The sequence below is a fragment of the Balaenoptera physalus genome (assembly GCF_965194825.1).
Source record: "Balaenoptera physalus genome assembly, chromosome: 21".
NCBI classification, from domain to species: Eukaryota; Metazoa; Chordata; class Mammalia; order Artiodactyla; family Balaenopteridae; genus Balaenoptera; species Balaenoptera physalus.
In genome coordinates this window covers 39,359,389-39,628,883 of record NC_138902.1, presented here as the reverse complement: position 1 = coordinate 39,628,883, position 269,495 = coordinate 39,359,389, and the positions used below count along the sequence as shown (strand labels likewise).

General features: G+C 38.6%; 5 protein-coding genes and 3 long non-coding RNA genes across 25 annotated transcripts; 3 read left to right on the top strand and 5 right to left on the bottom strand.

The window, feature by feature from the left end:
* Positions 1 to 30,352: 30,352 nt before the first annotated feature.
* Positions 30,353 to 35,429, bottom strand: LOC309651411. The gene is made up of 2 exons (XR_014258106.1): positions 31,220 to 35,429; positions 30,353 to 30,445 (listed from the first exon to the last, which is right to left on the bottom strand). It is a non-coding gene; the product is annotated as an uncharacterized lncRNA (long non-coding RNA).
* Positions 35,430 to 43,282: 7,853 nt separating this feature from the next.
* Positions 43,283 to 55,005, bottom strand: SPCS3 (signal peptidase complex subunit 3). The gene is made up of 5 exons (XM_082444143.1): positions 54,719 to 55,005; positions 53,234 to 53,307; positions 51,152 to 51,228; positions 47,865 to 47,980; positions 43,283 to 46,912 (listed from the first exon to the last, which is right to left on the bottom strand). The coding sequence occupies exons 1-5, from the start codon at positions 54,859 to 54,861 to the stop codon at positions 46,780 to 46,782; spliced, it is 543 nt and encodes a 180-aa protein (XP_082300269.1). The 5' UTR covers positions 54,862 to 55,005; the 3' UTR covers positions 43,283 to 46,779.
* On the top strand, positions 54,654 to 142,578 carry ASB5 (ankyrin repeat and SOCS box containing 5). Its single transcript, XM_082444117.1, has 8 exons — positions 54,654 to 54,793; positions 91,479 to 91,765; positions 133,515 to 133,594; positions 136,222 to 136,329; positions 137,034 to 137,184; positions 137,358 to 137,492; positions 139,497 to 139,688; positions 140,491 to 142,578. Exons 2-8 carry the CDS (start codon positions 91,570 to 91,572, stop codon positions 140,616 to 140,618), a joined length of 990 nt encoding a protein of 329 aa, XP_082300243.1. The 5' UTR covers positions 54,654 to 54,793; positions 91,479 to 91,569; the 3' UTR covers positions 140,619 to 142,578.
* On the bottom strand, positions 65,681 to 91,472 carry LOC309651397 (uncharacterized protein). 10 transcript variants are annotated; one of them, XR_014258092.1, is made up of 5 exons: positions 91,276 to 91,472; positions 88,383 to 88,488; positions 85,493 to 85,695; positions 85,142 to 85,271; positions 81,126 to 84,013 (listed from the first exon to the last, which is right to left on the bottom strand). XR_014258092.1 is itself a non-coding variant. In XM_082444144.1 (3 exons), the coding sequence occupies exons 1-3, from the start codon at positions 91,447 to 91,449 to the stop codon at positions 65,704 to 65,706; spliced, it is 387 nt and encodes a 128-aa protein (XP_082300270.1). In that variant the 5' UTR covers positions 91,450 to 91,472; the 3' UTR covers positions 65,681 to 65,703. The 10 variants fall into 10 exon arrangements, 1 of the variants encoding a protein (XP_082300270.1); XR_014258096.1 differs by lacking the exon at positions 91,276 to 91,472 and adding an exon at positions 90,725 to 91,267; XR_014258093.1 differs by lacking the exon at positions 88,383 to 88,488.
* A 3,932-nt stretch (positions 142,579 to 146,510) lies between the features above and the next one.
* Positions 146,511 to 151,220, bottom strand: LOC309651413. The gene is made up of 2 exons (XR_014258108.1): positions 149,150 to 151,220; positions 146,511 to 148,196 (listed from the first exon to the last, which is right to left on the bottom strand). It is a non-coding gene; the product is annotated as an uncharacterized lncRNA (long non-coding RNA).
* Positions 151,221 to 151,261: 41 nt separating this feature from the next.
* On the top strand, positions 151,262 to 160,224 carry SPATA4 (spermatogenesis associated 4). 2 transcript variants are annotated; one of them, XM_082444130.1, is made up of 6 exons: positions 151,262 to 151,502; positions 152,231 to 152,360; positions 152,750 to 152,868; positions 152,974 to 153,194; positions 154,930 to 155,046; positions 156,248 to 160,224. In XM_082444130.1, exons 1-6 carry the CDS (start codon positions 151,285 to 151,287, stop codon positions 156,361 to 156,363), a joined length of 921 nt encoding a protein of 306 aa, XP_082300256.1. In that variant the 5' UTR covers positions 151,262 to 151,284; the 3' UTR covers positions 156,364 to 160,224. The 2 variants fall into 2 exon arrangements, with proteins under 2 accessions (XP_082300256.1, XP_082300257.1); XM_082444131.1 differs by lacking the exon at positions 151,262 to 151,502 and adding an exon at positions 151,650 to 152,125.
* On the bottom strand, positions 160,019 to 255,843 carry WDR17 (WD repeat domain 17). Of its 8 annotated transcripts, none has more exons than XM_082444081.1 (31): positions 255,719 to 255,841; positions 232,591 to 232,712; positions 221,490 to 221,618; positions 215,771 to 215,954; positions 211,747 to 211,977; positions 205,241 to 205,492; positions 203,241 to 203,363; positions 200,264 to 200,448; positions 199,490 to 199,658; positions 196,829 to 196,920; positions 194,308 to 194,390; positions 192,523 to 192,609; positions 188,920 to 189,084; positions 187,243 to 187,445; positions 186,012 to 186,161; positions 185,794 to 185,924; positions 184,701 to 184,826; positions 183,530 to 183,685; positions 180,703 to 180,767; positions 177,928 to 178,060; positions 177,364 to 177,455; positions 175,964 to 176,063; positions 174,992 to 175,131; positions 172,694 to 172,714; positions 170,926 to 171,037; positions 167,751 to 167,892; positions 167,372 to 167,474; positions 165,995 to 166,096; positions 163,274 to 163,372; positions 162,449 to 162,632; positions 160,019 to 160,317 (listed from the first exon to the last, which is right to left on the bottom strand). In XM_082444081.1, exons 2-31 carry the CDS (start codon positions 232,654 to 232,656, stop codon positions 160,198 to 160,200), a joined length of 3,945 nt encoding a protein of 1,314 aa, XP_082300207.1. In that variant the 5' UTR covers positions 232,657 to 232,712; positions 255,719 to 255,841; the 3' UTR covers positions 160,019 to 160,197. The 8 variants fall into 8 exon arrangements, with proteins under 8 accessions (XP_082300207.1, XP_082300209.1, XP_082300205.1 ...); XM_082444083.1 differs by having other exon boundaries at positions 184,701 to 184,828; positions 185,859 to 185,924; XM_082444079.1 differs by adding an exon at positions 233,364 to 233,507 and having other exon boundaries at positions 185,794 to 186,161; positions 255,719 to 255,797.
* On the top strand, positions 189,243 to 232,583 carry LOC309651414. The gene is made up of 4 exons (XR_014258109.1): positions 189,243 to 189,595; positions 223,558 to 223,600; positions 228,539 to 228,596; positions 229,303 to 232,583. It is a non-coding gene; the product is annotated as an uncharacterized lncRNA (long non-coding RNA).
* Positions 255,844 to 269,495: the final 13,652 nt, after the last annotated feature.

Here is a 269,495-nt window from a genome sequence, read left to right as displayed (position 1 = left end):
CACACATGCACACACACACACACACACACACACACACACACACAGGAGCATGCATATACATATACATTCAGCTATTGTTCTACCCAGCCTACCTCTCAGATCTTTTATATCTCATCTCATTCTTGTTATTCCATATATTTATCTTACGTAGCAGATTCTTCCCTAACTTTTTTCATAATCTCATTGCCTTTGAAGCAAGAGCCTTCTCCTTCATAGTACCTAAAACTTTCTTTATGAGATTCTTTTCAAACTATTTTTTGTTTAAGTAATACATTTGACATCAAATTTTAAGCAAATAAAAATGTTCTGCGTGGTATTAATTTTATGGAATTAAATAGATTGTTTTATTTCACATAGCTTGTTCATGGATATACATGACATTTTTCAATTAAAATGAAAACTGTTCCCCAAGTGCTCCTTGGCAGTATTAAATGGAAATATAATTTAAAAGCACAAAGTACAAATAATGATTAAATACCGTCTCAAGAATTTGTTATACACTGGCCTGCTTGGACTTAATAATTTTTAAATTACTCACCTTCATGTTCTCACGTTGATCTTGGCCAAATTTTTTGTTAAGAGATTGTCATTTGTGATTATAATACAGTACTCATTGTTCAGAAATAATTTTCCGTCAGCTCACTATCTGTAGCAGTTGTTTTTATTCACACAGCATAACCTCATAAATATAGAGACCAACCTGGTTTTCGCAAATGTGGGAAAACCAAAACAGAAAGTTCTAGTTTTTAGAGTAAAAATCAGCAATAGAGAAATTTTTAAAGTATCATTTAATTGTTACTACGTTGAAAAAATGTTGAATAGGAACAACACGTGTGGTTGTATATCTTCACAAGTTTGTCAATCAAACAGAAGGAATCACCGTTCTCTGTATTTTATACTCTTTTTTTTTTCATTTAACACTACTTAAAAAATATTGCTCAATTAAGCAATAACAAATGACACAGTTTCCCACTCTGTCCTGTTTTATTACCTAACATCCAAACCAAAAGCAATGGAAACCAGTCATTGATTCTGGGCACATTGTTGTTTCCATTTTATCATGAAAACTTTAAAGAGACATTAACTGATGCTTGGAAAACTAGCTCTCATCACAGAAACTCAGGCTGAGTCAAGGAAACCTTTGAAGACACAGCCCACTTTCCTACACTTCCTGAGAGCTACTTGAACAGGCTTCCACACTTGCCAAAAAGTCAGATTTATCTCAGGAAGTAAGCTTAAAATGTTCAATCATTAAGATTTATTAAAGTATAATGTTAATACATCAAACTGATAGGATCACTTCATGTTTCCCAATGTGTGTAAAATGCAGTGTTCCTTAATTACTATCATTTTCACACGTAGAAAAAGAACCCATGGAACACAGCTATGCTTTGAGGTAAAAGCAGTTTACCACTAAGAAGACTGTATTTTCTCTGCAATGAATAAGAAGCTGAGTGCCCCTAGAACCTTTTCAAACAGTCCCAATTTGGGACTTAACATGCGTGTACTCCTGGACTCTGGGCACATTGTTTCTGTGTTTTCTTGGTTAGGAAGTCACTTCCTTCAAGCTGCTGTGTTTCATTGCTGTATATCCTCCACATGCTGGAGGAGTGTTTTCAGATAGTTTTATAATGAGTGTAATAAAGATGGTCTAGTTGATATCCAAATTTCCTTATCCCTTGCAAGTAGGCTATTCAATTTTGAGACACTCAAGTCTAAAAGTCAAACTTATCAAAATTTCTCTCTCCTTTTCTTTTTGTCTAAGAGTATATACTTATATAGTCTCATTATCTTTCTTTCACCTGCTTAAATATTTTCTTGATTTTTTTATCTTTCCAATCACTGATATTTTCTGCTTCAAATTAAAGGTAGGAAATTGTTTTTCACTGCTAAAAAATATTAACAGCAAAAAAACCACTCCTTTGAAACATTTGTCAACCTCAGGGTTGAAATGTCATTCGGCTGAAAGAAAATGTGAAGTGCCAGGATTTCTCTGGTCAGCCTCCCATAACATTACCTTGAGTCTTAATTGTACCTGCGCAGACCCTTCTGCAGATGACAACTCAGTGCATAAGACTATCCAGTTGGGTATCTTTATATCCCTGTGAGGAAAAATGCAGCCATGTTTTTATACCACTTTGTGGCGCTTGTGCTCACATACAGGCACCCTTTCATTTGTGATGTTGGAGTTTGTATTCCTAAAAATCAAGCTGGTAGGCAGGTGCTACACAGAGAACCACAGAGAGAACCACCTTCACTCATGGGACCCATACAAGGACGGGATGTGAAGAAAAACTGACAGACTATAAGGAAAACAAGCCCCATAAGCAGATGAACAGAGAAGCAGAGGGCTTTGTGGATTTGCCAGTGCTTTTGACTAGCAGTCCAAATGGACATATTTCACTTTGGCTGGAAATAAGCGAATCAGGGAAAAGAGTTCATGAGAAATGTGCTTCTTGGTCTATAGTCGTATTTGTTTAAATAGCGAATCAATAAAGCAGTGGCAGCAGCATAGTTTTGAGCATCACGAAGCTCCCTTACAGAGAGGGACAATGACATAGACAGAAAACAGATCTCAAGGGACAATATTTTCAACAAAACCAGGCGACACGATACCACCCAAAACCCCAGAAGCCAAGTAGGTAGGACGAGATGCAGTCCTGTGTGGAGATATAGGCATGGATATAGATAGATATATAGAGAGATAGATAGATAGATGATCATATATCAGCAGCTGTGCAGAGGTAGAAATAAGAGGAGGTTTGACGATCCTAAGAGCCAGACTTCAGAAATTGCTTACAAATATTCATCTCTAAAAGAGGAGGACCACATCTTAGTAAAAATATATCAGCAAGCAGATTCGGGGGACAAATGGTAAAAAGAGCAGAAATTTGCAGACTTCGGAATTCTGGAGAGTGCCGAGAGACCATAGGCACAGGCTAAAGGGCTGCCAAGAGATCAGAGGATGCTGGGTCAGCCTAGGTTCCCAATAATGAGGAACTCACAAGAAAAAAATCACCCTTTGGGTAGGACAGAGCCCACTCTGAGGAAATACTGCTGGAAGCAGAATCCCAATGGAGCAGGCAGGAACACAGTTGATGCGGTAGAGAGGGAGCCCTCACATCAGTGAGCAGGGGCCCGAGGAAGCTGATCTCGGAGAGTATTTTATAGTGGTAACTGCAAAGACGAACACTATTTCTCACACTTCACAGGACCCACAGGTGGGGGGACACCCAAACACTGAAGGTAGAATACCATCCTGCTCCATCCAAACCCATCACACGTGAGCAACAGGAAAGGGCCGTGATTGATGGCTCGTCAAAGAAAGTGTAAGAAAAAACTGCTCGAAAAATGTACCAACAAAGGAGCACACCAAAAACAATATATAACAGTATTTCAAAATTAGCTCAGAGGAATTAAGAAAATGGCAGAAGCCGTGAATAGGCAGCAGAAATCACAAAAAGAAAACTCTGAAAATGGATGACTAGAGAACAGGAGGAAGTACAGCAGAGAGAGATCAGGAAAGGAAAACATTCAGAAATAAAAACTAAACTAGAAGAAACACCCAAAGAAAGACTACAGAGAACATGGTGAGAAAAAAAGTTTAAAAGGGGGAGATTTTTAAAAAATCAAAATATATGGAAAGGTATAGAAAAGGGTTTGTTGGAAAAGGTAAATATGGAAAAGAGGCCATGAAGATGCAGCACGTGTAACCATGGAAACTGGAGAATAAAACCAAAACAGTGCAGTAAGCCCGGAAAGAGACACTCTGGACCTAGGAGGGCCACTCAGGATAGCCAGCACCAGGACATATCCAAGTAAATCAGCTGACCTTTTAGAGAAAGAAAACAACTCTCTGGACAGCCAAACAAAAGAACCATAAATCTTGCAAAAGAAAGAAAATCAGAATAGCCTCAGACTATTTCACATCCACACCTTGTGCCAAATGACAATAAAGAAACGTTTTTAAATTCTCAAGGAAAGAAAAGTGAGCCTAGGATTTTACATATAACTAACTGACCCTCGAACGTAAATGCCAGAGAGAAATAGTTATAAACATGCAAGAACTCGGGGGTATTATTCTATATGGTCTTCCTGAGAAATCGATAGAAAAGCCTCAAACTTGAAATAACTAACTATAAAAGATTCATCCTAAAGAACAGGGTCCTATTGCAGAGAGGTCCGTGGATTTGGTGGTAGGAAAGGTGAGGACGGTTTCTGTTTTCTAAGCGTTTTTCTTTCTAAAGCTTTCTGTTTTCTAACACCGTTCTGATTTCAAGGGAGTATAAAAGGAGGTCATTAGATGAAAATATGAGTTGGAGAGGGTTTCAAGAGATGGAAGAGGACAAGTCATCACTGATAGTGGGAAAGGGAGTTTAAGAGAGAAACAAAGCGGCAAATAATGTTTTGCCATAGTGTCGGGGGCTCTTTCAAAGTTCGTGTGTATGAAGGTTTCCACAGAATCACACGCTGGGCACTGTCGATCAGGAGTGGCTGTGGATACCACCAGTGACTCACAAACACCACAGGAGCAGGAAGGGGGTTGACACAGGAAAGCAAGTGGGATGCTGTTGGGAGAGGTCCTGGACTCCTTTGGAGAGGTATAAGGGAGACGTCTAGAAATGGCACAGGTGGGAATTGAGCTGGAGGGCTAGGTCACGAGTTTACCATGGGAACCCTGTCATACTCCGCAGGCTGAAGTGGACTCGGGTGGGATGGCGTGGGGCTAATCATCCTCTCTGGGACGGAACAACGTGAAGGACGCGAAGCTGATTCGTATTAGGCCCATTTTACAGTCAAGAAAATGAGTCAGGGACGTCCCTGGCGGTCCAGCGGTTAAGACTTCACCTGCTAGTGCGGGGACTGCGGATCCGATCCCTGGTCCGGAAGCTAAGATCCCACATGCCTTGCGGCCAAAAAGCCAAAACACAAAACAGAAGCAATACTGTAACAAATTCAATAAAGACTTCAAAAAATACATTAAAAAAAAAAAGAAAGAAAAGAAAATGAGTCAGCAGAAGGTGATGAGTCATGAGGCCAGGACTGGAATACGGAGGGTCTGCCTTCCAACGTTAGGCTTGGTTGGATGTGACTGTGACATATTGCCTCACTTTTAGTAGGTAGTTATTTTTAATGGTTTGTTATTTTCATTTTGCTGTTACTTCTGATCATAAATACTGAATGTTTACCATCTTACCAACGAAGATCCCATCTATGGTCCTGATATCTGATTCTCCAACCTAAATTAAATTGAATTTGAGAAATTCTATGTCTCTTATGAGATTACAGAGTTACCTTATTCACCTTCACCGACCTAAAAACAAAGGCCTTACAAAGAAAAGTATATTTTTTAATTACTAATTTTTCCAAATCTGAATTCTATTTATTTTTTATTTTTGCTGCATTGGGTTTTCGTTGCTGCGCGCAGGCTTTCTCAGTTGTGGCGAGTAGGGGCTGCTCTTTGTTGAGGTGCGTGGGCTTCTCATTGCGGTGGCTTCTCTTGTTGTGGAGCATGGGCTCTAAGCGCGCGGGCTTCAGTAGTTGTGGCACACGGGCTCAGTAGTTGTGGCGCACGGGCTTCGTTGCTCCGCGGCATGTGGGATCTTCCCGGACCAGGGCTTGAACCTGTGTCCCCTGCATTGGCAGGCGGATTCTTAACCACTGTGCCCCCAGGGAAGTCCCCAAATCTGAATTCTAAAAGACTTTCTTAACTTAGACAATTCTACCTCCTGGTTCTAAATTTCAATTAAATCGTGCCGATTTCTATACTATGACAACCTATTAAAGTGCCATCCTTGAAAAAGTTGACATACTCCAGGAGAATGACAAGCTCATTTTTATCGGTACTTAAATATTTAATATAATACCCAAAAGCCTGGAAGGATTGTTCCAGGAAGATATTATAACTTGAAACCCAGAATTTGCTTTGAATATTATTTACCTGCTGGAAGGAATTTTCAATAAACCCTAAGGATACTTAAATCACCAAATACTTACCAACTGTGGTGATTGTGGTAACCGGTCCTGCTTCTGTCACTGGTGTTATTAACAGACAAGTGCTGCTACTCACCGTCTTGCCCCAAAATCTTACCCTACAGCAAAAAAAAGCACAGGATCCCTTGTAAAGACCTTTTAAAATCCCCTCAGCAAGTGGCTGTGAGCACAGGTGTTCATTAAATTTGGTTGTCAGTTTGCTTGTCATTTATCCATGGAGGTTATTTTCGCTTTCTTAGTTTTTCAGGCTCACAGAAAAATGGCTTATGACTATTCATGTGGTCCCAGGGGAAATTTCTTCTGGAGGAAATAGACGGCAACTTCTAATGTCATAACTCAACAGTGTAACCTTCACCAGGAGGTGAAAAACACCAGTAGGGCTTCAAATCTTGAAGAATCAGTTCCTGAAGCCCAGAATCAGTTCTTGAAATCCAAACTGGGTGAACAGTTTAATTTTACATCTTTATTTTTGAGTTTAAATTTCACTATAAGCCAGTCACTTTAAAGTTTTTGGAAAATCACTTTGCCTAGTTTAAAGAATTATTTCGAAGAAAAAAAAGTTTAAGGTCTTGTAGGGTCAATCCTTTATAGCATGTTTACGGGCCTCATACGAAAATACCTTTAACTACATCCTCTTCAGGGTTGCCAATAATCACAGTACTTTTAAATTGCAAGAAAATCCTTATAAACATTTACGTATTCCAGAAAAGATCTAGTGTAATTTCTATCCAAATAGATTTTTATCCAAATATCCAATCAAGTAAATTATTTGCTGTCTAGTACATAAACCCTCCGCATATTTGATTTAATGTTTTTTTAAATAAAAAACAAGTAAAACTGTATGTGTATACAAGCCAGTCTTTACCAAGCTCTTTCAGTTGCTAAACCAATAGAGGTAATGTCAAAATGAGGAAAAGCTTAGTTAAACATGTTATGTCTTTGTTTATTCTTAGATATTATGGTGTATTCCTCTGGTAAACAGTACTAGAAAAAAGAGACTTCAGGTCTGAAGAATATTAATTAATCAAAACTAATTGGTTGCCTAAAGTTAGGTTTAAAACTAACACTAAATAACATATAAAATAATGTAAGGGCTATTTCAGGACAAACAAACAAGCAAACAAACTATAATATGGAATGCAGCTAAAGAAGCCTTAGGTAAATTTAATTTTTTTTCTTTTTTGCCAACAGTATTATGGTCACAATGGTGACCCTCATGAACTGAGAATAGCTGATATATTATACCATAAATGGGAAATTTACCCAGATAAATAGATTCTTTGGTAGCACTTAACACTTTCACAGACAGCAAACAAACATTTTTGAACTTCAAGAGCTGATTGGGGCTTTCAAGAGCTGAAGCCCTTTTGTGTTGCTTTATGAATGTTGTCTTCTTTTTTGATAAATTTATTGATTGATTTTTGGCTGCATTGGGTCTTTGTTGCTGCGCGCAGGCTTTCTCTAGTTGCGGCAAGCGGGGGCTGCTCTTCGTTGCGGTGCACGGGCTTCTCGTTGCGGTGGCTTCTCTTGTTGAGGAGCACAGGCTGTAGGCGTGCGGGCTTCAGTAGTTGCGGCACACAGGCTCAGTAGTTGTGGCTCGTGGGCTCTAGAGCGCAGGCTCAGTAGTTGTGGCACACGGGCTTAGTTGCTCCGCGGCATGTGGGATCTTCCCGGCCCAGGGCTCGAACCCGTGTCCCCTGCATTGGCAGGCGGATTCTTAACCACTGCGCCACCAGGGAAGCCCCATGAATGTTGCCTTATGTGGCCTTTCAGGAACTAACATGACATGGTAGGCTCACAAGTATTAGAGCTGGCTCTTTGGGGGCAATGCCTGGCAATTTTTAATTTCTAAATCTTAAAACTGTCAAAGGCTTCAAGGATTAATTGTATACCAGTTCTCTAAAAGTAACAGTTTCATTCAATTCTAATAATAGGCCCTCAGAGAACAAACATAGTGTTTGTTAGTGTTATGTGTTCCCTTATTTCATTCCGTTGTTTAGAAAGTTACGAATGCATATTTTCATAGACAAAACTTTGTCTGGATCACCCTAATGTTATGACCCAGGCACCAATGTAAAGTTGGAAGTAACTGACTTATGGCAAACACTGTCTTCACAAAAACCAAATGACATAGTTACAATTCCTATAATCTTAGCAATTTCAATGAACTAAATCAGTTGCATTATTACTTGACAGCTTCCTGCAAAAATACCATTTGCATAGAAACTGTATAGAGGAAAAATATTTTTAAGCAATTTTAGAGTATCACAATTTGTGAAACATTAGACTGATTCATTTCTAAATATTAGAGCAGAAACAAATATTTTCTGGCAATGTCAGCTCAAAATCTGATGTGTCTCCCTTTTTCTTCCTTTGAAGTTAAAAAACATTTTGTGTGTTTTTGTATATTTGTTTCTTTGTTTTGGTTTTTACACAGATTGGGCTAGATATATTGTAGTCAAAAATGAGACTTTGGTTGCTTTGCGTGTGTGTGTGTGTGTGTGTGTTATGTGTATAAATATACACAGACAAAAAGCAAGGAATCAAATGGGCAATAAATAAATAAAAGAAATAATATAAAATAATATAAATAAACCTTTAGGTTAATGATATTTGGTTTTAGTTTTCACTCTGACAAAACAATTTAATCTACTGAGGCTTTGGTCTGAAATTATGACCATTTAATTATGGTTATAGATTTAATTATGACCATTTATTTCAAAAGATTGGTGCAAGATGTAAAAAGCATGTATCATTCTCTTACTTTCTAAAGTTGTTAGTTAACAGGATAATGATGGTAAGTGGTCAACGGGTGTCAATGTGAAGGTTGAATGGTGTCCTGCAGAGGTTAGCAAACTTTTTCTGTATAAGGACACACCATAAATATTTTAATTTTGCAGACCATATCGTCTCTGTCACAACTGCTCAAATTTGCCATCTTCACCCAAAAGCAGCCATAGACAGCACATCACCAATGAGCATACATGTTGCTCATGGCCACTGAAATTTGAATTTCAATCACTTTTCACATATGATGACATATCATTCTTTTGATATTTTTTCCTACAATTAGAAAATATAAAAACTATTCTTAGGTAACAAAAATGAGCTGCAGGCCTGGGGAGTGCAAAGAACATTAAATAAACCAAACCGCGACTCTGAGCTGGAGCTCTCCTGAGCTCTCCACTCTGCCGCCCAGTGAGGTCACCTCCTTGGGCCTCAGCCTCCTCGTCTGCAGAATGGGAGAGTTGAGAAGCGCCTTTCAGTTTAATATCTAGGGATTTTAGTGAGATCATCATCCCCTAGTTGATATTTAATAACTGTTATTGATAAGATATGGAATGGTGTTTTGTAGTTTGCAAACTGCCTGTGTGTCTTATTTCCTCCTCAAAATTTTCTGTGAGATGGTATAATTTTACCAACTTTTTCAAAAAGGAAATTGAGTGTTTAAGAAATAATCCTAAGGTCACACACAGTGAGCAGTAACAAATTCTCATCTTGAACCCAGATTATCAGACCATGTCAAGTTCTCAGGACATTTCTGGCACAGCAAATATATATATATATATATATATATATATATATATATATATATATATATATAAAATCTCCCACTAGATCACTGGTTTATTACACAAGGGTAAAATTCAGAGCAGCCACGTGGTTGAGCTGCATAGCGCAAGGTATAAGGAAAGGACACACTTCTCCAGGCACCCCATTCTCCCTGAATCCTCATGTTTTCAATATTTTGATCACCTTGAGAAACTAACTGCAGAGCATTCAATCAAAATTACTACTCTGGTCTTATCTTCCCCAAGATACAGTCTATAATTCTGAGAAGAAGACAATGATGTCGAAAGAAAAAGAGAGGAAATTAACTGGAATATATAATAGCACATCTGTGTCTCTTCTACATTTCTTGTAAAATTGAGACACTGGTAGCTGACACTTACATTTCAAGGTAATAAGCATTACATTTATTTTTATACTCTCGTAAATGCAATGCCTATTTTCAATTTGCCTATCAACATAATGGGCTATATTCTTTATGTAAAGATGGTATCATCACTAAACAGAAATATCAAATCTCTAAGAATGTTGTACTGGGTTGACTAAAGAAAATCTTTATTTTAGGTCTTTTCTTCATCCTTGACCAATTCCTTGACCTTCAAAAAGTTACAAATATTCTGTGGGCCTTGGTTTAACCACCAGCTCCTATGAATAAAAGAAGTTTATAAAGTGTTCATAATTATTTGGGATGAGAATGTAGAATAAAGGAAAATAAGCCAATAACATCTTAATTCTCTGATCTGAAGTACAGATAATTTAATTTTTGTGAATTATGTACATTCATTCAGAAGTCATTTTGAATACCTATTGTATGCCAAGTATAGTTCTAGGCCTTGAGGGTATAATAATGAGCAAAACACAACTTCTCTCCTTGGAAATCTTACATTTTGTTCAGGGAGACAGATAAACAAAAGAATATATGACTTCCAGGTGCTAAAAAGTGCTGTGGAGAAGAACAAAAGAGGGAGAGAACTGATGGAATGACTGTTGCTCAGAAAGGTCAGGCAGAGAGAACAGCACATAAAAAGGCCCTGAGGTATCCTCAGCTTAGCAGGAGTAAAGAGAGCAAAGAGGCAAGTGATGGGAAATGAGGTCAGACAGGGTTTCCTCGGCTTGAGATGGAGACCCTGGAGGTCTTTTTTGCAGAGTAGTGTCATGATCTGACTTAGGTTTTAAAAGGATCCTTCTGGCTGTGCGTGAAGTATATACCATAAAGGGGCCAGGTCAGATGCAAGGATAACGAGAAACAATTGCAGAAGTCCAAGTGAGAATTTATGACGAGTTGAGAAAAGATCGTAGTAGAGGAAGCTGTCAGTGTTGGTCAGATGGTTTGAGTCATAGGTGAAAGGACGAGCTGTCAGAAGTTACTGACAGTTTGCCTGTAGGAGTGAGGAGAGTCAACCATAACTGAGAATTTTGGCCTGAGAAGCTGGAAGATGAATGTACCGCTCAAAAAGATGGGACGGTGTGAGTACATCCAAGTGGTGGGGAGTGTGCAAATCAAGAGTTAGATTTCGGACAGGTTAAATCTGGGAAGCCTGGTAAGTATCCAGACGGAGATGCTAATTAGGCATTTGGATATATGAGATCCGAGTTTGGCAGAAGTCCTTGGGAAATTAGTCCAACTGGGAAGTAGAATTAGCTAGAGAAAAAAATTTGAATTCACTGCTGTGGAGTCCGCAAAAATTAAGGTGAGGAGAGCAAAGGAGGCTGAAAAGAAGCAATGAAGCATACAGGAGGAGGAGTGAGAGAAAGCAGCATTCTGGAAGCCGGGTGAAGGAAATGTTTTAAGAGCTGTGTTGAATACGGCTTACGGGTTGAGTAAGAAGAGAACTATAAACTTGACACTGGGTTGGCAAAAGTTTCTGACAACCTTCAAACGAGCTCTTTCAATCCAGTAAAGGACAAGAACTTGATTGGAGTTGGTTCGAGAGAGAAGAAAAGTAAAAGATGTGGGAACTAAAAGTATAGTTGTCACTTTTGAGAAGTGCTGCACAGAGAATTAAGGTCATAGGTGGAAGGGATTGTGGCATCAAGGGAAGGTTCTTTTAAGATGGAAGATATTAAATATGGTTGTACAGAAAAAATACTGAAGCAGGAGCAAGGCAGAGAGATTAGAAGAGAGTGATCCTGGAGCAGATAATAGTGGATGGGTACAGTGCACAAGAAGGGTTGCCTTAGCCAAGAGGACAGATTGTACAGTAATGGTAATAAGAAGGAAGATTATATGGTACAGACAGAGGTAGTTTGGTAGATGTGCTGAGAACACATGGAACATCTCTTCTGACTGCTTCAGTTTCCTCAGGGAAGTACCTAGCAAGATTAGTTGAGAACAATTGAGAAGGTTTGGGAGTCTGAGGGAAAGCTGTAGAACAATGGCCTAACAAAATAGGAGAACAAAGGAATTAGAGAGATGTAATGTATTTCCTGGCAACGCTAAGAGTCCACTTGAGATTAGTGGTCATTATTATGTTTTTCTTTAAGTTGTCACAATTGTGTGCTTTTCTCCAACCTTGGTCTGCTTCCTAGATAAGAACATTCAGAGTAAGATTTAAGGAAAGATTGAGGGTTTTCTGGGTGAGCACTAGGGTCAATCAGAGTTCCCTGTGAGGTCAATGAGTTCTTGGTGTCTCAGACATTTTGGGAAAATGAATGGGAAACATAAGAGGTAGTTTTCAGAGAATGACATTCTTGAAGTTAAGATTATGAAGAGCGACAGAGATGTTGGTAATAACAAATTCTAGAGTATGACCATGAAATTGGGTATTGAGCAAGGATGGAGAAATAGATTGTTGGAGATCAAGGACATGAGAGTCCATTTCTCTTCTGTGATACGTAGGGCAGGGCTGAGGCTGTCAGAGGGGAATCTGAGAGTAAGCGCAAGAAGAATCTGTGGAATCCTTTGGCTGCCCTGCTCATTGTGTGAGGACCTACAGAGAATGTTGTTATGGGGCTGGCACAGCTCCGTGGGTTTCCTCTTCTGCCATGTCAGTGGCATATCCATACACGTGGAATCCTGTGGACACCTCCTGGCAGCTATGACAGTAGAAGTAAGTCTCTATTTAAAAAAGAAAAGAAAAGAAAGATGTATTATATCTCAGTTATTGACAATTCTGTACTCTGAAGATGGCCCAGAAAAATTATCCACTCGGACTCATTTAGTGGTCTTTCTCAGAGAAGAACCATGGCATGCAGCTATGATCATTAAGGACACACAACAATGTCAGAAGGTCAACATCTTCTCCTACTTCCTGATAGGTTGCTTTCTTTGTCCTCTTTAGAAAATAAAGTGGTTTGGAGTATTGCTTCAGTTCTGTAGGCCCTCATTTCCACAACTCCAAATAGACCTAGGGTGAAGTGTGGAACAAAAATGGGAAATGGACTGCTTAGAAATATTATACTCTATGCATTAAGGAAAAGGGGTAAAAAAATGTTTCTCCTGTGCAACCTAGCTCACAGGATAAGTAAGCTGGTTAAAAGTTAAAACTGAGATCATTTTGAATGTCTTCAATATCCTCCTGTTTTTACTAACATTATACCAGGAGTTATTTTGTCAATGCAAAATAACTTGCAAGAATATAACTGTAATTATAGTATGCCATTATTTGGACATATTGCAATGGCATAACCAATTATCCTGTCATTGAATGTTTAAGTTATAATTTCATAATTATAAATGATACTAAAGAGAGAAATAATTTTACATACGTCTGTGTCTGCATCTCTCATAACATGCTTTGGATATATTCTGGAAGTGAAATGTATTAACCATTTTAATAAATGTGATATATAGTATAGGTAAGATATGGAACTTGATACAGATATATATAGAGATCTCCAATAAGATTGTAGCATTAACAAAATCTCATCGGCAATATATAGGAATAGCTCCTCACTATTTTGATATGCTTTTATTGGAACTAAATATTAAATTTAAAAGATTTCTCATGGTTTTAAGGGTAAAGAATTTTTTTTAAAAGATGTGTTGAGTGACAGAGGATGCCAATTAGAAAGTGATAAACTTATGGGAGAAAGAAAATTACTAAAGTACATTTGGGTAAAGCTGAAAGAAGGGAGACACAAACGAAAAGCTGCCATGGAATTAATGTATAGCAGTGATGAGAAACTGCATCCATTCAGAGAGCTGACGATGACTCATTGTTCAAAGTAGAACACCTGTCAAGGTCTGACCTTGCTGATATTTTCATTGATCTGAAGTCAGAAGAAGCATGGAGGGAGACTGTCACACCAGAATTAATCCCCAGCAACAGGGAGAAATATATTGGCAATGGGAAAATTATTATGGGAAAAAAATAGGTGAGTGGTGTTAGAGGAATGGAGAAAGCTTCCTTTGTATAATTCTTTGAGACAGACCTCAGATACAAAGGAGAGGATTTGATTCTTTGTTCTGGATCTTTCTTAAGAAAGATGGATTAAGAGGGTTTGAAAGCTCTAAAAATGTAATTATCTAGGCAATAACTAATTATTCTGATGAGGTAGAAAAGTGACAGGTAAATGAAAAAATACTTGAGTTTCACAGGCTGTTCTCAGTAAATTCAGGTCATAAGAGATGTGTACAATAGCAGGAAGATTAAGCACATAGCCGAGGACAAATGTAAGATTCTGGCTCAGCCAAGTCAAGAAGGTGAAATCCTCAAGAGAGCTAAGGACTTACACTATTAAATGCTAAGGAAAAAACAAAGAAGAAAAGATAGACCCTACTTGAAATAATTGTTTGAATGTTAATAAATAATAGAAAGAAATAAAAACACCTCCTAGATTTTTATTTTATTTGGTGTCCTCTCACTTGTATAATAACATTCAGACTACAAAGAACAAAAAATTTAGTGAAAATAATCAATAGTTATTATTGATCGATAATTTAGTCAAGCAATGCATATTAAAGCCATTAGGTTGAGAGATATTGGGGAATAGGATATTTGTAAAGTGCTAAGTATCAGCCCAAAATTATTTACTAGCTGGAAAGGGAAAAATAATCTTTATATTGGAGAGATCTAGTAGTGACATCTTAATAAAGGGGCCAATCTTTGCATTGTGGAACATTCTGATGTTGTCTCTAATTATATGATTCAATATATGTCAAAAATACTTAACCTGAATATTAATAAGCTTTTCATACTAATTTCCAATTAACAGAAAATGCTAGAGTTCAAAGAATCAATTATATATATTCCAAATTTATGATATTTTTCCAAAAAATAATCCTGATATCCCCCCCATCAATGTTATAAAGAAATGTAAAAGTGTGGGGGAAATGTTCTAAATCAAAAGAGATATAAACAAAAGTAACACATAAACTTTATTTGGATATTAGTTCAATTCAATCATAAGGAAGTAGAAAAAGAAAAGGAAATTAAACCCAAAATTAGCAGAAGGAAGAAAATATAAAGATTAGAGCCAAAATAAAAACTAGAAAACAATAGAAAAAAAAATCAATGAACCTGAAAGTTGCTTTTATAAAAAGATAAACAAAATTGACAAATCTTTAGCTAGAATCACCAAGAAAAAAAGAGAGAAAGACATGGAAGTTTTAGCCACAGCAATCAGAGAAGGAAAAGAAAAGGAATCCAAATTGGAAAAGAAGAAGTAAAGCTGTCACTGTTTGCAGATGACATGATACTTACATAGAGAATCCTAAAGATGCTACCAGAAAACTACTAGAGCTAATCAATGAATTTGGTAAAGTAGCAGGATACCAAATTAATGCACAGAAATCTCTTGCATTCCTATACACTAATGATGAAAAATCTGAAAGTGAAATTAAGAAAACACTCCCATTTACCACTGCAACAAAAAGAATAAAATATCTAGGAATAAACCTACCTAAGGAGACAAAAGACCTGTATGCAGAAAATTATAAGACACTGATAAAAGAAATTAAAGATGATACAAATAGATGGAGAGATATACCATGTTCTTGGATTGGAAGAATCAACATGGTGAAAATGACTCTACTACCCAAAGCAATCTACAGATTCAATACAATCCCTATCAAACTACCACTGGCATTTTTCACAGAACTAGAACAAAAAATTTCACAATGTGTATGGAAACACAAAAGACCCCGAATAGCCAAAGCAATCTTGAGAAAGAAAAATGGAGCTGGAGGAATCAGGCTCCCTGACTTCAAATTATACTACAAAGCTACAGTAATCAAGACAGTATGGTACTGGCACAAAAACAGAAATATAGATCAATGGAACAGGACAGAAAGCCCAGAGATAAACTCACACACATATGGTCACCTTATCTTTGATAAAGGAGGAAAGCATATACAGTGGAGAAAAGACAGCCTCTTCAATAAGTGGTGCTGGGAAAACTGGACAGCTACATGTAAAAGAATGAAATTAGGACACTCCCTAACACCATACACAAAAATAAACTCAAAATGGATTAAAGACCTAAATGTAAGGCCAGACACCATCAAACTCTTAGAGGAAAACATAGGCAGAACACTCTATGACATAAATCACAGCAAGATCCTTTTTGACCCACCTCCTAGAGAAATGGAAATAAAAACAAAAATAAACAAATGGGACCTAATGAAACTTAAAAGCTTTTGCACAGCAAAGGAAACCATAAACAAGACGAAAAGACAGCCCTCAGAATGGGAGAAAATATTTGCAAGTGAAGCAACTGACAAAGGATTAATCTCCAAAATTTACAAGCAGCTCATGCAGCTCAACATTAAAAAAACAAACAACCCAATCCAAAATGGGCAGAAGACCTAAAGAGACATTTCTCCAAAGAAGATGTACAGATTGCCAACAGACACATGAAAGGATGCTCAACATCATTAATCATCAGAGAAATGCAAATCAAAACTACAATGAGATATCATCTCACACCAGTCAGAATGGCCATCCTCAAAAAATCTAGAAACAATAAATGCTGGAGAGGGTGTGGAGAAAAGGGAACCCTCTTGCACTGTTGGTGGGAATGTAAATTGATACAGCCACTATGGAGAACAGTATGGAGGTTTCTGAAAAAACTAAAAATAGAACTACCATATGACCCAGCAATCCCACTACTGGGCATATACCCTGAGAAAACCGTAATTCACAAAGAGTCATGTACCACAAAGTTCATTGCAGCTCTATTTACAATAGCCAGGACATGGAAGCAACGGAAGTGTCCATCAACAGATGAATGGATAAAGAAGATGTGGCACATATATACAGTGGAATATTACTCAGCCATAAAAAGGAACGAAACTGAGTTATTTGTAGTGAGGTGGATGGACCTAGAGACTGTCATACAGAGTGAAGTAAGTCAGAAAGAGAAAAACAAATACCGTATGCTAACACATATATATGGAATCTAAAAAAAAAAAAATGGGCATGAAGAACCTAGGGGCAAGATGGGAATAAAGACTCAGACCTACTAGAGAATGGACTTGAGGACATGGGGAGGGGGAAGGGTAAGCTGGGATGAAGTGAGAGAGTGGCATGGACATATATACACTACCAAATGTAAAATAGATAGCTAGTGGGAAGCAGCAGCATAGCACAGGGAGATCAGCTCAGTGCTTTGTGACCACCTGGAGGGGTGGGATGGGGCGGGTGGGAGGGAGGGGAATGCGGGAGGGAGGGGATATGGGGATGTATGTACATGTATAGCTGGTTCGCTTTGATGTGGAGCAGAAGCTGACACACCATTGTGGGGCAGTTGTACTCCAATGGGGATGTTTAGGAAAAAAACAAAAATGGACCAACTAAACCCAATGAAACCTTGTGAATACAATGTTAAAAAGTATAACTATGAATCATAAAATTTAAATTTAGTATGAAAAGATAAGAATGGCAAATTATATTGAAGCTATGTAGAATTACGTTTATAGACAACAGGAAGAGAAAATTAAAATGTAAATATTGCTTGAAAAAAAAAGAGAAGAGAAGACAGAAATAAATAAAATTATAAATGAGAGAGAAGACATTACAACTGATATCAATCACAGAAATATAGAGGATCATAAGACCATACTATGAACAATTATATGCCAACAAACTGTATAACCTAGAATAAATGGATAAATTCCAAGAAACGTACAACCTACCAAACTGAATCATGAAGAAACAGAATATCTGAACAGACCAAAATGAGAAAGGACATTGAATCAGTAATCAAAACACCTCCCAACAAAGAAAAGCCTAGGACCAGTTGGTTTGATAGATAACTTCTACCAAGCATTTAAATGATGAATGTCCAGCCTTTTTAAACTCTTCCAAAAAATTCCAAACTCATTTTACAAGGCAACCATTACCCTGATACCAAAGCCATATGAAGACACTACAAGAATTGAAAACTAAAGGCCAATACCCCTAGTGAACATAGATGCAAAAATCTTCAACAAAATACTAGCAGACTGAATTCAGCAGCACATTAAAAGGATCATACATGATGATCAACTGGGATTTATCCCTGGGATGCAAGGATAGTTTAACATATGCAAATCAATAAATATTAAATACCACATTAACAAAATTAAGTATAAAAATCATATGATCATCCTAATAGATATAGAAAGAGTATTTGACAAATTCAACATACTTTCATGATTTTTTAAACAAAGCTCTCAACAAATTAGGTATAGAAAGAATGTACCTCAACATAATTAAGGCCATATATGACAAACCCACAGCTGACATCATACTCAACAGCAAAGCTGAAAGCGTTTCCTCTAAGGTCAGTAAGTAACAAGACAAAGATGCTCACTCTCTTCAGGTCTATTTAACATAGTACTGGAAGTGTTAGCCAGAGCAATTAGGCAAGAGAAAGAAATAAAAATCAGGTCAAATTGGAAAGGAAGAAGTAAAATTGTCTCTGTTTGCTGATGACATGATCTTGTACATAGAAAACAAAAAAATACTCTACCAAAAAAGCTGTTAGAACTAAGAACTGAATTCAGTAAAGTTGCAGGATACAAAATCAACATACAAAAATTGGTTGCATTTCTATTCACTAACATCAAACTATCAGAAAGAAAAGCTAAAAAAAAATTCCATTAAAATAGCATCAAAACGAATAAAATACTTAGAAATATATTTAACCAAGAAGGTAAAAGATCTGTACACTCAAAACTATGAAACACTGAAGATAGAAATTAAAGACACAAATAAATGGAAAGTTATCCCATGCTCATGGATTGGAAAAATTAATATTGTTAAAATGTCCATAATACCCAAAGTGGTCTATAGATTAATGCAATCGCCATCAAAATTCCAATGGCATTTGCACAGAAATATAAAAAAATTCTAAAATTCATATGGAACCAAAAAAGATTCCAAATATTCAAAGCCATCTTGAATAAGAACAAAGCTGTAGGCAAAACACTTCATGATTTCAAATTATATTACAAATCTATACTGATAAAAACCGTATGGTTCTGACATTAAAACAGACATGTAGACCAATGGGACAGATCAGAGAGCCTAGAAATAAATCCAGACGTATATGGTCAACTGATCTTTGACAAGGGTGCTAAGAACACACAGTGGGGGAAAGATAGTCTCTTTAATAAACAGTGTTGAGAAACTGGATGTCCACATGCAGAAAAATGAGATTAGACTCTTATCTCACATCATATACAAAAATGAACTCAAAATGCATTGAAGACTTAAATGTAAGACCTGCAACAATAAAACTACTAGAAGAAAACATAGGAGAAAATATTCTTGACATTGGTGTGGACGATTATTTTTTGGACATGACATCAAAAGTAAAAACAGACAAGTTGGATTACATCAAACTAAAAAGCTTCTGCACAGCAAAGGAAACAATCAACAAATTCACTCGATGCAAGATTTACATGGTCAAGAATCTTGTCTCATAACAGCCATATCCCAAGAAAACCCTTTAATTTTTAAACTTTTATTTATTAAAGGATATACCTTCCCTCCAGTTCATTTTTCTGAAACGTAACTTTCACCTGTTGACTACTTTCCTTTTCCTCTCTCAGACAGAAGTTGCAAACTTACCCACATCCTCCAAAAGCTCAGTGTTTTCCCTTATGCTCTGCCATTTTCAGCACACTGGATCAATAACACTTCGTTGAAGCACTCCTAGATTTCTTCTGGGCTCTGACTCCCGATTTATTATTTTCCTTTCCTACAATCCTTCTTGGTGATTTTCACATCCATGTGAATGAAGCACACAAACCTTGATGTCATACTTTCTTGTCCTCCTCTACATGAGTTGCCATCACTTCTATAACCCTCACATGTCACATGGTATATCATGTCATCTTCTTCAGTGTCTCCATCTACAATGGCATATTCTGAAATTACACTCTTTTAAAATAACTTCCTTTCCTAATTCTTAGACCCCCCTTGCTCCCTCTACAGATGCTCTTAAACCTCCCACAACCATAAGTTCTTCAATGCTTTCCTGTTCTCTCAAGAGATCGACCTCTAGTCATCACTCCATTCTTTTTCAGCCTAGAAGCCATAGCCCATTATTTCAAATACATACATAAATAATTCTTGAATGAGCCATAATCTTTCAATATGATCAAATCAACATTTCACCATATTGTTTATCTGAAATAACTTTTTTTCTTTATATGGCAAATACCACTTACCTTTGAAGTTTAATCAACTCATGAAAAGTATTATTTGACTGTAGGTATAGGATCCTTTAAAAGTTTACTTCTAACTAAATTTTGACTAAGGAGTCTAAGATGTCAGAAGAAAAGTCTAAAATAAACTGTTTGTTGCCTTTGTATTTGTCTTTCTATTTAACTTTTTTGTGAATTTTTAGGGGTAATGTAATATATTTGACTGTAAATATAATCTAGCATTCTCTGTTCTTTTATATGAAGAAAAAGTTGATCAGCATAATCACAGAACTGAAATCAGAAATTTTTTTTAAGGCATGATAAGAAACTTACCCCCAGGGTTGGGTGAATTAATCTGGGATATTAAAACAACCCTAAGTGGACTCCATCTTAAAGCAAAAGCATCAGCTTTTATCAATGTTTATTGGGTATGTCCTTGGGTGAAGTGGCAATCAGATCTTAATCTTGGCACATTTGTAGGTTATATCTTATGTTATTCATATAAATTTATGGCATTGATGATTTTCATTTACTAGTGAGAGAAAATGTGTATGAATATAACATATTTCAGAGGAGATGGGTCACACTAGAAACTAAAATAAAGGATTGAAGTTTCCCCTTTGGTTGGTGGTACTGTAAATTAGATTATTCACATGGAGTATTAGGTCACATGAACAAACCTAATTTAAAGATTACAGAAAACTAATACGGCTCTACTTTTGGTAGGTGCACAAAAACACTGAAACAAATTCTGCTAAAAGGATTTGATAAATTAATTAAAGCTGATTTGAGGATTACAAAACCTCAAGACTGCTGAATTTCACAAACAGCTTTAAACAAAATATAACCTAACCTTTAAAGTCTTAGTAATAACAGTTTTCAGCACAGTTTTGGCAAAAATATTACTTTTTCTTTTTCAGTTAAATAATCAAAATTAAGAAGTGACTCCCGGTAAGCCATGCATTGCTGTTATGTATGCTTAGTCTAATCTGCGTTTGCTCTTTGGATTTTATATGTTATAGCATCCAAAGGGGACGATATCGTTTATTTTTGCTCTAAGAAAATCATGTGAAATTAGATCTCTAGAATCATGACTAATCAATTCACCATCACAGGGGCATATAAACAGCAGAAGTAATATCGCATGTGGGCATCTTTCATGGTGACTAAGTGGACATAGCCAAGTTAATTAACCTGTCTGTGTCTCATATGTAAAATATACACACTCTTTTTTATATTCTTTCCCATTATGGTTTATCAACTGCTTTTAATATGACAGCCACTGGCTATTTCTAAATTCTAAACTAGTTAAGTCTTCCTTAAGTTTTATTCAAGTCACATACCCATAAAACTTTGTAAACTGTACCTGCAAACAAGACCCTGCAAACTGGTCTTGCTGGAAAAGTAAGGGGATATGATTACTAAGGGGATTACTAAGAAATTACCTCATATAGTAACTAGATTTGGGTCATAGCTATAGCACTGATGAGAAGAAAGATACTCAGAAGTCTGTCTGGCAGAAGGAAAATTGTAAAGGTGTAGCAGAGCCCTATTAGGATGGTTGTAATAGAGTTTTCATTGTCTCTACTCCGAACAAGAAGTATAAAAATATATTACAAGAGTTTATTCACAACACTACAGACGAGATCGGGCGCATTCAGGGTGGTATGGCCATAGACTTCACAACACCACAATATTTAGTCTATAAAATTAATTCAGTTGAAGAATAATGGACTTCATAAAGAAGCCCAAACCAACTACTTTGGACAATTCAGTCAAAATTGCTAAACCAGTTTTTCCACTCTGTCGGCCACAATCATGCATGTAAATGCATAGTGTACGCATGTGTTGACGTTACACATGTTTACTATTTGAAGCACATAAATTTAGGCTTTTAATTAGATCGATTTCAGTGAGAAATTTCAAATGTAGAAATTTTTTTAAATCATTCTATGATATACCAAGATTTCTGAAATACAGTGTTCTAAAAATCAAAACATGGTCTTTAAAAACAGTAGCACTACACTGACTGCCAAAATGTTCATGTTATGATACACACCCTTAGGGAACTAGTTGGACCAGCCTTACACTGTTAGACTAATCCGTCGAATCCACTCGTAATTGTTAAATAAACAACTTAGCTTTACATTAGACATGGGAAGTGGGGGAAGTAACGATACTTGGAAAGACTGGGAAATTATTTTACAGAATTATTACAAGAAAGAGTCTGAGCTAAGGATGAAATAGAGTACACAGGACCCATGTGAATTATAAAAATTGTGTAACTGCATGAAATGGTTAGTTTACTTACAGCCTTTTATATTTATATCGTTTTTCCCTGCATACTACTTAGCTCACTAACTTGCACTTTAAATACCCTCAGAAATATTTGAGGAAGATGTTATATCAAGAAATGCATTCTTGTGTACTTAGAGCAAGTCCCCTGTAAGAATTACATGGAATTTATTTTAATCTACTTCCCTATAGGAAAGGATAAAACTCCGAACAGCCATAAACACGGAAGTTCATCCTCAGGATACCATCCGAATTTGGGGATTCCAATAGAAAGAAGGCATGCATCAGGAGACAATACCCAGGCAGCAAAATAAACGTGGCACACTTTCATTATAGCCACCGGATCAAAGGGGATGCAACCTCCATATCAGCTGACGTCTTTGTTTTCCTGCTAGGGGAAGGTTGATTTCTGGAGTACAACCACTACCCTCAACATTTAGAATTAAATGGGTCCCCTACACGTGAGCTGCAGATCATTCAAATTATCTTTCATTATCAATGACAACTTATCACATTAGCCAGGAAGTCACCTGATATCACTGCCATGTTTACAGTACGCAGGGTTCTCACACCCAGCAGGGTCAGGCACAGCGCAGAGGTTCAGTAATTGTCTTTTGCAGATGGCTGATTGGTTATTGAGGATGTAGAGGCAATATCCAAAAAAGTTCTGTTCTTTGTATGCCAGTCTCAAAAATAGCAATTGATTAGAAAGCTGAATCTGTTATAGAGATGGGATTCCTATTTAGGACAGGATATCTTGTTTCTATATAACATCATGTGTGTAGCTACTTATTATATCTACTCCCCTTATCAAAGTAAATTTAAGCAGTATGCTTACCTTATGGATGTTATTGTATGTTACCAACTCTTCTCAATACAGAATTTCATAAAATCTGTGCAAAAAAGATTCGTGTAACCAGTACTCTTTCCTGGACCCTGTGTCTCCCAGTCTATGACCTCCTGAGGACTGAAGAAAGACATTACCCTCTCCTCCAACTGAGCCCACACTAACCCTTCACAATGATGCTCCAGATATACCAGCTCCAAAGCCCCTGTCTTAAAGGCTCTAAACCCACTTCAAGGATTCGTTTGGACCCCGCAAGGGTCAATATGCCATCGGTATCTACACTCCTAGGTCCTGCGGGTGGTCAAGGGCCATCTGTTTGTTGGATGTGTAACGTTTGGATGGAGCTTGGAAATGCATCTGGGCTAAAGTATCCATACTGAGGCCTCTCAGGTGGGGGACAGAGCTGAAGATGAGAAAAGAAATGCCCAGACACTAGCCAGAGGCCAGCTCGAACTCCCGCCAATGACCTCCATCCTAGAACTTGCAATGGTCCAAGAAATTTAAATTCAAACTTGCATGTCCAAGTTATAATAAAGGTAAATTTGTTGAGACAGGAGAATAGAACATATTTGATGTAACATGCTATTAGCTTAATTTATAATTTCTAGATATTTAGCCAAATATTATGTGGGCCTACCTCTGTACTTTTGCCCCAGACCCTGCCAATGTTAGAGTCAGGCCTGAAAGCAGTAATATGCCTACAGCTAAAATCAGAGTCGTTTCTCTCTTCTTAAAAGAATCAAGTTGCTTAGTAAGACTGTGAGAGAGTAGTGATGCATTAATAGGAAAATGGCGAGTAGATCTGTATCCTACCTGATGGTAGATGTAGCCAATGTAGAAGGGCAGCCTTGCTCATATGTCTTTGTAAGCACTAGGAAATGACTAACATGAGAAGATAATTTTTCAAAACTCTACTTTTTAGCATAACTATCATATTTATTAGAAAATAAACGTCTTCAATGCTATGCTTCTTCCTAACAAGGTCCATATGCAGAAAGGTTAGCCACAGAAAGAAGAAATCTACTTGTCAAGGTCCAGGCTCTCAGAAGGAAAGCCTGCTTTCATTTTGCAGCGCAAGGAAATTTTCTCTTTATCATCCACAGAATTGCTTGTTAGCAAGGTTGCACTTGCAGAGATTCCTGGTGGAAAACCCTGGTAAACAGAGACTGCGGCTGCGTTTCCACACCAATAAGGAAAAGCCACTTGCCAGTGTAAACTGGGGCTACATTGTTTTAAAGCAGGGGCAGCCTCTCTTATCAGAAACGGACAAGGGAAAAAGGAAAATGGGAAATCTCAAAAGCCCACCTCTGTTGAGCAAAGCAAATGCCATATCAGTTTGGTTTGTGCTGTAAGGATGGACATTCTGACTTATAATAAATCTGAGGGGTACTTTTGCTCTTTAAAAAAAAAGGAAAAGGAACTGTGGGACCTGGTAGGAAAGGAAACTGCCAGTGAGTCCAATCTACACAGAAATCAATTTCACACGGCCATAATTCAAGGAAATGGGGCGGTAGGTAATGACGTGGACATTCATTTTGCTTTATAAATTTGAACTTTCTTCTTGGCTACTATAATATTTTTTGGAAACAGCTGGGATTTTTTTCCCCTCTCATCTCCCTTGACAAGCACTTTTGCTAAACATGGGAACCTATGAAACCTAGATTCACACTGTGACTCATTACTATTGTTTCCTTTAACTTTCCTCACCATCTCGTCCTGCATCGTTTCCCTTTTCTCAAGAATAAAAAGCAGTAATGAGAAAAATCAGTGCTTTAAAACGTACACTAAACACATAGTGAGAAATAGACTAAGGTAAATTCACTAATTTTGCTTTGACTTTTCCATTGGCGCATATTTTGAAATTCATACATAACTGATGTTCAAGTACAGAATTACATTATTCACACAATAAAATGATTAATACATTTTCATTTTTTCCCCCCTCTCATAGGGCTTGGGAAAGGGGCTATAGATTTTTCTCTTATTTCTACTCTTACTGAATGTATATGCTTGGGTCTTTTTGTATATCTGCTATGAAGAAAACGGTTGAATATTTTTAAAATCACAATGGCAGTGATAGCATTGCTACATCAAAAAATATGTCCAGAACTTGAAGAGATGGGTAGCCCCCTATAACTTGTTTATTTGACTCCCAAATTGTGACAGCTTTGACTTTAAGAATCAATAAACAAACAATGATGCTTGGGTTAACTTTTAAAATATAGACACCTATACCTTACTGGCACCTCGTAAGGGAGGAAAAAATGTGTCACTTTAAGTCATATGATGGAAAAGCGGGAACCAAAGTGTCATGCTAGCTGTCGGATCAAAGCCTCTCTGACAGAAGGATGAGGCCCAGGAGGGCACGTAGGTACACAAGGTCATGGTGAGGCGGAAGACCCAGGAGCCCCTGCCAGCTCCTTCCCGGGGCCCACGCTCAGCATCTAGGCGTCTCAGCAGCAAGTCTCCGGAGCTTCGACCTGTGTCTCTGAGCATCTGTGCTTTATCTCCTTTTATTCTGTGCATAGCTAGCAAGGTGTGTCCTGAAGTAATTGCTTCGTAACTTTATGCTTTGTTGGCTTAGGAAAAGTTTCACGGGAACACTCTGCTTTCGGAGAGCGGAGGAATCCTGTAATCCCAAAATGACGTGATGGGCGGCCCGAAATGGGATGACAGTAAAGAGTCCACTTCTGACTAAAAATCTACTCTTTCAAGCGCAATCATAAGTGATTGACAGGTGGCAGAGGGAAGTAAAAAAACTGTTGAATTTAGAAGAGATCCCAGTTCTGATTGCCATTCTTGTTTTGAGCAAATGTCCTACCTTCTCAGTCACCAGAAATATACACTATATTTGCAAAACACTTGGAAAAAGCATATGAATATATAAAATTTTGTTTTCAATTCTTTAAACAATGATCATTGTAGTATTTTAAATGAAAAATAACTTTCACATTTACATACAATACACTAAAAACCCATATTTCATGGCGTGGACTCACTTGAACAAAACTTTCATATCACTAGCATTTGTAATGTAAATTCAAAAGTCAAGAGATCTCTAAATTATTGTATTTTAAAAATAGTCCTGAAAAATAATAAACTATAGGGACCTAAAGTCTCCCACAACTGGAACATTGATTGAATACCTGACATCTCTTTAAAAGTAGTGATGTGGGAACCTGGGAAGGAGGGGCTTTACTTACCTCTATTGTACGTCTCTGGCATTGAATATTCACGTTCATGCAAAAAGCAGTGTGCTTACTTCACTGGGCATTGATACCGTGATAGCAGTTGTGACTTTTCATGGGAATATTGCTACAGAGCAACTGCCAGAAAAGCTCATCAATCAGTGTTTCTCCAATGCTAGCAGCTCATTAGTACAATGTCCTCCCAGGGAGCATGCATCTCCCCCTCCCCTGCTGCATCCTGCAATTTGCATCTTGTCCTGGACCGGCATTATCATTTCCACAATCTTTTCTTGCTTCTTCCTTTGTTATGATCTGTTCACTTTCCCACCTGGTCTACAGGTTAGAGAACTGAGTACTTGGTCACTTCTAAAGTGGACAAAGTGTGGGGCTTCCCTGGTGGCTCAGTGGTTAAGAATCCACCTGCCAATGTAGGGGACACGGGTTCGAGCCCTGGTCCGGGAAGATCCCACATGCCGCGGAGCAACTAAGCCCGTGCACCACAACTACTGAGCCTGCGCTCTAGAGCCCACGAGCCACAACTACTGAGCCCACGTGCCACAACTACTGAAGCCCCTGTGCCTAGAGCCCATGCTCCATAACAAGAGAAGCCACCACAGCGAGAAGCCTACGCACCACAACGAAGAGTAGCTCGCTGCAACTAGAGAAAGCCCGCGCGCAGCAATGAAGACCCAACGCAGCCAAAAATTAAATAAATAAAGTGAACGAAGTGTGAATCAAGGAGAGACAAGAGTGTTGTTCTCGTAACTACTGATGTATGAATCAGTAACGAAACATTTAGGGTATCATTGGGGTCCATGAGGAAACCGTCTAGTATAAAAAAGTCTTTTGAAGTCTATTCTGGATACTACTAGTTACGTTGTAAAACTTTGCATATCAGGTTTTCAAAGTTTAATAATAGCCTATTTTCCTACTCAGATTACTAAGCCGTACTGTTTTTTCCATAAAGCTATTCAATTGTTGTTCGGTATCCAACTCGGTTCTTCTTTCCTGAACTTTATTAGTTTGGCATTTCTTTCTCACTGATTGTTTCTGTGTTCCTGATGAATAGCTGCTGTTTGATATACGTACTTTAAAACTGGCTTTTTGTATTCAAAAGCTGCATAAATTATAACAGAAGCCCAAAATTTCTAAATAAGTAAAATGGAGAGAAATTGGGTGTTTTTTGTTTTTCTGATTGCAAATGGCCTGTAGACAAGGATCTATGTCAGGGGCAAAAGCAGCTTAAGCTGAGATCGCCTGGGAAGCATTCGACCTCAGAGTCCCTCAGGAAGAGCCACCAGCTAGGAACATAAATGCCTATATTGAAGTATAGCACAGTCCAACTGTTTCAACAAGCTAATTGAAAGTACAGGAGTCAAAAAGAGGCTTGCAGAGAGATGGCCCATTCTCCCATAATAAATTCAGCATTTGCTGACAAAGAAAGACTGGTAATGTCGCTCCCTTTAATGAATATACTCTGAGGATCAACAACTAATCCCTATTAAAAGGAGAAAGTATCAATAGATTGAAAACACAAAGATAGTTTGAGAAACATCTAAGGATACATGGACTCTTGCTTGCAGTATATATTCTTTTTAAAGAGGCACTTCCTCACTTTTAGAAACTAAAGAAAACTTAACCTTGTATAAGTTAAGCTTGTTTTTATAAAATCTGCCCCAGCTAACAAGCCCAAAGATGGCACCAATGGCTGGATATAATGATTATTTGTTATTGCAACAGGAATGATTAAAAAGCACATTATTTCACACATCTGCACAAATATACACCATAAACCGCATGGCATCCTTTTATTCAAAACTATAGAGTGAAATCACAACCTTATATCGGCATCAACAAGGGATTTGTCCTTTCTCATGAAACTACAAATTATTTTACCACAAATGAAAATTTAAATTCCCTGCATGTCTTCTCTGTTTTCTCATTTATTTCCCAGTCACACATTTTGGAAACTGAGATGGAGATTTTTTTTTTTTTAATTAAATGAGAAAATAAAAATTCATCATTGCTTGAGTACAGTGAATCCTCGAGTCCCCGATAGGCTAATGGGGAGAATGATTATTGCTACAGTTCAACAAACATATCACTTTGACATAATAACTAAAGGTGATTTCTCTTCAGCTGGTCCCAGGCAGGTGAGAATAAACATGGACTAACTGAAGAGAATGAGTGACATCTGCTGGACGATAAGAGAAATGAAAAGAAAAAAGTTCGTATGTACATGCTCACATTTCACCGTCCTAGAACCCACTGAGGTCTACAATCTGTACCAACATAACAAAGTTGGTATAAATCCTCGGGAACAAAAGGGTAATGGGGTGTGATGGGAGGAATACAACGTGTAGGTTGTAGTATTGTGGGTCCGATCAAGGGAGCTTCAGCCCCAGAGCAGCCATACAGCCTCTATAAATACTGTGTTTCTGTTGCCTGTGATTTTCTACATCTTATTGTTGATTTCTGTAATCTGTGGCTTTCCATCAGCTTGACTCTGGCTGGGTCTGTGCAAGCAATCACATGAACTTTGCAAATCTAGGACCAAGAAATTCACCCAAACCAGTCATTAGAAGGATCAAAACAAAACTCAGCCCCCAAATGGACAGACACATGGCATCAGACATTGCTCATTCATCCCTTAAGTTGGGCTTTCTTTTTTCAATTTTAAAAGCTGTTTCTTAATGAGGTAACAGGATAACTCTTTACTGAGAGCCTATTCTGTTATTTCATTTAGGCTGTCCTGCACCTCCATGATGTAGGTATTCTTAACTCCTTTTATAGAGAAGCTGAGTGTCAGAGGTTACACAGGCTGGAAGGGAAGGACCTGCCACTCACTCTTCAGTTCTACCTGACCCCGGGTCTGCACTTTTCACTCTACAAGCTGATTCTGGGGACATGGTATTTTCGTATCTTCCAGTGCCAATGCCATTTCATGCCACTTTTTAACTGTACAGCCTTTATTAAAGACAACAGATAATTGTCCATACACACTGACCGAAGACCTTGATTCTTTACTCATAACTTGGTCCTGCTTTTGGACATTGTCTGTAAGCAGTTGCTTTGTAAAGACCTGTAGGCCAGTTAGGTTGCACTCAGCATCTTTCCTTTCTTTCTCAAGAGCATTTTTAAATATGGTCTGGATCCTCAGTTTCTTTATTTCTACAGTGATGGACATGGATTAGGTAATTCCTAAGAGCTCCTCCAGCTGTGTATACCCAGAAAATAGACCCAGACTGAGTTGCTGGCTTCCTTCTTGCTCTGTAATCACCCACTCTCAGAGTCAGTACATATACATTGTACTCCTCCTTCCATCCTTGAAAGAAGTGCTTTTAACCTTTTAGAATTTTTATTTTTGTTTACAGTATCTCATGACAACTCAGGTGAAACTACGTACTCAAAGGGACTCTATTTTTACTCACAAACAAGGCCACTCAAGATATTTTCTTGCCCGATTAAAAAATGGAAAAAGTGTAGCCCCTACTCTTTCAGTCATCTGAAAATGAAAACTTTATTTCGCCCAAAAAGGAAAATAGCTATGATCAAAATTCACGACACATGTACAAATGACCCCAAAACTATATTTTTTAATAAAAAGATCCTTTCTATGAATTACAGGAAAAACATCAGAGAATAGCATACCAGCTCCTTAAGTAGTTGACAGGGTTTTCAAATTTCCTGAGGTTACAACTGTTATTATTTTACTTCCAAAATGAATAAAAGTGATCTTAATATTGTTTTAAATATTAATGTAGAAGGGGAAAGTAACACAATATAAATGTCTTCTACAATTAGTCAGATTCTTGCGTTAAGATACAGCAGGTCGACTCTTGAACTCAATAGCACCATCTAGTGGAGATAAACCGGAAATGCTTGTTTTCTTTGGCTGTTCGTCCCAGTGCCCAGCAACAGCTAATCCAGCCTCGCCTTCACAGGGTGGTGGGAGCCTCCGTGCAACAGGTACTTCTTCGCAACAAAAATGTTATTTGCTTGAGAATAACTTAAAGTCCCATTTATGAAATATACCAAACAATTTACCTTACTATTATAAAAACGTAAGTATCTAATTATGAGCTTATTCTTAACAGCCTATCTCACATCATACAAGATGCGGATAAATGATCTTATAAGGAGTTGAATGCTATGTGTGTATGTCTAAATTACTCATTCACTCATTTATTAACAGACATACTTAATTTGTAGTTTCTTTTATTTTCTACTTCTGCAATCTTGCATCACTCCCGTGCCCTGTTTACACTTCTGTGACAGACGTGAAACTGAACCCCATGTTACACCAACTTCCTCTTTCTTGCTCTTGTTACTACTGTTGCTTCCTGAATTACCCAGGCTACCTGGCTGATGCTGCAGTCGCTTCGCACTGTTATCTGTGTGTTGATTACAAGTACTTCTCCTCCTCAGAGATCGTCTGAAAGACCGGCATTGCATGATTCACTATGTTCCTTTTTCCCCCCCTCTTATTTTCCAGCTCAGATATCCCAGGAGCCTGTGCTGACATTGAGACTCTAGCAGCCTAGGTCACAGAATCTGATTAGAAAACCTAGAGCCCCTGCCACCTCCTTGGACCCTGTTGGATCACGAGCAAAAAAATAAATATGTATTGTTATTAAGCCACTGAAATTCTGGGATTGTCCGTGCTTGCAGCATAACCCAGCCAATCCTGAGGGAAACAAATGATTAGCTCAATGTAAAACAGATAAGGCAGCTCATAACTCCACTCACCTAGATGAACAAAGATACATCTTTATAGGCTGAAAGCAAGTACAGAAGGTCTTGCCCATCTCTCTATGTTGTGGAATTCCCACTTTCCCTGGGACACTGTAGCTGTCGTATGTGACATGAGACTTGCTGGCACATCCATGGAACAAAGGTCTCCGAGTCAATGCATATTTACCTCTCTGACCTCAGATTCCTCCCTTGCTTCATTACATTTCTGCCTGACAATTAAGACAATCTCTGTCAAAAGAGTAAACTTCCTCTTAGCTTGTGTGTCTAATGGCAGAGACTCTCAAACGAGTCAGGCTGTTGTTTGAACTTTCAGTTCAGTGGAGCCATTTTTGTTTCTCCTGGAAAGCAAGGTCTTTAGAGCAGCATAGCCCAAGTCACGAGAACAGAGGTGACAAGGACAAAAAGTGCCGGTTGGCCATAAGGTATTAAAAAATGCCACCTCTGATTTGGCCAGCGGGGGGATCTTCATGGTTGAGCACACGGAGAACTGCCGTCCCTGCTAACACGGTCACTCTGTCCTGAACTCAGTGAACAAGAACCAGAGGAGGTAAAGACAGAAGCTAACATCTACAGGACAAGTCATCTTCTCCACTTGGTTATTAAGAGCTGCCTCTTCAGGGAGAGCCCTCTGGTGAGAACTTCCGTGAGTCACTAATGTTCTCACATCCTGGGCCCATTCCTAGATATCCCGTCCTGTACTCTTCCCCAAGCTTACTTGTCTCCAAAGTTACTTCTTCCAAGTGCTGACCAATCACCCAAACTACAAGCAATTCCCAAGAACTGGTGTCGCTCCACAATTCTTGCAATCTCTCTTTCCAGGAAAAGTGAATCCTAAGACGTACTCCTTAGACACCCGGTCACTGAGATTTCCTTCTCCAGTATCCTGAAGGTCACCTCCAAGTACTATAGTTCTACAGTTCATCACCCCGCCTAATGCAGGATGTCACAGGGAGCCATCTATAAGCCAAACTCAGTTTTTTTCTTCTTCAGATAACTCCATGTCAGGTCGCAGATGTGGATTGAGAAAGGGACAGATGGCAATGAGTTTACCAGTTCATTCAGGGCTTGTCTGATCCCATTTAATCCCTTCAATTAAATGTTGGAGAGTTGTAATGACTTGAGGCTTAGAGGATCAGACAGAACTTATTTTTGATGTGCCTCTCAAGTTTCACGATTACTGGCATCTCAAAGCCCGAGAGTGAACCAAGAATTATTCTCAAAGCAATATTTACTTTCTGAAGAGAGCATGGCTTTGTTCCAAAACCCTAAGGGTATTTGCTCTGATTCACCCATCAGAGCTCATCACAGGCTCCACACAGCAGCCCACAGGTGCAGACTCTGGAAGCACCACTGGACCCACCAGGACATTGTCAGAATTGCTTGCACAGCAAATGCGGTGAACAGAAGGATCTTCTTTTATTCTGGGCCCCATTCAGGCTATCAGCCTTTGATTTACCAGGTTATTCAGCATTGGGGTTGGAGCAGACACCACAGTGGGTTCGTGCTGCCTCCTAAACCCAAGATGACAACATATGAAACGTTTAAAAATAAAAGATGGACCTTAATAAATGAACAAGGACCAAGAGACTTAAAAAGGGGTCATGGAAATTATAAAAGAACAAAGTAGAACTTTTACAGTGGTAGGGGGCATAGGGGGGTCGCCATTTGCCTTTTACTTTAAAAGTGGTATTCTATCCCAACCCAAATTTCTGATCCCCTAGGCACTTCGCAGTAGCGGAAGATCCCTGAAATTTGTGGGACAGAGCTCCCACCCTCTGACGCACATGTATATTAATAGGTATCCTTCCCCAAAGTTCTAAATCAGTACTATATCTTGTGGGATGGGGACAGACTTAGGCTCCCTGCTCATTAAATTATAGCAGAAAACAAAATATTGATGCCCTGAGGCAAGATGGTAAAATCTACCTGAGTGTAAAAGCAAACTTCTGGCATTCTCTAATTATTAGGAAAAAGAGAAACCAAAAAAATGTGTTTAGCAAATCAGTAGCTCCATATTAAGCTGAGAAGGGCTGTTTTTTCTTGAGCAAAGAGATGCCTGTGCTTCCGTGTTTGGCATCGTTTTGGACGTGCTGCTCTAAGATGCCTACTGCCACAATACAACCAGCTCCCGGATGAAGGGAACACATGCAAGTTTCATGCACTCCTAGCTCTTAAGAACATATACAAAAGCTCCAAGGGAAGAGGGGGCAAAGACCAGTGAGTTAAAACCTAAATGTGAGCAGTAACCAAAACCAAAATTCAGAATTTTCTGGAAGGCAGAGGTCCATACAAAGTTAGAATCACGAGATTGAGCCCTGGGCCCACAGAAGGGGGGTGGGGGCCCCCAGGTTAAGCCACAGCCCTTGAAAACACCTAGGAAGGTCACCGGTCAGAACAGTAAAGCTGGCCCTCCAGGCAGAAGCAAATGCAAATCCGGCTGGAGGTAAGTTGTTTCACCAATTTAGGTGCTCAAGACTTTCTACAGATGTGAGCTCACAGTTTAAAAAGTAAATAAATAAAACAAAAACCGAAAACAACTAACCACCAAAACACAAGGAATAAACTGCCATGAGTAAGTCCGCAGAAAAAAAAATTTTTTAAAGGTCTTCAGATATTAGAATTTTCAGACTCAAAAAATTTTTAAATGACAATATATGAAATGTAAAAATAAAAAATGAACTTTAATAAATGAGCAAGAACCAAGAGACTTAAAAAGGGGTCGTGGAGTTTATTTTTGTGTACGGTGTGAGGGAGTGTTCTAATTTCATTCTTTTACATGTAGCTGTCCAGTTTTCCCAGCACCACTTATTGAAGAGGATGTCTTTTCTCCATTGTATATCCTTGCCTCCTTTGTCATAGATTAGTTGACCATAGGCGCATGGGTTTATCTCTGGGCTTTCTATCGTGTGCCATTGACCTATATTTCTGTTTTTGTGCCAGTACCATACTGTCTTGATTACTATAGCTTTGTAGTATAGCTTGAAGTCAGGGAGCCTGATTCCTCCAACTCTGTTTTTCTTTCTCAAGATTGCTTTGCCTATTCGGGGTCTTTTGTGTTTCCATATGAATTGTAAGATTTTTTGTTCTAATTCTGTGAAGAATGCCATTGGTAGTTTGATAGGGATTGCATTGAATCTGTAGATTGCTTTGGGTAGTAGAGTCATTTTCACAATATTGATTCTTCCAGTCCAAGAACATGGTACTTAAATGTAAGACCAGACACTATAAAACTTTTAGAGGAAAACATAGGAAAAACACTCTTTGACATAAATCACAGCAAGATCTTTTTTGACCCACCTCCTAGAGTAACAGAAATAAAAACAAAAATAAACAAATGGGACTTAGTTAAACTTAAAAGCTTTTGCACAGCAAAGGAAACTATAAACAAGACAAAAAGACAACCCTCAGAATGGGAGAAAATATGTGCAAATGAAACAACAAAGGATTAATCTCCAAAATATACAAACAGCTCATGGAGCTCAATATCAAAAAAACAAACAATCCAGTTAAAAAATGGGTGGAAGACTTAAATAGACATTTTACCAAGGGAGACATACAGATGGCCAAGAGTCACATGAAACAATGCTCAACATCACTAATTGTTAGAGAAATGCAAACCAAAACTACAATGAGGTACCACCTCACGCCGGTCAGAATGGCCATTATCAGAAAAGCTAGAAACAATAAATGCTGGAAAGGGTTTGGTGAAAAGGGAACCCTCCTACACTCTTGGTGGGAATGTAAACTGATACAGCCACTATGGAGAACAGTATGGAAGTTCCTTAAAAAACTAAAAATAGAACTACCATATGACCCAGCAATCCCACTACTGGGCATATACCCTGAGAAAACCATCATTCAGAAAGAGACATGTACCACAAAGTCCATTGCAGCTCTATTTACAATAGCCAGGACATGGAAGCAACCTAAGTGTCCATTGACAGATGAATGGATAAAGAAGATGTGGCACATATATACATTGGAATATTACTCAGCCATAAAAAGGAACGAAATTGAGTTATTTGTAGTGAGGTGGATGGACCTAGAGACTGTCATACAGAGTGAAGTAAGTCAGAAAGAGAAAAACAAATACCGTATGCTAACACATATATATGGAATCTAAAAAAAGATGGTATTGATGAACCTAGTTGCAGGGCAGGAATAAAGAGGCAGACATAGAAAATGGACTTGAGGACATGGGGTGGGAGGGGGAAGCTGGGGGGAGGCGAGAGTAGCATCGACATATACACGCTACCGAATGTAAAATAGTTGGCTGGTGGGAAGCAGCCGCATAGCACAGGGAGATCTGCTCGGTGCTTTGCGATGACCTAGAGGGGTGGGAAAGGGAGGATGGGAGGGATGCTCAAGAGGGAGGGGACATGGGGACGTGTGTATGCATATGGCTGATTCTCTTTGTCGTGCAACAGAAACTAACACAGTATTGTGAAGCAATTATACTCCAATAAAGATCTATTTTAAAACGGGGGAGGGGTCATGGAAATTATAAAAGAACAAAGTAGAACGTTAAGAAATAATAAAATAATAATTCTATAAATGGGTTAAATATCAGATTAGATAACATCTTAAAAAAGAATTAGTGGCCTGGAAAATAGATCTGAAGAAAATATCCAGAATAATCCAAGAGAGAACAAAGAGAACAAAATTTGAAAGAAAAGTTAAAGAGCCTTGAAAGACAGAGTGAAGTATAACACACAGACTCCCACACAGAGAGAGAAGAAGGGCAATATTTGAAGAATTACTGAGTTTTCCATTTCTATAAAAGAAATAAATCCACAGACACAGAAAATACGACTTATATCAAACAGAAAAGAATTTATCAGCAGCCAACAGAGAAAATACAGAATAAGATAAAATGATTAGACTGATACATATTCTCAGAAGATAGAGGAATAATATGCCTTAGTCCGTTCAGGCAGCTACGACAAACTATCACAGACTGGGTAGCTAATAAAGAGCAAAATTTTTACTTCTCTGTGTTCTGGAGGCTGGAAGTCTGAGATCCGGGTGCCAGCGTGGTCGGGTAGGGCCGTCTTCCAGGTAGCAGACCTCTTCTTGTGTCCATACCCCTGCACAGGGGTGAGGGAGCTTTCACCGGGGCCTCGTTTGTACAGGATCTCGTTCGCAGGACACTGCTCTCAGGACCTGATCTCAGGACCAAAGGCCCTACCTCGTAAGGTAACCCCATCACACTGGGCACTCAGGTTTCATCATATGAATTGGGGGCTGGGGGCAGGGGTGCTGAAACATTCAGCCTATAGCAAATATCTTCAAAGAGTTGAGAGAAAATAACGGTCCATCCGGAATTAATCACTCGGCAAAACGTTTCAACCACATGGACAAAGCAACATGTTTTTTGATAAACAAAACCTAAGAGCATTACCATCATCATTTTTTCATCAAAGGAACATCTAAGAGATGGACTTCAGAAAGATGGGCAAAGCAGGAAGCAGTGGCAAGTCAGGAAAATGGTACATATATGAGTAAACCTAAACATAGACGTTTATAGTGATGATGGTGAGGGTGATGTCAGATTTGTCCTATTTAATTTGAAAAAAGCTAAAATAATGGACCACAGTAGCATGTAGGTCATGAGCAGGTGAATATGGCCCAAGTGTGCCGCCTGGAACTCTTCTAGAGCTGGGGATACAGCCCAGCCGTAGACAATGACAAAAAAATCCCAGCTCTTGTGAAACTTGCATTCTTAAGAATTAATTTAAGAATCATTAACTTAAAAATGTGTTACACATGTATGGCAATATTTCAAGGTTTACATAAATTTTTAAGAAAAAACCAGTGAATTAAAGATGAAATAAAAACAAACAAGAAGGCTCAGTCAATTCAAAATAAAACAAGAAAAGAAATGAGCATAGAAACAGAAGATTGTATATAAAGTACAAAAAGGAGAGAATAATTCCAAATAAATTGATATTCATGATAACCACCAATTAAAAGATAGAGATGATCAGATTGGCTTTTTTTTTTTAACATCTTTATTGGAGTATAATTGCTTTACAATGGTGTGTTAGTTTCTGCTGTACAACAAAGTGAATCAGCTATACATATACATATATCCCCATATCTCCTCCCTCTTGCGTCTCCCTCCCACCCTCCTTATCCCACCCCTCTAGGTGGTCACAAAGCACCGAGCTGATCTCCCTGTGCTATGTGCCTGCTTCCCACTAGCTATCTGTTTTACATTTGGTAGTGTATATATGTCAATTCCACTCTCTCACTTCCTCCCAGCTTACCCTTCCCCTCCCCATGTCCTCAAGTCCATTCTCTATGTCTGTGTCTTTATTCCTGTCCTGCCCCTAGGTTCTTCAAAAACATTTTTTTTTAGATTCCATATATATGTGTTGGCATACGGTATTTGTTTTTCTGACTTACTTCACTCTGTATGATAGTCTCTAGGTCCATCCACCTCACTACCAATAACTCAATTTCGTTCCCTTTCATGGCTGAGTAATATTCCAATGTATATATGTGCCACATCTTCTTTATCCATTCATCTGTCAGTGGACACTTAGGTTGCTTCCATGTCCTGGCTATTGTAAATAGAGCTGCAATGGACTTTGTGGTACATGTCTCTTTCTGAATGATGGTTTTCTCAGGGTATATGCCCAGTAGTGGGATTGCAGGGTCGTATGGTAGTTCTATTTTTAGCTTTTCAGGGAACCTCCATACTGTTCTCCATAGAGGCTGTATCAATTTACATTCCCACCAACAGTGCAAGAGGGTTCTCTTTTCTCCACAACCTCTCCAGCATTTATGGTTTGTAGATTTTGTGATGATGGCCATTCTGACTGGTGTGAGGTGGTACCTCATTGCAGTTTTGATTTGCATTTCTCTAATGATTAGTGATGTTGAGCATCAGATTGGATTTTTAAAATCCAGCTTTATGCTATTTAAAAGAGACATCCCTAAACACAAGGACATAATAAGGATGAAAGCAAAACGACTGGAAACTGTCTACTGTGGAGCCACACCATCTACTGTTGCCAAACAGTTTGTAGTTCAGATTGCCCAGAAAATACCATTTTTTCATCCTGTTAGTGGGTTTGTTTTTAATCTGGTTTTCAATAACTTTTAAAAATTTACTTGTCTTGTTTCAGCAGGAGTGGATTTATCGGCAGTATGCACACATTTGCGATAAGACTGATTTATTTCCCTTAGTCCCACTCTTAAGAGAGATTTTTTTCCACGCCACTGGTTTCGAGCCTCGTCTGTTCATGAGATTAGATATTGCTTTCTCTTACCTTAACCCTCTCACAGCTTTTGGAAAGTTCTGTGTGACGCAAGACTAAAGGAACCCACAAGTGCACATTCCTGTGGGTAATTTTTCTTTATGCGTTTCCGTGTTGTAAATCGTACCCATCAGGCCGCAACACGAGGCAGCATGGAATGCGGGAGACCTAGTACTTGTTTTTCTCGGCTCTATCACCAGGGGGCACCAAAGCCCCAGTAATCAGCAAAAGAGGCTCATTTGAGAAAAACTAGGCACCAAGGTGTAGACCTTGCACAGAGCATAGCGCCCAGCTGAAGCCTGTCTGTGAAATGACTGGACGCGGAAACGTCTTACTGTAAAAAATAAACTTTAAAACCAAGAGATTGGGAAAATTGTACCGATGAAAATTACTTCCCTCTCTAGTGATTTTATAGGTTACACGGAACTTAAACTATTTCATGTAGAAGATGAATAAATATATAGAAAATTATATGAGTGAGTTATATTACGTTCTTATATGAACATATATGAATATATAGAGAAAATATATAGAAAATTATTCTCTTATGCCATCTTACGAAATAATTAAAACAGTGATGCACTGGATATATATTTGCTTCTTTCCCCTATTAATCTTCGTAAAGCTTGTTGGGCCTGAGTGTCTTCTATTAACAAGCTCTTTATTATGTGATTTCTAGCCAGGGGTACCTGACTCTGTAGTTCACCAGAAAATGTGAGGCAACCATCGCATCGTTAAAGCTGAGTAAGGATGGATGACACATAGTAGATGCACAGTAACTAGTGTTACATATGTCCTAGTGATGGACATTGTAATGGACTTTGGAGCCAGCTAGACCTGTGTTCGAAACCCCTCCAGTCTGACCTTGAGCTAAGTTTCCTGAACCTGTTTTTCCACATCTGTATCCCACATCAGTCCTGTTCCTTGGATGAGCCAAGAAGTCTTGTCTCGGAGTCTGGCCCTTGCTACTCCCGGAGTCAGGATTTCTCCTCTATCTGATACCCTGAAGTCCATTCTCTCGTCTCCTTCAGGTATCAGCTTGCACCCAAACATGCCTTATCCCCCTTCCCCAATTCTTCTTCTCCATAGTACTTGTTATGACACAAAATACATCTTACTTCCTCATGTGTTTGCTAGAGATTCTCCCCACCAGACGGTGAGCTCCAGGAGAGCGGAAATTGTTTTTTCTGCTTTGATCACTGCTCTGTCTCTAGCGACTAGAACAGTGCCTGGCAAACAGGAGCACAGTAAATGCCTGTTGAGTAATGAATGACTCCCAGGAATGTTATCGTTGATGATAATGTTTATAAATCACCTAGCATATAATAGCAGGTAAATTGTAGCTGTTATTATGAAATTCTGTTATATTGTAGACTCAATTTCTTGATTCCTATTACAATTTGAACTTTTTTTAAACAAGGAGTCTTGAAATTGATTAACTAGGTCATGACCATCTTTTTTTTTCTTTTAATGACATGGAAGAAGGGTAAATGAGCATATGCCTATAGCCCAAAGTATTATTTTGTGAAACCTCACTTGCAATTTTGTGTGTGTGGCAGGAGCGTGTCATAAAAGCACAGGTACTGATATAGACCCACTGCCTTTCATAGGTTGCCCTGGAGATCTTTTCTCACGGAATGTGCCTTCCTGGAAGGGGACTGACCAACAGGAGGCCTTAGATTTGGAAGGCTTGGTCCCTCTGGCCTCCTGGAGTCATCCCAGCCAGGTAATACAGCTCACGTTTTATCCTGGAAGCCCTTCGGCATCACCAGATTTAGCACTTAATGCAGCTCCAAGACTATGTCACAGAAACAGACAGGTAAGCTCACCTGTTGGATAAGACCATCTGCTTTTCCAGCAATTCTGTGGATGACTTTACGCTTTCCCTTGGAGCCCGAGCATCTCTCCGGTGGCCGGGTCCCACCAGGGTCGGCCGCTGCGCTGAGCCAGCCACGCTGAGCCTGGACGCAGCACACAGGTGACCTAAGCAAGCGACGGTCCGCAGGCGTCCCCTCAGGGCAAGGAGTCCCAGCATCCCGCTTAGCCTTCCCGGCCCACTGCGCCGTCAGGAGGAGCACCTTGGCTGCGTGATTCAGCGGGACGCGTGCAGTGGGCCCCCCACGCCCTCCCCCGCCTCCCACCCACTTCAGTGCGTTTGTTCTGTCATTAGTAATCACTGCGATTACAATATTTTACTTCCTGACTCTATAACCGGAAAGATCTTAAAGGCAGGGCTGAGAACTCCCGGCTTTACTCTAAAAACAAAACAAAAACAAACTTCCCAAGAACATTTAAAGTGTTTGAGGTGCTGTCTGTATTACCACCTCACTCCACCCCAGGGTGCAAGCAAGCACAGTGTCTGGCCCATTACAGATGCTGCCTAATGCACACAAATCAGTAAAGTAAAAGCGGTGAAATCTGAGTAAGGTCTGTGGATTGTGCCAGTTCCCAGGTTTTGATACCGAACTATAGTTATTATGTAAGATGTTACCACAAGGGGAAGCTGAGATTAAGGGTACATAGGACTTGTCTGTGCTATTTTTGAAACTTCCAGTGAACCGTAATAATTTTTTGAAGGATAAATAAAGGCCTTTAAACAATATATTTAGCCTCCTTCCTAACCAACACCCTTTGCAAAGCTGGAATTACTGTTAGGTTACTTGCCAGAAATGTACTTCTAATGAGCAGGGATGGGCAGGGAAAGGGCAGCTTCTGGAAGCTGTCAGCAGTCTGTACAATGAGATGAGCATCTCATTACCAGAAGGGCGATCAGGGATCGTTACGTAGACAAACGACCAATGGAGACAAATAAGAATATCTAATGCACTGATTTTAAATACATACTTAGAACTTGCTAGAAAAGATGCTGAGTAAATACATGTTTAACTTCTTGATGGCTACGGTATAATCGAGTGTAAAGAGCTGGTGGGCAGTGAACTGCCAGCCTTTAAGTTGAAAGTTACAAATACTGGGAGACAGAACTGATTCAGGCTCCTCATCTCTCCTGACGAGGCCTCTGACACGTTACCTTGACTTCTGTAACTCCCTGGGTACCGACCCACGGTGATACCGTTCCGCTAGAGGATCCTGCAGTTTTCTCAGCTCTCCCAAAACCACTGACCACGCTGAACCCTTCCTGCGCCCTGTGCCCCCAGAAGGAAGCAGTGGTTAAGGGGCCCCCGACCCTGGACCTTCTGAGAGCAGAACCATGCCCGCCCAGCCCGCGTCTTCTGAGAAATAACGGCATCCACCCCACCTCCGCAGGACTCTCTTATGTACCTGCCTCTAAGAAACCCAAGCCTCCTTCCTCTTCTGAGAAATCCTTCTGCAGAAATGGACGTTCTCCCCATTGCAAGGGCCAGGATAAAACCGCCTCCCCTTCATCGTCGGTGCATTTCGTCTCACACACCAACTCCCAGTCAGCTTTATTCCTTGTTTTTTCCCTGGCCTTTCTTATTCCAGATGGTTAAAATGAGGGTAAATTTTTCTATGCTTTTCACAATCATTAATAAACTAATCTTCATGATCAAGCTAAGAGATTTTTTCCATTCTTAGGTGAAAAACATTGGTGCAAGACGCAGTATTTCACATCAAATGAAAGAACTACCTAAGTTGTTCTACCATTATAGGTAAAAGAAAAAAACCCTGCATGTTTGCTAAGAGACTTTAAAGTCTGTGAACCGTTCGGCCCTGTTCCCTCAACTCCCCTACATGCCCTACATTTCGTAGAAGTAATAAAAACCTGCTGTGTGCCAAGAATCCCAGGAGGTCCTTTTCCCACACGTATTTACTCCTCCCAGCACTTCTGGAAGAAAGTTATGATCATCCCCATGTTTCTGGCGAAACAGCACAGGAAGTACGGAGGGGCTTTCAGCTCTGGTGCAGACGCCAGGGTCTGAATATGGGTTTTACCACTACCTACCTTTCAACTCCCAGATCCCTATTCCCAAGTGTACTCAACAGATATACCAGTGGGATATGCATCAACCAACGGGGCCAATTTCCTTCTACAGGGATAACTCACTCATCAGGCAACAGGCTGTAGAATCGAGAATTCTCGCTTTAACAAATCAAGCCAAGAGAAGATGTCTAAGGACTCAAGTTCTGATACAGCATCGCCCAGGTTCAGAGAAAACAAAAACAAAACCCAGCTGACCTCTTGTATCGTCCCAGATAAAATACACTTAGGTTAAAAATAACTAAGTTGCCCTCTAAATTCAACTTTCTGTTCTTTCGAGGGAGTATTTCTATCGTTTCAGTTGTCTGAGTTCACTGGGAAACATTCTTTTGAGAAACAGAAAGAAAAAGCAGGGTTCCCACTACTCAGTGGGCTCACAGGGTCGTCCCAGGGGTCAGGAGTGCAAGGGCAGCGACCCAAACTGCCGACATGCCTGGGAGGCTGGGAGGCCGGGAGGCCGGGAGGCCGGGAGGCTGGGCCCGCCACACTTTCAAATGGAGCCAGCTGTCTATTTTGACCCGGTTCTTCATGAGCTCCACAGGCATCTTGAGTTTTTAAACTCAGGTCTGTGTGGTGACTTTCTAGTGTCACTTTATCCATCTTCTCAACCAGTCACGACCCCTTGGCTCTCACCAGAAGCCTGGCACTGGGAGAACCCAGGTCTTGGCAACCAGAGCAGCACTAGCCCGGCCCAGGTTGTCCAAGGCGTGAACAGAAGGAAGAAGAATCAGATCTAACGTCACCAGGAGCTCAAGAATGACAAAGGCGGCCCGTACAGAGAGCATTCACTACAAGGCAGTCCCCACGGTCTGGCCACATTAGAGAGACAATGACTTCGTTCACCATCAGCGTTTATTGGGCGCCTGTTATGTGCAAAGCACTCTGCTAGGCGCTGGGCAAGATACAAAGATAAACCCACAAGACTGCCCTCAGAGAGCTTACAGTCTAGTATAGGAGCACAGTCTCTGGAGAAGATCTTTTAGGTGTGACTGAACTCCCCTGACCCACCCACCAAAAAAAAGAAAAAGAGGGGGTGGGAGGGGGGAAAAAAGAAAGGAAAAAAGAGAAAAATCTCAAGTTTACTAGACTTGGTTTCAGCCATTTTCTCTTAGTGCGGCAGCTTCACATAAAAAAAAGCATCGATCTGAAAGTCTTTTAAAATGCATACTTGTACTCATAAACAAAATTCACTTTCATTAGAAAAATGCTGAATATTTATTGCAATTAAGAAAATCCTCAAACATATCTTCAGTATTTTCATGAATTTTTTTCTTATGAATCTGTATTTGTAAAGTAAACAGTTTCCCAAATTGCATCAAAACATGCAACCACTTTTTGAAACAGATCTCTTTAAACCACTGGCAGTCACTTAAAAGGTACACAGACTGTCTGCTAAAAGCAAGGGAAGCGTCTGACATGGACAGATGTTTACTACCAAAATTCACAGCTTATGGTTTTTTCCCCCCCCATAAACTCATTTCAGGTCAATTCAAAGCATTATAAAATAACACCTCCGTTAACCTATACCCCCAAAGACCCAAAGCTTTAGACCATTAAGCTTTAGACAGAATAGTGAACAAACGTTCCTTGTGGCCTTCAAGCCTATCTCTTAGTTGCCAGACCCACCAAAGAGCTGTAAAATAATTCCAAAAGCAGAAGCTCAAAATAACCCCCTTTTCCTATTACACCCTAAGGAATTTCTGAAGTTTTCTGTTATCTTCCTTTAAGCATAAAGGAACCAAATGTAATCAACTGGGGGAACAGAATCACTGATACAGCTGCTTGTCTAGGTTAAACTGCTAGAGAAAAGGAGCACGTAAGCACAACATCTTAAAATTGACTCCTTTCTAAACGTAATTACTTTAGATGAGTGTCTTGCAATTATTCTCTTCCCAGGATCATCCCTGGGCTCAGAGGTTTCTAATTAAACGTGTGAAGCCTTGGGTCTTTGTGGAGACTTTCTAAGACTTCTTGAAAACACTGACGCTGAGGTCGATGATACAGTTATCAACTGAACACAGGTCCATCTTCTTCGTGCAGAGTTACAGTGAACTTACAGAGCTGTGGGTACCCAGAAGTGAGCTCCTGGGAGGGGGGCTTCTCACGCCCGTGTTGGGGCACCCTCGTCCCGAGCAACTTCCCTTCGCTGGTGCGTAAAAGCAAACGCGCCCACTGTGCTTGGGGGCCTTTCTACTCCTCTTTCCCACTGAACTCCGGGAAGTGGGTGGGCTCGGACTGAACAGTAACTGGAGTCAACTTCCACATCCGTCCCCAGCAAACACAGACCCACGCATGCAGAGGCCCATGAACACCCAAACCAGCCCCGGGTCTCGCTAAGGCTGCAGGCTTCTTACGTGCGCCCGCCTCAAGGAGAACACACGCAACTTTCAAGCTTTGACGCCGACAGATTTTAAGTTTGTACAAACTATACAAGAGGTTAAATCTTCTGGGTGTAAAATCTAACAGAAATAAAGTCAGATCAATATGAATTATGTGTTGACTTGCCTTTCAATCATCTTGCTGCCGTCACATTACTGAGGAGCTTTTCTGTTCTATCTCTCTGCCAAACGGATACAACAAATTTTACAGACGTGTGTGGTATAAAAGAACTACTACTTAAGGTAACTAGTCCAACTCTGTCATTTTACAGATAAAGAAACGGAGACCCTGAAAACTTTAATGAAAAAGCTGGGAGCCAAACCCAGTCTAGCATTCCTGATACTGTTCTTCTGACCTTCAGCTGACCTTCACAGAACACATACCCTTACAGGCAAGAGCTGTTCCAACCAATGCAATTAAACGGAGATGTATTTCATATGAAATAAGTATAACAAATGTTAAGCCACTAATGTAAGCTATTCTTAGAAAATATTAGCCCTTTTTGGTTACTGCTGATAGTATACCTACAGTGTTTGGTCTTGCTTTTAAGGGTGACTGATTTGTAACTGCTTCCTTTGAGGATGCTTATTTGCCCACTGTAGAAAAAAATCATGTTAAATATGATCATATAATCAATCTCTAAATAATTTTTACATACATTTGGATTCTTATACTTTTAACATGAGTATAATTAATTTATGCAGAGAATGAGTGAGATATTACCTCTATATAAATTGTTGGCAACTTGAAAATTGGTCATTTCCATACAGGATAGGAAATCTCTTCTAGGTAATAGAAAGGGCGTCCAGGGTAACAAAAAATATAATAAATATTATATAAGTGAATTTTGACTAGTCTGTAATCGGAGGTATAGAAGAAAGGATATGCTTAAAGAATCAGATCTGGGGTTCAAGGGTTAACACCCTTCCTTGCTAGCTATGTAATAACCCTGAAGCAATTCCACAAACTTCTGGGTCTGTTCCTTTATCTGCAAAGAGCTAACATCTGCACTACTTACCTCATTAGATTATTGAGGAGCCCATACAGTAAAATATATGAGAGTGCTTGTAAACGGAAACGCACACCGACAAATACTGATTATTATTACCCCAATAATTATTCAAATGTGGACCTAGAAAAAAAATTAAATAATTACCACTCAGTGGCACTAGGCATGCTCACTAGATAAACCATGCAAACATTTTCAACGTTCAATGGCAATGTTAAAATAAAAAAAAAAAATCACATAAAGATATAATACCAAGGAACTTGTTTACAGAAAGCACTGAAAGACACACATTTGGTTGACTTAAGAGACTTTAAAATGATTTAGAATGATTTACAGCATATAAAGAGGTATTTAGTCTTTAGTGGAGAAAGTTGCTAGTCACCTGTCAGAAAAACAAGCATTGTGGGCATTCCTAAGACAAATGGAATAAAATTCATCACTTTTCGCTATTTTGTAAACCAGGCTTCTCACCAACAACTGTATTAATTTTTCCAGTATTCAGACATACCCTAAAAGAGATAATAGAGAATGTCTGCTTCTAAATCACATCCAATGTGAACTTGCATAAATGCAAGGCATAAATAGAGTTCTCATAACTCCACAGGCACCTGAAAGTTTTAACTACCCTCCATGCTCACTTCATATTCCATAAAGAATAATGGAAATACAGGGAATACTTCAAATATAAATATTTCACAAATCCTTCTCATGTGGCTGTCTTACTCTTAAAATACTCCACTCTGATGGCCTTTGTTTGTTTTTGTTTGGAAAATTAAGTAGTACACTAACCTTTCCCTTCAAATATGCCTTTTGATGTTCATTCTTACACCAAAAAAAAAAAAAAAAAAGTTAACAACCCAAAACAAATAAAGATGCAAGGGAAGAGATAAACAAGATACAATCCATTAGGTATAAAAATATGCTGTTTCAAATTCAGAATAATTTAATAACTCTTCGTTATTTCATATGTATCTGGAAATGGGACAGATACATGTCCTGATCCTGTCACAAGAGGTAGAATTCCAGCATTTGGTACAACGTTCCAAGATAGGGTTAAAGTGACATTCCTGTTTCCCCTATAAAAAGATATAATAAACAGATGTCAGCAGAAACATTTGTAGTTCAATAAAAACGTTTTAATTCAAGCACTGAGGTATCAAACACTTTATTTTTAACCAGCTATTCCTAATTGGAATTCTAATCTACACACAAGTTTTTCCCAAGTCGTCTGAAATCCAAGACGATGCTGGAGAACACCAGCATTCTCACTGCAGGTCTCCCATAATGACCTACCTAAAGTCACTTAACAGTCATAGTTATTCGAGCCATCAACCAAAATGCTTAAATGAGTAAAACACAGAAAACAGAGAGATCTGAGCTAGAAATCAGGAGACAATGATTTGAAACCTAATTCTATCATTATCCAGATGGGCAAACCTGAATCAATCAAACTCTCTCAGGGCTGGAAACTTTTCATCTGCAAAACCAGGTTTGGTTAAAATAGCTCTCCCCTAAAATCCTTTCCAAAGTTGACCCACAGAGCTTAAGAGCTAAGACTGACCCAAAAGATCAATCGTTCTAATTCCTTCATTTTGTATAAAAGGAAACAGGTTCAGAGAGGTTAAGTGAACCAAAACTAGAAACTTCAGTGTCAACTCCTAGAGCCACACGCGGCTTCCTCGTTCAGGTCCCCAGGCAGCCTCCTCTGGCATCCCCGAAGGAGCCCTCGGACGACAGTCCCGCTGCCGGGTCGGCAGCCCAGGCTCCCTGCGCCCTTAAGGGCAGATGCCCCAGGCCCTGCTCGTCTGACCATCACAGTTGCCATAACGCGAGAGAACTGGGCACGTTTTTAGACCTGGGTTTGCACGGTACTATTTCTACCCCATCTTCCAGTTCACATCTGTATAAATACTTTTCTTCTCTCTCAACTTTTCTTTTTAGCTGTTTTTCTTCAAAATAAAAACACATCACGTCTTTCTCTCCCCTTCATGTAACATCACACGTAAAAAATGACAAAGAATTGCTCACTTGAGACCATTTCCATCGTCAAAGAAAAAATACTTTGTTTTCATATCTTTCAACAGCAGCTTTGGATTATCACCTCTCAGAACAATCTTGTCCCACAGAACAACCTGGTTCAGAGCCTACATTAAAATAAAAATTAATTAGATAGTTCAACAGATACAGCATCTCTGTCACTTCAAAAGTATGTTAAGCGAAGAGTTTAATTTATATGAATGAATCCAACTTTGAGGGAACTGCTAAAATCTTAAAGCAGACAAAATGGTAACAAGTGGATAGATACAGGAGTGCAACTTCTCCTGGACAAAAGAAAGATACTTCCCTAAAGGAAATCACCCCTTTTGCCAAGGCAACTGTATTATTTAGAGCCCTCAAAGTTTAATGCAAGGTTCTAGACTTACGTGCTCTCCAGAGTGAGGCCCTAGGAGAAACAGAAGGCACTAGAATCCCTAGAAGGGAAGCATTCTTTTAAATCACTTTTCCCTGTAAAATTTCTGAGACCCTCCAACTCTGTGGCCGCTGCATGATGCCAGGGAAACAGAGAGAACTAATCCCTGTAGATCACACTGCTAACACAGGTCACTGCTGCTAGACTATCTCATGAAAATTTATGTATCTCCAAGGTTTTTAAATTATCAAGGAATCACTAAAGAAATGAAGCCTTTTTAGGTTTTTTTTTTCCTTTAAATTAAGAAAACATAGGCACATTATTGTTTTACTATGGCAAAATCCTAGAAGTCAGACAATTCTTTTAAGCCACTGCTCTGACATATCATAAACAAGTTTCGCTTGGAAAATTAGAGTTACGAAATGGAGAAAAAGCACATTTGTAACCACTTCTAAATGCCAAGAAATGTGTTCTTAGGAAGCTACCATCCATTAGCTTGTGAGGCCAACTGCTCAGCATTAACTGAAAAGAAATGTGGAACAGTCAATTTCTAAAGAGGGGTGCAAATCTTCACCTTCAACCCTCCAACATTAAACAGAAACATCAAGACTGAAGAACACAGAATCAAAGATATGCCAAAGTAAAATGACTTTTTATGTATATTTATTCATTCACCAAAGCAGTGATCTGTCCAATTCCAAACTGTATTAACTTACTAGCCATGCTGGAGTAAATCGGAGTTATGAATCTGACTCAGGTATATCCATCACCAAGAAGGTGACATATTTATTTGGATCATGTGCTGAGACTTGCAGAATACTTGTGCTTACAGCTGTCACTCTTATCTACAGAGCAGCTTTTTCTGTTTAACGCTTTGTTGATTCTCAAGGGCAGGGATCAAAACTTATTCAACCCAATATTCTTACTGCCCAACAAAGTACCCTCCATAAAAGATACGCTCAAAATAAATATACAAAGAATTGAAGGGCTAATGATTCCAGTCAACTAATCAAACCAATCAACAAATAAAGCTGATTAATCTGTCATCCCTGGAAAATGAATATACAGTTCAAGTACAATACAGAAGTAGACTCACCTCTTAACTACGGATTACCTCAGGCTATGCTGGTAACAAAACATAAGGGTAACTCAGCTAAAAACAACACAGAAGCACATTTTGACTCCACGGGCTTCACCTTTCGGAGTTAATGCACATATCAGAATCATTCACCTTACACTTTTAGGACCTAAGAAGATTTCTGTGTTATCAACATGCTATATAAATATTTTAACCCTTACTCTTATCTGCACCAAAAGCTCTAAATCAGACTGGACTAATAAATTTCAGTCACAAACTAATAGTTTTAATAATGTTATAGTAGGTTTTAATCTAATAGTTTAATAGCTTTTAATTATAAAACTTCTAATCAACTCTGATTTATGATTAAAAAGACTACTTTAAGTGTTCAAACTGATGAGTCCTGTACAACTCAAAACAAAGTAATGTATTTCTCAATATAAATTAATTGTAGATATATGGCTTAATAAAAGACTATCAAAACAGCTCACATCATGTATTAAAAGAGGAAAAATATAAATATTTAGATGGATTTTAAAATAATCTAAGAGACGATTCACAAATTAGTTATCTTTACAGCTTTTGATTACATATCTGGGTAACAGAGTTGTAAGCACAAGTTACAAATTTCACTGATTCAAGTATCTTGCCGTCTATCTCTAATGGTAGCTGTGGAGAGAGACTATCTTAGCTTAAAGAGGACTTAGCTGAGGAGTAATTCGACCTCCTCATTTCCTCATATACCCATAGTTCAGCAACATCCTTTTGGAGCTTATCACTGGAAATAGTCTCCAAAGATTTTTGATAACGAATTATTTTGAACACCAACCCCAAACTATGCATCTTTATTTACAAATTACGTACGTGATACACATTACTATTATCGTTAGATATATTATTATTGATAGCGAATGTAAACGTGCATTTCAAATAGTCTTCTTGACTAATGCTAAACTGTTCTCAGCCAACTATTTATTGGATCTCTGATTTGTTTTTAATCCTTTAACGTGCTGAGCAGCCCAAGAGGAGCAGATGCGTCAGCTCGGCCGCCTCCCGGTCGCTCGCACGCGTCTGCACCGTTAGCATTCTCTTCAATCTGAGACTTCTTTGAAAGAATTTTTTTTAACCATTTTCCCATTTGTGAGGATTAGTTTATTTAAAACTAGACGATATAATCTACTCAACTGGGTACACACTGCACAACTTTGCAAAGAGCTGAAAGTGAATGAATAAATGTATGTAGCAGGCTGACCTCTTGCCCTACAGAATTCCCCCCCTTCCTCCAGAGAAGGTGCATGTTTTAGGAGGCGTGCGACCATTTGACTTAAGGACCGAGTATGAGTATCCGTGTCAGTCCACAGAGTGAGAATCAGTAAAATTTCACATCTTTTCCCTCTTATTTTAAATTGAGAAATACATAAATGGACTTCTGGTTTCCAGTGTGGCACATGAGGAGCTTGGAAGTTGCCACTCCATCCTAACACCAAGTAAAAAGCTGAACAAACTGAAAATTTGGCAACTCTTCTTAGATGCATAAGAAAAGAAACAGTAGCTCTTAATTGTTTTCCTTATATATCTAGGCATTACCTTGCTTGCACCCCACTCTTGGGAACCACAATGCAGGGGGTCTGTAGAAGCAGACAGAAAAACAAAAAAGACAGAAGCTACCAAAGGAGATAAAGTTTTCTTAGTAGAGTCACCTTTCCATGGGCTTGTGATTTTTACTAAATTACTCAGGTCAGATATTTCAAATATATAAAATTTATATTCTTTTCTAAAGAATGAGGTTTTAAATAGCTACGAAAATACTTCTACACATATACTTACATTATTTTTTGTTGAATATTCGGCTGATAAATAAAGAAACAACTGCTTAACATTCCAATCAAATATATTTTCTAGATGTATATAAATTAAGGAATATATAAATCATAAAGCAGCATACAACTTTAAAACAGATTTTAGTTATTCTTAAATTAATTATTCATAGCAATACTGATACTAAAATTAAAAAAAAAAAAAGGAGAGGTGGCCCAGAAACATACTGGGCCTCTAATTTAATAAAAATATATAGAAGATGATATATTGTAAAATCCAGCTCATTCCAAAGTCAAAAAATATCAGTGAGATTATCAGTATCCTGCCCTGCTCCTCTAAGCACTACGACCTGAGATACTTCGATTAATATAAACTTAACCGAGAAACACAAAATTTAGTTTTCTGTAAAATCAACGCACTAAGTCTAAGAGAAAGAGGACTTAGTATTTCAAGCACATATGATGCCACTGGAGTTCTGAGTACAACCACTCACCACAATACAACTTAATGTTAAGCAAAAGTGAACTAGGATCAAGTAATTAAACCAAGTACGGTAAATTGTACAGATCATTTTTGCACATAGGCCAGGAGAGATCAAAATGTCTCAACTCATGAAGTGCTTTAGTAAGAATACGCAGCTGAATACCAATTTGGTTTCATCAGTTTGTACCCGAGTGAAAAAAACTCACCAGGATTAATTACAAGACTGGTGTCACTGAGAAATGAACTGAGTTAATGTTTGGATTTTATTAAGCATCATATGTAAATGGATAAGTCATTTTATTATACCCGTTTATATACTAACAGCTACATGTTCATGACGTTCCACTCTTAGATATGCGTATCCACTAAGAATCACTATTTTAGAATTCAGAAGTCTTAAATATCTCTTTATAAAAACAGGTACAATTTCAAGTTTTAGCAGCCATAATAAGAAAATCTAAACTACAAATGATAAAATTGAGAATACATAAATATAATAGTTGAGGTATCAGGAAATTTCACTATAATTGCCCACATACACAAAGTTCCAACTTTCACACTAGCTCCAAACTCTCTCTCACTAGCTTAGTTTTTTTTTTTTTTTTTTTAAAGACATGAAGACTTAAAAGCAAAAGTTTAACTCGGGACTTTTCTGATGGTGTACTCTATTTCCTAAAAAAGTGCCTAGAGAACTAATTCCTAGTCTACTTCTAAACCTAGTAATTTATTTCTAAAAAAATCAAGTTAAAAGTAATTCCAGGCTAGTAAAGAGACATGTCAGGTAAACTCCGCAGGTAGATAATCTGCTTCCACTGTTCAGATAGTTGCTTTACACAAGTTCAGACAGTTCAATCTCCATAACCAATTTTAATCCTGGGGTCTTAAAAAGGCAGATGACATCCCAGAAGTGGCAGGTAACAATGCTGCCGAGATAGTAATCTAAGACCCTAACAGAAGGTTAAACTGGCCCAGTGATCAGAGGTGTCAAAAGGTGGAAATTCAAAATAAAGAGAAAATATTTAAATCACCTCCATTTTAAATAACTCTTTTAATTGTTACGATTTCTCTGACTCTTATTATAAAAGTACTCATAAAAAGAGCGATAATGGCAAAATGCCAATATGGTTTACCAATAATCATTTGACAATGACCTTCTGAATCACAGCAGATGCAATTCACTTTTTCAACATATGTTTCCCTCTGCTATCACAAAACATGGACATATTCTTTGGGATTGTACATGAAACGTTACATCTAGGTAGGCTGAGTAGTGGTTACATTCTTCCCTCTTTAATCTAAATGATCTAATTTTATTTTCTTTCCTAAATACAGATTCAAACTCTCTTGTAGCTTTAGATCTATTTAATGTTTCTGTGAAGAATTTAAAGTGTGTTCACACAATAATAACTCATCAATCTATAAATACAAGTTTTCTCAAGGTTGAACGAGGACGTATTAACACGACTATACTGATGAAAACAGGCATAAAAATTTCCAAGGTTTGACTGATTCAATGGATAAACATACTTATTGTCCCCCAAATCACTAAATATGTATATCATTGTAATACTAGAGAAAGAGCAATGAAATATTTTCTAAAAAGGATATCAGCAGTTATATCAAATGTAATGAATCCCAGATCACTTCTTTCTCTAGGTCCAGTGAAGTCTTCTACATTTTTTCTAGAAATAAAGATAATAGTTTCATCATCTTTCAAACATAACAGCATACAAAACTCACAAAATTCCTTACATAAGTGAAAGACAGGGTCTAGCTGTATCCCACAAAGAAACAAGTAAAAATCAGAGAAACTTGTGTGACAACAGAAACATTCTAATCCACTATAAAAGTAGGTCTTCAGCTATTTTCATTTACCTTCAAAGAACCCCTAACAAAACCCAGGGGGAGAAAAAAAGTGCTCCAAGAATGTGGAAATACTCGATGTCAAGTAATTTGGTAGACTGGGTAGAAGAAAGTTACATTTGACTGCAAGGTGGTATGGAAACCAAGATTAAATGAACAACTACTATTCACTGAGCACGTACTATGTATGTGTCTGGGTCAGGGCCACTATGTGTTTTTGACAATTATCTCAATCCTCACAACATGCCTACGAGTTGGGTATTACTTCCACTTCAGAAAAAAGGAAATGAAGACCCAGGAAGGTAGGAAGCTTGCTCAAGATTCACAGTAGCTAACAGCTGTTCAGTGTGTACCATGAGCCAACCTCTTCTAAGCCCTCCCAGAGCAGACAGCGCTCGTGACGTCCAGCCTGAGTCTATCGGAATCTAAAAAACAGCACCTAACAAACATCAATGCAGGGAGGAAAAGAAAAAAAAAAGTGGGGAATAGCCATTAGATGACTGGCTTGTTGGCGTTTGTGACTCAGAAATAAAACTAAGGTTGAAGACGAGGGAGCATTTGTTGGAAGATGGCACAGATAAGGACACGAGAACCAGGGGGGGAAAAAAAAAGCTACGAATCGAAGAAAGTGCCAGAGAATAAAAATTAGCATGAAAAAAAAAATAGGCATTAGCGAAAGGACAATGTCATTTCAAAATTCTACTTCGGGCATTTCGCAGATTTATTCAAGCGGCTGGCCCTTCACAAATAAAATTAAAAGCACGCCGCCTGGGAGCGCAGATCCCCTCCTGCCAACTTCGCAGGCGCCGCGGGTACCTTCGGCGGCGGGACGAGGGGGACGGACCCTGCGGAGGGGCTGTCGGGGGGCGAGCCGGGCCGGGAGCGCCCGGGACCCCGAGCCCCGCGCCGGCGGGGGTGCGGCCGGGCGGGCCCGCTGGGCTGGTGTGGTGCTCCCTCATTGGCCGGGCGCGGGCGAGGGAAGTGAGGCACAGGAAGCAAGCGGAGGCAGCGACCCGAGCAACGCTCGAAATGAACATTTAAGAGCAAGCCCGGGAAGGAGCGGCGGAGGGTGGGAGCCGAGGGAGCGCCCCCAAGGGGTCCGCCCGGGGGCGAAGGCCGCTCGGGGAGGCGGGGAGGGGAGGGGGCCCGCGCGGCAGCCCGGCCTCGGCGCCCCCCGCCCCGGCCCGGCCCGGACGCCCGGCCCCGCCGCCCGACCCCGGCCGTACTCACAGCATGATCCTCGAGACGTGCAGCCGCACCGGGACGCTCCGGTCTTTGAAGGCGGTGGTGATGAAGCAGCCGAAGGTGAGCGCCGCCATCACGCTCAGCGAGAAGGCGAACAGCGAGTTCGCCCGCGACAGCACCGTGTTCATCGCGGCCGACGCCCCGAAACCCGCTCCCCACGCACACCCGGGACCCCGTTCCGGCAGCGGTCTACCTCCCTGTGAGCCGCGCCGCCTGCGCCGCGCGTTCCGGGGGGCGGGGAGGCGCGCGCTGTCGCGGCCCCGCCTCCTTTCCGGTCCCCGGACGCGAGAGAGCGCGCGCGCTCCCGCCGCCTGGACACACCCACCAGCGGGCGGGACGCGCCGAACCGGAGAGCCGGAGCCGCGAGGGGGCCCGCCCCTCCGCGCGCGGCCTGGCGCCGCCACCAATCAGCGACCAGCAAGGGAGGGGCGGGGCTTCGCCGCGGAAGGCCCGCCTCCTGGGCCCTGGCTTTCCCTCGTTCGGCCGGGGGCTCGCCCACCGTCCTTTCCCCGCCCTTACGGCAGGTGCTCTGGGGCTGTGGCTTCCTGGGTGCTTAGGTTCCGTCGATTTGCACTTTAAACCAGCAGCGGGGCCAGGTAGTTTGGTTTGTGTCCTGACGTGTCGCGTTTGGAAGCAGCACTTTAGAAAGCGCCGAGTCGTCCCCTTTGTCAAACCTGGTCAAAGTTAGAACTTCGGCTTTTTGGGAGGGCGTGGGAGTCTACTTTCCACGCCCAACCTTAGACCAGTTCCTATTAATGCTTTGCCTTCCAGCGGCCGCTAACGCTGTTAGCCGATAAGGATGCTGCTACCCAGTTTAAATTGTGCATTTAACAAGGTGTATCGGGGAGCTGAAAGGATGACCTCACTAGGTCCTTAGGATCAAAGGCGGTGGTGGCTGTGGAATCGCTATGTCGCACGAAGTATAATTTAAGTTTTATTTACATAAAATATTTAATATGTATGATATATAAAGAAGATATGTACTATAAAACACATAAACTTACAATTTAACATTAGCAAGCCATCCATACATAATGGCCCTGAGGGGCCGTAGGGTTCATAACAGTGCCGGTCCCTGAGCTTAAATATACTGTCTGCCAACACCTTTGTTCCTTTTGCAACGAGGCTGGCTTTTTTGTACTTATAAAAATGGGATTCAGAGGGCCCAGGAATCCGCTGAAATGAATTTTTTAAAAAAATTCTCTGTCCGTAAGCCAGAAGAGTTTACGAACACCTGAGATAGCTGCAAACCAGAAAGTGATGATATGATCCTGATGCTGGCTTATGTTGTCTATCGTTGAGCCCTTGCTTCTTTGCATTATTCATTAATCACTCAGTTTTCATACAGCCATGCAGTTAGAATTATTGCTAAGTGCCTGCTGTTCCAGGTAGTGTTCTAGGCTTTGAGAGTACAGGACTAATAAGGCAAAGTCCCTGCTAAACTGGAACAGAGCCAAGTAATGAAAAACGGATAACTATGAACTAAGGAGAGATCCTTAGTTGAGTTAAAACCCTAAATTTTTATCTTCCAGGCAGCCAGAGGTTATTCAATAAAGCAACGATTTATTGAACACTTAGCACAGTGCATAAACAAAACAATTAGGTATTCTTATTATAGGATGACTTAGAGAAGGGATGGTTGTTAAACAAAACAAATAGGTATTCTTATTACAGGATGACTTAGAGAAGGGATGCTTGTTGTTACAGGTGTTGATGTCCAAGGAGAGTATTCTAAAAGATACGGGACTGCAAGTATGGGTTTATGTAAGAGATACCCAGCAATCTGGTCCAGCTGAACAATGTATGTATAAAGCATTAGGTGGAAAAGAGTCTGGAAAGGTATATTAAGGGCCTTTTGTAGAAAACCTGGCCAAGGAGTTAGGATCTTATATCACAAGAAATTACATGTTAAACAAGAGTGGCATCACTGAACAGACAGCCATTTATAAGTTATATGTAGAGAGTAAGTGCCTGAGGTCGACCACAAAGGGACAAAAAAAAGAAAGACCGATAGGGACATTTCAGAGTCAAAAATCTATGATTTAGCAATTGCTTAGATAGGGGTGTGTGCAAAATATGGTGGAAAGTAGATTGTGAAAGCACAAGTGAAATTACTATTATTATTATGACATCATGGCTTGAACTTGAGTGACTGGGAGTTCCAAAACCACATGCAAGTCCACGATAGAAGCAGAATAGGGATGGGGTGGGGAATTCTCTTAGTCTGTTGTAATTCTCCCATTGTTTCTTTGGATTGTCTAGCTACTTAATCATACCATATACCTTAGAGAACACTTTACCTTTTCCATTCCAGTTTTTTAATTTCTAATTGTATTCTCTTGTCCATCACAGTAGCTAATATTTCTAACAAAATCCTCAATAATGGAGATAATTGGCATCCTTTCATTTCTCCAGCAAGTAAGATAGTGGCTTTGTGATGTAAGTGTTGTGTGTGTGTGTGTGTGTGTATCATATTGATATCTAGGAAATACCCATCAATTCCTTTTTTATTGAGAAGTGTTCTTTAACATGAATGAGTGTTGAATTATTTTCACCCGTGTTTTCTGTATCTTTGGATGTGATCGCATAATTTTTCTCCCTAACTCTATGCCATAGACTGAATGTTTGTGACCGCACCCCCCCAGATTCATATGTTGAAATCCTAACTCCCAGTGTGATGGTATTAAGAGATGGAACCTCCAGCAGGTGATCAGGTCATGAGGGTGGAGCCCTCATGAGTAGGATGAGTGCCCTTCTAAAAGAGACCCCAGAGAGGTCCCTTACCCCTTCCTTCATGTGGGCACTCAATGAGAAGACTGCCAGTCTATGAACCAGGAAGCCGGCTCTCGCCAGACACTGAGTCCAGCGGCACCACGATCTTGGACGTCTGAGCCTCCAGAGCTGTAAGAAATGAACTTCTGTTATTTATAAGCCACCCAGTCTATGGTAATTTGTTATAGCAGCCAGAACAAACTAAGACACTCTATTAATATGATGGATTGTATGAGCAGATTTCCTAATATTGAACCATTGCACATTCCTGGAATAAACTCCACTTGGTCATGATGAATTAATTTTTAATATGATCTTGGGCTTTCTTTTCTAATTGTTCTTTTAAGTTTTTGCCATAAATATCCATAAGTGAAATTGATCTGTGTTTTTCTTTTTTGGTCGTAATATTATACTCAGATTAGAAAATGAATTTGTAAGTTTTCCTTGTTTTTCTATGCACTAGGATATTTAAGTGGCACTTGGATTATCTGATCTTTAAAAATTGGGTAGAAATTACCATGAGATGCTACTCTTCTTTTTTGATGGTTATTGATTGTTCATTGTGATTACCTATATGTGTGCTTTCTCCCTTTTTTATTATTTTAATTAGTATTTTTTCTATGTTGAATTTTTTCAAAGAACTATCTTTTACATTTCCTAATTAATTCTACAGTTCTTTGTTTTCTTATTCATTAATTTTTGTTTTTGACATTATCAACTATTTCCATTCCATTTTTCCTTGGTTTTCTAGCTTTAAGGATTAGATATTTAATTGATATATTTTCATTTTTACTGTTATGATAACCACTTTAGCTGTATGCTAAAATTTTTGATCAGTTGTGTTTAAATTTTGTATTTCTCTTCTGCAGGGTAGCTTAATTGTGTGTGTGTGTGTGTGTGCGTGTGTGTGCATGCGTGCACGAGCTACATTTCCAGGAGGAGGGACCTTTTTCCTTTTGATTGTTTTAAATTGATGTCTGATTTTATTTCATGTAGACAGAGAATGTTGTTTCTACTCTTTGGATTATTGAGGTCTTCTTTGTGGCCTAAAATGTCACTTTTGTGAATATTCAATGTGCACTTGAAAAGGTTATATATTTTCTGCTAATGGTATACAGAGCTTGATATATATCTATGAGATCTATCTTATTGATTATGTTATCTATGTCTTTTATATCCTTATTAACTTTTTGTTATCTTTGTTTTCTTGGATTGAGAGAGATGTGTTAAAGTCTCCAAATTCTTGTGTTTTTGTCTGTTTCTCCTCTCATCTTTATACTTCCTGCTTTATAAAATTTGTTAAGTAATAGTATGTCTTCATTATGAATGGTAGTCTTTAGCATCATAAAGTATTCTTCTTTTACTCTTAATGCTTTTCGACCTGAGTTCTAGCTTGTCAAATGCCAAGATTGCATGGAAGGAAATTGAGGCTGTTATTCATCTAAAATAATACTGTAGACCTCAGTTAAGGTTTAGCACTTTTTGACTAAATGTCTTCTCCTCTTTGATAATTTCTACTGAGAACCTGATGGCAGTTATGAGAGGAACACTTGGAGTGCTTTGTCAGCCCTTGAATAAATAGGGAGTGGTCAACTGGGGAAGACATGCTTCGTTATATTTTCCAAGAGTAGGAAGAACCACAGGATAAAGGTAAAGTTTCCATCTGCTTATTTGCAAATAATTATTCTTGTGTAACACTGAGCCAAGAAGAAGGAAGAGGAGTAACTTAGGGAATACTTTAAATAAAGCTGTGTGCACATGGGCAGTTAGGCTGTGGAAAAAGTAGATCAACCTGAAGAGACAGCCTTGTAATCAAATGTGCTGTTGTTCAGGATGTGTACAGTGCCCCAGAAGCACCAGGCTACCCAAGGAGGTTGCTGTCGTGGAGTATGTTATAGGTCTGACCCACTGAGGGCTCCCATTAGAATGATTTTTCATCAAGGGACTATAGATTATACTGTCCATCATGGAGAGTTATACATTTTTCTATCCCTTTCAGTGTCCAGGACAGAACCTTGTACCTAGTAGATGCTCAAAAAATTCTAGTTGAATTGAGGTGCCCTGAATCCATAAACTATATTTTTGAAGAATTTTCACAGAAAAAATACCCATGTCATACACAAATAACAAGTATTTAAAGTATAAATGGGTAAAATGGTATCAAGTGAAAGCTAACTTGGATATAAAGGCCGAGGACAAATTGTAGAAGGCTTGAATGCCAGGGTGATAAGCTTGAACATCCTCCAGGAGACAGCTGGAACCTTTGGGAATTTTAGGTCATTTGAATATAAAGACCATGGGGTCTCTAGGTAGATAAGTAGTTTCTTAGGGAAGAATGAGACTGCCAGCGGGTAGACCGGGTGAGAGATTATCGCAGTAGTTGAGACGTGAGATGTCAATTGAGCATGTGAATCAAGGCGATGGCAGTGCAGATGGAGGGAAGGAGCAGGTACATCTGTGAATTTCCCTATGATTTCATCCATAGCCTCTAGGTTTTTACGACACTGAGAGTATTTCCAAGGACTCTGGGAAATATCCACATCAAGTCATTCAGCCCAAATTCCAACCCTGGCACCAATTCACTGGCATTTCATGGATGCAGTTTCATGGATGAAGTCAGGAGATGTGAGACTTGTGGGTCAGAGACTAAGGACTCCGTGACTTGTGGCACAGCAGGCAGCACGAGCATCATGTTTGCATTGGTTCTTCTTGGCCTCCAAGTCCCTCAGGGGTGACACAGAGGGCCCGGATGTCAGCTGTGCCCACATCATTTGCATTTTTGCTGAGGAATGTTAAGCTTGAGGAACCTACCCTTTTATAGCAAGCAGTAAGCAAGGAGACATCACCTCCTCCCTGAAGGTTGCCCACTGCAAACACAACTCGGGAAATGGCCTGAGTAAAGAGAAGTCAGGGCTTTGCATGGTTGGCATACCCAGCAAAACGTGCGTGAACACAGAGGTTCAAAGACTTCTCTCCCAGTGCGTGCATCCAAAAGTTGTATGTGTTTCAAATTGCGATAGATGACAAATAGCCTTCAAAAGGTTGTGCCCGTTTACACTCCCAGGCACAGTTAACAACCATGGAGTTTTTGGTTTTTATGCTGAGCTGATTGCCAGTTTGCATTTCTGAATGTAAGGTTACAGATGAAATATGTTTATCGCTCATTAGTATTTTCTGTGAATTGCCTCTCCAAAATTGTCAGCCCCCTTTCTGCTATGAAATGCTGTCTCTGCCACTTCCTTGATTTTTCTTGCCTGATTTTCAAGACCTCAGAGCTCTAAGTCCAGCCCACGTTGCCAAATTTGTCTCTCCAACACTCACCTTCTCCCCTACCTCCCAGTGCCTTGATCTGTCAGCCTCCTTAGGCCTTAACTCTTGTTCCTTCACTTAGAACACCTGCCCCTTCTATTCTCTCCCTCCACTTTCTTCCCATCTTTTAGGTTCCAACTCAGGCTTCCCTGCCTCTTCCAAATATTCCTTGACAAGTTCTACTTACCTAGATTTCACTGCTTTGAGCCCTTTCAGAAACTTCTTTACATAAAACAGAATTGATAACTTAATTTTATGTTATAATGAATTTTTATGGTTACATCGTCTATGTCACCCTTACCTCCTAGGTTTGATTGCATGGATCTATGACTTCTTTTATATCCTATATAGAGCCTCTTGGAGTACATATTATCATACGTGTATTTAACCAAACAGATAGCTTCAAAACTGTTTTTTTCAAGATATTTGTTTGGTTAATGACTGTTAAATAGACCATGCCAGTCTTATAATTCTAGCAGTTCTATTCCTATGCATTTCTTTAAAGAGAGAAAACCAGAAAAACAAAATGCTTAAGCAGAAGGAAAACCACTTTCTGGGCATTTGAGGGGACAAAGGACTATGTAATTTAAACAAAACAAAACAAAACAACACTTGTTGCTTTCAGGTCATTTTGTGTCAAAGTTTTTCCAAGCATGACTCCTAGGGCACTAAGGAAATTTAAGAATATGTTTCAATTTTTGTTACAGTATGTAGTGTATTTTCCTTGTTACTTACATGAAAATTACCTGTTCAGCCCAGGGCCCTTGGAGTGAAGCAAAGAAGCAAATGTTTCCACTCAGGAGGCTGTGGGACTTTTATAAAGTTCATCGTCAGCCTCTAGAACATTCCTCCAAGCAGCCGCTCTTCCATACTTTTGTCCTTCCATTGTTGTCACTCTTTGCATCTCGGCTTTGCACTCTGGGTCTTCGTTCCTGTCTCGGGCCCTCCTTTGTCAGGCTTGCTTTTTGAACCTAGCCTTTCGGTCCACTGTCTTTGGCCCACCTGTGTGCGCTGACTGTTAGCCTGCGTGACAGGTTAGCGCGTGGGTTCCCAGCTGCCTGCCCCTCGTGCACAGGCCAGGATAGTTTATGGAGGCTCCTTGGTCGGGGCAGGGCAGTTAATTGGAAATTATCCCGGAGACCCTTGGTTTCTGTGGATCTAAATGTCACCCTCCCAAGGAAAATGAAAAACAAGAAGTCCTTCCATATTCTCTAGACAATCAAAGACATCCAAAAGTTATTGGGATTCTTTGGATAGAATAGGCAGTTGATATCCAACTTCTCTGCTCACAGCGTCTAGACGACTGTCCTTTCAAGAGAGTGAGAAGCTGCTAGTGAAGCTGTGGCATTCTCTTAGCTGAAGAGCCTGGTCAGCTCTTCTCTCTTCCTGGCCTCCTCAGACCCTCCCAGAAACCCACAGTTCCAACTGTATCTCTAACATGCTAGACATCTGGCCACTGGAAAATCCAGCTTCTAATTTGTATCCCTGCAATCACTGTACACACATGCCAAGGAAGCTCGTCCCAGCTGAGGTAAAGGGGCCTGAGAAAGGGCTGTCAACCTCAGGCCAGCTTTGGGGCATCAGGTCCTAGTATGGAGTTGGCCCAGTACCCTGCTATGACGAGGGCAGACCACCAAAGCTCTAAAGTAAGATCCAGAAATTCAGACCATGCCTGGTGAGACTTATTCTTGCTCCTTTGAGTTCTCTTTCGTATAGAAAAGTTTCTGGATACCCACTGGCAAACAAAGCCAGCTGCATCTGGGATGGGTATAAACGGGGAAAATAGTTATGGGAACTGTGTAGAAGGCTTAACCCAATAGGCCTGAGACTGCTGCCCTTAGAAGTACCTGTTTGCAGGGTTGGCCCTTGGCTGGCATCTGGGGACTTGGCTGGTAAACGGTTCCCTGAACTGGTATAAAACTTCCCCTAAATGATTAAAGCGGCACACTCTCCCTAAACTGTCGGCAGAACCAGTGTGGTTCGTGCCACACCTGCTTTCCTTCTGAGAGTCTGGAATACTGGTACGTGCTAGGCAGAGGGTGACTTCATGACGATTCGCCTGTAGAAACCCTGGGCACTGAGTCGAACGCTGCCCCGGAGGACCGCACTGCACATGTGGTCGCGATCCCCAGCTGGAGGAATGGAGCACATCCTGCGTGACTGCACGGGGCGGGGGGGTCCTGGACGTCTGTGCCTGGTTCCCCCAGACGGCTTCCCATGCACAGTTGCCCTCGGCTGAGTGTGTTTTGTAATCCTTTCAGTGTCGTACACCTTGGCTGTGAGCGTGACTGTATACTGAGTCCTGTGTGCCCTTCTAGAGAATCACCGAAACTGAGGGGACGCCGACACAAGGACTATCTCCCATGTCATAAATTTTCGCATTTAGAAAGCCCTAAAGGATTTCTACCGAAACACCTGGAAACAGCCCCACCCTGTCTTGTAAGGGGAGTTGCTGTCGTTGTTCGGTTTCTATTCTCAGTCCTGCACGTGCACTCGGTCTGCTGTTCCGGCCCGTGCTGTCCACACACTTTGACCTCCCGCCCCTGGCACTTACCCCAGCTGGCCTTCAGGTTCCTTGCCTTTGCCACTCTGCTCCCAGTGCCTGCCTTGGGCCCTGCTTGTCGTGTCAACTCACGGGAGCACATTTGCCTGGGTTCTTGACCTTGAATTACCTGCTCAGTCCTGATTTTCACAGTCTTCTGCCTCCTCACGTGTCCGTGGCATTGGATGGAGATGGCTTTTACCGCTCCTTCTTCATCACCGGGCGATGCAGCGGCCTCATCAGATCATCTGATCGCCCTGCAAGAGGAGTGAATTAGGCAAAACCCGTAATTCCAGCCAAGTTCATCATTCTTTGTGTGAACCCATAGCACCTTCATGCTCCTTATTTATGTATGTAAAGCTGAAAAGAATCTAAAATCAATATATATATGTAACAGAGAAGGTTAGAAAACTCAGGGTAATACCTAAAACTGCTATTTTTTTCTGAGATTTTTTTTTTTTTTTAGCTACTGAGAATACCTTAAGAAGTTAAAAATCCATGTAGAACCCTATTATTCTATCTTAGTAACTTACAAAAAAGGAATAAGGAAGTATTTGAATTCTTTACATCCTTACTTTGAAAGGTCCATTCTGAAGAAAGAAAATTGTTTCAAGAGAACTTATTAGATTTTAGCTTCTGGGTGCTGGAGTTTGTTCAGATTTTTTGCACTGTTACATTTCTCTGAATCCTTATATTGGAAGGAAGTAAAAAGTACCATTCAAGGGATGTGAATATACTACTAAAACTGGAATTCGTGAAGCACAGATTCTACTTCTGTGGTTTAATCATGAGTCATATTGCATGAATCAGTTCATAAGTGTATGATATTGTAGGAGCAGGTGGGGAAGCAAAGAACTTGTGACCTGGAATAAGATCTGTTAACAGACGCTGAGAAAATGATCGTGCCACGTGCACTGACTTAACCATATCAGCAGGCAAGACCCAGCGCCCCAAAGACAGCTGTGGTTCGGGTGACAGTCTGCATATGGGATTTGAGTGGTACATGAACCCTTTGCGTGTCTTTCTGCCCTTATGCTGCTGATTTGTATAAGACACGTTTCACTGTAAGTTATCATATTTAGCAGCTGGTAGTTTTTGTGACAACCTTCGTGGGAAAGATCCCAAGTGATTCCTGACACCAAGTGATTCTTGACACCAAGATCCCTAGAAGTGGTGAAAGGAGTCTTCCTTCTTTCCTCAAACAAATATAAAGAAAAAGCAAAACTTCAGTCAATCTACAAACTACATTTCTTCACTTTCTATCTTCATTGAGTCTTTGAACGTAGATGTGGGTACAGAGAGGGACCCACGTGACACTTGTACTTCTCTTTGGTTCAGAGGCTTACGGTGAACTTATAATTCTTCTACCAAGCCTAGAATTAATGTTTCTAAGGTAAGAATTATTTCTTATGTGTGTAACACCTTTGAAAATTTATTTAAAGGTTTAGGGAGAGAGTTGCTGGAATAAAACATGTAGATGATGGATATCTGAGAATATACCTTGATCATTTACATTAATTCGTAATGAAATAATTCCTGGTAAATCTTTTTTCTAAAGTTGGGTTTTCTAGCCACATAGGCTTGATGTATTACATGTACTCCTTGGGCTTGATTTTCTGATTATAAGGGAAGCTTTGCAAAGCTGTACCCACATTTGCCCAGAACTGTTCTGGTTTAACCATGTTGTACTTGAAAATTTGTGATAGTATTTCATTTTCAAAAATGTCTTGGTTCATAATAAGTTCTAAGATTATGCTACAAATACAGCCGATAGTAAAGAATTTGGACTTTATTCTAAATACAATGGGATGCATTCTTTTTGCTCATTTTGTGTTAGTACAGCTATGAGGATTTTACAGTTGTCTCACACTTTATCTTCTACCTACTCCCTTGTTTGTTCTTTTGCGTCAAGCTAGAAAATTTTTCCTGAATTGCTCCCAAGGTCATCTAGCCTCAAAGAACAGATAAAAGCCCATTTCTGCCTTTTCTGGGCCACTTGACATTTCTATGAGATTACTTCTCTCTGCCTGGATTTCTAATCCTGCAATTCAATTACTGTGTAAGCAATCTTGCTATGTTGTTATAAACCATATCTCTATGTTTTAAATATTCTTGCTCATGGCACTTCTTTTCACATATTTTCTAATTTATTTTGACTGATCTTATAGCCATCCAGTCTGCTGAAAATTATTCTGCTGTCTGCTTTCTGACCATGGACAGGTTATTGTACATTTCCTTTGTAAAATGGAGCTATTAACACTACTACCTCATAGGGTTTATATTAGTCTAGGGCTGCCATAACAAAATACTACAGACTAGGTGGCTTCAACAACAGAAATTTATTTTCTCACAGTTTTGGAGGCTTTATGTCCAAGATCAGCGTATGGTCAGTCAGGGTTGGTTTCTGGGGAGGCCTCTCTTCCTGGCTTGTAGACAGCCACCTTCTTGTTGTGTCCTCACATGGCCTTTTCCCTATGTACCTGCAGAGAGAGAGCTCTCATGTCTCTTCCTCTTCTTAGAAGGACACCAGTCCTACTGGATTAAGGCCCTACCTTTATGACCTCACGTAACCTTTATTGCTTCCTTATAAGCCGTATCTCCAAATACAGTTAGTTGCATTAGGGGTTAGAGCTTCAACATATGATTTTGGGAGAAGACTCAATTCAGTTCATAACAGGAGTATCATGAGCAATAAATGAGATATTACATGAAAAGATACTTGGAGTAGAGTTTCATATTCTATATTTTGATAATTTTAGGATATACTGAAATACATAAGATATTTCTACATATTCTAAATTGATATAATAGTGCTCAATAAATGTTATCCGCTACTTTTATGTTTATTATTTGTTTTTGTTCTTGTCTGTCCCTAAGACTTAGCTTTTTTATTTCATCCCTGCCCTCCTCTCTAAGTCAATCTATAGAGCCAGGCTCTCAGCCATTGGGTCGATCATGTACCAAACAGACTTTAATGAGTCGTTCTTCACCAAAATCAGTGATTCTCATATGTAAAATTTGAAACTGCTGTTTACATTACCTACAGGAAAACAAAAACTTGGAATATGAGGTAGTTGCTTCAGTTGACCAGGGTGGAGTGGGGCAGTATTATATGCAAAATTAATTGGGAAGAAAACGGTATCTTTGACACAAGTCATACTAAGTATTATCTGAGAGAATAATTCAATACAAACAGTGATAACACTCATGATTCTTGTCATGATCTGTTGACTCAGAAAAGAAAAAGCGTTTAATTTTTAGTGACTTCAGTACAGCTGATGCAATTATGATATATGCAATCTTGCTATTTTATTATCAACTGTATTCATCTCATTCATCACCTCTGGGTTTTAAATAGTAACTGCACTCATAATGTAGTTAAATGCTGTATTAATTCTCCATCAGATATATTACAGATCCACTCCAAGTGCTAGACCAGATATTCTTATGCCTTACAATGTGAAGTATCAGAGCCAAGGTAGTCAGGAACTGGTTCCCAAATGTTGCCTCATCAATTGGCTGCAAAAGAATTTATCTGAGATATTTGTTTAGATAAAGCTTTCTGGACCCCACTGATTCAAATCTCTGAGGAGGTGTCCTGCAGACTTCTCTCCCAATCAGACTCATTGCAAGGGCCCTGGCTTTCTAAGCACTAAATCTCATGAACACCACCAGCATGTGTGGTCAGGTGGCACCCCACCATATTTCCTCCTGATATTCTTGAAACCTAAGAGTTTCATGGAAAATGATTTGAATGCTGCCCATATTTGTGGTTATAGATAGTAAGAAGGAGGGAACAGAAGGGGTCTATGAAAGTCATAGTATAGCAACGGAGAACAAGGAAGCTGATCAGGGGGATCACTGAAGCTTTATTCCCACTGGGGGAATAAAGCTTCCCTGGTTTTCTCAGGCTAAATTGGCATTTTTATATGAAGTATATATTCGACCCACACAATGCTTTTGTTCAGTCAATGCATTATGAGAATTAATAAGGTAATGTATTTCAAAGTTATTTGAAACGATAACATTATAGATATATATAATATATATATAAAATCTCCAAATCCAATATTTATATATATATATATATATATATATATATATGTTAGTAGTGTTTTTATTCTTAAATATAATAGTATATTAGACTGTTTAAAACAAAATATAATTCTTTGGTTAAGCCAACCATGGTAAGGAGTAGGAGTCTTTTATGCATCATGAAACACTGGCTTAATGTTCCCATTGTGTTTTTTTTTAATATCTGATTGTTGTTATGCCAGGGAGATTTTGTCTCTTTAGAAGACTTGCTTTAATGAAAACGTGTTCATCATCTGTTTTATTGCTGCCTAAAACAACAATGTTTGGTAACAAAGAAGAGAATCTGTTAAAAAAAAAAAAAAGTTGAACAATAGCAGGCAAATTCGCTGTTACTATTAAAAGGATTCCAGTAGAGCCTCCTACCAGAAACTGTAATAAATAGTTTCCAAAAATCTGCTTTGGAAGATACTAGCAAACAACCAATGCCAGTCCGCCTACTTCTGAAAATTCCTATGCAGCGCGATGAACTCTAGAAGCAAAGAAGACAGAAAACCCTAACACCGGCATTCTGAGCTTGCCTACTGAGGGTGGTGCCCCACGCATGTCCTCACTGCCTCCGATCCATCTAGGAGTAAATTATCTGAAGACCCTGTGGAATTATAAAAGAAGCATTTCATTAGACTCTCAGTCCCATGTTTAGATCTGAGACACTATAAATAAATCTCTCAAGCAGCAACCCTCTCCACTGAGCTCAAATAATCAATTATAGTTCCACTGAGAGAAAAGCTTTTTCTGACTTTGCCGAAAAGCAGGCTAACAGCTGATCCATTCCTGAAGATATTTGTGCAGATTCCCAAATAATCACTATTCATCAGGAACATTCTAAGTCAAGCATCCGCAATTCTTTGGTAGTGTTTTTGATGACTCCTAGATGAATCGGAGGCAATGAGGACTGACATCCACGTTTGCAGACACAGGTGTCTGACTTTGGGGGTGAGTGAAGCAGCCTGTAGAATCACAGCAGAGGCAGTGTAGTTTGGGTGGTCATTGTGGCAGCAGTTCCTTCTAGATCATGGTAGAAGGTCTGAGGTCAGATAAAGCAGCTGCTCCCAGGACCCTTGTGTGCTGTTTAATTTCTACTTTCTTTTACTCCAGTCATTACATAAAGGCTGACCTTGTGCAATGCTGTTTTGCAGTGGTTTGATATGATTTCAGATCTACTTGTTAATGACAAAATGAAGTTGTTTTTACGAGTGAAGCGGTTTTCAAGAATGAAGTTAGTGTTTTGATGTAAAAGTGAAATCTCCTGTCAGGACGTCATCATACACGTCTGTGGTTGCCAGTGAGCATGCAGTAGTTCAGCAGCTGAGGGACAGCGCTGTGGGCTTGTGGATGGGCCTCGAGATTGTCGTATTGAGTGAAGTCAGGCAGAGAAAGACAAATAGCATATGATGTCGCTTAGATGTGGACTCTAAGAAATGGTACAAAGGAACTTATTTACAAAACAGAAGTAGAGTCACAGAAGTAGAACACAAATGTATGGTTATGGGGGGGAGGGGTACATTGGGAGTTTGGGATTGACATAGACACGGTACTGTATATAAAATAGATAACTAACAAGAACGTACTGTAGAGCACAGGGAACTGTACTCAATACTCTGTAATGACCTATATGGGGAAAGAATCTAAGAAAGAGTGGATATATATGTATGTATAACTGATTCACTTTGTTGTACAGCAGGAAGTAACACAACATTGTAAATCAACTATATCCCAAAAAAATTTAATTAAAAAAATAAGAATGGGTGAAGAAGCAGCTGTGACAAGGGGACATTAGGTTATAAATACTCAAGAGTGCGTGAGGGCTGCCCGACAGTGTTCAGTCTGGGCAAGGCTGCCGTTCACTCATCTAAACAGCTCTCCAAAGACCTTGGGGCATTAGCTCCTGCCAAGGTGAAGGCAACTCTTCTACCAGGAGTGGCCCCGGGAGGGGAGGTCTCCTTGCCCGCTAACACCGCTACGGTCATTCGGAGCTCCAAGCTCTAGCAACAGGGGACTTTTCACTTCTGTGCTGGCTGCTGGCCATCAGCTCTGGTTGGTCAACCTGTCTCCCCTGAGAACCAACTCATAGACAGGTACAAGTCCCCTTGTCTGGAACAATAGCATAATTTATCTACTCTTGGTTTGGAGTATGTTATTTCTTTATTGGTTTATGAAGAGACATTATCCTGTATGCTATTGGCTTGTGAAATTATTATAATCCCCGCAGTGAACCTGTGTTAAATAAATTCTTGGCAGAGACAATCTCCGTCTCCGAATGAGCATAATTTGCCATGAAACTAAACAAATACCTATTTAAAAATGACATTTAGTGGCATTTGACTTATCATTACAAGCCTATCTTCTGGAATTTCAAGCCATTGTTGACTTCTGAGCCTACGCTGTTACCTCCTAATGAACCACGTTTTCTTACTTTTTTGTCATTCAGTTTACAGCGTTTATCCTCAGCTTAGTTACAAAGTGCCAGGTAGCAACTAATTGCCAGTAATTTATTAGGCAAACACCATGTAATACGTAGTACTAGAATATGGAAATCATAATCATCTGTGGCCATGTTTTAAAATTTATACTGATTACATATTTCTTTGGGGACAATTTTCTAAAATGAAGCCCAAATATTATCTCACAAGATGTTTAGCACTGGAGTCTTTTCTCAGGACTTTCTTTTGTGCAGTTGTATCCAAGCTTCACAAAGCAGTGTCGAATTGTGGTGCCCTGAAACTTCTGCCGCTGCACATCCAAAATTGTGTTGTGCGGTCCCTTTGATGTTATTCTTTGATGCCTGCCTTTCTTGCACTATCCAGTTAACCACCAAGTTCTGTCAAAATGTATCTCACGTTTATCCACTTTTCTCAGTTTTTACTTCACTACCCTAGTTCCAGCCATCACCTCACCTGGACTGCCGTAAAAGCTTCCTCACCCACCTCTGATTCTATTCCTGCCCTCTCGAATTCAGTACACACCAGCTGAAACCATCCTTCTTTGCTTTCAGTAAAGCCTTTCAATCACCTTCCATTTAATTTAGAATAAAGTCCCATGGACCTGTTGCCATGTTGCAGTTTGCTTCTGCAAGAGGAAGTCCCCAAGACAGAGCCCAGCACGCAGGCGGGTTTGTAGAGAGCATCGTGGGCACTTCCCCAGAGGACTGACAGCCAAGGGCAGTCAGCGGGCGGCTCCGCCAGCAGCTGGGAGAAGAAATGCTTCCGTCCTGAAGGGGAATCTGGGTGGCACATGACGTCGGCCGCTATCTGTGGCCCTAAAGCAGCGGTCACGCCCCCTCTGTCAGCACCATCTCATGCCCGGCCTCAGGCACAGCGGCCGTCCGTCAGGTCCTGGGAAACCAAGATCCTGGACTGCCACAGGCCACTGAGGCGCCTCTTCAGTGCCTGGCACCTCCTCACGTGGCCGGCTCTCTCATTTTTCTGGGCCCTGCTTCATCTTCTCTAAAAGGCGTCCCCTGGCTTCCCTGGTTGTAGGTCACCGCCGTTACTCTTTGTCACAGCACTGCCCTTGTTTCCTACATTGCACCCATCGGTCTATTTATCTTTTAAGTCATTAGTATTCAGGTTCTCCACAAGAATATAAGCTCCATGAGAGAAGGGAAAACTGTTTTGCTCACACTTGTTTCCCCGAAATCTAACATGGTGCTGGCACATAGTAGGCACTTGATAAGTTTTACTGAATGAATGGATATAAATCCTCAGCCCACGTTTTCTTCTGTGGAAGCTTCGCGATTGCCTAGCTGAGACGATCAGTCAGACGGGCTCCATCATGCTGCAGTGACATGTTAACCTCGGTGACCCAAAGCCCAGAGGGCCTCCTGCCCCCTCTCTGTGCCCTGCTGGGGACACATGCTGCCCTCACTCAGGTTCCCAGGCCAAGTGAGGCTTGGTCTCCTCGCTTCGTATTTGCTGAGGCAAGAAGGAGGGCAAGGGGCGGACTGTGTGCCTCCTCCCGGAATGACATGTATCCGCTCCCACGTCGCCTGTCAGAGCGAGTCACGTGGTCCTGCCCCGGTCCAGAGGCCGCGTGGATTCCAAATCAGCCCTTGCCTTGCAGATGTTGGCCAGAAGCCTCTGTCTGTGGAATCTCATCTGTCACAACAGTTAACACAGTTTTGACTTCAGTGATGAAACCGTATTTTTATTTCTGGTCAGGTCTTAATATGTATGGCACGTCTGGGCACATCACATGACAGTATTCACGAGAAGCCATTGTGAGACACAAGTGATGCTACCGGGCATTACCCAATGCCGACACCAAAACCCCCATGGAAATAAAGAACTTAAGAAAACCCATTAGCGTTTGAGAATCACTCCGACCGAGGAAAAATAAAACCTGCTTTAGCAATCCATTTACAAAGTTACTCCAAGAATTCCTAATTTTATCTCAAATCTGTAACAAATATTTTTATCGTTTGGATTGTCAGAAAATATAATTTGTGGCATTATTTCTTTAGATGCGTTGAGTTTAAGGAATTTGTGGCAAGTATCTTTTCCAAGTTATCAACCAGCTATGTTTGTGTGTGTGTGTGTGTGTGTGTGTGAACACGTGTGTGTTCACATGTGTACTGAGAGTTGTATGTATTTCAGGGACATTGTAGCAGTGATTAGCACTAATAGTGTATCAAAGCAACTTTAAAGTGATTATTGAACGTATAAGAATTATTACAGTAACTTACTAGAAAAGCACAATATTGTTGCCATTAATTATAATATCAATAGCAATAAGCAAATTAATGATTGAGCTTTCCCAACTAATGAGTTGTTCAGGTACAAGGTTGAGAAAGAAGAAAGAAATGGGTTAAAAGCAGAGCTTGAGATACACGTGTGTGGTTACTGGAAAGCATACCTGGCTGAAGAAAATTTAAATGATAATTGCCTTACAAGGTCACCTCACACAGTTATACAAGGGGTAAAACATAAATCTGATTAGGAAACTTCGCCAGGAGTTTATTGATGAAACAAAGCTACACTCCACTAAGACTGAATGCATTTTGACCTAGCCAGACATAATTGATAAAGTAGATTATCGTGAGATAAAACTGAGGAAGCAAAAAGCCTCAAGACTCCATATATAAAAAAGTTTCTAAAAGGGGATATTGTAGGATATTTATTCCAATTAAACTGCGGTTGAATAAAGCTGCCCCCTGTTGACTATGACCTGATTATGGTGATTCTGTGCTGGTGATTTATGATGATGTATTTTTATATCTACATGCAGAAGTGAAAGAGAAAAATGGATCAGCAATTGATAATTATATTTATGACTCATAACTGACCAATAAGTATCATTTCTACCAGTCACAGTAGTTCCAAGAATTCAAAGGCTACTCTTTATCTTCCCAACTTCCTTCAAATAATATTTATTGGTTTTTTTGTCCTTGGGAAACCTATGGATCAAAATTTCGGTGTAATTTCTCTTTAATGTTCAAGCCCAGGAACCTCTTTTGTTTTAAGAGAAGAATGCAGTCGGACAAAGACTGTCTTGTTTACCACCATATGCCCAGTTACCATGTAGAGGCCCTCAGTGAATATATTTTTATTGAACAATGAATATCACAGAGATTTGATGGAGTTAGGCCAGGATCTTTCTATAATAATAAAAGGGTAATTTTATCAAAGACTTTTCTTTTCTCTGCCTTGTTTGTTTGTTTACTTTTAGTGCTACTCAACCTAGCAACAGAAACTCAAGTGCAAGGAATCACTTTCCTACTTTTTATGGATATTGCGATTGTTAAACTCCAAGAATCAACGCCTATTCCTCTATTACATGTATTGAAAAAAAAAATGCTTCAGGTATTTTGAACGGCCTTTATTTCAAAGGACTTAGGCGTAACCATTTAAATAAATATTATTGATTTATTGAGTGAGTGACATAGAGCTTTATCTTCATTCCCTCGTTCTTTTGCCTGCAGATTTTGCTTAAAAAGTCAAAATAACTTTGAGTGTAATGCCTCTCCTATTCTTCCAATCCTTTGAGAGATTCTAAACGTGCTTAAGGTTTAACAGGGACTCTTTGGAAGGGAATACTTCTTCTGAACTCCTTTTCCTAGGTATAGACACTCAGGTGACCTCTCTCCCCCCTTTCCCTCCCCTGCACTGAGTGACTACTCTGATTGCTAAGTGTAGGGAGAAAAATCTGGGCATGCTCCCCAGCATTCCATGTTCTACCTCTTGGGAGCCAGCTTCTTACCAGGAGGGGGGGCATCTCTGCTGCCCCGTCAGGGGCACACTCTTTCCTGCCTTGCAGAGCGGTCGAATTGCATGCAGGATTGCCAGCAGTTGGGTGGATAAATGTTTCTAATTCCTAGAGTAAATGGATGGTATCTTTCAACCTAGCCTCTCTTGGTAATAAAGGTGATACATTGCCCCCCATCTTCCTAACTATTTGTCTTGTTCCCTGGGGAGGGATAAAAGGTGTTATTTACTGGACGCCCTCAAGCCTTCGTCATTTTTTTTTTTATAATTTGTCCCATTTTTTATTTTTGGCGTGTTGGGTCTTCGTTTCTGTGCGAGGGCTTTCTCCAGTTGCGGCGAGCGGGGGCCACTCTTCATCGCGGTGCGCGGGCCTCTCACTATCGCGGCCTCTCTTGTTGTGGAGCACAGGCTCCAGACGCGCAGGCTCAGTAGTTGTGGCTCACGGGCCTAGTTGCTCCGCGGCATGTGGGATCTTCCCAGGTCAGGGCTCGTACCCGTGTCCCCTGCATTGGCAGGCAGATTCTCAACCGCTGCGCCACCAGGGAAGCCCAAGCCTTCGTCATTTTGTTACATTGGCCGGGATCCCTGAGAAATAAGTTATAAGGAAGAAAACCCCACACGGAGTTGTCAGAGCCTGGGCTTGGGACTTGGACTTCCTGTGGGCCAGGGCATGTTGGCCTGATGTCGGGGCAACTCACCCTGTAGACGCAGTAAGCATGGCGCCTAAAGCCACGATACTTTCAGGGGCCCCTGAAAGTGTTTTCATTTCTTTTAAAATCTGAAGAAAAGAAAGAGATATAACCCAGTTTGGATTTGTCTTTATACCAATGCAGTCATAACACATCATTTTTGATAAATTTGTAATAATTCTTTTTTAATTTCAGAGAAGTGGTCCCTGAAGGCACGGTGCCTAGGGTCCACAGAAGCCACAAAGCAGCCACGCTGGGTGGTCTGCAGGAGCTTCTCTTAGACTGGCCGGCCGCCCACAGTGGTGCAGTCAGCTTCTCACTGCGCCGACCTAAGTTACTCTGGCCATGTGGATGTTGCCCCGTCTGGGTGTGGGCAGCTGTGACCTCTCTACTCTGCCCACGGGTGAGGGGTTTCTCCTAATAAAGGTAGAGCTGCAAGTAGGGGAGGCTCTGAGCAAACAACACCTGCTCAGCGTCTTTCTGAAACAAAGGCACGAGGACATCAGCACAGGTGCAGTCTCGGGGTACAGGTCACTACAGCTTGCCCCCGAGGTACACCCGGCAAACATTTGCAGAGTGTGGGACCTCAGCGATGGTAGTGCGACATGAGCCGGAAGGAGTATTCATTATAGAGAAACAGGTCTTTCTGGAAAGAGACCTTTTAGGTACTAGAAGACAGAATGTATCTGCCGCTTTCAGAAGGTAGGATAGCTGATGGCCGTGCTCCCACAGAACACTAGAAACGTTTTAGAATTAAAATTGAGATGCCCCGATCTACATTTAGGTGCAAGCTGGTCCAAGGAACAATAACCTTGAATTCATGTGGCGTATCCATGGGATTAAATATAAAAATATTCAAAGATTCAATAGATAAACTTCAAAGGGACAGAGTAGCATGAAGACTAGAACCAAGCCGCTGATCAAACCTGTGCCCCCAGACTGAAGAAACATGCTTGGGATTCTAGAATTCACAGTGGAGCAAAGGAAGCACCTGGAGAAATTGATAAAGGCCTCCCCAGGCCTCTCAGGAAACAGGCATTAAAAATCCCCAAAGTAGCTTTCAGTTCAGCAGTTTGTCGAGGGTGATTTTCCAGTTGGAACAAATGTGGAGAACTTGCTGGACACTTTCTCTGAGATACAAGTCTCTTAAACCTAAGCAATTCCACAAGAAAAGACAGTGGCAGCAGCCTCTGTGGCACAAGACTGAAAGTGTCTGCTCACAAGAAACTGTTGGGACCAGCCCCCCGGGGGGCTCACACACAGAGCCCAGATGCCCACGTGTGAGGCTCAAGGGGGAATGGAAAGGACGATGCTTCACTGGGTGGACAGAAAAGTACCCCAAACAAGATCCCGCAACTGGAACCGTCTCCGCTGCAAACTCTGAATCTCTGCAAAAAGATTTCAGTGTCACAAATGTCACTCTGAGAAGGAAGAGTGTATATGGGTGGGCTTTTCCTTCCAGACATAATAATTCCATAGCACACGAATTCAGCTCTTGCTGACAAATTTCTTCTCTTTAAGTTCACAGCATAGATGTTGTACAGTTCGCATCCTTTGATAGGCAATCTGGTGAAGATAAAACCCAGATTTTTCTTTTTTTTCTTTTTTCTTCTCTACTCTCGTACGCTCAGATACTATTGAGTTTCTGCCATGGTTTTGGCAATATTAATACTGGGTTCTAGGAACGTAATTTTTCCTGGGATAACTGCCAGGAACTGGGAATTGGTTTATTTTCTGCATTTGGTATGGGGCTAGGGCTGTTGACAATCCTTTATGACCTAGTATCTCTTTGAACTTTCTGATAAGTGAGGAACATCCGGGACCTGGCATTGAGCTGGTAGGACTTCTGATGCCCTGACAGTCATTCAAGTGAGAATCTAGGCTGCAGAAGTTGCAGGAACTCCACTTCTACCCAGTTCCTGAGAACTCCTTGGACTGAGCAGAATAAGAAATTAGTAGAATCATGTTTGGATCTTATTTTAGCTTGAGATTTTTTTTTTTTTTACTTTGAACTGGTAACCCACAAGAGCAAATGATTTTGATTTTAGATTCCAACTCCTTTACCCATTAACATGCTAAGGGACTTACTCCCTTTTTAAAACTTGTGAAATTCAACAATATTGAAAAATGCACAAAACAAACATATATCTTAATCAGTTATAAAGTGGTAACTCAGGTTCAAGAAATAGGATGTTGCCCCCTGCCATGTGCACCTCCCTTGTCACACCTCCTGCCCCTCAAAGATAACTACTAACCTGGTAAAACACTGCCTAGCTCTTCTTCATTGTACTTTTACCACCTAAGTATGTGTCCCTAAAAACAACGGTTCAAATCTGCCTTTGTGTGAACTTCATCTAAATGAAAGTGTACAGTAGTTTTTGGGGGTATAGGGAATCATTTTCTCAGCACTGTGTCTGCGTGAGCCATGCATGTGCACAGCTGCTGTTTGTTTTCGTAATGAACTGAAACCCTGGGTCTGGTTCACTGCCGGTTTGGTCAAGCTGAAACCAGATGGTGTCCTTGGGCTGCAGGAGCTGTCCAGCCTCAGTGCCCGCAATGCAGACCTGCAAATGGATGTGGTCTCTCCACTTGGTGGGTGGAATTCGATTCCATTCTCACAGTTCCAGCCAACACTCCCCTTGATGAGCCTCATTCGTTAGACTTTTATTGATTCTTGGGCTGTTGCCAATGGCCTAGCCGTTCGGTCTCAACTGGGAAAACCGCAAGCTCACAAACTGAAGACACTCCTCTCGGAGGCCACAGATGATGGTAGCAAACGGTGCTACAGCATGAACCATTTGGCTCACTCGTGTCGGTGCCCGTGCTAAGGGCTCATCCTGATGAGACCAAGCCAAGCCGCTGACTGAGTCTGCACCACCCAGTCTGCAAACATCGCTGCCTGCATCCACCATGGCACTGAACATGGCGACACATCCATCATAACGGACTGGGCCAAAGGGAAAGAGTCTGGTTTTGGTGCAGAGGCCAACACCGCATCAGACGTGACCCCTGTCGTTTGTCTCCAAGTGAAGGGGCTGCATGGCCTGGGGCACGCCCGCCGCCCCCCACTCCTGGCAGAGTGACTGCATTGGAACTTGACCCTCTCCTGGACCTATTGGTGGTGCCTCACCACTGTTAACTTTTTTCTGTTTGTGATATTTTCTGTGTTTCCAGTCCTATCAGCTAACCATGGGGCTCTTGAAAGTAATCTGTGTCAAGTACTCAGCTTTCTGGACCATTTTCAGTCCCTCCATGGTGTGTCTTTATCACAAAAACTACTCAGCATCAGATGGACAGTCAAGGTATTGGATGAACCTTCCATACTCCCTGCCATCCACAGGCATCAGACACTTGATCACTGGAACAGCTTCCTTAAAAATAAACTAAAAAAGAATTTCTGACTTTACCTTCCTCATTTCCTCCTGGGTCCACACACTTTGAGAAGGCAGGTCAGTCTCTGACTGTGGCTATCTCCAGAAAAGGAGCGTCCCCCCTCATCTGCTTCCTGGTCATGATCGGAATGAAAGGAGTGGGGAGTTATACAGATTCATTTTGAAAGTTCAGGATTCTGCCCTGCCCATTCCTAGGCATAATGCATCTGTCTTTCCCCCAGTAGTGACCCAGCCTGGTTAGTACACCCTCCCGGTGACAGCCCCGCCAAAAGGGGCCCATGGGGATTCAAACTGATTGCTAGTCGAGCCACCTGGATACACTCCTTTGGAGTTGCCTGGTCCTAGATCATCAGGACAAGGACGGCTATTCGTGGACACTGCTTGCCATCTCCCACTACAACGGCCCACATAGGCTACGCTCAGATGCAGGGGTCTCTGTGCTTTACAAAAATCCCCTTGTCCTGATCGCATCTGACCCTTCTGGACAAAAGTTCTGAGGGTCCGTAAAGGGTAATCAGGAAAAAGGTGAAGTTACAGCTCTTGGAATGGAGGAAGACCATCTTGTGTCAGTGGAGGGGGCCTATACCCTGGGCACATGAAGAGGGGACACCTTAGACCTGGGAGGTGCAGGAAGGGAGGGACATCAATGATCTTTGCCCTTCAGATTCGCCCCGAGAGCCTTCCTCACAAAGAAAAATGGCCTGTTGCCGTTTTCCCAAACATTTAGGGCTCCTTCAGCTTAATGAATAACAACCTGGCATCTCCAGACAAATGGTTCTAACCACATCACTCCCTTTAACCATGTTGAGAAGTCTCTTAGAAAGAGCAGGGGTGGCCTCGGCTCCCGCGTCTCCCTCTCAGTATCTCCGAGTGTTTTCTGCACTTCTGCGCCCGTAGCCATCACTCAGATTTTCCTGAGGGTGGGTGAATGCTAGCGGCTGTAGTGTGGACCAGACTGGACCAGCTTTACCAACTGCTCTCGGTCTCTTTAAAAATAAGGCTAGATTCAATTATCAAACTAAACTAGGAACCCTAAGATTGACCAGCCATTGGGAGGCTATGCTAGAGATACCACCAACCCAAGTCCCTCTCCCCCCAAATAATGGAGCATCGCCCGGGGTGGCCCAACAATTGCAAATACTTTCTGTACAGGGGCGCCACGGGCGTCCTCGGGATTGTCCATCTGTGTGGAAACCAGGCATTAACTTGCCTCCATCCTGAAACCGAAGTGCCTTGCACCTAAGAAGTGATTTAGAAAACACCACCAGCAGCTCATGTAGCTCTCAGATGACTGCACAGGTCTCTCCAAAATGAGGCTGCCCTTGATTTCCTGGCGTCGCTCCCCAGACAGACAAGTGACTCATGATTTATGCATACTCTGAGGATAATTATCCTTACGGTGGGAGTCTTACCTTTAGAAAAGATGGTTCGAAATTTGTTCCTAACTTTAGCTGAATTGCTCAGTTAAACTACCTCGGTGCTGGAAAGCAGGCACTGATGGTTTATGGGACTAGTTCAGCTGGTAGGGTCCAGGACTCTGCGGGGGAATGGTTGACATCAGTACTGCAAGGTTTTCCTCATCCTGCCGTTTGGAGTCTTGTGTATAGTAGCCTTAATTACATGCTGTATGAGACACGTTGGAGGGGTTTGGTCCCAGCCTCTGTTGATCAGATTAGTCACAGGGGCTGACACTGTGACAGACTCATGGGGAAATTAGCCAGAAACCAGAAATGATGGGAAAATTTGCTGGCACACAATTCTCCATGGGTCTCTGTGTCTGTGCTCTTCTGTAAGGAGAGGCACTTGCTGCCTTTTTCCTAGACTATCTTTTCGAGGATGTTTGTATAACATTCTTTGGGAGATAGAGATCAGTGTCTTTCTCTGGAGCAGAGGGCAGGTTTGTGTATTACACAGTATAATAAAGATAATGGTCTCCCTCCAGGGCAAAGTTGAGGCAAGCTTACTGCCCATTAAGAAAGATGTGGGTTCCTAAAGCTTGGAGTTCCTCAGCTGTGACACAAACCACATGTGCAGGATATACCTGGGACCCTGAGGGACGTGAGAGGCTGGAGGAATTGATGCAAACACTATCCTCTTGCTACTTTCTGTACCTTGAATAATGGAGTCCTTTGACTTGAAATAGCCTTTAACCCAGGAGGCTGGTGTGTTCTGTCAGCAGCCATGAATCTATGGCAGGTAACTTATTACATTTTAAGTAGGGTAAAATCTCAGATCCTTCACGTTCTTGACAGGGGGGAATTTTTTTTTTTTTTTAATTAGCCTGCTTGGGAGTCATTGGGTTTGTGGACTGATACCTTCCATTTGTGTTGGAAAATTCTCAGCCATTATCTTTCCGAATTTTGCTTTGGACCATTCTCTTTTTCCAAGACCTTGATTAAACATATGTTAGATTTTCTACTTGCATCTTCTCTCCCTCTTGTTCTTTCTTCTGTCTCTTTCATCTTCATCTTGGCTAGTTTCTTCTGACTCATCTTCAGATGCACTAACTTTCTTTTAGTTAAAGCTGACCTGCTGGTGTACACGTCCATTGCCGATAGCGAGTTTTACAGTTCGAAGATACCTGTTTTTTTAATTTTTTGCTTTCAAATCTGCAATGTCCTTTTTAAAGACCCCATTCCTGCTGAGATGTTAGTTTGGCATCTATCTCTATAAGCTTAGTAGAATACTTGATACATGTTAGATTTCTGGAAACTTCACTATCCCGAATATTTATGGGTCTCTTTCTGTTGTTCTTTGTGCTGGTTCTGATTCATATCGATACATCTTTTTGTGTGTTTCCTTATTTTTCAATGAGTGCTAGATATGTTTTTAAAAAGATGTATAGAAATAATTTAAGGCCTGTGATATTGTCTTCTTCCAGAGAGCATGCTTTTTGTTGTTTCTTTCTGACAGGTGCCTATGAGTACTAGCAACCTTGAGTCACCTTAATCCAATCTCCAGGACAGAAATTTTCTAGACCATGTAGATTGTAGTCATTGAAAGCAGCTGGCTTACTTCTGGTTCATTCTTACTTCTATATTTTACGGCTGTTGGTTATCAGCTCTAAGTGTGAGCCCTGTACCATGGTCCTCGATTTTGGCAGGCCTTATACTTCAACTTTTATTTGTCCTTTCCTCCAGAGACTGTTAGGAGGATTGGTTAACCTCTCTGCCATCTCTTCCTGTTCCTAGGGCAAATGTGGCCCCAAATCCCTTGCTCCCCTCTCTGGATTTTCCTCTTGTCCTAAATTCTTGGTCCAATTACTTCTCACTTTTTTCATAGTTTGTTGATATTACTAGGAACATGGTCTTAATATTTCATCCAGAAATGTTTGTTGTCTCCACTGTGAGGTCTGTTCTGAATTAACTAGCCTGCCATTACCAGAAGCCAGCATTTATTTATTTTGTCAGTTTTTATTTTATTCTATGTAATTCACTTAGAGTAAAATGCACAGATCTGAAATATACACTTGAGAAGATTTTTTAAAATATATATTGCATGTTACCAGCACCCAAATAAAGATAGATAATACTCCCATCTTCCTAGAAAGATACCTCATTCCCCTTTCCAATCAATCCTCAACTCCAACCCCAGAAATCATTCTTTTAATCCGTATCACCATATATTTATATTGTTGATCTTGAACTTCATATAAAAGAAATCATATAATATGTATTCTTTTGCTCAACAGAAGTTTTTGAGACTCTTCTATGTTTTGCACACATCAGTAGCTTAATCGGTTTATTGTTCAACTGTATTATGTTTTATAAATATACCACAATTTGGTTATCCATTTCCTATTGATGGACATTTGGACTATTTCCGGTTTTGATTCATATGAATATATCCATTAGGAACATTTTTTTAGGATTCATTCATCTTTTCTCATGGAAAATGAAAGGGCATTCATATTTATATTTAGGGCATCTCTGTTACTGGAGATTCTTACACCAAGTTACACACCAAGCTACATCTTCCAACCTCATCTTCATCAGTTTGTTTCAGTTGCCATAATTTTTGTTATTTTAAAATTTATTTATTCAACAGATTCTTATAAAGCACTTAGTATGTGTTAGACATTGTTCCAAATACTTTTAAATAGTACCTTATTTAATAGTCCTGACAACCAGTTGATGTAGTTATTATTACTATTCACATTCTATGAATGAAAAAACAGAGGCACAGAAAGCTTAACTGACTTACTGGCGGTCCTAGAAATGGCAAGTCAGAGGGTCAGGAGTCAACGGCCCCAGAGGCGTTGCTGCCTCTCCGGAAGTGTTCATATATGAGCAGGGAATACCTACAACACACCCTCAGATAACCCGAGAATAACTAGGCCCGTTAAATATGCTGCAGATGTTCTTTATAATAAACCATGGTACAAAAGAAAGTGGGTCAATATTAAATGTGCTTGTTTGAATAGCCAGATTGTGAAACGGAAGGGACTTATCCCAAATGAGAGAGAGAGGAAAGATACACTTTAAAAACCTATTTGACCCCAATTAGCTCCTCACTAATGTTCCCTCACTTACTCAGACACTGATCTTTCGCTTTCTCCACATATGAGTTGCCAAATCCCCATGACAAATATGTGAAGGGGTGAAGGGCACCACTGTCTTGCCAGGACCCTCAGTTGTCTCGTAGAGTCTGCCTTCCCCACCCATCCTCAAGAGTAATCTTATCTTGGTTTCGTGGACCTCAGCATCATACATATTCATCTTTGTTTGTTTCTGCAAAATATTTAAAAAGCCCACTCCTGCCTTTGGTGATATTACAGACTAAGGCCAGTTTGGGGAGCTCCCCAAGAAAGCTGGACCAGGCCAAACTTGGAGGCAGTTGCCTTGAAAAAATCAAGCCACAATGTAACTGTAAGGAAAAACTGAAGGTTGAGAGTGCTTCCTGTATCAAGTGAGAAAGACGGGCGAGAATATAAAACACTGAACCAACGTTGAGGTTGGTGGTCAAACGAAGGCTTCTCTTGACTTTTTGCCCCTTTTACATTCTAGGCCATCAGATAAAAGAACACAAAAAGTTGCATAATCTCAAGAAAATCTACTGTAAAAAACTGGATATTTTATTTGTTCCGCGACCAGGCTGAGTCAGCTGATGTTGATTTAACACTGGGAGAGCAAGGACCTTGTCTGCCTGTTGTGCGTCGTCTCGCAGCTCACAGGACCTGCCCCAGCAGGATGTGGTGAACCGGGAGCCCTATCTTGACCTGCTCAGCAGAGGCGTAGGTTGTGGTTACTTAGTAGTCAGAAACTGCAATTTATTACTGGAGGGGTGAGCTTGGTTATGATTTTAGAAACAGTGATAAAATCAGAGGCTCTCAAATTCAGGGGTTGCCTTTAAAAGGAAATTGAACAAAATGCAGGCCAAATTCTCATACACTCTTACAAGTCTGTGATAGCACTATCATCCTGTTTCATAGGTAAGAAAACAGGTCCAGAGGTTTAGGGAACTTGCCCAGGTTCATGGAGTTCACAGCTAGACCTGGGTCTCTGAAAGACCTCACCCTAGCACTTTCTGCTGCCTTACCCAGTTTATCCTAGGACATGTGTAATGCCAGCTGACAGATGCTCCTCAGAGTAAATGCCCAGGCTTTCAGATGGCCATACAGCTTCCACTGTCTGCATTCCCCTACTTGCACAACTTTATTTAATTCATGGGCTGGTTTAGGGTTGCTGTAATACATAACAAAATATATTGCGCTGTTACCATTGCCTTATTACCGTTGCAATGATCACATCTTCAGATAAGGTTTTGCAGTTCCAGAACCTTGGTTTCTTTCTTTCTTTCTATTTATTTATTTATTTATTTATTTTTGGCTGCGTTAGGTCTTTGTTGCTGCGCACGGGCCCCCTCCAGTTGCAGCGAGCAGGGGCTACTCTTTGTTGCAGAGCGCAGGCTTCTCACTGCGGTGGCCTCTCCTGCTGCGGAGCATGGGCTCTAGGCACGCGGGCCTCAGTAGTTGTGGCGCGTGGGCTTCAGTAGTTGTGGCACACGGGCTCTAGAGCGCAGGGTCAGTAGTTGTGCTGCACGGGCGTAGTTGCTCCGCAGCTTGTGGGATCTTCCCGGACCAGGGCTCGAACCCGAGCCCTGCAATGTCCCCTGCATTGGTAGGCAGATTCTTAACCACTGTACCACCAGGGAAGCCCCAGAACCTTAGTTTCTTAGACGAGGAACCATGGATTCTAATGTGAGATCGGGTTTATTTCTAAGACCTGGAGTGTCTGCTCTCTTCCCTGTATCCAAGACTGTTGAGCATCTTTGTCCTGGGCCTGGGGAAATGAATAAAATATTCCAGAATATTTGTGATGAACAAATTTCTTAGGAAGTTATAGCTATCCTTCATATCTTGAAGCAAAATAGATCATTTAAGAAGATGTATATATATACACACATACAAAGGAATATTACTCAGCCATAAAAAAGAAGGAAATAATGCCATTTACAGCTACATGTATGGACCTAGAGATTATCATACTAAGCAAAGTAAGTCAGAAAGAGAAAGACAAACACCATATGATATCACTTATACGTGGAATCTAAAATATGACACAAATGAACTTATTTGTGCAACAAAAACAGACTGACAGATATAGAGAACAGACTTGTGTTTGCCAAGGGGGAGGGGGCGTGGGGGAGGGATGGATGGGGAGTTTGGGGTTAGCAGATGCAAACTAGTATCTATAGAATGGATAAGGAACAAGGTCCTATTGTACAGCACAGGGAACTATATTCAATATCCTGTAATGAACCATAATGGAAAAGAGTATATATATCTCTGAATCGCTTTGCTGTACACCAGAAAGTAACACAACACTGTAAATCAACTATACTTCAATAAAAAAATTAAATATATCACTTATTTTATATGGAACATTGGTTATGAATCCCAGTTCCAGAAATGGGCCTATTTTCTAACACCAGAGGGAGTTCGATAGATTTCTTTCATGTGAGTACATATCTGTAGTTGGCAGAGAGTAAAGTACTGTTGAAATTTGGACATTTAATTAGACAAACACACAGCAAAATTGTAGTGTTTATTATGCAATGGATTCTAATTTAAATAATCGAAATAACAAAATAATAGGAATCATTATAATAAAACTAATAGTTGCTGAGCTTCTATCATGCACCATGAATGCTATGCATTACTGCATTTAAACCTGACAACATGTGAGGTAGATTCTTTCATAATGACGCTTATAATTGGAGATTTAAAAAATAGATTTAAAAGGAGAGCACACAGGCAGTACACGTGCTGTCAAAGACACTGAAATCTTAGCATCCTAGACAGGGGCACTTGTAGATCCCAGTTTTCTTAGCCAGTTGGCAACATCCCAGGGCAGTTGACATGTTTTACCTCTTTGAAGAAATGATAACTATTAATTGTAAAAGTATACCTATAAAAAGGCAGATGAGATCGCCACGCTGTACTTGAAAGATCATTGTAACATCATTTCACTGCTCAGACGGCCTCACGCTTTGGATCTTCAAAACGATGCCATAGTGGAAGTTTTCCCTTTAAATCGTCTTGAAAATAAGTGGTTTGTTAAAATGAGAAGGTTACAACAAATTCTTAATCACCCACGATTTGGGTGGGGCCTTTCAGCTTCAGCCCAACGATATACTTGAGTATTCAGTTAAATACTATTTATAACCCAAATATGGCACAAACGTACACTGTAACTCAGGCCAAGATAGAGGGGGAAGACAGTGAGTACCCTAGACAATACGAATGTTTCAGCTCTAACCTGTGAATGATAACATGAGAAGAGCTGCAGTGACAGAAGCTGAGGCATGAGTCCCAGCACTTCCACTTGAAGAGGTAGAATCTCAGCAGATTGCTTGGTCATTAAGTCTCTGCTTCCTCACCTTGTACAGAAGGGATGAATGATGCCTACGGTGTATTTTCTTTATAAGGACTCAGGAAAATATAAATATATCAGGACTTTTCCTGTAAATGTGAGAGAAATCCCAATCCACATGGGTTTAATTAACAACTAAAAGGAATGTATTATTTCATTTTACGGTCAGATCTGTATTACCATCAGATCCGGCTGCTTCAGGTGCAGCTAGATCCAGGTATTCAGATGAAGGTGCCATGACACTACCTCCCCAGATCCTGACTATGCTTTCCTTCGCATTGGCTTCCTTCCTAGGCAGGCTGTTCCCTTACTGACGAGGAGAGCTCCTAGCATCTTTAGGGTTAGATCTTGCTGTCTTAACTTTCCCTGCTGAATAAGAGCATCTTTCCCAAAACTCTAGCAGCAGTTCCAGAAATATCTTCATTGGCATAATTTGGTCAACTGTCCTTTTCTGGAGCCAGGAGGTCAGGAACATGGACTGAGGTTGGGTGAGATATGATCCTCTAAACAAAAGATGGGTTTGCAAAAAACAAACAAACAAACAAACAAAAAACTCCATTATAACAGATGAAATACCTAGAACAATGAGTGCATGGCATGTAGTAGGTGTTAATAAGTATATATTAATTTAAAATTAGAATCTATTTTTTAAACCCTCAAATATGTAGAGCTACCAGCTCTCAGCCAAGTTTTTCTGGACCCCATATATGACTAGAATCTTTTTAACCTAAAGGAACCTCTACTCAGGGCTGACCACATAGGTCCATTTAACGTGACTCAATTTTTAGGATAGAGGCTGTTCTGAGTTTTGGAGAAAGCCTGCGATTTTTCCCCAAAGAGCTTGGATGAAATCTAAGTAAATCACAACTTTGCAGATAGTATTTTATTCTTCTTATGGATTCTTCTAATGCTAGCAGGAATTACTCTTTTGTTCCATTATACTGGAAGTATGGCTAGAGCCAGAAGCAAGAATTTACCCCCCAAAAGTACAATCAAACAGAATAGAACACCTCTCATCCCAACTTTCCCCAACTAACAACATAAATAATTAATATGATGATTATAATCTTTATGAGCGTTTATCCTTCATCAATAATTAGAGATATCTAATAGGAACCCGAGGCATCAGTATCTATAGTTCTGCTATGAGTACGTTGCTTTTTTAGGACAGAGGCATTACATCACAGTGCCTAAGTCCATGCCAGGAGTTTTACAATGTGCTTTGTGAAGTATCTATTTCCATGATTACAGCTTTTGGGTACGTGTAGATAAACTAATTAAACAGAATCTACAGAACCTACAGAATGGAGATAAGGCTAAATTCAGTTATTAATTCCCTTTAAGGAGTTCAACTTCAAGTGTAAACATTTCTGTTTTTCTTCAAATTCCTATGTATACAAACATGTAAAGCTCTAGTGTATTCTAACCATCTAAGACCTTTATTTGCCTTTATTTTTTTTCTCATGAGATTTCATAAAATTAAAAAACAAGGGCTATGTTTTTAATGGTGTCTTAAGCACAGCAGTGAGCTATTATCCCACCAATAGCAACTTGCATAATTTTTTCTCTTTCATTTTATCAGCCCAGCCACCATTGAACTTCAGATTTATGAGCAAATGACTTTTCTCAGTTTGTATTCACTGTGCACAAATCCTCCTCAAAATCCCTGTTCCGCAGCTGGGAAGATGACTGCCGTTGTACTGAACGTTAGCAACTTTGCTATTTGAAATGTATCCCTGTAATTTCATTTTTTTGGAAATTAGCAATAAAAAGTCAATTAGAGCCTTTAGATTTCTACCAGAGAATATGGGATCACATTTTTTTTTAAAGGAAATGGTTATTTCAATGGGCTCACTCTTATTTCCTCTACATAAAAATCTTTACGCTAAGATTTATCAACTGGAAAGCACTCGAAACAGGCAATTTTTATTATGTCCCCTTGACATTTTTAGTATAACAGCTTGGGTCAAAACTGCAGTTAAGTCAAAACAATTTAGCGCCATAATCTCTGGAAATGAAATTCTCTCTTCTGTGAGAATTTGAAGACTCATCGGGCCACATTTGAAAGTCATTATGATATTCAGCATCTGAGTGACATGAAATTAAGTCTCTGAAGCGCATGCGCACGCACGCACACACACACACACACACACACACACACACACACACACACACACAATGCCAATTCACATAGTACCTGGGATGCTAAAGGAAGCTGAGCAAGAACCTTGAAAGGGGAAAGATTAGGGGACGCAGGGGGCGCCTTACAGAGGAACTGTCCTCTGACAACTGTACCGTGGGGAGAAGCAGAGACAATGCCCAGAAAGGTGACAAAAGGAGGAACCCCGGGGCCCTTTCTCTTTGGGCGTTGCTCTGAGGATCACCCCTGGTCACCGAAGTCCTAATTCCCACTCCGTTATCCTATTGAGATACTGAGTTGAAGGTCACCAGCGATCGCCTCCTGTCCTTTCCTTGATCCTCCTTCTTTTTGTTTTTACTCGGTTATTTGACCCTCTTTTGAACATTCAGCGTTGTTTTCAATGAACTAACTCTCGACTGCCCTATTCTTTGGCCCTTCTATCGGCTTCCTCTCTGCTGTTTTAATGGGAGCTGCTCACCGACTCTTAACCTTGAATAATCGAGAAGTATCAGCCCAGTCACCAAACGTTCCCCTTTCCCTTGGTTCCCAGGTGTCAAGCACACACAAGATTCCAGCTCATGTAATCATCAGAGCACGGATAGCTTGCCCCACTCATTTAGGTGCTCATTTAGGTACCTGATTAAATGCAGTCTTAGACCGACCTCTCCACTGTGTGGAAGTCTCTGTGACTCTGTCTCACTCTGTATGTACAAATCGTACTTGCTCGTTCAGACGGTAAGTGCTTAAAAATAGAAAATATGGGCAGTAACTTGAGCACGTATTTTAGAGTCATAACTGTGTTCACATACTCTTATAGGTCACTAATTCCCTGAATTCCACTTTCTTCATCTTTAAACTGTAAATGACAGTAATACTCACGCCTCCAGGATAGACTAAGATAGTAAGTGAGAAGATTTATGTAAAACATGTGGCTTATAGTGAACTCTCAATAAATGATTTCTGGGCTTCCTTGGTGGCACAGTGGTTGAAAATCCACCTGCCAATGCAGGGGACACCGGTTGAGCCCTGGTCCGGGAAGATCCCACATGCCACGGAGCAACGAAGCCCGTGCACCACAACTACTGGGCCTGAGCTCTAGAGCCCATGAGCCACAACTACTGAGCCCATGCGCCACAACTACTGAAGCCGGCACGCCTAGAGCCCATGCTCTGCAACAAGAGAAGCCACCGTAATGAGAAGCCTGCGCACGGCAACGAAGAGTAGCCCCTGCTCGCCGCAACTAGAGAAAGCCCGCGTGCAGCAACAAAGACCCAATGCGGCCAAAAATAAATAAATAAATTTATATAAAAAAATGATTCCTTCCTGTGTTTTTATCTCCTCTCACATCGCCCATTCTAGTAACAAAACTGTTGAGCTCAACTTTGGTTTGATTGATTGATTGATCAAAACTAACGAGATCAGTTGGGATATACTGGCTAATCACCACATCACTCTACCACATCCTCTCAACATGGTAAATGATAAAAGTATTTATCTCAATAAATCCCTTAAATTACTAATCAATATTTTATTTTTTAAGAAAACACAAATGCCAGGAAAATAGGCGCACAATATTTTTCATGTATCTTTTAAATATTAATAAAGTAACTTATGATGTTGCTTGGAAGGGTCTATAATGTGAAAAATACAGCATCTGGTTTATATTTGATGAGTTCACTTACTATGAGTTATTTTATTTAGCCTTAATTTTTATTTAGTGATACTAGAACTAGAGATGGTAAAAGTTGCCAAGGGAGAGTTTATGCTAACGAAAGAAATAGAGGTGGGAAATCAAGGAACTCATTAAAATAAAGCGTGACATCTTGACATAAAATCCTAACTATTGGAGAGCAGTATTTTCCTACTAGTAAAACTATAAGGAGTTAAACTTACTGCTCCAATGATAGCAGCCTTATTGAAATAAAAGTGTTCCTCAACCCAAAAGAATCCAGTCCCCTGGTGAGCTGATGTGGAGGTAATTATTTATAATAGCACTTACCGGTAGAGAGGAAGGAGTGAAACCTTAGAAGACACTGAGGCATGACTTAGGTGGGTTTTATTTCTGATTCTAAAGCACTGAACTGGATGTGGGTGCAGTGACTCAGAGTATTGTGATGGTCCAGCTGTCCACGGGGCATGCCTCTCTGGTGCGTACTCACGCCTCGCCACGCCAGGGGAAAGACTAACTGGAGGGTCATCTCCTCCCGTCACTTAACTAACGCAGTCTCACATTTAGTTACTTCGTCTTCTATACTCTGCAGTGCATTTTCATTGATTCCCAAAGCACATGTGAAATGGCACACTGGGGCCAGTGAATAACCGCTTAGTCTAGTTCTCTGCCTGTGAGAACAAGACCAAGGGGCATTTCCAGAAAGAGGGCAGTGACTGCTTTCTAATATTTTATTTTATCTAATTTATTTTTCTGGGAACCACGCAGTCACTGGGGAAAGAAGAAGCCTGCTTTATCTGACACATTTATTTCACAGCAGTACCTCCTTTGTCTTAGGGATGTTTCATATAAATCAGTGCAAGATACACAGCATGAAAAGCATGCAACACTGACCACTATGACCAATCACTGATATGCTCCTTTATTCCCAGAAAAGCCACTTCTGTTTTCTTATGTTTTTGTTATTATTTGTGATTCTGGAACTTCTCGGAAGAATCGGGAAGCAATACAACAATTAACAGGCCCCGAGCCTGGTCATACAAATGTATAAACAAGCTCCCTGTATAATATGTCATTTTGTATCTTGGCGTATTCTTGTTGGCTTAAATGCCGAAATACTGTCACTCTACATTATTGTTCTTAAATAACTTACTCGATTTCTCTTCTAAAAATATAGCTTGTCTAAGGATGCCCTTATAAACAGTTGCATTTCATTTCTAAACTACATCAGATCGGGTTTAACAAAGATTATGGAGCTAAAAAATATATTGTTTTGCTTGGTTTGGGAGAGTCAAGATGAAATACTTACGTTTACTTGAAATTCTCTGGGTATTATACGTCCTCCAGGAAGCCCTGCTGGGCTCTTCGCTGCCAGGATTAGGCCCTTCCTCTTTGTGCTACCCTGTCCTCACTTGCATTTATTTTCTGGCTGTCTCCTCCTCTAGACTCTGAGATCCTTGTGGCAGGGATTGGTCTGCCAGCATGCAGCAAAATACCTGACATATAGTAGGTGCTTAAAGAAGTGTTCACTGGATGAATAAACACTCTAAAGTTATGAGCCTGTGACTTCCCAGTCTATCCACTTACACATTTTTTTTTCCCCTGACAACGGTGAAAGCCACAATTTGGCGAATTTGATGAGTGATGATTAAATCATCAAGTCATGGACTATTTGATACTTTAGCTCATGGCCTACAAATACGACCATTTTCAAGGTTTGAATTGATGGGCTTAATTTTTCCTTGATATTATGAATACCAGTTACATGAACACCAGGAACCCCTTACGCAAAGTCTTCAGAGCGCTCGTGACAGTTAGATCTCCCCCAAAGGGAAACAATCTGTGTATAAATTTCAGTACCTGGAGTTTGAAGTTCGGAGCAGGGAGGCGGGATGTCATTTTGCAGCCAGCACGGAAAGTCAGGAGTGTCGGGAACCGACAAGTGTTGCCATGGCCCCCGCGGAATACTGTCAGACCAATAGGCGTGTGCGAAGCACTTTTACGGACAGTATAAATATTTTGAGCTGGAGGCATCGTTACCAGCTGATATTTTCCTTCCTCAGGACCAGCTGTCCAGCAGCATCCCGGACCGGAGCCAGGCACATTCGGGACTTGGATCTGACCAAGGGCGGCAGCAGCAGGGCTTGGGCAGCGATGTCGGTGGTAGAAGAAAGCCGGCCCTTCGCTCAGCAGCTCTCTAACGTCTACTTCACCATCCTCTCCCTGTTCTGTTTCAAGCTCTTTGTGAAAATCAGCCTCGCCATCCTCAGTCACTTCTACATAGTGAAAGGCAACCGCAAGGAGGCGGCCCGGATAGCGGCTGAATTTTACGGAGTAACCCAAGGACAAGGTATGTTTACGGCCTGCGCTCGTGTTTCACGTTGACTTTATCTTGCATGCACAATCCAAGAAAACATCCCATGTTTCCCTTAGGGACTGCTTCAAAGCGAATATTTTGCCAACTCCTCACTGCGGAAAATATTTAACTCCCTTCATGGCCTCATAAAAAAGAAACTTACTTTTTCTGGGTTAATGAAATCAAGGTATCGTTGCAGAATAGCCTAACGGAAGCATAGTTTTAAATAGATATCAATATTTTCCTATTAATAAATATTTTCTAACTTTTAACATTTCATGTGCCAAGCCATGCTTTCACAGGCTTCAGTTACTGATTGCACTTCAACTGTCCTTTAATATACCTGAGATTTTATGATTTTTTAAAACCAAGTCTTTAGTTATATGGAAAAATAATTGTTATAAGAGAAGATTTGAAGGTTTTATTGGTTTCTCACAATTTTTATTTGACCAGGGTTAACCGCTTCATTATAAAGTAAAGCACAATGTGGTGAATATTAAGATTTATGGCATATGTTTTCCTGATGGAATTGTTGTTGGTTTTGCTCAATTTGTAAAAAATTGATTATATGAGGATAGGAACATGAATTAACAAATGTAACACGTATGCAACCAAGTACATCCATCATGCTTCCTACAAGAAATGGAAGTGTGAGACTACATGAGAAATGATCATTTTGACCCTCAACTTGAAAGGCTGTAAAACCATTTCCATTCTATTGGACTGATATTCTGCATAATAAAAGCAATTCTTAGGATGGGCTTCAAGGTGACATTTTATTTTCTTATAGCCTTTTGATTAATTTCTGGTTTGAAAATCATCAGGCAAGCATGCACATTTTACAGCCCTACATACCTCTAAAGTAACTTTAATTTTCAGAATCAAAATACACTATCACATAATTAGAGAGTGTAATTTTTTTTTTTTTAAAAAAGAATGCTTAGAGTAGAAAGCTTGCCTTCTTAAAATCTGTTTTTCTACATTTTTCAATTTGTGGAATAACTTATTTTAAAATCTAGGCGACTCTGTAGATACATGGAAAATTGAATAAAGGTAGAAGATCTTTTTTGGTGTATGAGGTAGATAAGGAGTACATTTTTCCTGAGGAAGATTGTTCTTATGCAAAGTGAGGAATTTATGCGCTCATTCAAAGTGAGGGAAATCTAAATGCCAGGATGAAACTCTCACAAGGAAGATGGGATCTAGAGAAATAGACAATATTTAATCCTTCCCCACCAGCTCTGCTTCAGACCAGCTATAACTATTTAAATGTGGCATACACCATGTTGGTAAATGGAATATTTTGTTTAAAAACCAGCAAACATAGGAGACTAGATTTTAAAACAAAATCCATATTTTAATTTTATTTTTTTAAACCCGTATTTTTAGATATAAGACTAACTAGGCTATGCGATCATAAGGTGAGAAAGTTTACTGTCACGGGCAGCCCATAGCTCATTACCTTATATTCAAATCTCATCTACGTATTATGAGAATTGCCGTGCATAAAAACTGAAGTATTGGCTAAAAATCGACCATTTTTGGTGGATTGACAAGGGTTTTAGAGGAAACTTTGGAATCTCCTTTTGTACTTATTTACAAATATAAAGAAACACTTGTCCCCTCTTTAGCCTGATCTCAGTGTGCTCATGCTGGGAGGTCACGGGAATATGTGAAATGGCTTCCATGTTCCCGCCTACTTTTATGAGTCTGTGTTAAGATATATTAGAGCTCTAGGATTATATCCCAAAAAGGAGAGAAAGAAATCCACACTCACTAATAGAAAATACTTTTCCTGGGAATAAAAATGGGGAACATAGAGTTTTCAAATGTTTGTTTTCTGTTATTTTTAATTTTGTATCTGTTTAACAAAATTCTCCCTTGCTATAGCTTGCATTAATCTATATACTAAACAATACAATATATTATTATAATTTTTATTCAGTGTAAGCATAATTAGTCTCCAATTTTATTTTAATATTAAGAAGACAGTCAGGAACCTTACAAGCTCTTTCTTGGTCTACCTCTAAGAATTAATTCTTCCTTGCCTAGGAAATCATTACTTTCTCTATTTTAACATAGCTTTTTCTTTTATTTACTACTACTAAACTTATTTTTATTTTGTTTATGTTTTTATGATTAATCAGGCTTAGTTATCTTTGTTTAATCTAGCAATTTCCTCCTTCCTAGCAGAGATTATCACCTTCATTCCATTCTGAATTAGGTTTCTCATTCCTACTTTCAAGAATTATCACCTTCATTCCATTCTAAATTAGGTTTCTCATTCCTACTTTCAAGACTTAGCCAGATCGTTCCCCAACATTTCTGATGTGGAGTTGCCAAAATCCATGAAATATGAGATGATGTGTGCATTTTCCTGTCTTTCATAATCCTGGAAGTCCCTGTTGACAACATTCTGGATGTCCTTCCCATGAGCTGTAGCGCTTTGGTATGAAATAAAAGAAACTCTGTCTTCCCAGATAAGGTTGCAAATCAGCTCATTGTATTAGACAAATATGGGATGAGCTTTCTTAATGCACTTTCCAATCAGGCTTGAGACCAAGGTATGATTACACAACAAGAATACGGAAAAGCAACATGGTAACTAAAATCGCTTAAGATTGTTTCCTTCTTGATCCCTTTGCTATGCCTATAAACCTTAGAAATCTGCCTTTTCATCCTTTCCTTAACTCTGCCATCGTATTGAAGGGACCCGTTAGGATTTTCTGTGTAACTATCTCCCTGTGTGGTTCTTGCTGTTAAGTGTCCTGGTGATAGTCTCCACATATCAGAGGTCTAGTCTGTTTTTAAAGCTAACACTTTACTTGGAGACTGAGTGAGACTAACAGGCGTTGAACGGCGTCTCCAGCTGTAACATCAGACAGTACGGAGAGCAGGGGGAGATGCAGGGGCGAACACTGATTTTCTGATATCACTCCAAGGGCTTGGAAGAAGCCATGTACCACTAATAACCCACGGACACTTGGAGAGACAGCTCCCCTCCCCTGCTAAGGGTCATACCTTTCAAGTTCTATCTTAGGCTCTGAGGAGAGTTCAGCAGTTTTACCTACACGTGGACAAGGTCAGTTCTAAGTACCTGTTTATTGAGCATCCCTGGTACGGAGGCATTGAAGAAACAGGATATAAAAAAGGCAAAATGTATTGTTCCCAACTGTGAGTAGGTTATTCTAGTTGAGGAGATGGTATATCTACATGTAATACTTACTTTCCAGATACGCTAAATACCAAATGAGCCTAAAGACTGGAAAGGTCAATTTCAGATTTGGACCTTCAGAGACATTTTTATGGAGGAGGAAGATCTTGAGTTGACCCCAGGAACCCAGGAACGAGCAGAGGCAGGAGTTGGAGTGCACATAGGATATTAAGAGACAGTAGATCTGACTGGAGTCGAAGTTTCATGCAGTAGAAAAATGATACTAAATTGGGCACAGATATGAAAGAATTTGAACAGCAGGCCAAGCAATTCAAACTCAACTTTGAAGGCAGTAGGAGTCACTGAGAGTGTTTGGTATGAGTGAAGGTAGGAAAATGGGAAGAGACACGTACAAAGCGCTAATTTAAGGTTGATTTATATAGTAGTGATCTTTGGAGTTGGGCAGTGGGACAGGTTTGAAGGAGGTAGACCAGTTAGGCCCCTGCCCCTCTTAAAGAGATGAGGACCTGGACTTGTTTGGTGGTGGTGGTGTGGATGGAAAAGAAAGGATGACAACAAAAAATAAATAAAAAGAAGAAAAGGAAAAAGAATGAATCTGATCATACCTTAAATAGCATTGGCAGAGAGAGTCAATGTTACCTTAGGGTCTCCCAGAATTAGTTATAACAAAGGAAAAGGCTGTCATTCAGAAAGATTAATTACCCACCCAGGCGAGCCTGCAGTTCCCAGCCTGTGCCACCCCAGAGAGCTGGGTCTTCAGCAGCTTGGTGAGTCTGGTGGGTCACCTATCTCTAGTGTGAAATGTCAGTGTGAATCAGGAAGTCGTAGAACTAGAATCTGAATTCCAGCCTTGCCTTTGATTTGTTTACTGTTTATTCCCTTTGTTCCACTTTTTTATCACCAGGCAACATTCTGGTTAGGACTTGGCTCTCCATCTGCGTCTGTCCACAGAAAGAGAATGTGCTGGCTTGCCCCAGGAGTGTTTTAGTTCATCTGACATGCATGGTTCTCGCTGTAAATTACTATGTTTGCATCTTGACATCACTCTTTAGTGCTCTGTGCTCTTTGAGTTGTAAGTCCACCTCTGAGATGTGACTTTGCTCCAGCTTTGCTGACAGATCAGGTTTCCAAGCCTGCAAGGCCATGGGCCAAATGTTAGAGGGTGGAAAATTCATCGAGGTAATGTCTCTGTGAGGCTTCTTGAGAAACAATCTAGTGACACCCAGCCTCTTTGGGCGCTCCTTTCAGGGTTGAGGCTTTATATAGACCACAGAATGTATGTAGAATCATCTGGTAGAATATTTGTGCTTGTGATTTCATAAATTTGATTTCAGGGTTGCCATTAAGCATGCTTTTGTTTGTTTGTTTGTTTTTTAGTGAATCTGTTGTTGACAGTTGGAAATAGGATATGGGGTAAACGTGCACCACTAGTCAAATGGCAAAAGGACTTGTCATTCCAGAGAAGAGTGTAGCCTGGGTAGGAAAAGCAGCTAGAATTTTGTATGATGTAATATTCTTTCTCTGTCAGTAAAGTCCATCCCAGGTTTAAAAACAGCTTTAAGAATTTAACTTTACAGCAGATGCCAGCAAGTGCAGCAGTCATATCCATTATACCTGTTCCCAAGGAACAACTTGTTTCATATGATTTTTGGTGCTACCATGTTGATTGTCTATGAGGTTAGTTATGTTGGGAACATTTCTCAGAATCTCAGCAATGAAAAATTTCAAGCCAACCTGTAGAATGACTTCTTTCATGCTGTTCATTGTATAAAGGTATAAAAATACCTTGAAGATGTGAGAGTTTGGGGACACATTTTCTATACTTAGGTGGAAGAACACCACTAAGAATAACTGGAATCAACGGAACTGCTCTTCTATCACAACAGACATGACATTATAATCAAAAGTGCTACCAAAAAAAAATTTAAGAGACTTTAATTTTGCCCACGTTCTGCTATTTTTTGGAAATGCCAGAGCACTTTTTTTGGAAGGAACCATTATAATACTGTGAAGTAGAACAAGAATCTGGGAACAAACTTTCCAAGTTTACAAAAGACTTTGTCATAGTTTAATGTATTAATATTGTTCCTCTTCCTCTATATTTGGAGAAATGCATGGAGTTTTGGAATTAAAGAACTCGGCAAAGCTCATGGTAGCTTAGGAGGGATCAGTTTTCCTAGGGATATTCTTCCCATACCTTTTACTTGGGTGTCTTCTATGTCAAAGGCCTGTGCTAGGCATGAAGGATAAAATATACAAACAAACCACAGTCCCTCTCCTAAAGGTGTGTATAGTCTAGTGGGAGAGACAGAGAGATAATCAAGTAATTTAAAGCATGGTGAGTGCTATTTTACCAAGTTGAAGAGGCGCTCGGGGAGCACAGAAGAGCAAGTATGGAGATAAGAAGAGCTCTGCCTGGGGTTCACCAGTTAAATAAAAGCTGTGCAAAGCCCATGCATCTTCTCTCCCGCAATCGTGCATGTGTCCTTATTCATAGTGCTTGAAAGCTCCCCCGTTCCCCATTGTTACTCTCTGTTCTTTTCATCTCTCAACCTACTATTATTATTATTTCTAAGAATTTGTTTTTTTAGGAAAGAGCAAGTGTGCTCATTGCTTATCCACTAAGCCTTTTGAAGAATGACAAGTATTTTGGTGAACAATTTCAAAATGAAGTTTATATAGAGGTGACATTGTTATAGTCAACGCTAAAATTTTTATATAATGAGGACAGTTAAAGGATGAAAACTAGGTCTCAACCCTCTGCTTTCCAATTTACTATCTTTTTCAGAAGGTGGTAAATTATTAAAATAAGATGCTTTTCTTATTAATTGACATAACTGATACAATTTGAATTTAATTCAGTTCAATAAATACTTGGATACCTACTCTGTTCCTGGCACAATATTATGTGCTACATGTACATGGACGGATACGTATATGTGTATACATGTGGGTGTACATGCAAATAGTTACCACATATAGTATATGAGTTGCTTTTTGAGTAACAGGAGACTTGGGTCAGTGGAGCCAAACTTTGCACGTATAAAACAAGCAAACAGCAAGCAAGTAGAAATTCATAAGGTGCTAAATTGAACACAGTTAAGTTCTGCAATGAATGTTCTCTAAGAAGGTCCGTTGGGAGTATCAGGCCCTTCCTGAGAGAAGGTGGAGCTCAAGATAAAACTTCAAAGGCAGAACATATCTGGTTATGTACAAGTGTGGATGAAACCAAGCTAACTCTAAAGAAAAAGAGAAGTTTTAGATGTGGAACTGAACAAGCGTGGTTCATGGGGGCAAAAGTTAAAGGATAAATGTTAGGCGAGGAGACAGAGGCAGGTGGTTGGTGCCAAAGTGAAAAATAAATACATGTGTTCTCAAATCACACATCCAAAGTAAAGAGTTCTATTAAGAGTTTTCTCAAATCACACATCCAAAGTAAAGAGTTCTATTAAGAGTTTTCTAATGCCTTTACTGGATTCGGCCTACAAGAAAGAGTCACTAGGTAATGATGGAAATCAGTGCCACCATGAGTATTTTACAAAATCCTGGGTGTAATGAGTCAACATGTCATTACATGTGTTCCATGAACTACATCTCAAGAGAAGGTTGAATACCTCCTGGGCGCTGAGTCGGCTGTGCACATCCTCAGGGTAGCTCCATGGCAGCTCCGTGGATTCCTGCTTCAATCTCAGCACATTAAGCTCATTTTCTAACCTGGGGAAGAGAGAGGAAAGTTTATCCCCAGTGACACATGGACCATGTCAATGAAAGCAAGGGGGTTATTTGGAACGCCTCTTCCTCCGAAATCACCCTCCAATAGATTTTTTTTAAAAAAGAAAGTGTTTGGTTACAGGCTATGTAGAACTTTTGGCATTTCTTCTTTACCAGCTGCATAAAGAACAAATCATTCATTCTTTCCAGCCCTCTCACAGCAACGCTACAAAGCAGACCACTGGCTTTTGAGACTGGAAGTGCCCCAAGAATATCAGCTCAGGGAAGGAGAGGCTTACAGAGTCTCATAAATTGTTAAATTGTTAGCACTTCCAGGTGGCCTGTAATTAAACCAGTCCATTCTGTGAAATTTAGGTTGAAGAGGACATATATTAGAAGGGTCTCTTCTCCCAATCCTGTAATTCTTCATTGGCTACTGTGGGATGGGATTTTAAAAATCTGTCCACTAAGTAGATTTAGGAGTTTTCTAGAAGAGCCTCAGGGACTGAGAGACTAGGGCGGTGCTAGGGGACAAGTTCCCATGGGCCCGCTCTCCCTTCCTGAACAGAACAATTCTACTTTCATGAATCTTCGGACGCTGGACTTCAAGAGGCATTTTTCCTTAAAGAAAAGAAGAAAATAATGTTAAAAACTAAACTGTCCCAGTTTATTTAAAATATTATGTGAGCTACATGCATCTTTACAGACCCTAACCACCCTGTAAAATGAGTCATAACTGAATATCCATTACACATTCTTTCCTAGGGATTAGAACAACAGCAAACATTTGGGGCCCATCAGGAATGGGCATAACTATGTCAAATGGCACGAAGGCAATCTCTCTCCATGACAGCAGCTAAAATTTCCATGTCACCATTACTTACTGAGCAAAATAGAAGCATTCAGAAATACGTAAACTCTTTCCAAAAGGCTTATGGTCTTAAACTATGGGCAGAGTACAAACAAACTGAAATTCAATATGGTAATGCCATTGATGTTCTTAAATAGAAACACCAGGTCATCTCCGTCGTCAAGTGTGCAGCTTGATTTAAACGAAAACTGACAACGATGCAGTTAAAGTTAAGGCCTGTGCATTGAAAATCTCCTCGCCATCACAATGCCACCACGTTCCTTGTTAGTTGACTGAGGCAGGTAGTCTGCTGCCAGAATGCTAAAGGATGCTGTTCTTCCTCTAAAGAGTTCTCAACACACTGTGATAGCAGTTAAATAATGAGCATGTAAGTCATGATGACGCTGTGAGTGAATTCCTCAGGAACAACCCAACACATCTTTGATTAACCGCTGGAAGATTTTTTTTTTTTAATTTATTTATTTTATTTATTTATTTTGGCTGCGTTGGGTCTTCGTTGCTGCGTGAGGGCTTTCTCTAATTGCGGCGAGCGGGGGCTACTCTTCATTGCAGTGCGCGGGCTTCTCATTGCGGTGGCTTCTCTTGCTGCAGAGCACGGGCTCTAGGTGCGTGGGCTTCAGTAGTTGCAGCATGTGGGCTCAGTAGTTGTGGCTTATGGGCTTAGTTGCTCCACGGCATGTGGGATCTTCCCGGACCAGGGATCAAACCCGTGTTCCCTGCGCTGGCAGGCGGATTCTCAACCACTGCGCCACCAGGGAAGCCCCCGCTGGAAGATGGAGGAGCCACTTCTGTTTTCCAAACTCGACCTCCTTCACTAGAGAAGTGATGATTCCCCTCATCCATCAAGAGAAAGTAGTAATTTATAGAATGAAATGCTGCACCAAAGGAATTTCTGAATTTCAGAAAGTTTGGTGTCTTATTTCCCTCTTGAGCCATGATCCAGGATGGGGAATTAGGACAAGGAAAAGAGCCAGTTCCTTTAGAGTTCAAATAACATAAAATCACAGATCTGTTGAGTCTGGGAAGGGAATGAATGCTTCTTCATAGTGACTCTCCGAGAACTAAAAGAAAAGGAGCTAAATGAAAATTTGAGCATTTATCTCTCTGTCTTTTCCCTGTAGTTATGATGAAATTGCTCATCCAGTAAAATCTAGTAGAGGAGTGAAGCTTTAGGGCTACTTACCATTTTTCAAAGAAATCAACAAAATAAGACTGGTTTGCGTTGGAGAGACTATCTCCTGTGTAGTGAATATTAAGTCCTAAAACGATGCTTGCGTATCTAATTGGTGTGACTTTCCAGGAATGTGAAAGAAAGGGAAATCTGTTTAAGTAAGCTCAAATTTAGGGTCCATTGGAGGTAACGAAAATATTTTTTAAATGATTTTTGTTTATGAAAGTTAATTGTATTCAATGTTTGAGATTTTTGTAATCATCTAAAGTTTAATTTTTAAAAGCACACACGTGAGCAAAAACCTGATTCTATAGCATTATAATGAATAATTTGATTATTTTTAAAAAATAAGATTTTCGAAAGACAAAGTATTTAACTAGAAGGAGAAAAGAAGAAGTTTGTAATTATCTAAAGCTCACGAGGCAAACTTGATTCCTGCCAAAAACTTGGATACTGAATTGTAACAGGACTACAGGGGAAAACTGCTATTATTCTAGAGAAGGAAATTATAATTTACTAAGCGAAAAGTCACTTGGTCCTTGAAATAACTGACAATGGCAAATAGGAAAAACAATGCCTTGGCTATTAAAGAAACTCAGCAAATATTTGTGGAATGAATAAAAGACCCCTGCATAAATCACATTGCTGGTAACATAGCGATTTAGTCACACATAAGTTTTTCTATCATGACACTTTTGAGATGTGTGGTCTTAGGAAAGTTGTTTAAAGTCTGTAGCCTCAGTTTCTTCGTCACTAAAATGGACATAATGATATTTATTTCAGAGGGTTACTGTAAATTTCATATGGCATATAGTGTATTACCTAAACCACATGCCACGGTGTCTGGCTCCATGATTGTTAATTATTTATATTGTACTTTAAAAAATGTTTAAGAACAGTACAAAAGTTCCCACAATTTAGTAACACAAAGAAGCATCAATAAGAAAAGATGGTGAAATTATCATGTTATATTTGCTAAACAGTCGCCGTAAGCAGGTAATCACACTAGGACAAGCAAGTGTTCTGTCCCAGCATCATGCTAGCTCTTCAGGTATATGATCTCAGAACTTACGTGGTTGGTTTTATTTATATGTCAATTTAAGAGTAACAAGCCGGAGCCCTGTGAAAGTTTAAGTAAGTTGTCAACTTTTTTCAGTTAGTAACTAAAAGCATAGAATTTCAAGCCAGATCCAACTGGCTCCTGAGATTTTTCTCTCAGCCACTTGGTTCTCCAACCACTGGTCTTTCACATGGTGTGAACGGCGGCCTCGGCAAAATCAAGCCTCAAGCTCCTCAGGTCTCTGTGCCACCCACGGGATTTGTCTACTGGCCCCTTCCAAACAGAATTTTAAGTATTTAATATGCAATATTTCCCCTAAATACAAGCAAAAAATGAGAAGTTGGTTCTGTGCCTTTAAGACTCAAGATATTCTTGTGATTCAGACATTTTTCTCTGACAGGCTTCACACAAAACAAGATTTTCTGAGCCATCACCTGGGATCGGAGCAAAGGGAGATAGCAGGCTTGGTTAGGATGTCGAGGACCTGGAGGGGTTGCTACGTGGGCGGGCCAGTTCACAGCAGGGGTTTTAAATGACTTGCAGACATTTTTTCTACCATCATATTACTCTGTCTAAGAAACTCCTCTTGCCAGAAATTCTTTGGACAGAAATGTTTTCCTGGGCAAACTGGTCAGGTACCTGGTTATGAGTGCACTGTAGAAAGCCTGGGGTTTTCTGGAAGGGCTTTATGATGAGTGTCATGGCGTGTGACAGTGACATAGAACAGCACGCTTCCGGCTGCTCTGTTATCGTGGCCACCACAGAAAGGGCTGAAGCTTCTTAACCTCCAGCATCGCAAAGCCCGGGATGTTAACTTCCTCCGCCAAACTGGCCTTCTCACCCTTTTATTTTTTCTCTTAATCCCGGGCAGCGTTTTGAAAAGGAAAGACAAAAACCAATACTGACAGCATTAAGAGTGAAGCACTGAGTCAGCCTGTTCAGGGATTTGGCTTTTTTCCTTTATTTTCTCTGCTTTTTTTCTGCCAGCTGGTCTCTCCAGGAAGCAAGCAAAACATAGTTTTTCAGTGGACATATCTTACAGAAAAGTTTTTTTTTTTTCTTATGAAGATAGAGGGAAAAAAAAACCTTTTTCTTAAAAAAAATAAGCAGACTGTATCTGGGAAGAGGATGCAGAATTATATCATAGAATCATTGAATAACCTCAAAGTCTATCAGTGTTTTAAATTATCTGGGAACCTAGGCACAGGTTTGCAAAATAGCCCTCCAAGAACTTTTAAGGAACCCTTGCTTCTTTATTGGGCCACTGCAAGGATTATCTGAAGGTGACTAAGCCTCCACTAAGAGAATAATAAATCACAAATAATGATTGTGTCTTCTTTCTTCAGTATGAGACCATTAAGCTGTATATAGTACCATGGGGGAACAGGAATATTAAGGCTGTTCGTTGGCAGGTCTCTGGGGCTAGCGTCCCTCCTGCAGTGTCCATGACCAAGGGTGAAGCTCAAGCGCAAGTCAGAAACCAGCTTTACTACTGAAAGCTTGGCAGGAATATGGTGATGGACAAGGAACTTTCTCAAATCAGAATGTCTTACGGTGACTTCACAAACTGGAGGGTAGCATTTCTGAGATCACAGCAGTAAGTGATGATTCCCCCAGATTTTCGGAAGGTAGCTCAGACTAGCATAGTCTTCGGTAGACTCTTAAGGAATAATGCTGCAGATATAATACTGGCCATTCGTTTTATGAGATGATAGAAATCCAGCTCCGTGTTGTAATATCAGAAATTGAAATATTCTATAAGATATGCTATTTTTCAAAATAGCCAAATCTTAGGAGCTTTTAAAGCTATGTTTACAACTTGCTAAAACACCAATCAAATGTATATACACCAGAATATGTGCACAGTTTTGCTTCATACGTTGTGTATAAAACAGCTTTTGGTAAATTACTGAATTTTTATATGATCGTGTAAACTTGTTACTTAAAGGAGTTCATTTGGAAATAATCAATTCATTTTGTAAATATACATTTTCATATACTACCTTTTCTTAAATTGAGGTACCTCTGTGTTGCTTTTCTGGTAAATATTCTGTGGTTAATAATTGTAGAAGGAGGAGAAAATGAGAAATGGAAAAAAGTAAACATCCTCTTTACCATAAAGTGAACCCTTAGTTTCTCAAATTCTCGACAATTAAACTTAATAGGGGTGGTCAGCAAGTGTCTTTCTATTTCTAGCTTTGACTCGACCTACCCCACACTTTCTAGTGATAATGTCATATTTTGATTGTAATCCACGAAGTCTTTCCACACACACGATCCCTTTTCATCTCATCACTGACCTCTACAAACTACTAGATGGTACTATGCTTCTTTTACAGAGATGGTAACAGAGGCTTAAATATATAGACTTGCTCAAGGTTATTGATCAAGTTAGAGGAAAGTCAGACGTGAGCCCTGGTCTTCTGGCGTTGCCTCTGACATCGCTCATCTTGACCATTTGCAGCATTTTGTTTGTTTCATTTATACTATGAAACAAGCAATGTTCTTTTTCCAGAGCTATCTCTGTGGCGGGTTGCAGTCTTTGTAATAATCCTTCCTAGACCCAGAATTACTTAATACTTTCTGTGCTGCTTTTTCCCCATCTGCGTGGTATCCCAAACAGATTCAACATTGACTGCCCCACCAAGTCAGATCGTCACCAGCTTGTGTGTCTCGTGAAGACAGAGGTTCATTTCACTCTCAGAGCTTGGAAAGATGCCTGGCACATGGCGGGTACTAAGTAAATATCCAAGGAAGGAAGGGAGAAAGGAAGAAGGAGAAAAGGAAGGGAGAGGGTGAGGGGATTCAAATTTAAGAATGTGGATCTTATCACCACTTACCACGGGGCATTGCCAATTCTAATCTTGCCTCGGCCAGTGGTGTGGCCCCTGTACACGCTGAATAAATGTTAATGGAGGGACTCTCAGAGTTAATTCTCAAAGAACAAATGAAGACAAAGTCAATACTGCCCAGAAATTAAATCTATAACGAATGCCGCAACTCCTTCTTCTTAATCAGACCTACTGTCCCTTTTCTCTGATTCCTTTCAACTTTATGCCTTGGCATTAGCCCTCCTCCCCAAATAAAACAGACCCTCGATGTACATTTTTTAACAGGAATAGTTAATGGCTGTGAATATCTTCAAGCATCTTCTTCATTTCATATTAACTCAAAGATCTCTTGCCTTGTGGTGAGGAATGCTACTTGTTTACCTTTTGATTTCTCATTTTAAGTGAGTGCATTTTTATTCTTAATATTTTAAACTTTCTGAGCCAAACTTCAATTATTATTAAACGTTTTCTCTCTGTTCATTTAAAATTGAATGCTCAACATGGTACTTCAAAGTGTGTATCGTGAACTGAAAACACACCAAACACCAGATATCAGAACTATAACTGACAGGGCATCGCTCTTTTTCTGTCTCTACAGCAAACCAGGAAATTGTCAAGTCTTAGAAGGTGTTACAGAAGGGGTTTGGCTGATGTAAAACTTGTTCTCAATACCTGCTGAGAACAATTCCTCTGGACTTCAGTTCTTCATCCTTTAAGCCACTCTGTATGTTACTCCTGGACCCCAGATTCTTCCTCTCTTTCTTTATTTGGCTGCACCGGGTCTTAGTTGCGGCATGCGGGCTCTTAGTTGCGGCATGCGGGCTCTTAGCTGCAGCATGCGAGCCCTTAGTTGGGGCATGCGGGATCTAGTTCCCTGACCAGGGATCGAACCCAGGCCCCCTGCACTGGGAGCGTGGAGTCTTAACCACTGGACCGCCAGGGAAGTCCCTGGACCCCAAATTCTTTAGTACCTGTTTAAGTTAGCAGAGTGGTAGGAATAATAAAAATAAGTAAAATTTTTAAAAATCTTGCTTTTGCCTCTACACACAGCGGGCTCCTCAGACACAGGCAGCCAGAGGATTACAATAGGAGGAATGTTTCAGTGTCAGGAGCTCTCTTCTCTGTGGTTAAGATACCAACAGGGAGAGAGACAGCCGTAGACCCCCAGCGTGGGGTGGGCCTCCTATTGGGACATAGTTGGGTGAGGACAGACTGCCCGCAGGATGCTGGGCTGCTCTGCCCGAGTGTACGGGGCGTCGCCTTGCCAGGCAAATTTGGGGCTGAGGCCAGTACCCCTGGGACTCCTGACTTTCTATGCTTTCTGCTCTAAGACCTACTTCTGCAGACATGTTCACATGTCAGAAACACACGTCAGTGTGCCCCCTCTTCACTTTTCACGACAAATGTCAAGATAAAACGAACTAGCTGCTGCCAGCGCCTAAACCTACCCTGAGCATGTGGTTAGTGGTGATAAAAGTATTTGTGGCTAAAACTGCAGGGAGGAGATGCATGACGTGTAAAATTGTTTGGCCATTAAGCCCTTGTCCGTGGCGCATATCAGATTTTCCTCCCCGCAGCTGTCATCCTCTGACTGCAGAACACGGGTTGCTAGTTTCATTCCTTGTATGGGTTTGTGGCCTTTTTAAAACTTCACGCTGGCATTTGGTAGAGCTAGAACAGTGTGGTAACTAAGTGGGTAAAGAGAAGGAAAGGACAAGAAAAGCGTCATTTAGGAGAAGAGTAAACACTACCCCAGTTCTTGGTTACACACCAGGGGCTGTTCTAAATGTGTACAATTATAAACTCATTTAATCCTGACAAAAGTCTGATGACGTAGATGCCATTGGTTACTAGGTCTGTTTTCGCCTTCCTTATTTTATGTTCACTGGTTTCGGTTTGTCTGCCTGGGGTTAAGGAGCAAATGTCACACGCTGGAAAAGCACGTGCAGGAAGCAGTCTCCGTTCCAGTCTTGCTTTGCTGGTAATGCTCTGGGTTACTCTGAGGACACCCCCTACACCCTCTCAGCTTCAGTTTGTTTGTTTGTTTGTTTCTTTAACTTCAGCTTCTCTATCTGCAAAATGGAGGAGTTGCGCAAGATCGGTGGGTTTGGGACCTTTTATTTTTAAGCCATTGACTGTGTATGTGTGTGTCTGTGTGTGTGTGCGTGGGAATCTGGAAGCTCAAATTGTAAAGCTGCTGGAGTGGAAGCTGCACCTTTGGAAGAGAGAGCCCACGTTTTACAGATGCACTCGAGGTAGCTCTGTTGAACTCATAGGGCTCTTTGAAGCCATCTGTAAATCACAGAAGTTGATGGTATCTGAAGTCCACTCTTCGCTCTGAAACACATAGCATTTCTTTCACGTTATGTTAACTACTGGTGAATCCTTTTTGTACCAGAGAAGCTTTTAGCACTCAGAACCCAAGCTACTCTTTGTGAATTTATCACCCCCATGACGTCACCTGCCTTATTCCAGAGCACGTAGAATGTTCTCACCTGAGCTGCTCAGAACAACTGTTGTGAGTCACCGAATACGTGTAACTGCAGTGATTTGAGAGCAGTCCCTGCACTCTTGCAGACATGTTTTCGCTTTTTTACTTTGAGGATCACCCAGGGTCACTTGATGCATGCTGTTGGCAGTTTTGCCCTCCAGCCACGCTGGGCACTGTTCCATCCTCCCCACTGTGCACACTTTCGGTGCTAAGAGGAAGTCCCTGGGTCATCTTGGGCACTCTGTGTGTCCCGTGGAGGCGAACAGTACCCCCTCTGCACATCTGGGAGAAGGTCTGACGTCCCTCACTGCCCTCAGTCATAGAGCAGGTGTTCAGCAGATTTAGGCTGTCAGGGTGAGCAGGGAGGCCCCAAGAGTAAAGGACCTCAGGGTAAGAAGAGCCAAGTGCTTCCTCGTCTCTTACTGGGGTGTTGTGTTTTCTGCTAACCTCATCCTCTATTTTAAAATCTTTTTGGCTGCCCTCTCTTTATTAATTAGCATCTCCTTAATCAAAAAATAAACTACATCGGGAAAAAAAATGAACAGAACTCATTTATAGAATTTAATAAAAGACTGTAAAGCAGAAACCTGTTTAACCACGACCCAAGTCAAGAAGTAGAGCATCCTTGGAACCCCAGAAGCCCTCCGGGTAAACCTTTATAACCACAACACCCTCCTGTCCCCAAAGAGAGGGCGACTAGGGGCTTCCCTGGTGGTGCAGTGGTTGAGGGTCTGCCTGCCAATGCAGGGGACACGGGTTCGAGCCCTGGTCTGGGATGATCCCACATGCCGCGGAGCAACTGGGCCCGTGAGCCACAACTACTGAGCCTGCGCGTCTGGGGCCTGTGCTCCCCAGCAAGAGGGGCCGCGATGGTGAGAGGCCCACGCGCCATGATGAAGGGTGGCCCCCGCTTGCCGCAACTAGAGAAAGCCCTTGCACAGAAACAAAGACCCAACACAGCCAAAAATAAATAAATAAATAAATAAAAATAAATTAGAAAAAAAAAACACACACACAAAAAAGAGAGGGCGACTAACTTTTATTGTAATCATTTTCTTGCCTTTCTTTCTGGTTTTCACTCCTCTGAATACATACCAAATTGATAAGGTTTCATTTGGTCTGTTTTTAAATTTTATATAAGTTGAATCATCCTCTAAACACTCTCTCATGACTTGCTTTTTTTCACTAAATGATATGATAGGAAGACTTATCTATGTGTATATGAAGTTCACTCACGTTCAATGCTATAAGTTCCGTTCCCAATTTAGAGTAATTACGAATGATATTGCTCTAAATGTCCGGTACAAATAAGTTGGTATAGCTCTAAGACTGGAATTGCCAGGTCAAACAGCATGAATATCTTTCGTTTTTTTACCTAGCGTTACACTGTTTTCCAACATGGTTGTATCTCTAGTGAAACCAGCAGCATATAAGAATTTGTGGTGCTTCCCATTGTTGCTAATATTTGGTATTGCCAATATTCTTAATTTTTGCCGATCTAGCAAGCGTGTAGGGATATCTTATGGTTTAATTTTCATTTCTCTAATAATGCCATTTTCGTGTTTATTAGCCATCTGTACTTCTCTTTTGTCATGTGCCTGCCAAATATTTTGCCATCTGTTCAATTGCATCATCTGCTCCTTTTTCGTGGATTTTTAGAAGTTATTTTTATATTCTAACAATTAGATAGAAAATGAAAAAAAAACTTGAAAGAGCTCCTTATAAATATCTTTTGTGGCTTGGCTTTTCACTTTTTGTGGTTTTTCTTTTGGTGAACAGAAGTTCTTAATTTACAAATAGTCAAATTTATAAATCTTTTCCATTTTGGTTAAAATTTTGTGTGTAATTTATTTGTTACAACCCTGCTGTATTTCAAGATAATGAAAGTATTTTCCTGAATTCTCTTCTTAAAGCTTTCCTTTCCAGTTATCCACTTGGAATTGATTTTTGGAGTGGTGTGATTTACAGCTGCTGCAGACCCACTCTGAATAAGTATAGGGCCTACCATGCCCGTCTGTTTATGGGCTTTCTTACTGGTTACGTTTCCCCAGGCCTAAACCGCATTATATTGGTTTCTACAGCTTTACACTATGTCTTGATACCTGGTAGAGCTATATCTATTTTAGAAGCAACTTCTGTGATTCCCAAAACACTTGTTGAGTTTATTGTTGGAATTCATTTAACCTATCAGTCATTGATTTGAGAGAGAATTCACATCTCGGCAACACTTGACCTTCCAATGAATAAACATGATATGTTTTCGCATTTATATAGGTTTTCTTTAATGTCTCTCAGTATTGTTTTATTATTATCCCCTGAGAAGGTCTTACATATTTTTTTTAAATTTATTCCTAGGTACTGAATTGTTTTATGCTGCTATAAATAGTATCTTGTTAGTTTTTTTCATTTTCCACCTGTACGTTGTAGGCATAGAAATACAATTAATTTTTGTATATTAATTTTATACCCAGAAACTTTGTTAAACTCTCTTATTAATTCTAATAAGAATCTGTAGGTTCTGTGGGGTGTTTTTAGGTAGAAAATCTTATTATTTGTGAATAATGCCAGGTTTCTTTCTTTCTAATTGCCATACTACCATTTTCTAATTTCTTCTTCTTCCTTCAGTCTATGGATTAAAACCTTCAGCACAAAAATTAATTGACTGTGATTCTGTTCTAGGTCTCCTTAAAGTTTGAGTCTGAATAAAATTTAACACACAGATAATGGTAAAAAATAAATACAATATATAACTTTCAGAGAAGAGCAGGAAACAGAATTATAAAATGAATCAAATCAAAGGAACTAAAGAAAGAGAAGAAAGATACAGAAAAGGTGGAGAAAATACAAAATACAAACTAATATAGGAAAAATAAATCTAAATCTATTAGTAATTTAAATAACTATAAATTGAGTTCTCTAAAGATAATTTTCAGATTGAATTTTTTAAATGGCCCTTCTAAAACGTAAGGATTCAGAAAAGTTGAAAATAAAAGGATCGTGAGAGATGTGCCTCAGGAAATAAAAGTGCTGTCACTATATTAACGTGAGATAAGTAAGATTTTTAGGCAAAAACAAAAAATTACTGGATGCCGCTATATAATGATAAAAGGTTGAATCTCCTAAGAAGCTGTAACAAGTCTGTGTATTCACCCAGTAAAATGGCTTCAAAATATAAAATTGAAATATTGGCATAACTACAAGGAGAAAGAGAAAAAATTTTAATAGAATTATCTTAGTAATTGATAGATTAAGGAGACAAACATTACTCACTATATAAACATATAGAAGAAATTTAAGAGGTAGCTCTTATTGGTAAATGGAACTCTAAATTCACATTCTTTTCATGTAAATTTTGAATATTTACAAAAATTGAGCATACACAGGGCCATAAAGCATGTCTTAAGGAATTTCAGATGTCTGGTATTATATACAGACCAGAGGTTGGCACACTTTTTCTGTAGAGGATCAGAGAGTAGATATTTTAGTTTCTGTGTGCCATGTAGTCTCAGCTCTGCAGTTATTGTCTCAAAGCAAACATAGATGATGTACAATAGAATGGGTTTTGCTCTGTTCCGATAACACTTTATTTACCAAAACAGATGGTAGGCCAGATGTGGCCCAGGAGCCATAGTTTGCTGACCTCTGATACAGAACACATCCATTCCTCTCAGTTAAATTAATGCAGAAATCATTAACAAAATGCAATTAGAAAAAAATCTCATTATGTTTGGAAACTGAGAACATATCTTGAAGTAACTCATAGGTCAAGCGATCAAAATTATGAAAAGAGCAAAATCAACTTCCACAGACTGAAGGAAGAAAATAATAAAGCTGCAAGTAGAAATTAATAAAGTAACTTTTTATCAACAAATTATAAACAAAGCTAAAAGATAACCTGTTGAAAAACTAGTAATTAGTATACCTCTGTCAGAACAGAGCTACAAATAAACAACAGATGGAATCAAAGAGAACATAATAGCAGACGTTGCTGAAATTTTTATAATAAGTGGTTGTTATTTAACAACTTAATGCCAATAATTTTGACTCTTTGGATGAAATAGACATAAAACATATATAACATAAGTTATAAAACTTATATATAACATATATAACATAAGTTATAAAACATATAACTTATCAAAGCTGAGTTTTTTAGGAAATAAAGAACCTAAGTAGTCTGAAAATCACTAATATAATCATTAGTTTTTAAACTTCCTCCGAAAAATCTCGAAGAGTAGATGATTTTACCAGTGGCTTCCACCAAGCATCATAGGTATAAATATTTCTAATAGGTGAACCATGACAGTAGAGAAAACAAGAGCCTAGCCTCTCTCATCTCATGGAGTCAGTGCCCTGTTACCTGTGGCGTCTTTCTTTGTATGGTGTCACCTTAGTTATCCTGAACTGCTTCCCAGAATCCCCTCTCCTCTGTTGCTCCGGGCTGGGAGCAACCAGAAGAAAAATATGTACAGCGTGAAGAGCCGCCATCTTTACACTCTGAAGTCTGCTGCGGACACTGGGCACCATGGCTGCTGGCACAGGCCACTGCTCATCCAGCAACACCCAGACCCACAGCTGGTTCAGCTCCCTCCCGACTGCCTCTCAAGTGGTGAAGGGTACCAGCTTCTCCGCAGGTCACCTGCATCTTGGAAGTTGGAGGTGGTGAGAGACAAACACCATCCAGGGTTTCTTCTGGGTTCCAGTACATCCTTGCTCTCCCCTCCTGCACATTCAGCTCTCACTGCAGACCTCCAGCCAGACAGTCTACGGTGAAGTCAAGCCCAACATACGCGCAAAGACAACAGCCTCGCAGAGACTTCTTAACCCACAGCTGTGGAAGGGCTCATTGGTATAAGAAATCCCTCGTTCTATATATTATATTCAGAGGGATCGAAATTTAACTGATACATTACCAAAACTTGAGAAGGTCAGTATAAGGAAAATCAGAGGCTAATCTCACTCAGGAGTGTAGCTGCAAAAATCTTAAGTGAAATATCAGCAAACCAAAACTAGCATGAGAAATCATCTTTCTAAGAAATCTCTTATGGTAAGGTTTCCTATTTTAAATAACATCCTGGCCCATAAATTGAGCAGAAAGATAACATCCTATTAGGAGATACAACCTTGCTTTTGCAGAAGCACACAATCAAAGCTGCTAAAGTTACCTTGGAACTATTTTGAAGCAGATCCCAAACATATCACTTAATCGACAAAGAGAAAATGGGTTGAACGATAGCCAGAATGAATGTAAGCAGAGCAGTGAGTGACTATTACAGTACCTAACGTACAGTAGCTCAGGCTAGGCCTTTAACTACAGGGTGGCAGTATTGGAAATGAATGTATACGGACATAACTAAGGGAATTTTTGCAGGGGGGATTGGCATGATGAACTAACAGGTTGGTTTATGCACAGTTCCACATCAGCATCTGAAAGCCCTGGGGTAACGGCAAAGTTATTAAGGCACTTCCAGTGTAAGACGTCATAGCGCATTATTGCACATTTAAGAACTGCCATCAGTTCTTTGTCTGTTCAGGAAAAAACTTAGGTAAAATTCAACTTGATCTGAATTTAATTCAACTCGGCAAACTTGGGGACTGTCCAGATCATCTTGGCTTCATCACCACTGGCAAAACCTTCCAGAACCAAGGGGCTGTTGATATGGATATTTGAGAGGCTTCCGTGCTTCCAGAATATTATCACCTCAAAATGTGTGGCTTCTTCCTTTTTTAAAAAATTTCCTCATTTCTAATATTTTTAGTGTTTCCTAAATTTTTGACTTTTACATGAAAATGGCTCGTCTGTTATATATCAATGAGCGTTTCTTTCTTTGCAACCAGTAAACTCACCTGTGACATAGGATGGATGTATTTTTGAGCCTGCAACTTTTCTACTGCAGTGTTTTCTGTTGCTTCATTTTCATGGGCTGTCTTTGGTTGGTTGTTTGTTTTGTTTTGTTTTGCCTATGAGGTAGCAAAGTCACATCTAGTATACCAAAAACTGTTTTATATACACCATAGTCACTAAACAACTAATGAACCATGAATATCTGTAGGGTTTACCAGTAACTGAAGTACTTGAGGGTTTTGAATTTGCTTTTCAAATTTGCCACTAGACAGAAAGACAAGATTTGATGAAGAAAGCATGAATGATGCATTTATATCTACATTATAAACTAGTAAGAATAATGCCATAAAAACTAACATTAATAGGGGGCTCACTGGGTACCAGGCATTGTCCTGATTTATGTATTAATTCATTTAATTCTCAGAGAAATCCTGCAAGGTAGGCTTGTTATCCCATTTTCCATGTAAGGAAATTGAGGCACAAAGAAAGTAAGTAGCTTTCCCAAGGTAACAGTTTTAGTATTTGGCTGAACTGGGAGACGAACCAGCTTTGGCAGTTGGATTGCAGAGCTGAGGCTCCTAATTAAGACACTTAATACTGGAACAAGGAGTGTTGCTGAAATCCGGCCTCTGTGCGCCGGTGCCGGGTTAAATCTCGGAGACAGAGTTTGGGGTGAAGTGGAAAGAAATAGCTTTATTGCTTTGCCAGGGGAAGGGGGCCCCAGCGGGCTACTGCCCTCGAGACTGTGTGTCCCCCCTGGAGGGGTAGTGAGGAGTCTTACAGTGTTCAAGGAGCAGGGCGTGGTCAGCTCGTGGACCTTCTTCTGATTGGTTGGTGGTGAGGTAATGGGGAATCAGCATCATCGGCCTTCTGGCTCCACCCGGTCTGCGGTCTACGTGCTGGTGGGCAGCATGCGGTTAACTTCTTCGATCTGGTGGGAGTTTCAGTATCTGCAAAACAGCTCAAAGGACGTGGCTCAGAGTGTTATCTACAGCCCTTGAGGAAGAGCTAAACGTCCTTGACTTTGTTCAGTGGCTAAAGTATTATTATTTTCTCTTGCTTGATTGTTTTCCTTTCTTTCTGCCTTTTCTCACTTCTCTGATTAGATTTATTCTTTGACTGAAGGTTTTCTACAGACAAAAGGCAGGTCGAGGACACCGGTGGAGGTCTGTTCTGGGAAGACCTCGTAGGGTCCTGCTCGGTTACGGTAGCTCCATTAGAAAGTGGCTCTCCTGACATCTATCAAATCAAATGTAGATAAATTGCTGATGTAAGTAAAACTGGTAAAAAAAAAAAAAAAAGTCACATCAATGAGACTTTAAAATCTTTTTTTCCTATCTATTGTGATAAAAAAAATTAGGAATTTTTAAATGCAATATGTACTTTATTTTAAATATATGTTTAGCAGAGGTCTGAAAAATGTGGAGTCCTGCTTTCAAAAACAGAATCGTTCTCTTTGGTTAGATCTTCCTTGTTTATTTTTTCTTTTACAATAGTATCTTTCATTTTGCTATTTTTCCAGTGATTTCATAGCTTACAGGCTAGCCAAGTGCTTTCAAAGATACCACGTTAAGAATAACAGCAACAGCAAAAATTGGTTTTTCCTTACTCCTCCACAGAGATCTGGGCTTCACAGAAGTCTTCGTGATGGAAATATAACATCTGTGATAACGTCATGTCCTCTTTATTGAGAATCACTGTTTACCACTTAACGATTTATTAAACGTCGGTGAAAGTTATACGCGTAAATCACATAATTTATGGATATCTCTAGCAGTTAAGGGGCACTGCTGCAACCTTGCTGTGGGAATTTCTGAGTTTGGCATGACTTGAAGAGCCTTTGATTCCCAGGCATACAAACGCTGGTTAGGTAGTGATCGAGGTTCACGCAATTCTAAGATGCCTCTGTAGAGTTTAAGGTTCAAGTGGGCAGTGACCACCTTTTCACTTTGTGTCCCCAGGAAGTAGCACCTGGTAGGCACCTAATAAATATTGAATGAATGGGTGAATGAATGAATGAATGATATCTCACTACCTTTATTCATTCATTACACAACTAGGAATTAATATACTTAGTAGTTAGAGTTTATGCTAGTCTCTCATGGCTTAAGCATTCAGGTATTTTGAATTAAAATTGTATTTTATTACTTTCTTTCTATATATAAGGATTATTTGTGTCTCTTAAAAAAATTTTTGCGTCATTTGGTATAGTTTGAAATATTCCAGATTCAAGGGCATGTTTTATAATGTTATACAAGATGTTTTAAACATTTTGAGATTTTAGCTCTCAAAATTAACAAATATTTGAGTTTGGTGGAAATCACCTGTAAGAACAGCTAAAGGAGAATGACTCCTCATAATTTAGTTTCCTGGACAATGGAGACAGATATATTTTCCTCAATAGACGCCCCTTACCATCTTGTTTCAGGATCTACCATGAAAACGTGTTTTGTGTGGACATATATATTATTATTTCAAACTATATTGAACTGGAATTTTTTATTATGCCTATAGCTTTTTTCATCATACCCCCCCAAAGTTGGTAACATTAGAAAAACCTTCTTATATGACATTTATTCTCAAAGGCTTGTGCACACAAGCTAATAAAATATCCTTCATCACATGGTTTAGGCACCACCGTTACATGTGTGGTTTTATAATGATACCAACCGTATTTTCGTTAATTGGGATTTTTCAGGCCTCTGTGGCCTCTCCTAACCACTCAATTCCAACTAAGACAGGAGCTGTCATGGACCACAAGATGTCACTATAGGTTTCCCAGCAACCTTTATACAAGAGGTAGATAACCTTCAAAGGTTAATTAAGGGTTAGGTAACAATTAACAATGGTTAATTAAGTTAGGTAACAATCCCTCTGTTTTTCAAAGGTTAATTAAGGGTTAGGTAACAATTAACAATTAACAAGGGTTAATTAAGTTAGGTAACAATCCCTCTATTTTTCCCAAGAGACTTCGGTCAGGTTTGCCCTCAGACCCCATCTACCCTCATTTCCCATCACTAGGCCAATAGATGTAGGTACTCATGTTTAGACAAAACAATAAAAAGTAAAATGGAGCAAGAACGGGGCTCAGAGATGATGCTTAAGAGTTATATGTACACGTGGCTTTGTAATGAAGCACACAGCAAGGCAGACACCAAGAACTGAATGATGGCCTTTTCCAGATGGGACTTTGCAAGGGTGGAAATGCGGCACTTACAGGTAAAGGGGCTCTACCGTATCTTCGTGATGATGTAAGGCGATGATTGTGTCTTTTACTTAGTGAACCCTTGGTAACAGAGAAAACAAGCAATCTTTTTTGCGGGGGACTCTTACGTTTTTTAAACAGACATTTAGAAAAGGGAGAGATCACTGATTTTTACCCCAAGATAAAGGAGTTAAAGGTTATATCAATTTAGGTATCATTATAGAAGGCAGTTTATGAATTGAGTGGCTCTTTAGCAAATAAAAACTACTGACCTGTAGATGCTGATATATTGGAAGTACTGTTTTTGTGGGATTATGATATAGTAGTTATGATTGCAAAGAGTCTGCATCTTTTTTTTTTAAACTGGGGTGTAGCTGTTTTACCATGTTGTGTTAGTTTCTACTGTACAGCAAAGTGGAGTTCCCTGTGCCCTACAGCAGGTTCTCATTAGTTACCTATTTTATACATGTTAGTGTATACATGTTAGTCCCAATCTCCCACTTCATCCCACCCACCCCCCCCTCGCCCCTTGGTGTCCATACGTTTGTTCTCTACAACTGTGTCTCTATTTCTGCCCTGCAAACCGGTTCATCTGTACCATTTTTCTAGATTCCACATATATGCGTTAATATACGATATTTGTTTTTCTCTTTCTGACTTACTTCACTCTGTATGACAGTCTCTAGGTCCATCCACGTCTCTACAAATGACCCAATTTCGTTCCTTTTTATGGCTGAGTAATATTCCATTGTATATACATACCACATCTTCTTTATCCATTCCTCTGTCGATGGACATTTAGGTTGCTTCCATGACCTGGCTATTGTAAATAGTGCTGCAATGAACATTGGGGTGCATGTGTCTTTTTGAATTATGGTTTTCTCTGGGTATAATGACCAGTAGTGGGATTGCTGGGTCATATGGTAATTCTATTTTCAGTCTTTTAAGGAACCTCCATATTGTCCTCCATAGTGGCTGTATCAATTTACATTCCCACCAACAGTGCAAGAGGGTTCCCTTTTCTCCACACCCTCTCCAGCATTTGTTGTTTGTAGATTTTCTGATGATGCCCATTCTGACTGGTGTGAGGTGATAACTCATTGTAGTTTTGATTTGCATTTCTCTAATAATTAGTGATGTTGAGCAGCTTTTCATGTGCCTCTTGGCCATCTGTATGTCTTCTTTGGAGAAATGTCTATTTAAGAGTTTACATTTGTGTCCCAAATTTAGCTTTTAAAACTGTCAGAACATGATCTAACTTCGTAGTATTTCAGAATGTCTTGAAAAGTTTATTCACACCTGTGACTTGTATGATTATGTAGATTTCTATCATATTCCCTCTTATATATCAACTTTCCATTTTGAAGTATCTAAAAGTAATAAGGTTTCTCTCCTGTAGAAGTGCTCTGTCTCTTCGATGATTTCCAGTGTCCTTCTTTGAAGCTTTTGCAACCTTAGTGTCACTTTATCACTGAGGATTGGCAACCACACTAAACACAGGTCCCCATGTTTTCAGATACACTAGCGTTGTGAAAACGGGAATAGAACGGCTCCTGGGAATAAAATTACCCTGTTTCATTTCCCATGTCCTTCTTACAAGGGTTCAAATTTCATTTTAGCCTTTGTGGGTAGTAATAGCATGCCATCTCCAATCTGTAGTCTATCTCAGATACTTTTTCTGAGACATGTTCAGAGTTCATTATCTTCTATGAAATAATTTTTCTTATTTTCCTTATTGTTTTATCAATACCGCTTTCTTTAAAACTTCTTCCTACTCACAGAGCCTGATGATATCCTGCAGTTGATCTAGTCCACTTTTTTATTTACACTAGGCAAGATGCTAGATGCTTCTATATGTCTGGAGATTTCACCATGAGTTCTTATTTATACAATCATAGATACCCAGCATTTAAATGATTCTGTGCCAAACATATTCACTTCACTGTGCCTATTTTAATGAAATCATACAGCTGCGCTTAACTGATGCAATCTTTCGTCCCTTATTTTCTCCAGTAAATAAACTGAAACATTTTCTTTCAATTCCATAGAGTCACTTTAGAAAACTACTTATACTTTTGATGTATTTAAAATTTTTTGGAAGAAGTAACTGTGATCTCCTTGATCCACCTGATTATTTATGGGAATTATTATATGTGTTCTGCAGGCCACACACACCTCAGTTAACTAAGTATGTGGTTATGGTCAAATGCAATGGCTCCTTTTCTCCCCACTGCACTGGAAATTTGCTTATTACCCCCCATGGACTATAGAAAGCCTTCTTAAAGTATTCTTGGGAATTCCATATGCAAATTACATTTTAAACTAATAAGTTTTTGACTGCCCATTGTAAGAGGTGCAGTGGTGGACCTGTTGAATAACAGGTGTATGTACTCAGAGTACACAACATAGTGTAGGAGACAGACGTAGGAAGAGGCCATTAGAAGACCAGAGGTCCAAGATTGTTAAGACCAAAAATGTCCCAATTCTTATAGGACAGCATCCCATGTTTATTTTACAATAACAAAAGAAAAGTGCAAAGCCAAAAAGTCAAAAGTTTAAAATTGAAGTTTCTTTTAGAAACAAAAATTAGTATTTACTTTCACTGTGTGGCTTCTGTAGGTCCTTGCACTCCCCTTATGGGTACCAGTCGGGGCAGAGGGCCAGTGGTTCATGACAACTGACCCCTGTAAATATGCTGGACTCCATAAGCCCCTTCCTGGACTACCTTTAAGGTTTTCTCACCACCTAGGAATGTTTCCCCCGTGCAAATAGCCTCGGCTGAGCTGACCCCAAGTTCCAGGTTTACTGGGAGTGTCTGGCCTCCTTTGTGGTGATATAATATGCCCAGAGCTCACATACCACCCTGCCCTTTTATGTTAGTCCTAGACTCTGAATCAAAGAATGCTAGAGCCAGAAAACAACCATCTTCTCCAAGCTCCTCATTTTATAGAAAAGGAAACTGAGTTATCATTATGCTATTTGCCCCAGGTCACATAGTTCCGAGGATTAGAAATCAATCCAAGATAAGGAAAAGATATTCCTGGTATTCATTCGTGATAACTTGGAAGTAAATATTGGCAATGAAATGCAACAGCAGATATGAACAGGGGGAAATTATCTTACTCATGAGATGTTTTTTTCTCTTACCCAGCTTGTTATAAGAAGGCAGTACCCCCAATGATTTTTTTTCTGTGTATACCAATAGAAGGTAGACCCTGGTAATAGTGATTGAAAAATATAGATAATAGAATCTGTGACCATTTTTCATCTAGACCAATCTCAGTAGGTTAATACCATGTAACAGGATCACCAGCTCAGCTAATCCTTGGTGCCCTCTCATGGTTCAGCCACTGCTCTTGGCTCAGTCATGGACCACGTTCCTTGTTCAGTCTTACGCGCCAGCAAAAAATACCAGGCACATGTTCGGTTTTTCCTCTCTTCTCTCCAGCTACCCTTTCCTCTGCCTTTTAGGGTGAAAAATCTCAGCTGTACTTAAATTGACTGCTGACGTCTTTTGGTCTAGAAATGACCTCCAGAAAAAATCACAATAGAGAGCTATGCCTATATAAATAGGAAGACTGTGATTTTGTACGGAAGCCAATTCTAAACTTAGATCCTTACAAGATGAAAACATGAGCTAGCTACCAGCTGACCCTAAGGCACATACACTATTTATTTCTGAGGATGGAGGAGACAGACTCTGTGGTCACCGGCCACGATTGAGCTTTCTGGCTGCAATGTTGTTTATCGCTATCATCAACAGGCGATTCTACATTGGATTGATTTGTATCAATAGATATTTCAAATAGGCGCTCATGTTTTAAAGACAGGGCTCAGTTTCTATTCTGTTTCCGACTAGGAAAGGCAATTTAACACGTTTTTACTTTCTGTGCCACTCAGATAGTTAAATACTCAGCTGGCAGCAGCCGAGTTTCCACTTTAAAAATAGAAAAGCTACTGCCTTTTTGACCCAGGCCCACCCCTACCAGCCCTGCTCCGCGTGTTTCTGAACTGAGTTCAGTGTGGAGGCCATCCTCCAGTCAGCACACAGGAATCTCTGTGAAAGCCCGAAGGGAAGGGAAAAAGTAGTTAGAAATCCAGCCGCTGACCTTTTTGTTCTGTCTGGAGCCCTTGCACTGTGCCATCTGGTTGTCTGGGCAGAAACGTCGTCCCCACTATGCCCACAGACAGTGCTGTTGAAGGGAACTGCGTTAAGCAGACCCTCCCGAAAAGAAGGCTAGCGAGCGTAGAAGGATGCTCTTCTAAGCGAAGAGCTAGCTGGAGTATTCTGACCAGTCAAGGTTAGTAGAGCAGCCACTGCAAGTCTGTTGGTGTCCTGAAATAGACGATATTGACCTGTTTTTGCAAATACTAACTTGAAGCTGTGGATGCTTTCCAGAACGCAGACTCTGACATGTAAACGTATGGCATGGCAAAGGGCTGCACTGTATCTTCACCTTTTAGCGTGTGGGAAATGCACCCGTGGACTCTTCCTTATGACTGTGCAGTAAACACTCTGGGTTGTCTACCTTTGCGGTTCAGCAGGTGTTTCTAAGTTGATGTGGAAACAAGGAAAGCTGCTATTAAGCAGGAAAAGACTGTTGCCAAGCAACTAAATCTGGAAATTTCGAATCATTTAAATTGAACCATAAAGTAGGAGGGTGATGTAGGCAAGAAAATGAATAGAACCACTTCCTTAAAGCGCCCTGGCGCGAAGCTTTTAATTTTAATACTAGAAAAATAGGAAAGCTATCGAGGAGAATGAGCATGGTACCGAAAAGCAGCCGTGTAAGGAGATTCTTTTTTGAAAGAATAAGTGTCAACTTTTGTAGAACATCAATATGGTCGATGATATACTTAAAGGTTGGAAATACAGGTTTAGACATAAAAGTGACCCCCTACTCCCCACAGTGTAAAAGCTGTATTTACTATATAATGGTTGGGGCCTGATGAATATTATTTAGAAATTGTTATAAATTTAGAAAACATGCAAAACAAATTTTTAAGTAGGATAAAACACTATCATTTCTTTTTTTTTTTTAACATATTTATTGGAGCATAATTGCTTTGCAATGGTGTGTTAGTTTCTGCTTTATAACAAAGTGAATCAGTTATACATATACATATGTTCCCATATCGCTTTAAAAGACCGAGAAAGCAACCTGATTCTTCCCCCTCACCCCTGACCGCAAAGTACATTTCCTTTTAATTTCTCTTTAACATTAAGATTGTCAATAAAGATAAAAAGCGTGTGACTACGAAGACAAGTTAATGGTTCAACAAGTGTTTATTCAGTACTTAGTATGTTCTGGGCACTGTGCCGGTTGCAGGGAAGCAGTAATAAATAGTCTCATCATTCTCAGAGTCTTTAAAGATCCAGGAGGAATGCAGGCAATTATCGTAGAACAAAGATTATTCTGCCATTTCCTACATGAAGAGTCAGTTATCTAAATACGTGCTTGACCAGAGTTATGAGCAACAGAGTTGGATAGGGTGGTAAAAAATTTAAAATTAAGTAAACTCATTCACCTGGATGAGCCTCACACGCCGTCACTGAAGATAGACTCCAGAAGAAGTTGAAAATAAGCTTTCAAATTATGTTAAAAATCTAATTTTGTGTAAAGGAGATGTAGTTTTACACAGTCCTCTTTGACACAGCTTAAATATATTGAAAATAGAACAAAAAAAGAAATGGTCCATGGTTCAATTAAAAAAAAAAGGAAAATGTCTTGGCAAACATTCATTAGATTTAATTCAAATTTTTCCCCGCCTGCTAATGAGAATGTAAATAGGTCCAGTCTTGCTGGGGGTAATTTGATGACATGTGTAGAAATTTTAAGAATTTACCCTAAGAAGATAATTAGACACAGTCACAAAGATAAGAAATAATGTTGATTCCTCCAAACTAAAAGCCACCTAAACATCATTTAGTAGGGGATTAACTAAGTAAATAATAGTGTACCTGTACAGTGACATACAATTCTACAATATTTTAAATGACTAATTTATAATATCATTTAAAATATTATAAAATTATATTTTGTGCAGTGGAACAACGACCATGTGATATCTATAAATGAAAACAAAAGGTTAAAAGCAATATGAGGAGTATGGTTGCATCTTGATTAAAAATTGTATATTTAGAAAAAAAAGTTGGGAAGGATGTACAACAAATGTTGGGCATGGTTATATTTGGAAAATGGCATTATGATTTTTTGTGTGTTTTACAATGTATTTATTGTCCTATTTAACGTACCACTTTTATAATTAGACAAGAATACAGCTATTGTTGCTGTATTGCTATATTGTTGCTACTACTTCAAATATACATTATTGTTATTATATGAAAATGTAGAAAACAGAATTCCACAGTTCTTTTCACTTTCAGGAGGTAACTCTTCGCTTGTTGAATTAGTTAGTTAGTTATAATATTTCTTATGGGCCCATTATGGATTAACAGCCCACACAGTACACTATGAGTTCTGGGGTTGAAGAGAAACTGTTGTATCATAAAATTTCATTGAACATTCCAAAGAACCCAGTGTGTTTCCTGCTTTGTCAGTTACTGATTATACCTTGAGGCAACTCATTTAATCTCTGTCTTAGTCTGCCCAGGCTGCCATAACAAAATACCTTAGACTGGGTGGCTTAAAGAACAGAAATTTATTTTCTCACAGTCTAGGGGCTGAAAAGTCCAAACTCAAGATGCCAGCGTGGTCAGACTTTGGTGAGCCCTCTTTTCCTGGCTTTAGAGAGCCACTTTCTCACTGTGCACTCATATGGCTTTTCCTTGGTGCCTGAGCATGGAAGAGAGACAGAGACAGAGACAGAGACAGAGAGATCTTTCTTTTTTTATAAGGCCACCAACCCTATCGGATTAGGGCCCCATCCTCATGACCTGATTTAACCCAATTACCTCCTAAAGCCCTATCTCCAAACACACATTGAATGTGAAGGCTTCAACATAGAAATTTGGGGCACACAACTCAGTCCTGTCTTAATCTATTCAGGCTGTCGTAACAAAATACCACAGGTAGGGTAGTTTATCAACAATAGAAATTTATTTCTGTCAGTTCTGGAGGCTGGAAGTCCCAGACCGAGTGCCTGTACGGTCATGTTCTCATGAAGACCCTCTTCCTGTCCCATTGCTGGCACCTTCTCACTGTGTCCCCACATGGTGAGGGGGCTAAGGATCTCTCTGGAGCCCCTTCTGTAAGGCACTGATCTCATACGTGAGGGCTCCACCCTCATGGCTTAAGCACCTCCCAAAGTCTCCATCTCCTAACACCATCATGTTGGGCATTAGGGTTTCAACATGGTAACTTTGGGGTGACACATTCAGTCCATAGCACTTTGAATCGCCATACAATGAAAATAATAATTTTACTAAGTTTTAGCAAGTTTTATTAAGGGCATGCTTTGTGTCAAACACTTCTCACATGGGGCCCATTAACCCTTACAACAACTAGAAAATGTAGATATTATCACCCCCATTTTATAGATGAGCAAACTGAAATTTAAAGAAATTTACTGAGTTGCATTAGCAAATTTGTGATAGTCAGAGGTCCAGTCTAGACATTCCTTCCTGCACAGCCCATTCTTTAACCCCACTACACAGCTCCCCATGGCCTCTCAGACAGGGTTCTTGTGAGGATCAATGTGATTATGTCTGAGAAAGCAGAAAAAGCCCGAAGTAGAACAGCGGTGAGTGAGACTCTGATTTAAGAAAATCTGAGTTTGCAGACTCTGTACTAGCCGTGCTGGAAGGAGCTGAGGCTTACAGGAGGAGAAAGGGCACTTTTGTTGGGGCTATCCGCGGGATTTTGGGAGGAGGAAGATTTTAAGCTGGGTTTTGCAAGAGGGGCGGGATGGAGCTTAGGGAGAAGCCCATTCTAGTCTGGTGAGAAAGAATCTGACTCCAGGAACTGACATGGTCAAAAATGGCAGCCTTCTGTAGCTTCCGGATTAAATCTGGCCTCAAACTCCATACCCTAAGCTTCCTGGGGATGCCGTCTTTTCAGTCACATCTCCTGCCATCCTCTCCTTTAGACCTGGCGCAGAGGCTGGAGCTGAATCCAGCCCCATGAGGGAGGCACAGCCGACCTTCAGCCCACACGCTTCCCCCGATGAACCCATTGTTCAAGCCCCTTGTATCCCTTGAAAAAGGTCCAGCAAATCAACTGCCTCCACGCCAAACTAAAGCGTGTAACTCTGTCCTGAAGGTGGGGACACAGGAGCTTAGGGCCCATCCGCTTCCTATGTCTTATCAGCGTTCGGGCGCAGCCAGAGCGTGGACTTGGGTTCCTGCTCTTACTCAGGGCCAGCACAAGTAAACTCTCTCTCTTGCTCTCTGTCTATTCCTTTCACTCATCCTCCCTCACAAGTCCCCTCCCCCCTCTTTATTCTTCTTCCTCTTCTTTTCTCTCTCCTTCTCACCCTCATGTACCTCCCCCCTCCCACCCACCCAGCCAGGAGACTAACTCTTCACTTAAGAGAAGCTGTCTTCAAGCCACTTCTCCTATTTGGACTTAATCAGCCTCTGGAAGCTGGGCAGGAAAAACAAGCACCAAAGCACAGATATACCTCAACAAGTTACTCTGCGATATGAAAAAGAGAATTGAGTTGGGGGGAAGATGATAGAAAAAGGAAGGAAAAGAGATTGTTTGGGGGAACATGCACAACCGTCCAGTTTAGCTTAAATGAGGGTATGTGAAGGTCAGCGGTAGAACATAGAACAAAGAGAAAGATCTAATCCATATTGTAGGGAACCTTTAATTCCAGGATCAGAATGTTAGACTATATTCAGCGGGGGACAGGGGGCGGTCACGTTTTTGAGCCTGAGAATGACAAGATTCCAGAGGGGTTTTCAGGGCAGCCACGTGCTGCTGTGAGGACGGAGCATGTGTGCCCAGAGCGGGGGCGCTTAGCTGCCCCAGCAGAGGGGCGCCTTTTCCAGTTTCCCAAAAGGCACTCTATGGCTAGCTAGCCAGGACTCTAGGTGCTTGTGGAAGTTTAATTCTGTGGCAGCATTCAGGCAAGATTGGTGACATAGAGACTGGTGTCAGGAAAACCATCTGGGAGGGTAGAGTCCAAATTGAATCCAGGAGGACGCAGACCATACTTCATTCATCTCTGTGTATCTCCAGCATCCAGAAGGGTCAGAATTGCCTGGTAGATAGATCACCACTTAATGAATGAATAAATGGTGGATGAATGTGAGGCACAAGATTATTGCTTAAGGAAGTAGTCTCAGGGCCCATTGATGGGGACAGCGAGAGGCCTGGCACGGTTTAAGAGCCAATGAATTTAGGAGTCAGAGTACCCCAGCTCTAAAGAGCCTCTACAACTCACGTGACTTTGCACATTCATCCATCAACAGATGCCGTTAACGTGGTAGGTACCGGGGATACGGCAGTGAGCAAAGTGCAACAAGTCCCGATTTCTAAGATCTGGTGATGAGTGCTATGAAGAAAGACACAGCAGGGAATCGAGACAGAAAGAGTGCTGGAGAGGGGGCGGGGAGGACATTCTCATAGTCAAGGAAGGGCTGTCCCATGAGGCGCTTCCAGTGGAGAACAGAAGTCAGCGATAAGCCATGTGTGTATCTCAGAAAGAAGCCCCGCAGGCAGAGTCGACAGAAGCACAGATGGTCTGTTTGTTCAGCGTGGCTGAACTAGGACCACGGACACGGAGGAGGGGTGGAACTGAGCTCAGAGAGGAGCCTGGAGACCCTCGCAGGTCATAAGTTCCTTGGAGTTTACTCTGGGTGAGAAAGGAAGCCATCAGAGTCTTTCTGACTTTACAGAGATCCTTGTGTTTAGGACAGACTGTTGGAAGCGCATGGGTGGAAACAGACCAGTCAGGAGGCTTTTGCAGTAAGTCAGGCGAGGGTTATGGTGGCTTGGACTAGGGTAGTAGCAGTGGAGGTTATGAGATAATAGTCGAAGCTGAGTTATATTTGAATGGTCAAGGCAAAGGGACTTATTGGTGTTTGCCTGTGGGGTGTGAGAAACAGAGACAAATTCAGGATTACACAAAGGCTTTTGGTCTCGAAGTGCCTGGATGATGGAGTTGCCATTTACTGATAGGGAGGAGATTTGGGAGGATCACAGCCAGAGTTCAGTCTGGGGCATGTTAAGTTGCATTGTCTATTTAGATATCTAAGCGGAGAAGTTGAAGAGCCAGCTGGAAATACACGTCTTGAATTTAGAGGAGAGAGCTGGTCTGGCGATATAAATTTGGGATGATCACCATGTAGATAATATTTTTATCAGTGGGACCAGAAGAGATCCCCCCGAGAGTGAGTGTAGACTGACGCAAGGACTGAGCTTGGGATGAAGCTCCGTGAAAAATAAAAGACGACAAAGAAGCACCTCGTTTAATAATAACTGCCTCCCTGCGAAAAAGCACGGGAAATAGTCAATACATATGAAGTTCCCCTGGAAACGGTTGTACTTAAATTGAAGACCATATTATCAGTGCCAGGTGACAGGAGGAAAGCTAACACTGTTTAAAGCAATCGAGAAGCAAAAAGGAATAGCTGGTTTTGAGAGAAAGGTGATGAATTTGCTTTTAGAAATGTCTTGAGATGCCAGCAAAATATCTACGTGAATGTCCAGAAGTCAATTTCGTGATGTGTCGCTAAAATTTGTAAGGGAGTCCAGGTAAGAGCTATGGTTTGGAGAGCGATCCCTATGCATGTGATAATTGTCTCTGAATTTTGACCATTTCCTATCCATTTATATCTCCTACAGATATATGTAAGAGGAATAAGATGAGCTAAAGCTTTGTTATCTTAAATAAGGTAAATTACTCTATCTCCTGTTGAGAAGATGTAGTAAAAAGCTCATGGGACAGATATACGGAGGTACCTGTTTAATACAGAATTAGGTTTGTCATATTTCAAATGTGTTTAGTACCAATGTGCTAAGTACTTTCACGTTCATTACAACCCTACGATGGAGATAGAATTATCCTTCCCTTTATGGTTGAGAAAACTGGGGTTCAAGAGGTTAAATTACTACCAAAGCTCGCATAACTAGTGTCTGTGCCGGACCCTGACCTCAGGTCTCTGGCATGAAGCCCAGCAGGCTCTGTCCGCAGCTCCAGTGGTCACTAAGGGTTAATTGGGATGATGGAGTCAGCCCTCCCAAGAGCAGCGCTTTTAAAAAGCGTCTTCAATAGCCTTTCTCTCTTGATTTTGGATATTCATGGGGGAAACCACTGTCTTCACTCTGTTGAAAATGTAGTCTTTTTTCTTGAGATAAAGCACAGCGATGTTTTCACTGATCTGTGGTTTTTTTCCTGTTCGGGCCCATACCCTGTCTTCTTATAAGATAAGAGGGCTCCTAGACCGTGAACGGGAAATCAGTCAGAGGAAGTGGCCCATCGTGCAAGTCAGTACATTTACCTGGAGTTCCCAAGGCACAGCTCGCGCTGGTGGTTTCAGATCTGGACGAGCACTGTTCTTAGGAAATGAAAGACAAGCACATGTTCTGAGAAGGGAAAGACAAGGACGGTCTCAATCTTTGACGAGATTGGTTTTGGCAACACGTTACTTCCCCACTAATCGACCACGTCCTCCAGGATTTATGTGGCTCTGTTAATCTGCTAAACAGAAAAGTACACAGTAAGGGTCAGTAAATCTCTGGCGATTTTAAAAGTATTTTATGAACTTGTGACTAGGGATGGGTCAGATGTTGTTGAATCTGAAGCTTAGCCACATCTTTGGATCTTCTTTAAGACAAATAACGTGAAACTGCATACAGAGTCTTAGAAAGTGGCCGTGAAAGTGAGGGGTTCTGAACTTCACGGTAAATCCAGGTCCATCTTGAGGAGGACTGTTGATTTAAGGTCGACAGTCTGTAAAGCGTATTAGCGTGTTGCACTCTGATTCATGTATGAAGATGTCATTACTCTTCACCTCTCCTTGTAATCCCCTATTTGAGATAACCGCCCTGACTTTCCTGTTTGGGACCACTGAGGAAAACTGGTGTGACCCAAACCCAGAGTGCCATCTGACCACTGCTAAGTCTGCTTTCCTGTGAGTCTTACTTCCACTTCTGCGGATGGGACCAGGATGGGGAGAAGGCAAAGACTTTCTGAAAACTAAAATGGTTTCATCAGAGCCCTGAGCAGAGATCTAAGTGTAATGTTTTTATTTCATTGCACAGCACATACTGTAAGGAGAAAACAAAATGAGTTAGGAAAAGCCAGTTTCTCAAAGGGCAGTGAGCAATAAGAAAAGGCAATTTTGAAAAGAAATCAGATTTTTCAAAAGCTATTTTTCTTTTTGGAGGTGAAAGGTCATGTTACAAGGAGCTTAGAGCTCCATAAAATGGCCGAACAGAGCTAGCACATGGCAAGTGATTTTTTTTTTTTTTAATGCTGATCAAAAAAAGACATGAGTTGGATTTACCTCAACAGTGGCTGGCTTGAAGCGCCGTGGGGAGATGGTGATTTAGGTATGGTACAGACCCCCAGCAATCTGTAAATACCTAAGAACGTAAATGTTTTGCTCTGGTAAGGTGATGTTTACAGAACAGGGCAGGCTCTCTCCCTGTAAATGATATACCAGCTGCCTGGGAGCCGGTGTTGTTTCTAAATATAGGTGGTCACCTCCACTGTTGCTGCAGTGAGACCGTAACCGTAGACATTAGATTAGCTGGTGAAAGTTACAGATATTTTGTAAAACAATTTTCACACTGAATGATTTATCCTAAGGAGTTAAACTGAACATTTTTTAAAAATCTTAGATACCCAATTTAAAGTCTAACAAGATTGTATAGTTAAAAAGTTGCTGCAAATGAAGATGTTTATCTTCTGTTTGGTCTTGAGAAAGCTTATAAATCTTTCTACTATAAAGCATATCCGCGTTGAAAGGTAAGATATTTAATATTGAACACATTTGAATGGAAATTTGCAGTTGCTAAATTTCAGATATTGAAAGGGAGAAACAGGGAGGGGTGAAGATTTAGTTCAAAGCGGAAACTGGGGCATGATGTATCCTTTGATTCTCACATGTTACCAGATTAATTATAGAAATTCATCTAAGGAATTATGAGGAAGAAAATGAGAGGCGGATGCTTGGGAGTTAAGCAAGCAGAATTCAAAACAAAAACTTTTTTTCATTGACCTCAAGCATGTACTATAAATTACTCCTTTAATGGACTGACATGACTTTATTTCTTACAGCTTACTTAGGAAAGAAGAATACAGCAGCAGTGTTGACTGTTGGCTTAAAAACATTTATAAATCATTCAATCGCTTTATATGGTTTATTTAATTAAGCTGATAGCACTGAAAATCATTTTGGTCAGTAGATGCTGTTATCCATGGCTTGATTTTCCCTAATTTTGGAGAAAAAAGGATTGTTCCTTAAAATTCATATTAAAATGTCCCCTGTTAATCAGTTCATACTTAACGAAGAATGCTAGGTATTATTTGTGCATTTACATGGCAGGCACGCACTTAGCATGCTCATTGCTAACCTGCCCTCAATCCTGTCTCATAGGTAGTGTTTTTCCTATTTTATGAGCAAAGTGACTCGCAGAGAGGTTAGGTACTTCCCGAAGACCACCGCCCCAAGCTGGGCTGCAAAGCCAGGCCTTCTCGGCCCCTCAGTCTTTTTCCTCCGTGAACTTCTGGGCTCCAAGCCGCACCTGGTTTCTCACTTCCTTCTGGTTTCCATTTCCTTCTCCCCCTCCTCCTGCTCCTGCCCACGTCCTTCTTTAAGGCACAACAGGCAACAGGGGTCCTGTTTAAGGCAGATGAGCAGAGCTGAGTTCATCCCAGGAAGTAACAGGGCGGTGGCTCTTAGAAGCCTGGTCCCTGCCTGATGGGCCAAGGGAGCCCTCATCCAACACTATATATTCTCGGTGCTTCTCTCGCTGACCACCACCCGCCCTCTCCTGCAGATTGTGTGACACTTAACTCCCTCTTCATGCCAATGAAGTCATATGAAGAGAGATAATAGCAATGCACCTACAAAAGTTTGGCTTCAGTTTTTTTTCTTCCACTATAAGGGACTTAAGTCTTGGTGATCAAGAAGATGACAGCGGGGACAGAAAGCTATGTGACAGTCTTGGGGGAGAGCCCGGGTTGTGACGGGATGGTAAATTCAACGAATACTTGCATTTCTTTATTTTGGCCCTGGAGCGGCCTGGTTTCGAAATGGCCCTTTTCCTGCTTTTCTCTCTCTTTTGAACATCTGCAAGCCATGCTGAAATGGTTCAGAAGACTAATGCAATCGTTTCAGTGGATAAATTGTATGCAAAACAGGAATATCTAGTACCCTCAGCTGCAAATATTGTTAGTTTTGCTGCCCTTTAAATGTCTTCATAATGTACTAGAAAGAAATGAGTCCAAAATGAATCCAAATGGCTATTTCTATAGGCTTTTCCCAGTCCCAGCATCTGGTTAATTGCTACATTAGCCAGTGACAACGGAAGAATAGGCGGTGATCACCGATCAGCATCGTACAATTCAGCATACAGCTTTCAGAGGTAAATTAAGGATAATGAAATTTATTAACCCATTATACAGGAGGGAGCGCATGATCATTATAAATATTATAAATGAATATTTAACTTCAAACATATATTTAAGCGTTGATTACTTAAAACCCTATTAATTTACTACTGCTCTGCTGGCTAAACTGAATATAGAGGTTTCATACATGCAGTCAGTTTGGAAAGTTAATATTATAATTTTCTTATTTAAATAGTTGCAATGAAAACTGATATATGTTCTGAAGTCCTCTAGAGTTTCACACTGCAATCAAGTTGTTTAATGATAAAACAAACAGATGTGTATGATTTTTAAAGCATTGAATATTATCTTCGTAGGTGGAACTTGAAACACAGTTGTTCCCCAAAAGAATATTATTTATGATGGTGACTTTTGCATTTTATTTAGTGAGAACATAATGTTTCAATTTCTTATAAATTATTATTTTGCCGCCAAATTTTGTCCCATCAACAAATATTTACTGGGGTGCATTAATTCAATTCTGCTTTTAATAAAGTACAGGAGTGTTGCCTACTGGAAAGAAATAATACACAGAAACTAGTAACAGTAACTCTTTGTTCAGTTGAGAATTCTAAGATCTGGATGTTGGCTTTAGTAATCTTCTGGATAAGCAGGAAATACTGCTTGATGGAAAGGCAAAACAACGGCAGTGCAGTTGTAACTAAGAGTATCAGCTCTGGAGTTAGACTATGTGACGCTTTTTAAATGTTTTCATTTCTTCTACAGCTCTCATTTCCTCAACTTTAAAACAGAACTATTAATTATTTATTAATACATTATTATTAATTAATGTACCTCAAAGAGCTGTGAGAACTAAATGAGATTCGTACACACTGCTTAGACCAGTATCATGCACGTAGTAAACACTATTCAACATCAGCTGTGATTTCCGTCACTCGAAAATCAGCCGTAAGGAAAAGAAAGATTCGTATTTTCAATAATACCCCATAATATCATTGGATATAAAAAGACTGATGATTGTCAGTTGACTTCTGCCCTGTATACTGGGTTCACTGGGTCATTTCATTAACCTTGTGATATCTGTCCCACATTTTAGCCAGTGGAATTGTTTGGACCTCACTTGTGGCAAAGTTCTACTGTTAAGACCATCATACAGAAGCATAGGTATATGTCTGGGCATTTTCAAAGGTACAAAGTGTAGGAATAATGAAGTGGTTTCTAAAAGTACAACACCCTACTATGTTTCCAATTATTTTCCTGACCTATATAAGCAAGCTTTACACATGCTTTTCATGAAATTTATGTTTCTGACCAACAGCTAAGTGACTTTATTTAAATTGCACTAGGACTGATCAGCAGTTTATTTTTTAAAATTATTTATATTTACTGCATCCTACGGATCCACAAAAAGGGTAGTAGACAAGGAGACAGGTATTCGCAAACCATCACATTACATCGGGAAGATTTTCTGTCTTGTGAGCATTGCTTTACTTTATCAGCCAGTGATACCCTGTAAGTGAGTATTTTTCTGATTTGCATAGTCTGTGTGTTTAATCACTCTAAGGTGATCTCTCATGTCCATTAAATAAAACTGACAATGCTGGTCTTGCCTACAAGGAAATCACTGTGCACCAACCCAGTATCTTATAAAGCCACCTGGGTGGACCACAGCGGGGGAGGGATGGGAGGGGCAGGTGACGGATGGGTGGGTGCTGGCTGGGTGCTGAGAGGGGCCTGGGAGAGAAGGAAAAGGGGGCTTCTACATGGGAGGGCACTGATTCTCCTAATGGGGAGGTGCCAAAGGCCTGTCAGAAGAGGGGTCACGGGGCGCATGACAGGTCAGGGCTTTATCCACCAGGGCACAGGGTTGGAGGCTTTGGTACCTGCATCCGTCCACCGCTGGCACAAGGAGAATCAGTGACCCCGAGCAAGCCCTTGGTGCTCTCAGCACCATTTCAGACACCGATGAGAAATATCGTATGATATCACTTATATGCGGAATCTCAAAAAAATGATACAAATGAACTTATTTACAAAACAGACTCACAGACTTAGAGAACGAACTTATGGTTACCGGGGGAAGGGTGGAGGAGAGGGATCGTTGGGAAGTTTGGGACTGACATGTACACACCGCTGTATTTAACATGGGGAACCAACAAGGACCCATTGTATAGCACAGGGAACTCGGCTCACTATTACGTAACAGCCTAAATGGGAAAAGAATTCGAAAAAGAATAGATACATGTATACGTATAACTGAGTCACTTTGCTGCACACCTGAAACTACACTCCAATATAAAATAAAAAGTTACACCAAAAAACCAAAAGCCCAGTGACAGTCTGCCCCTCCCAGCGTGTGACACCGCCTTTCTGGGACCCGCCCGGCGTATTGCAGCTTCAGGACTTGGAGCTCAGCTTCTTGACACAGTTGCAGCCCCTCCCACCAAGGGCAGGCCACCGTTGGGGTGCGGAGAGCAGGGGGACAGCAGCGTGGGCAGGGGTGGGCAGGGGTGGGGAGAGGTCGGTACACCCGCTGCCGCATTTCTGCTGATGGTGCAAAAACTTGTTTTTCTGGGGTCTGCCTGAAAAACCACGAAACGGGGGCTTCTGGGGCAGATCTAGTGACTTTAATCCTTGTCTTCTTTGGAGAGTAATCCAAAAGGTGCAGTAGGTCTGGGATAGGCCTCTTCCAGAGCATGCATCACAGCCCTCTGGGTTTGGAAACTGCCCATCGGGGTCCCTTAGATCAGCATGGAATTTCTGGGATGTGGTGAATCGTCCTGGTCACCTCGCTGAACACGGAGCCTCAATAACGTCTATTCCGCATGAATTAACTGTATCTCTCAGGGTTTACTCTGACTCACAGACTTTTGTTTTCTTTCTTTTCTGGCAGGTTCCTGGGCAGATCGGTCACCACTTCATGAAGCAGCAAGTCAAGGTCGTCTTCTTGCTCTGAGAACATTATTATCACAGGTAAAATACAACGTGTCGTTTAAGATATGCCCTTGTCCCATGAGCGTATGAACATTCGTTGCCAATAGTAATCAACTCAAAAATAATAAAATTGCTTAATAAATTTTACTAGTCTTTTTAACTCATATTATTAGCCAAGTTCACAGTTTCTCACTCATCTCCGAAACTTCTTTTTAAATATTTCGGTGTAGTCTTATGTCTTACTATTTCAAATTTCTCGTACAGTATATTTGTTCATGGCTAGTCATATTTAAGCAGGAAGTAATTGGAGGTATGTATTATTCGTTACACATGTTTAATATGCTTAACTCAGTACAACGTGTACAGCTAATTGCAGCCTTAGTTCAGTCATAAAACATCCAAGAGGGGGCGATCAGACCAGATGCCTAAATGATCTTTTTTACATTATGGTGGTCTGTAGCATGTTACAGGGATTTGCCTACGAAAGCTACAAAACCATCATTTTTACACCTGTCTGCTCATCCGACTCACCTGAGGAAAAAATGAAAAGCACAGATTCCTTATTGAAGTAGAAAGGACTGCGCCTTGGCCAGCGTGATTTAAATGCACACCCAGATCTGGAAGTCCTTGCCCTGGTGCTTCCCAGTATCAGGGAGACAGGAATTTTCTCAGATGACTCCCGAGGGAAGGAAGGGCTGTCGCCCACTTGAAGCAGCATTGCCGGGGGCTTGGGGCACCTGGATTCCAGGCTGGCACCCGAGGTGAATCACAGCCTGTCTGAGCCTTCTTTTTCTCACCTGTAAAGTGAGGGTGCAGGCACTCCCTGCGGCCTTCCAGTTCTGGGATAATCCTGTGACTATGCTGTTTGCCCGTCACTTGATGAAAACTACAATGAAAACTGCAAAAATGTCACTAACTTCTAAAGGGTAACCTCCCTGAAAGGGTCATGCAGTTCTCGGAGAGGAGGGTAATCTTAGGATATTTCTCAACACGTAGCTCATGTCCATGGATAGGCCAGCCGAGAGGAGTCAGAGGATGCCCCCGGCCAGGCTTTGTGAGGCGGAATCTTGACCTTCACAGAGGCTCCTGTCACGGGTCACCTTAGTGGGCAGCAGTTGGGAATTAGCTCTCCAAGTCTGGCTGCGGGCGAGCCAATTCAACACCTCCCAAAGGATAATTTAAGGGATCTTAAAAATTGCCACTTGCTAGTGACAGAGATTTGGGGTGATATTTATTTTCTTGCCTTCATTTTAAGATTCTTCGTGTCCATTCTGGTATTATTACAGATCATGGTAATCTGTAAGATGTTACGGGGATTTGGCCATGAAAATCTTCCTGTTACATTGCTTAGAATGATTGTCAATAGCCAATGAATTACCAAAAACAGCAAGAAGGCGAGGAATCTCATATCCTAGCAATATTTAATTATTTTAGTCTGATATCATTAGTTTAATTGGAGTAAAAATATTTTAAGTTGTACTTAGTTTTCATTGAATAATAAGATACAATCAGACATTTCCTATATGCTGGGCATTGTGATCATTATTGCTTTGCATGTATCAGCTCACTGAATCCTCACGATAACCCTAAAATTTAGCCGTTAGCGTAGTCGTCTAAACTAAAATAATTACTGCATTGTGGAGCTTCAAACCCACATCTAACTGACTCCGTATTCAGACCTCTTAACCACTAGCATACAATCTAGTTGATGGGGTTCAGAACAGGCTGCCCCAAAATATGCCCAGGTAGCATACTGATTATTTTGAATTAAAGCCATTTGAGGAACAGCCAGTATAAAGAAGGACACTCTGCCTCTCCTTTGTCCCCGTGAAAGCAGGAAACAAAGCTCCCAGGGAAGGTATCCTCCCCATGCTGGGAGGATGGTGAGTATCCTTATCACCAGAGAAGGCGAATTTGGGGCCGAGGAAGCTGTATAAACAAACTTTACTTACGTTTAAGTTGCTACTCCGAGCCCAAATCCTTTTGTCTCGTCAAATCTTCACAAACAGTTGATTCTTTGTTTATAAAATTACATAAACAGCCTGCGTCAGACAACTTCTTAGGTCCTATACCTATGGGGCCTCCATACATAGGAAATTAAACTTGTTTTTCTTCTGTTCATCGGTCTTATGTCAGTTTGATTATTAGACCAGCCAAAAGAACCTAGAAGAGTAGAAAAAAGGTTTTTCTCCCCTACCTAGTCATACCTATTTAGTGACAAAAATTCATGGAGCAACTTAAGACAATTTATTTTTACCCCCGTCTAGGCTGACCTGAAATTTTATACCCCCCATCAAAACAGGTGATCCAGCCTATAAACAGTCTTTAGTTCTACAAAACAAAAGACAGAATAACAACAGCAACCAAAACAATTCATAAAGACAAAAAAAAAAAGTTAAGAAAGCAAAACTTAGAGAAAACATTCAGAATCCTTTGGGCAAACTACTCAAGGCAGGATGGGGTGTAGATAAGAGGGTTACAACAATTTGGTTCTGGGGATCTGACAACTGGTCGTCTCTGGGCATTTGAACTGGCCATTCCTGCTAAACTAAAACCTGATTTGCCTGAAATTCTCCGATCTTTGACATCGTCCTCTAATGACAATTATGGAGAGGATTTTTTCTGACGTTTTGCTCCCATTTCAAAATTATTGATGTCATATTTAGGGCTATAACGTCAATGCAGTAACCATAGACCACGTCACCCCGTTACACGAGGCCTGCCTTGGAGATCACGTGGCCTGTGCCAGAACACTTCTGCAAGCTGGAGCTAACGTAAGTGCCTCTGAGAAGCGTTAACCGTTTCCACATCAACCGGCTAAGAGAATCAAGCAAAGGGCTCATTTTGCTTCTCTTCCCTTCTTTGTAGTTTTCAAAAATAGGAGAACAAAAATAAAGCTCTCCAATCGCCCCCTTGCACTCTAAGCAGGATTTCCAGTCATTGCAAAAGAATGCGTAGCTTGCTGCTTGATACGGAGTATCCTTTAGGCTATTTGCTGCTTTCGTGATTCTAAATAGCCACGGATGAACATCTTTATGCCTGTAATGTTTGCTCATCTTTTGAATGATTGTTTTAAGATAAATTCTCAGAAATGGAACTTCCAATTTCAACTGCCACGAGCAAAATGGCTTCACCACAACTGTCATCACTATTACATTTGTACCTTTTTTTCCTAATTACAGAGTACCTAATCATTGAATCCGTTTTAGTGTATTTGATTCTCGGGTATTTTCTTTTTCATGATTCCCCTAGTTGCACGCTCACTCCTGTGGATTATCTACCACATTGTATTTCTATTTATCCTTGTAGTTTTTAAGCTTTGCTTATGGATATGTGTGAGCTAAATAGCCTTTGTCATCTTCACTGGCCACATGTTCTCAATTATCCGTTCCCAGGTCACGTACCTGTTTTTAAATGCCTGACAGCGAATGCTGTATGATTCTGTGACTCTCATTCTCAGAGCTCTGGTTTGGTTTAGGTAAATGCGATCACCATAGACGGTGTGACCCCGTTATTCAATGCGTGCTCACAAGGCAGCCCCAGCTGCACAGAACTGCTTCTGGAATATGGCGCCAAACCCCAGCTGGAGTCCTGTCTTCCTTCCCCTACACACGAGGCCGCCAGCAAAGGTACCCGTGACCCCAGCTTAAGTGACAAGGGGAGAAAGCTCCTTCAGCAACATGCGGTGCCCTGTTTATAGTGAATAACTGCAGGGAGAAGCCTAGGTGGAGGTATACGTTTTGCTGGGGTGGGGGAACAGGTATTTGGGAAACACAAACTCACCTGTACTTTGTGTTGGCAGGTCACCATGAATGTCTGGAAATCCTGATATCCTGGGGCATAGATGTTGATCAAGACATTCCTCATCTGGGAACCCCTCTGTATGTGGCTTCTATGTCTCAGCAGTTCCACTGTGTCCGGAAGCTTCTTTACACTGGTAACTTTCTGTACAACATCTTCCATTCTGTTCGTGCACACAAGCAATTATTCAGCTCCATATTGATTTCTGTAAATAAGCATCTTTAAAAATTACATCTCATGGCTAAAAATGTTCTTATTCTAAGCATTCTCACATATAACTATAAAACCCATAAAAAGAACCTCATTTATGGTAACTCCACTTCAACTCAAAACTCCAAAAGCCATATAAAAGGTCATAAAATTAAAATCCTCAAGGGTGAATATAATGGTGCCAAGTATGTATATCTCTGTGAACAAACCTATCAAAAGAAATGTTAGGGATTATAATTGATTAGATACCTTTTCTTCCAAGACTTTCCCGGACTTTGTAATCTACCTGAAAAGACTTAATCCCTCTTTACTTACTGGAAACAAACCAGTTCCTCAAGGTTCAGCTTTAGCCCCTGAGAAACTATTCCTAATCTTTGGAGACCACAGTGATCCATCCCACCGGAGGACTGGGAGCCCTTTTAGGATATGAATTATGTCTTTCTTCCGCATCATCTCTTTTCCCTAGCACAATGCCTCTCATGTGGCAGGTGCTTAAAATACACATAAAATTAGTAAGCAGATTTCTATGGTTTTTATTGTCTACGACACTCATTTGGCCCCTGATATATACTGACATATATTTTTAGTAATCCCTTTATGCGTTACTCACATCATCTTGGCTAAATTATAAACTTCTTCAAGCAGTGTCTGCATCTGCTATTTCTTTCCCTTTACATCTAGTAAGAGTCTTAAACGTGAGTTCTGCTAATAACGGCTGACAGAGATTGTTATTTTCTGGTTATATTCTCCCATAAATTTGTATAACCAGAAAAGTTTATTCTTTATCACCTTTTTACTTTGCTAGCAATATTATTCTTTTCCAAATATTTTATATGGGGTTAAAAAAAAACTGGAAAAGTATTGTTAGTAACTGTGGATTGATTGTTATTCTCAGGCTCTGTTCTCCCATAAAACTGATATAACCAACAGAGTTTATGCTTTCTCTATGGAGATTTTGTTATGGAATATAATTTTTCCACTAAATGTTTTATATTTGATTTGAAAATATTGAAAACAATTACATTTATTGAAACTTGAGAGTAGCAAGAGGGCCATAAAGGGACTATTAAAATGTACTGCTTCTTATAAACATCATTAGTTTTACTTGATGGTATCAGACAACAGAACTGAGAAGGGCTTAATGTTATTAATAGACATGTCTTGGTGTTGTAACTATTTATGTCCTGGAAAATGGGATTATTATTGTTGAAAATATTAAACAGTATGTATTCATTGCACATGATGACCACCGTGTACCAGGGGCTTGCACTAAGATAAAATAACTATGTAATAGATAATTTAACATGTAAGGATATTTTAATATAAGCATTTTAAAAACTTACTTTGCATGCACAAATATAGTGTGCCTTCCTGTTTAAGAGGCTCAGTGCCTTTATATATTTATTGAATTAAACTCCATGAGTGAGAAGTAAGAGGAAAATCTATATACATTTTACCCAAAGAGCTCACATATCTAGATTCATGAGTTTTCCAAGAAACCAAAGTGCTCTATTGCCTTAAAATAAATGAAAAGAATAAGAGCAGTAAGCTCTTGAATAATCCTAAAAACTATCCATTATGATGAAAAGGGATATGAGTCAACCTAAGTGTGCACTCTTTGTAATACTAATTCATACGACTCCTTTGGGAACTGTTTAAAATTAAAAAAATTTTTTTTTTATTATGAGATCTTTCAAGCACAGAGAAAAATGTTAGAGAACCTAACAAAAGTGTGCATTCTCCAACCAGCTGTATCACGTTTTAAGATGAAATATGCATGTTTATGTATATTATACATAAAGAAATAACTCCCTGCAGAAAGAGCTGAGGTCCTCTTCGTGGCTGACACACCTGCCTCGCCTTGGTGAGGTTAAGTGACTCACATAACGAATTCTGTTTGTATCTACCATCATTCCTCATTTCCACGTAGGCGCTGACGTACAAAAAGGCAAATATTGGGATACCCCATTACACGCTGCTGCTCAACAGTCCTGTACAGAAATTGTAAACTTACTGCTAGAATTTGGAGCGGACGTCAATGCCAAAAACACAGAGCTTCTGAGACCTGTCGACCTAGCGACCTCTAGCAGTTTGGTGGAAAGATTACTGCTTCAGCATGAAGGTAAGAAGAATCCATGTGGGCATTAGAAAAGTTTTGTTTGCCTGAAGTAGATGAAATTTAAAGACTTTTTGTTGGCATGTAAAATAACAATGGCATAACATTTGGAATATTTTTTGAAAGGAGATAATTTTTTAACTTGGGTTCCACCTGTAAAGAAGAGATCATGATGATCTTGGTTTCCTTGTGCTCATTTTACCTAAATTCTATGTTCGTTTGGTTAAGTTAAATATATTGTTTCTTTTGACAGTAAGCAATATGTAATTCTGTTTAATATTTTAATAAATATTTGGAAACATGCCCCATTTTATAAGGGCATGCATTATCTATAACGTGTTATAGAAACATAATCATGAAGTATTTTTGTTCTAAAACAGAAATTCTAAAGCCTGGTCCAGACACTGTAGTAAAACTTGCTTTGGCTTAAATAGTAAACCTAATTTGAGAAAAAAATAATTTTAAAAATTCCCCTTTTAGTGCATAACACTTCTTGGGGCTTTTGATTTATATCTCCTTCTAAAAGCAGAAATTTTTTGGAAGGTTTACAAGCAATAATAATTTCATAAGCCTGAAGATTATAATGTTTTAAGGAACATGCATGGGCATAGACTATACCTCAATTATAATAAAGTCTTATAAATAAAAGCATTACAAGTGCTTATATAAATTTTCCTGGGATAATGGTCATACTCCCCTAGTTTACTGCAAAGCATTGTAGTTTTTTTGTGGTTTGATTTCATGTATCTTACAACATAGAAAACTCCATTTTGATTTTAATGAACAAATACTTTCATGTCTTTTGCAGCTACCCCAAGTTCTCTGTGCCAACTTTGCAGACTCTGTATCAGAAACTACATTGGAAGACCAAGATTACACCTTATCCCACAGCTGCAGCTGCCAACATTATTGCAGAATTTCTTACAGTATCGATAAGGCAGTAAAATAATTCTAAATGTTTGAAAATCAAAAATTTCTATTTCATCTGCATAGTGTATATTTCATATTAAAATATGCTAAAGATAGGGTAAAGAGATATGAAAACACCCCGGAGAAGAAGTGAAATAAGCAATTTTAGTTAACGTGTACTAGTACATACTATTGTTTTATGCATTTTTACTGTTTTTGAACTATAGTATGTTTAAAATATCTATATATTACTAGCTATTCCCATATAGCCCTTTGTTGATTTAGAAAAAAATGAGAAATTCACCATTTCATTTTTAGAATGAAACAGAAAATGTGAACCCTTACTGAAAGTATTTGTATATTATATTTTTAAAGATCTATATTTTTCAAATAACGTGTTAGCTTTTAAATTTTGGCCTCTGTAATTGATTATCTCTGTATTGTTTATATTAATACAAAATATGAGTATGGTTTAGAAAAGAGCAAGTCATATCCTTTTTGAAATAAAGTTGACTCTCATTCAGGAAACCCACCCTGTTAGATGTACACTTGTCATTATAATGATTAATTCAGTAAAGAAAGGATAAATTGCCCCTTCCCTGCAAAGATCCCACTGGTCACTTCACCGCTTTAAATGGACCTATTTCAGAAACTGGTAGGACTAAAATGGTCACTACTGCCCTCGCACCCTGAGAACTTTGGAACTTTACACACCTGCTCAGACTATCTGAAGACCCTCTCCTTCTCAAGGGTGGCCTCTCAAGGTTTCCCTTCTGTGCTTTTACACGTGTCACTCCGGCCTTCCCCCAGTTCAGAGACTGCTGATAGCTGGTGATACCTGGACCCAGGAAAATGAACTTCATATCTAGTTGACAAAGAGACCCTGGGTCACACTTCAGGGATCAGGGCAGTCCAAGGCTATAGAAAATGGAAGAAGAAAAATGCCTTAAATTGTGGGGTTTTCAAAGAAAGGGACAAGGGGGTATCACTTAGCAAATGTAGAAAACTTAGAAAATGTACGCTATCTGTGGACCTTCATTGTGGTGTTCCTAACCCTTCTTACACAAAGCAAGGGTTCTGCGTAGACTGTACTGCAAGGGACTGCTGTACACCAGAAGGTATTAGTGTAGCGGTGTCCCCTGAAGGGGTTTATTCTCTTCTGCTTAACTGTACTTGAGTGCGATGTAAAACATAATTTAAAAAATTAAATAAAAATTTTAAAAAAGTCTTTGTGCCTTCTTTGTAATTTAGACTATATTTGAGTTTATTATGGATTTAGAAATAAGATAATCAAGATACTTATAACACTGTGTAAAGTAGAAGAAAATATTTTGATGAGTTTTATATTATAAATTTATCAAATTTTGATAAAATATTTTGACCACTATTTTGATGACCCAGGGGCCTAGTAACTTAGTTCTTGGCTGACTTTCAGAGACCCATGGGAAATAAACTATTATTGTATGTAATCCCAAAGTTACTAAGATTGCATTTTTAAAAAATCATTTTAGATTTTCGAAAGTAGAAATAAGGCTGTAGCATGTTTGTTTAAAAAATGTCTTCTATGTGGGTAGAGACTTTTAACTTAGTCTGTTTTACAAAATATCTCAGTTTAATAAATTTGTAATATCCTCAGAAGAATATGCATTTAACTGTTGTTTTACCTATTAAGTATAATTATGTATTAAAACTGCTTTTGTAAAACAGTTTTCTACTAGCATTTTCCTTGAGCTAGAGGTCATCTTGGAGTATAAGAGCAGTGCAAGGCATCCCTCTTAATTGATCTTGTGCCAATAAGAGAAGTAAATATCAAATATTAAAATAAAAATTGACACTTGAAAATTTTAGTATGCTGGTACTTTGTATCTTAGCTTGAGTACAATTGTCTTATCAAAGATGTGTTCTAATTTAAATATATCATATATTTGTTAATATATTAAAGTGGGATGTTTATCCCTGGAATAAAGCACTTTTTTTTCTCTTCTAATTAGTATTTGATTTTATAATGGAAGGCAATGGGAGAATATGATTCAATTGCCCTAGTTTTGTTTACCACTGGTTTTCAAATCACTGTATCACGGGCAGTGAGAGTAGGATAGTGCAGATTGAAAATTTTACCTTGAAGGTCCTCTAATCCAAATCTTATAATATATATGTCTGTAAAGGTCCAAGGATAACATTGCACAAAGACAAAGACAAAAAAAAAAATACTACAGATCTTCCTATACTTAGTATGAGGTTACCTCCTGATCAACCCACCAGAAGTGGAAAATATCGTATGTTGAAAATGCATTTAATACACCTTCCCCACGGAACATCAGAGCTCAGCCTGGCCCACTTTAAACGTGCTCAGATCATATATATTAGCCTACAGTTGAGCAAAATCATCTAATACAAAGGCTATTTGACAACACTGCATGGAATATCTCATGCAATTTATCGAATACTGAAAGTGAAAATCACAGCGGTTGTCTGGGTCCAGAATGGTTGTAAGCATACACCAGTTGTTTCCCTCCGTGATCAGCGGGCTGGCCGCCTGGCCGCTAAAGCTACCCAGCATCAAGAGAAGATCAGACAGCACCTCCAAATTCAAAATTCGAATGCACATCATTTTCACACGACGGTAAAGTCAAAAAATCGTTAGGTCGAGGACCGCCTGTATTTGATACGAGATTAAAGAAATGTAGTGAAATAAATACTGGAGTAAAGCACTGTTGAACACACTTATTTTGTAGGAAAACGTATTTAATTTCTATTATTGTTGTAACCACAGAGTATATTCGATGTTTCTGAGTCAGTAAATAGAAACACAGTGTAAAACGATGGCCTCTTCTGAAAAGGTCTAAATGTGTCCATCGTGTTTCCCTGGATGGCCCTGAACCCAGATGACTGGTCCTCCATTTACAAACAACTTAAATCAGTATCCTCTCCCTTGGGTTATTCCCACTTTTTCACTCTAATTTCTCTACTTTCCTATTCTTTATTTATAATTGGTTTATTTTAAGGTTTGCCCTCTCTCTTAAAAACCTTAATAATCATTCTCAGTCTTTTTCGGGAGGAAAATGTATTCAGAAAATTCAGGCCTTGCTACCTTTCCATCTGCTCTAGGATTTCAACAAAAAGGGGGTGCACTCCAGGGAATATAAACGACCTAAATACATAAACCAAAACATCTCCTGGAATTGCTATGCTAAATGGAAACATTCACTCTGTGTCATACAAGCACAACTGATTAGGTCCGGTTGCTAGAAATAGGAGATTTTAGTGTTTCTGAGCCCAAACACGAACAGATCATGCTGGTGAATCATCCGCCAGACAATGAAGGCTCCCAAAGGCTCAAGGAAGGAAAGGCTGGGGTTCTGGGGGGCATAGGATCCGCTGGATGCAGGGGAGGAGAAGTGGTGAGTCAGGAAGCTCTGTCAGGACAGCTCCCGTCAGGGGAAGAATGTTTCCCTTCCGCAGGGCTCTGCAAAACCCTCCCACGTGAGGAGTGTAGGCAGAGAACTTATGAAACGTGAGGAAGGAAGAACAGGGTTACTTCCCTGCAGGAACAGCTGGGCTGGAGTGCAGGATAGGCCCTCGAACTTCCTTTATCCTGGTTCCAGCCTCCTGCATTAGACCAAAGGGATGGGGGGATATATGTATACGTATAGCTGATTCACTTTGTGATACAGCAGAAACTAACACACCATTGTAAAGCAATTATACTCCAATAAAGATGTGAAAAAGAAAACAACAACATCAACAAAGGGATAAAGATGTGGAGAAAAGCCTGTTTCCGATCTTCCCTTACCATAGACAAGATGGAATTAACACGCTATACCAGACTTTCAAAAAAGAAAAGTATGGGGTTTTGTGGGGGTTTTTTTTGCAGGGTAGAAGTGTGTCGTGGACATGGAAGGAACCATGACTCCGTCTCTCCGTGTATTATTCTTGTGCCCAAGGCAGGATCCTTAGCTTGCCCCTTCCTCAACATGGACAAGCTAGCATTTTGGACCTGACGTCATCTCGCAGGCCCTGAACTTCGGGGGACCCAGGGGTATTGAGAGTGAAGGCTGGCACCTCAGCAGTTGCGTCTGGGGCCAGGACTCAGTCTTTCTACAGCTGGCCCTCTTGTTCCCTCCTCCCACCCTTGTCGTTACAAGGAGGAGGGGCTGGGTCGCCGCTGGTCCCCTTTCCCAGAGGGCAGTGACTGACCCACACCGAGCATGGGGACGGGGCTCGGCCCTGGATGTGCCCTGCCCAGGCCCCGCACCGCCCGGGACTGAGCGGACGCTTCATTCTAGAACCCGGGGCTCAGTATTAGGAAGCCCCTGACCACGGACAGAAGCCACGTTCTCCCATAACAACTTGGTCAGTAATGGGCTTGATTTTTCCCAACTGCCTCAGTCTTTCGTCTGATTTCAGAATCGCTTGAGACTTCAGGAGGAAGGGTGTTTTGGATCCCTTTATAGATCAACGCAGTAGCTCACTCCTATGCCCTAGGCCCACACACCAGCCGCGGAGCTGACACATCTTACTGTCTACTTTCTCTTGCTGCAGCAGCATTTAGAACAGCGCATAGCAAATCTGCAAAAACACGTGCACGACCTAACTTCTGTCGCTTCTCGCAGTTCCCACCCTCATGAATACATATGCTGCCCTCCTCTTCCATCTCTCTGGGCACACGTGTGTACAGAGCCAAGTTCAACGCCGCTCGCCCCCAGCCTCTGTCCTCAGGCCCGGAAGGCTGTTCCCTTTCACTTATTGTGTTATCTTCACAGGCTTTCAAGAGCCCTCACTCTCTATACCCACAGCAGCGGACTTGCCTGAGCATCTATGCCTCTGCCTCCACACTACAGTTTGGCAGGTTTGCAATCAGCCAGAACAGGGCCTGACAGCCTCTACCGCAGGGACGTTTGGGATCAGGTAATCCTTGTCTTGAAGGGCCGTCTCATGCCTCGTAGGAGGTTTCCCAGCATCTCTGGCCTCGACCCACTCAACCCCTGCCTGCGTGGGCCCCAAATGTGTCCAGACGTCACCAAGTGTCCCTCTGACAACCAGTGACGTAGAGTAATCCCTCAGGGACCTCACTGAGCAGATGTAATTCCTCTCGCGGACAAACGCCTGCAGACACGTGTGAGGAGGGTGTGGGGTGCTGACTGTTTGAATTTGCAGCATCAACGTCACAGCAGAACAGGGACAGCTCTATAGGCCAAGGACCCAAGGACAGAGTCTTCTAAGTGGGTGGCCTCAGGCCGCTGCACAGTCCGCAGGCCTCTGAAGCCAGCAGCCCTGCCCTGGAGTCTGGCAGGACTTAACATTCAAAACTGCCCTGGTGTGGGGGCACCCCGTCAGTGTGAGGGGCAGGTGTCCTTCTAAGTTCTCTCCACTGCCCAGAGGGTAAGTTAAACGCACACACACACTTCTACACTTCCCAGGGACAAATGTTAATTCTCAGGGACAGGACAATTCAAACACATGGGGGAAAAAGAAGTATTTTCCTAACTATCTCACATTTTTGAGGCATCCCTCTCAAAGCAAAGTCAGCATTTTACATTGTTATGTTTCAGATTATTAGGAAGCTCCGTATCTATTATGTACCTGAAGGCATAAGGCCTGAGGTACAAAATGACTCTTTGAAAGGAAGGACTCAACTTAATTCTCAGCCAAATGGTCTCAGTCTGCGGGAATGGAAGACAGTAATTTTGGACTTTGTTCTGTTCTCCTTAGGAAAAAAAATGGAAGGTATTAAAAGGAACCTCACGAGCTTTCTTCTTGATTTGTGTATGCAGAGGAAAGTTACATGGTCACCACAGCCATATATGCTAGTTATAGTAACACTGAGTTGAGCTCTGCTCAGAGCCCTACACTCAGAGGGCCCCATGCTTGGTTTAATGGTGGTCTTGAAATGCTTAATTTTTGAACAATGGGCCCGTTTTTATTTTGCACTGTGCCCTGAAAATTACGTACCTGTTCTGATTCTGCTGTGACGCTCTGAATGCACCAGTGAGAAACATCCATCTGGAGGGGATTCTCCCTCGTTGGGTAAGTCACATGGAGCTTTCCCAGCTAATTCCTTTGCCCCATTAAAAGAAGTAGAGGGAGAACTTGAGGTCCCTTTTCAAATACCACCTCAATATGGACATAGTCTAAGTAGAAGGACATGGCTCAGTAGGGGGACTGAGTGAAACTTCTGTGTGATTCCAGAAGCAGGGAGACCTCCCCACCTCCCCGTGGGCAGAAGCAGGCGGGGGCAGGTCACGTCCGGAGCCGCACGATGTCCTTGGTTGAGCAGAACACAGTAGGTGCTCACCGTCTGCATGTCTGCATACCCCCAACTCCAACGCGGAAGAGAGGTGTGGTGTTGAGAAATCAGGACCGAGGCCACAGTTTGAAAATGCCCCTAGACCAAGTACCCTTCGCCACTTAACTAAAACTTGAACTCTCCAGACTTGCCCAAACGCTGACGCTGACCTTAAATAAACTTTAAGCTTTCTCCCTGTCGGTGTGACCTTACAGCTTCCTAGCTAGTTGGCTACCGGTGAGTGAGCTTATACACTGAAAAGGAGTGTAAGTGTCCAGTAACCCATCACAATAGAAAAGAGTGCACAGTTGCCCCTTAGTATCTGTGGCGGATCTGGTTCCAGTCTCCCTGGAATGCCTGAGGATGCCACAATCCCGGGATGCTCGAGTTCCTTATAAAAAATGGCGTGGTATTTGCTTATAACCTATGGACACCCTACTGTATACTTTAACTCATCTCTAGATTACTTATAATTCCTAATACCACGTAAATGCTACGGAAACAGGTGCTGGCAGGAGGTAAATTCAAGTTTTGCCTTTTGGAACTTTCTGGAATTATCTTTTCTAATATTTTCTATCTGAGATAGGCGAAATCCACAGATGTGGAACCCACGGGTCCAGAGGGCTGAATGTACTCACACATCTACACTTTATAAACTGTGCTGTAATTGCCGAAAGCCAGCTTCCAGGCACTTTCTGTTGGAAGTCTCCCTGTCTGACATTTGCTTCTCAATCAACAAAATACTCATATCAAGTAAAGCTCTTCTGAATTTTCTTCTGTTGACATAGGTCAACAACAGTTACTGACTGCAAGGGCTGTTTGGCTTGCACAAAGGTTGGCTGGGTCTTAGAGGATGACTGTGGATTAGTGAACTTCATCAGGAGGTAACTTCAGTTATAGCTGCTTTTCCATTTGAGGTATTGTAACTGAAAGCGGGGTCCGGCTGCTCGCTGCTCCAAAGCCAGTTAAGAGGCCAGGCTGGTGGAAAGGAAAGTTTGCTTTATTTTGGATGCCGGTAACCAGGGCGGGGAGGGGAGGGCGGACTCGTGTCCAAAGGCCAGCTCACCCCAGTGGCAACCAGTGGGCAAGAGCTTTTATGGGCAGAGAGAGGGGGCCACCTGCAGAAACAGCACAGGCAGCTCTGACGGTCATCTTGAAATCGGTCATCTTGATTATTTTAAGTACAGTTAATCTTCAGTTCCAGGGTCGGTTTGTTTCCATTTCCTTGAGGCCATTTCTCGGAATCGCGGCAGCTTATGTCATGGCTACGGCCTGGTCATCACGTAGTTAACTTCCCCACCTGGTGTGGGTTTCGGTATCTGTAAGACAGCTCACAGGACACGGCTCAGAATATGATCTGTAGCTCTTGGGAAGGAACTAAAGGTCCTTCATTATGCTTAATGACTAAACTAGTATTATTTGGTCTCCTTTGACTGTTTGCCTTTGTTTCTGCATTTTCTCACTTCTCTGATTAAACTTATTCTTTGGATAAAGTTTTTCCACAGGCAGAGGACATAGGGGACAAGGCCCACAGGGTCCTGCTCTGTTTCAGTATCTTTACTGGAATAAATTGCCACAGTCCCTAGCAACTGTTATGCTGCTATTGGTCTGCAAAGTACTTTTTCTCCTCTCTAACAGCCTGCAAGAACCACAAAAAGCCACTTGCTTTTTTGAGCAGGACAAGTAGTGCGCGTTCATCATCCTGCCGCAGGTCAGATCAATTTTCTGGCTCTCTACCACAAGATCAGCAGAGGCTTTTGAGTGCCGTATCATCCCACAGAATATCCGGCTGGTCCACTCTATTCGTGATACCGTGGATCCAATGAACGGGAGTAGCAGGTCCTTTAGCTGCCCTGGTAACATGTAGATAAGCTACTCTGAGTATGAAGCAATGTATGATTCAGCAGGAAAACAAAGTAACTCCACGAACTCAACAAGAATTTAATATAAGGAAACGGTCAAACGGAACTAAAATGAGACCTTCAAACGAACAGAGATAGATCCCTAGTGCTGGAGAGCAAAGGCAAGGAACAGGGGTTCTGAGAGTCTAGAACTTGAAGGGAAAGCCCCACAGACTGGCCTTTGAAGGGGCGGCGTATACAGCAGGTGCTAATGCTTGAGGAGCTCAGAGGAGCGGTCCTAGAGTAAAATCTGGGGCTTGGAGTTCTGAGCGCTTCTCAGTGGTCGCTGAAACCTCTGAGGGAGTACGATGAAACCTGCTCCGGGAATGCAAAACAAACAAACAAACAAAAACAAAAACAAAAAACCCAACCTGGACGCTGGCACCAACTGCCCCTGCCCGGTGGAGCTTTGTTGCCATGGTGACCTTCATCCAAACAGCCCTTCTCTTTTCCTCTGGCCTCCTGGTCGCTCTCTAGTTCCCCCTAGTGGCAGGATTTAATACAACTCAGCAAAGGAGAAACCACAGTGCCGAGTTCCGACTCCATGGGGCAGAACCAAGAAGGGTGTATTTGAAACAGAGACCTATTGGCTTCACAATTGGCACATTTGCTACAGGAAAAAATTCTAACTCCTTAGCAAGACTGTTCTCAGTCAAGCCCCAATCTATAGCCTTAACTTACCTCTCTAGCCATCACCACCGAAATCTTGGGGTAGCCCACATGCCAAAGCCTAAACACTTTCTCTGACCTTAATGGGTTATTTGTTATTCCTTAAAACTCATAAAAAACTCTCATATCATAGATCATGTCTGCCTCTGCTCACACTAGTCACTCTGTGTGGAACTGTCCCCTCCCCTCTTCATTCCACAGATTTCCACGATCGTCTTAGAAATATCATTTAAACTTACTGAGCCCTATGTGTGTACACGGTTCCAGGCTCTTCACTCATTTAACTTGTTAATTTAATCCTTCAACACAACCCTGTGAGGTATATCCTATTTATTTCCATCTTTTACCAGTAAAAGTGGTTAAATAACTTGCCCAAAGTCACATAACTAATAAAAAATAGACCTGGTGCTCCAAAGCCTCTGTCTTAACCAGTTCAAAATACTGCCTTATAAGATTCACATCAAAGGTCACCTCCTCTGAGAGGACTCCTACACTCCCTCAGGCCAAATTATTTGCTTCCTCCCTGATACTGATATATTTTTACCATGGCAGAGCTTTTCAGGGTGCATGATCTTTTTTCAGGTATTTATATCTCTGTACCTTCTATAAATAATCTAGTGCACAGCTGCCCAATAGATCTTCCTGCAGTGATACTGCGGTATCTGTGTTGTACAACGTGGTGGCCACAAGCCCCACGTGGCTACTGAGCAGTTGAAATGTAGCGAGTGTTACTCACTTTATTTTATTGAAATTTATTTAAATTTAAATCGGAACAGCCACGTGGGGCTAGTGGCTACCATACTGAATAGTGAAGACCTAGTGCATAGCAAAGCACCGAATAATAATTCCTCAAAACAAAAGTTCACCAAGTGAATGAATCATCCGTGAAAAACACATTGGGCAAAGAAAAAACACTTGTATAGCTCCGTTTTTGTTTTTCTTTTTCACCACATACAGACTCACACTGGTTTACTTGATTAATAAACGTATCTATGAATAAACATTCAACAAAATATTATATAGCTCCACTCTCAAGATCTATCCCATATTTTATCTTGTGCAATAATGTGTATTACAAACCACCTTTTTTTTTTTTTACTGAAGACTTTTTAAAGGATGTTAACAACTCTGTGTAAATATTTAATTTATAATTGTCTGTCCCTGCTCTGCGATCCTTTTTTTTCCCCTCTGTACTGTTCACTGATAAATCCCAAGTGACTAGCTCAGGGCCTAGTAGGAACTCAATAAATATTTTTCGAATGAATGAATGAATCATGCCTACTGGGGCATCTTGGTGAAGTGTGAAAATCGAATTTACAAATCGCTTTCAAATATGTAATTTTTATGAACACAGTGTAATAATTAAGGAAATAGGTACGTTAAATTTTGTAGCCATTAAGCATCTATTCATTTTAATTCTGAAGATTTTTTTTCATTGGCATTTTGGAACAAAACCCTATCGTTTCCAATTTCCAGACAAAAACTGCCTTTGTCCTCTGAAAGGTCCTCACAACCTCCTCCAGATGCTTGACTGAAACTAGGCCTTCGACGGGGCAGAAACCACGATATTCAAAATGTTAGTTTCTAAGGGAGGGCTCTAAATCGGTTATTCTTCACGCCAATTAAAACGGAGATTGAAAGCTCCGCCCAAGGCTTAAGCTCCCGGAACCGAGACCTCAGTGAGGCCAAGGAAGCGCGTCCGCCAACTCGGAACCGCAGGACCCCAAACTGGAGGACCCGCGAGGCCCAGGGCGGCCGCGCCGATGCCCCGCCCCTCCGAGGCCCCGCCCCACCGAGGCCCCGCCCCCGGTGCTGCCATAGAAACCCAGAAAGCGCCATGGCTGCCGCGGGTCTGGGACGAGAGCTTTTGACACTGCCGGCGGCAACCGTACCCAAGTCACCGTCACTTGCGCCACGTCCAGCCGCTCCCATGCGAGGGAGGCCTAAGAAGTGTCTGGTCTATCCGCATCCCCCGAAGAGCTCCCGCGTGTCTCCGTCGGTTCTGCGCTGGCTCCAGGGCCTGGATCTCAGCTTCTTCCCCAGAAACATCAGCAGGTGCTGGAGCAGGGCCGGCCCCCGCCGCCTGGCGGGAGCCTCGGTCGGAGCAGAACAGCCCCGGGGTCCGCGCAGGGGCTTTCTCCAGGGATTGCCCCCGCCCACTCACCACACACACACACACACACACACACACACACACACACACACACACACACACACACACACACTGCTTGCTTTCTTAGGGAGCTGACCTAAAAAAATAGGATGGAGCATTTCACTCAATCGATCAATCAATCATTACATAGACTTGAGCTACTACAGGCTGCTTTGGTGACTACAAAAAAGTAAAAGAGTCCAGGCTCTTTCTTCAGAGACACTGGACATTAATACTAGTGGCAGTTAATATTTGCTCTGGGAGTGCAAACTAAATTCCATAAAAATAATGACTTTGTTGCAGGCAAGGAGTCTGGTTTACTAATTTCGGTATTCCTCGAGAAAGACACGCCTGAAAATTTCAGTGTGCGTAGGTATCACATGGGCATCTTGTTAAAATGCAGGTTCGATACAAATTAATAGTTTGGGGTTCATAAAAAGAACACCATGGCCTTTGGTGTGTGTCATCTTACCCAAAGGCTATTCCATAGCAGGTCCTCCTTGGAGCAATGGTCCAACAAAATTCTGTAAGTTGCTGTCAGTACAGGATATTAAATTGGTGTTAATGAACCGTAATCACAAACTGTGTAAGTAACTGCGTTTTATTTCATTTCCTTATTGTTATGGATCAGGGATTTTTCAAATGGCTTCCTGATAGCAGAAATATTCACTGTACACTACCCCCGGGACCTTAAATTGTCATCCTTTAAAAATGGAACTTCTTTAAAAGTCAAGCTGGATAACTGGACACAGTTGGAAAAGGTAAATTAACAATCAATGACACTTTTAACTGTTGAAAAGTTTATGTTTGAAGAGGTGTATTCTTGAGGTCGCGGATTTCTCTGTATATGCGTGTGTGGCCGTGGTTTAGGACGCAATGCAGCTGGGTAGGCAGCTTGTTTCCTTGTATTGAAAAGAAGGTTATTAAAGTTTATGTCATGAGTCACCTGTGAAACTGAGCATACTCATTTCAAATTGGAGTGGGATATAATGGTTGATTTTCTTGCTGAGTAATAATAACTTTTAATAATTAACATGTTAAACCTCAAAGTATTAGTTGAGGATTAAAGCGGGATTAAAGTGAATTCACAGTAATTGGAGATTTTTATAGAACTTCTTATGGTGAAAATATTCTCTTTCTACTATTACAGTTCCTGGCAAGAAAAAAACTTAGATTACCTAAAGAACTAATCCACGGAACAATTCATTGTAAAGCCGGAGTACCTGAAATACTGATACAGGAGGTGTACACCTTGTTAACACATCGAGAGTGAGTTATTTGGAATTTTCTAGTAACATAATATGAAACTTTTGATAATATAAATCTTATTACTAAAATGGGGCTTGTCAACAATATTTATTTTTTTATTTCCAGAGTTAAAAGTATCCAGGATGACCTTGTGAATTTCACAGACTACAGTTACCAGATGCAGTTGCCCCTGGTCTCCAGATCAACAGCTTCAAAGTCTATTAAAGATAACATTAGGTTATCAGAATTAATAGGCAATCCGAACAAGCTCAACAATGAACATAAAGTAGAGTTCCTCTTCCTTTTACAAATGTTGCAAAGAAAATTGAGCAGAAAACTGAATCCAAGTGAGTTTTCTTGGAAATGGTCAACTGGGTTCTTCCAAGCTTAACAAGGCTCTTCTTGAGCACAGATGAAAGAAAAGCCTGCCACTGTGCCCTGATTCATAGACTGTTGTAATTTCATCTACTGCGACTTTTATTGTCATTAATTCAGTCATACCTATTACCATATATGTATTCATATCTATCATATTATTTTGTGCTTTTAATTTGTTCTCTGTTTCTTGTTTTTGTCTTACCTATTTTTCTTCTTCTTTTGGACTGAACTTATATCCAAAGACTTTTTTCCTCCCTACGAATTTGGAAAATTATAAAATTTCTAGGGTAGCACTCTCTTTAGTGCTACCCTAGAAATTTTAACATGCATATTTATCTTAGTCTAAGAGTAGTATCTTTATTCTCTTCCTCAAACTGTAAGGACCTTACAACACTAGTACAACTGGCCACTCCCTACCAGCCCCCTCCCCACTTCAGTTCTTTTGTTGTTCAGCATTTTCGTTTTGTCAAGTTATTTTTTTAACACCGCAAAATCAGGTATCATTATTTTTTATACCGAATATTTGCTTACATTTAATCTATCTATTACTTCCATTCACTGGGTCCTTTTGTCGGAATTCCTGGAACGAAGCACAACCATTCCATTTAGTCATCAGTTTAAATGTCCATCTTAGTGCAAAGCTAACCTTATCTCTGCGGTCTTCTTTGGAACACATTTCCTCTTTAGCCATGGATACCTCAACACTTTCGATTCTTGAACAGAATTCTGTTATCACCAGTGTTGATTTTTGAGACTGCTGATTTTAAGCAGCCAAAGTAATTAATTGTGATAATCACAGTTCTGGGAATGTTACTGACCAGGGTGGTGTTTAAGCATAAACAGGGCATGGCTGATGAGTAGAAATGACCTTAGACACGTCTTCCAGCCTCAGTGAGGGTGAGCTGCTGAGTAGGTGATCTTTAGAAGCACAGTGAAACTGATGCCCAAGTGCTGCAGTTGATAGAATTAGTTAGTAAGAAATACAGGAAGCATGGAAAATAATTTTGTCACTATTTTTATAGTATAAAAATGTTTTCAAAATGAAATAGATACTGTATGGTTTCACTTATATGAAATATAAAAACATGTAAAGCTAACCTATGATGATAGAAGTCAAGGCAGAGTTTTAGTTTTAGGGTACTGTATGGGAGAGACAGGAAGGGATTTTGGGGTGCTAGCACTATACTATTTCTGGATCTGGGTGATGGCATCCCACGTATGTATTCACTCCAAAAATTCATCAAACTGTAAACATACGATTTGTTCATTTTTCTGTACATATATTACTATTGAATGAAAGCTTATTGGGGCGTCCAGTGGTTAAGACTCCGTGCTTCCAATACATGGGGCGTGGGTTCGATCCCTGGTGAGGGAACTAAGATCTCACATGCTGTCTGGCCAAAAAATTTTTTAAAAATAAAATAAAAAATAAATTGGCTGAATTAAAATTAAAAACATGCTTAACAAAAGACTAATAGGAACATAGGGATACTGTCTTTAAAGTAACTTTTTTAAAGCAACTATTTTGTGCATCAGAGATGTGAACCATGGTGGAGAGGGTTATTAACCTATGTAACCACACTGCTCTCAGGAATATGATACAACAGATGTCTAAATAATTTGCTTAATTTAAAATTGTGGTGTCATATTTTGACCATGGCCATAGTGAATTTTAAGGAAAGAATTTTTGTTTACATTTTATAGAATGGTTTGAGGTCAAACCAACAGTGGGAGAATCGACTTTCAGTCACGGTCCTGCCCAAGCCTCTGGGTGCAAATGTAATTCAGTCATTTCGAAGGAAAGAGTTGCTCCTGTGTGTTGTAAGTTTTTTAAAAAGTTTTTTCACTTGTTAAAAATGATGTTTTTGTTTTATTTTGTTTAAAATTTCAAAATAGTTAAAATGTGGTCTAGGCATTCAGTCTAGAACGGTGCAGTAGGTTGATGTGTGTGCCTCTGGATAGGTGGCGGGAGCACGCTGTCCGCTAAGAACCAGTCACAACAGGGGAACATCCCAGGCCTGCGTTTCCCCGCCTGCTATTATAGGAGCCATTTCAGTTCCCATTTCAGCTTGAAAAAGTGCGTCTGAAACAGGGGAAGCTCGTTGGCAGAGCTCAAAACTCAGTCCTCCAGCAGCTGGAGGACGAACCAGTCCTAAGGCAGATACGGACAACCTGCACACCTAGACTTCCCCATCACGTGTTTTACAAGAAGCCACGAGTTTAAATCCTGTTAATTCAGAAAGCACTCAACGCCACAGCAAACTGTAGCCAAACACGGGCCAAAGGCAGCCTCTGCCTGACTTTTTGGTATAGCCTGCAAGTTAAGAATGGTTTTTACATGTTTAAATGGTGGACAACATATACCAAAATTGCACATAATGGTACTGAAATCACAGGCTGTTCATCTGAAAAGCTTCTAATTATCAAATAGAGTGGCAAAAATTAATTGTAAGAAAGGTTGTTACCTTTTTTTTTTTTTTAACACTTAAGTTCCTCTCTTTGTTTACCTAAATCTAGCATCTAGCAAAATAATGCGCCAAGGGAATGTAGATTTCTTAGTTGTCACTGGCCCCTCATATTAGAACTGAGTCACCAAAAGAGTCTGAGTGGCCGGCTTGGATGCCTCAGCGCAGAATTCTAGAAACCGAGTCATGAATTCTGTATATTTGCCAAATCTAAGCACTATTAAAATCACGGCACTGTTGCCTCACCTGCTTTCTGAAGCAACATCTAAAAATAGTTGAGTCATATTCAGTATCAGATGCACCAAAATAAGCCCTGGGTATTTTTAGGCTCCGCCGATGACTTCTGGAGATGGTGGCATTCAGGTTCTGTATTTCCGACCACTATAATGCATGCTTTAAATATTCTGTTTACCAGGCACTTAGACTAACTTGTGCTCAGCCTGTTGCCAGTCGTTCTGCATATGTCTGGTATGTTAGAAACACAGATGGTCGTATACATATTTAATAACCACAAATGGAGTTTAATTTTGTTTATTTAAATATTACACCAAATACAGGTAATGGTGGCAATCCACTTAAAGAAATTCACGTGAAGCAAGCTGGAAAACATTCTTTTGACTCTGTGAAACCTATCAGAAACATGGAAAAGGAACCCAGAAGAGCCCCTGTCTAATGGGCTTTGAAGAGGCGATGCCACCACCTCTTGCCACTCTAAAGGGATACGATCACCTAGTCTTGGATATATTTCAATAATAAGTAAATTAAAGGGTGTCTTATCTACAGTTGGGCTGAAGAACGTATTTTTTAATTCAATTCAACAACCATTTATTCAACACCTGCACCTGGTAGTGTTGAAAATACAAAATCAGTTTAATTAGTATAAAATGAACAAAAATAATTTTAAAGGTACAGTTAAACATAATTCACCATGACGAGTAAGAATTCTTTCTCATAAATTTTGTAGGAATGGCGAATCTACTTTGTAATATGTTTTCCTCACTAGAAAGAAAAGAGCCATGCTACTAATATGCCTGATATTATTTATTTACACGTCATGTTCATCAACAAAATTTATTCTGAATGATTATTGCTATTATACATAGGCCCACAGACAATCTTGCCCACTTCCATAAATAACTTTACTTAAGCCATTAAAAAAAAATAGTCATCTTTCCTGTTGATACTGAGTTGTGGGGAAGGAAAATCATGTTTTACTTGGAATTTCATTCTGGTGTTTAGCAAACAATTTAGTTTGATTAAAAAAAATGCCTCCTGCTTGCTGCCATGCCCCATATTTTTACTGAAGGGAAACAAAAGCAGTGATATCCTGAAAGACTGATGATATTTCATACATTCTTGGTAATTTAAAATTCATATTTGGAAAATTTTCTTCAAGTGGAATTATTCATGTTTTTATGCTATCTCATTAATAGTGTCATTTGACTTCCAAGATGAGTATTACTAATGCTGAATTCCATGATATGCTTGTCAATTTCCAACAAAACTCTATTAGTTTTTCTGCATTTTTGAAGGCTTAGAGAGTTTAATTAGAATTTCTACCTCCAGAGACTTCCTTGTTTAATCTTACCTTTCTGGATAGGTAATATTTAGTAAAAGAAATTAACGAGAGCCCTGATGAAATCGATGACTTCTTGGGAAAGGTTTAGAAAATTATGAGAATAATTTTTAAACCATAAAATATAGTTCCTTAGGAAAGGATTTTAGAAACAAGTCTTCTGAAGCTCAGCTAGAGAAACGTCCAGAGAAAAGGATTAGATTTGGATAAACAGTCAAATAATAAATTTCTTTATTCTCTTGGCTCTGTGCTCAATCTCCTGAAAAAGCTAATCACTCATGGCCTGACCTTGGTTAAGTTCCCAAGACCCCTGTGGGACCTACGGAGAGTTTTGAAAATACAGGAGAGTCTGGAAGCTTCATTTCATAGTGACTAAGGAAGTGAAGGAAGCGGGGATATGGTGAAAGTAGGTAACGTCAAGAGCTTCTTAAGATGAGTTGCGTCAACAGAAGCCAACGCTTCAGGCAAATCTAAGGAAGGTCATTTTCTTCACAAAGATCTTTGACAGAAGGAAGCAGTGAACTATTCTAGGAGCTACAGCAGCCCCTATAGGAACAGAACCTTTCAATTGGCAGAATGCTTATCACGGGAATGGAAGCCTCTGTGATATGCTGCTTGTATTAATTAGTAAGCCTCTTTTTTCTCTCTTTTATACTAATTCTGGGGTTTATTGTAGTCAGTGTTTCTTACAAGTGGAGAATCATCCTCGTGAACAGTCCAATCACATGATTTTTCTAGGTTTCTAAGCAGGGTAATAACCCAGATGGACAGCGCAGCCCTTCATACCTCTGACGACTTTAACCCAGAATTTAGCGAGAGATGGTGTCCCCTCTATGGTGGTTCTAGGGACAAGACTAATGTTCATCTTAGCAGTTAACTGTGTCGTATCTGGCTTTAACTGCAGTATTTATTAAAATCATTGTCTAATGAGACTTCTTTCATAAAAGCATACTTAAACTTGCAAACTAATTTGTCCACATTATCAGTAATATGGACACCTTCAAATAAACACAAGTTCATGTTCTTTGTTTGGGTTTGCATGCATACTAAATATAACAATGAAATTTAACTTTATAAATTTTTAAAACTTTTGTTTTTCATATTAAGACACATACAGATCAACATAGTCAAATGACATTTTATGAAGAATTAATAGTCATAATATTAAGGTGTAGAACATTGTTGAAGTCAAGGAATAATAGAATTGCATTTGAATCAATCAAATTTAGGTTTTAGACAAATATTGGGTTATACCTCAATGGTCTTCATGTGATAAAGCGTTGTAAGATCTTTTTCATACTTTATACATTAAAATATTATTTCCTGCATTCATTAAAAATACAGAAGAATGTAACAATTGTTTATATATGTATAACTTAATATCTTTGAAGTATTTAAAGCACAAATTTAGGGTTTTTAATCTATTTTAAAACAAAACAGAGAATGATAGTAGGATTTAGACTGCCACTTTTTAAGTGAGGAGATTTCAGTACATATATGCCAATTAATAATACCCCTCACCTAAAAAAAAAAAAAATCTGAATTACACGTATCACTAAGGGTTAAAAAGTACTTCTCAGATACGATTTACATTACCCATTGCATCTCTGAGTTGTATACATTCTCTTCTATAATATTAACTATTTTCTTTATAAAATGGAATTTAAGGCTAAAATGCTTTTTTTGTGGAGTTAGAAGTAGGTCAGTGTGATAGACAGGTAAATAATATATATTGTTTTCTGTTTTAAGAAGCTTAAGAAAAATTTTGAAGTATTTAAATGCAACAAGTTTAAAGATAATAAAAACCACCATTATTCTAGTTATATGAGCTCACTCCCTAATTAGACAAAACATCTGTATTATAAATCTTGTAAAACAGCTTGAGTATCAAAGTACTATTCTTCCTAGTGTGCATTCATTTCATAAATTTCGAAGTCAGAATTCTAGTACAATTGAAATACTTGTCGTCACGCCTCAGGCTTTTTAAAAATATCAACAGATGTACTATTTTAATAAATATTTTTAAAACTTGAATTTACAAAATATATCCCAAATTTCGACTAATATCCTATTTACTTACAGAAATTTATTTGAAACTAATTTTCATCAAATAAATTGTTTATTATAACTGTATTATAATGTAACTTGATTAGAGATTATGTGAATATTAAATACATTAATCAAAATTAATATTCATAAATACCAAATATCTTTTAAAATAGTGAATTATCATCAAATGCAAATTTTCACATAGATTTCACTGCATTTTGTGTTTTTCACCTCCAATTTTTTTCATGCTTATATAGCCTATTCCTTTATAATTAGACATTTGAGTTTCAGCTACAGAACTTGGGAATGTTTTCTCTTTAAAAAAATAAAACTCAAAAGTCCTTTGCGTACCCATTTATTGATATATATTAAACTTATAACTGAAAACTTCGATTAAATATGAGCTAAAACTAGTGGTTTACTGTACATTTTATAGAGGACAATACCAGTATCTGTTAACTTGAAGACCAGTTGTACACACCTTACATTTCGATTCTTCAAGATATTCAGTCACGCAAATACTCTAAGCGCCTGCTGCACGTCAAGCACTAGTCTAGGTGTTGCACTATTTTATAAGTTTCAGTGTTTCAACAATAGAATATTTGGTACCTTTTGTGCTTTGTGAAAAGTTTATATGCTCTTTTAGATTTGTCAGTCCTTTATAATTTAAATATTACCTTCCTCCCAAATAAGGAGACACCTATTTTTCCTTGAAATTATATAAATATTTTATTTGTTGAAGTTAACGAATAAAATCAACTGTGAGTCCCCACTTCCCACCTCCTCCTCCAGACCTTTGGCTCTTGGACAACAAAGGCTAAAGGTAATACTAACCGGAAAAAGGTCTTTAAAAAAACAATTAAGTGTGAGAAAAACCTTCTGTCAAAATGGGTTGAGCCGTATTCCAGTCCCCAAAGGGGAGAATGGGTTCACCTTTGCCCACATCAGAGCATCATTCAAGGAGATCGTGGATTTCCCATCTTCAAGGAAAAATACAGGGCCCTGCACAGTGAGAGTTAAGGGAAGAGAAGAGATTATGAATTTGCAATATGTTTTTAAACTTCCAGAAACAGACTCACGCTAATAAAAAACCACTGGTGATATTTAAGCAACACTGATAGGAAATTTAAAAATAAGGGAAAAATGAGATTCTTTGAATTGCTACCAAATAGAGAAACATTTTAAAATATCTTAACATTATGCCCTGATGTCTTTCAAAATAGAATTTAGTTTTATAATTTGAATTCTTTAATTACAATGGCGCTGTCAGTGGCAATAGGTATTGCTAACCTATTAATTACTACAAAGTTAGCATTTATAAAGGCATATATGCCTAATAATAGACTTTAATATACTTCACTCTTTTAATCATACAGCCTACATCAATACAGCTGGGTAAATTATTTCAGCCAGAAATTCAACCTGCTTTCCAGAAGATGAAAAATACACTGCTATATATGTGTATATATAATTTAAAGTCCTGTCAACCCTGTGATTTACTAGCATATCTATAATTTAGTTATCTCAGCTATTTTGTATGTCGAGGGTAGTTCTGAAGAACTAAATCCAAAAAAAACTTTCAATGTGTATCTCCCAGCTCTTAGAAGGAAAAGCATGATTTTACAAACACAAAATGAAATAAAAACTTACTTTCTTCATTACTTTCTAAAGTTATCAGGTTTTTTATCATGATTTCAAATGGTAACAGCTTGTTGTTAGTAAATTATTTCTAGATATTAGAAAATCCATTACACGAAGTAGGCAGCTTCCTATTTACAGGTACTTGACATTTTAGTTTTAAGCAGAACACACTGATTTTCTGCAGGAACAGAAATATCCTAGGAGGGTAGCCCCCCCTCTGAATCAGTCATTTGCGCCCTAGTGTATGTAAGATAATGAGTAGATCCTTTCCTAATGTGTGTGTGAGTGCAGAGAGGTTAGCCTGTGGAGGTCATCCGTGTGTCTCAGATGGAGAAAAAGTCCTGAAGAGGAGAAACAGGAAAGTGTCGAGCTCTAGAAGTACATGCAAGGCGGTGAGTGGCACTGAAAATGTATTCTGAAAACTGCATAATGGTTTTTGCTCTTAATCATAAGTTCTTGAATTTACTGCTTTGGTTCTTTATCTCTGAACATAAGTGGGTAAGCACGTATACAACTATGTGTTCTGTCTCTGGTTTGGAATATATTGCTGTGTTCTGAAGACTTAGTTTGTTTCCGGCGTCAAGTCAAGCTATAGGTAGAGTTTACATTAGCAGCAAGATATTTAATTGGAGTGATTATCCCCCCACGTACCTTTCTCCATTGACCTGGCATGTCAGTGTTAGAAATGTAATTAGCTACGTTACATCAGAAATACAAGAATCCACTTAGTAAAATGTGAATGTGCCCAAGAGGTGGCATTCTTTTAGTCCCACCTGGTCTCCATTAGCATTTCATGGGGATTCAGCTTTGTTCACTTCCTGGGGACACCTACATCCGGTCCTGGCTCTGGGATGATGAAGGCGCCTCTATTTTCTGGAGATAATGGCACCCCTGGGTCACACTGGGAGGCTCTGGCATCGTTCACCATCATTACTTTGACGGGGCATGAGGGACCATTCCTTGGGAATTAGCCATCCCTCATAATTGATCCCCGTAATTTTTAATTGCTGAAAAGTTCAGTAAGTCAGTGTAAGAATATGCATAATATATCAATGATATATTATACATCTAACAGTTTTTAATTGCTTTCTTTGTGTTTATAAAATACAAATGGAGACTATAAAGTTAAATTTAATCTACTGAGATATAATAATTTGTAACTGTGTTGATTGTTGCTTTGTCTTTCTTAATTTCCCTAAGGATATGATCTATATGTCTTTTAAAACATTTGTTACTAAGTATATCTATTATATGAATTGCTTTTATGATAACAGTACAATGACTATGTCTCTGAATTTATTTCAAGGAGAGACAAAACATTTATACCAAATATGGAAGCTTTAAGGGCAATATTTTCTCACTGGGCCTCAGGTCTCTTTATAGGTACCTACTTTTATTCAGGTTGTGCTTATTTTAAGATCACATTTCAAAAACTAATGAAACAAATAAAAAAGATGAACGTGCACAATTTATGCCTGACATTACGCTGTACCTGGATTTTTAATCCTGTGAGACAAGAGATGTGAATATCAGAATGGCTGGGCAGGTTTGATCCGGTCACATAATCTGGTCCAATAATTCCCCTGAGTGGTTCTTCTTTTAGTCTCTTCAGTAAAGTTGCATAAACCGCTCTTTGTGAATCAGAAGGGAGTGTATAGGGAGATTCTTCTGATGATCTATATTTTCAACAGATGTTCCATTTTTAGTTTTATAGAATCACAGGGTTGTTAAGGTTTAGATTAAAAAACAGTCCCTGATGGGGCTTCCCTGGTGGCGCAGTGGTTGAGAGTCTGCCTGCCAATGCAGGGGGCACGCGTTCGAGCCCTGGTCTGGGAAGATCCCACATGCCGCGGAGCAACTGGGCCCGTGAGCCACAATTACTGAGCCTGCGCGTCTGGGGCCTGTGCTCCGCAACAAGAGAGGCCGCGATAGTGAGAGGCCCGCGCACCGCGATGAAGAGTGGCCCCCGCTCTCCGCAACTGGAGAAAGCCCGCGTGCAGCAACGAAGACCCAACACAGCCATAAATAAATAAACTAAAAAAAAAAAAAAGGGGGTGGGGTAAAAAGCAGTCCCTGATGATTATTTAGTTCTCCTTTATAAAACATGGCAAATCAACTTTAGACTCAATTTACAGTAAAATGAAGGACTTAAAAAGGCAGGAAAGAGCGTTGTAAATTATTACTGACTATATGCTAAATAACCCAAGATTCATCATCCTGCCAAGATGAATAACGAGACAACCGAATTTTCAATCAGTTTGTCTGTAATATTACGTGCTACCTTCTGTGTCCCAGTTTTTATATCAGATTCACTCACCGGTTGACGGATTGTGTGCAAGCTCTCCACGCATCCAATTCCTCAGAAAGGTGTTCAATCTTTATAGGCACTGACACCTTCCGACGTTTCAATAGCTGACTGAAACACGTGAAAAAGAAATTAACATCTGCCATCCAAGACAAAGATAGCAAAAGAGCAAATGAACTTTAAATAACTGCCATTTCAGATTTAACAACTCTTGTTCACAAATCTATGTGTATATGTAAATATATACATGTAGGGGTGTGTGTGTGTGTGTGTGCAAGTCCCTGGCAGGTCAAAAATATTCAATAAATATTGGTTGGATGACAGGCCGAGCATTGCTGAGTAACAGCCACGGCCAGCTACGGTGTGGTCCAGTGTGTCTCCGTATTAAAGATGACTCTTAGAAAGCAAGTGGAACAGTAAGAAAAGAATGCCAATTAGTGGAAAGCAATGGAAATGCTGATTTCAATTCTTTAAAGACGGGGATGTGTGAAAAAAAGCAGTGAGACAGTGACAGCAGTGATTCATCACATCTGTGTATAGAAAACCGGAAAACAGATACAATGTTGTGGTTAATTATGAGGCTGTAGATAAGGAATTACTAGTCCTAGTTTCCATAAGTGACAAACTCAGTATGTTTTTCAAGGAACTATTTGGTTGAAATTTAAAAGTAAAAGCTGTTTAGGAGATAAAAAGAAAAAGAACATAAGACCTTACAGATGATATAAGACTAAAAGTAAGCATTTCTATCATTTATATCTTATGTTTAATTCTTGCTGGTTGTCATCATTCTGCTGGGACACAATCAGAATTGGTGAGAAAAAATATACAAATACCCTCCCCACACACACATGCACCCCTAACATTTCAGTAATATTATCTCAAATCAGTTGGTAGCTTGTTTTTTTTCAACCTCAAATTATTGACTTAAAATTTTTTTATTGATAACGTAGCCTGGCTCCAAAACAAATTCTTTAAATCATATGGTTTCCCTGTCTACAATTCTGCACTTGGTAGTACTTTGTCTGCCCAGTAGTTTTTGATGATCTACTGTAGAGAGAGCATTGTTAAAGAGTGAGGAGAAAAGCCAAGGTAACTAGGTGGAGAGGGCACTGTGAAAATACCAGAGAAAAGCTTACATGTGTACGGGGAGTCACAAGTGTTTCAGTTTGGCTGGAGTAGAGAACATGTAGAAGGACACAGTGGGTGATAAGGACGGAATTTGACTTCTGTGGAATTTCAAATTAAGACTAAGGATGTAAAATGTTATCTGTTCACTAGTGGGGAGTCTCACCGTCAGGGAGGCTAATGCAACCGTTTTAGGGGTGACGGGGGGGGTAGGGTCACTAGAGGAAGAGCTACCACAGGGGACAGTTAGTGAAGACAGTAACTGTGGGTCCCAGAGAATGAGAAACGTGCGGGTGTGGGAATTTACTGCGTAATTGGATGTTGACGGTGAGGAAGAACACCTAATCCTGATTCTGGACAACAGAAGTATAATGACATCATCAGAAGAAAGAGCGAACCCAGGAGGAATAGATGTGAGAAGGAAGATGGCTTTGATTCTGAGCGCACTGAGGTCAGGGAGCTGCTGGGCGTCCAGCCAGGCGCTGTGCCTGCGTACAGAAGGGTGAGTTGTCCGCACAGAGGTGAGAGGGTGGGTTCAGAGGGACAGAGTACAGGCAGGTCCCGGAGCTCGCGTTTCTCCCTCTGAACTAACACGTTTCTAACCCAGCCACACTGTCTCAAGTCTCTCCTGCCTTAGGAATAAAATGCCTTCCTTGTATTGGTGATATTTTTTCAAGGGACCATTTTCTCTCTTTCATTACCAAAGTCATATAGAGCTGAACACAGCTCATTAAATAATATTAATTCCATGTGATACATCCTACTGTTCTTACAATATATTTTCTAAATAGTGTTAAAAGTTGCTTTCGAATTGTGGTCATGCTGCCGGCGTAGATCTCTCCTTGAGAGCCCTGACAGCAGGAATCTCTGCTGCCCCCTGGTCAGGCCCACAGCTACACCAGACCTCCCCCCAGGGGCACTGGATTTTACTTTTGAGTATGACAAGCTTTAAGCACAATGGCTGATGTTCAGCAAGCTGTTAGAAAATACAGGAGTTTGGCAGGTAGGTTATACCTGAATACAATATACTTCGCATTTTTCCACTGCAGAGATGGGAAAGCTAAAATACACAGTTTTTCATCTTCCTTTGAAAGTAGGGTTACACAGTCCTGGCCAGGGGGTTGTAGGTGCACAGCCCTAAGGAAAACTTTCCTTCCTGAATCAAAGGGTCCTGCCCTCTGCGGTCTCCATCCTTTCACCCTTACCACTCCTTCTGCTTCGAATGTAGACCTAATAGCCAGAGGGCTGGGAGCTACCTGGTAACCCTGGGTCACTCAGGTAAGAGGAAGGAAGCCAAGAATGTCGGAGTTGAAAGAAGGGAAAAATCCAGATCCTCGATGGAATCTGCCCGAGAATGCCTACCTCAAGCGTCTTGACATAAGACCAGGAAACCTTAGTGTTTAAGCTAGAATTAGGATTTCTGTTATTTACACCCCAGTTCACTGCTAATTCATATCGTTTACTGCTGCTTTATTATGAAGCACATGCTTAGTAAATAAATGGATGAGTGCAAGATGTTATTTGTTGCTTCTATGATGCACTTAGACGCTAACCGTCTCAGTGAAAGGCACTTGTCTAATTTCACAGTAGAAGAGAACCTGCTTTTACCTCGTGTACTCATAAAGTGCCGGGACGATGCTTTGGTACTGTCTTCTGATAGCCAGCAAAGCACCAACGTACCCACACAATATCAGCAATTCGTTTCGAGCTCTAAAAGAGAATATATTTATTTTTAAAGAGTCCATAACTTGAGGTACAGTACATTGCTCTCATATACAGTTACTGTACTTGTGTCTCTGTATTTTGATGGGTGACATTTATAGCAAAATATGCTTAGAAAATTTTCTAAACTTGAAGATGTTTTATTCATCAGTTAACTCCTGATCAGACATGTACACAATAACATAAATTGTATTTTGAAATAAAAGTCTTTAAGTAATATTTAACTCTGCCTTCTTGTTTTTCTCTCTTCCTTGTCTGTTCCTTCATGTAATTTCTCCCCGAGTAATGCACTGGGTCGGATTGACGGATTCCTGGCATACTGTGCAGACTGCAGGGAACGGCAGAGAACACCTCCTGCACACCCAGCTGGGGAAGACTGCCAAAGTTTCACAGGCTCTGCACCATCTTTTCCACATGGCATTGCAACAAAAATAGCCCAAAACCTCTAGTATAAATATATGTGGTCTCGGGATTTTAGTTACATGGATAACAATGTCCTTAAATGATACTTGAATTCAAGGATAGTGTCTATTTTTTACTTTCTAGCACTTGCACTTCTTTCCCCAACCTAGTATGCTTTGCACACATGGAGATTTAAGAGATATGACCACTAGACAGACCACCGAGGACATGAGGTCCAAAACCATCCCAAAGCTCCGAATTGGTCCTATTTGAACCAGGTGTGTATGTGTGTGTCTGTGTGTACATACACATAACACACTAGGTATTAGGAAATGGGACCACTAAGATTTACTATTTGTTTCAAACTGACCTCTGTATTTTTACTTAAGAATAACACAAATTAAAATGTAATTTTTCTACACGTGCACCTATCTGTCCAAGATGATCTTATCTCCTGATCTGAACACCAAAAACAATACAGGCGGGATCTTCCCTGGTGGCGCAGTGGTTAAGAATTCGCCTGCCAATGCAGGGGACATGGGTTCGAGCCCTGGTCCGGGAAGATCCCACGGGCCACGGAGCAACTAAGCCCGTACGCCACAACTGCTGAGCCCACGTGCCACAACTACTGAAGCCCGCGCGCTTAGAGCCCGTGCTCCGCAACAAGAGGAACCACCGCAATGAGAAGCCTGCGCACCGCAACGAAGAGTAGCCCCCACTCGCCGCAACTAGAGAAAGCCCGGGCGCAGCAACGAAGACCCAATGCAGCCAAAAATAAATTAATTAATTAAAAAAAAACAATACAGCCATTCTGAAACATTACATAAGCTCAGTTACGCATTTTGGAGAAAAAGTACTCACTCAGTACATGTATGCAGGACTAATTTTTCAGTACGAACATAACTCAGTAGGTCAAGAACAGGGTAAATGGTATCCAAAGTCCAATTTGAACTACTGATATATTCTGGCAAAATAAAACCAAATAAAAGATTCTCTAAATAATAGGATTAAAACTTGTTCATCCAATTTTTAACTTATGTAATTTATTCTTTTCTGGTCAACGCTATCTACTTCTTTATTTTCTAGATCACAATCAGGTCCCGATACCAAACACTCAGCAATCTCTTTCCTCTTTAAATTCAGGATGGCTAGTGCTTGGTTTTAAGCCTTTTTATCAATATGAAAGAAAATACCAAATAAAAGAGTAGATTTTAAATTATACTACCAACTGAACACGTACCTTTGATGAAGTCAATACCAATAGGAAGGGCTTTTTCAGGTTCTTGACTTAACAAGTAATACTTTATAGTTTCAAATATATTGCCATCAGCATGGGCTGTCTCAGCTAATTGCATACATTCTTCTACTGTGGGTAGCTTGCACTAGAAAATAATTGGTTTAATGACACTGTTACTAAAATTTATAGGGATAAAAGCAATAGTATTAAGTGCTAAATGTTTCCAATATGCCTCCTCATTAAAGTTGCTGAGAACAGTTGTAAATGAAATAATTTGTACCAAAAGCATACATTTATGGGAATATCTTTAAGATCTAATAACAATAAATAGGGTATTACCTAATGAGCCAGTAGTTTTAATCACACAAATACCTAATAAAAGAGGTGGAAGTAAATTGTCCTGATTGTGATACTAGAATTAGTACCTGCAAATGTAATTGAGCAGGAAATGCTGAAATGAGTTACTTTAGAACAAATATACCGACCAGTCTCAAAAACTACATTAAATGTAGAAAACATAAAAGGTGCATGCTTACGTGTTCTCTACACAGTGATTTACTTTCACTTGGCCTTGAGACAAAGCAACTTTATTTTGAGCAGGACAAGCTCTCAACGTTTTCAGCTTTGACATTCCGAAATGCCACAAAGTGGAGATTTGAGCCTATGAAATTGCATTACCGTAAAATGAAAAGCAACACTCCCCGTCTTTTCAAATAATGTTTTTTTCTGTTAAAACTGAGAGTCTACTCCTCCCTCATGTAAGTTTTTCCGCTTCCATAACGTAGACGGGAATTAAGTTATAAATTAATGACTTAATAATTAATAACTCAAATCAATACTTTAACTTATAATTAAGTTATAAATTAATTTTAGATAAAATTCTGACATGTTCATGATATTTGCAGTTTAGGTGTTAAAGTTTGTTGGTTTGTTTCTAAGCAACACAGGCACAGTTTACTGCTGTCTTACTGGTCTTTGGCAACCACTGAGACGGAGCTTCCGCTGCAAAAAATATTCTGTGCTGTGACCGCAGATGATGTGGTTCATCCCCGGTTGGGTCACCCGTCTCCTCTGCTTTGAGATCTGCTTTGAGTCACTCTAGTTCCTCCTCACTAGTTTTTACATCCCCTTACGTTACTAAGACGGTTTATTCAATTTGTTTATTAATGCGTTTATTCCACAGCTTCATATTTTCCATTGTTAAAAATTTAAGTAAACTGAATATTTTAGATCCCTCAAACTCTCTCCAAAAAATTACAACAAACTAAACTAAAAGAGCTCTCATGTATGTGACATTTCATATTGTTTCCCCATCTTTATTCACTGAATGCCAGTTATTTACTGAGCAACTACTATGTGCTAGGAACTGTGCCTGGTTAGAAAGAGAAAAGTTTCTTCACTTTGCTACATGCTCTGAGAGTAGAGGGAATTAACAAATGGTTCCCACTGAAATTTCATTCTGACACAGAATATAAGAAGAGTAGGTTGATCATTCCTGTAATTCTTATCCTATCTTAAAATTCTAAAAGCTATATAACTTAATATTTAAATATAATTTTTAGGGGAGTTCCCTGGTGGTCTAGTGGTTAGGATTCTGGGCTTTCACTACCATGGCCCGGGTTCAGTCCCTGGTTGGTGAGCTGAGATCCCGCAAGCCACATGGCGCAGCCAAAATATGTATATATATATGTATTTATGATTTTTAGTCTTACTTGTGGAATTCTCCAGAGTTATTAACACCTTTACACACATACTAACTAGTCTTTCTAAAGAGTTATTAATGAAGTCTGCCAGAGAGTCCAATTATACCCTTTCAGGATGTGTGATGAAAAGACCAGGTGAATACTGTGTTTGTCCCCTCATTAATAGTTGTGTAAACACAGACAAGGATTTAGCCTCTCTTAGCCTCCGTACTAACACCGCACCTCTGGCCTCAGAGAATATGTCAGTGTACGCTGAAACACTACACAGTAAATGTAAAGGATAATTGAAAAAAATCCACTCCTGCCTCCTTCCATATGCATTTTAATTTCAACTTAAAAATAACTTTAGTCATGTTTATAAAGCAAAGCACAGATCATTTAAAAAGTGATTCACAGAGCAAAGTGTATAAAGAAGTTAAAATCACCTATAATCTCACAACCCATTGGTAATTTCCAACATTTATCCTTTCACAAGTATTTTCCCTGATACCATAAACATACACAGTCACACACACACACACACACACACTCACACACACTTTTGGTCTATCTGTATTAACAAAATACTCAGTTAGTATCCCTTGTTGAATGAATAGGGCCAATTCCCCACTGCAGGGAAAATCAAGGTTCATATAAGAAAACTCTGTTATTTTGAGAGTTAAAGATGAGAAAATGTTTTATTTATATCATCTTTTTCTTAAAAGAACTGTACTGTGCTATAAATAAAATAAATATGTACACAGTTGATTTTCCAAATGAAAATCATATGGTGTGTACATAGTTTTATCATCTGCTTTTTATTTACTTGTTTTATAGCCATCTACCAATGTCAATAAAAATAGAACTTCATGACCTTTTTAATGGATTAATAGCACTGCAATATAGAAATGTACTGTAATTAATACAATCTCCCTATTGTTGAACATTTTGATTGCTTTTATATGTAATCTTGGTATATAAATTCCTGTATTCTGTAATGGAGCATTTTTAAAAAGCACTTTAGAATAAGCAGGCCAATTTTATTATACTTCACTAATTCTTTTAAAGATCCTAAACTGCCTATTTTTAAAGTTAGCATACCTGTACCTTAAGATGCAAAGTGGAAAGGGCTTGGGATGGGAAGTTACAAACGTTGAAGTTCTCACCCCACCGTTAACTAGTTACAAGTTCCTTACCTTCTCTGAGTTCACTTTCTTTATAAATTAGGAACAGTACCCCCTGCTTTTCAGGGTTTCATGAGAATTAAGTAACAGATAGATAACAGATAGATGTGAAAATTTAGAACAGTTCCAAACATATAGTAGAAACTCAATAAATGTTCTTCCTTATTGTTATAATTTTTGTTGTCTTTATGAGAGGATTCTGACGGGACCGTACATTCATTTCTCTGCGTGCATCACTATTTGACCAAACCTAAAGCTAATTAAATCACAGCACTGCATTCCAAACTAGAATACTTAATATAGTCAGCATACCTTCTCATGAAGATCACCTATCTCTTCGATACACCCCGGGTAGAAAGCACAGAGTTTTACTAACTGTAGTTCACTATCAGGAGTCATTAGGAGAAGATCAACTGCCAAATTCCTATGCACATAACAAAAGGGGAAACTTCAATGAGGAAAAAAAGGCCTAAAAATAACATTTTAGAACTATTTCAAAGGAAGAAGACTCATTACACCTCCCTTGCTTTTCTATTTACATAAACAGTACTAATTTCCTACTTAGTTATGAAACTCCTCTAAACGTAGATTACAGAAACCAAAGGGCATGAAGAAAAAACGTATTATGAAATTCCTAAATACTGAGCCTTTATATATTTACAATTAATTTTATTATAGAATAATTCTCTAACCAAACTAAGTAGTATTAGACGTGTTCTTTGGAGCGAATTATAAGGCAGACTCTGTGAAAGCTAATTCTCATCAACTTCTGCTACACTTGCCAACAATGGACAACTGTATTTTCCAGCTCACTAAAACGAATGGCTATTTAGATATTTTAAGTTTAGATGTATGGGTATTCTGCATATTTCTTAAACTTTAGGTGGAAATCAAAGATAGAAATGCAGTTTTCCGATTTGCTTTCTAAAGATTTAATCAATGGAATAAATCATTTTGAAATCAGACATTTAAAAAATGTGTGGACTTTCACAGCTTCACATGAAAATATTTTGTATAAAATCATTTTTAAAAATCATGAGGTGAGGGGTTTTGGTTTCACGCCTCATAAGTGAGAAATCACTAATTTTTAATGGCTTACGATATTATTATTCAATTTTCAAGAAAATGATAGACATTCAGCATGACTTCAGAATAGACAGCATTCCAGGTGTGAAGTTACAAAGGTTGTGCTGCGGACTCGGAGTAAAGCCTCCTCCGCCTTCTTTGTGCGCAGCCTTCAGCTAAATCTAAATTGGTCATTCAAGTGAATAAATTATTTTAGAAAATATTAGGGAGATGTTTCATCAGAATACAGTGAGTAAAGAACAGGAATAGGGATCATTTGTATGTGTCAAATTCTCTATCATCATTGGGCAAGTAAATCTTTGAGTGTTTTTACAGGTTCCAAATTAGACTAATTCATCTGTTCTTGATAAAAAGTATGACTTTATGTTTTCTGATACTAACATTTAATAGCCGTTTTTCATAATGTCCATGAGAATATAGAAATTATCATGTGCTTTTACAGTGTTTAAAAAAGCTGTGCTAAAATTCTACTTTAACTTCTATGAACTACAGACAAAAGTCTGACTTTCTTATCCTAGAATCATATCCTGATACAGAGAAATTTACAGCAATTCTAGCTAATTTTATTTACTTTTTAGGCTAATTCACTATTTATTGAAAATTCAGTATGCCAGTAGGGGAAAATGTGTGTATATATTTCTATATACTGATATAGACCAGTGAAATGATCCAAACTCTTAAATTTCACTATAGAACAGGCATTTTAATTTGCTTAGTTGAGTTAATTATTGTTTTATTGTAGAAAGCCACAGTTCATGTTTTACACAGGTTTAAAGTATAAAATCATGAGTGATTTTGTACCTAGGTTATAGGAACTGTTCTCATTACTTTGTAGTTAGGTTTTATATAAACTATATAAATGAATTGGCATTCTGCAAAGCAATAAAGCAAAAACAGTTAATGATCATTTCTTAGTAAAGAGTTGGTATTCTAAAAATAAAATAAAATAATATGTGAATTTTTAATTGAACATTTTAATAAAACTAGATAATACCTGTATCCGGTGGATGGAAAGCTAAAAAGAAAATAAATTTGAATACCATGAACAGGCAATGACAACCAAGAAAAAGCAAACTTTTACCAGTAACTGTAAAAAACACGAAATGTTCTCGGTTTATAAAATTACATTAGGATTAGATTTCACCTGGAAAAAAGCCAGATCCATGTATTTCAGCGTCTGAACTTTATCCTGGTTTCTGGTACACAAATCTATGGCTATATAAAGAAAGGATTCTTGGAGGGAGTTAAAAGGAAGGAGGAGTTTGTTTTATATTAAAAGCAATAAGACATACAGTCAGGTGGAAGATTTTGAAACCTCTTTAGAATTTAATATCCATGTTTTGCTACTTTTTACCTTTACTTTTTTTAAAAAAGTAATCACACTGTATTTGAATTAGACGATGACTTCTGGCACAGCGTCAGTCACTTTTGTGGGTAAGTAGTGTGAGTTAGACCTCATGCTTTCGGTTGGGTCTGAGCCAACTACCATAGTTCTTGAGAGATGGAACCGGGTCCTCTCGAGGGACGGTCTGCGTTAGGTACACTTAAGTCTGAGACTGATGGTGGGGCATCACTCCATTCTGATGGGGGAGGGAGCTCTTATATCACTGTAAGATATGGGTAAAAATTAGAATAACTCTGAGATTCCCGAATCTCTCTGAAGCCCCCAGATCCAACAGGAAAGGAGACCGGGAAGCACTGCTCTTTTTCTGACTCAGCCCTGGAAGAGGAGGTGGTGTAGTGTGACAGCTGCCATAGACTGAATGTTTGTGTCCCCCAAAAGTCCTATGTTGACATCTAACCCCCAGTGGGATGGTATTAGGAGGTGGGGTCTTCGGGAGGTCATAGGGTCATGAGGGAAGAGCCGCGATGGATGGGATTTAGTACCCCGATAAAAGGGGTCACAGGGAGCGCCCTCACCCCTTCCACCACGTGAGCACAGCAAAAACGCAGCCCGTTACGAACCAGGAAGCCAGCTCTCATCAGACACCAAACCTGCCAGTTTATCTTGAACTTCTCACTCTCCAGAACCATGAAAATTAAATTTCTCCTGTTTATCAGTCACCCAGTCTGTAGCATTTCGTTCCAGCAGCCCCAGCTGACTAAGACAGTAGCTAAGAGTGCAAACCCTGGAGCCAGTTTATGTAGCTTTGAGTCCTGGCATTTCAATTTGCTTAGTTGAGTTAATTATTGTTTTATTGTAGAAAGCCACAGTTCATTTTTTACACAGGTTTAAAGTATAAAATCATGAGTGATTTTGTACCTAGGTTATAGGAACTGTTCTCATTACCTTGTAGTTAGGTTTTATATAAACTATATAAATGAATTGGCATTCTGCAAAGCAATAAAGCAAAAACAGTTAATGATCATTTCTTAGTAAAGAGTTGGTATTCTAAAAATACCATTGTTGGTATTCTAAAAATCTCCATTTATGGAGACCAGAGGCGAATCAACATCTACTGTGTAGTTCTGAGTGAACTGCTGCATGTAAGCGCTTACGACAGTGCATGGCGCACAGAGAGCGGTACGCAAGTGTTAGTTAGCGGTGATGACGATTCTCATCTGTAGTGTTCAACAGTGGCGTCTGAATAGCTCCATCGTAAGAGCGGGGGCCTGTGTGCAGGGAGTGTACAGTGCGGAGAGGTGAAAGCCCTCATAAACAAGCTCATGTAGAAACTTCCCAAGGTTCTACGTGTTCTGGGGAAAGAGAAGACAGAGGTCTAAAATCATCTTTATTCAACAAACACGTGAGCGACAGCGCCATCTCCTTCCTCCACGATGAAAGACTGCCCTGAGACGTGAGGAAGAATTGCTGTGAGCTGGAGCTCCAGGTCCCCCAGGGACTCCCCGGGGTCTGCCTCTTAGAGCACAGCCCAAGTTTGTTCCAAGTGTCCGGCTACACCATCTTTATTATTACTCTCCATTAGAAAAGTGACTTTATTTTCTAAACCTCAAACTTAGACACAAGATCTGACAAGAATGAGTGTAGACATGCAGAATTTAAAAAGTGGGACTGCGTGGTCCTGATAATCTTAAGAAGTGCACATTTACAGTCTCATGGTGCTTTATGTGTTTGAAATATTACACATTACAACTGGGCTACTTTAGAATAAGTGATGGCAGACTTCGCTACATAGCCATGGTAGTTCTCACTCTTAATTCATGCCCACATCTTATCTTTATCTAAAAGGGAGCTCCTATATTCTCCCAACACACACCTTATCAAGAGCAACTTGCAACATTCAAAAAATGCTTCCATCACTATGAAACTATTCTTTGTAGAAATGCTCACCACGTTGGAATCATCATGCACTTTCTCGCCAGCAGCTCGAGCGCATAGTGGGTTGCGGGTCCTGCCAGCTCTCCAAGCACCGTGCCCACACAGACTGCCAACTCCAGCTCGTTTCCGCGAATCAGGTACGCCATAGCCAGCTTGCTCAATGAGAAAAGGATTCCTTCAGTTTCATAGATGTTGGGTAGGATCATGATTCCCCTACTTCATCTCATAACGCAGATAAAGTTGTATCAACCTATATTCGATTATTCTTATAAAAACTGAGTGTTAACATTTGTCTACAGTACTTATGTAAGGGCAACTACAGTTTTCAGATGGAAAAGCTGATAAAGGGACACAGAGCACATTTTATAAGGTCAGAATTTAAGAGTTTCGAACCTTTGCTCACATTTTTGTGATTAATTAATAACAGTCTCTCTGCAGTATCCTCAACATGTCCTTCAGTCTCTCTATCAGAAAAAAAGTAAATTCTTAAAATCTTCCTCGATACTGTACAATGACTATCAATTATCCCTTAGGCCAATATAGCTAAGGATACGTGCAAAATAGAACCCACATCTTTACTTAGTGGTTTCCTATTATATTAGAGGCTCAAATGAAAAATCCCTCAAAAACATAACTTGTGAAGAATATACTAAAGTATTTATAAAAATAGCTGCTTTCAAAAGTCAGGGATTCTGAGTCCAAATCCGGTGATTCTTCCCTTTACCACACTACTGCTTCTTATATATGATGAAATACTTAAAGTAAGGTTGTTACAAATATGTCTCTTGTAATAAAAATAAATAGGTAAATAAAAAGATCTCATAGTCTGTAGAGTTTATCTGTGTTTATTGGGCATGTAATCGCTCGGGCTTGGAAAGCATGCAAAAACCAGATCTTACATAGAAAGTCACCGTATTATTCCCTCTCAAACATCATGACATATCTTAAGAGCTTTTCATTCACATGAGCCAATTTGAAATGTACCTCGATATTATCCACAGCGAGGTGGCAACACGCGGCTAGGACTGCCCGGCCGTCCTGAAAATACCATTCCGCCAGCTCTCTGCAGGCTTCCTGCAGGAGTCTAGGAAGAAAAAGTGTACGTACTGGATATAAAAACAAGGACGTCATCATAAAAGTGAACTGATGCCTTTTTATAACAAGCTGCTTAAGGGATCAAACAAGATCTAATTTTATATCCTTGGTTTAGGTAGAAAGCCTGATTTGGGGGGAAAATCAGGAAAGCAGTCTTTCTTAGCAGATGAGCTGATAGGCTACCTGCTCTCCCCTGCAATTTTTCTTCTTTTCAGAAGAAAAGCCAAATTTTCAGAATTTCCCATCCTACATCGAATAATTTATACCTCAGCTATAGGGGCAGTTAACCTTAGAAGAATTACAGGTTGAACAGAAACTTTTCAAGATTTAGGTGGTGACTGAAACAGGGGTGGTGTAATCTTTAGATCTTTAAAATGCCAAGTTTAGAAATGAGAGAGAATAACAGCAAAACACCAGGAAGGAATACGTTAGTCCCAACACATTATTTGCCTAACATTTTGTGATCATTTTTACTTGTTAAGTGTCCTAAAAGTTTAAATATCTTATTTCCTAGGGCAATGATAGGAGCTAAGAGAAGACGCAAAGGAAGGTAGATTACTAGATTTGAAAAAGGTCAAAAGGCTGGAGAATCCTAATTTCCATTTCTTTTAAAAACGTTAAGTATTTGGATTTCATTTTTTTTTAATTTTTAAAAAAATCTGTATTGGAGTACAGTTGGTTTACAATGTTGTGTTACTTTCTGCTGTACAGCAAAGTGAATCAATTACACATATACATATATTCACTCTTTTTTAGATTCTTTTCCCATAGAGGTTATTACAGAGTATTGAGTAGAGTTCCCTGTGCTATACAGCAGGTCTTTATTAGTTATCTATTTTATATATAGTAGTGTGTCTATGTCAAGAGGCCTAGATGTTTTTCCAGGTGCTAATACCAGGGTCATGGATTTTGAGTGATGGCAGGGAGACGTTATCCACACTGAGTCTACGGTGAAACATTAATAAACGGCACATCTTACTTTTACTGCCTCTCCTCCCCAGCAGGTTTGATCAGATTTTAGGGATTTAGGTGCTTTATATGCAGTTTCTGTACTGAAATGCAGTTTGCTTTTCTGGAAGCTACATAAGATGTGCAGCGGCTGTGTCTATGTGCCTGACATTTCCCTCCTCGTCTAGGGACGCATGCTGTGGTGAGAAATGCAGTTGAGGACACGAGACAGACGAGTCCTCTGCGTGCCAAGAAGGATGAACTGCCTGGCTCGCAAAAGCTCCTCAAGGGAAACCAGCCACAAAAAAATATTGATCCCCAACAAAGAACGAATCGCTCACTCGTTAAAGTCTTCCTTGTAGATATCATCAGAATAAGAAGATCCTTTAGGTGTCGAAACATGGAAGGTTTGCATATTTCCCTCACAAGCAGCCTGGAATTTAATGCAATCTTTAGTTAATCTGTAGCTAACTGTTGATAATGGACCAATTTCAGAATATTCTTTTGAACAAAGTATATTTAAATGATGTTTGAAATTTATACTACGATTTGGAGATACCCTTAGAATTTAAAAAACAAAACAAAAAAACCCCAAAAAACTAACCCATGAACTCTGTTGTATCAACATGAAGCTTCAAGTTAATGGTTACTAGAGTTGTTCAAGTGTATACAACGTTCAGCAGCGTAGAAAAGGCCAGAGTTCAGAGATGCTTGCATATTTAAAGATCTAAAATAGGTTCAGTGTGGCCAGAGCAAAGAGAGGGTGACCGAAATGTCCAAGAAAGAAGGTCGGGAGGTGGGCAGAAGCCAAGCCATCTACAACTCTGTCCATCACGTGAACATGCCCTTCCCCCTCCCACACGCCCCTCCCAGTGTGTCCAGCCCGTGTCGTTACGTGTTTGTACCTGTGCAACAAGCAGAGCTTCTTTAAGCTGACCTCTTGACATAAAAAAATGGACTAATTTTTTCACATCGCCAACGGCTACGCAGTATGGAATGACATCATCCTTATCTTCCTGGATTAACTGATCAGCCCTCCTAATAAAATAACAACAAAGTTTTTTTTATATGACATAGTAATTTCAAGGTTCTCAGTTTGACTGAGATTCTCTGAAGTATCTAAAATTTGCATCAGAATCCACAAAGACTTAGATTTATAATCATATCACATAAGGAGGACAAAAGTTTTCTGAAATAGTCAACACTGTTACTACTTGTTTTCCCTTAGGAAACTACAGATTTTCATATTTTAAATGCACTGAACATTTCAGGTCTTAAAATGAACGTAGCTTGGCTATTAAAGTAAGGAATATATCTTTCTGATAAGCTGTTACCTAGATACGTGTGATGGCACATCTATTCTCAATTGGATTAATGCATATGTGGGTGTCTACTTCACTAAAGACAGAGAATTTTAAGTGTTTTAGTGAGCACAGCAATGATTGGTGAGCCTCTAAATGCAAGTAGCCTAAGAATCATTAAAAAGGATAATTCAAGAAAATTTTATTTCAGTTACTTATATTTAACAAACATGAAATTTTTTTCTGTTTTTATTTTTTCCCTACTCACTGTCATAACCGGCTATGTTTTTGCTGTGCTCATATGCTGGAAAGGGTTAAGGAGCTTTGCCCCAAGCAGGGTAGCTTAAAGAAAAATAATGTTCCCAATATGTGAGGGGGGAGCGGGGGCCTGATCTTGGAGATTATGAAGGATATACACGTGTCTGTCTCTGTCTCTCCGCATCCATCACTGTCTGTCTGTCTCTGTTTCTCTTTTCCTGTTTTAAGTCCCCATTACCTTCTCAATGACCAACCTCGTTAATTCCACTCTTAACGTTTAATCTCAGTTTTATTGAAAACTAATCTGGTATATTTAATTTATGCTGGTACCTGCATTAAACTCCATTTCAATTGCCAACTTTTGGGTGGGTGCAGTAGACACTTTTTTATTTAAGAATAAAACAACAATTTTATTACTGTTTGCCTAGATGACTGTTAACAGTCTCCAGTTCAGGGTCATTGGCGTTTTCCCTAACAACCAGGCTTTTACCATCTGACCCTGGTTTCCCTGTTATAGCTGTTTAGAAGCAATATTCTCTTCCTGGGCATTTAGAAGTAGGGCTGAGAGACTGCCGACCAATCTTTCTGAATGGCTGGATCCATAAAACATGAACTTAGGAGTTGCAGGGACATGATTTTCTGGCCACCATGAGAACTAAGGAGCAGAGAAAATCAGGTGCTGGTTTTCAAAGATAAATGAAAAAGACTGTTGTTTCTTAGGTTGAAACAAAATTGTTTTGTGAAATAAATACCCTCTGCTAACCTGACTTTATTAAGGTTTCAGTGGGAGCAATGACATTTACAATTGTGTAGTAATTGTACGCACAATAGAAGATACGTGAACTTAGAATTACTTTGGATTCTTAGAGCTTAGTCTAAGGAGCCTGCAGTCTGAGGGCTGGAGCTAGCTATTGCTTAACTTACTTGGGGAGAGTAGGTGCTAGGGAATGGTCCACTTTCCCACGGCTAATGCGTTAATCCTTCTGTATTTCATGCTTAGTCTCTGCTTGATTTTATTGGTACGTGTGAGTTACAGTTGAATTTTTTTCTAAACCATGTCCCATGAAACGAAAACCAAACTTTTCATTTTTAATGCCAGAAGCAAGGTAATTACTCATTAAATAGTCCTCTACGGTAACTGGCACGTAGTGAGCGCTAAATATTTGTGGAACGAATGAGTAGAACAGAACAGAGAACAGTCTATGTTTCCCCCTCAAAAGATACATGTTGGAAGCCCTAATCCACAGTACCTGTGAATGTGACTTCATTTGGAAATAGAGTCTTTGCTGATATAAAGTTAAGATGGGGTTGTACTGGATTAGGGTAAACTCTAAATCTCATATGACTGGTATCCTTATTAAAAAGGGGAAATTTGGACCCAGAGACGCACGGGGGATAATGCCATGTGAAGACTAGGCAGAGCCTGCAGTGCCAAGGGCTGTCGGTAACCACCAGAAGCCAGGGGGACAGCACGGACCTGATTCCTTCTCAGAACCTCCAGCAGGAAGCAACACTGTTGACAACTTGATAGCCGTGAGAGAATACATTTCTGTTGTTCTAAGCTCTCAGTTTGTGGTCCTTTCCTATGGCAGCCCTAGGAAACCAATACACTTCAGAAGAAATCTTGTTTGTTTATTACATTCTAGAACAAGGACATCCGGTTAACCTTGTTCAGTGGTAAAACTCTTCTTCATCATCAGAACTACCTTGTACACATGCAGAGGACACAGCAGGAATTAGTGTCCACAGAGAGAATTTCTGAGATTATTTACAGAATGACTATTTCACGAACTTCTGGTAACCTTCAAAAAAACCTTACCACTTATATTTCAATAGCAATACATTAACCAGTGAGTATGTTGACTGATCTGTCATTTCCTCCGTCAACATGGGGGAATTTGCCTTCCACCACTGTTCTTATCAGATGTCAGCTCAAATATAAGAACACCAAATGACTTATAACCGATTCGTTTAATTTACTGTATCAGGAGATATAAAATTCAGTTATCATTTAAAACAACATAAAAGCAAAATATCTCAAAGGCTACTAGCATATTTATATATTGCTTCTATTTTAACAAAATGTAAAACATCTGTTTGGACACAGATTCTCTGCCTCACCTCTGCATCAACTTCTTCCAGTATTTCACAGACACCCCTGGCGCAACTGACAAGGCTTTGTCCCACTAGAACAGGAGAAAAGAGCAGAAACATACCCATTTTGATTGTACAGGCTAACTCTTAACAGACTTTTTAAAAAATGAACTCATATTTATAACACAAGTTTTTATTAAGAGTGTTTGGATTTCCAGGGATATTTTTTGTATACTATCTCATGCATTCCCTAGAGTATAAGTATTACCATATTTTAAAATAAAATAAGATATATAAATTCCCTGATTTAGCAGGGAAAATCCCAAGCCTACAGAAAAAGAAAGAGCAGTGGAGGGAAGGGGGGGAACAGAGAGAGAAAAAGAAAGGAGTTTGGGGGAAGGGGTAGTACATAAAGTATGTAGTTTGAAAAATATACTAACTCACCTTCCCACACAACACCAGAGTAATCTGGTCTATGGTATTCTATGTTCTATTTTCAAAGTCATATATACACTGAAATTTTTATTTCACTGTTACTTATATTTAACAAACACGGCATTTATTTCTATTTTTATTTTTTCCCTACTCATTGTCATAAATTTTATTTATTGTCATCTCTCCCTATATAATTGATATTCCTGTCTTCATATTTTAAAAATTAGACTACTACTAAAAGAAGCTCGCTGTTCAATTAAGGCTGATTGTGACTGTTGTTTGAAGACACAGATTTCACTGAATTCAAGTCTAGAAGGGAACTGAGGAGAAAATATTCTGAAATATCACTACATAAATCAAAACTTCATTTTAATTAAGGCTCTCCAAGACAGGCAAGTTCTACTGCAAATAAAGCTAGAAAATTGGTAATTAGCCTGAGAATAATAGGTTAAATTTTCAATAGGGAATTTTTAACACTACATTATTTATAATCATGTTTTTTGGGGAAATTCGTCTTTATTATAGTAGGGATGAATGGAAGAAAGAAATTGAAATGTAGATTAAATTAACTTTAAAATCACCAAGCTCTTTCAATAAAAACATGTGTTGCAAGTGAAAATAAATGTTTTCCTAATCTCATACTATCAATTTTACAGAAATAGAAGCTATTTGTAAGGCAGTGATCATGAACAATTATCAGGACACCTATATTTCTAAAGGGTTGTAAGCACAGTTCTTTGGATCATTAAGTCCACTGATGAAACTGCACAACAACAAAATTATTAGCTACATAAGTAAATGCCTGATTAAATTATCTTGAATTAAATTGGAATTAAATATAGTTTAAAATTATATACACCTAAATATATAACTCAGAAAGATAAAGAATTACACTGTTCTACCAAAATTTATTTATTCTTTTTCTCCTTCATTTTTGATATTCTTTCTAGAAGTGCCCTGTTAAAGAAGTTACTTTTAAGTCATACCTTTATTTCTTCATAAGAAAAATTTCACACTGCTCCTAAGTTAAATATTTTTTTAGTTTGCAGTTCCTTTTAAATAACATTTTTAAATGGTACACTTTATTATTTTAGATCAAGCAGTAATTCATTGTTTGTCTCTAATGTATGGGGAAATACAAAGGTGAGCTAAATTTAATTTTGATACAGTTTAATGTAATGTTACTGCTTAGTTTTACTTCATATTATTTATAAGTATTCTTTTTTTTAAGTTATTTTTTTTAATAGATCTTGATTGGAGTATAATTGCTTCACAATACTGTGTTAGTTTCTGTTGTACAAAAAAGTGAATCAGCCATCTGCATACATATATCCCCACATCTCCTCTATACGCATACATATATCCCCATATCCTCTCCCTCTTGAGCCTCCCTCCCACCCCTCTAGGTGGTCACAAAGCACCGAGCTGATCTCCCTGTGCTCTGCGGCTGCTTCCCACTAGCTATTTTACATTTGGCAGTGTATATACATCGATGCCACTCTCACTTCGCCCCAGCTTCCACATCCCACCCCCGTGTCCTCAAGTCCATCTTCTATGTCTATGTCTTTATTCTTGCCCTGCCACTAGGTTTGTCAATGCCATTTTTCTTTTAGAGTCCTAATATCATGCTTTGTAATTATAAACTTAATTAACCAAGAGCTTTTCAGAAATTATCAACCATGGAATGAGTCCATGTCAATCTAATCTTTTATTTTTCATGGGTAGGAGAATTTCTGTTGACCTAAAAGTATACACGCAAAAAAATGCAAAGCTCACTAAATGTTCCCAAACTGAATACACTCATGTAACCAGCTCCCAGATCAAGGAACAGAAGTCCCTCTTCTCTTTTGCTCTATTTCAGTCACCACCCATCTCCCAAAGGAAACCACCATCCTGAATTTTAATAGAATGGATTCATCCAAGCCTTTTTGGAAAACTCTGTTTTGTTGACTCAGTGCTCTCTAAAGATCACAATGTGCCTTCACCAGCTGACCCTCAGAGGGGGTCAGTGTGGGCCTGACAAATAGTATTCGCAAGGGGAATTCACGGGGAGCAGATTAGCCAACATAGGTTTTCTTAGGAATCAAAGACTAGAGTCGAGGACAGTGGTTCTTACAGGTTAGCTTGTTGGGAATAGAAGCTGGAGGGCTTCGAAAAGCACCCGTCATTGGGCTCCATCCCCCGAGTTCCTGATTCTGTAGGTTTGGGTGGGAAATGCATGTCTAAGGAGTTCCAAGGCATGTTGATACAGCTAGCCGGGATCTCACTTGGATAACTACTGCTCTGAGGTAGACCCCTGGTATCAGATTGGCAGAGAACCAACCAGGCCTGGAAGAAGATAAGCTTGATACTTAGTATCTAACTGAGACTTGGAACACTGTGTGAGACTCCTTGGTTTTGCTTTAATAGCACGTTTTACCTCTCCAAGTTCGACCATCAGCTCACAGTATCTCCGAATCTGTCCTAATCGCAAGTGTATTTCAGCAGCTTCCTTCAGTCTTTCCTCTTTAGTAGGGACACCAATACCACCACCAAATTTAGACATCTTGACTGTGGTTAGTTCTTGGGCTTCAGACTGGTTAAGAAGAAAATGAAATTTTCTAAATTTTGTTATGCAACAGTTAGTGATAACAGATGATTATAAAAACATTATACGGATACATATTTTATAAGCATATAGCACTGGAAATTAAATATTTTTTTAAATCAATGCTTTTTATCTATAAAATATAATACCTCTTTAAACACAATATTTTGGTGTGGTGAAGAGTAGGGCTTGGATATGCCTGGTGTGGGTGGGAAGAGGCTAAATCCCATTTTCCTTAAAACTCACCAGAAGTCCAGAGGCCAAAAGGTAGTGAGTGATAAAGTGGTATATAACTGGTGAAAAAATATTATAATAAATAAATAACTAAAAATAAAAACTAAAAATTATTCTAATTGGTTTCTATACTATCAATAGGTAACTGTTATAGTCATTAGGTGTTCAGTTTGTGATTTAAAAGGGTACTTCTTTATGAAAATAGCTGCTTCCTATCACCATCAAATCCACATCCATGGCAGGATTCTCTCCATGGTCTAACAATTCAATAGTCACCCATTGATACTTCATTGCAAATATAAGAGCTTTTTCTTCTTTCTGGTCCCAGGACTAGTTTATTGTTGGAACTGCATATCGCTTCATGTATAAGGTGACTAGTAGTTTTGTACTGAAATTCATTAAGGGATAAAATATGATCAGTTTTAATATCCCAGAATACAGCCTAGTAGGACTCTGAGACAAAAATCAGAGTAGCCCATACATACAATCATCTGGTAACAGTGTAAAGGTAAAGCATTTCAAGGGCTTTCCAGGTGACCTTTGAAGAATTTCACGAGATTCAACCTATGAAAACCATGGCTGCCTTAATCTGTTCCCAAAATAATTGATACTCTCGTGATCAGTTTTTACTGAAGGTTTATGTCCTCAGTGTTCACTTACTTCAGTCTACCAACTCTAATTATATATGCGAAAAATAATTTTCGTATTTTAGTAGTGAAAAGGCACAAATTTTTTGTTTGAGTACATCACATCTGCATACTTTACTTACTGTTCGGAATGTAATCAGATGTTTCAAATGCATTATTCCTTTACAGTAGTTCTGAGGAAGTAAGCTATCATCTTGCCCTTTTATCACAGCAACTAAGTCCCATAAATTGTCACTGCCACCCGGAGGCTAAAAAGTTGATACAGAACATCCAAAGATATAATAGTGAATTAAAAACCCCACAGCATTTTGCACCTTTAAAAATATAATGTAGGCATATCTAACTTGAAAAATTAACAGGATAATAATTATACTCTGTCTTATTTATTGTTTCTGGTTTCCATTTGCTTTTTTTGTTAGGCCCTCTGAGATCCTTGTTGGATTAATGCATGCACCCAAATTGTCTATTGAGTACCAGAGGGGAAAAGCTTTATTCGTTGCAAAAGATCCTTGAATCACCCACGGTCCCAGCAAATAGCCTCTATACATAAAAATGTGCGTGTATAAGCGTGTGTGGTATAATATGAAAATTTTGGATATTTTCAAATGTATATAGTAGAAACTGTTATAATTTATAAAATAACACTAAATTTAAAATCATTTAAGGTCAGTGGCAAACTTTTTTGATTACATATTTTGTTAGCTCAGAAATAATCTCAGCTATCTATTATCATGTGGAAGATCACGAATAGTTCTTGAGGTGAAAAGGGTCTTCAAAACAAAACACGCAGCTCTGAAGTGCCAGTAATAATTAAGAAGGAAAAGTTGATTTATTGCCAATAATAAAAGATAGTAATATCAAGGCGAGGGCCAGAATAGAAGGTAAGGAAGCATGCTATAAAAGCAGACAAATGAAGACCACACAGCAGCAGCTGACAAGTTAGGAGGTAGATCGGTAGCTGAAGTGCCCTAAAGGCTGTCAGAAATGCTACTGATTAGTCAATGATCGATTTTATCAGTGTTAGTAGGGTGGAAACAGCAAATTGCCTTCTTCTGTCTCCTTTTTAATGTCTCACTGCCCTCACAACTTATGGACCATTTGCTTTCTTACACTGGGATGGCACATGTAAATATGTGATCACTTAATGACAAAAAGTTGTCATGATTCACTTTGGCTAAAGGGGAAATTTTCACATTTAATTCCTATAATACTTACTGATAAACATTCTGAAAACCATCTCAGTTTTTTCACACGAGGGTTACCACTTAGTTTCTCTATCTCCTGTTTGATATCTCTTGACACTTTGCCGCACAGCAGAGGGGGCATGCCTTGTTCTACAGCACAATCTGGAGAAGAGACACAACTCAGTGAGAAAAGAGCGCTTATAAAATCGTATTTAGAAAGAAGATCTAATACAGGCAGAGCTTCCATACCAGTGTTCCCGATAATTTCTTCCCAGGATCTATCTGCCAGAATATTTATTTGTAAAGGAGTGATTAACGGCGTTAATGACCAGAGTCTCACTGTAGAGTCCCGGGAGCACGAGGCCATAGTGAAGGGGCGACGTGGGTGGCACGTTAAACCTGATGGAAGAAATAAAGCCATTTACTAAACGAAGCACTGAAAAATATGTTTTATTGATGTGTACCTCCTAACCCTTCCACAGAACTGAAGTTGTGGAGAAGTGTTTTAAATAACATTTCTGTCTTGGCTGAAAACAATACAAGGATGTAAAAAAATGTATTTAGCATCTTCTGTAGATATGAATACAGAGTTGAATAATTATTAGAAAGCAGATGGTCCTGGATGAAAGTGTTGAAATTACATTTCAGTTGGGGTATCAGCAAGCTGACTGTCATACCCATGGAATACACAGTGATCCAGGTATGGGTGGATGTTCTCATTACACGATAAAGACAGACTTGAGGGCCTTTCATTTTAGAATGTCCGGAAAAGGGATTCTCTCCCACACTCAGTCCCGCACTGCAGTAACTAAAAGGCCATTGGCGTAAAGCATATGGATACAATGACTAGGTCAGGGTTAACTGCTCTCAATAATCATTTTTGCATTCTTAATTTACCTATTCAACCCCATCAAGGTTTGGGTGCTACAAATGAGAGTAAAATCATGTGCAAAAGGTAAGGAATCTGATTTTCCATTCCCAACTCATTTATAGTAAAAAACTTTGTACTATATTAAGAAACAAAACATTGCCCCAAATATCCAAAAATAGAGGTAAAGGAATGGCTAACTACGTCATACCTAAGTTATTAAGGATTTCCTGTTTTACAACTTACCTTTGGGGTGATGGTAAGGTAACGGAGAAAAATCCAAGCCATACATGAGAATATGTGCAAGGGTATATGTGTGCGTGCATGTGTGTGTGTGTGTGTGTGTGTGTCTGTGTGTGTGTATGTTTCTCTACAGGGATAGAGAGAAAGACACCACAGTGCTAACAAGAGTTATTTTCTGATTATTTCTGATGACATTTTCTATTATCTTCTGTGTATTCTGATATTTAAATAGTAAGCATGTATACCTTCTACTAAGATAAATGTTATTTCAAAATGAAACACTGTAAGACTTCTTCAAAAATACTGTCTTGCTCAGAAATTATAATCATTAATATAGCAAAACTTAAAAGTACATGAAAAACACTTTACCGTATACATCTGCACCATGATCGTACACGGTATCCAAACAAGTTCCTTCCCGAGTGTCCCACACTTTTATAGTGTAGTCCCAGCTGCCAGATATTAGTAGGTATGGGATTTCAGTATTCCACATTAATCCCCGCACAGGTGCCGTGTGTCCTCTAAGAATGTTTATGCATGCGTCTTGAGTATAATCCCAGATTCGAACAGAACTGAAAACAGAATATTATGTATATAATACCATTCAAGTTATAATTTGTCTAGAGTATCAGCATACTCTTAATGGAACACAATGATTATTTCTTAGTATACTGAAAAAACATTTTATGTTTCAATATATGTTATGATTCTCTTCTTTATAGCAAATAAAAATGAATTTTATTTATTTTAAAATGAATAATTAACTAGGCTAGAGCCATCCTATTCCAATATTTTTTCCTTCCTTTTACTGGTCATTAACCCCCGATACTAAATATATGATTTCGCAGTTCATGTGTTTAAAAAATTGCTTTCTTAAAATAAAATATCCAGAGCAGATAAAGCCAAAGAAAAATATGACTAACAACATGTATACAATAATTTAAGAGCACTCAATTTGTATAACATGAAAATACAGCATGTATGATGACGGGTATTATTTGAAAAATCAATTCGTATCTATGCTTTTATCAATACAGGAAACACTTCATGTTTTTGTCAGTTAAATAAGTTTCTTAGTCTGTGGAATCACTCTCAGATCAAGTACAAAATTTAAATATAAATGGGTTTATAATATTACTTGAATCTACTGATTGTGTAGAGTACAAATGTTACTGAAGGACAATTTGAACTCAAAATCAATTTAAGACCTCCAAATGCCAACTCTGCTTGGACAAATCATAATAATCTTTTAGTTAAAGATTTATATAAACCTGAAAAATATTAAAATATTAATACTCCAAAGGTTATATTACACTATGAGGAGACACACCACATATTTTATTTCTTAAGGCATATCTCTTTCTGCTATATATAAAAAGACTCCTTTCTTCTTTTCCCCTTTATACCAGGACAGGATAATGTGGTTACTATATACTACAACTTTTACTTGCACCAAGTAAGATTTTTCTTACCTAAATTTATCTCATATTCAAACAGCCCAAACTGTACCATGCAAATGTATCTTGTCTGGATATAAAATATAGACAAGATTTCAGAAACTTTCATAAACCCAGAAAAAAATGTTAAGTCACTCTCATTTCTAAAGTATCTTCTTTTCATGCTAACATATATAATCATCTTCTTTTATTCCATTCTTAATGAAAACAGAGTACAGCTGTTTCCCACATTAAATATGGGAACATTATTAAAAATAAACTCGTCTCTACATTTTACAAAGGTTTATTGTTTCAGACGTTTTTCCCTTTCCCAACAGATTTGTTAACTTTGTTCCTGATAAGAGAGAAATAAGCATCTACTGCAAGTACAATAAATAAGGAAATAGAAATCATGAATAAGATGCTAAGTATGGAAAGATTTAATTTACTTGTAGTTGGATGCAATTAGATACTTGTTAACTGCCTACTTGTTAAGTACATATTTAAAATAGTTCCACATACACGTTGGATCATATAAATAAGTACATTTCTAGAAAATTACAAGCTTATGATTTTTAGGACTAGAAAATTAGAATCCAAAAATACATACCCATCATCAGAGCCGCTGCAAAGAATTCCCTCCCTCAGAGGAGACCACCTAACATGGAACACTTTCTCTGTGTGCCCACTAAACACTTTCAGTGGTTGGTCGGAACTGGTGGTCACATAATAGACACGAACATTTTTGTCTTCACAGCCAGTGGCTATCATGTCTCTGAAATATCACCCACGGCACATTAAAAAATAAAAAGTTTGGTATTATTTGTTACTGATAGTTTTTAAATGCACACAGTTCTAACTTCTAAAACGAGAATATTTTGCTCCCTTAATGAAGTTACACTAAAATCTTACGTAAGTAAAAACATCATTTACAGCAACTGCTCTAGTACAGAAAGAGTTTCTCAATGTTCCCTTTCAATCAGTTGTGTTTTTATTTTATTTATGAGAGATAATGGTACAGTTATTTCTATACATTCTTTTTCCAGATGTCCAGATTCATAACTTTAGTATTTCTCAGACCTTTATATTTTGCAACTATTGGGTCTTAAGAAGGGTCCTGAATGGTCAGTGATTGAGATTTGCTTAATTGCTGGTAGGCACGTTATTAATAACTACATGCCCTGACCGTTGGTAAATTTTGTTGTGGTAGGGATATAAATAGCAATGTTTCCCCCAGAAGTGTGCTTGGAAAGCTCCCCGCAGAACCAGGGTCGTTTCATCTGACAGTAAGTCACATTCCTGGTTTTCCAATTCTCTCTGGTGAGATGCTTAACGGTTTGTTCCAACAGAATCCTCTGGGAATATAATATGTGGATCTGATCTTTTAATGATCTTGGCTCATTATCTCTAAGAGAGTGAGACAGCTAAGCAACTATTTGTACCCTAGCTGTCATGCCTGGAATACTGTTCCCAACGGAATTCGAGTACTAGGCAGACATGTGGCATCAGGTACCAGCCAGAACAGTCTCCCGGAGGAACATTAACAACCGTATAAACAGTCCCCAGGCTTTAAAGGTAGAGAGGGGAAGTTACACGTTTTGGACCCAGCTGTTATCAAAACCTTCTCCAAACTTCAAATTGTTGATTTTTGTCACATGGGTTGTAATACCTATATTTATTTAACCTTACATGCAGAAATACACCAGTTTGTAAACTGCATGCCAATCTATAATGTGTAGATTACATGTGCCCAAGGCCCACTGATAAACAGCCCATTCCTCTATGTGGGAAAATGTATTTTGCATAATACAAATATTTACACATATACACGAGCATATTTCTGTATATATGTCTATGCAGATACATAAAGATAAAATCTTAGAAATGAAAAAATATTCAAAGAAGGTACATACAGATATCAAAATTACAAATTCAGAAATATCTTATGAATAAACTTTTATAAGTTCAAGGTGTTTTTCACTTATCTCCTAGGATGCTAAGTGCAATATAAATACAGAAATTAGAACATTTAGAAAAGATTTTTAAAAATAAAAGTGAAATTTTAAAATGAAAAATGAAATTTATTAGGTAGGCTTGGTAGTAGACACAGTAGTTAAGTATAAAGGACTTTTTTTAAAAAAAAGTTTTCTTAACCAACAAGGCATACTGCATTAATTTCTTATTTTTTTTCCTACCAGTCAAATTCTTATTAACCCTATAAAACACAGAAATAAGAATGTGGAACTGTTCTGTTGATCATATGCAAGGTAATTCTACTCATTTTTATATTCAACAAATATTTATTAAACATCTGTTTTTTTCAAGGCATAGTGAGGGTCAGAAGTACAGTGTTTTGCTAAGAATATACTGCTAAAAATAGATAACCACTGCTGATCTCATGGAGCTTACATTTTAGAGGACGAAGCAGCCAATTCACAAATAAAACTTAATTTTATGATGTTAAGTGCACCCAAGGCTTATTATACCATAGGGGAAATTTACCTAATATGGGGGTCAGGGAAGACTTTTCTCCAAAAGTGGTTTTTTGAGCTGAGAGCTGAAGGATAGGGAGAAGTTAGTTATATCTGGCCCGGGTTGGGAGGAGTTCTACGGGGTGGGTGGGAAGTAGAATCCTAGATGGAAGGGGAAACAGGAGTGAAAGCCTTGGGATGAAAACGAGCTGGCTGGTTCAAGAAGTCCAAAGCCACTGTGGCTGGATGTAAGGAACAAGGGGAGCAAGGCTTGTAATGTAATACTAAAGTACAAAGGAATGGGATTATACAGGGACTCCCTTGCAGGACTGGCTAAGATTCTGCACATTATCCAAGATCAATGGGAAACTGTTGAAGGATTTAAGCAGGAGAATGCAGTGCTCACATCTGTGGTTTTCAACGCTTACTCTGACAGCAACCTAGAGAACACAGAGAGAGGAAGTGGTGACGAAAGGTGTGAATTCTGGAATTGATTTAGAAGACTTTTGCAGAAGTCCCAAAACAGACAAATGTCATTAGTTTAGTCGTTGGAGGGATGGTTGGGTAAAGAAGGATATTTAGATGGAGGATATGACAGGAATTGATGGCTGGCTGGAAGTGAAAATTGAGAGATGATAAGGTCTAAAAGAAGAGGTCAAGGATTTGGGCTTTAGCAGTTTGTTGTTTGCATTTTCAGGCCGCTGAGATGGGAAATACTGCGGAAGAGCTGGTCACAAGCTCATTTTAGAGCCTCTAACCGGGGACCTCCCTGGCAGTCCATGGTTAAGACTTCGCCTTCCAATGCAGGGGGTGCGTGTTCGATCCCCCGTCGGGAAGCTAAGATCCCACATGCCTTGGGGCCAAAAAAACCAAAACATAAAGCGGAAGCAATATTGTAATAAATTCAATAAAGACTTTAAAAATGGTCCACATAAAAAAAATAATTAAAAAAAAAAAGAACCTGTAACTGTGTGTAATAAATGCTTCTATATTTACTGGAAGAAACTCATAGATCCATCACTTTGTATAGTATGTGATTTGACTCAGAACACAGTGTAATAAGGTTTTAAAATTTTAGTATGTATATTTTACAACTCTAATATGGAAAAGCATAATTCACATTGTTTTCACAATATTTAAAGAAAGTTTGAATTTTTTAATATAATTTATATCCCATCAAAGAGAGGTTTGAAACACAAGATTCTTGGCAGTGCAGTGACTTAAAGGATCAATTTTAGTGGAGGTTTGACTTGGATTAATTTTTAAACCTAAGCTGATCTTTAATGCCAGGCTCTTAAGCAAGGTTGACCTTTCAAAACCATTCTAAGTTCTATGTCATGGGAAATCACCCAAGGCCGTGGCATTTGCATTAGGTGGGGGCAGTGGAAAGTCATGGGGAACAAAATACCATTGCACAGATTCCTAAAAAGGGTTCAGAGGAAGGGCCACGTTTCTCAGAAGACACACACAGATTGGACTGATTTCCAAGTTTCATTAGTTAGTCATATGCTTTTCCTTAAAGCAGCAGGAAATAGCTTGAAAGTTGGAAATCAGTATTTCTAAATCATATAAAAACCTCACGGAATAAAAACAGACGGTTACACATGCAATTACAAGGCTAGGCAAAGGGAATATTACCTAAAAAGAGTCATGAATATTACCTGTGGAAATAACATTAAACTTTATGGCTATTCAAAATCTCTGAAATGTAATTATTACTTATTTCCGGAAAAAATACTTACCTGTTGTTTTGGCTCCAATCACAACCAAACACTGCAGCTGGATGTTTGTATTTGTGTAGTACTTTACCATCAACTGTTCGAATAATACTGAAATTAAGTATAATATATTAATAGAAAATTACAACAGTCTAAATACATCATTCAAGGGAAGAAAGCCAGAGCTGTAAAATTCGAACATAAGTGTTTTAGGAAAGAGACTTTGTCTGCAAAGCACAAGGAACATTTAAAAGTACTGTGTAAATAATATTACCAATTATGAGTAAGGATATTTATATCACATAGTATTAATTATGGTAACCCACTGAAACCAATTTAAAGGAGATACATTTTTATTTAGAAACTATTTCTTATATTTTTAATTAGGGAAATACATAGTTTAATACATATATTTTAAAACATATGCACTGGATTTCAGCTTCAAAATTTAACAGTTCAAAATTTAACAGTTCAAAATGTATGTTTAAAACAACTCATTTATAGTGTTGGTTGCATGCACTATTACACCAACTGCAAGACATATAATATTTTCGTGGCATATTTTAAGTGATACAACTAGAAATTCAGAGGACCCCTTCTCCCAAAACAGATCCTATATACTTTCACTGCAAAAACAAAAGAAGTTCTAATACCCTCCTATAATGTTACCATAGTGCAAGGGCTATTGATTCCATTAAGGACACAAAGCTGTGTATAAATTAACGTATTGCAAAGTTTTAAAAGTCTTTGGAAAAGACCCTTTTAAAACATCACTAGGCCCACCAAAACTTTTGAGGTTACTGGTTAGTGGTGGTGACCTACGCTTCCAAATATTTAGTCATTGACTGTGGTATTTATCAAATAAGTAATGCCCTGAGAACATGGTAAAGCTAATCGTGTATCACCTAGTCAAAAAACTCTTGCGTACATCTTTCGTACTTTGGTATGTATCAATTAGCAAATAGTCATTTTCAAGGGAAAAAATCACTAAATGTTGTTTCTGAAAATTTTAACTTCTTGGTAAAGATCTTTGGTTTCCATAACTACTGTATTTTCCACTGAAATTAAAAAGTGAGGATGAGAAGATTTTGGGCTGGGTATAGCAAAACCTAAGAGGAGATAAACTTTACTACGTCTCAACAACCATAAGTGCTTATACTACCTGTCAAAGATGACAATACCTATAGCTATAGGGTAGCACCACTGGATTAAAAACATTTTTTTTTAACTCAAAGGCAATTCTTCCCTCACATATATTTCTCGGAAGCCTACTTTTTCCTGGGACTCAACAGAATTAAGAAAGCACATATTTCTGAAAAGTTAGTCACTTTCTAAAAATAGGCATTTCCCACAGGCATGACCTTATTCCTCCTTACAAAGCCTTTTTATCCTTTTTAAAATAATAACACCTACTGTGAACAAGTTTCTAGAGCACTTGATACCTCTTTAATCACTTGCGAAACTGAAATACCACTCCCTCAAAATGTGATGAAAATTAGACTCTGTGAAAGTCCTTTAAGTTTCTTTGAGGCAAGTCACAGTATTTTAGTTAAAATTCGAGTAGTATGTTCATTTAGAAAGAATTAGTGGTTTGTTTACTTTTAAACATCATTGCATTGTTATTTATTACTGATATATCATAGCAATGTAGCATGTGCCTATGCGGGCTTATAAATAATATTTATGATAGTAGGTAGAGCTGTACAAATGGAATCTCATCGAATATTTTAATGTATGTGCTAACATGATACAGTTGATACTATCAAATGTATCTTTTATAAACAGTGTAATTTCATACATAGTACTTACCAGTAACCATCACCACTGCAGGTTGCTATTCTTTTGGAATCTTTATGACTCCAGGCAATGCAGAATATTCCATTTTTTCCATGCTTCAAAAAATGTAAAATACCTATCAATAAGAAATAATTCACCCCTTTTTCCTCTTATTTATTTACTTCTTCTAATATTACTTTTCTATTAGGAACTTGCTCTAGATGATGCTACAGAGACACTATTGTCAACAGCAGAAAGCCGAATACATACTTCAAAGAATGTGTAACGCTGTCAACACTTACGAAACAAAACCATTGTTTTAAGACATAAATGGGTGGCTCTATTTCCTTTTTGCGGACACTGGTCAAGAACCAGAATCTGCTTCCTCAGCCATACGTAGAATTAAGCTCTGCTTAATAGCGTAATACCTTTTTCTGTAAAAGCCCTTCTGGAGGTGAAGATAGTTATCTATCTGCTTTCTGACCCAGTTAGGCTCCTAAAACTACAGTATAAGAGATGCTGCAAGCAGCTGTTATTATTGATTGTTCTTCTAAATTTCAAAATTTTATTTTTGTGAAACAAAGAAGGTTTAAGGTTATTATTATACCAAATCACTCTGTATTTACCTGTACTCTATATTTATCTGTATTCTTGGACTGGGAAAGGGTAAAGGAATACAGTCACAGCTGGTATGATGAGAATTTTTAAAAACACAGAGAATATATTTTATACATAGGAATGTCATTCATCATCAACTAGGTAATGGGTGAATAAAGGTTGCAACCAATCCATTTCCAAATTTTGTTTAAAACATTTCAGTTTTATAGAGCACTTAAATCGTGGCTGCTCTTAAGGGAAGACTAAAGTGACTTTTTATCTGGAGCTTTAAGGCTGTTTTACTAAGGTGGTCTCCAGTTTGCTATTTTTACCTTTCTTGGGGGGTCAAGGTGGGTAGGTTTATAAAGATGAACACAAGAATGGAGGCAGTCTCCATACTCACTCAGTTGAAGGAGGGGCGGTCCTCCATCAGCTGTGTTCGTCCCCGTGAACGGGGCACTTATGGCCCCCTCACGTCCTGCATTTTATTTTGTGAGGCACGTGTAACTTAGTTAACTGAAGCTGGCAGTGTTCATTTTCCCCACATTTATTATCCTAGATGTAAGCGGTTTCGATATTGGTCTTAACTATGCTCTTGGAGCTGGGAAAGACATAAATGGACGTAAGAGACGTCCCTGACGCTCAGGGCTGGGCTGCTGGAATCAGGCTGCACCTGCCGAGCGCTAATAGGAAGATACTTAGTTGACAGGACGCCGAGATGCTAGAAGAAGAAATCGACAGATCTGATATCCAAGGATAAGATTCTTGAATTAGGTCAAAAGTTTCTTTTCCAGGTTCATCTTTTCTTCTTATATCCTTATTTATTATGGGATACGCATCGTTCTGGTGATGGGAAGGGCAGAAGGTGGGCTGGGGGAGTGCTAAACTGAGAGGATTGCTGTTAAGTAGAGAAAGGGAAGGATGAACTGTAGTCCTTTGCCAACGTTTCCTCTTTTGAGAGCAAAATTGCATACTGGCGGTTGGTGAAGTTTCCCTAAGGCTCTGTATTTGTCACATAACTTCCGTAACCCCTGGAAGATCAAGGCTACTTGATTTTCAGAGAGAGAGAACAGTCTTTTGTATAAATGGTTTTAAAGCCTCGATATATAAATAATTATCAAGTAAGTTATATGTTTAATAAACTTCAACAGTAACCATTTGAAATGAACGAAATTTCAAGAGAGTGAGAGACAATCCTAGATCCTGTTCACACTTCCCTCCATTCACAACTAACATACTGTAACGAGAGCATACGTATTTACAAAATATTAACAGAACCCAGGGAAATATGAGATGACAATTTAACTCCAAGCGGAAGGAAAAGTACAATCTGTGACACTACAAATAGGAAGAGGGGAGCTTTTAGAACTTGTCATGGAAAAATGGAATTTGAGACTTGGAAGGAAACCCAAGAAATTATATAATCCAACTTCACCATCTTATAAATGAACAATCATTAGAGATATGGGGACATATGTATATGTATAACTGATTCACTTTGTTATAAAGCAGAAACTAACACACCATTGTAAAGCAAGTATACTCCAATAAAGATGTTAAAAAATAAATAAATAAATGAACAATCAGATTCAAGGCAATAATATTATCCTCTCTAGGTCAAGAGCTAATCAGTGACAAAATTGGGACTATAATTTGGTTCTTGTTCTGAGTTTAGTCTTTTTCCAACTTTTGAATATTTTCCTAGACAATTTTGTGGCAGATGACCCAAAATTCCTTTGAACCGCTAATGCAACTTTAGGTGAATTTTTATATCTTAGACTCAGCTACATTTTTCAGAATTCATTTTAGCACGTGCATGTCCTCTTGGATTTTCTGCTAATTAAAACACTACAATGCCACCTGGTGACTAACTAATAAATTAAGAGAGAAAAGCATTTAAAAAACGTGAAGCCATATAAGACATTATGTTATTCGGCTAGCAATAAATACATCTTACCTCATTAAATCGTTGTACGATTTTGCCCTTTTTAATATCCCAAATAAAAGCACCATTTCGAGAAGTTGCTCCAGCAATACAATTTAAATCACCTTAGGAAACAATTTGTTAGACATTATATGAAATGTTTGCCACAAATGTAATTCTTTTCAAAAATGTAATTTTTGAAAAAGTAAGACTTGAGTTTGCAAAGTGGCTCTTTCTTTTAAATAATGAAAATTATCAAATGTATGCAAATATAGAAAGAACAGTATAATGCATGAATCCATCATACAATTTCAACAGTTATCAAAATATGGTCAATCTTATTTTGTCTATAGCCCCCTACTGGATTTCTTTGTAGCAAATCTCTAATACTGTATTCTTTCATTAATAAACACTTGAGGATGGATGTCTAAAATACAGGAACTCTTTTATTAGCATGACCAAACTACTACAATAACAAATAGAAAAATTATCAAAAATTCCTCAATATTATTACATATCCAGTCAGTATTTACATTTTTCTGACCATCTGGTAATTTTTTTAATGGTTAGGAAAGTATTTCTCTAAGCAGGACACATGAAAAAATCCATTTTCTCCATCAAAGACATAAGCAATGCTCTTTGTTTTTAAGAAGTTAAAAGAATCTGTTAAAATCGAACTGCTGCTAAGTTAGTAGATGGTCCTGAATTTTTTGCAAGGCAGTCAAAGAAGAGGTTTGCTCCATTAGAAGAAAGAAAAAGCTGTTATCTGCCTCCTAGGAGTAAAAATATGGAGGAATTATTTCGTGATATGACTATAAATACTAAAAGAAAAGTCCTCACCATTTTTTTCTAGGGTTTTCATTCTGCTACCCTTTTAGTGCTCTAAAATTATTGGGGGAACGTTTCCATATTTATTTGCACTCCCAAAAATTTTCCTGTGATATCTACTCTAAAAATAAAGGAAATTTTGCAATCATCTATAACCTACTCTACTTCCATCCAGTGTCAACCTTTGCTAATCTTTTAAGTTTCATCCATATTTACCTAACAATAGTGATTCATCAGTAATCACGTTGCAAAAAATGGCAGAATTTCCATTTTCCAACATTTTTATTTTCTTAAGGCAAATTCTCAATGTAGAGAGTGAAATAAAGCTTTAAGTAAGATTGGGCCTTCTGTGTTATGATTTGAAACAATGGTTTTCACAGTCACAATTTCTATTCAAGCTTTAGGTTTGAGACTTGAATACGTTTTGTAGAAGGAAGAGTGATCAGCTCATTGCTGTTACAGTGTCACTGCACTGGTGGCCCAATTCCTGTATCTCAACCCAGCAGGCCCTGCTGTGACAATGAAAACTACAGTGACTAAGAGCACAGGCTTAAACATCAAACTGACAAGGGTTCAAGTCTTGACTCCACCACTACTCCCTACGCATATAATCTTGGGTAAATTACTCAACCTCTCTGACCTCAGATCCTCTTTAATAAATGTTGGCTCTCACAATCAAAAGTAAAATGAAGATGGAGGTAAAGAAGGGAGCAGAAAAGAGTGCTAATTCTTTTTGTTCCTTACTTCTTAATTAGTGAAGTAACATTTTTTTCCAATTAGCTTTGGATCTATAATGGCACTAAGTATGTTCTGCTTCAGAGAACAGCTGCTGTCATTAAGACTTGGAAGTAAAACTTTCTTCTACATCCTCTCCTCACGGTAGGAGATAAGGGATATAAAAACAGTAGTTCTTTACCTTTTTTGTATCATGGACTTCTCTGAAAATCTGATAGTTATGATAATCTTTGACAGACATAGGAACATGCACACATATGCTAAAAATTATGCATAAGATTCCAAGAGATTCCCAAATTCTCTGAAGACATCAAAACCCTGACAGCCCATATTTTCAGGGCTAAAAATCTCTGTGCACAAGGAGATAAGCTAAAAAATAAGCTATATCTTGGTTATAAATGGGTTTTAAATTAGTATGTTAGTATTAGGACAAATAAGTAAAGCATTCTGCATAGTTTATAAAGTGAAAAATTCATTTTAGGTGTGTAAAATTATTTATAACAGGAAGAAAATGTTTTGGGAGAAAATGTCGGAGGTTTCATAGGACATCTCTTTTTTACGTACAGGAAGGTATAAAGGTAGCATCAATCTGAGATCAAAGAAAAGACCCTATTATAGCATAAAAGTTCTTCAATATTACAAAAGTGGAGTTTATATAGAATCACATGCTCACAATTAAACTGCGATGATATATAATCATTCATATTCACAAAACAGATGTATCAGAGAAAGAGAGGTATTATAATTTTTAGAAAATACATGTTTTATTTTCATATATTTGATTCACATGAAAATTGTAAGGAAAACGTCTATAATGTAAAATACACTACACCTTTATAGGCATATCTATACAAATGCAGCTAAAATTAGATGGGTCAGTATCATCCTGATTTCCCGTGGCTTTTCTATATGACTATGTCATATAGAAGGGCCCAGAAATCAACGTGCTTGTGCAGGTAGCCAGATAGTCTAAAACCCACAAAAACTGAACCAACAAATATGTTGGTACTAATCTGCCTCCACCATCATTTGGAGTAAGATGGCACCGTGAGGAAGAAGATAATGCAAATGAAAATAAAAGTTAGGAAAGTCATTTAATTGTATTCCTGATTTTAATAAAATACTTCTTACCTGGAGCCCATGAAAGGGAATAAATAACCCCTTCATTCCCTGGGGAAGTGCACACTGCCGTCAGTGTGTTTATATCCCAGACTTTTATCGTGCCGTCAAATGAAGCTGTTGCTAGAAGACTGGGATCATTAGGTTTGAATTTGCAGTCGAAGATTGTTTCCACATGACCCTAGGGATGCAGCATAAAAAACACAGAACAAACCCAGACAAAACGTGAGTCCTCAGCAGGGCTGTGTTCTATTTTACACAGAGGCTTAACGATCGTGAGAACAGAAGTTCGTAGACGCAGAGAATTATTATGACTCCCTAATAGAAATAAATCTTAGAAAACACTTAATCCAACCTTGCTCATTTCATGAATGAGAACAAGAAAGCTCAGAGTAACCGGCAGGGGTGGACTTCTCCTTCCTTCTGAAAGAATATTCTCTTTCTCATTTTGCTTCCAAAATATACTACAACTATGTGATTTTCCACGATACCAAGGAGTAACGTGGCCCACACAATAATGGGAAAACTACCAAATGCAGAGTAATCCTGATAAACTAAACGGACATAAATATTTAAAGAAATTTAATGTTTATAATGTTTACAATTAAATAATTTTAATAGTTCTATACATTTTTCTAAAATGTTTCAATCAACCAAGATAAAGTCCTAATATGTGATTCTCTATGAAAATAATTTTAAAATATCATCAATAATACATAAGTGAAAGTAAACATCATTTTATACACAAAATAAGTATTGTGTATAAAAGAATGACCACAGACGTACCAAGTCCCTGAGAAAATCCCACTTCTTAGCTCCCATATCATAAAGTCCAACTCCACCATCCAGGAAACAGCACACTGCGTGACCAGGAGGAACAGAAAATGCTTGATTCTGTGTCAGAGTTGGGGGTGGTACTGCTTCACTCGTTGAGGATGTATAATGATTTTTGGTTGGGGACTGGATTGAAACTAGAAAAGAAAAAAAAATAAACAAGTAAACATTTATGCCAGTTATCTTCCCATAGGCTGGAATGAAACCACAGGACTTAATTTACAAAGACGCTCTTCGTTTTCTTTTATCCAGAATTTATATCAGTAAACTCTTAAGCAATGATCAGATTTTCACCACAGAGTACTTTAGCAGCATTGCCCATATTTATATATTTATATACACAAAATGGGATATTATTTTGAAAAGAGGTGTATAGAAGTGCAGGTGGTGAAAAATGAATGAAAATTAGTTTCTGAGGAATCACAATATGTGGTGAATATTTGGTTTCTTATTGCCCCATATATTAAAGCACAGCACGGGGGCTTCCCTTCCCTGGTGGCGCAGTGGTTGAGAATCTGCCTGCCAATGCAGGGGACACGGGTTCGAGCCCTGGTCTGGGAAGATCCCACATGCCGCGGAGCAACTAGGCCCGTGAGCCACAACTACTGAGCCTGCGCGTCTGGAGCCTGTGCTCCGCAACAAGAGAGGCCGCGATAGTGAGAGGCCTGCGCACCACGATGAAGAGTGGCCCCCGCTTGCCGCAACTGGAGAAAGCCCTCGCACAGAAACGAAGACCCAACACAGCCAAAATTAAATAAATAAATTAAAAAAAAAAAAAAAAGCACAGCATGATTATTTCTGAATTAAAATTTTCTTTCAAAGTGCTGATGTAATAGCTTGCTTCTTCCTCTACACAAGCAAACACACATGCATGTGAACTTTTTTCTTTTAGAACTAAAAACTCTCTTCCACTAATTTTCAATCCAATGAAAATAATTATTTTTGAGATTATTTATAATTTACTTTAATTTAGCACCCAAATTAAGAATTACAACTGTCTGATATACCTTTGCATCTTAATTTCTCTCTGCTTCCTCAATTTTTACTGTTCACAGACTTTCAATTCCCCAACTTTCAATTACATAAATGTCTCCTTGTTCAGTTATTTTCTTTGTATTCTTTATCACATATTTTGTCTTCTTTCAAAAAGCTTTTCCTTAGAACATAAATATACTCTTGTAAATATAATTCAAAATAATGATACCACCATAAATTATCAGACCAATCTAGATTAATTACACACTGGAATATAGATAAATATTTACCAGTATATTGCCTTTTTTGATTCAAATATAATAAAGTCTTTCTTATTGCGTTCATTAGGATAATACTCATTTCTTAGAATCGGAGAATGACAGGCAGTCCAAACTAGAATGAACCATTAATAACAAAAGAAGCATTTGTTTGGTTCAATGAAATTTTGCTGAAAGTTTGGTTAAAATTAATATAATCCATGACTGTTTTCTAATATTTTAATTTGTTGATATTATAGGTGGTTTTGATACCCTTCATGCTCCTATCTATCCATAATTCATCTTTTTTCAGAATTTGATGATTATGTCTACATTTAAAGTTTTTCATTTTTACATAATTTTTCTTACTCTACACTTTCTGTTACATTAAAAAATTGGGCGAAAAAACTAACTATCAACAATCTGAAAGGAATGACTCAAAAATGACAAGATCAGTATGTGCTTCTTTATATTTCCTGATTTTTCTCTAATGGGCCTGGACCACTTTTGCAATAAGAAAAAAATAAGGAAGAAAAGAACCTATGATATTTCAGTCATCTTACGAGATGGGTGTTCACAGCAAATAAACAAAGAAAAAAATAGTTCCAAAAAATGCAGGATACATAAACAATATGCCAGTCCCCAGCGTACTATCAATACTTCTCCAGTCCTAATGCTTCTAGACCCTCCAGCTTCCAGGATTTAGAAGTATTAGGAAAAGCTTAAATTTGTGAAAAGACTGGAGGTTCAAATACAGAGATTTTCTACTACTTGCCATTGCCCACAAAATTAGATACTAAATTTGCTAACCAAAACAACGTTATTTTGAACAGGCCTCACTAATTATTTAGTATATCATAGACAGTAGTGAGTAAGGAGGAATCAATAACTCTAGGTTGTTCAATCACTAAACTCTTTTCCCCAAGTTTTTTTATGATCCACACAGAAATAAAAGAAACACTATCAACCATGCAGAGTAACCACAGTTGACTTAAATAGGAAGTCAATTTCTTTTCCCTCATATTTAGGAAAAATTCTAATTCTAAACCTCCCCCCGCATACTCCAGATTTTTTTTTTTTAATTAATTAATTTGTTTTTGGCCATGTTGGGTCTCTGTTTCTGTGCGAGGGCTTTCTCCAGTTGCGGCGAGCGGGGGCCACTCTTCATCGCGGTGCGCGGGCCTCTCACTATCGTGGCCTCTCTTGTTGCGGAGCACAGGCTCCAGACGCGCAGGCTCAGTAGTTGTGGCTCACGGGCCCAGTTGCTCCGCGGCATGTGGGATCCTCCCAGACCAGGGCTCGAACCCGTGTCCCCTGCATTGGCAGGCAGATTCTCAACCACTGCGCCACCAGGGAAGCCCAGCCCAATTTTATTTAATCCCATCACTCTTGATATTTTTTATTTTCACCAATATCATTGTTTCATTTTCCCCATGTAGATTATTTGAGATTATCTTAATATCCTCATTTAATAGCATTTTTAAATGTAGCTTTGCTCTAAATATTTTCAGTTTAGCAATATTAGATATTGTGTGGCTTTGATGGTACCTTTAGCACATATATTGTCAAAGGCTATTTTTTTAAAATTTGCTTTTCAGTAGCAGTATTTGATAAGTTCATATCATTATATTACTCATTTTATTGGATAGCAGCAAGTACGATATTTTAAAATATCAAATATTGGTATTTTTACTTACATTTCTTCCTTGGAGGAGAATTCAGTACATGCAAGCAGTGAAACCCTGTTTTCTTTAATTTAAAGTTATCAACAGGTGTTGCTCTAGAAACATTCCAAACTCGCAAAACACCCACTTGAGAATCTAGTCAGATCAAGAAAAAAGCATTATATTAACAAATTTTATTTGAAACATAAAATGCCTAGATAAAAAATAACAAAATTTCAACTTGCCAGATTTTTAGCACCACTTACTGACATTCTTCACACAGTAATATTATATCATAATACAAAGAAACAGCCGAAGTGATATTCATCCTTTCAATTTTTGGCACGTTTTGCCTTTTTTTTCTGTTCCAAATCCCTTTCTCGGGTGAGAGACTGCCTGCCTTGGGAGCTTCCTCGACAAAGATGATTATGACAATGTGACCACAAAAAAGCACCCCAGTGACACTCTTGCTCTAGGAAAGCCAGCCACAGAAAACTTTCCACCTCTACCATTAAGTAATCCTTCACCTTTTGAAATGTTTGTAAACTGCTTCCTTGCTCACTTGCAGCCAAACAAAGACTGCCTGATATACCTGAAGACTAATTAGAAAGCCCCCTCCTTCCAAAAATCCCACCTTAATAAGCTACTCTGGAAAGAGTCTGGCAGTTCCTCAAATGATTAAACGCAGAGTCACCCTATGACCCAAAAATTGCACTCCTGCATATACACCCAACCGAATTACAGACATGTGTCCCCATAAAGCCTGCACACGAATGTTCACGGCAGCATTCATAACCACACAAAAGTGGAAACAAGCTAAATGTCTATCAGCTGATAAATGGATAAACAAAACCTGGCATATCCATACAATGGAATGTTATTCATCTATAAAAAGGAATGAAATACTCATCCATGCTACATCACGGATGAACCTTGAAAACTCTACGTTAAGTCAAAGAAGCCAGACATAAAAGGCCACATGTTGAATGATTCTGCTTCTGTGAAACGTCCAGAACAGGCAAATCCACCGGAATAGAAAGTAGATTAGTGGTTTATGTACACACATGTGTGACTAAGGGGTGTGGAGGGCGTAATGAAGAGTGACTTGCGGATGGGTACAGGGTTTATTAGGGGGATGAGGAAATGCTCTGGAGTTAAATGATGCTAATGGTCGTAGAACTTAGTAAACACAGAAACCACTACACTGTACACTTTAACACGGTGAGTTTTTATGGTATGTGAATCTCACCTCAATAATAATGATAATAATAATAATAGATATATTATTATTAATATATATCTATCATTAATTATATCCTGTGAAATTAAAGGCAATGAAGATACATCAATAAGAATCCATCTACTTCTATGTGCAGTTTAAGTGCTTAAAGAAGTAAAGCCTTCTTTAAAAATGTTGAAAAGATAAAGACTCTTTGTCTTTCATTTTACACTTAGCAGATATGGGAAGTATTTATACAGTAGCTGAAACTGCTCTGTGTCTTCAGAGACCTCTCTCTCTCTGAAGCTAAGTAAACGGTAAAAGTAGAGTCACTTAATTCCTAATTACTATTTTAAATTCCCCACCTTCCCATCCCCCGTCACTTCTTAGTTTTGCTAAATTCTCTTATGATTAGGAAATCACGACTGTCAAAATTCTCAGTGAGGCTGACAAACTCCTCAGCCAGACAAACTGTTTTTCTAGCCAGTATTTTTACTGTCACCCTGCCACGGCTGAAATTGAACTGCCTTTGTCTCTTGTATACACACAAACACAGACATGCACACACGTGTGTCCATATATAACATCTTCCAGTGTTACCAGAAACCTGGAAAACTGGGCCTTCTTTTCATTTTTATTTGTCACTGTGTTAATGACGCACTGTATAAATAAAAGTAAACTAGTTATTTACTATAGTAATAATGTTTGAGATATTAATACGTTTTACACAAAATTAACCAATAAAAGTACAATTTCCCTGATTCAGTTAAAGAATATACACATATTGAAACCTCTGGGAGTAGGGTAAAGTTACCTCCAGTTATAAACATGCCAGGAGCACCGGGAACCCAGGCCAAGCATTGCACAGAAGCTACTGCACTGGGAAAATTAAATGTTGTTATGCAACAAAGTGATTCCGAATCTACGAGGCGAATTCCACGATGCAAATTAGCCACTAGGAGGTAATCAGTAGACAGTGGGTCCCATTCCAGGGCTGTAACGGGATCCTCTTCGTCGGTCCCTTCAAGAGATTCAGGTCTCAGAACATGTTTCTGACTTTTGTTACCTATGAAAATGTAAAGAGGATGATTTTAAACAAAATTTCCAAAATAAGATTAATAATTGAGATCGCATGAACTTTCTCCTTGCATACCACTGATCTCTGAGAGCCCTGGGAATACAAGTCTGGCATTTCTATGCAGAAGTCATAACTGACAAGGGAATGCAGGGGAATTAGAGTTTGTCCTAAGGATGAAAGTCGTACTGGACCGCTTTGCTTTGGCAATCCCCAGTACCCTGTATGTTTTTCTATTTGTTACTGAAAAGCTGTAAGAAGAAGACGTAGAAAAATGATATACATCATCTTGTCATCAACTACAATTTCACTGAGTTACAACAGCATAGGGATAGGGAAGTGTTTACCGAAGGGAAGAACATCGTGTTCTGACTAAAGGCACAGACTTTGGAGGGCTGCCTGGGTCCAGATCTTAGTCCCAAGATACTTAATCTCTGTGTGCTCAGTTTTTTATTTTACAGTGGAGATCATAACGATACCAGAGTTTGTTTGTTTAAGAGTAAACGAGTTAGTTGTCCGAAGTGCTTCGAACAGTGGGACATACGGTAAACAGCATACCAATGTTTACTGTCATCCGTCCTCATTCATCCTATCACTTGTCATATCATAATGCACTCCTGGCTACCAGAACAAAGAGGCAGCCAGAAAAACAGGGAGATGAAACAAGTGAAATTAAGTGAAGAAAAGGATCAGCAAACCATCCTCTTATTTCTTCCAAAATATATACACACTGGCGGTACGGAAAAAAAGGCCTTTGCTAACGCACCAATGGGGACTCCAATTAAACAGTTCTCTCATTCACAAAAGAAAGGCAGTGAAACACTAAGTTTACAGATTACAACGTTAACAGAAGTACCAATTATTCCTAAGTACTGTAAACTTTAAAAGAAGTGTTTATTTTAAAAATAACACTATTGAAAGATACCATAGCTCTTCCTGCAATGTCTTCGTTACATACTGTTTTTCAATGTATCAGATTATAAAAGCAGAAAAAATAGATCTCCTTGTATATATAAGATATTTGTAAAGTTAATTGAAAAATCTATTCTGGCTTGAGGTTAATTCGTCAGAACATATTCTTTAAATATAATGTTTTTCTTAGGTAGGTAGTATTTTATTTAGATATTTTGCTTATATAATCATAGAAGGTACATGTGAAGCTTCTCTTATTTGACTTTATCAAACTTTTGCAGTAACCATCAAGAAAAGTTTGCTTGCTTCTTCTTTCCCAAAATAAGCATCTTTAAAGTTGCTATTTGATAAAACAGATAGTAATGAATATTAATGTAGCTAATCATTACAAACCACAGAGAGGTAGAAAAATGATTAACCTAAGTTGTACCAGCTATTTAAGTAATTATTAGGTATTTGAATATGCCTGTTAGTATCTATGGTTATTAAAAATATTCCAGCATGTGAAAAAAAAAAACAGCAACAAAAAACTTGAGAAAATTTGCAATGCAAATACTGTAAAAGCTAAATCATGTTACTTAAAGCCCCACACTTAGAGGTAAAATTATAATGAATTGCATCATCATTTTCTGTTCTATCTGGTGTCAACATTTTTATTATAAAAGACAGAAAACTGAATCTGTAAAATTTTGCATCCCGTCGTAAGAACAACAGCTGATGGTATTTTTATTTATATACGTTATTTATTTTATTATTTACTTATGTTCTATTTTATTACACAACTATCAGGCAACTTGTGTTGTCAGATAAGAACAGAAGCATAGGATATGAATAAGTCAATAAGAAGAATTTCTTATGAAAAACAAAAACTGGGGCAAGGCAAAACTAGGGTTGAAAATAAAATAATGAGGATAGTGGAAATCCACATAGCTGTTCAAATTTTGACTTTGAGATTGGATGGCCAAAGCAAAGAAGAAAGAAATCATGAAAGGTTACACAATTCACAATGTCCATAAGATAAAAATAAAACAAAACAACAAACAAAAAATGTGCTCAGGAGCATAACTTTTCCTAGAACTGAGATGAGAAATAAATATTCCTGCGTGTTTTCAAAAAAAGCCCACAGTATTACATAGGCAGAATGTCATCAACAACATTTCTAAAATGAAACAATGCAAATTTGATGAACCCAGATCCCTGGAATAATACCAAAGTCAACTCAATTAAAACATTTCTAGTATGAAGATAAAAAAAAAAGAGAGAGAGAGATTTTCTGAAGATCTGGCTTTGTTTAAGGATATAACCTGAAATTGCTAAAACAGTAGTTTTCCAACTTTTTTGGCCCTGGAATCCCGTTCATACAAGAATTTTTATGTGAAATCCCATACAGAATACAGAATAAAGTGGTGCTTTGCAGACTGAAAGGGAGCAGGAGGCTTGAAGCCCAGCTGGATCACCTACCAAGACTTCCCATCCCCACCCCCGCTCAATACACACATATAAATCCACAAACATACTGAGCACAGTTTAAAAATCACTGCTTCACAATGAAGGATGAACTGCGTTATTGTGGGCAGTCCTCCATGAATATTTGTTATTTCTTCCAAGAGAGATAAAGACCGGACAGCAGAGAGCTTGAGGTCATAGTCTCCTGCAAGAACCTCGAGGACACAAATTCCATCTAGTTACATAGAAACAGAATCATCTGTGACGCCAAGAAGTCATTAAGAAGGTAAGGGTGACCACTCTTCAGGAAAAGTAAAAATATAACAACACCGGATTAATGCTAATGGTCTCAAAGTTTCAAACTCGCAATTTAGAGCGTAGTGTCAGAATTTAAAAGTAGTGTTTCCTTCATGACCCATTAGCTCTTGCATATGTAAGGAAAACACAAAGCAGGATTATACTAATGTTTTGTGCATATTAATTGCTAAAAACCCTATAGAATAATGAAGTCAAGAAGTCTGTATTGGTTTGTTATGGTTAAATTGTGTCCCCAAAAGATGCTGAAGGCCTAACCCCCAGTATCTGTGATGTGACTTTATTTGGAAATAGGGTATTTGCAGATGACCAAGTTAAGGTGAGGTCACTCGGGGGGACCCTAATGCATCATGACTGTGTCCTTATAAAAAGGGGAAATTTGGACACAGAGACACACATGTACGCAGGAGGAACACCCTGGGGAGGCTGGCATTATGCTACCCCAAGCTAAGGAACCACCAGAAGCTACGAGAGAGGCCTGGAACAGATCCTTCCCTGGCGCCTTCAGAGGGCCTTGCCAGACACCTTGATTTTGTACTTTTGGCCTCTAGAATTGTGAGATGATAAATTTTCTAAGAGTTCTCATCACAAGGAAAAAATTTATTTTTGCCTTTTTTTCTTTTTCCTTTTATTGTATCTATATGACATGATGCATGCTCACTAAGCAAATCTTTTCACAAGCTTTGGAAATCAAACCATCATGCTGTACACATTAAACTCATGCAGTGATGTATGTCAGTTCTATCTCAATAAGACAAAAAAAAATTCTGTTGTTCTGAGCCCTCCAGTTTGTGGTACTTTGTTAGGGCAGCCCTATCAAACTAATACACGGGTGGATCCAGAAAAATAGCACTTGATGGTGCGGGCACAGATGCACAAATTACTTTGTTTAACAGCCAGGTGATTGAGTTATGGGAAACCAGTGGCTTCTTCTGGAAGTCACACAGGCCAGACTGTTGAAATATTATACTTTCTACCCTGACATAAACCTGAACAGAAAAGTGCAGGAGGTTTTATTTTCCTGCCTCTCCTTTCTATGCCAAAATAAGCATATAATGTCTCAGTATTTCAGAGCTTAGACACATAATACTGCGTCTCAATGTCTTAACAGATTAAAACCTTCAAAAATGCCCAATAACAACAATAAAGCAAGAAAAGAAAGCCCTAGTCAATGAAAAAGGAGATGGTCACAATGACAAATTACAAAATATGAAAAATACCCCAAATGAAATATGGACCAGAATAAGAGCACATCCCCACTACTCTCCTCCGAGCTCAGGCTGCACAGATTCTGCAAGATGCAAGTGTCACGGTCCCCATGAAATCTCTGGGTGTGGGCCAGCCAGGGGGAGATATGGGGAGTGTCCCTACATAACACCCCAGGGGGCAGAGAGGCAAGAGGAGGAGACACAGGGCAGGTCTTGACTGTCCCAAAATCACCTCCCTGGTGCTGAGGAGGATGAAGAATACAGGAGGGCGAGGAAGTAGTATTTACCTGATGGGCACAGAGCAAGTCTGCAAATTATGTCACTTAACTGTGAGCCTCAGGGACCAACTATAACCAGAATCTGTTCCCAATGCAGAGAATGGAACAGACTGGGTGAGGGCATTTGAGACAACAAATCCAAAGGAAGCAAAGAACTCCCCATTCTACTCTAAAACAGATGACACTTTCCCCGTGTTAAATCAGTGCAACCAGAAGGGGCAAGAGGATGTGTACAAGGAGCACAGAGGGGAGGTGTAAAGAAGCATATGGACAGTTATTCTCAGCTTTCTTAAAAATGTATATAATAGATCTTCTTTAAAATAAAATGGTCTGATGGATAAAGAAGATGTGGCACATATATACAATGGAATATTACTCAGCCATAAAAAGAAACGAAATTGAGTTATTTGTAGTGAAGGGTTGGACCTAGAGTCTGTCATACAGAGTGAAGTAAGTCAGAAAGAGAAAAACAAATACCGTATGCTAACACATATATATGGAATCCAAAAAAAAAAAAAAAAATGGTTCTGAAGAACCTAGGGGCAGGACAGGAATAAAGACGCAGATGTAGAGAATGGACTTGAGGACACGGGAAGTGGGAAGGGTAAGCTGGGATGAAGTGAAAGAGTGGCATGGACATATATACACTACCAAATGTAAAATAGATAGCTAGTGGGAAGCAGCCGCATGGCACAGGGAGATCAGCTCGATGCTTTGTGACCACCTAGAGGGGTGGGATAGGGAGGGTGGGAGGGAGATGCAAGAGGGAGGAGATATGGGGATATATGTATATGTATAGCTGATTCACTTTGTTATACAGCAGAAACTAACGCACCATTGTAAAGCAATTATACTCCCAATAAAAATGTTAAAAAAAATAAAAAATAAATAAAATGGCCCGGCTTTATCAATAATTTATATAGCCTTTTTTTTTTAACATTACAAAGATCATTCCCTAAGGAAAGAAAAGATTTATTTGGATGTTCACTGTTTCTTCTGTTCAATTTCAATTTCTTCTTTCTTCTATTAATTTCAGATAAATTGAATGTAATATGTCTTGTGAAAGTAGTTATTCTAATCCTGAAACAGCACTTTCATCCATCTACCTAGTGAACCAGGAGTCACATCCATCAACAGAGATACCAGATGACTAAAAGCACGTTTTTCAAATGTCAGCAGTGCTTACTTGTAAGTGGAGAACTGTTCATCTAATTTTTCTATTTTTTATTATACATTTTGTTATTGTTTAAATTTTAAAAATAAACATAAACTAATTTCTCGGACCTTTCCATTGAGCCATGTTAATTAACTAATAGGGCTATAAGGAGTTATTGTTCCTTTTTATCCCAAGTTCAAACTCTTTGCTAAGGAGCTGTGACAACTAAATGGTATTTTACAAGCAGGTGGGAAAATATTTTTGAGTAGTATTAGTAAGTTATTCTATAATCCAGCTGTAGGTCCTTTGTCATTCAGGCCATTTTCTTAGTAAATGTGCAGAATGCAAGAACTGACTTTAAAAAGTAAAAATGCAGGACAAATGCCTGACAGGGGTTAACTCAAAGTAAAATCTGCACAGCTGAGTTAAATGTACTACGATGCCTTACAAATAAGATTTACTTCCAATGGTTATTTGGAATTGGCATAGCGCTGGATAATACTTGCACAGCTATTATTTAAAAATTAAAATACTTGGGGGCTTCGCTGGTGGCGCAGTGGTTGAGAATCTGCCTGCCAAAGCAGGGGACGCGGGTTCGAGCCCTGGTCTGGGAAGATCCCACATGCCGCGGAGCAACTGGGCCCGTGAGCCACAACTACTGAGCCTGCGCGTCTGGAATCTGTGCTCCGCAACAAGAGAGGCCGCGATAGTGAGAGGCCCGCGCACTGCGATGAAGAGTGGCCCCCGCTCGCCGCAACTAAAGGAAGCCCTCGCACAGAAACGAAGACCCAACACAGCTAAAAAAATAAATAAAAATGCTATATATAAAAAAAAAATTAAAATACTGTTAACTTTCTATGCTGTGTAAATAAGAAATTATATATGCTAAGAAAAATAAAATTTAAGAGACCTGACTAGTAAAATTCTTACCTGGTTGAAAAATTGATAGACTTCCATCAATATGACCAAAGACAACTTTCCCCTTTTGTTGGGTATGCCATCTGAATATACAGATATCAGACAGGAAGCTATGGGCTTCTTTGTGCACAGCCACGCCACTGTCTGGTCCTGAGATGGTCCAGATGAACAGTGGGCCTCTCTGGGAAGCAAACGCCACTGTGTCATCTCCATTCCAGCACCAGCTGAGAGAGGCAGGCGTCCCTGGAATAAATTAAATACAGACACGCAGTAGAGAAACGTGGCATAAGATCGTACCGTTAAATGTTACTTGCATCCTACCTTTCTAGAACAACTAAAATACAAGACTGTGTTCATTATTAAAAAAATATTACCTTCTTACTTGGAAATTTGATTTATAAACTAACCCTAAAGACACTACAGGGAACATATGGAGGGTACTTCTATGATGAAAAAGTACCTAGTTTCTGGTTTAAAACTACTAATATGATCATATGCTTCACATATTCAAAGAAATTTATAGAGTTCTTTCTTTCCTTCAGAAAACTATATATTAAAGCAATAAATTCTTACTGAGTTTTTGTGTATAAGACCTGCTGTAGGCGTTCTAGGTATACAAGTTAATATAGGATACAATTCCTGCTTTAAAGGATCTTAAGTATAAATTGGGGAGATAAGGATTACATTTATGAAAAGTCGCATGCTACTATAAGGATTTAATAACAACAAAATTAACACTACAAACTACTTCTTATCAGGAGTTAGATGTAAGTCTTAGTTTTGCCTTGGATGATCTAAACAAGCCACTTTACCTCTGTAAACCTGTTTCCTCATATAAAATAGACATGACTAAAAATAGCTGACCACCTGTTTCACATGAAAGTTAGGGCAAGAAAAAATAATGATGTATATAAAAATCCTTTTTAAACTAAAAGACAAAATACGAAAGTTAACTGTTAATCTCCTGTTATTGTGATCAAATAAATAATAGATGAAATAAATGTTATGGTAAATTTATGACTCAGGAGACAGATTGTGAATCTCCCGACATAGAATCGGAATCATCAAACTGAATATGCATATCAGCTCGTGTGGAGTTAGGGCCCAGGAATCTATTTTTAACAAGGTTCTCCAAATGATTTTTATGTGTAGAAAGGCTTGTGACTGTTTGGGCTACTGCCCTGGAAAGAAACTGGATTTGAATTACACCTTGAAGGAACAGCAGAGTTTCAATACATGGGTCAAGAAGTATTTCCCAGGAAGAGGAAATGCTATGAACAAAGACACAGGGTTGAAAGTTGTTCACTGACCGTAAATTCAATTGTGTCAGCAGCCTACAATGTGCCAAGAGGCAGAAGCTAAAGCTGATTCACTTGGTTATAAAGCAGAAACTAACACACCGCTGTAAAGCAATTATACTCCAATAAAGATGTTAAAAAAAAAAAAAAAGAGAGAAAAAAGAAACTGTTTCAGGGCCTGACATACAATGGGAACTCCATAAATACTCACTGAATGAATGAATGAGTACATAAATAAGGCCAATAAAAAAGCTGTTTGGTTTTCGGATACATTAACAGAAGTAGAATTTCCCCAATAAGGGATAAGACATGCTGTATGGGTCAAACCACCACAGCCCACTTGAAGGAAGCCACTGGAATGATGGCTCTCGGAATGTGTGTTTTGAGAAGCACAGCAAGGAAGAGAAAGGACCAGAAACGATGTCATGTAGTTAAAATAGAAAACACTGCTACACTGGCTTGTCACACGCAAGCACTTCTAAGAGCTCTACAATATCCACTCATTTAATTCTCCCAACAATATTCTGAGATAGGCAGGTAGTATTATTCTCCACTGTTAACAGTTTGTTTTTTTTTTTTTTCTGAAAGTATATTATTAAGTGTGACATTTTTCAGGTTGGTGACAATTTTTTAACTTTTTACATTTAAACAAAGTAATACTCATTTTCTTTTAAGTGACTTTTTTAATATTAAGAAAAAAGAATGATGAAGTAAAAAGAGTACAGAGGCATGTTCAAGTTCAACAGCCAGATGTGGAAGTTCTAACATTTTTTTTTTTTAAGTTGACAATGCCAGCTTCTACTTTGCTTAAACTGGATTCTGAAAAGAAAAAAAGGAGTCTAAGCCATTTCAAAGGGGATTACTTTAAATAAAAATGACCAAAAATATTCATAATTTTTTGCAAATAAAATATCAAAACTTTCAATCTTCAAATTAAGATCTTTGAAAACAACATGAGGAATTTACTCTTTGAAATTTTTCAGAAAAAGGAAAATTATATAAAATTGATCAAAATTGTTACCACAATTTAATCATTCTACAAATGTTAATGAAAAAGACTTATTTAATTGTATATTCAGTGGCAAAGGAAGCTATGGTGCACACAGCTGATGAACAAAAATCTCTTCCACCGTGAATGGATGTGATGCATATGGTGTTTGATGACAAATCAGTGGACAAACTAGGTAATGATACCATAAGATGCTGTCTAATCTGTCCTTCTGCATAACATTTAGAAAATGTTATTCAGTTATAGTCTAGTATAGATTTTGTGTGACAACTTTATAAGCACAATGGCATTGTATAACATTTTTAGTTTATGTCACATAAAATAAGGAAAGAATTTTAAGGAGTATTTATTGTGTTATTTAAAATTAATCTCACACAAAGCTGTATTTAAAGTACTGGGAAAGTGCACTGTTGATCAATATAAACAATACTGGAAAAACCATAGGATCTGTGATTGGTGGAGAAATGGCTATGACCAGAAAAACATGAAATCCTGATTGAGGCTATTCATCACTGTTTATACACCACAAAGCTTTGTACCAGACCTAATTTGGCTTTTTCTCATTGGAGTATTGAAAACCTTAAGGAAAACTGTTACATTAATGGAAGCTTACTGAATAGTTGACTTTTAAAAAGATTTTGCTCAGAGATTGAAGCAAACTGCTCACTGTCTAATACTGGAATTCAATGGTCGCTGCAAGTGAAAATAATAAGCAGCGTATATGAACTTGGGAAAGAGATGCTCATTTTCCTAGCTGAAAATATCTGGTAAATATTTTTTAGGACGAAAGTTACGCAACAAAATTGGTGTATTTTTCTGGTGTTTTCAGCATTCCTAACGACCTAAATTTGAAAAGACAAGGGAAAAGCCATACTCAGTCTATGTCGAACATATCCAAAGGTTCCAAAAGTCATCATTATTATTATATTGGAAGCAAGATTTAAATACAATTGCCTATGACTTCTCAATATTGTTGTTACACACTGAAAAGAATATTATAAAGAAACTCTGTAAAAAGTAAAGTTTGTGACACTGTCACATCTCAGTTTACTATCTCAAACTTACAACCAGTATTTTTTAGAGAAAAGGCTGAATATGGAAAATACATCCAGCAGTAGCTTTCAAAACCATAATCGGTAATTGAGCTACACTCAGTGCTCAAAAAGAGAACTGAATTATTATGACATTTAACACAGAAAAATGATTATTTAACTTCATCATCATTATGGGGTAAGATGCTAGGTAGAAAGAAAGTAATGATATTATGCCATTCACAAAGATCTATTTGCATAAACTAGAACTTTCTACTTTGACCTAAAAATATGGGAAAGAAGTCAACTCAGCAGAGCAGTGATTACATGCATAATATTGTCTTTGTATGTTTCAAGCAAGGCCAATTGTCTCATTGAGAAAATTGTATCTAATTATTATTTTTATATTTATTTTGGAATTTGTAATATATTTAAGTATTAATAAAGTTATTTGGTGTTGACTATGTTTTTTAATTGATCAGTGTACTGTCTGATAATTTCATGAAATTTTGTTTCAGTTTTGTACACATGCACATACACAATAACGAGTCATGATGTGAAATGTGTTTCTTATATAGATTACCATTAGAAAGCTTGAAAAACACTACTTTAAAACTTGAGCTAATTGAAATAAAATAGTTTGCTTATTGAAATAAAAATGTTTCATTCAATAAAATAAATCCCAGTTATAGGTATACCTTTTGTATTGTCGAGTTTAGCAATGACTTTTTGTTCTGCAACATTCCAAATGATCACTAAATTATCGGTACTGCCACTTGCAAACAGATCAGGGTTATGTGGACACCAAGAGATAGCTGTGATTGTTTTTTTATGTTCAGACATAATTGCGTGAAGTTTGAATTCATTATAACGGTGATCCAACTAAAAAATATATAAATAAAACATGTCAGTGCTTCTTTCTATGTAATACACTTTCCATTAATAATCACATTATTTTTTAAAAGCTACATACATGAAAATTAGTACACCTAATAACAAGATATGAACATAATTCAAGCCTTGGTCTACTTTCAAGTGAATTCAAATGTATTCAATTAGCTGAAAGAAATCATTTTTTAAAAAAATAAGAGAGAATTGAAATTAAACATACCAATTTTAAAAAGAAGTAACAATAAATGTTGTACATTTAAATATGCATAATAATTCAGACTTATTTTCCATAGCTCTATTTATGAGGGAAAAACACTTTGTTCTTAAAATATTTTTTCTGCAAATTTTTAACATATTTGAGTCAAAAAAATGTAGGTTAAATAAGCCAGCTGCTCATAACTACATTATTAAGATGTCCAAAGTTTGAAGAGTAATGGTATCATTTGGACCTGTTTTATGTTATTGCTTTTTGGAAGGGGCATTATGTTGTGTTTTTATACGTAAGTGGACAAAAGGAATAGCCTAGTTTTCCTATTTCCTTTGTAAATGTGCCATTAATTAGTGGATCAATTCATCCTTCTATCATTTTTAACACGTTTGGGATGTATATACTGTATATGTCATTTTGTTGAACCTGGCTTTTCCCTTTAACACATAACAAACCTTTCACAGTGTTATATAAGAGTTTTTCAAATCGTTATCATATTAACTATTAACTACACCAAGCTTTCTTTAACCGCATACTTGCAGTAAAATCCTAACTGCTAACACAGCCTTCAACGCCCAGCATCATGAACCTCTACTTTCGGGCCAGTCTCGTTTGGTTTCAGGCTCTTCCCTGTTCACTCCGACATTCTTGTTCCTCTAATACAGCAAAATCATTTCTGCTTTAGGGCTTATGTTTGCTGTTCCCTTGGCCTCGAATGCTCTGCTCACTGATTTGCTCATGGTTTTTCATTCTCCTGTTTGGGTCTCAGTTCAAAAACTCCACTTTAGAGAGGTGTTTTCTGACCACGGTAGCTAAATAAATTCATATCCCTCCCCAGAACCTGTCTCATGACTTTCACTATCTTTTTTTAAAACTGAGGTATAATTGGCATGTAACATTCTATTAGTTTCATGTGTACAACATAATAATTCAATATTTATACATATTGCAAAATAATCACCACAATAAGTCTAGTTAACACCCATTACCACACATGGTTACAAATTTTTTTGTGATACTTTTAAAATCAACTTTCTTAGCAACTTTAAAATATACAATACAGTGTTGTTAATTATACTCACCATTCTGTACCTTACATCCCTATGATATATTTGTTTTATAGCTGGAAGTTTGTACATTTTGACCACCTTCACCAATTCTGCCCTCCCTCACTCCCCACCTCTGGCAGCCACCAATCTGTTCTCTGTATCTGTGAGCTTGGTGTTTTGTTTTGTGTTTCAGATTCCACATAAGTGAGATCATTTGGTATTTGTTTTTCTCTATCTGACTTATTTCAGTTAGTATAATTCCCTCAAGGTCCCTCCATGTTGTTGCAAATGGCAAAACTTCCTTCTTTCTTTATGGCTGAATAATATACCTGTGTGTGTGTGTGTGTGTGTGTGTGTGTGTGTGTGTGTGTGTGTGTGTGTGTGTGTGTGTACACGCATACCACATCTTCTTTATCCATTCATCATTGATGAACATTTAGGTTGCTTCCATGTCTTGGCTATTGTAAATAATGCTGTCATGAACATGGAGGTGCATGTATCTTTTCAAGTTATTGTTTTGGTTTCCTTTGGATAAGTACCCAGAAGTGGAATTGCTGCATCATATGGTAGTTCTATTTTTAATTTGGGGGGAAATTTTCATACTGTTTTCCATAGTAGCTGCACCAATCTACATTCCCACCAACAGTGCACAAGGGTTCCTTTTTCTCCACATCCTCACCAACCTTGTTATTGCTTGTCTTTTAAATAACAGCCATTCTAACAGGTGTGAGGTGATATCTCACTGTGGTTTTGATTTGCTTTCCCCTAATGAAGAGTGAAGTTGATGGAGTACCTTTTCATGTACCTGTTGGTCATCTGTATGCCTTCTTTGGAAAACTGTCTATTCAGGTCCTCTGAACATTTGTTTTTTTTCTATTGAGTTGTATGAGTTCTTCATACATTTTGGATATTAATCCCTTATTGTATATATGATTTGCAAATATTTTCTCCCACTCAGTAGGATGCCTTCTCATTTTGTTGACGGTTTCCTTTGCTGTGCAGAAACTTTTTAGTCTGATGTACTCCTTCTTGTTTATTTTTGCTTTTGTTGCCTTTGCTTTTGGTGTCAGTGACTATCTTATTATCTGTTTTACATTTTTATAGAACACATTTCTTCCTAAAACTTTTATTTATTCATTAGTTTACTCATTTATGTATTATCTCTCCCTGCCCCCGTCCTTCCTAAGAATGTGAATTCCATGAGAAGAATTTGCCTGATTTGTTACAGTTGCATTCCTAGTGCCTAGTAATGCTTGGCCAGTAGAAGAGATTCTGTTAATATTGTTGAAAGAACGAGCTGTTGTGCTATGGTTTAACATTTAAACGACCTTTAACTTTTGCTATCGCAAATAATGCTGTAGCAAATATCTCATATATAAAAATTTGACTAATGATCTAATTATTTCCTAAGGCTTTAACCTTATATAACTTCTGTATTTTTTACTACTTGAACTTCATCTATTCCTGAACAACTTTGGAAGAAAATATTATTAAAGATGACTCAGTACCAATGGAGCTTTCATCTGATTAGTGTTACAACTATAGTAACTTTAAGTTGGGCTGTTTAAAGATATAAATGCATTTTCTGTACATTTAGGGATGAATAGGTTTGTAAGTTTTAAAGTATTAAGGGATTTAGGTTACCTATGGTAGATACTGTGAATGTGTCTAATGAATCTAATAGAAAAAAACCGCTATATAAGTTAGACATTCAGTGAAAGAGTCTATAAATACAAGGAGTGTATGAAGAAGCCAGTTTGCACATCAGTGATCTTCTCTGACTTTACAAATTATCCATATAGGATCTTAAGCACAATATAGAATACTGAACTATTTGTAGGGATTAATTCAGTAATACATTCTTATTATATTTTCAATTCAGTATTGTAAGACTGTACTGTTACAATGAGTTGGATCATAAATTACTCTACTTTTAGACTAGTTAATATATTAGTGCATTACAGTTCAATGGTTAAAGAAAAATGCTAGTGGCATGTACATGTATCATATAATAGTTCAGAAAAATCTGAAATTACATCAGTGTCATCATACAGAGTGTGATGGACGCAGATTTTGTGCATTGACACTCGGTGTTATTTAATAAATATTCCCTCCAAAAAGAATCATAATATTTCATACAGCAAAATTTTCAAAGCACTTTAATTTAGATGTTCACATTTAAAATAATAGTTATTAATATAAGTTTGATTAGTGTCAATGTCACTATTTAATCATGTAATTTTCAATGCATAGTTTGAAACACATCTTTTCAGGGAACTCTGTAATCAACTGTCACCTAAGTTTATTTGTATTAACTTCTAAATCAGGGTAATTTTTAGTTTGTTTTAGTCTTTAATGACACACAAACTTTCTTCATAGGTTTTTAAGATTAATACTTTTAGCTCAATCTTCCTAAATATTCAAGTCATAAAATGTCATCATTAAACAAGATATATGCAAACATAAAAAAAATTAAGTTTTGGCTTCATCCACTTTCTTACCTTCCTGACTCCTTAGAGGAATAGTTTTCCCTGCCTGATAAATTCTTCTTCTTCAGGAGGAAATAAAAGACAAGACAATAGGGACCAAAGATTAAGGGAAAAATTTCTTAAAGGAAGCTTAGCAACAACACACATAGGGTGGAAAAGAGGTAGATGGCAAAACAAAAGGGGCATTTAGAAGGCTTGCTCCTGTCTTCTGGGGAATGGGAAGTGAAAAAAAAATGTGAGTTATATTGAAATTGCATTTTGATTGCTAGATACTTCCTCAATCTTGAGAAATGGACTACATAAAATCTTAGCATTGTGGAAAATTAATTGGTTTATAGATTAATGCTATTATTTCTTAAATTTTCAATAAACTACAACATTATTAGCAATTAAAAGGAATTTTTACTCCAGAATAAAGCAATAATTTTTTTTTTACTCTTAACTGAAATGAGTTGGTATTTCAAGATAAAAAAAAATTCAAGAAACATTTAATAAGTGGTTACTAAGTGCTAGAGAGTGTGCAGTAACTTGAGAATTCAAAGATGAGAAAGACTCATTCTGGTCAATGGAAGCATGTAGAGATGCAATCCATTCCATAAGGTCCTTCACTAAGAAAGAGGAAAAAGCAGAATGTAGAAAAGAGCTTATACATTTGAGCTGACATTTGAAAGATGAGAAAACATCTCTGGACAGGCAATGTGGGCAAACTGAAAAATCAGTGCAAGCACAAGCAAGATACAAAAGAGTCTGAGTAGTTTTGGAAAAGGCAATGATCTCGGTGTCTGGAGCACAAGGTGACAGGGAGACGGAGACAGGAAGATCATGAAAGGATGTCATATGATGAGGTTGGATGTTAATATTAAGGAATGAGCAACTGAAGATTGAAAATTTTAGATTCGCATTATAGATGATTGATTACACTGAAGGATCAATTAGAGGGAGTCAAGATAGAGGCAAAGAGAATATTAAGAAACTATTATAATAGTTTAGGTGAGAAGGATATGGAGAAGGGAGTAAAAGGTAGAAAATACCAGAACCAGTCCTGGTTACCTACGGTGTAGGACGTGCGTTGAAGAGGGAGTCAGTGATAACTCTCACATCTGTGGTTTAGACTAATGGTTAGCGGGTGACACTGAAATACTGGCTCCAGGTTTAAGAAGAAAAACTGGACTTGGATTTATGATGCTTATGGCATCTCTATATGAAAAAATTCAGAAGGCCGTTGGCTGTGTAGATGGGGAACTGATAAGAGATGTCTGGATGGAGCCAGCACATGAAAAAAGGTAGTGATAAAGGTGTTTATCCCAAGACTATCTCAAAATATGTTACAACTGCACTATTTTTAATAGAATGCTCTCTAAAGGACTACGCACTTCTTCAACTGATAAGACAATTTTCTCGTATCACGTTACTGAGCAAGGTTTGAAATAAATGGAGAAATGAATTCCATTTATTTATATGGGAATATAGTTTAAAAGAATTAAGAACTACTTGTTCACCGTTAAAAAAACAGGACCTTTAATTCTTGAAGAAATTCTTTTTGATGAATAGCATCAAAATAGGATTACTAAATCAATTAAGAATTTGCTAATAATTTAATATTATGATATGAGCATTTTCTAAAAGCTTGACTTGTAGAACTAACATAGTATAAATAGTAACAAAATATACAATAAAATACCAATATCAATAAAGTTACAGCATTAAGCTTTTCAATATTAATTAAATAGTAATTTTACCTGATAAAAGGAAAACTTGGAAAGAATCAGCATTCTTTTACCTGATAAATATAGATGGCCAGGGTAGCACAGTACGCAAATCTGTCTCCATTGGCAACGCACACATCTTTGTTCCATGGCTGACATCCAGCAGCCAGCAGTCCCACTTGTCTTACCTGGGACATGTTTGCCTTGAAAAACAAATTCAGAGGCATATCAGTCAATTCCATTATCCAATAAACTTCCTCTTCTTTGTTTTACATCTGTTTTCCTCAATCCTTATCTTTATGCCCTGAAAACATTTTCTACTAGCACTATTAATCTCAGTGTATACTTTCAAAGGACAGGAGTTGAAATCTCCAAATGTCAACAGACATCAAGGCAGGTCATTTCAATTAAGGAAGCAAGAGATTATAAAATAAATGACAACTGACATTTGACCAAGGGTTGGTAATCCTACCAGGAGTGACAGGGACCAGAGTGAAATAGAAAGTGCACATCCTACCTAAAGGGTCTAGTACCACTGGAGAAGGTCATCCCATGTTGCCAGATTTCTGGAACTTCCCAAAGAAATGGAAATATCCAGATTTTTATGTAAACGTACCAATTTTTATACACTGGCAATTCCTTCAAGGCAGCAAATTCAAGTGTAAAACACTGTGAGCAGACACAATATTGGGAGGATTGTGACCTCTGTCTCAGAAATTCACAGTCTTCACATTGACTCTACATCCTCACAAAAAGTATTTGAGGTACACAAGGCAGGAATACAAGCTGGGTTAACAGTAGCATTCATTGTGAAGAGAGGACAGAAGGAAGTTGAAAATTACAGAATATAAATCGTTTATGTGGCAGGGCAGAGGATTTTAGAGTAAACGAGCCCAGAGTCAGTTACGTTATCTCTCATTTATTTATAAAGCTACTTTCTTCTTTATATCTTTTCTAGTTCATATTTCCACTTCCTGAAAAGATCTCTTCTTTTTTCCTCTTCTCTTTCTTCTCCAATTTCTATCTTCAGCCCATTAAATTCCTTTATCTGGGTGGAACTAGTGATATATTTCCCAAAAAAAGGAAATAATTTGCAGTGAAAACTGGCATGATAAAAAAGCCGTGCTACCAACCTTTCGGTGCTTACAAGTATAAGAAACTGCTACAAATACCTGCTTTCTTCCTCCTCTAATGACACCTAGCATTCTGCATAAATTTTTAAAATACACTTTTTTTCAATTAGTAATGTTATGACAATACTACTTTTCACTGAAAATATACATTATTTCAACCACATGTGAATTAAATAGGCTGTTATAGTTTATCCTTGATATGTATGATTACTATTAATGTTTGTGTGTAAACAAACTTTGAGTTTATATTTGGAAAAGAAACATAAGGGAAAGATATTTAAATACACAGACAAAATGGAGTCATTTAATTTTCACTTTCTTCTAACTCTTTTTTACTTTTTAAAAAATTAATAAACTTTATTTTTAGAGCAGTTTTAGGTTTACAGCAAAACTGAGCAGAAATTACAGAGATTTTCATTCACCCCCCCCAGTTCCCCAACACACACAAGCTCCGCCACTATCAACATCCCTACCAGATGGTACATTTGTTATAATGATGAACCTACCCTGACACATCATTACCATCCAAAGTCCATAGTTTACATTAGGGTTCACTCTTGGTGTTGTACATTCTACGGGTTTTGACAAACGCATAACGACATGCATCACCATTGTAGTATCATACAAAGTAGTTTCACTGCCCTGAAAATCCTCTGTGCTACACCTGGTCATCCCTCTGTCCGTCCTACTGCAGGTAACCATTGATCTTTTTACTGTCTCCATAGTTTTGCCTTTTCCAGAATACAGCTGGAAATCATACATTACGGTGTTTTTTCCAGATCGGTTTCTTACACTTAGTAATATGTATTCAATGTCTTTGCAGGGCTTGATAGCTCATTTCTTCTTAGCACTGAATAACAGTCCATTGTTTTGATGTACCGCGGTTTATTTACCCATTCACCTATTGAAGGACATGTGCTTGTTTGCAAGTTTGGGCAATTATGAATAAAGCCACTATAAACATCTGTATGCAGGTTTTTGTCTGGACATAACTTTTCAGTTCATTTAGGTAAATAAGAAGGAGTGGAAAAGGAAGAGATGGCTGGATTCTGGTAAGGGTATGCTTACTTTGTAACAAACTATCAAACTCTCTTCCGAAGTGTCTGCCCCATTTTGCATTCCCACCAGCAATGAATGAGAGTTCCTGCTGCCATACCTCCTCACCATCCTTTGGTGTTGTCAGTGTTTTAGATGGGCCATTCTAATAGGCACGTAGTAGTAGCTCACTGTTGTTTTAATTTGCAATTCCCTAATAACTTTTGATGTTCGACATCTTTCCATAGCTTACATGTCATCTTCTTCAGTGAGGTGTCTTTTCAAGTCTTTTTCCCTTTGATTTTTATTGAAGTATAGATGATTTACAATGTTGTGTTAGTTTCAGATGTACAGAAAAGTGATTCATATATATATATATATTCTTTTTCAGATTCTTTTCCATTTTAGGCTATTACAGGATATTGACTATAGTTCCCTGTGCTATACAGTAGGTCCTTGGTTTTTTTTAATTGGGGTGTCTGTCTTGTTGAATTTTAAGAGTTTTCCACACATTCTGGGTAACAGTTATTAGCTGGTCTTTGGCAAATATTTTCTCTGAGTCTGTGGCTTGTCTTCTTTTTCTCTTGACACTGTCTTTCACAGAGGAGAATTTTTTAATTTAATAAAGTTTAGCATTCAATTATTTATTTCATGGATCATGCCTTTGGTGTTGAATCTAAAAATTCATGGACATACCCAAGGTCATCTAGGTTTCTCTTATGTTATCTTCTAGGAGTTTAATAGTTTTGTGTTTTACCTTAGGGTCTAAAATCCATTTATGAAAGATGTAAGGTCTAGTCTAGATTAATTTTTTTGCATGTGGATGTCCAGTTGTTCTAGCACCATTTGTTGAAAAGACTATCTTTTCTCCATTGTATTGCCTTTGATCCTTTGTGGAAGATCTGTTGATTATATTTATGTGGGTGTATTTATGGGCTCTCTATTCTGTTACACTGATCTATTTGTCTATTCTTTTATCCGTACTACACTGTCTTATTACTGTAGCTTTATAGTAAGCCTTGAAGTTGGGCAGTGTCAGTCCACTGACTTTGCTGCTCTCGTTCAACACTGTGTTAGCTGTTTTGGGTCTTTTGCCTTTCCATATAAACTTTAGAATCAGTTTGTCAATATCCAACAAATAACTTCCTGAGATTCTGGTTGGGATTTTATCACATCTATAGATCAAGTTAGCAATAACTGACATCTTGACACTATTGATTCTTTCTATCCCTGAACATGGAATATCTCTCCATTTATTTAGTTCTTTGATATCTGCTGTCTGAGTTTCATTGTTTTTCTCATATTGATCTTGTACATATTTTGTTAGATTTAAACCTCAGTATTTCATTTTTGGGGTCCTTTCGTAAATGGTAATGTGTTTTAAATTTCAAATTCCACTTGTTCATTGCTGGTACACAGGAAAGGGATTGACTTTTGTATATTAATCTTGTATTCTAAAATCTTGCTAAAATCACTATATTGGTACCAGGAGGTTTTTTTCTACGCAGACACTAAAGTCATCTGTGAACAAAGACAGTTTGATTTCTTCCATGCCAATCTGTATACCTTTTATTTCCTTTTCTTGTCTAGTTACATTACTTAGGACTTCAGCACAGTGTTGAAAAGCAGTGGTGAGAGCAGACATCCCTGTCTTGTTCCTGATCTTAGCAGAAGAACTTCAAGTTTCTCACCATTAAGTATGATGATAGTTATAGGGTTTTTGTTCTTTATCAAGATGAGGAATAAATATGTTCTTTATCAAGTTGAGGAAGTTACCCTCTATTCCTAGGTTGCTGAGAGTTTTCATCATGAAGGAGTATTGGATTTTGTCAAATGATTTTCAGCATCTGTTGATACATAGGTCTATTCAGGTCTAGATACAGGTCTACACAGATTGTATACTTATTCTTGTGTGAGTTTCGGCAAACTGTGTCTTCAAAAAATAGGTCCGTCTCATCTAGGTTATCAAATTTGTGGGCATAGAATTATTGATAGTATTCCTTTATTATCCTTTTAATGTCCATAGGATCTGTAGTGATACTTCTTCTTTCACTACTAATATTAGTAATATATTTCTTCTCTTTTTTCTTCTTAAGTAGCCTGGCTAAAGGCTTATAAACTTTATTGATCTTTTCAAAGAAGCAGCTTTTAGTTTTGTTTTCTCTATTGATTTCCTATTTTCAATTTCATTAATTTCTGCTCTAATTTTTATTATTTCTTTTATTCTGCTTACTTTGAATTCAATTTGCTCTTCTCTTTCTAGTGTCCTAAGGCAGAAGCTTAGATGACTGATTTTAGATCTTCCTTTTTTTCTAATAAATGAACTAAATGCTATAAATTTCCCTCCAAGCCCTGCTTTTGTGGGCTTTTACTTCATTAAGTTGTATTTTCAATTTCATTTAGTTCAAAATAATTTTTAATTTCTCTTGAGAGTTCTTCTTTGATCCATGTGTTGTTTAGAAAAGTGTTGTTTAATCTCTAAGTATTTGGGGGTTTTCCAGCTATGTTTCTGCTACTGGTACCTAGTTTAGTTCCATTGTCTCAGAGCAGACACTGTATTATTTCTATACTTTTAAATTTGTTAAGGTGTGTTTTTTGGTCCAGAATATGGTCTAGTCTGTGAATGTTCCTTGTGAGCTTGAGAAGAATGTGTAATCTGCTGTTGTTGGATGAAGTAGCCTATAGATGTCAATTATATCCAGTTGATTGAAGATGCTCTTGAGTTCAGCTATGTCCCTACTAACTTTCTGTCTGCTAGATCTGTTAAACTCTTATAAAGGGATATTAAAGTCTCCAACTATACTAGTGGGTTCATCTATTTCTCCTTGCACTTCTATCAGCTTTGCCTCATGTATTATGATACTCTGTTATTAGGTGAATACACATTAAGGATTGTTATATCTTCTTGGAATATTGACCCCTTTATTATTATGTAATGTCCCTCTTTATCCCTGATAACTTTCCTTGCTCTGAAGTATGCTCCATCTGAAATTAAGACAGACATGCCTACTTCTTTTGATTAGTGTTAGCATGGTATATTTTCTCCAACCCTTTACTTTTAATCTATATGTGCCTTTATATTTAATGTGAATTTCTTGCAGAAAACATATAGTTGGGCCTTGTTTTTCGATCCACCTTGACAAACTCTGTCTTTTAATTGGTGCGCGTAGATCATCAACATTCAAGGTGATTATTGATATAGTTGGATTAATATCCACTATATATTTACTGTTTCATTTTGTTGCCCTTGATCTTTGGTCCTGTTTTTGTCTCCCACACTTTCTCTTTCTTTTGTGGTTTCAACTGAGTACTTTGTACGACTCAATTTTGTCTCCTTTCTTAGCATATCAATTATACCTCATTTAAAAACATTTTAAGTTGTTGTCCTAGACTTTGCAATATACATTGACAACTAATCCAAGTCTACTTTCAAATAATACTATTCCACTTCTCAGTACCTTATAAAAACAAAATAATCCTAATTCCTCTTTCTCATCTCTTGTATCATTGATGTCATTCATTTCACTCACACATAAGCATACCTGACACATACATATGTATGTATGTGTATGTGTGTGTGTGTACACACATAAGCTTACATAATCAAAGACACTGTTGCTATTTTCATTTTGAACAAACTGTTATTTGTTAGGTCAATTAAGAATAAGAAAATGAAAGGTTTTATTTTACCATCACTTAGTCATTCTCCACTGTTCTTCCTTTGTTTATGTAGATCTGAATTTCTACCTATATAATTTTCCTTCTCTCTGAAGAACTTTTAACATTTCTTGCAAGGCAGGTCTACTGGCAACAAATGTCCCAATTTTTGTTTGTCTAAGGAAGTCTTTATTTCTCTTTCACTTTTTTTTTTAAATTAATTAATTTATTTATTTAATTTATTTTTATTTTTTATTTATTTATGGCTGTGTTGGGTCTTCGTTTCTGTGCGAGGGCTTTCTCTAGTTGCGGCAAGAAGGGGCCACTCTTCATCGCGGTGCGTGGGCCTCTCACTATTGCAGCCTCTCTTGTTGCGGAGCACAGGCTCCAGACGCGCAGGCTCAGTAATTGTGGCTCACGGGCTCAGTTGCTCCGCGGCATGTGGGATCTTCCCAGACCAGGGCTCGAACCCGCGTCCCCTGCATTAGCAGGCAGACTCCCAACCACTGCGCCACCAGGGAAGCCCTCTTTCACTTTTGAAGGATAGTTTCACAAGGTACAGAATTCTAGGTTGGTGTTTTAGTTCTCTCAACACTTTAAACATTTCATTCCACTCTCTTCTTGACTGCATGGTTTCTGAGAAGTGGATATAATTCTGACCCTTGCTCTGGCTTCTTTTAAGATTTCTCTTTGTCTTTGATTTTCTGAAGTTTGGATATGATTTTCCTAGGTGTATTTTTTTTTGGCATTTATCCTGCTTAGTGTTCTCCAAACTTCGTGGATCTGTGGTTTGGTGTCTGATGTTAATTTCAGGAAATTCTAAGTCATTATTGTTTCAGTTATTGCTTCTGTCCCTTTCTTTCTTCTTCTGGTATTTCCATTATGTGTATGGAAATGTAGTTGTCCCACAGTTCTTGGACATTCTGTTCTATTATTTTTTCATTTTTTTCTCTTTTCTTTTTAGTTTTGGAAGTTTCTATTGTCATATTCTCAAGCTCAGAGATTCTTTTCTCAGTCATGTCCAGTCTACTAATGAATCTGTTAAAGGCACTCTTCATTTCTGTTACAGTATTTCTGATCTCTTGTATTTCTTGATTCTTTCTTAGAATTTCCATCTCTCTGTTTAAATTATCCATCTGTTTTTTCCATGTTGTCTAATTTTTTCATTAAAGCCCTTAGCATACTAATCATACTTTTTAAAAAAATTATTGGTCTGATAAATTCCAACATCCCTGCCGTATCTGACTTTGGTGCTGATGCTTGTTTAATCTCTTTAAACTGTGTTTTTTGCTTTTTAGTGTGCCTTGTGATTTTTTGTTGAAAGGAGAACATGATGTTACTGGCTAAAAGGAACTGGTAAGCAGACCTTTAGTGATGTAATGTTAAGTTGTGGGAGAAGAGAAAGCATTCTGCAGTCCTATGATTAAGTCTCTGTCTTCTCATGAGCCTGTGACTGTGGAATGGGAATTTCACCAGTTTTCTCAGGGATCTTTCTCCCCTAGGTGGGACAGGATAGCTAGTTAGCAGGGACTGGGTATTTCCCTTCCCCCAGATAGGTTAGGTGCTGATGTAATCTCTGCAGATCAGGCTCTGGTAAAATACTTTCTCCTCACTGGCAGCCTTGTTAAGAAGAGTGCTCTGACATATTTCAAAACAATCCCTTTTCCTCTCCCTTTGCCAGAAGCATGAAGGGATCTTTCTCTGATATTTACTGTGAAAACTTGGTAAAGGTCCTGGAGGTAAAACTCAGAAAAGCCTGGAGGCCTCCTTATTACTCGCTCACATCACCCCCCACCCCCACCGCCATCCCGAGTTTTTAACTCTCAGACTTGATATATGAGCCTCCAGCAATTCATCAATTACAGTTCAGGTTTTCCACTCTGGCTCTGGTTTCCACAGAGGTTTCTGCTGGTGGGTTTCTGCTCTGGTGCATTGTGATTCTCTGTATCTGCCTGTCTGTCTCTCCAATCTGGGGCAGCGGTTTGCCTTGTGACCTCACTTCTCTTATGAATCTAAGAAAAGTTGTTGATTTTTCAGTTTTCATTTTTTTGTTTTGATTTAGGCCAGAGTGAAGACTTCTGAGCTCCTACATGCCAAATTGGAAACTAAAAGTCCCTCTGCTAACTCTTTATTTATTGAAAACAAATAAATTACTTCTAAATTCATGCCAATACTTTTTATTTTATCAGTTTATCCTGATTTACTTCTTTTTAGTTTCTAACTTCAGATAATATAAACATTTCAATATTGTCATACAATTTGGTATGCCTTCGTACATTCCTAAGCAGCTTTTGTAAGTCTTATAGTCCAACAACTTAAATCCTTCATAATTCAGAGTTGAATAACTTGTCTAAACCAGCCATTAAAATAATAAACAGGAAAAAACAAAATGGCAGTTTCTTAAAAAAATTAGAATTTTGAATGAGGTATTAAAAAATCATGCATCATTAAACATATGAATACTATTGCATCTATAATTCTGAATTATGCATTTAAACTGCTAGTATTTGAAACTTCTATATTATTTTTCTCAACAGTATCATAAAATATATATATATAATATTATGTAGCCTTTATTAAGCGATATCTACAGTTGCCGAGGAGATAAAAAGAAATGTCCAGAAGCTTTTGATATCATTGTGGTCAGCATGAACGGTTACACAATTAGTGATTCTGCATTACTAAAAATAGAAAACGTTCAACCGAAGGTCCATTTCAAAATACATGTTTATATTTGAAATATAAATACTACAAATATGTCACATATATAGGAAATCAAATATATTTTAACTGTATGTGACAGGTAATTTTATATTTCAGGTAAATATTATGTACCCTTTTATCTGTAGTTAAGAATATGTTTCATTTTATGTGAACCACCTAAGAATTTCCATGTCCATTCTAAAGATTTGCTCTTTCAGAAAACATCATCTTTTTGGCCCAGAAACAACATACACACTTTAAAGATAAAGTACTAAACCTTGCAGCTCACTGAATAATGCAGATTTACAGAGGATTCAGGAAGAAAGTCTGAGCATTGTGTCACCTCACATGCAACTGACAGTGTCAGTAGCCTGGCAACTACAGCCCTACAGAGATATTATTTTTATTTTCTTAACCTAAATTCTATTCTTGGTTTCAATCTTATATTATATGAAATACACAATACATACATTATAATTACACTGAAGTGTAAGTGTATGAAATGTAAAAAAGCAAGTTATAAGAGTATATTTGCATTAGATTTGTATAACAATAAAGCTCACCTCTGAATATGCAAGATTACATGACCTAAGCATGAAATTTAAATATAGCTAGAGTTACAATACTGCCAAAAATAAAATTATAAAACTAAGTTAAAATCAAGTTCATATACATGTGCTGTGTGTGTAGAAACATATACATATGCCATAAATATTAATTATATCAAAGTATAAAGGCCACTTCAGTGATCTAAAGATAAAACTCATATTTGTATGTGATTTTTTTCAAACACTACATTTCTAAATTATAATTTTTAGCTCAAAAACCAACTTATCTTTTCCAGTAAGCATTAAAAATATAACTATGGAAAAATCTGGTATTCTGAATGCTGATTATATAGGGTATATATGCACATATATATCATCTGAAAAATTATAAGCTGGAATTTTAGAAGAAATTAAATAATCGTTTCAATTTCATTAGTTAGAATAAGATGTTTCATTGTCATCTAAGTCTGTATAAGAAATGATCAAAACATGAGCCAAAAAAAGCTTAAACTCATGAAGAGGATATGGTAATTTTAGGGTTGGACTATATCTATATATGAGAATAGTTATTCTTTTAATATATCTCAGAACAAGGAATTCACTTATAAAGGCCATAGTTTATTAAAGGGCAGATTGGGGTTATGGTGGAGGGAAGGATTTTGAATCCTCATAATCTCCATGAGCTGCCTCAAAATCACTAAAAAGAGACACAATTTTAGCAAAATGCATTTTCTTAAAATCAGTCACCCCCTCCCTCCAAATTAGATTGTCATTCCTTTCCTTTCCCATAGAGGAATATATGCACTACACTTGAAAAAAAAAGCCTTCTGTTTGAACATCAGAAATGCACTGTTATTACATTTAAAATGCACACACACAATATAAAAAAGGGCGCTGCCATTATAGTGGGTGCGCGCGTGTGTGTGTGTGTGTGTGTGTGTGTGTGTCCAGCACAACTTCAAATACTGCTATTAAACTGATAAGCTGAAGTATTTCTATCATTATGGTTAAAGCTGGAATTCAGGATGGTGAGCTACCCAGTAATTCTCAACCTCCCTTCTGAAGAATGCTTAGGATCCAAACCATGAGGGTTATTCTCCAGAGTTAGTTAGATATTTAGTGGCTCCAGAGATGTTTACCAGCTTGTTTCACAGCTGGAAAAAAAAAAAAATCTGAAGAAGAAAACCCAAGAGGCTTAAACCGCTGAGGATTTACAACTAAAAAGATAATCGAAAAGAAGTAAAATGCTGAGAAAATATCTTTGATTGATGTGATTAGAATAGCACCCCGAAGAAGTAAGGAGGAAGGAAGAAAAATTCAGTGCTGCATGTCTTTAGTAGTATATGCCCTCGAACAACAATGGGGAAAAAGCTGGTAAAACTACATAAAGATATTCTGGCTCTTTTGTTCCACTCATTAATGAAAAGAAAAATCCACAAATCTCCTTCATTTAAATAATTAAGAAATCCTTCATTTAAAAGGTGAACATAATCAAAGAGAAATCTTATGTTACTCTAAACTAAATCCATTTTGATAAGGTGCATTTAAAAGTGGCAGTTTTCTGCTATCGCAGTAGAAATAGATCAGAATAGCTATGCTTCGCAAAAGTTGCCATAGTAACAATGCAAATCCCTTTGAAACATAATTAATTGCCTAAAAATTTACCAAATGGAACATGGCACTCTTCTTCAGAACATATTTTCATTTTCTTTTACAATATTATATAATACATGGTATTATCATACATATTTCTATCATAAAATTATGTAAAATTACTTTCTTGAAATTATTGCTATTTTCATACATTAATCTCATTAGAAAGTATCCTATTTTATCTTTAAAGCCTAAAGACAATCTGAACACATTAAGAATTCATCTGAAATCAGGATAGAAAAAAACACCTTTTCTTCAATAAATGACTATCCTTATATATTTTCTTACCTCTGCTTTTAAGTCTATCAGATAAGTATCCTATTTACCCTCAGAATCTTGCAATGCAAAAATGTCCACAATATAAATGACACAGAAATACAGCTGCATGAGAAATAAAGCAGAAAAAAATCACAGAAAATTATAATTACAACGTAAATATATCTTACTCTTTGAAGTCCTTCATACCAATCATCTTGCTCAAACCAATGTGAAATGTAAGTCATCCAAGCCATAGAATGTTTCTACTTTAATCAAGGCAATTGGAAACCAGCTTCAGAATAGTCAGCACCTAAAGTAATAACAATGTGTTTCAACCAAATGGGTTTACCAAACTCTGCCTTATGAAATGTTGTTCAGTACAAGAAACTAGAAGTACACACACATTTCAGCTGAAACAGTTTTAATAATTTATAAATAACACTATCTGTAAAAATAATGCTAAAGCAGAAAATGCAAGCCTATATAGTCAAATAAGAAATAAATCAAATGATAATTATGTTGTTGTACTAGAGAATGCTATGTCAAATATTTCATTAGCCCTTCAGTTTTCATTCTAAAAACCATCTTGGATTTAACTTTTGCAAGAAATAGGCAAATTATTTCTAAAAGTTACCAAGTTAAAAATAAGGAATCCAGAAAAACCACAAAACAGGAAGCAGAAAATCAGTTCCATTTTCAATTTCAGGAGTTGGACATAAAACTAGAATAAAGGTTAAAAGGGGTACAATGACAAGGCCAATCCTATATTTCGATTTGCTTCCAGCTCCACAGTTGAGAGTTAAATCCTTTTATGGTTAGCTGATTGTCAATTACCCAAGTGCCTCAAAAAGTTTAGAGACACACATCACGTAATAGAGTGCTAACATGTCCAACAGAGAATCAAAATCACATGAATCGGACTTCATTTTAGTTTTACCCACTTCTGGAAGAAATTACTTACTAGCCATACTAAACAAGAGATTTCCTGGTGTCCTGGAGAATATGTGGACTTCAAAACGTCCTCTATAAAGTTTAGGTACTTCACCCAACATTTAATCGGTTCTGAGTGATCTTTTCCTGCCCCAAACTCATCAAACCCTTATAACTCAGTGGAGAAAAAAGGAAGGAAGGGAGAAAGGGAGGGAGGAGAGGGGTGGGAATAAAAGGAAAAAAATGTGAGTAATTTGAGTGTTTCATTCTTCATATCCAAAAAGTAAGATAACTTTTGTTCTGGCATAGAAACACATGTATGACACATAAATATCGCTGTAGCTAGTTGAGAACATCTTTATCTCACTCTAAAAATATACCAAATGGGACATGGCACCCTTCAGAATTCCTCTTCTTCTTCCTTATTCTCTAGAAATATTTTCAATAATATCTGCTTGAAGCCCCAGGTCAAAATAGTTGGGAATAGGCTTCCACAGGAAGCTCCAGGACTCGTACACTCTGATGCTCAACTTGTTTCCATCTTGCTGAGTTCCCTGAATCTGGACCATACTTTCTGTCCTGCCCTTGGGTTCCCACAGAGCCCCTGGTTCCTGGCTAACTGCTCAGAATTTGCATCTCCTGCAGGGTCCCACCCTCTGGACTGGTGGTCCTTCCTTGCTGTCTCTCTTGTCATTGCTTATCCTATTTTGAGTTAGAGATCTGTGTCTGTGTCCTGCCTTACACTTTTTTACCCCACCCTGAACCTATATCTAGCACCTACCCAGGGTATATCTAACTACCTTGCCACCATTTCAGTTGTTGCAGTCTCTCATGCCAAGCCCTTAAACTCCATTTTAAAGTACCTACTGTACCTAGATCCCGCAGCCTTGTATCTGGTTATCTCAATATGAACATCGGTAAAGCCAAGCTTATCTCTTTCAAGTGATAAGAATCCCTTTCTACTGCCCCCCAATAGTCTTTCTTTGCCCTGCATTCCCTGTTCCAGTGACCAAAACTATACTCGACAGTAACCCGAAATAAGAACATCGAGCCATCTTTGATTCTTTCACCACCTTCCCCTCCACCTCCCGCTACATTTGATCACCAAGTCTTAACAACTACCTTTAACATGTCTCTTCAAAAGCCCCTTCCCTCCATCCCTAACGCCACTGTCTTGTACAAACTAATGAAATACTTTACTTACTAACCTCCCTGCTTTCACTGCAATTCCTAAACATGTTCTATACCAGCATGGCTTTATGCCTTTAAGTCGTGAAATGCTTTTGCCTGAGCTGTCTTACCTCTTCCCCTTTTTTTGTGACTAATGAGCTGTATCATATTTATCAAGACCCAACTTAATGTCCCTCTTCTTTGAAGCCTTTCTCAAATGCACCAAATCCCTCATCTGTGTGCCTCTAAGTCTATATTTGTGTGCACTGGATAGTGATTATTTGCGGAGACAAAAATTGTGAGTTGCCCAAGACAAAGGAACATGTTTTATTCATATTTGTATAGAAGGTACAAAATGTTTGTTGAGTGAATTGACACATGCTAGAAGAGTTTGTCAACTAGTGGTAGTTCACATGAACCAAAGGGGTGTGTGTGTGTGTGTATATACACACATAACTGCAACTTGGAAAGGGGCTAAAGAAATGTATCCAAATTACAGGTAATATACTCATCAACAAGCGAAATGGGATTACCATTCAATTCCTTGTAGAGAAATGGCTAACCAAATTATTTCAGAATTTAATTTTTAAAGGGAAAATAAAATGCAAACTTGAATTGGTAAAATTATTTTATAATCATATAAGGTACCAAGTATTTACTATATCACTATAAATACAATATAGTTAAAAGTAATACCTTGTTTTAGGGCACATAATAGTTCTCATGTCATACTTCCTGATATTTTTCCATGAGCACTATTTACCATATTTGCAAGAACTAAGAAAAGTAAAATATTTCACATCATGGAATTTCAGATGAATATTAGCTTGCATGAGAATACATATTTTTTTATTGCATTTCAAGTATTTTGATTATCTGAGAGTGTATAGAATCTGGTTCATTTAGTATAAGAATGGCCAATAGTTTTCAACTCTCACATCTCCCTGACTGGCTAGGACTATCTGGAGTGCAGAGTGGAAACCTTTAGCTGATCTCAGAGTGGAAGCATGTCACGATCACTTAGCAGTAACTGAAACAGAAAGGAGAAAGTCATGGTGACATTTACTCCAACATGTTTACATCTGTGTATTCGTCCATGGGTCTAACTGACTAATTTATTGTTAAAATCACAAATTTAACTTAATTCGTAGTCAGAAAAATTTTCCTGCCTTTTAAGATTAGTGATGGAAGGAAATGAAAAGAATCAAAGGCCAGATGTCATTGTGTTAAAGAAAATAAATAAATAAAGTAAAATGGCTTGCAACGTCAGAAAACTTGCTGCAGGGATTAATACAATACACAAGTAACCTGTGGTCTGATTGCTGGTCTTGACCTTTTTACATCCCTCTCTGCATCTATACCTTTTTATGAGCTCATCAAGGGCCAACTATATATCCTGGCTTGTTGCCTTTGGACTTGCCATATGACTTGCTTTCCCCAGCGATATGTGGGCAGAAGTCAGAATGTTCCAGCTCCAAGCTCTGGCTGTAAGGCTTGCCTCCATTCACACCCATGAACATGAGAAGGACATTCCACAGCTACCCTCTTGCAGGGAACAGGGGGGGCTGGGGAGGGGGGAATGCTACTTTCTCCCCAACAGGATCTGACTATATAAAAGTAGGGGTTGAAATACTAAGAAGCTATGGAGAGCTTTTCATAATCTCATGGGACTGGAGGGAAAAAAAACTGGCGTTCATATGCTGCCAAGGAAAAAAATGGCCTAATAAAGGTCTCCTTTCAGTGAGAACCATCTGGGTCTACACCTTAAAACTGGTGTGAAATAGACTATCCTTTACAAAGACTGAAGTTCAGCTTCAAATAAATTCATTCAATGATTGGATTGAGGTGATCTTCCCTACCCTCATACTTTCCAAAAGCAAAAGCATATTCTCTCTGGAGAAAGATAATATTAAATTGTCAGGCTGCAAAGCAATCAAGGGAATTCCAAAGAGTGAGAAGCCCAGTCATGGACAGACAGACTAACGGCTTCACCTTTGACAGGGAGTGGGAGAAAGAGGTGACTGCCATAAAAGGGGGGAAGGAAAAAATCAGATAAAATTGTGAGTAAGTCCTAAGGCCAATATAAACTAGAGCATCAGTATAGAATAACTGGAGGTCCCCGATGCAAGCTGAGTTGCACTCACCTGTCAGATCTTCTCCTCAGGCCTCAATCGGGTGCTTAGGAGAAAGAGGGGGGCAAATCAGACATAGTCCCCCTTAGTGGCTCAGGCACATGGGAAGCACTCGGCTACTGAGAGCTGACAGGCATGCAACTCTGTATAGGTCCCTGAATCCTTCTCCCAAATGAAGCACAAGTCTTCAGCTACTCGGAGGGAGGAAATACATACCCTCACTCCCAGGGACAATGGGGAGGGAGTAAAAGCAAAGCCCATCTGCTTCTAGGGAGGGACAGATAACCCTCTTTCCTGACCACAGAACTGGGAGAAGGGAAGAAGCAAAAGCTACCAGCCCCTGGCGGGTGGGTAGGAAAACATCTTGGGCTCCCATCCTGAACCAAAACGAAGCCCAGATCTGCCACTGAAGAGGTGCATTCTCTCTTACTCAGCACCCACCACAGATATAAAGTGGAGTTTGGCTGCCTCAGAGCGGGGTTGAGGAGGGGAGACACACAAATTTCCCCTAAAAACCAGATTCCCCCAACCTGGGAGATCAAATTATAGGATAATCATACACTGGGGTGCTATACAACAATTAAAATGAACTACACACAACGAAATGTATGAACCATACAATGTAATGATGATTGAAAGTCACACATGAATATCATAGGATTCTAGTATTTATCAAAGTTTAAAAACCAGCCAAGTTAATCTATGCTACTAGAAGTTATGAGAGAGCTTTCTTCAGGGAAAAGGAAGTAGCGACAGATAGGAGCCATGAGGGAGATTTCCAGGAAGCTCACAATGTTTCTTTTATGCTAATTATGCTAATGTGCAAATTTGCTGGTACAAAACAGCAAATTGCACATTTCTGCTGTCAGGTATATAATCTAAATAAAAAGAAATTATACACTAAGAATCCACAGCGGTGCTTTCTAATACTAACAGAATTAAGAGGGGAAAATAAATGGAAATGACTTGTCCACATACAAGTAGGTATTGTATAATCGGATTATATTTTCTAACTTCACTTGGACACTTTCATTTATCTTTTTATTTTGCCCCTAGAGTTTCCTGCCCCATTTACCACCCCCAGCCATCATATTTTGCAACATGTTAAGTCCTTCTCTGAGATATGCACTAATGCTGCTTTAACCCACAAGTATTTTTAGAAGCAACGTCAGCGACAAGCGGATGAGGAAGGTGGACACAAGGAATAAATAATCTCACAACAGGAAATGGGTACAAACCAAAGTCTGCAAAACAAGCAGCAGGGGACTGAGGTGGGATAGATTAAGGATACGTATTTGGGGGTCCACAGGAACACCCACAGAGTCTGATGACTTGGCCGTGATGGTTCACAGTGGATGCCTGTTAATGCCACGCCCATAACAGATCCTCTGACTCCTCAGTTCGTACTATCCCACAGGGGTGTGCCCCAGAGCAATCTCCACCAGCACGTTCCTAAATGCTGGCAGCGATCTGTAGCGACACGCAGCTCCCATCCCAGCATTTCATGCCTTGACCAGACCTTCCAAAAATATTAAATAGCTACATCCTAAGAACAATTTGAAAGCTCACCCTTGAAAAACAACACATCAATATAGCTGACAACACCCTCCAGTTACTGGTGATTCTAATCACTAGTAACCAAGTGACAATCTATGCAGTATACTTCTCTTTAGCTTAGGTCACATGATATTTTTAATATGTAAGAACAAAAATAGTTGAAAATGAAGTATTTTTACCAGAAAATCAGACTATATGAAAAGTAAAAATAAACTGGATTCTCTAAAGCTGAAGAACGCAATATCTGAAATTTAGATCTTAATGGATGAGTTTACTGGATACAGCGGAAGTTAGTATTAGTGCAGTAGAACAGAAATAAATAGTATATAACACAACTAATGCATAAAGAAAAAGAAGAATGAAATAGAACAGAGCATACGAAATAGATAGGATATATTGAAAAGTTAAACACAGATGTAATGGGAGTCTAAAAAGGAGACGAAATGTAGTAGAACCAATATTCAAATGATAAAGAATGAGAAATTTCCAAAGTTAATTTAAAAAAAACCAAGTTCCTAAAGCTCATCAAATCCCAATCAGGGTAAGTTAAAATCTTGACTAGGTACATCACAGTAAGATGCTGAAAACCAGGGACAAAGGAAAAAAAAATCTTAAAAATGATCACAATATAGTCAAGATCAATTGAAATAACAGAAGTCAAAAGACAATGGAATGACACTTTTAAAGTTATGAGAAAAAAAATTACACACCTAGAATTCTACACCCAGTGAAAATATAAGTGAAGACAGAAATTATGATATTTTCATATGAACAAAAAGTAGGGAATATACTGCCAGGGGGCCTGAACCAGAAAGAAATATTACAGGAAATTCTTTAGGTAGAAGGCAAATGATCCTAGACAGAAACACGAAAATGTTAGAGATAATGAAGATCATCAGAAAGAGAAATATGTGGTTAAATATAACTACTGAATAGATATTAACTATACAAAACAATAACTACACGTCTTGGGAAGTTTAAATATTTGTAGCATTAAATTATATGAAAACAACACAAAAGGTGAGAGCAGGATAAATGGAGTTACTATCAATGAAGAGGTAAAAGTCATCATTTGTGTTAAACTGTAATGAGTCAAAGTTACATGTTGGAATCTCTAGGGTAACTACAAAAATACTAGTGAATAAACGTATTATTAACAAGTTAATTAAAGGAAAATGTAACTAATAAAAAATCTGTGAATAAGAAAACAAAAAGTGATTGTATACATAAATATATATATATAAGTATATATAACAGTTATATGTTAAATGAGTGGATTAAAATTACAAGTAAAAGTAAAATTGGTAAACTGTATTAAAAACTAAGCCATATACTCTTCTCAAGAGTCATACTTTAATTACAAGTTTACAGAATGGTTGAAAGTCAAAGAACAGAAACATATATTACATAATCATTAACCAAAAGGAAGCTATTATAATTATATTTTTAAAAGATTAAATACATTTTAAGACAAGAAATATTATTAGAGGACAGTGGGATATTACTTAAGGATAAAGGGGTGAATGCAACTGAATGATATGACAGTTTGCATCCAAATGACATAATTTTCAAATATATAAAGCAAGAATGACAGAATTAAAGGAGAAATATACAAATCCATAAGCATAATGGAAGACTTTAAGTAACAAATCTCAATATCTGATGGAATAGAGAAAATTCTATAGGAGTATAAAAGATCTGAATAACGTATTCAATGAAATTGACCCAACTGACAAATGTAGAATACTGTACCCAACAATGGTAGAATTCACATTTTTTTTCAAGGGAACATGAAGTAGTTACCAAAATAAACCATGTGTTGAGCCATAAGGAAAACCTCACCAATCTCTAAAACATTAGAAGCATTCAGAGTATGTTTTCTGGTCACAATGGAATTAAGTCTGAGATCAATAAGAGAAAGGTAACTAGAAAACCCATAACTGTTTGGAAATTAAACAATGCACTTCTAAATAATCCTTGGATCAAAGAAGTAAAAATGGAAGTTAGAAAATATTTAGCAGTAAATGGCAAAGCCACAACAAATAGAGATTTGTGGGTTATAGCTAAGCAATGCCTGGAAGTGGAGGGTTACAGTATTAATTATATTTTATTTCTTTCTAACAAAAAAGGAGAAAGAAAGAAAATCAAAGATTTAAGCTTCTATCCCAAAAATCTGGAAAAGGAAAGCAAACAAAATTTTAAAAAATGTAGAAATAGGATATCATTCCAAAAAGAAAAGAAAACATATTTATGTTTACAAACATGTAACAGAGAAAATCAAATGCAGGTTCCTTTAGATCAACTTTTAGATTTATTAAGAAAAAAATAGAGAAAGTACAAATATCAACATCAGGAATGAAGAAAAGACATCATTATAGAACCTACTGATATCAAAAAAAAGAATAAGAGACTATTATGAACACATTTGCAGGAATATATAAGATAAATTGGATGAATAGACAGGTTACCAAAGTTGATGAAAGAGTGAGAAATTCTAAACAGACTGAATATGAACATGAGTCTGAATTGAAAACTTTCCCACAGACAATCTCCCAGGTCCAGGTGATTTCACTTGTGAATTTTTAAAAATATTTAAAGAAGAAATTTTACACAAACTCTTTAAGAGTATAATAAAAGAAATCACATCAGTTCTTTATATCCTGCCAAAACCTGAAAAAGACTTTATAAGAAAGGAAATTACAGAGAAATCTCTCATAAATTAAATGGAAAATTCCTAAACAAAAAGTAGAGATATTAACATGTTAATGGATTAGAAGATTTAATATTGTAAAGATATAAATTCTCTCAGATTTAATCTAGAGATTATGTTATGTATCATAGTCATGATAGTCAATAAGTTCTTTTTAATCAATTATTGAATCCTCATCTCCTGAAAACTTAACCAAAATTCCTAACTTGAATCTCTAAATTGACCTGGTCTAAAAATAAAAAATGACTCACACTAAGGTAATTTAATGTCTAAAATGTCCAGCACATGTTATGGTGCATCATAAATAAAATATTTTTAGTTTTTAGACTGTACAGTGGAGTTCCAAGTTAACTGTTACTTATTTGATTTTCTAAGAAAATCTATTTTGACTAGTTTTTTAAATGTACTGTATTTCTAAGATACATAAATACAATCTCTATCAAAATTCAAAGAAAAACATTTTGGAGTACTTTTCTAATGAAAGTGATTTTTTAAATGAAAGTGGATGCAGCAGAAAGAGTATCATAAACTCTTCAAAGTATCTGTATTTTTAGATAAAAAAGTCATCTTTGTTTTTGCTATTTCATAAGACCTAGAGTAAACGAATTCAAATGTCCTCTGAAAAACATTTGGTAAAACACAGATGTATCCAGCATTAGAGAAACTAATTTTAGAATAGAAGAAAGTGTATTACTGAACACTGTATTCGCATAAATTCTTGAAAATAAAAAACACTAAAACTTATTTTTTTAACATGAGGAGCAAGGGTGTACCACCCTTTCAGCTCACCCTTTATCTCTTGCCTGGAACTTGGAGATGAAGGCTGAGGCCCCAGAGTATCATAAGGATGCAGGATGAACCCAAGGGACAGTGGAAAAGGGAGCTGAAGAAGGCGAGATCCTCGGACACTTGTTGGACTTCCTACCTCCAACCTATTTTGTTTGTCTGTTTGTTTGAGCCACTATTATTTTACATTTCTCTTTTACATGCAACCAAACCTGAGGCAGGCTTTTAGACTGCATAATTTCGAGTCATATTTTAGAAAGCAGAAGTAGTCTATTAGTCAATAATGTCAGTTAGATATAACCTTCATAATTCCTTGTCTTTAAATATAATTAACTATCATGTTTTCATCACCACAGGCAAACAATATTACTAAAATTCAGTCATTATTATCTACAGAACAGGGCATATTTTATTATTCCTATTTTGCCTCACCCAATACATTATTTGCATATGCGTCTACCTCATATTATTTAGTGAAAAAATGTAATATTTATCCATGTATATCTGCTGTATCATTTTATTAAATTCATTTCAGAAAATATTTAGTGAGTATATATCATGGCTAGGCACTAATGCTAATTACTAAAGATATGAATATGAACAAGAAACAAATAGGAAAAAAAATTAAAAACTGCTTCAAGAAGCTTACAGCACTGGGAGAGCTCACACATGGCAGACACTTCCTGTTGTCTAATTAACAACATTTCCATCTGTCTCTTTCCCCTGCCCACAGAACCCCAAATTATTCTGGCACAGTTGGAATTACATTGTTCTCAGGGAAGACAGGATTTTTTCCCATTCCTAAGAGATGAATGGTGATTGGTCTAAACCAGTCGTAGTAATTTCATCCTCCTTGGACAAGTATTGGACTAAGAGTGGGCCTCTGACTCAGTTCCAGCTAATGAGATAGAAGTAGAAATCTCCGATGTCATTCTTCCCTGCTTCTTCTGACTTGGACATTGATGTGATGCTGTTGCTGCAGCAGCTCTCTTGCGTCCATGAAGTAAAGCACAGGAAAACTGCAGAAATGTTGCAATTTTAACATTATTGATGCATTAGCTTCAGTCATCTTGTTATATTTAATAAAATGGTGGCTGTTCTAGTTGCTGGGTTTTTGTATTTCCATTTGACTTCATTTCTGATAGACACCAATGCATTTATGTAACAATTTGCAATAGTTGCTATGATAGAAAATGAACAAGGTCTTAGAGGAGCAGAGAGACTAATCTGCCAAAATTGCTTTAAGTGGTTGAGAAGGCTGTACAGAAAAAAGTGGGGCTTGAACTTTTAGGCAAAAATTATTTTCCTACACCTAAAGTAAAATGGTAAAGAGAAATAGTGACAAATGAGGGTAAACAAGGAGGCAGATACAGAACGATGGGAAACATGTAGATCACGATAAGGACTGTGGATTTTATTTCAGATGTGAGGGGAAGTCTTCAAAACAGTTTAAGCATGGTAATAATATCAGATTTTGTGATTTACAAATATCATCCTGGCACTCTTAGGAGAAGGCATCTGGGGACGGGGAGCAAAGCATAAATAAGTAGATGAGAAATGATAAGAGGCTGAACTAATGACGTAAGAGGAAGTAAGGGAGAGAGGGAGAACTTAGGAGGACAGGTCTGGGATAAAGCTCTATTATTAGGTATATTGACTGCAGATTGCGGTAGGACATCCAGGTGGAGACTCCTCCAAGTCCTTCAGAAATAGAGGTCAGGAACCGAAAAAAGGAAGGTCAGCTAGAGATAAACATTTCAGGTATAATTTGGGGCAACACCAATGTTTAAGGGACAAGTAGAGGAGACGAGAGGGAAGGGGAGGAGAAAGTGGCTGAAAAGATATCTTGACAGAGAAGAGACACAAGAAATAAGAATATTGGGGAAAGGAATATGTCAGATGTTGAAAAAGAAGGTTTTCAAACAGGTCAAATATTTCAGACAGACCAGTAAGATGAAGAGTGAACTATTCATCCCATGTTTGGGATGAAGCAGCAGGTTGTGATCAGCAAGTTTATCAAAAACCCGATGGCTGATTTTCAGTTCTCATTTCACTTGACTTGCTGGGAGCTGTTGTGGCCACTCTGGATCACAGCTGAATCCATCCTCTTGAAACACTTGCTTTACTTCTGGACAGTGCTCTCCTTTGGTTCTGCCTCTACTGCAGTGCCTACTCCCTGGTTTTTTTTGGTTTTGATTTTTTTGCTTGGATTCCTCATAATCTTCTTGAACTCTTAACTTCGGAATGTCCCAGAGATCAGTCCTTGGATCTCTTAATTGTCTCTTGGTGATCCCATCCTGTTTTATGACATTAAGTACCATATACATGCCTATTCTCTCAAATTTATACATCCAGCCTGAAAATCTCTCTGATCTCTGGACTCATATATCTAATTCCTTGTTTTTATTCCAGTCTTTTTGAGTTATCATTGACATCTAATACTGTATATGTTTAAGGTGTACAATGTAATGATTTGATATATGTATGTACTGCAAAATGATCACCATAATAGGATTAGTCAACATCCATCACATCATATAGTTAGACTTTTTTTTTTGCTTGTAATGACAGCTCTTAAGATCTAATCCCTTAGCAACTTTCAAATATACCTGAGGGTATTATGCTAAGTGAAGTTAAGTTAGAGAAAGATAAATGTTGTATAATCTCCCTTACACGTGGAATCTAAAAAAGACCAACCTCATAGAAGCAGAGATCAGATTTGTGGTTGCCAGAGGTGGAGTGAGGGTCGTGGAATTAAGCGAAGGTGGTCAAGAGGTACAAACTTCCAGTTATAAGATAAGTTCTGGGGATGTAATTTCCTGTTTTACCAACCCCATTTGGATATTAAATAGAATCTCAGAATTAACTTATTCAAAACAAAACTTCTGATATCCCCCACAAAGTACGTCCCTTCCTGTTTTTCTAATTCAGTAAATGACCACCAATCTGACTATAGTAAATAACTACTGATGATTGGACATAATGAATAACTGATGTTTCCTTAATATGGACCTCCTGACAATAAAGATACTCAAAATACAAGTTACTTAGTTGAAGAGTATTCATGTGTGGATGTTTTAGTAAAGACTATACTTACAAACTTTAAAAACGGTTAAGGGATAGAGAATATTTTCATTACTAATAATTCATTATTGGGTTTTATTTTTCCAATACTAATGCATTCCTTAATTAGTCCACATTTCATTACTTACATATTAAAAAGCCCACAACAAAGATTAAAATATAAACAGAACTAGAAATGACAAAGAGCTAAATATAATTTTAATTAAAACGTGTTACATGTTCAGATGCCAACTGAGGAGTTTGGTTCCCCCCAGTTTCCTGTTTTGTTCCCAGGTTCACTCTGCCTGCATCACCTGTGTTACAGAGCACAGGAAGCCCCGTAGCATTTCTAGCAGTTCTCGACAGTCCCGCACAACTTTCCGTTTAAACTCAGTAGTGAACATTCGTTCTTTGCCTCCCCAGTAGTAATACTGTACTCTAGGAAGTATAACTCTTTAGCGATATATTACAGGTAGAAACAAAAAGAAATTGTACTTTTTCATGTATTTTCTCCATCTATTTAGTCTACGCAGAGAGGAGAAAATTCCATCTCGGACAACAAAACTATGGGAAATTAGGTTAGGGTATTAATATAAGATTTATACCAATGTTGGTATGAGAACACTGATACTGATCAAATAGTGACGTAACTGATGCATTATCCAAGAAGACAGAGTCCGGGTCCTGCAGCGATCTGCATATTCTGTCTTTTGGTTATCGGCAGCCTAAAGGGATACCCTTTACTTTAAGGATAGGAATGCGGATACTACCAGCTGAGATAAAAAAGGCTGCACAGTGAGATAGTTAAAATGACGATCATGAAGAGAAAAAAAGGGAATAGCAGAAAAAATATCCACATCAAAGAACAATAAAGGGCTGGGGAGGAGGAATAAGGAATTTGGGATTAGCAGATACAAACTACTATATATAAAACAGATAAACAACAAGGTCCTACTGTATAGCACAGGGAACTATATTCAATATCTTTTAAAAAAAGAGCAATAAAGGGCAGAATTAAAACTGCAAAAAAAAACCTTATTAATGATTCAGAGAACAAGTAAAAAAAACAAAAAACATTGTGGGAAAACAGTTTTTTTTCTAATTAGAGAGAAAGTGAAATACATGCTGTACAGGGGATGAAAACCCAAACTACATACTATAAACATTTTTAGAGAAAACTAAAGCAAAATAATAGAAATAAAAGCAACAATCCAAGATATAGCCCCCGCCCCCCCAAAAATCTTGGATTGAAATATGACCCTAATTAGGCAGACCCTGATTAAGACCCTAAAAGTACTCTTCTTGTTTCAAGTAAAATAATATTTTGTGAGAAGATCTATACCTAGATGCATTAAGGCAAATTCAGGGTTAACTTTTTTACCACCCTATGAGCATTGAAGTAATTTTGGTTTTTGTTTTTTAATGTTATGTACAAATGGGGAAAAGTCAGATTGGCATCATATCTCACCAGTGCATGAAATTCTAGAAACCAGTGGTACAAGAATTATGTTAAACTGGACTGTTTTGACCTCACTATTATATAAGCAGCCAAACTATCATCCACGTGTGAAGGGAAAACAAAGACGCTGTCAGAAATGCAAGGATTTAGAAGGCAATTCACCCATGTGATCTTCCTTTAAAAATTACCTGAATTAAAATTACAGGCTTTTGAAAAATGAATCAAAACAAACAACTTAAATATAGAAGTTCATGTAATTAAAAACATATGTTAAGAGAAGAAACCTGAAGTTGTATGGTTATAAAAATGCAAATGTCAAAAGTAGTTATTAAAAGAGAAAAACAACATTATAAATGTGAGCTATAAAAAACTAGAAGTCTCAGATTGTCTTCCCAGGTTTAGAAAAACAAAAGAAGAAAACAAGGGTATGCTAAATTTCTCATTTTACAAAGGTAATCAATAGCACAATTTGTTTCTTGATATTTGGTACCAAAGTATTTTTATAATTTAAAAAGAATCATTAAATAAATTTTAAATTTAAAATATTTAAGTTAAAATATGCCTTAAACAAGGTTAGAAATTAGATAAAAATATATGAATGTATACATATATATAATCTTACTTAATATGCAAACAGTGATTACAAATCAATGATTTGAAAAAGTCTCTGTAGTTAACTTAGGCATGTTATAAACAGTTATGTTGCTTTTTTTAAAAATGATGTATGTTCACTAAACTTACTGTGGTAATCATTTCATGATGTATATAAGTCAAGGCATTAAGCTATATACCTTAAACTTATACAGGACTGTATGTCAATTTTGTCTCAATAAAACAGGAAGAAAATGTCTTCATATGGCTGTTTCCATGTTGGCTTTCCGTGAACACTTAGGGAATCATATTTACATTGTAGTGTGGAAGATCTTCCCACAGGATGCTGACATGATGAAGACCAGAGAAGTAACTTTCTTATAACTGAACTGCCTCAGAAATAGGACTGAGGTTACTGAGCCAGAGTGATTTGGCTGGAATATTTCTTAACTTTTGTTCTTCTGTCAGTCCTAATTAATTAGTCAACACCTCAGGTCATTCTGTGAAAGATCTTAACCAAATAACATATGCAGTTAAAATTTTTTTTTAAAAAGGACAAATCTTGGCAAGGAGAAAAGCTGGGTAAAGAATTAATAGAGACAGCAGTAAGACTGATGCCCAGAACACACCATCCTGAAGACTGGATGGAAGATGACTGAGAATTTGGCTCTAAGTTTCCTAGAGGTCAAAGAAAAAATGAAAGATGATTATAACAGTGTCCATAATAAAGAAACCAACTAATGAGTCATAAGAAGCATAGATATTTCTGATACAGAGACTTGAGAGAATTTTCTCCCATGAGTATTCATAAACAGCCTAAAATCCATAATGACATCACAACTGATGCAGTTACCTACTGTAGTGCTTGGACATATGCTTTGGAGTAAGGTGAATACATGATTCAGTCTCCTCATTCAGTGAAAGCAATTCTTTTGCCAGAGCTTGGAGTGGCCCAGATATTTAGCTCTAAGATGATATGGCTTGTTTCAAGGGAAAAGTTAGACCAATCAGTTACAGCATATATGAATGGACTACATATGCGTAGGACCATAAATATTTTCTAATTAAAAATAATCTCTTGTTATTACAAAAGTTGTATATGTACATTGTAGAAAATCAAAAGCCATAGATAAATAAAAGGCAAAGAAGCCATTTTATCCCCTTGCAGAAAAAATGATCATAGTGTATGTTTTGCAAAGAAGTCATATTATGCATAATATTTTGTAAATTCCTTTTTCTGGTTAAATTGTTAGTTAAAATATTTACTTTTTTCATGTTAGTAAAGTTTTATCTCTTCTAATAACCAGTCCATCATCCATCTTTACCAAACTATCCCCCCAAATGTCCTTTATATAACTGCTTTGTTGAAACCAGAATCCAATCCAGGTCCATGCATTAAATCTTGTTATGTTGTTTAAGGTTTGTTAATCTAGAATGGTGCTTTTTATCATGACACTGACTTGCTACAAAATATCTTATCTTCTGGATTTATCTGCCTGTTCTCTTATAGAAAATCACCTATATTTTCTAAGAATTCAAATGAATTCCAATTAAACAATTTTGGCTGGAAAATGTGTATATATATAATTTATATCTATATATCTTTATATGTCTAAATATATACACACACATTAAAAATAAAAGAATACACATCACGAGGTTAACAGTTGGCTATTTAATAGTAGGAAATTTATTATTCCTTGGACTTATTTATATTTTCTAAAATTTGAATAATCACTTTTCAATCCATTCATTCATTCAACAAATATTTATTGAGCACCAAGCATGTGCTAGGTAGGTCCTGAAGAAAAAGCACTCTGCAAAACAGATAAAAATCCTGCCCTTCCACAGTTTTTATTCTTGAAGGGAGAAGTCAGAAAATGAGCAGAACAAATAAGTAATTGATGACTGTTAACAAGATAATTTGTTGTTCGGAGAAAAAGAATGCAGTGAGAGAGGAAAAGGAGTTCTGGAGATATAAAGCTGACACTGCAATCTTTTAAAAGTTGCCACGGGGAGGCCTCACTGAGGTTATACTGAGTAAGGTCTAAAGGAGACGAGAAGACAAAATATGAAGGCCTCTGGTGGGAAAGCGCACTAAACAGAGGGAGCAGCAAAAGCAGAGACTCTTGACGCGGAAGCACTCCTGGCAGCCTTGAGAAACAGAAAAATCAACAAAAGTATATAAAAATGTGTATTCAAAGGTCAGGGTCACAAACATATCACCATGCAGAGACTCAGGGTAGTTTTCTTGAACTCCTCTTTGTCCTATTCAGAATTTTGTTAATTTTCTTAATAGAAATCTATTGCCTATAGTAATATAAAAAAAAAAACCCTAAAAATATCATGTTGAAAATCAGTGTTTAAAATTTGAATACACTATATGCTGAGAGTGATGCAAAAAATTCTAGTGAGCACATATAGTTAATACGTTAGTATTTACTATATGTGCTCATTAGAAAGCATTTGGAAATTGCAAAAAAAAAAAAAAAGGAAGGTTTTTTTTTTTTTAAAGCAGCCATTAGCCCACTAACTTGAGATCTTCTTCCTCTGTCTAGTATCCATAATTCTAAATGACCACTATTTTCACTGATATGTACAGCCATTGATTATCAAGGATAAATATAATTTTAAAAATCTCTAAATCGGTGCATCTCAAAGTGTGGTTCTCAGGTCTCTTGCATCAGAATTAACTGAGAAACTTGCTAAAAATGAAGATTTCCTGGATCACAATCTAGGGCCAGTGGATCTTGGGGTGGAGTCTGGAAACCTGCTTTTTAACATCATTTCCAGATGATTTACATAGCACAGTAAAGCTTGAGAACTACTTACTCAGTTCAACAATAGTAAAGATATTTATCAGATAAACTGCCTCTGGTATCTTCTACTGACCAGATTAATCTCTTAAATTTCAATCATTCCTAAATTTACCTTTCATGTGCTTGGTAGGAAATTATATCTAAGCATCCCCAACATATGTCAAATCCTGATGTTCTTAAAAGCTTAGATGATAAAATAGGTCACAAGTACAGTATTAACCTACGTTAAAATCCTGGATTAGACAGTGAATAGAAAAGAATAAGGTCATTATGGTTGCTCTAGTTTGGACTCACAGAATGACCACTTATACCAGTATGAATTCCCATTTGATCAGCAAAACGAAGGATTATAGGTAAGACCGAGAAGACCAAAACACTAATTCAAAGATGTGGCAAAGTGAATGCAGTTATTTCATCATCCATCTATATACTTAATCTATCATTCATCTAGATATTTATTTTTATACTTCCTACATTTTAACCACCAAAGTGAAAATTATATGGATTTGAATTATGAAATTAGATTTTCAAGGCGCTTGAAGGATTACAGAATCTCTTGACCAGCAATGTGGAAAAGATTTTTAATTTGATCAAAGATGTAATACACTTTTCTTGAACAATAGGATCATTCATATACCCTCAATTAACCATTCTGAGAGACTCAGCCAAAGAGAAATAGAGGAGTGAAATCACATATTTTTCACCCATTAAACTAAGACGTTAAGAGGTAAATATTCCATTGAAAGAGACATTATGAAAGTAAACATGTAAACATTGTCATAAAAAAGATGTAGGATTATTTTTATAATAGGGTATGGCAAAAATAAGTAGCTTTATTTTTATAAATAGGATCATTCCTCCTGAAGGAGGACTTGAGAAGCTATGGCATGAATTGTTCTGTAAACCTAGGATACCTGTCCCCCTTCTAATTAATTTGTTCTGTAAGTTGGATTTTGTATATGAGTTTTTAAAGTAGGGTGGGTCTTTATGCTTATCTGTGTCTGAAAATCAGGATTCTCATTTGGCAGAAACAGTCAGACTGGCATTTTCATGTTCTGGGCCAAGTACTTTTTGGCAAGTACTGAGAAAAACCAACAAAGGAAATCAAATGGATTTAAAGCTTGAAAGCTTTAAGAAATAGCTCGCACAAAGTCACTACATCCAAAATTTCTTTTATATATGCATCCATACATTGATAGGAGGCCGGAAATAAATCCTAAAGTTTGATAAGTGAAGAGTTGTATCAGCTAAGGCAGGACCAGTGCATATATGAGACAGGTTACTAATCTAGTCAACGGGCCACCTGTCAAAAATTATTCCCTTAGTCAACATAAAATTCCCACAAAGATGAACTAATTAATAATGCAAGTGAGATATTGTGTCCAAAAAGCTACTATTGAAATTTAAATGTTTATGAAATGTATCCACAATTGTATTCAATATCTTCAGGAATGAGTTCATTTATTTAGTAGTTTAAGTAAAGTTTCAAAGGTGGAGTTGTATACGAACACTACCAGTTCAAGAGAAGACTAGGTCCAGTGGCACAATGTACCTTCTATCAGTACTTCTCAAGCGTGACCTTGCGTTAGAATCACTCGAGGCTCCTGAAAACACGGATTCCAGGTGCTCCCTCAGATATTCTGATTTCGTAGGGGTGTGGCCTGGAAGTGTGCATTTCTGACATGCTCCCAGGGGATGCTGGTCTAAGATACATGTCAAATAACACCATTCTAGATGGCATCTGGTACCAAAGGGTCAGAAAGTCTAGAAAATAAATGCATCCAACTTCAAAATGTTACCCAATGGTAACCATAATCCAGGCTTCAGATAACAACTTCCAAAAGCTTCTTATTTCTAACATTCAATTGTAGATGTGATGGCTATGTACACTTAAGTACCATTGAGGTGCATTAGGATAAAGAATTTATAAGATAACTGGATCCCCCCAAATCACAGAAGACTTTGCAGAAAAACTTGAATCATATTAATGAGCAAATCAAAAAATTTTACAAATTGTGGGAAAACCCTTTTTAATTAATATTTTAAACAAACTTTCTATATGATGAGACCAAACACATGCAATTTGTTCATTATGTACAATAATCACTTAAAAAATACAAAAGTGATCTAAATCTTAACTACTCAAACTTTTGAATTAGTCACTTGAAGAAACATAATAAAAGAGAGAGGTGATATATTTTTACACCTCTTTAGGGAGCAGCACAATGCTGGGTGTTAGAGCCTGAGGTTCCAGACCAGCTTTCCCATTGAAATTTTCCCAATTTTGAGCAATTTAATTTTTGTGTGTTTAGTGTTAATGGTGTTAGATTGACTGGTCTCTAAGAATCCTTCTAGCTTAAATTCTGAAATGACTCCTTCAAACCTGCTACCATGTTTATCTTAAAAATAAAATTTGCATAACTCTTTTCATTAAGACTCATTCAGAAAGTTTTATCTTAATGGGCCAAAATTAAGTATTACCTACTTCTTATTAACCAACTATTCAATTTTCAGGACTCCATGTGGAGCTGTATTATATTGAAAAATGAAGTTTTTCCAACAGCACATCAAACACGAGTGCTCTGTGTAGTGAGAACTATTTTCTGCTTTCCAATTGGAAAGGTTTTTTGTGTATGAGATATGAAATTGAGCTTATTATACATAATTGCAAATGAGCCTGCCTGAGATACTGGTACATGCTCATAACTTAAAGTGTCAACAACTGGAAGAGAACAACAAATCTGAACATAAAGTAAATTATTTAACAACCTCTGTTATGAGTTCTCCACATCTGAGCATTCAAATTTATAAACCAAATTTTAAATGTTGTAACATCCTCACCGAAGCATGGAAAATTATTTCTTGCATCTTTTGATAAGAGCTTTCCTGAACATGACAGTTATCAATTATCCCTTTAACAGCAAATAACATTGCTGAATTATCTCCTATGATCTTACTGTGCAAGATTTGCCTGTTTCTGTGACACATATATTTCCTAAACTAGAATACAGACTTCCAGAATTTTAGGAGATAATTAGGCTACTAAGTCAATGTTGTAAGTACCTGTAAAGTAATAAAAAGTAAGCCTTTATCATTATTAAAAAAAAAATTATCTCACTCAAGTAGCTGATAATGTGACATCTAGATGCATGTGCCACCCGTGGCTCCAATTCCAGCTTGCTTTTTTTTTTTTTAACAAAGTCTAGCCTATTTCAAGTTATATTTGTCTAGTCATTGAGATCAAGTAAAAACAACCTGAAACTTGTCTCCTCATGCAACAGCCCATGTTTTACCATAAGAAGTTTTGAAATTCTTCTAGTCAGTCATGATGGGATTTTTTTTCTTTCAATACACAAAGGCAAAGGTCAAAGTTGATCATTTTACTGTATTTCTCTACCAATTTTTATAACCGAAGTTACAAGTCCTTCTTGAACAGTTAAGTAACCTCAAGCAAGAGAAAGCTTTTCCTTTAGGATCTGTTTCTCTACAGAGTAAATTCTTTGGGGAATTTCTAAGATTCTCTCCAGGTATCCGTATCTAATTTCTTGCTCATAAATCTCCAAGGAATAGTCTCATCAACAGTGAGAGAATAATCTCCATGTGATTATCACAGAACACAGCATGGTCTTGGAGGTTGAAAAATGCCAGCCACTCTTGGTCTAATGTATGTCTCTCACATGAAAGAAAAGGAGGTGTCAGTTAGTAAGAAATCCCTGCCAATCTCCTAATATGATTTCTATGGATTACAATATTCTCAATAAGATCTCTGTTCCTGAAGACACACTGGAAGCTACATACATGATTTCACTTTAATATTTCAATCTGCTACATGGAATAGATACAAAATACAAGATGAGATAATTCAGCAATTGCAGAAAGTAGTAGTAATGTTTGGATACACACCATTACCATGAATGGCTGGGTAAACACGTTATTCAGTAATCTGGTAAACCATTACCTTTCTTGCATATTAGATCTGACTTTGAATAAATTCTGGAACACAGGAAGGACACGTGAATCCTTCCAAATTGTTTGAATTTCATTTTAGTCTTCATTACAGAGTTTAGGCAAGTAAAATTAGGTAGTATGGAGAACTTGCACATATTTTATTGACAGGGACAGTCTAATCATTCATGTTGGACTTCCAGTATCTACTGGGGCAAAAGAAACAAACAAACAAACATAAAACTGTTCTTACTCTTCTCTGAGCAATATACAAGCTGCTGCAGCTCACCCATGCTCAGGCTAAGGGCTGCAAGGTGGAGTCCACAGAACACAACGACAAAAAACACTCTAGCCCTAGAAGTCCCTCCACTGGGAGCAGAGGAATTTAAAAACATTATTTTCTAAGCTAAATTGATTTGCAGCTTTCTAATATATAGGATTATTGTGTGAGTAGTAACAAAAGTTGTTAGTACAGCAATATTTAATCATTAAAGATAAAAGAATGAAGAATTTCAAACTTTTAAGTAAATATATCTAATTTTTTTTTCAGAGATACCCACAGTTCTTTAAGTATTCCTAGTACTATAAACACAGGGAAAATCAGCTCAATATAAGTAGTAAAATTCAACTAGCCATTTTAATATAGAGTAAGTTTGTGGAGCTCACTTAAGAAGTATATGAGTTTTCCTTCCATGTAGGCCCTTTCAAACAAGCCATTGGTTTATTCCAATTGAGCAAACTTCCCAGGAACTCTCAATGCAATGACCTACACCTAGCATTTGTAACATTAATCTCTAAACAATCCCCTAAAGCACGGTTCCCCACTCTGTTGAATTAACTGACAACTTTTCAAAGGCATTTAATTACTGTATTTAATTTTAGATCACAGAACAGGAAAGACTGTCAGACTGACTTCTCAGATCTCTGCCTTCACACAGGTAAGATGTGATTATGCTCACTTTCTTGCACACTTAGGCCAGTGAGGCAGAATCTCAACAGGATGTAAGAGAGTGCTTTTCTACAGGGGCTGTCCACACCACAAGCCCAGAATCAGCTCCACTAATGCCAGTAAGAGGGAGACAACGTAACACCCAAGACCATGCTGTGTTCTATGATAATCACACCAAGACTATCCTCTCACTGTTGATGAGCCTAGGAGATTTGTGAGCAAGAAATTAGATATGAAAACCTGGAGAGAATCTTTGAAATTCCCCAAAGAATTTACTGTTGGAGAAACAAACCCTAAAGGGAAAGCTTTTTCTCACTTGAGGCGACATAAAATGTTCAAGGAGGACTCGTAATTTCGGTTACAATAATTGGTAGGGAAATGAGGTTCTCCGAAGGGTATCTATTTCTGAAATACTCAGACAATGAAAGAAATGCAATCTCTCTCTTCAAACCATTGTTGGAGACTTTTAAATAAAAAAAATAAGTCAATAAATACATATACAAATGGACATGGAAGTTACAGAACAAGTGTGCTTTATTTTTGATACATGATCCAAGGCATCACTAAACTTCATTCAAATCAATTGCTTTTACTTAATATAGTAAAAAAAAAAAAAAAAAAAGTCAGCTCCAATGCTTGCTCCTTTTAATATCTGCATGCAAAAGAGTAAGTCTGGGTTTGTTAGCTTCTGAAAAATAGCAAAGATTATATTTTTAAGATTCGCTTAGCACACAGTGCGCCTCTGAGATTCAATACTGTCTTTTTTCTGGGATGCGCTTCCCTTTGACCCCAGGGTTCCTTGCCGCAGCCTGAGTACGAAGGCCACCTTGAAGGGGGCGGGGGTCCTTACAGAAGCGCCCGTGGGCACAGGAACGAGAGCGACAATCCAGACTCTAGACGCACAGAGGCTGAATAAGCTTAACACATAAGGCAGTGTCTCCGGTCAGGGCCGCAGGTGACACTCCAGGGGCAGTTCAGACGCGCAAAGGCGGCGGCGGCTTCTGCTGCGTCCCGTCCTCGGCCGGTGAGCGGCGCGGGCGCTCGGGGCCCATCGCCTGCGAAGCCCCACAGGACGCGCGCACGCGGGTCCGCGACCGTCGCGGGGGCGGGCGAGACCCCCCACCCCCAGCCCCGCGACGCCCCATCGCTCGAAGATCGCCCTCCTCCAGCCCGCGTCCCTCGCCCTGCGGCCCGCCGGTCCCTACCTGCAGGACGAGGCGACCGCAGCGGCGGACAGTGGAAGGAGCTGAAGCGGGCGCGACGGCCGGACCCGACCCGCACCGCACCGCCCTCCCCTCCTGCGCCGCGGGCTCCGAGGCTGCGCGGCCGGGCCGCGGGGTCTGAAGGGCGGGGAGGCGGGCTCCGCAAGCCTGGCCGCGCGCGCGGCGCCCCGGGTCCCGCTCCGAGCCCCACGTGACAGCCACACTGGCCGCTGATTGGAGCGCCTGGGGAGAGGCGGAGGCGGCCCCTGACCCCCCGAGACAGTGCGGACCCAGGTGGTTACCTGGCAACCGGGAGTCGGCTCTGAAGACGTGGTTCCCAGGCCCGGGGACAGGCTTCAGCAGAGTTTACAGGGAGGCTGAAAGTGGAGGAAAGAACAGTGAACCGCCAGCGTTCTCACCACCTAACAGATTCCACGCACCGGGTCTGCACTTTCTAGGAAAATGAGTCAAGTATACAGTAAATAAATCACCCCATCTTCTTGAGGAGCCTGAGGGAAGGAGTTGAGCCTCCTTCAGAGGCTAGGCTACACTAGCCTTGATCCTCACCTGGAAGGTGAGTACAGAATGCTGTCTCTTCTGCACTTCGCTATAGTCTGATTGGGCTCAAGAAGCTCTGTGCAAGACTCCTATGAATGTGATTTGTCTCTATTGGTGGATTTGTATGCAGTTAATACACCTGCCCTCAAAGTGTGCAAACTGACATTTTCCTTGTGGAATCTGGTTGAATGGAAATGGCACTGTCATTCATATTTCCTTCTTCGTATCTCTGAAATATCTTCACTACCAATGACCTTTATCAAACACCCAGGAGAAAATAAACCTTCATATACTCGGAATATGTGTTTAATAACATTTACTGAGCTTTAATTATATGTCAGACTCTGAATAGTTAATAAATTTTTTGTTTGTTTTTTTAATAGCATCTTTCAGATCTTTTTAAAAATTTATTTATTTATTTATTTATTCATTTTTGGCTGCCTTGGGTCTTCGTTGCTGCACGGGCTTTCTCTAGTTGCAGTGAGCAGGGGCTACTCTTCGCTGCGGTGCGCGGGCTTCTCACTACGGTGGCTTCTCTTGCTGCGGAGCATGGGCTCTAGGCGCACGGGCTTCAGTAGTTGTAGCACGTGGGCTCAGTAGTTGTGGCTCTTGGGCTCAGTAGTTGTGGCACACGGGCTTAGTTGCTCCATGGCATGTGGGATCTTCCCGGACCAGGGCTCGAACCCGTGTCCCCTGTATCGGCAGGAGAATTCTTAACCACTGCGCCCCCAGGGAAGCCTCTGAATAGTTAGTAAATTATGGTTTACCCCAACCGGCCAACCAGGGAAACTCCCTGGACATAATTCTGACCCTCCTATGCCATACACTTTTTTATTCTGTGCAGACTGTTCCCTACCACGGCACTTAGCATTCTATTTTGCAAATTAAAATTGACTTAAAAGTTCCCTCTCCACATAGACAAACTTGTCAAAAGCTAGAATCAGTTCTTTCAGGTCTGTTCTCTGCATTCTAACGAAGTGCCTGATGAACAGCAGATCTTCAATAAATGTTGGATGGATGGATGGATAAATAAATAAATAAGCACATAATCTACCAGAGAAAGTATAGAGGACAACACCTAAATATATTTGGTGTGTTAAGTCCTAAAATAGGGTTATATAAAAGTTCTGTGAGATAATTTCAGATGAGGGAAGGAGAAAATTTTCTTTGTTTTCAGAGTAACTCTCAAGAAGGGTGATATTTGGACAGGAACTTAAGAAACAAATAGATTTCACCTGTTGGAAAAAAGGACTGGACATACCATGCAGCAGGAACAGCATGGCCAAAAGCACAAAATGGGGGAAATGCGTGATTGATTTAACTAATTTTGGCTTGTTTGCATTCTCTGGAGGAGGTGAAGATGGGTATCTAAAGATAAGAGGGGGGGAGAGAAATTGGCAAAAGATTAAACTGAAAAAATAATAAAACCAGATTTAAGAAGACATTGGACTCCCTAATTAGGTGAGACCTTAGACCTTAACCTCTAAAACCAGAGCTTTTTCTTGAGAAAAGATACCTTACAAATGTTGGGAGTACATAAGGGTGCAGAGAAATGAAAAGCATGATCGAGTAGGGAAAAGATGCTGATGGCCTGAATTAAGATGACGAAAATAAGAATGATGGGGGGGAGATCGAAAGAAACATTTCTGGGAAAATAGACTGTCATTTTCATTTATGACAGATATTTGCTCGGTACAGTGTCAACAATAAACACGAAGAGAAAAAGTTGTCAAAGACACGATGTCTAGCTTGTTCCATCAAAGTCTTTTACAACTAATTGGTTCAAAATTGTTCCAACTCTCCAGTTAAGAATCAGAAAACCAAATGACACATTAGAAATTATCTGGTTATGCATTCACAGTTGAAAGATGAAGGTCTTGAGGCCTGGAAAGTTCTAGAATTTGTCAAGATCCTACAGCTATACTAGCAGCAGAATTGATATCATGATCCCAGACTCCCAATTCAGTACTCTCCTCCCTTTACTGTGATTTGGTTCATAAGTTTTGAAAGGGAGGTTGAAACAATCACAGATACAGTTAGATCCAGAACCCAAAGAAATAGTATAACCTAATTTCTAAGGAAAACATCTTTCTACTGTGATTTTCATTCTTTTATTCAACAAATATTTAATGTGATGCTCTCATCTCACAACCAAAAAAGTCAGACACTCAGGCTGACAGTTTCAGGGCAATCATTAGTTCTTAGCTAGAAGAGGGATTAGGGGAACCAATTGATTCTAGTCAATTAGTCTTCAAGGATAGACATGTTCTGTGAGAGCAGTGGCTTTGAAAAGGTGTTCCAGGCCATTTAATGTGGCAGGTGCATTTTTTGTGGATATTCTAAAAAAAAAAAAAAAGCAACCAGGTAGAAATTCTTGAACTTAAACTTTAGGAAAATTTAGCTAAAAGGGCTTTAGATTCACCTAAGTGAAAAGATTTCTCACACTATTTTTAATGTAAAAATGGTAAGAGAACAGAAATAAGCATGACAAAAAAAGCGACCAAACTGATATGCAGTAAACACGTAGAGAACTAAGTGCTTAGAAACTTACTGTGTATAAAAACACTGGCTGAAACCAGATTACACTGGCTTGAGAGAGACAGCTGTCATAGTTTTCAGGGTTTTAGCAACCCATTGGTGTACAGAGCTCTTATTAAAATTAAGTGATATAAACTTATAATTTTAAAATGTTATTAAAAACAAATAGTCAAAGCTCATCACTTTCTAATTATTTTTAGTATTTTATCTGTGTCTATGCTATTGATGTTATTTATGTCTATTATGTCTATTTATGTCTAAGTCTGCGTGGTGGAAATACTATATAATGTATATTTCTTCCCAACTCTTCATTCCATGATGTGATATTGGATGCTTGAAACTGGCCAAAATCAGTGTATTTACAATCCCCAGATCAGTAAATGCTGCAAATCAGGCCGTGATTCATGGTTTTGTTGACTGTCTAGACCTACACTGTCTAATAAAGTAGCTACTAGCAGCATGTGGGTTTTTTTAATTAATTAAAATTAAAAAGAATGAAAAGTTTAGTTCCTCAGTTGCAGTAGACACATTTCAAGTGCTCAATAGTCAGTGTGGTTAAGTGGCTTCTGTATTAAACAGCACAGGTAAAGAACATCTTCGTTATCATTTTCATTATCACAGGAAGTTCTGTTGGTAAGTGCTGGTTTATTTCCAGAGTCAGAAAACTGTTCCTGGAAAGAGCCAGAGAGTAAACATCAATATTTTAGGCTTTGCAAACAATACAGCCTCCATCTCAACTCAATTCTGCTGTTGTAGCTTGAAAGCAGTCAGACAAGACATAAATAAATAGGTGTGCTGTGTCCCCAAAAAACTTATTTACGAAAACAAGCTGTATTTGACCAAACAAGTTATTTGCCAATCCCTGGTATAAACTTAAGGAAATGATGGAGAAAATATTAATAATGCAATTCAACTGTAAAGTGGGATATGCCTATAGTTATTACAATATAAATAGCAAAAAAATTTGAGGAACACTGCTTCTAATATTCAAAACCTATTATGCAAAGACGTTGGTAAGGTCAACGACTATATAAAAAGCCTTCATTGTTTTGCTTTTGACTCATTAACATAAATGAAAATATCAATCAGCATTAAAGCACTATGTTCATTTGTCTATTGCAACTGTCATTCAGCTACAAATAAAAGAGTTTGGCAAAAATTCTGAAAGAATTCTGTGAAAATCAATTAGCTATATGGAATATAAAATAAAATATTGCATTATTATATGTGACCATGCAATACAACCTTTATCTCAGCAAAATCTGTAATAAACTTGTGTACATATATGTACACATTGTTTTATTCAGAGCACTGGTTGTTAAACATTCATTAGCACACCACTAAAAAGTACTTAAATGTGTCTAAAAATGTGACACATGGTGCATTATGATTCTTGGTGTTTCTAAAGCCATCAATCTATCTATCCATTGATTTGTCTTTATTTCTGTTTATCTTTCATAACCTTGAAAATGTGCCACTCATCTCCAGCTGTAGGAAACATCAAAGATAGATGACCTCAGGTGCTATGCTCTGAATCCACCACCACTGTGTCTGGCCAAAGCCGCACTTTACCATATGTAAATTTTCTCTCAATAATTACTGTTTGATCTTGGCAAATGACTGCCTCCAGTTAATATTACAATATGCCAATAGTTTACCATTGGCCCATCAGACTGAAAGAAAATTAGGTGAATACATTTTTTATTTTAAATGGAAGATGCTTTTTGAACTTATATTTGCAGTGAATATTAGGAGTTAATAGAAACTAGGCAAAATAATTCTTGTTTGCTTGCACAGCTTAGCTTATACCCTTAATTTTACCACGAGCTTATACCCTTAATTTTAAGGGTATAAGCTGAGCTTATACCCTTAATTTTACCATGTTCCTCTTAAATAATATGTTTTTGGCTTATTGTATTCCAAATAGAAATATTTTTTGGTATAAGATACAGGCAAATGTTATCTGAGATACATATTATAACTCTCTAAATCTAAAATTTCCTTAATATGGGCATTCCATTTCTGTGTGTGTGTGGCATATACATAACTATGTATCTAAATAAAATGTATCAAAGCTTTACATGTTAGACTGACACAGTGCAACAAACAAAGCTGAGACAAAATAAAGCAAGGTTGAGACTTCTGGTTATGGAAAATATGCCTTAGACCATTTTGCTGTGAAAACAAGACAAGATGTTGTTGCTATGAACTGGAGTCCCTCATGAAGCAATTTGCCGAAAATATCTCAGAAGACTTTGGGCCCTTAAAACAAAGCTTTTTGTTCTGGGGATGACTGCCAACAACTTATCTTTAATACACAATTTTAATCTTTTAGTGACACCAGGTTGAAGAGCACTTAATCATTTTTCACATGTTTTTAAAACTCTTAAGATCATCTACAATAATAAGTTAAAATCTAGCATTTACAAAATCTTGTTCAGTGCATGGCCAAATTTCCTTTGGCTATGCTTTTTGAGAGCAGTCGTAAAATTAAACCTTAGAGGATTTCTTCTGTGTTACTGTATTTTTAATCCTAGCCATCTTGCCAAAAGGAAAAAAAGAAGAGAAAAGAAAAATCTCTGAATATATGTTTTATGAAATATGAAAATAATATGTTACATTGTGCTTTTCCAGAGGGAAAACTTATAAACTGGTTGATTTTACAGCCTAAAAAACTTTTTCTAAGGAGCACAACAGTTTAATAAAAAGTATGTCCTATTTTTTTTTTTTTTTTTGCACGTTGTTTTTCCACACTCCCTTGTCCCTGTGCCACTCTGATTCCACAACTACATTATAGTTTTAGGTTTTCTAGAGATGAAAGAGGAATAAGAAAGCAATGGATCCAAATTCTCTTCTGGAGATGTTACTATTGAAAAAAATTTTTCTCAAAAGGAGAGTGTGGACAAAGTAATTAATTAAATAAGCAAGTGAATCTTGAATGTCTATTAAGCAGGTCGGTGAACATCTAATACTTACCACTTACATAAATTGTCCTGTTAAATGAATGTTAAAAATTTTTAATTTATGGTTGATAAATTAATATTTTAAAAGATGGTTATATTTAGCTTTTCAGACCTTTGTATTGCATAATGCTTTATTTTTATGTTGAAACTTGAGGCAAGATCCTTAGGGATTAATTTGTAAGTGTTCTCGAGCTCTCTAATTGCCAGAGCATTTTAGTATCATGGCTTTTGGTATACAAATGGATTTCCCCCTCTAGTTCATGAAAACACAATGAGATTTTGAGAAGTGTGCTGTTTAATCATATGCCGTTTCCCCAGTTACAGGCATTTTACTAGTACAGAAGGCAACCAGGCAGATGTTATAACCAGTTCAAAAAAAATTCAGAACTTCACAAATGTATATGGTGTGTAAAGGAATATTGAAATGACTTTCAAATGGAAGCAGAAATTGTGTTTCCGGGAAAGAGGAAGAAGTCAACTGAATCTTTACCAGATAGGACATAATTTACATATCTATCAGTTACTTACAATTTAAAAGAGAAGTGCAAAACAGCTCAAAGACCATGAATAGGATTGGAATTGGGCAGCCAAAAGGATGGGCGATAGTCAATGCATGAATTTCCACTGGCTGTTCAACAGTTGTGCTGGTGATATTTAGGGATCTAGCTTTGTGTACATAGTACACTCATTGAGATGACAAATACGTAGACTTTAAATTTAATCAATGTGATTGATTCCTAACATCACATGTAGGTTCACTGGGGGAAAAAAAGATAATCTCAGGTTATAAGAGAACTGTATTTAAGGCTTAGCTTAAAATAGCATATGCATTGGCATGACTGTAAACTAGAATTATCTAATAGATATCATTAAAAGAGGTTTTTAGTCTATCAATTCACCACCGCTTTTCCCAAATCTTTATTGTCAAATTTACAATGGTTCATAGCTGAGATTTTTTTGGTGGTGGGAATAGATGGAGTGTATTATGATTATATATAATGGGAAAAGTATTAATCTCTGAATACTGAAAAATCTTGGTGATTTTTTGTTTGGTTAAGGTATGGAGTTTAAAAATAAGGCTTCTGACATTATCTGAAAGAGTATACGTATTGTCTTAACAGGACAATCCTAATTTTTCTGATGATTTTTGTGACAATTTTGAGTTGCCACTAGGCGGCACTGCTGCATCCTTAGTCAATGTAGCAGTTGATTTCTCTTCCAGCCCGAAGGCCATGCAAGTTCTGTGAGGCCAGGCTCAATTTCTAGTCCCTTCTCTCGCTTCTGTTTGCTTGCTCATTAAGTTCCACTCAAAGCAACAATCAGATACAACTTGTTGCTTGTTCAGCCCTGAAATGATATATTGATTCTGATAACTGTGCTTCTACTTAGTTACTTGAGGCCAAAGCAATGTAACCTAAGCATTAGTCTTCCTCTCTTCCAGGGGCCAACTGGCTCGGTGTTGTGGGTATCTGTAAAGCGGTAGGTCATACCTATGTCCCTGCTAAGTCGCCCACCTGGCAGCTCTCCTCCCACCGCTTGCCGCTGCACTGCGGTCACGGAGATGCACAGGCATGGCTCCCTGATGGGATGCCCTCCTTCTCTGAACGCAGCAGCAGGAGGGTGAATGCTCAGCACCCTCAGTTCCTCTGATCTTTCTATCCCTTCTCACTCTCCATCAGCAGCACCCAATGCTGAAAGGTAGAGCAAACTCTCTGAAGGGCTGGTGTAACACAGGAGCTGTCATGCAGGAGGAAAGCAACTTCAGACAACACGCTAAAGGTGCCTTTTCTCACCATCCAGAGGAAAATCACCCAAGATCTTCAGTTACAACTTTTGCAGGGTTAGGGTTTTGATTGATGGGCACACTAAAGTTCCTAACCTTGACACTCCTTCCTCAGTACTGACTACTTCCTAAAACCCGCATGAAAATTAAATACAAATTATTTCCTTGCGAGTCTTTGTGTATGTGTGTGAAAGTGGTACAGCTCTAATGCAGCCATGTTTTAATGGTGTCCAAGTGGTTTATAATAGCTAAGCATCTTTGAAACCAAGTATCAGATCAGTGCTTTTCAAGATTTTCACTTAAGGAAAAAAAAAGGAGTATGAACCAGAAGGTTCTGTGACTATAACATTTTTTGGAAGTTTCAAAGTATATTAGAAATTAAGGAGAATTTCACATTCTATGCCATAAAAATGTCTCCATATTTTTAATTTACAAATATTTTAAATTTACGAAATACGTTTTTAATAAAAATTTACTATTAACTAAAACTGAGGTTTCAGGAAGACGATTCTCGCTTTTTTCTGGGACCTTGAATGTACCCCTAAGGTGAAAAACCAGGCATCCTCGTTTGCCTGGAACTACAGTGTTTCCTGGGGTGCAAAACTTTCAGTGCTAAAACCAGAGCAGTTGTGGGCAAATGGGGATGGTTGCTTACCTTATATGGGACTTTGAGAAGCACAGATAGGACGGGGGTTTACATCGTTTAGGAAGAGGGATCCTAAAAATTCTGCCTAGCATCCCTTCCCTCTTACGATAGCAATTACATTCTGCTTTTTTGGTATGTGATCTCCGCCCTCTCCCCTGCCTCAGCGTGGGCACATGAGTTCAGCTGTCAACCTAGAGTGCCCTGACCTCTCCCCACCGTGCTTGGACCCAGTCCTTGTTAATAAGAGCACTTTGCTTCCTGCCCACAGTGATTGGTGCAAGCAGGGTCAGGGGACCCAAACAAGACTTGAGGTGGGTACTTGGAGACGGTGAGAGAAAGGCTTTCTTCTGATAGGGTTGTTAAATTGGGAGGATAGAGAAGGAGCTATCTTGATTCACATGAAAAGAAAAAAAAAAAAAATCATTGCATGAAGAATGGAGGCAAGAGGATTTACCCAGAGCCAAGAAACCCAAGACTTGATTTATTTATTTGAGCTCCTGCATCAAGTCATGCCTAAAGCTGGACCCATTTATAGGCTTTAAACCCTGTAAGCCAATACATTACTTTTTAGCTTAAGCTAGTATAATTGGATGTATATAATTAGCAATGGAAGGAATCCTAAGACACATGCTGAATTTATTTTTCCTCAGTTTACAGAAGCAAAATTAAATATAGCCTCTTGAAGATTCAGGCTTCATAGCACATGACTCCTCTGTGCATTAAGGCCGTATTCCTCCAAGGAGACGGTGAAGGGTAGGAGGGGCGGGGTGAGGGGGATGGGAAAGTAACCCTCAGCTGAGACTCCAGGGGGCAAGCCGTGTGCAATGTACATCAGTGAGGGCTTGGAAATCTCCAGGTCTGGTTCAGCAGGGGATGGCACCAGGTGTGTCAAAGTAAAGTAGCAGGTGTGCCAAATGCGGGTGCAGAATGGTTACAAGGAAAAGCAACATGGGAGATTTGCTACATGGAGCAGGGCCCTAACTGAGTATGGTGCTGTCTAAGTCCTCAGGGGAGACTGAGAGGTAGACCAAGAAAGGAATCAGTCCTACAGCCTAGGACCGACATCATGAGGAACCAGGCTCAGAAACTCTTTGGATAAGCCCAGAGATCAGAAGAGATTGGTCTGAGGAAGCAAAGGTAGGACCGTGAGAGTCTCTTTTTCTTGAGGGAGGATTGGTTTGGGATTTGAATGGAGAAAAAGCCCAAGGAGGGGACCGGCACCTGCAACCCTAAGACACTGGAGAAGGCAAAGACCTAGAAGTGCAAAACATGGAAAAGAGGGCAGTTTTAATTATAGCTTCCTAAACTATAGTTCCCAGAAAAATGTTATCTTTACAACTGAATTCGAATTCTAGTGATTTTTCATAAAAACAACTTTTTGTCTATAGGCTCATTCCCCATGTTGAAAATCCACTCTCCGTTTGGACATGTATGTTTACTGGAAATTTACAATTCCACCTGTGAATTCGTTTCTATAAGCCTTGAACCCACAACTGAAGAGCTGCCTCTCTATCCGTCTTCTCCTGTGCTTTCCTTAACTTAAAAAAAAAAAAGCTCAGTTCACAGAGCCGTGAAACATGAAAAGAAACAAGCTCAATTACTGTTGTGAACAAGCAAGCACAGCAACATAAACAAGCTATTCCAAACGTTTTCACTGCCTGAGATTTAAATGCCGCTCCTCTGAGGTTGGGTTTCCATGTATGTAATAGGACTGTCAAGTCAAAAATGTTATCGTTTCGTAGATGTTTTAATGAAATAAAAGGGCATCTAAGAATAACCTGAAGCATTAAATGCTTTCATTCTATCTCCCTGGTTTTTAACAAAACAAAAATGCAGGTCTAATTTATTTCATATCATTAAGAGGATTAAAAATTCTCCACTGACCCTCTGCTCCCAGGTATATTAGTACACACTTAGCATCCTTGCTGTATTCACCTCAGGGTGTCCTCCTTTTCCCTTTTCTTTCCCTCTCCCCACCCCTATCCTGAGAACCTTAGTGTTGTAGAAGGAAAAATGAATATATTGGTGCCCCTGACTTTCTGGGGTTCTTTATCACTCAGAGGAGACGGTGACATGCATAAAAATGCCAGCATTTTTTGAAGCCTTTGCCCTCTATTTATATGACTGTCTAGGTTTTATATCTCAGTCTTCCTTTCCGTGCCCTGATTTGTTGCATACTTTAGCTCCCAGCACAAGGTCTTCCTCTCTAGCCCTTCTTCTAAAATCAGGGAGCTCAACATCCTTTCGGGTGGCCTGTCCAGCAGTCAGGTTTCTCAGCCCATCACATTCACCTCCGACCTTTTGCTCTAGTGCACTCAGCTCTGCACTCAATGCATCTTTGGGTCATCAGCGTGAAGACTGGAACTCTGAGGGGTCTAAGCTAACCAGCTAGCCCACCAGTTTTATGTCCGTACATGTGATGCTTCGTTGTCTGTGTTAACTTGGCTGGGCAAGGGTATGACTGGAGAGCTGGTGAAACATTATTTCTGAGTGTGTCTGTGATGGGGTTCCTGCAAGAAATGAGCATTTGATTCAGTAAACTGAATAAAGAAGATCCTCCCTCCCCAAAATGGGTGGACATCATCCAGCCCGTTGAGGCACCTAATACAACAAAAAGACAGAGGAAGGGCGAATTCTATCTCTCTGATGGAGCTGGGAAGTCTGTCTTCTCCTGCCCTCGTACATTAGTGCTCCTGGTTATCAGGCCTATGGGCTCTGGGATGGACAACATTGGTTCCTCTGATTGTCAGGGCCTCAGGCTTGGATTGAAACCACACTACCAGCTTTCCTAGGCCCCCAGCTTGCAGACAGCACATTGTGGGCCGTTCAGGCTCCTTCATCATGTGAGCCAATCCCTCAAAGCAAATCTTCTTCTATATATGTATCTATATATATCCCATTAGTCCTGTTTCTCTGGAGAATCCTAATCCAATGTGTGTGTGTGTGTGTGTGTGTATGTGTGTACAGAAACATGAAACTCTGGATCAGGGAACAGAACTTTCATGTACTCACAGAACATCTGTCCCCCACGCCCCGATTCCCCATGGCGAGACAAGGCAAGAGTCAGACTTATCTGTGTCTCAAGGGGTTTGTATCACAAGAGAGGAACTCTGAAATCATGAAACCCAGAGTTTATATTGGAACTGCTGGCGTATCTTCCCAACCTCCCCTCTGGAGAGAGAGAGAGAAAGACACTTTGTTTTTCACTCTGGAATATAAACAAATCCTCTCTTGAGGGAGGATGGGAAGGTCTTTACTGGAATGTAGGAAATTGACTCTGGGGGAAACAAGAAAGCTGTCTTTAAACTTTATTATTCATAAAATATGAGCAGTTGTCTCTGGGGAAGAGGAGACATTCTGTATCTTTATAGTATGTCAACTTCCATTGTTCAGAAAATCCTGGCCATGTAGGAACATGTAGAAATTCAGGAAGGATTGTCTTCTTGCAATCTATACCTACATGACCTCTAAAATCTCCATACCGAACATCTCAGTTTCTGACTACCTGCTCGTGTTTTTCTAGCTCACTTATTCTAGTACCCAGACTCTAACAGACTCTAATTCTTGCCTTCTTTAAGATATCTAATTCACTTTTTTATTTGTTTGTTTATTTATTTTTCAGTTATCCAACCCACCATCTGCTACTTTCACTTCCCTTTTAACTCAGCCTAAATTTCATGTCCCATTAGTATCATTGTTCACTTATTGCTATAGGCTGAATGTTTGTGTCCCCCAAATTCGTATGTTGAAACCCGATCCTTGATGCAATGGTGTTAGCAGAGGGGGCCTTTGGTAGGTGATTAGGCCATGAGGCTGGAGCCCTGAGGAATAGGATTAGTGCCCTTATTAAGGAGCCCACCCCCTACAGACAGCTCCCTCACCCCTTCCACCGTGAGTGGATACAGCATGAAGACTGCCATCTATGAACCCGGAAGCTGGCTCTCACCACCTACAGAATATGCTGGCACCCTGATCTTGGACTTCTCAGCCTGCAGAACTGTGAGACATAAATTTCCGTTCTTTATAAGCCACCCAGTGTATGGTATTTGGTTATAGCAGCCCAAAGTGACTTGTACATATCTTCAGTTCTATTGTTTTTCTTGCTCTTCTGGGAACACTTCAACCCATTCTTCTCCACCTGCACACAAGTGTTTGAATGTTGTTGGGAGAAAAAAATCACACAACTAGACTAACTGATTTCACTTTAATTTATGACTGTAAACCTTACCTAGGCTTAAATGCAGTGTTCCCTCACAAGACTGTAAGCGTCTCTAGCATGCAGACATTTCACATTGGTAATTATAGTCATTCTATCCTAGAACTTGATAGCTCCCTATCCACCAGCCAGTGAGACCACAGTTATTCTATGACTGTTCCATTTTCAAGGGAGTTAACATTTGATTTTTCTGCTAGCTCTACCTGTCTTTGGTTGATGACTTTTGACTCTAATCTTATTTTATTTTCAACTGGTTTTCTTGGATCAATACTTTGACTGTAAATTTAATTCTTGACCCTGGGTTTGCCCTGTTTCCTCTCTTTTAGGTAATCTTTGACCTGATGGTCTATAGTAGCAGTTCTCATGACCAAATGGCCTTGGTCCTGTGGTCTTTTATAGTCTTAAGAATTATTAAGGACCCCAAAGAGCTTGTGTTTATATGGGCTGTTTTTATCAATAGATATGGCATTAGAAAATTAAAATTTTTACTTATTAATTTATTTAACAACAACACTGATAAACCCATCACAGGTTAACATAAATAACATATTTTCTATGAAAAATAACTGTATTTGCCAAAACAAAAAATTTAGTGAGAAGAATGGCATTGATTAACATTTTTGAAATCTCTCCAATGAATGTTTTAATAGAAAATGACTGCTGGCTGGATTCCCATATCTGCTTTTGCATTCAATCTATCATACATCATGAGCCCTCTGGAAAACTATTGTAAAAGAATGAAAGAGAAAATGGCAAATAATGCCTTGGTATTTTCATATGAAAAATTTGGAAATGGTTTCAGGAACCCCAGGGGTTCCTGGGTCACACTTTGAGTACCACTGATGCACTGTGTAGACTTGCCCCACTGCAGCTCTCAACCCAACTCTTCAACGTGATCGTAGAATGGCCCACCAAATTCCTGTCCTTTCCAAACGGAAGATCTCAAAGAATAAGTATTTTGTGAACAGAATCAATTAGCAGGAAATCCCTTAATACTAAAAGATCAGTGAGCTGACTTTCGTAGAGGGTGTGGGACAGCAGAGACTGCATCCCACTCGTTAACCAGGCTTATGAGG

What these genes read in the sequence shown, in the direction of transcription:
- ASB5 (XM_082444117.1), top strand. Translation starts at nt 91,570, where the DNA reads ATGTCGGTGGTAGAAGAAAGCCGGCCCTTCGCTCAGCAGCTCTCTAAC. An exon ending in CCGGAAGCTTCTTTACACTG is followed by an intron (nt 137,493 to 139,496) that starts GTAACTTTCTGT and finishes ATTTCCACGTAG; the next exon opens with GCGCTGACGTACAAAAAGGC. An exon ending in ATTACTGCTTCAGCATGAAG is followed by an intron (nt 139,689 to 140,490) that starts GTAAGAAGAATC and finishes TGTCTTTTGCAG; the next exon opens with CTACCCCAAGTTCTCTGTGC.
- SPATA4 (XM_082444130.1), top strand. Translation starts at nt 151,285, where the DNA reads ATGGCTGCCGCGGGTCTGGGACGAGAGCTTTTGACACTGCCGGCGGCA. An exon ending in ACCTTGTTAACACATCGAGA is followed by an intron (nt 152,869 to 152,973) that starts GTGAGTTATTTG and finishes TTTTATTTCCAG; the next exon opens with AGTTAAAAGTATCCAGGATG. An exon ending in AAGAGTTGCTCCTGTGTGTT is followed by an intron (nt 155,047 to 156,247) that starts GTAAGTTTTTTA and finishes CACCAAATACAG; the next exon opens with GTAATGGTGGCAATCCACTT.
- WDR17 (XM_082444078.1), bottom strand. Translation starts at nt 232,656, where the DNA reads ATGGCTTGGATGACTTACATTTCACATTGGTTTGAGCAAGATGATTGG. An exon ending in TAAACTCGACAATACAAAAG is followed by an intron (nt 211,978 to 215,770) that starts GTATACCTATAA and finishes AATTTATTCCAG; the next exon opens with GGACGCCTGCCTCTCTCAGC. An exon ending in TGATGGTCGAACTTGGAGAG is followed by an intron (nt 180,768 to 183,529) that starts GTAAAACGTGCT and finishes CTCCTGTTCTAG; the next exon opens with TGGGACAAAGCCTTGTCAGT.
- LOC309651397 (XM_082444144.1), bottom strand. Translation starts at nt 91,449, where the DNA reads ATGCCTCCAGCTCAAAATATTTATACTGTCCGTAAAAGTGCTTCGCAC. An exon ending in CTCCGAACTTCAAACTCCAG is followed by an intron (nt 74,430 to 91,275) that starts GTACTGAAATTT and finishes TCTTTTCTTCAG; the next exon opens with ATTTTAAAAGAAATGAAAAC. An exon ending in ATGCTTACTGCGTCTACAGG is followed by an intron (nt 65,837 to 74,349) that starts GTGAGTTGCCCC and finishes CTCTCTCTGCAG; the next exon opens with GTACATAGGGAAAAGGCCAT.
- SPCS3 (XM_082444143.1), bottom strand. Translation starts at nt 54,861, where the DNA reads ATGAACACGGTGCTGTCGCGGGCGAACTCGCTGTTCGCCTTCTCGCTG. An exon ending in TACATTTGATATAACTGCTG is followed by an intron (nt 51,229 to 53,233) that starts ATATCCTTTTTA and finishes TAATTTATATAC; the next exon opens with ATCTAGAAAATATATTTGAT. An exon ending in AATATTCAACAAAAAATAAT is followed by an intron (nt 47,981 to 51,151) that starts GTAAGTATATGT and finishes ATTTTAATGTAG; the next exon opens with GCTCTGAACCAGGTTGTTCT.